General features: G+C 46.4%; 3 protein-coding genes and 1 long non-coding RNA gene across 5 annotated transcripts; 3 read left to right on the top strand and 1 right to left on the bottom strand.

The window, feature by feature from the left end:
• Nucleotides 1–19,527: 19,527 nt before the first annotated feature.
• Nucleotides 19,528–65,278, top strand: Rhbdl2 (rhomboid like 2). 2 transcript variants are annotated; one of them, XM_057784047.1, is made up of 8 exons: nt 19,528–19,584; nt 41,047–41,312; nt 46,840–46,988; nt 50,164–50,276; nt 58,132–58,232; nt 59,711–59,771; nt 62,032–62,093; nt 64,840–65,278. In XM_057784047.1, the coding sequence occupies exons 2-8, from the start codon at nt 41,067–41,069 to the stop codon at nt 65,017–65,019; spliced, it is 912 nt and encodes a 303-aa protein (XP_057640030.1). In that variant the 5' UTR covers nt 19,528–19,584; nt 41,047–41,066; the 3' UTR covers nt 65,020–65,278. The 2 variants fall into 2 exon arrangements, with proteins under 2 accessions (XP_057640030.1, XP_057640029.1); XM_057784046.1 differs by lacking the exon at nt 19,528–19,584 and having other exon boundaries at nt 41,034–41,312.
• Nucleotides 41,025–113,370, bottom strand: LOC130883519 (uncharacterized). The gene is made up of 6 exons (XR_009057978.1): nt 113,208–113,370; nt 47,385–47,488; nt 46,930–47,169; nt 44,224–44,329; nt 41,253–41,307; nt 41,025–41,135 (listed from the first exon to the last, which is right to left on the bottom strand). It is a non-coding gene; the product is annotated as an uncharacterized LOC130883519 (long non-coding RNA).
• Mycbp (MYC binding protein) lies at nt 100,677–111,545 on the top strand. Its single transcript, XM_057784048.1, has 5 exons — nt 100,677–100,755; nt 100,903–100,975; nt 105,584–105,632; nt 105,832–105,961; nt 107,172–111,545. The coding sequence occupies exons 1-5, from the start codon at nt 100,741–100,743 to the stop codon at nt 107,214–107,216; spliced, it is 312 nt and encodes a 103-aa protein (XP_057640031.1). The 5' UTR covers nt 100,677–100,740; the 3' UTR covers nt 107,217–111,545.
• Nucleotides 113,371–113,555: 185 nt separating the features above from the next.
• Rragc (Ras related GTP binding C) lies at nt 113,556–135,700 on the top strand. Its single transcript, XM_057784767.1, has 7 exons — nt 113,556–113,872; nt 116,409–116,612; nt 117,548–117,747; nt 120,688–120,802; nt 121,517–121,659; nt 126,501–126,649; nt 134,258–135,700. Exons 1-7 carry the CDS (start codon nt 113,639–113,641, stop codon nt 134,407–134,409), a joined length of 1,197 nt encoding a protein of 398 aa, XP_057640750.1. The 5' UTR covers nt 113,556–113,638; the 3' UTR covers nt 134,410–135,700.
• The last annotated feature ends 123,203 nt before the right edge of the window (nt 135,701–258,903 follow it).

The raw sequence follows: 258,903 nt of genomic DNA, 5'->3' as shown, positions 1-258,903 counted from the left end.
GCTAGCTCACCAGCCTCTTCGTTTCTTGAGACAGGGTCTCACCTGGATGGTCCAGCATGATGACTCTCATCAGTAATCCCAGCACTTGGGATGCTGAGACAGGTAGGAGGGTCAGGAGATCAAGACCAGCCTCAGTTACATAGCAAATTTGAGATCAGTCTTGGCTGCATGAGACCCTGACTCCAAATAAAACCAAACCTTGTCCAGGCTGGCCCTAAACTCACACTGCAGTCTAGATACGCCTTGAACATACGATGCTCCTGCCTCTGCCTGCTGAGTAGTTGGGGTTAAAAGTCTAGCCCACCAAGTCAACCTTCTTTTGAGATTAGGTTCTCCTGTATGCCCAAGACCAGCCTAGAACTGTCTAGATGTGGATGGCTCTGAATTTGAGGCGGAAGACTCTATGGATTCAGCTGCTTCTCCTTCTTCTTCTCCTTCTCCTTCTCCTTCCTCTTCCTCTTCCTCTTCTCCTCCTCCTCCTCCTCCTCCTCTTCTTTTTTTTCCCTGAGACTGGGTTTCTCTGTCCTGAAACTAGCTCTTGTAGACCAGGTTGACCTTGGACTCACAAAGATCTGCCTGCCTCTGCCTCCCAAGTGCTAGGATTAAAGGCATGTGCCACCACAGCCCGGCCGGATTCAGCTTCTTAAGTAGTGTAGTCATTCCATGCTTAGCTCTTTGAAGGCTCTTTCCTTTACGGTTTATTTATTTTAAGAAATTTGTTGTAGAGCCGGGCGATGGTGGCGCACGCCTTTAATCCCAGTACTCGGGAGGCAGAGGCAGGCGGATCTCTGTGAGTTCGAGACCAGCCTGGTCTACAAGAGCTAGTTCCAGGACAGGCTCCAAAGCACAGAGAAACCCTGTCTCAAAAAACCAAAAAAAAAAAAAAAAAAAAAAAGAAATTTGTTGTGTCAGTATATCAGCCATGTTTATGTCAGTACCTGTGAAGGCTAAAAGAGGGACCTGGGTGTTTTATTTATTTATTTATTTATTTATTTTGATTTTTCAATACAGAGATTCTCTGAAACTTTGGAGCCTGTCCTGGAATTCATTCTGTAGACCATGCTAGCCTCCAACTCACAGAGATCCTCCTGTCTCTGTCTCCTGAATGCTGGGATTAAAGGCGTGGGTCACCACCGCCCGGCGATCCTGGGTGTTCTTAACCAGTGTGCTATCTCTTCAGTTCCCATCTATGAAAATTCTTAAATGGATAAAAATTAAAAAAACATTTGACTATAATTGAGGTATGGTGTTATGCCTATAACACTAGGTTTGATCCCCAGCACCCACATGGCGGCTCACAACTATCTGCAACTCCAGTCTCTGGATATCTGATGCCCTCTTTTGGTCTTGGTGGGCACCAAGCACACATGTGGTTCACAGACATATATGCATAAAAATACCTCTTCACATAAAAATATTTATTTTAAAGTTAAATAAATAAAGACTTCAGAAGGACTATTTGGCAAAGCCAATGCCGGGAGAGTTAGAGAAGAACTGATTTCAGAAGGAATCTGAAGTACTAAGACTCAATTGACTAACAATGGAGTGATAGAAGACATAATCTAGTAACTTGTAATAGCCATACACTAAGCAAATGACATACATACATGAAAACATCTTATAAATATGCAAGATGGCTCAGTGACTAAAACTACTTGCCACACAAGCCTGATGACTTGAATTTGATTCCTGGAACCCATGGAGGAAGGAGAAAACTTGTCCTCTGACTTCTGCACATGAACTGTGGCATGCATCAGGACTCACACAGGCGCATCATACACACACACACACATACACGTGCACTAATAAAAATAAAAATACAAAGCAAAAAACTATGAATGGAAGAATATTTGATAAAATACAATCTAAAAAGTTTTTTTTTTTTTGAGTTCGAGACCAGCCTGGTCTACAGAGCTAGTTCCAGGACAGGCTCCAAAGCCACAGAGAAACCCTGTCTCGAAAAACAACAACAACAACAAAAAAACAAAAAAGTTTTTTTTTTTTAATTTTTAAGTTTTTATTTATTTACTTTTTTTTTTTTTTTTTTTTTTGGTTTTTCGAGACAGGGTTTCTCTGTGGTTTTGGAGCCTGTCCTGGAACTAGCTCTTGTAGACCAGGCTGGTCTCGAACTCACAGAGATCCGCCTGCCTCTGCCTCCCAAGTGCTGGGATTAAAGGCGTGTGCCACCACTGCCCGGCCAATCTAAAAAGTTTTATTTATTTTATATTTGTTTATATAAGTATGTCAGTGTGCATGTGCATATCATAGCAGCTGTGTGGAAGACAGAGGACAATTTGCAGTAGTTGGTTCTCTTGTTCCCTCATGTGGTTCCTGGGGATGGAATTCCAGTCATCAGACTTGGTGGCAAGGGTCTTTATTTGCTGAGCCATCTGAATGGTCCAAGCTCAGGATTTCTCACAAGAAAGCCAAGGGCTCCGCAACACACAGATTTCTATGTCACCATTGAGGAGGGGTAAATAGAGAGTTAATAAAGCAAAAAAGAGAAAAAAGAAAAATGTATATTGTTCAATGTCGTGAAAGTTCCAGAAGCATGGAACAAAGACAGAGTGATGCCCTGGTAGCAGCCGGGATGCACACCCTACACGCCTTCCCATTGTCCGTATACCCACTACTTCCCTGCTCTCAGCCTGGCATGGGAGTGTATGGCACAGGAGTGTAGCTTTTCCGAGGCCACCAGAGGTCACTCCATCTCCCTCTGTCACAGGGTACAGAATCCTAGTATTGGACTAGGTGCCATGGTGCCTGCCTTGGGCTTTTTTCGTGGCTCCTGGGCTGCTCTGTGCTTCTTCCTCTGTTCTGTCCTGGTGTGGTGACTGCTGGAGCAGTTTCTGTCATTGTTGGGGACCTAACTCTCTCCTTTCTGCCAGATTGCCAGGTGACACGGTTAAAACTCAGATGAAGGGACCAAGCAAGTGTGGATTCTAATGCCAGTTCTATTATGAGCTACTTTTACGCCTAGGGCAGTCGTAACCTATCTGAGCTGCACTTATAAAATAAACCTGGGACTGGTTAAGAGCACTGGCTGCTCTTCTAAGGCAGCCACTTGGCAGCTCAAAAATGTATTCTAGTTCAGGATATCTGATGCCCTCTTCTGGAACCAAGTACACACATGAAGCACAGACATACACACAGGCAAAACACTCAGACAAACAAAAAAATAAAATTAGAAAAAAATAAAAATAAGCCTGTATTACCAGTTAAGTGTCAGAACGAACTGGATGGTGTATCTCAGATGGTTAGGATGTCTCAATTTTCTTTTTTTTTTTGGTTTTTCGAGACAGGGTTTCTCTGTTGTTTTGGAGCCTGTCCTGGAACTAGCTCTTGTCGACCAGGCTGGTCTCGAACTCACAGAGATCCGCCTGCCTCTGCCTCCCAAGTGCTGGGATTAAAGGCGTGCGCCACCACCGCCCAGCCTCAATTTTCTTTTTTTATTTCTTTCTACCTGTTCTGGGATTGAACCCAGGGCCTTGGGTATAACAGGCAAGGGCTCCACCACTGAACTGCATTCCCAGCTCTTCTACTCATGTTACAAACTGGGCAAGAATATTTTTGCACAGTGCCGACACTAATATCTGGTTAATTTTTCTTTACTTCTCAGTCCCCAGCTCTTATACACTTTCTTTCTTTCTTATCATGTAGCCCACCGTAGCCTGTAATTCACTATGAACTAGGCTGGCCTTGAACTCACTGAGATTCAACTGTCTCTCCTCCCAAGTGCTGGGGTTAGAGGCATGCACCACCACACTCAGCATTACACTATCACACACATGTGTACGTGCAGACATACATACACACAATTTAAAAAATTAAAAAGACTGAGAATATAGCTTATTGGTAGAGTGCTCATCTTACAAGCAGGAAGTTGTAGTGATATTTTTTGTGATCTAACAAATAAAGCTTGCCTGAAGATCAAAGTGCAGAGCTAGCTACTAGTCAGCCACAGAGGCCAGGCACTGGTGACACACACTTTTGTTTTTATTTTTTATTTTTCCATTCAATTATTTACACTTCCTTCCCTCCTCCCAATCCCCTCCCACTCCCACACACCCCCTCCACCCTCCTCCTCCCTGCTTGAGAGAGGGCGGGGAACCCTGGCATGTGGGAAGTCCAAGGCCCTCCCCACTACATCCAGGCCTAGGGAGCTGTGCATCCATATGGACTAGGATCCCAAAAAGCCAGAACATGCCATAAAAACAAGTCCCAGTGCCTTTATCAATGGCCTCTCAGTCAGCCCCCATTGTCAGCCACAGTCAGAGAGTCCGGTTTGATCACATGCTCATTCAGACCCGGTCCAGCTGAATTTGGTGAGCTCCCATTAGAACAGGCACACTGCCTCAGTTGGTGGACCAATGGCACACACTTTTAATTCCAGCATTTAGGAGACAGACAATCTCTGTAAGTTCAAGGCCACCATAGGCTAAACAAGATTTAATCTGTCTAAAAGAGAAACAGAGCTCACACAAAGGTGATCTCTGTACTTGGGAGTCACAGGCCTTTAATCCCAGCACTAGGAAGGTGGAGACAGGAGAGATGTGGCTGGGTGGAGAGAGGGATATTAGGCCGGAGGAGACAGGAGCTCAGATGCAGCCCAAGGACTCATGGAGACAGGACTGCCGCTTTGGTAGAGCATTGGGAGAGGTAAGAACTTTAGTGGTTGGCTGCTCTGCTTCTCCGATACATTAGCTTTCATCTCTGATAGCTGACACTGAGTTTTTATTATTAAGATTAATTAGAGCTGGGCAGTGGTGGCGCACGCCTTTAATCCCAGCACTCAGGAGGCAGAGGCAGGCGGATCTCTGTGAGTTCGAGGCCAGACTGGTCTACAAGAGCTAGTTCCAGGACAGGAACAAAAAACTACGGAGAAACCCTGTCTCGAAAAAAATCAAAAAAAAAAAAAAAAAAAGATTAATTAGAAATTGTGTTACAGGAAGTGTTGGATTTAACTCCCAAAAACAGAAGAAAAAAAAAAAGCAACTGTAATTCCCTCCTTCACATGGCAAGAAGTCGAACAGACATCCATAGGCGCAAGTTTATCTGGATTCATCAACTTATTGCCATAACTTGGTCAAAGGGGAGTTGGACACAAGGCAGCTTCAAAAGCAATATCATACTTTACCACTGATGCCATGGTAACAGCAAAAGTTGTAGAACGGGCCAGGGCTGACTGGAACTATGTTGACTCAAATGACCAACCTACATTACACCATATTCTCCAAAGATCCAAGAGTAAGCACAGATGGTAAAGTCTTCGAAGCCACCGAGGTAAGAGCCACACCGAAAATACAGTTGCCATTGTATGAGGTCCATGGGCTAATTGACCTGGACCTTGGAGAGGACATCTCTGTGTCTCTAAGATTACTTGGGGTCTGAGGATGCCTGTGCACTGTTATGATATTTGCCAAACGTACAGGAAATCACATGTTCAGTCCCTAGCACTACATAAACCGGGTGGGGTGGTACATGCCTCTCATCTCTGTGCTGGAAATTCATTGTCAGCCTCAGCTACACAGGGAGGCTGAACTACAAGAGACACTGTCCAAAACAAAACAAACAAAGCAAAATAAAACAAACAGGAAAAACCCACCTGAAATAAATTCAGGCTGTGCCTGACATGTGAGCAGCACTGTGTGGCGGTCTGAATGAGAAGACCCCACAGGTTCTCATGTTTGAGTACTTGGTTCCTAGTTGGTAGAATTGTTTGGGAAGGGTTAGGAGGTGTGGCCTTGTTGGAAAAGGTGTATCACTGGAAGTGGGCTTTGAGGTTTAAGAAGCTAACACCATTCCCAGTTAGCTCTCTTTCTCTGCCTTCTGTTTATGGACCAGATGTGAGCTCTCAGCTGCTGCTCCAGTGCCTTGCCTGCCTGCTGCCATTCACTGCACCACGATGGTCTGAAACTGTAAGTCCACAAATGGTTTCTTCTGTCAGTTGCCTTGGTCGTGGTGTCTTAGGACAATAGAAAAGTAACTAAGGCAGGCAGTGGTGGCCTACACCTTTAACCCCAGCACTTGGGAGGCAGTCAAATCTCTGAGTTCAAGGCCAGCCTGGTCTACAGAGCAAATTCCAGGACAATCAGGACTACACAGAAACCCTGTCTTCAAAAACCAAGGAGAAAAAACAGAAAGAAAAGTTAGTTACACATCAGTTCTCTGAATACCTTTGAGTTTATATGTTTTCACCCTTAGTCACTCAGCTGTGATTGTGTGTGTGTGTGTTTGTATGGAAGGGCAGAGGTCAACTTCAGGTGTTTTTCCTCAGTTGTCATCTACCTTTCTTTTAATTTTTTATTAACTAATTTGTTTTAACTAATGTTTTTAATTTTTCATTGTATTTTTTTTTTTTTTTGGTTTTCGAGGCAGGGTTTCTCTGTAGCTTTGGTGCCTGTCCCGGAACTAGCTCTTGTAGACCAGGCTGGCCTCGAACTCAGAGATCCGCCTGCCTCTGCCTCCCAAGTGCTGGGATTAAAGGCGTGTGCCACCACCGCCCGGCTTCATTGTATTTACTTTTTGTTTTGTGTTGTTTGTTTTTTTGTTTTCTGGGTTTTTTTTTTTTTTTTTTTGAGATAGGGTTTCTTTGTGTGGCCCTGGCTGTCCTGAAGCTCACTCTGTAAACCACTCTTTTCTCCAACTCAGAGATCCTCCTGCCTCTGCCTCCTGAGTGCTGGAATTAAAGGCATGTACCACTACCACAGGCTAAAAGTTAGTTTATTTTTATATGTAAGGGTGCTTTGCCCACATTTATCTCCATGCATCATGTATGTGCAGTGCCTGAGGAGACCCGAACATCAGGGCCCCTGGGACTGAGTTACAGGTGGTTGTGACCTGTCTTGTGGATGCTGGGAGTCAAACTCCTGCTCCTCCGCAACTGCACTCAGTGTTCTTAACTGTTAAACTGTTTCTCCAGCTCCCACTTTCTTTTGAGACAGGGTCTCTCACTAAGAACTTGCTAAGTAGGCAATGCTGGGGATCACTGAGCTCCAGGGAGCTGTTTGTCTTCACTTTCCTATCTTCCAACCCACTTTTCCTTTAGGATGGCTTCTGGGACTAAACTCAGGTTCCCATGCCTACAAATCAAACAAGTATTGTCCCCACTGTGCCCTCTTTCAGTCCCCTTGTTACAGTTTCGAAAGTGTCTGCGGCAGTGTGTGTGCTCATGCAGACCGAAGCCACTGGGGACTGGGTCAGAATTCTTCCAAATGCTGCTGCTCAGCACCTACCATTTGCAAGATAACAAGTGACTTGTTAGTGATCATTAATTCGGTTTGCCTTGGCTCTTGCAGAGGACCAAAGCTTGCAATCCAGTACCCAAATGGTATCTTACAAGCGTCTATAAATAATTCCAGGTCCAGGAGATCTGGTGCCTTCTGGTCTCTATGGGCACTAGGCACACATACATACATATAGGCAAACACTCATAGCAAAGTAAAGAAAAAAAAAGAAAGAAAAGAAGGGAGGGAGGGAGGGAGGGAGGGAGAGAGAGAGAGAGAGAGAGAGAGAGAGAGAGAGAGAGACTGCTTCAATGCCTGGAAGCCATGCTAAGGTCACAGAACCTGAGATACCTGTGTGTTGTGGGCTGTATCACAAAAACTCTAAGGAGGAAGTAGCTCTAAAAACAGTCCATTATAAAGTAGAAACAGTTTATACAGGGCTATGCAGCCAACTGAATTCAAGGAGGTACCTGCAGTGACCTCAGAGAACCTCTTTTCCGGGACAGGATCTTTCTTATGTAGTTCAGGCTGACTTTGAACTTGTGATCTTCCTAGGTCAGCCTGCAGAATGCTGATCACGGGTATACCATACTAAACCTGACTCTTGTTTTTGTTTTTGAGACAAGGTTTTTGTCTTGTTTTGTTTTGTTGCTTTTTTGTGTAGCCCTGGCTGTCCTGGAACTCCACTCTGTAAACTAGGCTGACCTAAGACTCACAGAGATCCTCCTGCCTCTGCCTCCTTAGTTTTAGGAGTATGCCACCACAGCCCATTTCTAAACTGGCTCCTGTAATAATTAACACAATCCCAGTCTTCCTGCAGAGTAGGGTACCGAGGCCCCATTTACCCGAGGGTACTGAACAATACACTTGAAGTTCCCGCTGACTTTCCAAGGAAGGTAACTTACACACTATGAACCTAGGGAGACCCATTGATAATTTAAACAGTTTTAGTATTTTTCCCCCTCCTTCAGTCATAAACTTGGAAAATAACACTCACCTTTTCCCAGATGTAGAGTAGACAGAATTTACTTAATTTACTTAACTGTTGATAGAGGATGGGGCCACATCTTGCCTTCATGGTAAAATCAAAGCAGAACTTAAGATAAATAATTCTTGAACTGGATCAAATGTGATGGCTCCTACTATTGCCCCAGGACTCGGAGGCTAACGCAGGTGTTTGAGCCTGCGGTGTGAGGCCAACCTGGGATATATAGTGAGTTCTACCCTAGTATGGCTTATAAGGTAAGACCCTATTTCTTTCTTTCTTTTTATTTTATTTATTTAATTATTTTGAGACAGAGTCTCACTATGTAGCTCTGACTGGCCAGGAACTCAAAATGTAGACCAGACTGGTCTTGAACTCACAGAAGTCTGCCTGTCTCTCTGCCTGAGTACTGGAAATAAAGATCTGTCCCACCATGCCCACCTGATAACCTATTTCAAAACTCAAAACCAAATAAAACAAAACAAATAAGAGCAGGGCATGGTGGTGCTTGGGAGGGTGAAGCAGGAGGATTAAGAGTTCAGGACTGGGCATGGTAGCTCAGGCCTGTAATCTTAGTACCAAGGAGGCAGAAACAGGAAGACTGCCCACAAATTTGAGGCCAACTTGGTCTATATTCTAGGCCAGCCTTTATTGAAAAGTGAGGCCCTATCTCAATAAAACAAAACAGAATGGAGCAGAGCAGAAAAGAACACAATAGAACAAACGAAAGAGAGTTCAGGGTGGGACCGGAGAGATGCCCCAGGGGTTAAGAGCCTGTACTACTGCTCTGGAGGATCAGAGCTCAGGTCCTAGCACCTATGCTGGGTGACTCACAGCCATGAGTAGATCCAGCTCAATGAGATGAAAGGCCTCTTTTGGCCTCTTAAGGCAGCTGTGCCCACCCCACAGACCTATATACATACACACAAATTTAAAAAAATTAAAGGGGGGGCTGGAGAGATGGTTCAGTGGTTAAGAGCATTGCCTGCTCTTCCAAAGGTCCTGAGTTCAATTCCCAGCAACCACATGGTGGCTTACAACCATCTATAATGAGTTCTGGTGCCCTCTTCTGGCCTGCAGACACACACAGACAGAATATTGTATCCATAATGAATAAATAAATAAATATTTAAAAAAAATTAAAGGGGCCGGGCAGTGGTGATGCACTCCTTTAATCCCAGCACTTGGGAGGAGGAGGCAGGCGGATCTCTGTGAGTTTGAGGTCAGCCTGGTCTACAGAGTGAGTTCCAGGACAGCCAGAGCTACCTAATGAGAGACCCTGTCTTCAGAAAACCATAAACAAACAAACAAAACAAAACAAAAAGGTTTCAGGGCCAAGCCGGGCGGTGGTGGCTCACGCCTTTAATCCCAGCACTCGGGTTTAATCCCAGCACTCGGGAGGCAGAGGCAGGCGGATCTCTGTGAGTTCGAGGCCAGCCTGGTCTACAAGAGCTAGTTCCCCTGTCTTGAAAAAAACCAAAAAAAAAAAAAAAACCCCAAAAAGGTTTCAGGGCCATCCTAGTTATATTGTGAACTCAAGACTACTCTGCCTCAAAATAAGAAGAACGAAACTTCTTTTTTAAAAGTACACAACTATCTATCTTTATTTTTACCTATATAAGATATAAATATATAAATGTGTATATAGGAAAACTTTCAGAAATTATCACAGGAAAACTAGAAATCACATTGAAAAACACCATAAAAAGTTCAGTTCTCCAACAAAAGCTACAGTACTAGCTATATAAAAATGGAATCACTGACTTACAAAATGAATGGCAAATAGCTAGCATATCAGTAGCAGTAAAAAATAATACAATACTCTTTTTTTTAAAAAAAAATAGAGAGATTAATATGGAAAGAACTTTTGGGTGAGAGAAAATAAAAAACCCTTTCTCTGATGGGCTACAGGCTGCTGAACTAGCAAAGAAAAAGCCTGACTGAAGAATTGGCTCAGAGGCCAAGAGCACAGAGGATCTGGGTTCAATTCCCACACCCCCGTGTCAGCTAACAACCTCAGCCCCATGGGATCTCATGCCCTCTTCTGACCTCGTCAGGCATCAGACATATATATATATATATATATATATATATATATATAGCACATCTATGCAGATGAGCAGAGCATATCTGTATATATACATGCAGACAAAACACCCATACATATGAAATAATAAAATAATAATTAATAAAGAAAAAGGTTAAGTCAAAGAAGCTATGGAGAGGCGGTTGCTATGGGGATGACCTAGAAAGGGTCCAGAGACTCCTGGTCCAGCGTGTACCTTTTCTCCACTCAGTAACTTACCTTCATCTCAGGCGTGCCATCCCTTCCTTAAGAAGCTCTATTTCTATTACTAACCCCTGGTACAATCCTGCAGGCACCTCCACCCAGGTGCACACATGCTAAAATGAAGGTTTCCTAGTGTGGTGGTGCACACCTTTAATCCCAGCACTCAGGAGGCAGAGGCAGGTGGATCTCTATGAGTTCAAGGCCACCCTGGTCTACGTAGAGATTTCTAGGTGAGCCAGGGCTACATAGTGAAACCTTGTCTTGATTTAACAACAAGCTAAAATGGTAGATAGTCCCTAGGGAAGGACTCTGAGGTCGACCCCTGACTTCCACACATGTGGGTGTGCACACACACAGATTTTGTTGTTCTTGTGTGCCTGCCTTTAACAGTGGAGCGATCTCTCTGGCCCTACATACATAAACAAACAAAAGACCTGGCTGTCTTTCCAAATTCTCTTCTTTGATATGTTTTGGTGAAAATGTGTTAGTATTTTTCTTTTGTAGTGTTGGGGACAGAACACAGGGCCTCCAACATGCTCAACAAGCACCCTGCCACTAAGCCACACCCAAGCCCAAAGTTAGTAATTTGGGGGATGTGGGGGGCAGGTTTCCTGGGTCACCTCCAATTTCTTGATCTGAGAGGATCCTCCCACCTCCAGCACCCAAATGCTGGAATTACAGATAGTGACACTATGCCTGGCCCTAAATATAGTCATATTAATGTGGTTGGGTTTTCAGTCATTTTCTTTGTTTTTTGTTTGTTGTTGATTTTGGTTTTGTTTGTTTGTTTACTGGTTTTTCGAGACAGGGTTTCTCCGTAGCCTTGGAGCCTGTCCTGGAACTAGCTCTTGTAGCCCAGGCTGGCCTTGAACTCACAGAGATCTGCCAGCCTCTGTCTCCTGAGTGCTGGGATTAAAGACACGTGCTGAGACCACCTGGCATTAATCATTTCCTTACTATGACATTGAAGCTCTCGGAAGAAGCTGTATTTGTATTAAAGATCCCACAGACTGACCTTGGCTGAGTAGAAAGTAGTGGTGATTGTGGACGTTTGGGACCTTTCTATGCTCTCAGGGAAAAATCTAGTTCCTGACCCTTACCCCTTACTTCTGCTTTCTGCCCTGATCCCCAGGATTCTTTACATTCTAGCAAAAGTTACTCATAAGTCAAAAGAAAATTTCTTTTTTTTTTTTTTCTTTTTTTTTTTTTTTTTTTTGTTTTTCAAGACAGGGTTTCTCTGTGGCTTTGGAGCCTGTCCTGGAACTAGCTCTGTAGACCAGGCTGGTCTCGAACTCACAGAGATCCGCCTGCCTCTGCCTCCCGAGTGCTGGGATTAAAGGCGTGCGCCACCATCAAAAAAAGAAAATTTCTTTACATTTTTGCTATCCTTCTTTCCTCCCTCTCTTCCTTTCTTTCTTCATATATATATATATGCCATATATACATACATATACACATATATACATGCACACATTTACACACACACACACACATGCCAGGCTGGCCTTGACCTCACGGAGATCTGTCTGCTTCTGCCTCCCAAGTGCAAGGATTAAAGGCGTCTTGCCGACACTCTTCCTTCCTTCTTCCTATTGAGGCAGTCTCACATAGCTCAGGCTGTTCTCCAGCTCTCTGTATAGCTGAGGATAACCTTTATCTTCTGACTCTTCTTTCTCCATCTCCCAAATGCTGGGACTGATACTGCCCAGGGATGCTGAAGACTGAATCTGGGCCTTTCTGTATACACTAGGCAGACAATGTTACTCCCAACTCAGAAGTGGCAAGCGCTCTATCAACTGAGCTTCATCTTTTTCCCCTCCCGTCCCTCCTCTCCTTCTTCTTGTTCTGTATACTGGATTTTCCATGAATTGTTAGTATATCATACTTCATAAGCAGAATGTCTTTGGATTATACAGGTATTTGATGCTACAATGGACTTGACAAAAATGAATTCTAAAGAGACACTTGGGCCTCTCAGTCTATCAACTATTAAACAACGGATCCCAAGGAAATAGGAATTTCCCCGGCATCTTATGCTGGGAGAAGGAAAGCGCCCACCCCCCCCCATCAAGGGGGAGCTTGTCTTCTAGAGATTTCAAACAGTTAGACAACTTGTCATATCACCTTACAAGATGAGCCTGAAGCCCAGACAACCCTGGGTCAATAGGGGGGTAGAACCACACCTTGACCAGGACTGCCTAGATGTGCATATCCAGCCTCGACTCTCCATTTAAATTTTGATCTAACTTTAGGAGTCTGAAGACTTGAGAGGTTGTCTTGGCTCTCTTTGTCTCTCTTCCCTGTGTGTCCACTTTGAATAAATCCAAACACCAAATGGTGCCAAGAGGAGACTTGAGGCTTGCATTTGAAACCTTTCCAGGTCCCAGACGATGTTGATTTGATCTGGGGCTCTGCTGCATGCAGAGAAAGCCTTGGTCTTGAGAAATGTGTAACCTTTGACAAGGAGAGAAAATGCTACAGTGCTTCAAGTCCCTGAAGGTATTAAGCAGGTAGACTGGCCCAAGGACATGCCTCTACTGCAGCTGCTCCGGGGTCCTGCAAGTCCAGACTTGCTGCTTTCAGTACCATTCACAACAGCAGAATGCCTCTTTCTACTGTACATTCATATTTTCAGAAAAGGGAAAGGAATTGGTCTACCCTTGGCCAAACGTTCTTTTCCCCTGGTCCAGTGTCTGTGAGCAGTACTGGTCATGGAGGATGTCAGTCATGGAGGACTCTGGTCATGGAGGATGTCGGTCATGGAGGACTCTGGTCATGGAGGACGTCGATCATGGAGGAGAGCGGTCATGGAAGACACTGGTCATGAAGGACGCTGGTCATGGAGGATGCTGGTCATGGAGGACGCTGGTTATGGAGGATGCTGGCATGGAGGACGTTGGTCATGGAGAATGCAGGTCATGGAGGATGCTGGTCATGGAGGACGCTGGTCATGGAAAATGTTGGTGGAGTAGGAAGAAGCAGCAGTTCTTAGCGAGAAGGTAAGCTTCGAGGATCCAGATAGAGTCAGTCAGTGGCACATCCCTCCTTCTCTGGTCTTTGACCTGCAAGCTCATTGCTGTTGGAGGGGGAAACAGTGAAAACTACCCAACCATTTGTAGAAAACTCAAAGGGAAATTTCAAATAAGAAAAGGCCTCCTGCGCCTACTCAGTGTTGACGGACAGATAAGGATGGCATGGTTGGCATAGTGTTGCAGTGAGGACTGGTTCATTGGCTCCAAAGAGCTATGATCTTGTTGAAGTCACCATCTGTCACTATCAGCCTCTGGACTTCACAAGCTTGGTCACCCAATTCCTGTTAGTGAGATTTCTAAGAAACTGATGCAGAGCCAGCAACATGCCTCAATGTATTAAGCACTCAATGCTTGGTGCTAAGACTTCAGTTTGGGTTGGGGAATGGTGTCGCAAGCCTTTAGTCCTGTACTTGGGAGGCAGAGGCAGGCAGATCTCTGTGAGTTTGAGGCCAGCCTGGCTAAGAAACAAAAAAACAAAAACAAAAAACAACTTGAGTTTGATCTCTGGAGTGCACAAGGTAGAAGAGGGGAATCTCTTGTGCTGGGCATGGTACATGAGAGTGTGTGATTTTTGTTGTTGTTTTTCAAGACAGGGTTTCTCTGTGTAGTCCTGGCTGTCCTGGAACTTGTTCTGTAGACCGGGGTAGCCTCAAACTCAGAGTTCCACCTGCTTCTGCCTCCTGAGTGCTGGGATCAAAGGCACCACCGCTGCCCAGCTATGTGAGTGTGTAATTTTTAAAAAGAGACTGGTATATAAGGAGGCTGGGGAAATGACTCGGTCAGTAAAGTTCTTACCTTACAGCAGGAAGACCTGAGTTTGGGTCTCCAGCAGGCACATAAAAAGCTAAGTAAGTACAGAGGTGCATTCCTGTACCCCAGCACTCGAGATGGGCTGTCTCCCAGGGCTCATTGTTCTGCCAATCTAGCAGAATCAGAATCAGAGAGCAACAGGTTCAATGACAGATCCTATAGAAAAGAATAAAACACAGAATGATTGAGGAAGGCACTTGGCATCCACCTCTGGCCTCTGCATGCATATGTACACACATGCACGAGTACCTGCACACCCAGTGTTCACATGTATGAACTTGTATGCTCTTATACATCACACTCATAAAATAAAAAAGAAACTGATGCCCAAATCCTAAATGAAAATGTATCAATTTAAAGTGTTTACTATGAATGCATTAGCCTTCCCCAAAGCTGTTTTGCAAACACCTTTGAAAATCTCAATTCAATGTCAAGTCCGGTTCTGACCAGTGTAAAGAGATAAATAGGACTCAGCTTTTGCTTCCTAAGGGCTCCCTTTCTTGTGTGTGCATTGGCTGTGGGTAGATGCTTCTCTGAAATCACATGGCCAGTGTTCTATCAGGAAGTAGCCTGTTGAGCATGGATTCCTAACAAAGGCTGGTTGTAGGACCTCTGCAAACCAGATCACCACACTCCATGGTGCAGCTTTGAGACCCGGTGCATTCCTGTGCTCTTGGTATTCCCCAACTGTTCACAGTGTGCAACCCCTGAAGTTACTTGGCTCAGAGCGATTCTGAGGGATTTTTCTTCCCCCAATTTTTTTTTTTTTTTGTGAATGATATCATGGGATGGTTACAGAAGTGCCTTGGATAAGATTACAACCTGATAAGGTCAAACCCTGGCTCACAAAGTTTGCACAGGCGTTTAAGACACGTCTTAACTTAAAAACTTGTTTGTGAAATTCCTCACAAATTGCAGGTTGACATCTGGGAAAGGGGAAAGGCTATATTGGGAGGAAAAGCCATAATAGTGAGAGGAGAAATAGCATACATGTTTGAGCTTTAAGCATGGTTCATTCTTAGCAAACTAGCTATATAAAAGGATTATTATCTCTATAGATAACCTTCGCAGCAAATGTTAATTGTGCTGGAAATTTCAACTCCCAGAGGATGAGAGATTTGAACAATGTTCTGGAGTGCGAACCTCCTTCTCCTCCTCGCGTTTCTTTAATTTTCTGTTCTTGGATCCTGCCTCATATGGCTCTTTCTTCTCTTCTCTCCTCCTCTTCTCCTTCCCTCCCTCTCTTCTTTGTCTCCTTCCATTCTCCTCTTCGCTCTATATATAGCTTTCACTGTGTTTTAAGAGCTCATTCTCGGGGGTGGAGAGATAGCTCAGTGGTTAAGAACACTGCCTGCTGTTTCAGAAGCCTTTGAGTTCGAAGCCAGCCTGGTCTACAGAGTGAATTCCAGGACAGGTAAGACCACACAGACAACACAAGACCACACAGAGAAACCCTGTCTTGAAAACAGAGGTTTGGGGGGGTGCTGGAGAGACAGCTCAGTGATTAAGAACACAGGCTGCTCTTCCAGAGGTCCTGAGCTCAATTCCCAGCAACCACGTGGTGACTCACAACCATCTCTATGGAATCTGATGACTTCTTATGGAATAAAGGTGTACATGCACTTATATACATAAAATGAAATAAACAAGTCTTAAAAAAACCAAACAAGCCGGGCGGTGGTGGCGCACGCCTTTAATCCCAGCACTCGGGAGGCAGAGGCAGGCGGATCTCTGTGAGTTCGAGACCAGCCTGGTCTACAAGAGCTAGTTCCAGGACAGGCTCCAAAAACCACAGAGAAACCCTGTCTCGAAAAACAAAACAAAACAACAACAACAACAACAAAAAAACCCAAACAAACAACAACAAAAAAAAGCAATCAAAAAACCTTAGTCTCCAGTTCCAGGAGCTGACAAGTTAATGGCTCCATCTTGAGTCTCACTGTGTAGTATTGATTGTACTAAGTTATTATTACTCAGGATGGTCCCTAAATCCCTTAGTTCTTCACTCCAATGGTCCCTGTTTGTAAACAGAGACTGCACTTTCATTTTCTGGCTGCTCAGACCCAAATAATCACACAGAAATTGTATTAATTACAACACTGCTTGACTAATGGCTCAGGCATATTCCTAGCTAGCTCTTACATCTTAAGTGAACCCATATCTATTAATCTATGTATTGTACGAGACTGTGGCTTACCAATAATGTTCTGGCATCTTTTTCCTTGGCTACATGGCATCTGCCTGATTCCACCTACTCTCTCTCTATCTCTGTTCTGATTTCCCACCTGGCTTTCCTCTGCTAAGCCACTGGATGAAACAGTGTTAATCATTGGCCAATAAAAGCAACACACTTTGAGAAGGACATCCCACATCGCCTGGTTCTTGCTGCTTCTTGCTCTGTGCCCCTTTGACTAGACTCTGCTATCTCTCTGTGAGCCTCATTTCTTCATTGCCTTGCTCACTGTCTCATCTGTTTTGGCAGCGACACTTTCCTTCTGTCCTCCCACCAGCTCTCATCCTCTAATGCCTGGCAAGTAACTTGTGCCACCTACTCTGAGAAGAAAAGAAGGGGTTGAGTTCAAGTCTCTCATAGGTAGGTATAAGGTCTTTGTGAAAAGCCTCAGCCACCCATCTCTAGTGCCCAGAGCAGCCCACTCTGCTCTGTGACCCAATTCTCTACTTTTCCTCCACCTGAATCCTTGCCTACATACTGAATCCTTGTATGGTCAGGATGCTTAGCTCTGGGTTCTGGCTTCTCTTCTAGCTTTCCCTTGCCACATTTTTGGGTTATCTTTCCATGGAGTGACTGATTCCTGAACCTTTGGACTGGCATTCTTGAATCCACAAGTCCAGAGCCGGGTTAATTCCCTTCAGCAGTGCTTTCCTTGTGAGTACCATTCAACCTGGTTATTCAGGTTTGAACCCTGGTGTATTAGTCGGGGTCCTCTAGAGCAACAGAACTTAAAGAATGAATCTCTCTTTTATGTGTGTGTGAGAGAGAGACAGACAGACAGAGAGAGAGAGAGGATTTATTAGAACGACTTACAGGCTGCGTCCAGCTAATCCAACGATAGCTGCCTATGACTAGAAGGTTCTAGAATGCAGTAGTTATTCAGTCCACCAGGCTGGATATCTCAGCTGGTCTTCAGATATACCCTGGAATCCTGAAGAAGCAGTGAAGGGGTGAACTTTCTTGTGAGAGCGAGGGCAAGCAGAGAGAGGTTTCCTTCTTCTGTGTCATCTGCGCAGGCTTCCAGCAAAGGCATGGGGCAGATCTTCCTACCTCAAAAGATCTGAATTAAAGATGTGTCTTCCCACCTCAAAGGTCCAGATTAGTGGTGGCAAAAATCCCTTACAAGTGTGTCCAGCCATTTTTGAGTTTCAATTAATTCCAGACGTAGTCAAGTTGGCAGCCCAAACAGCCACCACATCTGGGATTCATCCTGGCTAGCCAGACTCCTCCTGTAGACATTAAATTCATACGCGCTACAATATTATTTATTTTACGTGTATGGGTGTTTTGCCTGCATGTGCATCTGTTCACTCTGTGCATGCCTGGTACCTGTAAAGGCCAGAATAGCATGTTGAATTCCCTGAAACCGGAGTTACAGATGACTATGAGCTGCCATGTGGGTGCTGGGAATTGAACTTGGGTCCTCCAGAAGAGCAGCTAGCGCTCACTCAACCGCTGAGCCAGCTTTCCAGCCCCCTGTGGTACAATCTTAACAGGTTTTTTTTTTTTTTCTTCTTGTTTGTTACATTGCTACATATTAAACACGGGGCCTGCCACATGCTCACAGTTACTTTACCTCTGAGAGTTAGAGCCAACTCTTTTTTTTTCTGAAACAAGGTCTTATCATGTAGTCAAGGCTTACCCTAAGACTGTGATCCTCTTCCCACCACATCTCAGGTGCTAGGATGATAGCGGTGCACTATCACACTCAGCCTTCCGCTTACCACCTCGGATCCTGTCCCTTTCCTACACTAATCCTGATCAGTGCTCTGGATTAGGGACTCATTATCCAGGGAATCCAATATCCTCTGGCATCTGCAGACACATCTCTCTCTCTCTCTCCTCTCTCCTCTCTCTCTCTCTCTCTCTCTCTCTCTCTCTCTCTCTCTCTCTCTCTCTCACACACACACACACACACACATAGTCCACATACAAGTAAGCAGGCACACAATATACACATAAAATTAGTTATTGTGTTAGACTAAAAACTAAAACTTCACCTTAAGGTGAGGGTATAACTGAGTGATAGAGCAGTTGCCTGGCCTGTGTGAGGCCCTAGGTTCCATCGCCAGCACAGAAAATACCATTCTATCTGAATCTGACACCACGTTTCCAGCCTCTCTGAGTCTCTCTATGTTAGTGTAAAGTCTGAATAGTTCCCAGCAAGCCTTGCAAGGCCCTTCCTGACCTGACACTGCTTGCTCACAATTCTGAACTTCAGTGGCTTGTCATCTCTGAGAGCTTTTTCTAGAACTCTTCCACATAGGGAAGTCCTCATTGATCACGATGCCTGAATCTTGGGCAAATCTTCAGCAGAGTACTCCGTTTTGTCTTGTTAGCACAGTTGGTGGGCAGGCACCAGGTTAACCTACTTCTCCACTCGCAGGACCTGGCACAAGGCCAGCCATCCTCCAGATACTTTGATTGGATAATCAGAGATTGGCAAGCCTCTTGTGCCATAGCCAAGGCACATCCCAGTCTGTGGGCAGAATCTAGGAGCCTTGTGACCAAACTGTCCAGAGCCTTTTGTGGAATACCAGGCTTGGGTCACACTGGAGTGTGATTCCAGGACAATCCATGCAGAGTAACAGAGGCCTTGCAGCTCAGGCCTTTCCTGGAGCGCAGAGAGCAGAAGGCCGGCTCAGTCACAGAAAGGAAGGCAGGACCCGGAGGAGGCATGGATAGCAACGCCCAGGAGAAAGAACAGGGCGGCTGTCACTGGCTCCCTGGCACATACCCAAGTAGGAGGAGGCCCGAACTCATTCATCCAGGGCCAGCCCAGGAGAGACTGCCTAGCAGGGCTGGCCCAGCCTAGGCCAGGCCACTAGGCGGAGAGGGAATTTCCTTTGGCACGCTCCCCCTTAGGAACCTGTCTGGACGATTTTAGTTCAGGGAAGGCGAGTGGAGAGCCTGGTAGGCTGCAGCTTGGGCCAGCAGGCTGCTCCGTTCGCTGCTTGAAGAGCAAGATCGGACTGCAGGGTGGGACGGCTGTGCCTTGGCCTCCCCAGGTAAGGTACAGGGGTTGGGGCTGGTGCTGGGAGGCCAAGTACTGAAACGAGGCGAATGGCAGGAATTCCAGGCAGCGCATTAAAGCTGGTTGCCAACCGATGAGGGGAAGGAAAGGTGCTGCTTCCAGAATCTACCTAGAGAGGCCGCTTAGCGCTCTGAAACTTTTCCTTTTCAAAGTTGACAGCGCTTTGGAACGCTTTGGAAATGGTTGGGGAGGCGACCAGGGAGTTTAATCCTGCTCCCTCACTGACTTTTCAAACCCTGTTGATCACTTTTACTTTCTCTATAGCATCCTCCTCGGACTCCCAGGGTTTATTTTTTATTTTTGGCGGGAGACGTGCTGGTGTGTGGTGTGTGTGGTGTGGGGTGTGTGTGTGTGTGTACTGTATCATGCCAAATAAGTGTTCTACTGCTTAGCTCCACCTGCAACCACACACTCTGGTAACGTCTCTATCTCCACCTGAGCAGGGATTCTACCCCGTGCTTCCCCAGCCTCTGTCCCTGCCCGAGGGGCTTGCCGGGAAGTCTCAACACTTCCAGCAAGGCGCTCCCCCGGAAAGTTTCCTCCTTCCTGGTACAAGGCACCCGAGGGATTTCACTCACTCAAATCGGCGGCGTTCATTCGTTTACTCATTAGTTGAGTGTGCACTTCACTTGTCTGGAGAGAGGAGCATCCCCTTTCTCCTCCGTGAACAGGAAAATTGAAATTTATCCGCACGCATCTTCAAACTGGTAGGCAGGCGTGGTGGGAAATTATGCTGGAGAACCAGAGAGGCCTGGATTCCTACCCCACGTCTTCTGTTTACTTCCTGGGCCTCAGCTTCCTCGCAGGGTTTTCGTTTTGTTTGTTTGCTTTGAAAGATGATAAGGAACTAGCTGAATCAAGGACAGGCCGGGTGAATGGCACACAGTGGGGCCCGGATAAACAGCTACACTTTCTCTTTCTTTGTCCCTCTTTCAGCCACTCCCTCCCTAACTGGCTGCAGGCTTGTAAAGATGTAGAAGACAAACCCTGGCCTCAACAGAACTCAGGTGGCCTGTAAACTAAAGTGAGCAGTGGAGGTGGTACTCTAGGGGGTTGGAGGCCAGAAGGTGTGAGAGCGCAGGGAGACCAACTTCTGGGTGAAGGTCTAAACACTGGGCCATAGCTAGGGCCTGACTCTTATGCTGTGTTCCTGCCTTGGGACCTGCAAACAACATTGTTCCCCAAAACATTGTTCCCCTTCCATATTTTTTTTTTTTTTTTTTTTTTGGTTTTTCGAGACAAGGTTTCTCTGTGATTTTGGAGCCTGTCCTGGAACTAGCTCTTGTAGACCAGGCTGGTCTCGAACTCACAGAGATCCGCCTGCCTCTGCCTCCCGAGTGCTGGGATTAAAGGCGTGCGCTACCACCGCCCGGCTCCCTTCCATATTTTTTAAAAATCTATTTTATTCCTTTTTTTTTTTTTTGAGCCAGGTTTCATTAAAGCCAGGTTTCATTATTCTTGCCTGGCCTGAAACTCACTACTTACACTAGACTGGTCTTGAACTCTCAGAGACCCTCCTGCCTCTGCCTTCCTCGTGTATCCTCCCCATTAAAAATTTATTTGAGCCGGGCGGTGGTGGCGCATGCCTTTAATCCCAGCACTCGGGAGGCAGAGGCAGGAGAGGCAGGCGGATCTCTGGGAGTTCGAGGCCAGCCTGGTCTACAAGAGCTAGTTCCGGGACGGGCACCAAAGCTACAGAGAAACCCTGTCTCGAAAAACCAAAAAAAAAAAAATTATTTGATAATTTTGTACATTCATAAAATGAATTGTAGTTATTTTCACATTCCCATTCCCCTCCCTCATCCCCATCCTCCTCATCCCCATTCCCCTCCCTCATCCCCCTCTCCCCCACTGATATCCTCACCATTCCCCTCATCCCCATTCCCATCCTCCTCATCCCCATCCCCCTCATCCCCCTCTCCCCCACTGGTATCCTCACCATTCCCCTCATCCCCATTCCCCTCCTTCATCCCCATCCCCCTCTACCCCACTGGTACCCTTCACCATTCCCCTCATCCCCTCCCCCCTCCCCCACTGGTATCCTCACCATTCCCCTCATCCCCATTCTCCTCCCTTATCTCCATTCCCCTCCCTCATCCCCCCTCCCCCACTGGTATCCTCACCATTCCCCTCATCCCCATTCTCCTCCCTTATCTCCATTCCCCTCCCTCATCCCCCTCTCCCCCACTGATATCCTCACCATTCCCCTCATCCCCATTCCCCTCCCTCATCCCCTCTCCCCTCCCCCACTGGTATCCTCACCATTCCCCTCATCCCCATTCCCCTCCCTCATCCCCATTCCCCTCATCCCCCTCTCCCCCACGGTACCCTCACCATTCTCCCTCCCTCATCCCCCTCTTTCTCACTGGTACCCTCAATAAATCTCCTTTCTACTTCAAGTGTGTGGCCACTGAGTTTAGTTAGAGCTAATTTGTGGAGTGGGAGTGGGAGTTATTTAGTGTCAAAGAGACAAATTGTTTGTGGCAGACCATTAAAGAAAGTGACACACCTTCCCCAACAGGTGGTAATTGTGTATAGTCCCTCAGCCCCAGCTGAGCCTGAGCACTCAGCGCTTTATCTTGTGCTTCTGCACCTCTACCATCTCAACACTCAGGAGGCTGAGTTCAAAGCCAGCCTGGGCTACACAGAGACCTTGTCTCAAATACCAACCAACCAAACAAAATGACATTATCGCATTAGATCATAACCATGCTATATTACTCTCATCCCCTGAGGGTTTACCTAAGACCACATGGCTAATGAGTAATGGATCTAGAATTCAGACTTGGAGATCAGACTCCAAGCTGTCTGCTCAACTCCTTGTTGTCTTTCAAAGTCTCTGTATAAAGGGCAGGAAGCGGGGTGTGTGTGTGTGTGTATGTGTGTGTGTGTGTATGTGTGTGTGTGGTGTCCTCGTTCCCTAACTACAGAAACATCAGCCTTTTCACTTCTCTTGTTCAGGGCTGTTTTATCCAGGTGGGAGGAGACACTCCTGTAGTTAGTTGGTTGGTTGGTTCGTTCATTCATTCATTCATTCATTCATTCATTCATTCATTCATGTGCTTTATCTGTCTCGGGAGACCTAAAGGTTCCAAAAGGGCAGTAATTACCTTGGCATGATGATTCATGCCTGTATTCCCTACACTGGGCTGTGGCAGCATGTGTTTTTGGGCGAGTCTGAGGCCACCTTGGGCTACATAGCAAGTACCAGGCCAGCTAGGACTATACAGCAAGACCTTAAGTGAACAAAGCCGAAGCAACCTAGGCAACCCAAGGGGCAGGGATGGTGTCTCTATCAGTCACACAGGCAGGGCGCCTTCCATGTTCTTGCTGTAAGAATGCTCGGTGAGTCCTTTTTGAACGAATGAAGCTGACGGATAGCTAGTGATGCATTCCATGGATGGTGTGATAGGATTCACAGTGGCTAAAACGGAAGCCTTGCACTCAGGATGCCCAGAGTCTGTTAAAGAAGCAGTTACGACACAAAGAAACCATCCCAGATACAAGCAGAGGTTAGTGAGGGGCCTTCCAGGGGCACTCACTTCTGTGTGTGTGTGTGTGTGTGTGTGTGTGTGTACATATATGGCAAGGCTCTGTAGAGGAGGTGGAAAGGGATTCAAATTGGGACTGCAGGGAGGGAAGAGGGAAGATGTTCCAACAGAGGGCAGAGCTCAGGAGGAGACCTATCAGAGAGCGGGAACCCAACCTGCTCAGGCTCAGTATGGCCACAGTACAGGGTGTGTGTGTGGGGAAGCAAGAATTGAGGTTGGCTGGAGATATACCTCAGTTGGTAGAGTGCTTGCTTAGCGTGCACAAGGCCCTGGGCTCTATTCCTAGTGCTGCGTAAACCACGAGCAGAGATGGCTGCCAATAATCCTAACACTCGGGAGGTGGGTACAGAGAACCAAATCCAACCATAGCCTCAGTTACAAACTGTTTGAGGCCATAGCCTTGGGTACATGAGGCTGAGAGGCTGGCGGAACTGTCAGTAGGTAAAGTGCAGGCTGTATAAGTAGGAGGACCTAAGATTGATCTTTCAGACTCTTGTAAAAGCTGTGTGTGGTACCACATCATCCCAATCCCAACTCACAGCTCTAGGGGGTGGAGACAGGAGGATCCTGGGGCTCCCTGACTAGCCAGAGTCTCACCAACCAGTAGCCACAATGTCTCTGTCACTTGCTGTTCCTGATCGTGGATTCAATGTGGTCATGTGATCAGCTACTTCACGCTCCTGCTGCTGTGGTTTCCAGCCACGAGGGACTGGACTCTCAGACTGTGACAAGAGACGCCTGTTCCTCCTCTCTTCCCCCTTAAGTTGCCTTTGTCAGGTCTCTTCATGGCAGGTAACTAACGAAGGCCGTGAGAATCGACTGTGCTGGTTTGCTCTGAGTATTAAGCTTATTTTTCTGTGAAAATCCTTAGACTAGTATCTGGCTCATAATTAGTTTCGATGAGTAGATTTGAGTAAAATCAGTACTATTGAATCTGTAGTAAGGCATAGTCCCTCCCCTCTAGTCACCAAATCTCTTTTTTATTCTTTCTCAGGAACAAAGCAATCTCTGGTTATCTTTATAAACTTTTCTGGCTTCTTTCTTTCTTTCTCTCTCTCTCTTTCTTTCTTCTTCTTTTTTTTTTTTTTTTTTTTTTTTTGGGTTTTTCGAGACAGGGTTTCTCTGTGGTTTTGGAGCCTGTCCTGGAACTAGCTCTTGTAGACCAGGCTGGTCTCGAACTCACAGAGATCCGCCTGCCTCTGCCTCCCGAGTGCTGGGATTAAAGGCGTGCGCCACCATCGCCCGGCTCTTTCTTTCTTCTTAATGATTTATTTATTTATAAGAGTGTTTTGCCTGCATGTATATATGTGCACCATGTGTATGCATGCTGCCCATGGAGGTCAGAAGGAGGCGTTGGACCCCTGGAACTGGAGTTGCAGATGGTTCTGAGCCACCAGGTGGATCCTTTGGAAGAACAGTATGCAGTATGTACTCTTAACGGCTGGGCCATCTCTCCAGCCTCAATGTGTCGCTCAGGCTGGCCTCAAAATTATGATTCTCCTGCCTCTTCCTCTCCAGCACATCCTACCAGTGTGTGATACCACAACTGGCTGGTTCTATTTTTATGAGACAAGGCTGGCCTTGAATTCTAACACTTCCTGCCTCAGGTTCTGGAGCACTGAGATCACAGACATACCTAACACACCCAGCTTTCCAATTAGCCTTCTGACTATTGCGCCACAGAAAGACAGAGGACAGACAGAGCAGTGACCCATCTTTGGAAAGACAACAAGAAACGACGAAGCAGAACTGAGGGCATGGAGATGTATTCGCAGGATGCTGGCTTAGTAGTCATAGCATACACATGAAAGCCTGAGTTCAAACCCCAGCACTGCATAATCTGGGCATGGCGGTGCAGGTGTAATCCCAGCATTTGGGGGGTAGACATAGGAGGATTGGAAGTTCAAGGTCATCATAAGGAGGTTGAGGCCAGCCTGGCCTATATAAGCTGCACTTTTTCTTTTGTTATCCAGTCTGGGACCCCAGCCAAAGGAATGGTGCCACAAAGTTAGGGTGGGATTTCCTATCTCAATGAACTAAACAAGAGAGTCTCTCACAGGCAGACCCAGAGGTTTATCTTTGGTGATTCAAGTTGATGGTATTAACCCTCACACCATCCTTTTATAGATGAAGTTCCTGGGCCACCAAGAGGTTTAATACAGGCTGCAGGTATACAGCACTTGCCTACTGTTCGAAAAGCCCTGGGTTCCATCCCCACAACTTAGAAAGAAAGAAAGAAAGAAAGAAAGAAAGAAAGAAAGAAAGAAAGAAAGAAAGAAAGAAAGAAAGAGATTCAGTACATTGCTCAAATCAAAGTTTGTATTCAGGACCTTTAAATTCCTCTGGAATCTGTGTTCTTAGCATATCAGTCTGTTAATTCCAAGGTCCTTTAATTACAACTGGGAGGTGCCTACTAGGGAGGTAGAGACAGGAAGATCAGAAGTTCAAGGCCAACCTTGGCTACAAAGCCATAGAAGACCTTGGGTGGCAAGCTACCTTTTCTCAAAACCACAAAACAAAAATGAAGTCTGATGGTACAGAGTTAAGATCTCAGCTTCTTAGGAGACTGAAGCTTTTGTGGCCAGCCTGGGCAACTTCATGAGACTCTGTCTCAAAAACGCTAAAAGAGTCAGGGATCCAGCTCAGTGGTAAAGTGCTTCTTTAGCACCCTTGAGATCCTAGGGTTGATCTCTAAAACCCTTCCAGGAGAAGTACGAGAAAGGGCTATGGCATTTCAAAGTTCCTATGGGGTTCAGGGGCAAAACGATGGGCAGACGGCATACACAGGCTTTGCTCGGTGAAGATGAACTTCTGGCTTGTGTTAGGGGAGATGACTTTTCCACAGGCAAGCAGGGGATGCTCTGGAGCAGGACCAGGGTTTTCTCACTCTATTTCCTCTCCTCTTTCCTTCTTCATTTACTTTGTGGTCCATTCAGGGCTCACTAAGGGTTTTTCACTAGGGTAGGATGCTGGGGTGTAGATGGAACGGAAAACGAGCAATCCTGACCTTCCTGTACTAGTAGACAGACAGTAAATATGCTATATATTTTTAGGTATGGTAAGTGTTTGGAGCAAGGAAGCAGGAAAATGTGCTAGAGCATTGGCGTGGAGGAAGGCGTAGGCAGAGGAGACTGCCTAGGGAGGTGCCAATCCCATAGGGGGCATTGCTGTGTTGGGGTTGCGGTGCTGGTTAGAAGGAACAGAAAGTGCAATGACTCTGAGGCAGGAGAGTGTCTGATGAGTTTCAGAGGCAGAGAGAGTTCCCCATGGCTGCAACACATTGTTGGGAGAGATGGATGGACACTGGATTCTGTAAAAAGGCAGGAGCTAGGTCGTGCATCTACTCTATTTATCCTGAAGACAACAGAAACAGCTTTGGTTTTGTTCCCCCTTCTTCTTTGGGGTGCTGGAGATGGAACTGAGGGCCTTGTGCCTGGTAGAACAAGTGCTCTACCAGGGGAGCTACACTCCCGCTTTGCCGTGGCTTTTGAGCAAGTCAATGAGAGTGCGGTTTGTTTAAAAAAGCAGGCGGAAATAGGGATGGAGGCGGAGGCTAATTCTGGAGCGTTAGCTGAGTCATCTGTAATCTACTGTACAGAAGGGGACAGAGATGACCAGTGTCAGTGGGAAGACACAGTGAGGTGGCCTCTTGTCATCTAGCTCTGAACGTTGCTAGCTAATGCTGTCTCAAGTAACTCCGAATAAGTGTCTGAACACAGCCACTGTTTTATTTTGTCCTGACTCAGTGGGTCAGGAATCTGGGGAAGTTGAACACTTTTTCTATTCCCTTTGCTGTCAACTGATGACATCCAGTTGCCCAAGAAGCCCAAGAAGGTGTCATTATTGGTCTGGTGTCTTGTTGCTCTTCTACATGGCCTTAGCCTCCGTGCTGGGAATGTGGGCTTCTGCAGAGCCTGGCGGCTGGCCTAAGAGTACTCAAAGCCTGGCCTTGGACAGTCCCCAGGGCTACTTCTGCCATGTGGTATTGGTTAAAACCGGTCACAGGGTTGGCCCTATGACTTAAGAAGAGAGGAAACCAGTTCCATCTTTTAGTGGGAGGAATGACAACCTGGGTGCTCGCCTTTAGTCTGCAGCAATGGGCTCTGGAAATTGAACAGTGGTCCCACTGTGCCGGTGCTGGCCCACTGGAGATTGAACAGTGGTCCCACTCTGTCGGTGCTGGCCCACTGGAGATTGAACAGTGGTCCCACTCTGTCGGTGCTGGCCCACTGGAGATTGAACAGTGGTCCCACCATGCCAGTACTGGCCCACTGGAGATTGAACAGTGGTCCCACTGTGCTGGTGCTGGCCCACTTTTCGTCTATGCTGCAGTACACTGCTGGTTGCAGTAGTTCTTAGGACTTTTTATTTCCCTCTGAAGAGTAGAGGAGTAGAGCATTTTTGTTGTTTGTTTTGCTTTCTTTTCTTTCTTCTTCTATGTCTTTCTAGAGCCTAACACTTACCAGGCATCTAGGGACTGCTGGCTAAAGCACACAAGCACACACTTAACATGAGCTTTGGTGGTCACTGGAGAATGGTGTACATAAGAATACACAGGGAGAGTGGTTAAAAATATATGCCGGCTTTCCATCTCTTCCCCTTCTCCTCTCTCCCCCCTCCCCTTCTCTCTTCTCATCCTGTTTCCTTCTCCCCATTCCCCCCTCTATATTTTCCCCTCTCCCTTTCTCCCCCCTTTTCCTCTCCTCTCCCCCTCCTCTCTGTCTGCCTGTCTCTACCAGGCCTACAGAAGTCTGCTTGCTGCTGCCTCCTGAGCCCCTGAGCGCTGGGATCACAGGTGTGTACCATCATGCCTGTGCCTGATTCAGCCCAGGGAGTACTTTACGCTTTGAGCTACTTTCTCAGCCTTGAAAACAAACCTCTAGGCAGGAGCTGCTGCCATGGCCTCCTCCTCTCCCCGCCCCTGTCTCTCCTCCCACGCCCTGGTTTTGCTGTCGGGAGAAGACTGCTTGGACAGGGGTCTTTATTAGTTGGCTGGCGACTACGCTGGGTGTTCGGGATTCCACTGTAGCACTGAGTCTCTCTCAGGGTGAGCTTTTAAGCACAAAATTTCATGTCCTAGGTTGACATACTTCAGGTCATAAGAACAGTTAGCCAGAAGCAGAGCTACACACCAAATGAATTCAATTTCTAGACCCTGCACCAGGAACTTCACAACCTCTGGCAATTCTACCTTCAGGGGATTCCGTGCATCTGGCCGCCTAGGAGCCTACACTCATGCGCACATATCTGCCCCTAAACACACAGTTAATAAAAATAAGCTGTATGGGGTGATCAGCTTTAATCCCAGCACTTGGAGCTAGCCTTGTCTACATAAAGAGGCATTCCATTCTAGGCTAGCTGAGGCTACATTGTGGGACTGTGAAAAAATAAATCCCATGTGATCCTGTCCCCAAAGATTTCCACTGAGCAGAGGTAAACCCAGACAAAGAAGACCTTAGATAATTCTGACACGAAGGTAGGATTAGTAACCATGGCCCTAGACATGGGACAACCCAGCCACACTTCCCCTCCCCCAATTAGCCTGAGAAAGACATTCCAGGGAAGGGCGGACCAGCAATTCTAGGTTTGTCCACAATGGCTCCAGCTTTAGCACTGACAGACACAGCCTGAGGAATCCCTAGTCCTATGCTTTCTGGCACGTATGTTTACAGCGAAGGGCCCTATTTAAAAGACATTTCACAAATGGGTGAGAACGCCATTAATCCCAGCACTCTTAAGGCAGAGGCAGGAGGATCTCTGTTGAGTTTGTGGCTAGCCTGCTTTACACGGTTCCAGGCCAGGCAAGGCTAAGTAGAGAGACCCAGTCTCAAAAACCAAACTAAAGACAAACAGATACTTAAATGAGTGAAAGTCATTTCGATAGGGTGTGGTGGTGCAAGCCTGTGATCCCAACATTCAGGCGGTGGAGGGGGGAGGAGGAGGATCAGAATTTGAGTCCAAAGTCATCCTTGGCTACATAGGGGTGAACCTGGCCTACCTGGAATCCTGTCTCAAAAAAAAGGTGGAGGAAGGGGCTGGGGAGAAATCCTAGTTCTTGAGAAGGTGGACAGAAGAATTCCTGGGGCTAGCTGGCTAGTCAACCTAATCTATAGTCAAGCCTCCTAGGTCCCAGTGTAAGATCCTAACTCAAAATATCAAATCAAGGTGAATAGCTATTGGGGAAAGACACCTGAGGTTGACCTCTGCTTTCCCCACAAGAGCACATGTACAGGTCAACCAAGACATACTCTAACACACATACATACACAGAAGGGAAAATACTTTGTAAGAACGCTTACAGATTCCCTCCCTCCCTCCCTCCCTCCCTCCCTCCCTCCCTCCCTCCCTCCCTCCCTCCCTCCCTCCCTCCCTCCCTTCTTTCCATTGTTTTTGAGACAGGGTTTCTCTGTGTAGTCTTGGCTGTCCTAGAACTTGCTCTGTACACCAGGTTGGCCTTGAACTCAGAGATTCAGCCTGCCTCTGCCTCCCAAGTGCTGGAATTAAAGGCGTGCACCACCACTGCCGGACTACAGATTTTTAACAAAAGCAATGATTTTTACTTCTTCAAGTACTGACATGGTGTCAGGATTTCTTTAGTCTGTGCTCTGGAATGTTAGCTTGGTCAAATTTCTTAAATACTGTACCAGCTTCCCGGGAATTATTCTGGACTATCTTTCTCAATGTACATGGGGAAGTTTTGAAAGCTCAGTTATAATCAATAAGGATGATGTGTTGAAGATAATACAAGGTCCAGGATGGAGTCCTATGTCCTCTACAGCAGTGGGCACCTTTAAGAAATATTTATTTAGGAGCTCAGTGGTTAAGAGCATTTATTGCTTTCTCGGAGGACCCAGGTTTGTTTCCCAGCACCCACATGGTCGCTGACAATCATCCATTACTTTAATTCAAGGGGCTCTGATGCCTTCATCTGATCTCTGGGAGCACCTGGCACTCATGTGCAGGCAAAACACCCAAACACACACAATTAATTAATCTAGAAAATTATTTTATTTCATGAGTACATATGTGTGCCTGAATGTATATACATATTATGCCACATGTGTGCGGGAGTCTGTGGAGGTCAGAGGAAGGGTCAGATGCATTGAAACCGGAGTTATAGATAGTTGTGAATAGAACGTGGGGGCTGGGAACCAAACCTGCATCTTCTGGAAGAGCAGCTGGTCCTCTTGACTGCTGAATTAGCTCCACGGCCTCTCCCTCTCCTCCCCTTTTTCCTGAGACAAAGTCCCTATGTAGGCCTAGCTGAGCTGGGACTCATTATGCAGGCCTGGCCAACTTGACCTCGTGGGTACTGAGATCACAGTGCGAATCGCCCACATGCAGCTCAGCAGTGTTATGTTCCTACCACTGTTATTACTATTTTCTGGGGTGCGTGCACCTCCTGATGGATTCAGTAGCTCTGGGAGGAGCAATGTGATACATCTGTGGGCCCCAGGGAACTGACTCTGCTGTCATCTGAAATGCAAGCTTTGGTGTCCCCTTTGCTTTATCTGTAAATAGGAACAACAGCTTAGGATGGGAGTGTCTCCCAAAATAGCAGGAGTAGGAGGGACTCTGACGACTGGACGTGGGAGGAGTTATGATGTCTTTGAATGGAAGTAATACGAACACACTATTGTGCACACCACCCCAGCTCTAGGAATATGAACACACTATTGTGCACACCACCCCAACTCTGGGAATACGAGCACACTATTGTGCACACCACCCCAACTCTGGGAATACGAACACACTATTGTGCACACCACCCCAACTCTGGGAATACGAACACACTATTGTGCACACCACCCCAACTCTGGGAATACGAGCACACTATTGTGCACACCACCCAAGCTCTGGGAATACGAACACACTATTGTGCACACCACCCAATCTCTGGGAATACGAACACACTATTGTGCACACCACCCAAGCTCTGCTTCCTCCAAGCCTGAACCACAGCCAGGCCAGTGGAGTCCACGGAAGGAATGTCGAATGCACAGTGAGCCATGAAGAGACCTGGGGATGCAGAACTCCCTACCTTATTTGCCCTCGCTCAGGAGGGCCAGTGGGCATTGCTTCCAGAAGGAAAACTTTTAGTGATGGGGGTTTGTGAAGGCAATTTTTGTTTTTTTAAATCTTTTGCCTGTTTATTTCAAGTTGTGTGCTCATAGATCGAGCTAAAAGAAAACAGCCACAACCACAAACCTATAATACTGAAAGACCAGTTCTTAATTTCTGTAGCTAAAAAAGCATCCTTTCAGGCCATGACCACAGAGAGATCTCTGCAGGCTCTGGACCAAGGCATAATGATGGCTTGCAGTGTGATGAAGGAGGCTGTTAATCTGTGTGCCTCAGAACCCCAATCCCTGGCCTCATCTATTACCCAGGTTGCCTAGCAACGCCACCAAAAGCCTCCCACTAGGCCTAGCTGGGCGGCAAGTGGGTACACCCAGCCCAGACTGCTTGGCTCCCTGGCCACATGAAGGCTGGCCTCAGCCCCGGGAGGGACTCGCCTGGTACTGATGAATGGGTGGGACCAGCTGCATGAAAAAACCAATTCAGCTATTTGAAACCTACTCGTGTGACTGCAGTTAAGGAACGACATGAGCAGATGACCAAGGTGTTTTCCATCAATGAAGAGTTGTTCAAAGGACAGTAGCCCAGCAACTTCCCTGAGCTAGGTAACGAAGAGAAGGTGAGCCTGACTTGATCCTTCCCGTTCTGAGAGAGAGGCAAGTCCTGTTCTCGCGGGGGCACTTACGTTCACTTGGTGTCCCTGTGGTAGCAATGGTGGTGTTGTGAACTTTCAGCCTGACCCAGGGCGATGACCAGAAGATCAGCTTCCATTTAGAAATCCCAAAGTTGGGTCTGCGTCTGTTTGGGCAGCCAGAGCGGGGAGATAAGGTGAAGTGTGTGAAGATGCGCGTTTCCATAATGTGTGGTGCTTAGGAAACATGGAGGAAGGGGCTGGAGAGGTGGCTTAGCAGCTAGGAGCACTGGCTGCTCTTCCGGAGGACCTGGGTTCGATTCCCAGCACTCACATGGTGGCTTACAACCATCTGTAACTCCAGTTCCAGGGGGTCTAATATCCTTTTCTGTCTGCCATAGGCACCAGACATACTACACAGACATGCTTGCAGACAGAATACCCATACATATAAAATAAATACATAACAATGGGAAAAGAAGAAAGAGAAAGAGAATATGGAGGAAGGGAAAGGTCCAGGAGTTTTGGAGTCAAGAGGTTTCAGGCTTCTCTGCCTGTAAGTTACCCTGGGAGCCTGAGTTTCTTTATCTGCGAGTCGGGGTCTCAGTGCCCTACTTTACAAGAAAGCTCACAAACTGGACTAAGTAGCTCATGCTTATAATCCCACCACTTGCGCGATGAATTTGGAAGGTCACTGTGAAATGTCATTCAGCTACAGAATGAGATCCCCATCTCAAAAACACAGAACAAAACATGAAAAAAGCTGGGGGTGGCTCAGTCAGCAAAGTAATCATGGAACTGTCATGAGGACTGGAGTTCAGGTCTCCAGAATCCACGTAAAAAGTCAGCTGTGGCTGGGCAGTGATGGCGCACGTCTTTAATCCCAGCACTTGGGAGGCAGAGGCAGGCAGATCTCTGTGAGTTGGAGGCCAGGCTGGTCTATAGAGCTAGTTCCAGGACAGGCTCCAAAGTTACAGAGAAACATGGGTGCTGGGAATAGAACCGTCTCTTAGGCCCTTTGGCAGCCGTTACAACATTGCAGCAGGGTAGCTTTAGAGATCACAGCTGATCACGGCCCTGATGTTGGACACTGATGGTCTGTGTGTGTGGAATCAACACATGATATAAACACTGGGCAACATGGTGTGGGTTCAGTCTCTCCTTTCCTTTCCTTTCCTTTCCTTTCCTTTCCTTTCCTTTCCTTTCCTTTCCTTTCCTTTCCTTTCCTTTCCTTTCCTTTCCTTTCCTTCCCTTCCCTTCCCTCCCCTCCCCTCCCCTCCCCTCCCCTCCCCTCCCCTCCTCTCCCCTCTCCTTCCCTTCCCCTTCCCCTCCCCTCCCCTCCCCTCCTCTCCCCTCTCCTTCCCTTCCCCTTCCCCTCCCCTCCCCTCTCCTTCCCTTCCCCTTTCCTTTCCTTTCCTTTCCTTTCCTTTCCTTTCCTTTCCTTTCCTTTCCTTTCCTTTCCTTTCCTGTTCTTCGCCCTTCTTCTTCTTTATTCTTCTCTTTCCTTTTTACATTTTTTTTTAAAGGGAGAGGGGGCTTATTTTGGCTTACAGTTTAAGAAAGGATACAATCTCTCACGGCTGGGAAGATATGGCCACAGGATTATGAGGCAACTGGTTAATTTCTCAGTCAAAAGTAGAGAGTGGACAGGAAGTGGGGCCAGATTATAATACCTCAGGACTCACCCCAACCCAGGCATGGTGGTTTACTCTCAACACTTGAGAGGCAAAGGCAGACAGTTCTCTGTGCATTCAAAACCAGCCTGGCCTACATAACAAGTTTCAGGCCAGCAGAATTAGATGGTTAAACATTGTTGTTGGTTTTTTGTTGTTTGTTTTGTTTAAGCAAATGCAGTTAGCTGCCCAAATTTAGGCCACACCTCAACCCTAGCTTCCTAGAGCCTGGGGAATGGAAGCATCAGGTGGTCCCTGCTGCTCATTGAGGAGAGGTTTGGAATTCCCCAAGAAAGAGGACAATTGACCAGTGTTATCAAAAGAATTTACTGGAAGTCCTCCGCTTTCAAAGATTGAATACATATGGTTTGGTATTTTATTGGCTACTGTCTACAGCCTGAGCCATGTGAGTTCATGTGAGGTGAAAGGCCAGCTCCGCATGATAAACCTTTATGTAGTATGTATTTTCTGTGATCTCAGTGATTACATCCTTTGTTTCTTGTTTGGGGAGTAGAGAAGACTCACAGTGGCTGGGGACGTAGCTCACATGGTAGAGTACTTAAGTAGCATACAGACTCCCCGAGTTTGATTGCCGGTATCTCATGTCTTTAATTGCAGCCCTTGGGAAGTGGAGTACTGTGGAGCATTAGTACTGTTGAGCATTAGTACTGTTGAGCATTAGTACTGTTGAGCATTAGTGCTATTGAGCGTTAGTACTGCTGAGCATTAGTGCTGTGGAGCATTAGTACTGCCGAGCATTAGTACTGTTGAGCATTAGTGCTGTTGAGCATTAGTGCTGTGGAGCATTAGTACTGTGGAGCATCAGTACTGTTGAGCATTAGTGCTGTTGAGCATTAGCACTGTACTCGATTCTTCAGGTTTGGCAACAGGTACCTTCTATCTAAGGAATCCAACTGATTTTTTAAAAAATTCTTATTTATTTTATTCTACGTGTATGGGTGTTTTGCCTATGCATATATCTGTCCAGCACTTGTGTGCAGTGCTGCCCACAGAAGATATAAGAAGTCTTGGGATCCCTGGAACTAGGCTTCCGGATGCTGTGAGCCTTCACGTGGGTATTGCTGGGACTCAAACCTAGGTCCTTTGGAAGAGTAGCTAATGCTCTTAACCACTCAGTCATCTCTCTCCAGCCCTGATTTATTTATTTTTAATGTAGGCAGCTGCTTTGGCAGCAGAGTCCTACCTTTTCCAGTGCATGGACCAGGTGAGATCCCAAAGGAAGAAAGTGCTTTCCATATTTTAATTCTTTTTTAAATGTTGCTTTGCCTTTGAAATAGAGTCTCCTAGGACATGGAAGTCGCAGTTTTCCCGCCTCAGCCTCCTAAGTGCTGGACACATCTGACTGAGGTTTCTTTTTTCTTTCTGCCTCCACCTCTCATTAATTAATTAATTGTTGCAAGGAAGAGGGCCACTTGTTCATCCCGGCCACCCAGCTAGCTTAGCCCTGAAATAACCACACAGAAACTGTGCTCATTAAATTACTGCTTGGCTAACTCTTACACCTTGATTTAGCCCATTTCTATTAATCTATGTATTGCTACATGGCAGTGGTTTACCAGATAAAATTCCCAGCATGTGTCTCTGGTGGATCCATGGTGTCTCTCTCCAACTCTGCCTTCTTCCTCCCAGCATTCAGTTCTGTTTTTCCCACTTACCTAAGTTCTGTCCTATCAAAAGGCCAAGACAGTTTCTTTATTCATTAACCAATGAAAACAATACATAAGCAGAAGGAACTCCTACACCATTTCCCCTTTTCTGTTTAAACAAAAAGGAAGGCTTTAACTTTAACATAGTAAAATTACATAACAAAACAGGTATCAAGCAAAAACTACAGTTACAATATTTATATCTACTTTATCTTTTACCATAACTAAGGAAAACTATATAAATTCTTCAACTCCATCAAAGAATCCAGAAAGATATAATATTACCTAAGTAAAACAGGAAGTGTATTGTAAGCAACTTCTAAAATTCTAGAATTGACAGAGACATCTTGCTGCCTGGACAGGTCACCCAAAGTTCTCTGTACCATTGGGACATCCATCTTCAGCCTACAGGCCCATAGTATCCAGCAGACTTTTCCATGAAGCAGGAAACTTCAAAGACAGTTCAGTCACTTTCAACTGTCATTTTTTTTTTTTTTCGAGACAGGGTTTCTCTGTGGTTTTGGAGCCTGTCCTGGAACTAGCTCTTGTAGACCAGGCTGGTCTCAAACTCACAGAGATCCGCCTGCCTCTGCTTCCCGAGTGCTGGGATTAAAGGCGTGCGCCACCACCGCCCGGCAGTTCAGTCACTTTCTTCTCTGTCCTACAGAATGTCTTGCAGAATCTTTGATAAAGCAGGAACCCCAAAGGACCATCTCACCTTTAGGCAAGTTCAGCAGTCCTCTCTCTGTGGGTACCGCATGTCCAGTGAAGCAGTTCAGGCAAGAGCAGTGTCTTGCCCAAATAGCTTACAAACTCCATAAGGAGCCTCTTCGATGCCCATCTTCCTCTTGAAGTAGCTTGTGCTGCCAGAAAAAGATGTGTCTCATTGTCATGAAAAGTCCTAAGTTATTAAAACATTTAAATGCCATATTCTGAAGGTCTCTGAAAGATTTGAAGAATACATATCTAATTTAAATAAATCTCTATACATCTGAAAAATCTAACTAACATGACTACAAGCTTGACTATTATAGATTATCTATTAACCTATATTTCTTAATTATACATTCCATTTTTAAATGAACTATACAATCACAATACCTTAATCAAGAGCAGAAATATACATATAACAAAATTGACCTTAAATTTGTATTAATAAACCAAGATCCACACCAATGCAAATTATTCATACCTATATCATATCCCCCTTTAAATGTAAATAAACATTTATAGACAATATTTGGGAATATGGGCGCAGTTCTGTCTATACTGCTTCCTGCTGACTGGGGGCGTTGTTAATCAGGCCTTTCATGATGTATCCTGTCTGCTAGGTTCATCTCAGTCAGCAGTTGGGTGAAGTAATTTTTTGAGGGTGTTCATGGCAACCTTTGAGGGGGGCATGGTCTATCATACCATATTGATCTAGAAGCAATCCACAGGTTCTCATCTTCTGTGAAAACAAAAGAAGGCCCTCTTTTCCATTTCAACAAAGAATAGGCAGCAAAAACTGGCAGTACATTAGGAGGTGTATCTTGCTGACATGAAAGAAAATGCCAGGAACCCTCATGATCTTTCCTTAATGAGTCACGGAGCCGTCAGAGGAGTAAATACCCATTCGAGTGACATGGTAATGAAGTGACCGAACAGGCAACTGGATAGCTGTGGGTGCTTTCGTATCTCAGAGAGGCTATAGAGGCTGGGATCATTGCCGCCTGCTTTGCCTTGAGGCCATGCTGCATTTCCTTAGGCCTCTGAAAATGTCTTGTTGTTTATCTAAAGGTTGCTTCTAGCCAGCTGCTGTGACACGTACCTGTAATCCCTGCACCTGGGAGGCAGAGGCGAGAGGATCAGGAGTTCAAGACCAACTTTGGCTATATAGCAAGTTAATGGCAACAAGAGATCCTGGGCTATATGATACTTTTTCTTTTTCTTTTTTCTTTAAATTGGTTTTTCAAGACAGGGTTTCTCTGTAGCTTTGGAGCCTGTACTGGAACTAGCTCTTGTAGACCAGGCTGGCCTCGAACTCACAGAGATCCACCTGCCCCTGCCTCCTAAGGACTGGGATTAAAGGCGTGCAAAACTACCACCCAGCTTAGGCTGGCTTTTTTATCCACTCAGGACCTCCTGCCTAAGAGCATCAGTGTGTGTGTGGGGGACTTACCCATGTCAATCATCAATTAAAAAAAAAATGCCCCAGATTTGCCCACAGTCTAACCTGATGTCAGCATTTTCTCATTTGAAGTCCCCCTTCCCCTCTAGCTTGTGTCAAGATGACAGAAAATCTAAGCAGAACACAAGTCATCGTTATTTTTCTGGTTCCTTTTATAAACGTAAAGTCACATTGTCAACAATGTGGAATTTTATTCCCTCATACGATGATCATATATGGTAATTAAGTTTATAATGGGGCTGCTTCCTAGGAGGGGAATAATTCCCAATTAAACTTATTTGTTTGTTTGCAGCGCTGGGGATCCACCCCACAACATGCTTACGTGGGTGAGCCCTTGACTGAGCTACGTTCCCAGCTCTGACCTTATTTGAACGCTTTCATGTTTATGAGTGGAAGCTGCTGGTCTCAGCGACTATGTATAGGAATCTAATGTCTGGCCCTGGGTCATGTGCGAGTGGGAAGGCAGAAGGTGCCAGGGTGGAAAACAGACTCTATCGTTGGAAAAATTGCTGTCCAAAAGAAAAATGAAAGGTTTTACCCCTTCCTGTACTCACTGAGAATAACACATTGTACCATGGAGTCAGGCCTGAGGCAATTCATCTGGAAATAAGTTGGGTTTGATTTGATTACCAATAAGTTGCTTGTGAAAACAGACTCATTCAATCTTTCCACCCACCCATCCATCTATCCATCCATCCACCCTCCCACCCATCCATCCATCCACCCTCCCACCCACCCATCCATCCACCCACTCACCCACCACCCATCCATCTATCCATCCATCCATCCATCCATCCATCCATCCATCCATCCATCTATCCATCCATCCATCCACCCTCCCATCCACTATCCACACACCCATCCATCCACCCATCCACACATCCATCCATCCATCCATCCATCCATCCATCCATCCACCCTCCCACCCATCCACCCATCCATCCATCCATCCATCCATCCATCCATCATCCACCCATCCATCCATCCATCCACCCATCTATCCATCCATCCATCCATCCATCCATCCATCCATCATCCACCCATCCATCCATCCATCCATCCATCCATCCATCCACCCATCCATCCACCCACCATCCATCCATCCATCCATCATCCACCCACCCACCCTCCCACCCATCCATCCACCCACCCTCCCATCCATCCATCCATCCATCCATCCATCCATCCATCCACTATCCACCCTCCCACCCATCCATCTATCCATCCTTCCATCCACACACCGATATACTCACTCATCCATTACCAGTAATAATGAATGATTATGGAATGTTTCCTGTGTGCCAGATATTGCCCAACTGTCACTTATATGTTAGCTAAAATCATGCCCCCAGTTGCTGCCATGATCTCTACTTCAGATTGGAAATCTGAGGGGCACCTAGTATTGCCATGACTAAGGATGTAGGTTATATGCATCAAAGAACTAAAGACAGGCGCACAAACAACAGCTCATCCTGGAAGCTTGGCCACAGTAGGTACAGGTGAAAACAACTTATTAGCATCAACAGATGCGTGGATACCCAAGCTGTGAGGTACCACCTGTACACTACAATATATTCATCCACAGAAGAACTGTAGCCGCTTGTGATGGCACATGCAGGTAGGATTTGCTGAAGGAGGCAGAGGCAGGAGGATCATGAGTTCGAGCCAGCCTGGGCTACACATTAAAAAGAAAATAAAAATTAAAAGAAAAGAAAAAAAGGGAAAGAACTGTAGTTCATGCTACAACACAAATAACTCTTGAAAACACTGTGAGAGAAGCCAGAAAGAAAACACAGGACACATTTCCTGAGCTTTCCAAACACTGCCAGGTCCCAGGAGCAGATTAGAGGCTACGGGAGAAGAGGGAGAGACCCCAAGAGGGCAGAGACTGCTCAATGCAGGTGGGCCTTCTGTGTAGGGAGAGGAAAATTTTTTGGAACCAGATGGTGATAATGATTACACAACTTTGTAAGTACACTCAATATCACCAGACTGTTTAAATGGTTAAAATAGTTCCACGTCACTAAAGTTTTTAAACATTCATTTATTTTGTGGGTGGGGTGGGGTCAGTCTCTCCTCTCCTCTTGATTCTAGGGATTGATTTCATGTCATCAGGCTGGATGCTGAGCCATCCTACCAGCCCAAGGTTCCTAGTGTTTACCGTAGTTTAAAAAAAGTAATTTGGGGTTCAATGTATATGACTTTCTTGAGGTACCCTTATAGCTGGTATGTGGACAAGGTCAGTTTTTCTGTTGTTGAGATGGAGTCCGGCTGTGTTGCCCAAGCTGGCTGTGGTCGTCACACCCCTGGCCTCAACTGCTCTTCCTACCTCAGCCTGCCGAGCGCCAGAACTGCAGAACTGCGGGCCGTGCTGCCACATTCGGCTAGGACTGGTTTGGTTTTTTTGTCTTTGATTTTTGAGACTGGTCGCGTGTATCTCGGGGTAACAACCGATTGGCTACACAGCAGAGGAAGGCCTTGAACTTCTGATCCTCTGACTGCTACCCTCCAAGTGCTGGGCTGACAGAGCAACCACACCTAGTTTATGTGGTGCTGGGGATCAAACCAGAGCTTTGCACATGCAACATTTAAGCACTCTACCAACTGAGGGACATCCTTAGTCCCCCAAACTGTCTGGATCCAGGGGTATGCTTTTTTATTTAAAAGAAGGTATTCAATTATTTATCTGATTTATTACTTACTTGTTTAGATAAGATCTCTTGTAGCCCAGACTTGCTTTTTTGTTTTTGTTTTTCAAGACAGGGTTTTCCTGTGCAGCCCTGGCTGTGCTGGAACTCTCTCTGCAGACCAGGCTGGCCTCAAACTCACAGACATCCGCCTGCCTCTTCCTCCCAAGTGCTGGGATTAAAGGCATGTGCCACTACTTCCCTTCAACCCAAGCTTGCTCTGAACTCACTATATTGCTAAGGGTGTTCTTACCCTCTTGCCTCTGCTTCTCAAGCTGTGTATTGTAAATTACACTGGAGAATTATTTTCTGCGTGTTGTGTGGTAGTCAAAAGATGGCTTTCAGGACTCAGTTCTCTCCTTCCTGTAGGGGTCTGCGGGGTCGCACACCGGTCATCCAGCTTGGCAGCAGACCCCTTTCCCCACTGAGTTACCTCACGGGCCCATGGCTTTTTATTGTTATTTTGCTTTTATAAAGAGAAGAGCACACAGAGTTTACTACATGCCTAAGGTCTATGAGCATCAGACTCCCTGTTTTAAAAATTACTTTTGTTTACTGTGTGGGTGTGGACCACAGTGAGCATGTGGAAGTCAGAGGGCAAACTGCAGGATTTGGTTCTGTTCTTTACAGCACAGTGTGGATCCCAGGGATCAAACTCAGGCTGCTAGGTTTGGTAGCCAGTGCCTTTACCTACTAGGTTGTTACACACACACACACACACACACACACACACACACAAAAACAAAACAAAACAAAACAAAAAAAAAACAGTGTCTTACCTATCCCAAATCCCCATGTTTTAAAACATTTACAAAACAGTATGGTAAAAACACCATTTGTGGCCACTTAGGTTTGGACCACTTTGATGGTCTTTAGCTGCCTCCTAGCTCCACGCGCAGGAAGGACCAGGAAGACAGTTTTCCAAAGAGCCCTGGAAAGAGCCTCATCTGGTTCCCCCCACATTCATGTCTGCTCTAGGTGGAGGGAGGACCAGGCCGATGGCTGCTGCTGACGATGTGGAGATGGAGACTGTGAATCTGAGTACGGAAAGAGCGGGAAAGGAAGAGCTGGAAGAGGAGAAGATGAGGGAGGACAACGGTGAAGGTAAAGACTTCCCCAGGAGCAGAAAGGTCCACAGGATTGTCTCAAAGTGGATGCTTCCAGAGCCAGCCCGAAGAACTTACCTGGAGAGAGCCAACTGCCTCCCGCCGCCGCTCTTCATCATCTTCGTCAGCCTGGCTGAGGTAAACACAGCCCTGTGAGGGGCCCTCACACCCGGTCAGACCAGAAGCTGCAGACAGACTGGGGACAAAGCCTGCCTTAGAGGAGAAAGCATGCAGGAAGAGGGCATAGAGGGACGAGGGCAGCACCACAGCCTCTGCCCCCTCATGGCTCCCAGAGCGGATCTGCTCAGTCACTGCCAACCCAGGCGCTGGTTTCATCCATGATGGAAATTTGATGCTTGACATTGGCTGATTTCACTAACTTCATTTCATTTTAGCTGGTGGGGTTTTTAGAAACCAGGGGACTTTGGGCATGCAAATTAGCTCCCCCTCCTCCACCCCCCCCTGCACCTCCCCAAATAGGGTTTCTCTGTGTGGCTCTGTAGACCAGGCTGACCTCGAACTCACAGAGATTCACCTGCCTCTGCCTACTGAGTGCTGGGATTAAAGGTGTGCACCACCACCCCCCCTTTTTTGAAATGGGATCTGACGTTGTAGCTCAGACTGGCCATAAATACACTATAATCCTTTTGTAACAACCACCCGGGTGTTGGGATGACAGGCATGTACCACCATATTTAGCTTGCAAATTGACTTTATCTCATGAAACAAAACAGACTGGCTGGTCAGGTCGGCCTGGGGTGTATATTTAGAGCAGTCTCCAGCTGCCTGAGCTTCAGAGGAAAATGTAGCACCTGCTGTGGGTGGACTGTGGGCTGATGGGCTGTGTTCTCGGTCTATGACCTGCTCAGCTTTCCTGGTTTCCAGAAAGAGGACAAAGCTCAGAGAGGTGGGGATGAGTCACCACGGGTGTGACTGGGAAGGGCCAGGCCCCTCCTGTCCTCGGTAAATCCAAGGTTTTTCTCTTAGGAAAGAGTTGGTAGAGATGACTGCCCGGAGGGGCATGACTTCAGGGGCCTTAAGATGTCCCTCCTGTAATCCTCTTAGTTCCCACTAATGCCCCAGCTTGGGTGTCAGGGACTGTAGTAGTCAGGGCTCCCAGCAGAACAGAACCAATTGGGTGTGAGGAAAGGAACTGGAAGGGAAGGGGATTTCAGCTCTCCAAACTCCAGGGCAAGCTGGAGACCCGGTAAAGGTTTTTTTTTTTTGTTTGTTTGTTTGTTTGTTTGTTTTCGAGACAGGGTTTCTCTGTAGCTTTGGTGCCTGTCCCGGAACTAGCTCTTGTAGACCAGGCTGGTCTCGAACTCACAGAGATCCGCCTGCTTCTGCCTCCCGAGTGCTGGGATTAAAGGCGTGCACCACCACTACCCGGCCCCCCATTAAAAGTTTTTGTACTGAGTTCAAGGCCACTTGCTAAAGTAATTCTTTTTCTCAAGAAATAGTCTTTTTCTATTAATGCTTTCTTCTGAAACACCACACAAGATGGAGGGAAAGGGGTACTAATATTTATCTCAAGAAATGATCTCAGCCAGGCGGTGGTGGCGCACGCCTTTAATCCCAGCACTCGGGTGGCAGAAGCAGGTGGATCTCTATGAGTTTGAGGCCAGCCTGGTCTACAAGAGCTAGTTCCAGGACAGGCTCCAAAGCTACAGAGAAACCCTGTCTCGAAAAACAAAAACAAACAAACAAACAAAAAGAAATGATCACAGGTGGACATGGGGACATGACTTTGTAATCTCAGAACTTGGAAACTGAAGTAGAAGAATCTTGAGTTTAAGAGAGCCTAGACTACACAGTAAGTTTGAGGCTAGCCTAGGCTATATAGTAGGATGCTGCAACTAAGTAATTCACTTGCTAGCTAACTAGTTGATGTGTAGAAAATGCACAGAAAAGCAAAAAACTCATAGGAACATCTGGAATGACTGAAGATGTATCTGAGTCTATATGAACCTTGCTAAATTGAACATAAAATTAACCATTGCAGAAACCAAAACTTTCGTGGCAAATGTGTCACCATTTCCTGTAGGAGGCTTTCTTGGATCACCAACCACTACCAAATCAAGACAAGGAGACTTAGGGGCTGGAGAGATGGCTCAGAGGTTGAGAGCACTGGCTGCTCTCCCAGAGGTACTGAGTTCAATTCCCAGCAACCACATGGTGGCTCACAACCACCTGTAAAGAGATCTGACGCTCTCTTCTGATGTGCGGGCATGCATCAAGACAGAATATTGTATGCATAATAAATAAATTAAAAAAAAGACAAGGAGACTTACTGTCAGTTAGGAATGCTCAGCCTTAGTTTAGGCTTGTCCCACCAGCTCTTATAACATATATTAACCTGTTTCTCTTCGTCTACATTTTACCTTGGGGCCTTTAACCTTTCTTTCCATCTTTAAGTTCTGCTTTCCTGCTTCCTCCATGTCTGACTGGGCGGCCCTCTTTCTCTCTTGTTCTCCTCTCTCTTGAGCCTAGATTTCCCCTCTGACTTATTCTCTCTGCCCAGCAACCCTGCCTATCCCTCTACTGCCTAGCTATTGGCCGTTCAGCTTTTTATTGGACCAATCAGGTGCCTTAAGCAGGCAAGGTGAAACAAATGCAACACATCTTTACATTGTTAAACAAACGCAGCACAAACAATTGTAACACATCTAGAAACATTCCACAGCCATTTCCAGAGGCGTCTTTCTTATGGGGCTTTATTACAAGACTGGGAAGCAAGTGTTAGGCTCTGTGTCTGGATTCTCTGTGTGTCTGGACTACCCAGTGTGACTGTGAATCTCCCAGTACTGAGTGCACGTGAGGACAAGGGAGGCGCTGGAGAAAGAACGGGAGATCTCATATTTAAGAATAAGGCAGTGCTTTGAAAGTATCGCTCCCCACAGTGAGGTCCTGGAGCAGGGGCCGTAGTGTCTGCCTCTTACAGGAGAACCAGTTGAGGATGTTGCTCTGTTGACAGAGGACTTGCCTAGCATGTTTGAAACTCAGGATTTACTCCCCAACATTTTGTAAAACCAGATACAGTAGGACATACCTGTAATCCTAGCTCTCAAGAACTGGAGACAGGAGGATCAGAACTTCAAGCAAGGTCACCCTCTGCCACTTAGCAAGTTCAAGGCCAGTCTGGGATTCATGAAACTCTGTCTCAAAAAGAGAAAAGAAATGTTCTTAAAATAGAATAGAGCCCTCAATTCTTCCATTGTTAATATTATATAGTTTCAAAATTCCAAAGTGCCTTAGATCTAAAGCACTAATGTTGTCACAGTGTTGGCTGAGTACCTCTTTTGCTTTCTTTCTTTCTTTCTTTCTTTCTTTCTTTCTTTCTTTCTTTCTTTCTTTCTTTCTCTCTTCAAACACGATTTCTTTGTGTAATACCCCTGGCTGTCCTGGAATTCACTTTGTAGACCAGGCTGGCCAAGGTCTCACAGAGATCCACTTGCCTCTGCCTCCCAAGGGTTAAAGGTGTGCGCCACCTCTGCCCAGAGGTTGAGTATCTCTTAACAGAAATGCTTACAATTTCTTTGGTGCCTGAGGAAGCCAGTTATTGGATCCCTCCTGGAGCTGGAGTTACAAATGGTCCTGAGCCTCTTGATATGTGTGCTGGGAATTGAACTCTGGTCCTTTGGAAGAACAATGTATGATTTTATTCACTGAGCCATCTCTTCAGCGCCTGTATTTCAGAATATTTCTGAATAATTTTTTTAAAATTATATGTGTGTGGGAGTAGGGAGGGTTGTGAGTGTGAGTGCAAGTACCTTGGGAGGCCAGAAGAGGGCACTAGATTCCCCAGGAGCTGGAGTTAGAAGCAGTTGTAAGCTGTTAGATTGTGGATGCTGCGAACTGAACTCAGGTCTTCTGCAGGAGCAGTGGATACATTCTTCATGGCTGAGACATCTATCTGGCTCCAATTTTGGACTATTTGTATAGACTTTAGTACTCCCAAATCTAAAACTTTGGGTCTGGGGAGATAGTTCAGTCTGTAAAATACTTCCCATGCAGGCATGTGGTTTTTTTTTTTTTTGTTTTGTTTTGTTTTTCGAGACAGGGTTTCTCTGTGGTTTTGGAGTCTATCCTGGCACTAGCTCTTGTAGACCAGGCTGGTCTCGAACTCACAGAGATCCGCCTGCCTCTGCCTCCCGAGTGCTGGGATTAAAGGCGTGCGCCACCACCGCCCGGCTCCATGCAGGCATGTGGACATGACTTTAATCCCCAGAGTCCATGTAAAAGAGTCAGGAGTTAGGGTGTGCACTTGAATCCCAGCTCTAGGGAGGTGGAGACAAATGGATGGATTCCCGAGGCTTGCTAGTCAGCCAGCCTAGCCTACCGTTTGAGCTTCAGGTGAATGAGAGACTCGGTCTCAAAAAGCAATGTGTCTGGCGCCTGAGAAATGACGCCTGATGTTGACCTCTGGCCTCCATGTGTAAGGGCACACCCACGAAGGTCAGCACGCACATAGAAACCTGAAACTTGTCCTCCAAATTTTCACTACTTTATGTGTATGGTGTTCTGCCTGCATGTGTGTGTGTACCACAGGTGTGTCTCATGTCCTTAGAGGCCAGATAACTGGAGTTAGAGGTGGTTGTGAGCCACTGTATGGGTTACAGGAATCAAACCGGAACCCTCTGGAAGATCACTGAGCCATCTCTTCAGATTTCTAAAACTTTTTAAAGTGTCACATTGGTTTTCAAAAACTTCAAAATTTGGAGCATTTTGGATTTAAAATGTTATATTCCGGAGGCTGAACCTGCACTATTAACTAACCTTCAGGCTTTACTTGGATTTGATTGATTTTCTCACTAATGTCTCCTTCTCATCCTCTGGTCCCTTCCAATACGGGGTTTCACACTGCATTAACTTGTCCTCCCTCCCCAGGCTCCTCTGATTCAGGACAGCTTCTCAGTGTCTTTCATGACCTTGATAAAGATGAAGTATATCGGCCAGGTACCTTGTAGAGTGTCCTTGTCTGGGGCTGTCTGATTTTTTTTTTTCATAGTTAGGCTAGAGTTGGGAAGACTGTCATAGAATGTAAAGTGCCCTTCTCATCACATCAGGAGGTAGGACCTCACACGACATCACTGGGACACACACAGGACCTCACACGACATCACTGGGACACACACAGGACCTCACACGACATCACTGGGACACACACAGGACCTCACACGACATCACTGGGACACAGGACCTCACACGACATCACTGGGACACACACAGGACCTCACACGACATCACTGGGACACAGGATCTCACACGACATCACTGGGACACAGGACCTCACACGACATCACTGGGGTACCGATCTTCATCACTTCAGTAAGACTGTCTGCCAGGTCTCTGGCTGTGAAGTCAGAGTGAAGGTGAGGAACACAGGTAATGTAGTCAGGAAGGGTGACAGAGCACAGAGTGACAACAGAGAGTTAGGAGAGCGAAGAGAAAGGGACTCAGGCTGCTTCATTACAATCTGGCCTAATGCTGCTCCTCAGCATGAGGAAGTCTGACCATTGTGGGGGATGGTGGAGAAGTTTAACTCCACCGTCTTCAGAGCCCATGAAGAGCTAATCACTCAGGCGCAGATACTGCCCGTGGGTTTGAATGGGGCCCACCTTCAGAGGAAGCCTGGCTAACCGGATTGATTGCTCCTCCTTGACAGCTGGCCGTGTTTGTTTACTATGCTGTGTGGAAGCCTCAGAAGCAGTGGATCACTCTGGACAAGGGGATCTTGGAAAGTCCCTTAACTTACCTCCCTGAGAAGAGGGAAGAAGCCTGGAGGTTTATCTCATACATGCTGGTCCACGCCGGGTAAGGGATGATGACCGACGGTGTCAGAAGAGATTAGAAGTAATTGTTAGGCTGGGCAAGGTGGCACATGCCTGTCATTCCAGCACTTGGCAGTCAGAGGCAAGAAGATCATGGCAGGTTTGAGGTCCACATGACCTACAAGTTGAATTTCAGGCCAGCCAGCCACTTAGCCAGACTCTGTCTTAAAACACAAACAAAAACAGGGGGTCTGTGAGATGGTTCAGAGGGTAAGGTAAAGACACCTGCCAAACCCAATGACCTGAGTTCAATCCCCAGAACCCACACAGCTGAAGGAGAGAACTGACTCCCACAAATTGTCTACACACACACACACACAGACACAAAGATTTTAATTTTTTTAAAAAGTAAAACAAAGCAGGGTGCAATGGAACATACCTTGAATCCCAGCACTAAGAAAGCAGATGCAAGCAGACTCCTGAATTGAGATCTAGCTGGGTCTACACAGAATTCCAGGTCAGCCATGGCTACATAGTGAGATCCTGTCAGAGGATGGGGGATGGGGTGAAGGAAGAGAGATAAAAACTCCAAATTGCCACTGATCTGTTTGGAACATTTGTTGTTGTTGTTGTTATTTGTGTGTGTATAATAACACACTGGTGCCCTTGGAAGCTAGGAGTACTGGGCTCTGCATAACTATCTAATGTTAGTGCTGATATAAGAATGCTAATGAGCTGGACACTGTTGATCCCAGCACTCTGAGTTCAAGTCACTATCAAACCAAAAGTAGGTCACCCTACTCGGATGTTGTCCAGTCATCGTTTAGGTGAAGAAGCAGAACTGAATCAACCACCAGTCCGCCTCCTCCAAACGCATTGTAAAAATTAACTTGTGGGCATATTGAATGATGCGCACTAGGATTTAACCGACTCACTACCAGTTAGCAGCACAAGGAGGTACAGAAGCCGCATAGGTGGAACTGGAGAGAAGGCACAGTGGTTAAGAGCACTTGTTGGGCACCGTCTCATGTGCGTGTCACCTCAGCGCTGTGACAAGTGGAGACAGGAAGATTGCTGGTGCTTGCTAGCTGCCAGTCTAGCTGACTAACACAGGCCTCGGGTTCAGGAGAGGCGCTGCCTTAGTGGAATAAGGTAGAGCAAGGATGACGGAAGAGAAGCCCCAGCGCTCTCTCCTGGCCTCAGGGTGCATTACACAACACCTGTACCGCCCTCCCCCCCTACACACACACACACACACACACACACACACACACGATGGGAGGAAGCAAAGAAAGAAAGATAATGAATAGGGAGGCAATGTTTGCTTCCTAGTTTTGCTTACAGTTCCTCCCTCCCTTCCTCCCTCCCTCCCTCTCTCTCTTCTCTCCCTCTCTCTTTCTCTCTCTCTGTATTTCTTGCTGTTCTGGAACTCACTCTGTAGACCAGGCTGACCACAAACTCACAGAGGTCCACCTGCCTCTGCCTCCCGAGTGCTGAGATCAAATGCATGCACCACCACCGCCCAGTCATTTACAGTTTCTTAAATGTGAGAGCCTCTCAAGACCTTACTCAGAACCAGGCGACCCATGGTGTTCGCCTGCAATCTCAGTAGGTGGGAGGTAGAGACAGGAGGATCAAGACTTCAAGGCCAGTATAGGCCAGCGTAGGCCTTGGCCAGGACAGCCAAGGCTACACAGAGAAACCCTGTCTCAAAAATAAAAAGAAAAAGAAAAAGTGTGAAAAGGGTTTACTCATTGTGTTTGGTCCTCCATGCCCACTGTGGTCAGCAAATAGCTTGTGGCTGTCCTGCTTCTTTGGGGGAGCCCTGTGGTATTGGGTGAATTGAGCTTCACCCATGTGACCCACCCAACCCTGGATTTAAATGACCAGTTTTTTTTTCTAATATTTATTTATTATGTATACAATATTCTTTCTATGTGTATGCCTGAAGGTCAGAAGAGGGCACCAGACCTCATTACAGATGGTTATGAGCCACCATGTGGTTGCTGGGAATTGAACTCAGGACCTTTGGAAGTGCAGGCAATGCTCTTAACCACTGAGCCATCTCTCCAGCCCAAATGACCAGTTTTTGATCAGTGGCTAAGCAGACAGACAGGGCAGGGTGCTGGGTGCTTTGCCTAAGGCCTGGAGCTTCATGTGCGCTGAGCAAGTGCTGTTTCCTCTGAGCTACGTCCTGAGCCCTTGAGCACTTTTGTTTTTCATTAAAATTTGTTTTGATACAGGGTCTCTTGATGTAGCCCTGGATGTACTGGAACTAACTGTGTAGATCAGACTGGCCTTGAACTCAGAAATCCACCTGCATCTGCCTCCCAGGAAAAGGAATGAAAGTTGTGCTCCACCATGCCTGGACCTCATTCTTTTAGTTAGTTTCCTTGGTGTTTGTTTCAGTTATAATTGTTGTAAAGTAAAATTTATACATTTATATTTCTAAAATACTTTTATTTGTTTTACATATCGAAGCTTCAGGTAAGATTTTATTTCAAGCCAGGTGGTGGTGGCGCACGCCTTTAATCCCAGCACTCGGAAGGCAGAGGCAGGAGGATCTCTGTGAGTTCGAAGGCCAGTCGGGCTACAAAGCAAATTCCAGGACAGCCAAGACTACACAGAGAAACCCTGTCTCAAAAAAACAAAAACAGACAAACAAAAAAAGATTTTATTTCAAAATAAATAACAGTTGGGCTGGAGAGATGGCTCAGCCATTAAGAGCATTGACAGCTCTTCCAGAGGTCCTGAGTTCAATTCCCAGCAACCACATGGTGGCTCATAACCACATATAGTGGGATCTGATGCCCTCTTCTGGTGTGCAGGCATACATGCAAATAGATCACTATATACATAAAAAAGTCTTAAGAATTATTTTTTAAAAAGAGAAGAGAAAAAAAAGAGAATGAAACAGACAACAGAGTTGCCTGCTTAAAAAAGCTAGAATGGAGACCGGCTCAGTGGTTAGGAAGGCTTGCTGCTCAGCCATGAGGACGGTAACTTTGATCCTAAGACTCACATGGAGTGACCCACAGTTTCAGTGACTCCAGCACTAAATGATGCGGTGCTTTCTTCTGGCTGCCACGGGGGCTCGCTCTCTCTGCCTGTTAAAAGATAGGCAATAAGATTCTAGCACATTCTTAAGGAGCACTATCACATGCAAGTCTCCCATGACCACAGCCGCTTGGATATTTGACCGGTGTTTGTCTCTGCAGAGTCCAGCACATCGTGGGCAATCTTTTCATGCAGCTGGTTCTGGGCCTCCCCTTGGAAATGGTCCACAAAGGCCTCCGAGTGGGGCTGGTGTACCTGGCAGGAGTCCTTGCAGGTCAGTGTTCTGGGGGACATGGAATCGACAAGTCTGGGCTCTTAAGACGAAGCCAAAGGTAATAGATGCCTACAGTGGGCTTTTTGCTGGAGTCAGTATTTACTGCACCCAGCATATGACATGCATAATTATAATATGCTAAGGAACATGGTAAGTGTTAGAGATGACTGGTCTAGAGATTAGATATTAGAGATGTTACAAGCGCCTGAAGAAAGGTTGCAGTGACTGAACTCAGATTAACCTCGTAGCATTCACACAATTCAAAACTACAAACAGCTTGGTGTTTGGATCTTGAAGCCCCTGATCTGCTAGACCAAAGGGCCTGGAGAGTAACATGGCCAGATTTGTATTTAAGAAAGACATTTTTCTGGGTGTGGTGGTGCACGATTTTAACCCCAGCATTTGGGAGGCAGTCTACAGAGCCAGTTCCAGATCAGCCAGGGCTACATAGATATCCCAAAATAAATAAATGCTCTCATTTTGAGAAAGCTGTAGATTGATATGAATTATAAGAAATGGTACCTTAAGATCCCAAATGCTTTGCTCGTTTGTCCCCAGTGTTGCCATCCTGTAATTTTTTTAAAAAATTTATTTATTTATTATATATACAGTGTTCTGCCTGCAGGTAGACATGCAGGCCAGAAGAGGGCACCAGATCTCATTACAGATGGTTGTGAGCCACCATGTGGTTGCTGGGAATTGAACTCAGGACCTCTGGAAGAGCAGCCAGTGCTCTTAACCACTGAACCAACTCCCCAGTCCGCCATCCTATAAATTTTAACATAGCAACACAGCCAAGATATTTACAGTCACACGGTTCATGATCATGCCATTCACGGTCATGTAGTTGAGATAGTAAATACCCACAACTCCAGGGAACCCTCACTCTGCCTTTTTATGGCTCAGCCTCTTTCTTCCCGCCTCTCTTCCTTCTTTTCCACTGACAAGCACTAACCTGTTCTCACTCTTTGTTTGTGTCATTTCAGGAAAGAATCACGGTTAATTTTTGCCACCGCAGAGAAGTATTCTGTTTACGGTCTTTTTATGTTTTGGTTTGGTTTTTCAAGACAAGGTTTCTCTGTAGTTTTGGAGCCTGTCCTAGAACTAGCTCTTGTAGACCAGGCTGGCCTCGAACTTACAGAGCTCCTCCTGCCTCAGCCTCCCGAGTGCTGGGATTGAAGGCGTGCGCCACCACTGCCCAGCTGTGTTACAGTCTTGTCTAGTTGTTGACTCCTTGAAGGATAGCTGAGTTGTTTTACCCCTTTCCCCGTTGCTTTTTGAGACAGGCCATCCTGTAGCCCAGGCTAGCCTTTAACTTGCTAAATAACGAAGGATGCTCTGAATTCCTGATCCTCCTCCCACCACCTCCCCAGTGGTAGGATTCTGGGTTTATATGGTGTTGGGGACTCAGCAGCTTTTTGACTTCTAGGCAAATACCTGCTGAGCTACATCCCCAGCCTTTTTTTTTTTTCTGTTCTCTTCTTCTTTTTTCTTTTATGAGATAGGGTTTCTCTGTGTAGCCCTGGCTGTCCTGGAACTCTCTCTATAGACCAGGTTGACTTTGAACTCAGATATGCACCTGCCTTTGTCTCCCAAGTGCTGGTATTAAAGATATGTACCACCACAGCCCAACCTTTCTGTTTTTGAGACTGGTCTCATAGCTCAAGCTGCCTAAGCACTCTCTAATGTAGCCCATCCTGGCCTCAAACACAAGATCCTCTGCCTTAGCCTTCCCCGTACTGAGATTGCAGGAATGAGTCATGTCTTAGGGTTTCAATTGCTGAGATGAAACGTGTGACCAAAAAGCAAGTTGGGGAGAAAAGGTTCATTCGGCTCACACTTCAGCATTGCTAGTTACCAATGAAGGAATTCAGGAGAAAAACTCAAACAGGGCAGGAACCTGGCAGCAGGAGCTGATGCAGAGGCCATGGGAGAGAGCTGCTCACTGGCTTGCTCCTCATGGCCTGCTCAGCCTGCTTCCTTATAGAGCCCAGCACCACCAGCCCTAGGATGGCACCGCCCACAATGGGCTGAACCCTCCCTCATCAATCACTAATTTAAAAAGTGCCCTACAGGCCTGCCGACAGTCCACTCTTTATCTTATGGAGGCATTTTCTTGATTGAAGTTCCCCCTTTGATGTGGGAAGGTCATATGTCAGTCTGTTGATTTCATTGGTTAATAAAGAAACTGCCTTCGCCCATTTGATAGGCCAGCCCTTAGGTGGGTGGAGTAGACAGAACAGAATGTTGGGAAGAAGGGAAGTGAGCTCAGACGCCATGCCTCTCCTCTCCAGGGCAGATGCGATGAAGCTCCGGCCCAAGATGGCCGCAGGTCTTTCCTGGTAAGACACCACTTCGTGGTGCTACACAGATTACTAGATATGGATTAAGCAAGATTTGAGAATTAGCCAAGAAGAGGCTAAGGCTAGTGGCCAAGAAGTGTTTAAAAGAATACAGTTTCCGTTTAATTATTTTGAGGCATAAGCTAGCCAGGTGGCCGGGAGCCGAGCGAGATGAAAAGCAGGCCCACAGCTCCTTCTACACCCCTTGATGATATCATTTTATTATTTATTTAAATTTATTTATTTATTTATCTATACAGTGTTCTGCCTGCCTGTATGCCTGCAGGCCAGAAGAGGGCACTAGGTCTTATTACAGATGGTTGTGAGTCAACATGTGGGTGCTGGGAACTGAACTCAGGGCCTCTGGAAGAGCAGCCTATGCTCTTAACCTCTGAGCCAATCTCCAGCCCTTCAGATGATTTTAAATTGTGTCAAATTGACATAAAATTGTCCATCACACGCTACCACATCTGGTACCAATATTTTTTCTCCTTTATAGCCTTATTTTCAAATAAGGTCTCGATGGGTTGTGGTGGTGCACACCTTACTCCCAGCCCTCGGGAGGTAGAGATGGATCTCTGGTTTCAAGGTCAACCTGGTCTAGACTGAGTTCCAAGACAGCCATGGCTACCCAGAGAAACCCTATCTCAAAAAAAAAAAAAAAAACCAAAAAAACAAAAAAACAAAACAAACAAACAAACAAATCAAATCAAGATCTCCTGTTTTCAAATATTATTCCTGGGCATTGGGCATTGGATGTCAACATGTGGTTTAGGGATTACAATTCAACTCAGTTTAGTGTTTGCTTTTCCTTTCCTCCTTAGATGATGGGAGATATTTATCAACTGCTATTTGAGAGACTTTCTGATTTGTAGTGTGCAATAGCAGGAATATGGACAGCAGGAAGCAGTCTCGAGCTATAGTAAACAGAGCTTTGTGAACGCCTGGTGCCAAGGTTCTTCTCTTTCTGTTTCCTCCTGCATCTTTTTGTCCTGTCCTCGAATACAGAGGTGTAGACTTGCGGGCCTCCTGCATCTCTTACACATTCCTGCTCTGCCCAGGGCTGGATTTGAACCTGTGGGCAGCACTGTCCCACGGTCTCTGGTGATTTGGGCAATTGCTTCTTGGCAAGTTTCTCTCGCCATTCAGGTCTATGCTTCCCAATCTGTTGGGATCACCTGCAAATAGACTAATACCTAACGATTCCCGGTGATCAAAAGAAAGCCAAGATGCCAAGTGAGCGTTCTGTCACCCTTGCCTTCAGCTCGGCATCCGCAAGCTGACTGATGTCACAGTCACCTGGAGGGTTCGGGACACCTGAGGCCACTCAGATCCCTCTCAGATCCCACCAGACCTACTGACTCAGACAATCTGGGGATGGGACCCTGGAACCCACATTTTTTTTATTTTTTATTTTTTTTTTGGTTTTTTGAGACAGGGTTTCTCTGTGGCTTTGGAGCCTGTCCTGGAACTAGCTCTGTAGACCAGGCTGGTCTCGAACTCACAGAGATCCGCCTGCCTCTGCCTCCCAAGTGCTGGGATTAAAGGCGTGTGCCACCATCGCCCGGCTGGAACCCACATTTTTGTAGGGCATTTGACAATAAAGTGGACTGTTTTATGTCAACAGCAGAAGTCCCTGATCTTTTATAGACTAATAGTTTAGTACTGTCTGTTTTCTTTGTATTAGCCTGTCTGTTATGTGACTGGTGCTAATCGGGTGGGTTTAAATGTGTATTTCTGATGGCTCATGACTCCCTCTTGCCGTTTCGGCGTCTCTGAAAGGTTTGTTTGAATTATCTGCCCATTTGAAATTTTGGCTCACGTTCTTTATTGAATGGAACTGTATATGACATGCAGATAGTTTCTTCTGTCTGCATTTTGTCATTCATTCCCTCTTTGGGTTTTGGTAGGGTAGGGATTGAGCCAGTGCTTACATGCTTGCTGAGCGAGGCGTACAGCTAAGCTGCCTCTGCAGCCTCTTTTCTTTCCCTACCCCTCTCTTTTTATTAGCTTATTTTTTGTTTATTTATACAATTTGTCCATTTTGGTTTGTGATATGTAGAATGACATTGACTTTCTCATGTTGAACCAAGCTTGCTTTTGGGAGGTCAAATGCCACTTGGCCATAGTATGTTATGATTTTTATAGACTATTGGATTCAATTTATTAAAGTTTTAAAAGACTAATTTTGTTTTGTTTGTTTGATTTTTTGTTTTGTTTTGTTTTGTTTTTGGAGACAGGGTTTCCTTGGTGAGTAGCCTTGGCTGTCCTGAAACTGACTCTGTGGAACAAGCTGGCCTCGAACTCTCAGAGATTCACCAGCTTCTGCCTCCTGAGTGCTGGGATTAGAGGAGTGTGTCCACCACCACCAGGCTGATTTGTTTTTAATTATGAGTGTGTGTGTGGGTGTGTGCATATGAGTGCAAGTGCCAGCTGAGGCCAGAAATATTGGTTCTCTCTCCTCCTCCCCTTCCTCTTCCTCCTCCATCTCTCCTTCCTTTCTTACCTCTCTCTCTCCCTTCCTCCCTCTCTCTCTCCTTTCCTCCCTCCTACTCTTTGGGGGCCCACCACCTAGCTCCCAAATAAATACATGGAGACTTACTCTTACTTATGAATGCCTGGCCTTAGCTTGCCTTAATTCTGGCCAGTTTTCTAACTTAAATCAACCTGTTTCTCTTCTATGTTTCACCTCTGGGCTTTTTATCTTTCTTTATTCTATTTATCTTTCTTTACTTCTTACTCTGTGGCTGGTTGTGTAGCTGGCTCCTGGTGTCCTCCTCTCCTTCTCCTTTTCTTGCTTCTCTAGAGTCTAGATTTCTCCTATTATTTATTTTCTCTGCCTGGCAGCCCCACCTATCCTTCTCCTGCCTTGCTATTGGCTATTCAGCTCTTTATTAGACCAGTCAGGTGTTTCAGGCAGGCAAAGTAACACAGCTTTACAGAGTTAAATAAATGCAACATCAAAGAATGCAACACATCTTTGCATCACTAAATAAATATCCCACAGCATAAACAAATGTAACACATCTTAAGCTATTATTCCATAACACCCTCCCTTCTTCCTTTGTTTCCAGGGCACTCAGATTTGGGCAAGTGCTCTCTTACTGGGTCAGATCCCATAGTCCTTGGCTGTAGTTTCTTGTAATGAATTTGCTCATTTTGCACTAAAATAATGCTTGCTTCATACAACAAGCAGGGAAGTGTCTTAGCCTCTTCGGTTTTATGGAGAAGGTTAGGTGGAGTTGTCATTACTCTGGGGATCAAACCCAGAGCCTTGCACACGGTAGGGAGGCAGGCACCCTGCCACTGAGGCGCATTCTCAGCCCTGCGATCCCTTCTCATCTCAATGATTGTTACAGTTCAGCAGAGAAGTGGGGTGGATGCCTATAACCCTAACACCCAGGAGATGGCGGCAGGAGGATCAGGACTTCAAGGCTACCCTCTGCTACATAACAAGTTTGTAAACAGCTTGGTCTATGTGAGACACTGTCAAAAAACAAAACAAAACGCCAGCAATAAAGCCATCTCAGCCTGTAATTTGCTTTGTGGAAAGATTTTAAAGTTTAATTCAATTTTAAAAATAGTTATCAAGCCAGGTGTGGTAGCACAACTTTAATCCCGGCACTCAGGCCAGCCTGGCCTACAGAATAAATTCCAGGGCAGCCCAAGGCCACTCAGTAAGATGTGGTTTAAAAAATAAACAAAATTAAAAGATCAAAACAACAACAAAATCCTTTCCTATCTTTTTATTTATTATCTGGTGAATATGCTGTGGTCAAAATTTTCCCATTTATTTTGTTTTGCTCTTGTTTTTTGAGATAGGATTTTACTATGTAGACCAGACTGACCTTGAATTTGTGGCAGTCCTCCTTCCTCTGCCTACCATGTGCTGGGATTAAAAGTATGTGCTTCTGTGCCAACTTTTCATTCTGCATATGTATGTATGTATGTATGTATGTATGTATGTATGTATGTGGTGTATGTGTGCATTTGAGAGTACCATGGTATGTATGTTGAAGAGATGTTTCTCCTCCTCCTCTTGTGCCCCTCCCTTTCCCCTCCCCCTCCTCATAACAGAAATTTCTTTTGAGAAAGTTGTTCCTTCCTGAGTGCTTCCTCAGCGCATTCTTTGTTTTCATGTGTATGGGAGTTTTGCCTGCGTGCACACATGGCACACATGCATACAGTGCCTGCGTGCACACATGGCACACATACACAGTGTCTGCGTGCACACATGGCACACATGCATAGTGCCTGCATGCACACGTGGCACACATGCATACAGTGTCTGCGTGCACACGTGGCACACATGCATACAGTGTCTGCGTGCACACATGGCACACATGCATACAGTGTCTGCGTGCACACATGGCACACATGCATAGTGCCTGCATGCACACGTGGCACACATGCATATAGTATCTGTATGCACACGTGGCACACATGCATACAGTGCCTGCATGCACACGTGGCACACATGCATACAGTGCCTGTGTGCACACGTGGCACACATGCATACAGTGTCTGCGTGCACACGTGGCACACATGCATACAGTGCCTGCAGTGACCAGACTAGGCATCAGATCTCCTGGAACTGTAGTTATGGGTGGTTGTGAGCTACAAGGAAGAGCAGCCGGTGCTTGTAACAGCTGAGCCATATCGCCAACCCTCAAACATTCTAACACAAAATATAGATGCTATTACATCCTAAGGGAGGTCATGAGAGGAAAAGACAAACCATGAAAGTAAAAAGCATAGCAAGGACATCATTTGGCTCACCTTTTGGTACAGATATCTAGGACTGGGTTAGTAAGTGAGTTTCATCTCGCTTGGAAGATATGATTGGACCTTATGTCATGAAGGATGCTGAGGCCACCTTCAGGGAGATGGCTCAGGGGGTACAGCTCTTTTTTTTTTTTATAATTATAGGAGATAAGAATACCTCTAGTACTCAGAACATGGTTATCACACTTATTTTTTGTGTACTTGTGTATGTGCATGTAGACTCTTGTGGAGGTCAGAAGACAACCTGTTGGAGCTGGCTCTTTCCTTCCCCCATGTGGGTCCCAGGGATCAAGTTATCGGGCTTGGCAGCAAGCTTTTACCTGCTGAGCAGTCTCACTGGCCCAGCTGAAGTTATAGCTAGCCAGGCTACAAAACACATCACACAGTGCTTTCGGATGATATGTGTATCAACTCTTTTATGTCCCCTCAAAGCCTACTGGGGACTGTTTTATTTGTATTTCCATGGTATAGACAGGAGGCATAATGTCCTGAAGTCATGGCTAATGAGTCTGGCTCCAGAGCCTGAGCTCCTGTGTTAGCAGATGTTTAATGTTTCGGTAATAACCTGTGTGCCCGAATCTACACAGCACAGAAGGACAAGGTAGAATTGTTGCTTGCTAATATAAAAATGGTCAAAATGTCTCATATTTTTACTGTAGACTTTTTAAAGCCTACTTCATTTACAATTCTTACAGCTCTGTCTGGCCTTTTGTGTTTTATTTCTCCAGGGTCCCTCGCCAGCTCCATTTTTGACCCCCTTAAGTCTCTTGTGGGTGCTTCAGGAGGAGTCTATGCACTGATGGGAGGCTATTTTATGAATGTTATAGTGGTAAGAATTTTGGGGGTGGAAGTCTCAAAGACAGTCTCTCATGTAGCCCAGGCTAGCTTGGTACCTGACATGTGGGCAGAGGATGGCCTTTACTTTGCTCCTCGCCTAGGTTCTGGGGCTTTACCCTTTTATGTGCAGAGATGACAAGCAAACACCACCGTACCCCATTTCTGGACTTAAAAAAAATCCAACTTGTTTATTTTATTATTTATGTTATAAATATATATTTATTATATTATTTTATGTGTATTTTCCCTGTATGTATATATGTATGACATGTACATACTTGGAGTGTGTAGAGGTTAGAAGAGGGATCTGACCCCCTGAAGGTGGTTACAGATGGTCGTGAGCCATTATGTGGGTGTTAGACTCAAACCCAAACCCTCTGGAGCCATCTTGCCAGCTCTTAGACTTTTTTGCTTTTTGTTTTCTTTATAAATGAGTAGTTGTTTGATTCAGGGAATCCTGATTTATCACCATTTACTGAGTTCTTAGCTAAGAATTGTTTGGCCACTAGAAAAGACAACTCCCAGCCTGTCTGTTGTAACCCTTTGTGTCCGGCCGTCACCAGGATACCACTTAGTCAGATATCTGTGTTTTGATTTATTAAGTTGCTTCTCCCTCCCCTTTCAAACAATAAACTTTCTTCCCAGGGAGCTAAAGTTCGATTAAAAATAACAGCTTAGGGCCAGCAAGATGACTCAGCAGGTAAAGGTCTTGCCACCAGGCCCTAAGGCTTGAATTCAATCCTCTGGACGCATATGGTGGAAGGAGAAGGCCTATTCGCACAAGTCATGTGACCTACACATGTGAGGCATGGGTGTACACACACACACACACGATACATTTCTGAAAATGTAATTTAAAAATAATAGCCTGCCATTGCCAGTCTTGTAAAAGAGTGAAAGAAATGCTCAAATAGTGGGCAAATCTCTCTTAACTCCTACAGGGAAAGAAGATGAAATAGTAAAAGAATAACAACCAGAAAGACTTAGAAATATTTTACTAGACTCATCTCTCCATTTACTGACAAGTTAAATGCTGATTTTATGTTACTTGTAATGAAATTATGTAATTTACATTATACAATTAAGCAGTATATTTTGTTTTGTGGTCCAAAGTACAGCAAGTAGCCTTGTCTTTTTCCGATGCATTTGAAAACTTGACTGTTGGACATATAATTTGTCTTTTAAATCTTTAATGAATAAGCATTGCTTTAAGCTGGGTATGGTGGTCCATGCCTTTAATCCTGGCACTTAGGAGGCAGAGGCAGGCGGATCTCTATGAGTTCAAAGCCAGCTTGGTCTACAGAGCGAGTTCCAGGACAGCCAGGGCTGCACAGAGAAATCCTATCTCGAAAACAAAACCAAAAGCAAAAAGAAAACCAATAAACATTGCTTTAAATGAAACAGCAAATGAAGAGGGAGTCAGGCTAAGATGACATTTGCTTATAAATCATATTCTTATCGCTTTTCCAGAATTTTCGAGAAATGATTCCTGCCTTTGGGATCTTCAGACTGCTTGTCATCATCCTGATAAGTAAGTGACCTTGGTGAACACTTTACTCCCTCAGTCTCTTCCTCCTCAGCCTTCTGAGGGGCTCCTCGGGGTCCCCCACCCCACCATGAGGGATGGTTGATAGTCTAATGTTGGGGAGAACTGTCCACTGGTAGAGGTGCCTCGGTGCATGTACCAGGACTCTGGATGTGTGCTGTGCCTCTCTCCATAGCTTCACTTATGCGTTCTGTTCTGGATTCTCATTTTCATGCAATGGAGGGCATATGATTTTTGTCTGCAAAGGAAAAGCTTAAAAGCTACTGAGATAGTTGGGCGGTGGTGGCGCACGCCTTTAATCTCAGCACTCGGGAGGCAGAGGCAAGCAGATACCTGATCTCTGTGAGTTTGAGGCCAGCCTGGTCTACAAGAGCTAGTTCCAGGACAGGCTCCAAAGCTACAGAGAGACCCTGTCTCAAAAAAACAAAAACCAAAAAAAAAAAAAAAACCCACAAACAAACAAAAACAAAATCTATTGAGATAGTCTAACTTCTTCCTAAATTTCTAAATTTTCAATTTGGGTAGTTTCGTGTAGGTAGAGCAGGATGACCTTGAACTTGAGAAGTAGCTGAGGACAACCTTGAACTCATTCTCCTGCTCCTACCTCCTGAGCACTAAGATTGTAGACCTGTGTTGTCTTACCTGGCTTTATACAGTGCCAACGATCCAACCCTGGGTTTTCTGCAAGGTATAAACATTTTACCAAGTGAGCTATAGTTGCGTTCCGTGTCTTGGATCCTTTGTGCAGAAAATGCCATTACCTTCATGTGGGTTGCTAAGGCAATCCTCTACCTGGTCTCTCTGCTCCTGTTCCTGCTTTCTAACAGCCAGAATGAGTCTTTCCTGGTCCCACAAGGCAAGCAAACCAAAAATCTCATCAGACTCCTGTCACCCGTACTCAGACCCTCAAAGCCTTCCTGTCACGGAGATGTCAGTCGTATGTCAAAGTCCCCGTCTCGAAGTCCCCGAGCATCTTTCCCCAGCTCCTCGCTTGATCCCAACACCTACCTCTTCATCCTTAATTCAAGTCCAGAACCACCTGGAAGTCTCTCTGCAACACGGGAGACTGACCCTCGCCTTTCTCATTCACCTGTCTAGGGTGAGCCAGAGAATTTCATTTTGAGTACGTACTTGGTGCCAAGAGTCACTTCTCCTGGCCAGAATCCCAGCCCTATGGAGGTCCAGGCAGGGGGATTCCTGTAAGTTTAGGCCCACTTGGGCTAGACAGTAAACTCAAGACTATCCTGGGATATACAGTGAAACCGTATCTTGAACAAAATAAAGCAGAAGTTCCCAGATGATTCTGCTCTTGGTGAGTTAGGGGTTGTTTCTGCCTCAGGAAATCCAAGCTTGTTCTTCACTTGGTCTGAAAGATTCTTGCTTTACACAGTAACATGGCTTGATCCAGCCAGGGAAGAATTCCTGGAGAGCTTCCCCGATCCTCCTAGTAAAACATGACAGCCTGGCCGATGAAATGTCTTGCTCAGTCAGTGGGTAAATGCGCCTGCCACCAAGCCTGACATCCTGAGTTCAATTCCCAGGAGCCACATAGTGGAGGCAGGGAACAACTGACTTCTGCGAGATGTCTTCTGACTCCACACAAGCACTGTGGCACATAGGCACACACCTAGGCACACACCGGCGCACACACCCACACTCGCACACTAAATTAATTAAAAATAATATTTAAAAGGACAGCCTATCCCTGACACCCCCAATCCCGCTTCCCCTGTATTCTCTCTGTCGTACTCAGTGTAATATGGTATGCTGTTGTCTTTTGTTTATTTGCTTGATTGGTTTTTGAAATAGGATCTCCCTCTCTAGCCTTGGCTGGCCTGGAACTTGGTATGTACAGGAGGCTAGCCTCGAACTAACAGAAATTTGCCTGCTTCTACCTACCAAGTACTGGGACTATAGGCATCAATCAACGTACCTGGCAATGCACACTCCCCCCGACCTCTCGATAGGTCAGTGCCATCTGATCTGCTCTTTGCTCTGTGTCTACTGTGAGAATAGTGTTATCAGCTGGAACATAACCAACAACTACTTCTTTGATTAATAAATCCATAACTGGGTTACTGATAACGTCCACTTCATTGGGCTGTTATGGGAATTATGAATCGCTGGAGGGAGAGCTCTGAGAATAGCAGCTGGCCCCGCAGCAGAGTCAGACAAGACAAGGCTGAGGGGAACAAAACTGCCCAGTGTGGAGATCTGAAGCTTCATCGGGTGTCTTCTCTTCTAGTTGCATTGGATATGGGATTTGCTCTCTACAGAAGGTTCTTTGTCCCTGCAAATGGGTCTCCGGTGAGTTTACTTCCTTTCTTCATGTGTGTGTGCATGCACATGTACATGTATGTTCATGTTGTGTATGTGGAGGTCAGAGGACAACTTTCAGAATTGGTTCTTGCCTTCCATCCCGTCTGACTCCAATCACACCATAGGAATATAGGAGTGCTGTATCCAGCTTCCTTTCTCTTTCTTCTTTCATTCCTTCCTTCCTGCCTTTCTTTCTTTCTTTTTCTTTTCTTCCTTCCTTCCCTTCCCTCCCCAATCCTTCCTTCCTTCCTTCTTCCTTCCTTCCTTCCTTCCTTCCTTCCTTCCTTCCTTCCTTCCTTCCTTCCCTTCCTTCCTTCCTTCCTCCCTCCCTCTTTCTTGTGTGTGTGTGTGTGTGTGTATGTGTGCGCACACATGCACGAATGTATGTGTGTTTATTTTGGGTTTTTTTTTGGTTTTTTTGAGACAGAGTTTCTCTGTGGCTTTGGAGCCTGTCCTGGAACTAGCTCTGTAGACCAGGCTGGTCTCGAACTCACAGAGATTCACCTGCCTCTGCCTCCCGAGTGCTGGGATTAAAGGCAGGCGCCACCATCGCCCAGCTGGTTTTTTTTTTTTTTTTTTTGGGACAAAGAGTTTCTTTGTATAGGCCTGACCATCCTGCAACTCAATCTGTAGACCAGGCTGTCCTGGAGATCTGCCTGCCTCTGCTTCCTGAATGCTGGGACTAAAGGCGTGTACCACCACCACCCTCTCAGCTTTTTTTTTTTTTTTTTTTTTTTTTTTTTTTTTTTTTTTGAGACAGGGTTTCTCTGTGGTTTTGGAGCCTGTCCTGGAACTAGCTCTTGTAGACCAGGCTGGTCTCGAACGCAGAGATCTGCCTGCCTCTGCCTCCCGTGTGCTGGGATTAAAGGCGTGCGTCACCACCACCCCGCTCAGTTCAGCTGCTGCTTCTCCTCCTCCTCCTCTCTTCTTCTTCTTCTTCTTCTTCTTCTTCTTCTTCTTCTTCTTCTTCTTCTTCTTCTTCTTCTTCTTCTTCTTCTTCTTCTTCTTCTTTTTATTTTATTTTATTTTTTTTTGGTTTTTTGAGACAGGGTTTCTCTGTGGTTTTGGAGCCTGTCCTGGAACTAGCTCTTGTAGACCAGGCTGGTCTCGAACTCACAGAGATCCGCCTGCCTCTGCCTCCCAAGTGCTGGGATTAAAGGCGTGCGCCACCACCGCCCGGCCTTCTTCTTTTTAAATATTCACTGCTATATCCAGCTTTCCCCATGGGTTCTAGGACTCCTAGGATTCAAATTTAGGTCATCAGACTTTTGAGGCAAGAACTTTTTTACCTGCTGAGACATCTTACCAGGCTCAATTTCTTTCTTTTGCTTTTGTTTTTCAAAGAAAACCTTATTTTCCCATCAAAAAGTCATCATGTAATATCAGCCCTCAGGATATTGAGGCAGGAGGATCTGGTGTTCAAGGCTATCCTCAGCTACATAACAAGTTCAGGGCAGCCTGGGCTAATAGCAACAAAATAAAACAAAGAAACACAAAAAAGCATTATCAAATGAGGCTACAATTTCAATTTAAAGCAATCAAATATCCATTTGGAAGTTAAAAAAAAAATTCCTAACGTAGACCTGAGGAGATGCTTCAATGGATAAAGAGCTTGATGTACCTGTGGAAGGACACTCTCATAGATGCCGAACAAGTCCATGTGCCAGCCTGTATTCCCAGCCCTTGGTAAGTAGGAACTGGGATCCCAGGGCAAGCTGCCTAGCTAGACTACTGGAGTCATTGAGCTCAGGGCTCAAGTAAAAGATCTTACCTCCACAGGCATGGTAGTGAACACCTTTTAATGCAGCATTGGGAGGCAGAAGGAGGAGGATTTTTGTGAGTTTGAGGCCTGGTCTACATAGTGAGTTCCAGGACTAAATTATAAAGTGGATGGATGGAGAGTTGATTGAGAAGGCCAGCTTGCATATATATGTGCACCCATAGACATGGAGACACATATGCACATGTAAACACATCTCAAATACACATATATGCATAACCAAAAACAGAGTGGGTGAAAATGACATGTTTTGTTAGGGTTGGTGCTACATACCTTTATTCCTAACACTCAGGAGACTGAGGCAGGAGAATTTCTTTGAGGTCCCAGTTCAACCAGGATTATAGAGCAAGACCTTGCCTCAGAGTAAAAGAAAGAAAGGAAAGGAAGGAAAAGGGGAGAAAGAATGGGGTTGGTGAGCTGGAGAGCTGGAGAGTTGGAGAGTTGGTGAGCTGCTCAGCTGGCCCAGGGTGTACTGAGCTTCCTGTGCAAGCCTGACAGCCTCTGTTCAGCCCCTGAAAACGGTGGAAAGAGAGACTTGACCTCACAAACGTCCACTGTCCTGCACGTGTGCTCTGTGGTGTGTACCCCATCATAAATACACATATACAATAATAATAAGTTACAGAAACAAAAAAGAAAAATACTTTTTTTGGAGACAGGGTTTCTTTTTGTAACCCTGGTTGTCCTGGAACTCACTTTGAGAAAAGGCTGGCCTTGAACACACAGAGATCCACCTGCCTCTGTCTCCCGAGTGCTGGGATTAAAGGTGTGCGCCACCACCGCCCAGCTTTTTGTGCTTCGCAGCATCACCTTGTCTGGGGGAACAAAGGGTTTTGTGTCTCCTTTGTCTTAGCCCAGAGATCTAAATATGATATTTGCACTGAGTAGAAGATCTGCGGCTGAAATATGGAATTAGCATTTCCCCCACCCATTTCTCTTTCCCCTTTCTCCAAGGTGTCCTTTGCTGCGCACATCGCAGGCGGATTTGCTGGGATGTCCATAGGTTACACTGTCTTCAGCTGCTTTGACAAGACACTGCTCAAAGACCCCAGGTTCTGGATGGCAATTGCTGCCTATGTCACTTGTCTCTTATTTGCTGTGTTTTTTAACGTCTTCCTGTCCCCAGCAAACTGACTCACCTCTGATGTAAGCTTCTTAAAAGTGCCACATGGGGGGAAATGGAAAACATTGTGAAGAAACACAGACATCCCAGCACAAAGAAGATGCGACAGCACCCGATTCATCACCTCTGAGGGGAGCTTCCAATAGGAAAGAGAGAAAGCTAGAAACCAAAGACTGAGTCTTTCATGCATAGAGTATGCATGTATTATCCTATGACGGAGACTTATATCTCGTTTGATAGACTCCACGAGAACTGTATTATCCTGAGAATAAACTCTTTTCATATCTATGTTGTACTCTTGGTTCTTGTATCCCAGGATGGCCAAGAACTGGTTAAATCCAAGGAGAACCTAGAACTCTGGTCTCTGCTTCCATTATTGCAGCTGGGATTTCAGGTTGTGTGCTCTTACCCCAGGACCTCCACCCTTAGAGCTGGCACTCCACCTACACCCACTATGCCACACCCCCATGCCAGACTCTTTTTCTAATGAATCCCTGTTTTTTTGTTTTATTTTTGTTATTTTGTATGTAACAAATTACCTTATGCAATCTATTTCTGGGGGGTATTTAACATCCCTTTCTGTTTGTTTAACATATCCTTTAGCATTTGATTTGATTTTTCTATAAATGCCTGCCATGTAGAATTGTGTGGTATACCTGCAATATGCTTTATAGTATAATAAGCAAAAAGCTGTTTCATTTACGTAGATAAATATGCTGGAGAATTGCCTGTCTTTATCTGAACATGTTTATTCATGTTGGCCATAGCTTCTAGCAAATGTATGATTACCAAATCAGCCTTTTCTGAATTCAAAGCAGTTGCCCATGGAAAACCTGAATAGGTATCAATGGTGTGATGTGCATATTATAGGTCTCCAAATTCGACAAAATGGAATATATCCATATACCAGATTTTGTAGACAGAGGTTCCTGTACTGCCTGGCCCCATAGCCATTTTGTCCCTAAGAAACACACAGAGGCTTATATTAGTTATAAACTGTTTGGCCTATTAGCTCAGGCTTTTTATTAGGTTTCTTTTTGTTTGTTTGTTTGTTTTTTTTTGTTTTTTTTTTTTTTTTTTGGTTTTTCCAGACAGGGTTTCTCTGTAGCTTTGGAGCATGTCCTGGAACTAGTTCTTGTAGACCAAGCTAGCCTCAAACTCACAGAGGTCCACTTGCCTCTGCCTCCGAAGTGCTAGGGTTAAAGGTGTGTGCCACCACCGCATGGCTATTAACTAGCTCTTACAGCTTAAATTAACCCATTTTTTTTTAACCTGTGTTTAGCCACGTGACTTGGGACCTTTTCTCAGTACAGCATTTTCATTCATCTCACTTCCTCTGCATCTGGATGATGACTGTAGACTGAGCCTTTTCTCTTCCCAGAATTCTCCTAGTCTGGTCGCCCCACCTATACTTCCTGCCTGGCTACTGGCCAATCAGCATTTTATTAAACCAATATGAGAGACAAATCTTTACAGGGTACAAAAGCATTATACCATACAGCAGTTCCTCTTTTTTTTTCTTTTTAAAACAAGAACTCTAAAATCTTTGTTTAGCTTTTTTTCCCTGACCATTATCAATAGCAACTTGTAACCAACACTCTAAACAAAGACAAACATCCGTAATCCAATTTTTGGGAATGCAGGCATAGTTTTCCAGGCTACTTCTTGCTTATTGGGGATGCCAATAATATTATGAGTACCTAAAGAAAATTTAGGCTTATGATCAAGTACTGAATGGAGTATTCTTTGAGGCTGGATCATCTCAGCCAGCAGTCTTGAGGCTATTCTGGATGTAGAACTCGGAAGAAACTGCAACAGAGGTGTTCTGAAATGTTGGATCATCTGGGCCATCTGTTCCCACTGGAGATTTTTCAGGGGGTCTTCTTTGATCAGACCTTATTTTTAACCCAGAATGAATCCATAATCTCTCATTTCCTGTGGAAACAAAATCAAAACCTCTTCTCCAAAGTAACATCTTTTGACTTAAATTTCAAAGTCAAGGCACTTTCAAAATATATATGTTGGATTAATCCAGCAGTGCTTATAACCAAATATCTTTTAGCAACTGTTGCTCCTTCCTCAGCAGTCAAACAATTCAAAGACAATACAATAATACACAGTATCTAGATTTTCTGTGGGCCCACTTAAGAGTTCTAATTCAAAAGCAGTACCTTGCGCTGCACTCAACCATTCTATCTTTTCATCAAATACCCAATGAATTGGAAACATGCCCACCCAACCCTTTGGGGGGGTCTGCTGTCAATGGAGACCCTCGCCCATGCAGCTTTTCACAGACCTCTGTCTCTAAGCTTGCTTGCTTTATTGGACCCTGACTCAGTAAGGAATGCCTCTTTCTCCTCTTCCCGACAACTAGCAGGACTTCCAGCATGCTTGCCCTGTTTCTGCCAAAGCTGCAATAAAGTGGTCCCCAGGCTTCCTTCTGAGTTCATTTAGAACATTATTTATGAATGAGACCCGTAAAGAACCAGTAACTCTTTCCTGAGAGCATAGCCATATATTCAAATACCTAATTTTAAGTCATTCTTTAAACAAAATGTTGGATCTGGCATGGTGGCATATGCCTTTAATCCCAGCACCTCAGAGGCAGAGGCAGGAGGATCTTGGTGAGTTTGAGGTGAACCAGGTCTACATAGTGGGTTCTAGGCTAGGCAGAACTACATAATGAGATCTTGTCTCAAAAAAAAAAAAAAAAAAAACCCACCAAAACCAAAAGAATTACAAATGTATTATCAGTTATCAAATAGCTAAATAGCAGGATTATCTCATTTCAGTGATGACAAAATAGATGTCATTGAACGAAGGCCCAGAATTTATGTAAAAGTATTTTTACATAGAATAATCTTAAACTTATTTTTGAAATTTACATTTTAAGTTTGCCTATCAAAAAGCAGTTTGGAGATTTCTGAGTACTTAATAAAAGCACATTTTAAATTATTTAATCATCTGTTAGGCTATAAGTTATCTTTCTCGGACACCCTGTAAGGGTTTTTTTCAGCCTTAGCATGGACCGTAAACTATGCCAGAAACACAGGTGAGCATGTCTGTGTCTTTCCACAAGGGCGGGATTCACTGAACAGCAAATAAAGTCACAAGGTTTAGCAGTTTTCTTTAAATATTTTTTTCATTAAAAATTTTAAAGTTATGCATATATGTGCATGTTGTTGTCTATGTGGAAAATCAGTGCGTGTGAGTGTGGGTACCTATAGAGGCTAGTGGTGTCAAATCCGCTGGAGCTGGAGTATAGGCAGTTGTGAGCCACCTGACGTGGGTGATGGGAGCTGAACTCAGGTCCTCTGCAAGAACAGTATGCTCTTAACCATCTCTCCAGCTCTAGTTGAGCTGGTTCTGTCATGCTCTGTCTGCCTTGGTAGCCTGGGCAAGTTGGATGACGGCTCTTTATTCTAATCTTAATTACTAGTGATAACTCTCATATCACACCACACAAGGTACAAAGCAGTTATGCCTATATACATTTTTATAGATTACAGAATGAGTTGTAGCAGTTCAAGAGGTTTCAGACATGGGCTGAGGGAGAGTCCGTATTGATAATGTACCAGACTAGTTCTGGGAGGGCCTTGCTGCTGGTGCTGCTGACTTCAGCCGCGAGGTGGAAGCAGGAAACTGGAAACAGCTGCTCAGGTAGAGCTGGGTGAATGGGTAGAGGCAGGTGAGCAGGGGACAGAGCCAAGCTGAAATTCAGGAGATACTCGGGGGATAATCAGGAGTCCTTGGTCCTTGAAGCACACGCTGGGCATCAGATGTCAGGCTGAGGTGGGATCGTACCATGCTAGTGAAAGTGTTAGGAGTCCATCAGCGTATAGAGATCAGGCAAGGGAGTACACCCTTCCCTTAGTTTGAAGGCTCTAATAAGCTCTTGGGTGTAGGAAGAGCCCCCCACAGATTTTTGCAACTGGTTGACTCTGGAGTGTTTACACCTAGTTTTCTTTGATCTGCCTTTTGTGGTTGCTGTCCTGTTTTCGGGACCTTGTGTCTGGAGTCTTATCTCAGAGTTTCATTCCTAGGGGTTCAAAATCTATGAGAACTTGGTTTGACACACTGGAGGTATTTATAATTGGCATTGTCCCTTTGAGAGATTCAGGTATGATGCTTTGGTGTGGGTGAAAAGGGTCAAGAAAACAAAAATAAACAACAACAACAAAAAAAACCCATCCTGCCCCTGACTAGACCCAAAACCTGGCCCAAGGAAAAAAATACCCTGATCCTGACTTGACCTCAGGACCCAGGGCTTGAAATCCCACCAATCCCTGAGCTTGCCCCAGAGTCAGGCTGCAGAATTCCACCAATCCCTGAGGTCCCTGAGCACAAAATCCTACCAATCCCTGGGTTTAAACCCAGAATCAGACCATGAAAATCTACCAATCTCAAACCAGCCCCTCACCCCCAAGAAACCCTAGATAAGCTTTGTACCCTGTGCAGTTTGCTGCTGTTTCTTACCCTAGAGGCAGCCACCCTCCTGGATTCTTCCTCCCCAGTAAATTTCTTGAGTGAGGTTTGTTATGCAGTGTCAAACTTTTACCAGAGGGAGCCCAGCTCTAACAACTTTCACTGGGGAAGCCTTCCCCTAGCGAAGCCAGGCTGTTCCAAACCTGGGGACTTCTGCTGGACCTGAGCAGAGCTGCAGCAACTTAGATGGGGAAACCCTTCCCTGCCACTCGCACTGGGGAAACCTTTCCCTGGAGGCAGAGCTGTAAGCAGCTGTCCTTACAGTGACTTTGCCATATTCCTTAGCTCCTGACTGCCAGGATACTTTTCCATCCAAGCTGCAATGTTTACACATGTGCCCCCACAGATTCAATTCTCCCTCACAGATTCACAGAGTTACTCCTTTCCTAGTCCCAGGAATAAGTCTATGCGGGATGGGTGGTGGATTTGCAGTTTCCACCCATCTCTTCTCGCTCACAACAGTCAAAGCTGCTTGTAAAGGTTTGTCTTCTAGGGCAAAACACAACCAGGAGGAGAAAAGAAATGCTGTACTATGAAATGCGGAGTAACGTAAAGAAGAGCACAGTCTGACCCCAACACTGCATTTTTAGATTTAACAATTCAAAGTGTCAATGCAATTCCCCCCCCGAGGAAGCAAGCTCAAAATTAGCACATCAGCTAGTTAGCCTTTAGAGAGAGTGCCCAAGGGAAAGCCACTAAAATCAGTCTTTTTTAAAAAAAAAAAAAAAAAGTTTCAAATTTGCTAAGTTCTTGCATCTTTGATAACCTCTCTTTTAAAGGAAGAGAGAAAAAATAAAGACAATAGCTCCAAGGATTAATATAACCTACAAAATGTCTCCAAAAGGTGCGCATGTATGTGTGTGTACACACCTGTAAACACGCACATTTTGTAAAGGTGTGCCAAGAATTTTTTAAAAAAAAGAAATGTAAAAACAAAGCGGCTTGGCATTTGTGACTTGATTTTAGGAATGCCAGCCCTAGACTCATTGCCCCAAGCTGCTTTAGAAGTCATCGTAATAATCATAAGAAAGACTTCATGTATTTTATGGTCATGTTACTCACACCAGTGACTTCCTTGATACTTGTCTCCCTGTCTCAAATGGTTCTACAGAGCTGTACTGGCTCAGTATAACCCAAGAAGCCTTCCCTGTCGTAGGCCAGATACCCACCATACAAATGGCATAATAATTCAAAAATAGCCCTACAAAACTGAAACAGCTTAGAAGAACCGGGAAAGACAAAACCAGTCACCAAGAGGAGTCACCAAAAATGGTTCCGAAGGAACCTACACTACTGAAAAGATTCAACAAAAAATGGAAGGTACCATGTTAGGTACAGTGACTGGGGAAGAAACGGTTTGGACCAAACATTCTAAAGAGTTCCAAACAAATTCTATAAGCTCCTTGGTTTCACCAAAGAGGCAAAAATCTGGATGCTGGCTGAAGCGGAAACCTAAGAAAAATCCTTGGAATAAAGTGATTCTGGCAGCTGCCTTGGGCAATCTTCCCAAGTGGCGTCATCTTGCTCTGAACAGCTGCCACTCAAAATGCTCTGGCTGGGTGATCAAAACAGTTACCTGGATTATTAAGGACAAAAGCTACGTACTGACATCTCTAACTAGCTAGGCCTGATCACCCATCTCCAATTTCCCAGAGAACTCTGTCCCTTATCTCTGGCCTTCTGCCTGTCACACACATTTCAGCTACCAATAGAATGTCTATGCCCCTCCATATACAGGCAGTATTCACGGATGCTGCTATTCCTAACATCAAGAGTCATGGGGACCAGAGTCTGGGATGGGCTTTAGCCTAAATCACAGCCCTCTTCCCCATCCTTGTCCACTGCAGGGCAGCTAAAAGGCTGGGACTGTCTCACAAGTTCATCAGTTCCCAGACCAGGGCAAAGGTCCAGTGTGCATGCAAGAGGCTGGGGAAACACTGGAAACAAGTGGTGTGGTAGGAGCAATGGGGAGAGAAGAACCACTGACCCCCCCAAACTCTGCTCTTTACAGGGGAAAAGCCCTGGTCCTCAGGAGACAGAGGAGGAAGTAGGTTTTCAAGTTCTGGGCTCCCACACTTGAAGACTAGGAGAGTGAGTTTTATGGTGAGCCCTGAAGAATTTAGGAGCCAAACCTCGGGCCTGAATCCCTTGGATGTCAGACTTCTCAGGGCTGCCCCAGCCAACAGCAGGGTGAACTATGGGCTAGTCATAGCTGGACTGACCTACCTTTACTAGTAATGAGAAAACTGGGACAGAGTCACCCTGGTGACTTGCCTACTGCAGAGGAACTCTGCCAGATGCTTGGAATCAGGGAGCAGACTTGCAGAGTGCAACAAAAACTCTCTTCAAAAGTCATGTATGTTTTCCCCAAGAAAAAGCCTGAGACAGCAACTACAATTGAGTACCATTTAAGAGTAAAGACTATGGCTTTGCTTAGCAAAAGAGAAAAAAAAAAAAGAGCAAGAAAATAGTCATTTAGATCCACAAGACAGGGACAAAAGGTACCCATAGAAGCCAAAGCCAAATGTTCTCCATAAGGTGCTGAAAAACTCAGGGAAGAACCAGGAGGTGGCATAGAACCTTTACAGAGAGTGTGGTGAGACAGAACCAAGTAGAGAGTCCCAAGTAACGTGCTGATACCTCCAAACAAACCAGTGACCTTGCAGGACACATCTCGGAGGGCATGAAGATCCAGCTGAAATTCAGTTAGTGAGGGCATGGGCAAGCAGAGTGATTCATGGTTAGAGGCAAGAGAAGTGTGGGAAGAATTACAGTTGTCATAGAAAGTATATGGAAGCTAAGTTAGCCAGATTATTCCAACGTAAGACCTTTGAAAGAACAATGCGGAAATCGAGCTTGTCACCAAGGAAGAAACCAAACCAAGTTTGCTAAAGAGGAGGAAGGCCCTGGGCCTTGAACCTTTCAAAGAACACCATGTAGAGTTCTGTCCCGGCATCAGCCCCTGGCTCAGAACTGTCACAAAGAGAAGGCCATCGGGAGAAGTGGTACCGAGACCCTCCTGCAATCTGGAGCAGCCCAGCAGTGTTGGCAGAGTGGGAGAATACTGCTCAAAAAGAAGAGCTTCCGTGAGCAGGCTGCGCCACAGAGGCTCGCCGGGCAGTTCCAGTAACACACAATGAGATAAGGTTCAGCACACACTGCCTAAGCTCTGCGCGCACGACCAGGCTGGCTTACGTTTGAGAGATGAGAATACGAGAAGTTCCTGGATGAGGAGCTGGAGGGGTGAGGCGGTGAATTTCACACCGGTTTAGGAGAAAGAAGTGGACTACCCAGTAAGGTCAGAAAATACCTGCGTCAGGTAACTGGAAATCAAGCATCAGGCAGTCAATGATGGGTAGGCACCCTTGTCTTGAAAGTGATCATTTCTTTCAAAGCTGGAGATGTTCAATCTCTGGGAAAGAATGGTATAGATTTAATGTAGAGAACTTGAGATTCATTTTGGCACCGTGATGCAGACGTGTGATAGCAGTTGACACTAGAGAAGCAGAGAGGAGTCATCTTCCCTGTCCAGGGCACGGGGGAAGCCTTGTCAGCCAATCAGAGCTTTGTCAGGATGGTGGGGGCACACAGATCAGAGCAACTAGATGACACCCCCCCCCCCGTGGCATCAGTGTCCCTGCGCTTTGCCGCCTTCCTTCATCTAAAATCATATAACTGCTTTCCATTAAGGAGAATGAGGACAAATCCGAGGAAATCTGGTTTCAACGTGCGCTTTATCCACTCCGAACCATTTTGATTGTGTGCCGGAAGATTTCCTTGCTCCTCTGGCGCCCATTTAAAACCCTGCATTCCTGTTATGTAGCCTCTGCCCTGGTGCTTGACTCTGGGTACTCCATGGAGCCACTATGGTACGGGCTTGGAGACTTGAAGGCTGGGTACTCCTGGCATTGCTTAAAGAGCTCTTTGCTCTGATGACTGGACTCGAACTCTGGGTATGCCCATGCCACCAGGCAAAAGGGTGAGAGATCCAGGCTTCTCTGGAATGTTCTCTGCGTCAAGACTTGGAGGACTTTGAGGCTGTGATTCTGACTGGGTGAAAGTCAAAGACCTCCTGTCTTGAAGACAACTCTTATAGGGTACCCTGAAACTTTAGCTAGCACCCTGGGACTTCGGCTTTCCTTTTTTTTTTTTTTCTGGCCAGCACTCCCAAGACTGGCTGTGTTCATTACATCCAGCTGAGAATATGAGAATATTTCTTCAGTTTAACATTGGCACATCATTCCTTTCCCCAGAGCAGGCGGGCAGCAGCCTATGTATCCTGTCCCTTGAAGACACCACATTCCTGGGGGTTCAAACATCGGGTCTTTTAGAAAGTTCCATCCTCCAGTCACTGGCTGATGCCCTCTGGTCCCCAATCATTGGCCTCAGCAACAGGAGATCCTGTAGAGGGGGAGTGGTATCCATTTCAAAAGATTCATCTCAAGTGTTTTAAAGTGATCCTAAGGGGTCCCTTTGAGGGGGGAGTCTGTCCTTCAGAAATTGTCCCACATGTCTGGATACTTCTAGTCATTGACCCGAAGAGCCAGGTCCTTTACAAATGTCCCATCAAAGAAGTCTTTGAAAAGGAGGTAATTTCAAAGTTGCAACCGGTAAGCTCCATCGAGGACGGACTGTTGGCCTCAGCACCGGAAGGTCGTTATGAGCAGAGGGAAGCCTTGCACCGAAGCCATTTCTCCAATGGTTTCCTGTAGCTGTTGGTGCCGTCGTCGTCAGCCAACTGCAGATGCTTATCTGTGGGACTCCGATTTTTGAAAGGACAGCCTTTAAAATGTTCCAACCTCACTCAAGTCGCTGAAGGACGAATATGTTTGCTTCGTGTTCCTTTTGAGGGGAGCGAGGTCTCCCTTAGAAGTTACACCTTGAATCCCTTGTCGACAGTTTAGGATCCTCAGTAGGAAGTATGCCAGAGGAAATTGTGGTCTTTAGTCAGTCATCTTAATAAGCGAATGGTCTGCTCATCACTCCAGATTCACGACTTTGGCCAATTCTAAAGAACTGGAGTGAGTTTGACCCTCAGACTAGGGAGGAAAGTGATTGTTGGATTCCAGTCTTTCAGGCTCTGTATCAAGCTGGCCCCCCTTTCCTTTCTGCCCCTTCTTTTTCTTCTTTCTTCCCTGGCCTTCCTCACTGTCCCCAGTCGGAGATGGCTCCTCCACCAACTAACTGCCAAGCGTGCGCGCGAGCAGCGCCTCAGCAACCGCTGACGGCAGAACTTCCCAGGTGAGGGCGGGGCGGCCCTGTCGATGGAGATTCGGAGCCCTGTGAGCTGTTCCCCAGTGGACTCGGTGCAGACCGGAGTCGGGTCCGCACAGCCGTTTTGAGGCCTTCGGTACTTGATGTACCATGCCGAGTGGCTGAGTCTGGTTTGGTGGTCATGGATCCACTCTGCCAGGATTTTTCTCCCACCAAATGGGGCGCTGCAGAGGGCGGGTCCCCAGTGAAGGCCCATCTGACAGGTTACAGGGTGGTGGCTGCTCCAACAGGTGCAGTGGAACCCACAGTAGCTGGGTGCTCTTGACCGCCTTTCCCAGTCTGCCCTTGGGGTAGCCTGTTCCAAAGCTGCGTGCCCCGATGGTATCCCGAATCTGATGGCATTCTTAGCTTTGGGATGGTGAAAATTGGTGGTGTTAAGATTAAACCAAAAAAAAAAAAAAATCATTTTAAGATTTATTTAATTTGTGAATATTTTCCAGCATGTTTGTATGTATGTATGCATGTACACCACATGCATGCCTGGTGCCCCTGGGAGTCAGAAGAGGGCTTTGGATGATCAGCAGCTGGAGTTACGGGTGGTGGTGTACCACCACGTGGATGCTGAGAACCAAACCCCAGTCCTCTGCAAGTGCTTGCTGATGAAGTTTTTCTCCAACACCAATTTTAAGACTTCGACCCCTTCACAAGTACGCTAGGTCAGACACAGAGGTGAGCAATGAATGGCTTTCCAGGAGACGAAAACTAGCCCAAGATAATTTGACTCTGCTCTACAACATTTTAACGCCATCTATAATCTTGAAGTTTAGTCATTTGGCCTTGTGGAATCCTCTAACACAGGTACAGCTTCCTCTGTCCCCCTTTTTCCTTCTCCTTCCTCCACTCCTCCCCCTTCCTTCAGGAAGATTCAGTTCACAAAAGTTAAGTATGCATTCACTGATGTTCTCCTTGTTACCAGTGTCTAATATCTTTGACTTATTAGGAGGGCACTGTCGTAGTACACAGCTAGTCTGAATATAATGGCAGGGTGTGGTGGCACACCCCTTTAGCCCCAGCACTTGGGAGGCTGAGACAGGCAGATCTCTGTGAGTTGGAGGCTAACCTGGTGAGTTTCAGGACAGCTGGGGCTATAGAGAAAGATGTTAATATTATTTATTAATAGTTCAGATTCAAGATCTGAAGTTATGCCTCTCAGAAGGGTTGGATTAACAGAAAGTGTCAGTAGTAATTAGTATTATATTGAAGAACTACACAGCCAGCCTGCATACTGATTTAGCTTTTACTTTTTTTAAAAAAAATATTTATTTATTATGTATACAATATTCTGTCTGTGTGTATGCCTGCAGGCCAGAAGAGGGCACCAGACCCCTCTACAGATGGTTGTGAGCCACCATGTGGTTGCTGAGAATTAAACTCAGGACTTTTGGAAGAGCAGGCAATGCTCTCAACCTCTGAGCCATCTCTCCAGCCCTAGCTTTTACTTTTGAAGCAAAATTTTGGCTCACTTGGTATGCTGGCTAGTTTTATGTCAGCATCAAGCTAGAGTGGCTGGAGAGGAGGGAGCCTCAATTGATCTGACTATAGGCAAGCCTGGAAGGCATTTTTCTTAATTAGTGTTAGTGGAAGGGGGCAGCCCATTGTGAGTGGTGTTATCCCTGGGCTGGTGGTCCTTGGTTCTATAAGAAAGCAGGCTGAGGAGGCAATGAGGAGCAAGCCAGTAAACAGCACCCCCCCCCATGGCCTCCACATCAGCTTCTGCCTCCAGGTTCTTACTCTGCTTGAGCTCCTGTCCTGACTTCCTTTAGTGAGGAACAGTGACATGGAAGCACAATCCAAATAAACTCTTTCCTCCCGAGTTACTTTTGGTCATGGTGTGTCATCATGGCAATAAAAACCCTGCTAAGACAGAAATTGGTACCAGGATAGTGGATTCTTGCTCTGACAGACCTGTGGGTTTTGTGGAAAGACTTTGGCTGTTTGGACTAGGGGAACCATGGAATGTTCAAAGCGTGGGAAGCTCTGAAGATAAGGATGCTGAGAGAAATGTAGAGGGTGGAAGGCTGACTGGTGACGTCTCAGAGGGAAGTTTAAAGACTCTATGGGACCATTTTCTATTTTTAATTAAGATTCAGTTATTCTGGTCAGCTGAGGCTGAAGCATCAGCCATGATTAACAAGAGACTAGCACCACTGAAGAAAAATCTTTGTGTTCCTGGGACAGTTGATGCTGAGAAGTTAGCAGTGACTAAGAAGGGATCAGCATCACTGAAGAAGTGCTTCCTCAGAGTCAGCACCAGAAGTTGTGTTCCAGAGGTGGCCAAGGTTGAAGTTCACTCTGGCAGCCAAACCAGGTAGATAAGAGTCACCCAGGTGGCGCTGGTTTTGAAGGCATGAACGGGTCATGGAAAGCTGCTGAGGTTGGTACTGTGTGGTAGGGTTGGAATTCCTGAAGAAAGCCCAGGAGAGGCTACCGATAAAAGTGCAGCCCATTTCTGTGAGTTCGAGACCAGCCTGGTCTACAAGAGCTAGTTCCAGGACAGGCTCCAAAACCACAGAGAAACCCTGTCTCAAAAAACCAAAAAAAAAAAAAAACAAAAAAAAAAAAACAAAACAAAACAAAAAACAAAAAAAAAGTGCAGCCCAATTGCAGAAAGCAGCAACAGAAGTTTGAAGACACCGGTACCATGGGACAACCACCACCACCAGCAGCACCATGGGACAATCACCGCCAACAGCAGCACCATGGGACAATCACCACCACCAGCATCACCATGGGACAACCACCGCCACCAGCAGCACCATGGGACAATCACCGCCAACAGCAGCACCATGGGACAATCACCGCCAACAGCAGCACCATGGGACAATCACCGCCAACAGCAGCACCATGGGACAATCACCGCCAACAGCAGCACCATGGGACAATCACTGCCACCAGCAGCACCATGGGACAATCACCGCCACCAGCAGCACCATGGGACAACCACCGCCACCAGCAGCAGCAGTGAAGTAGACCCAGCTGTAGTCTAGAGGACAAGCTGTGTGTTACAGAGAGTGGAGCTGGAGAAGCGACCTAAGACCTTAGAAGGAACCCAGAAGATCGTGAGTAAATCTCAGATAATTGGACATCTTTAACTGCAAACATTCTCATTATATATCAAATTCAGGCATGTAATTCTACACATGACATGAAAATGTCCTAAAATCATTTTACGGGCTGGAGAGATGACTCAACTATTAAGAGCACTTACAGATCTTCAAGAAGACCTGTGTTTGTTTCCCAGAACCCAAGTTGGGGATCTCACAAGCACCTGTAACTCCAGTGATGGAGGACCCAACATCTTCTGGCACCCAACATCAGGGTACCTGCACTCACCTACAAAAACACACACACATATGCATCGTAGGGCCCATAGGTCTACCCCTCCTCCTGGGGTTCATATTGAGGATAGTTTGCAGTTTCTGGCAAAACATCCTGTTTGTTCTTGTGTTCCCCCCGCCCCTCCCTCCCTTGCACCCAACGATCTGCCTGGCAGAGCTCACTTCTCGCCTGGCCACACCACGTCTGTGCCCTACGTGAACCACATCTTCCTAGACACTGACACTCCCAACACCAGCAGACACAGGGCCCAAGGCTTCCCTGCTTATGGAGTCAGCCCAGGTCACAGCCAGCTTTCCTCCAGCCCCGCCCATTGCATCATAGACAGGCAAGGTAGCTAAAGTAGTGACTAAAGAGAGTTCATTTTCTCCAAACCCAGGGCAAGAGTGGAGTGTTGGTGGCAGAGGCTGGTGAACTTGGAAGTGTATTTATCTTGCAGAAAGACCGTGCTAGAGAGAAGAAAACCAGATACTAAAGAGTCCTCCCATGGCTGTGTAGGATCGATAAGCAAGGGACAAAGCCCTAGCCCCCAGGAGTGTGAGAGGGAAAATGAACTGGCAAGAATTCAACCCGCCCCGAAGACTGTATGTCACTGTGAGCCTCCAAAGACTGGGCAGGCGAGTCTCAGGGCCAGCCACCAGGGCACATTTCGCTCCACAGGCTGTGAAACTCCTCAGGGCTGTACCGAGCAACAGCAGGGTGTTGGCTGATGTGGGTTCTACTCAGGTAGAGTTGGCTGACTTTTTACAGCTACTGAAGGAACCAGGACACCACCCTCTACTTGAAGGCTCTGCCAGTGAGAGCTGGGCCTCTGACACCAAAGCCGGCCCCTCCTTAGTCACCATAGAGATCCTGCAGAACAGCTGTGAACATCTGGAGTCAGGGATCCAGGGAAGTTCCTTTATAAAGACATCGTATAGAGTATGGCCAAAGAAAAATCTCGAGGCAATGCCACCAACAGAGAACCAGGGAAAAGGAAAGATGGCGGCTTTCCCTAATAAGGCGAACACACAAGAAAAAACTCAAAGCCCTTCAGTGCAGAGCCGGGAGGACTTGTGGAAGGGCATAATCATAGGGGGTGGCAACACATCACCAAGGAGGAGGCGAAGAAAGGTGGCCCAGTACCCCAAACTTGATGTTTTTGAAGAACAAGCCCTGGAGGGAAAAAAGATCCAGCCCCAGAAAAAGCAGCTGCTGCACGCGACGTTGCCAATTCACAGAGTAGAGAGGAGACACGACTTGGAAATACAGACCTTAAAGCAGGAGAAAATGAGGAACAAGAGAGCTAAGGAAAGGGGTACCTGGCTCCGGTTCTTACCAGACAAGTCGTTCTTGGAGCAAAAGCAGGGGAAGCTGGGCTCACTGCTTCTGGGAGGAATAAGTCTGCTGGACAAGAAAAAGACCCAGGCCTTGGAGCTGTCCACCAACGGCCATCATTTGCTGTCTGGCCCCAGAGAACCCGGAGGGAACCCACGGCCCTTGGCTCAGGATGACAACAATAAGGAGGCCACAAGAAAATGGGAAAAAAGAAAGAAAAGAAAGCTGAGGCTGGAGTGGTGGGATCCCACAGTCTGGGGCGATCCAGTCATACTTGAAGAGCGTAAACAGTCTCCTCGCAAAAACTGTTCAGAACCCCACAGCCAACCGAGGAAGCTGAGCTTTCCCATAGGCAGATTGAATTGTTGAAACCCTGTTTTTGTGCCTCACAAACATTAAAGGTCCTCAATAATGCCCCTGGGCTGTGGTTTCTGGCCAGGGCAACAGTCTGCTGAAATCCAAAGTTCTCCTAGACACCTCCTACAGGGCACCCTCCCTTTCTCCCTCCTGTGTCTCCTGGCTGGCCCTCCTGAGACTGTGTCCATCATCCCTCTAGGGATTTCCTGGGACATCACACTGGTGAGTCTCCCGTTACCCTGGCCTTTGCCTGTAACCACTGGCCTGAGATGAGGTCCCTAGAGGACACCCCACTCCTGAAGTCCCTTCAAAAAGAAGGTCTTTCTGAATGTCTGTCCTCCAGACTCTGATCCTCAGGCAAGCTTTACGTGTTATAACACAAGCGAACTATAACACAGGTAGTCCTTTGGTCCAGTGTCTGGAGGGAAATCCTTTGAGGGAAAGGACGCCTACTCAGAAGTTGGACCTTGAGACCTGTGCCAGCATTTTAAGACCCTTCCTGTGGAGGGATACCGTTAGGAATGGCGGTCTGTGACCCTCTCTCTACAGGACACGGGCCCCTTGGGTCCATCCCTTCAGAGCCATCCTTCTGATTTATTGGGAAGAACTCAGATGAGTTTAATTCTCAGACCCTGATGAAAGTCACTGTTTCAGGCCTTTGGCTCTCAATGGAGCTGGCACCTCTTTTTGCTTGCTTTCCTCATTCCTTCTGGACCCTCCCTCAGATCCTCGTTGTGGCTTGTGGTGGATGTCTCAGCAAAGGCTGGCCCTGAGCTGCGGGGAGACCCGGTGAATGCGAAGGATGAAATGGCAGTTTGTAGGGCAGGAGCAAAGCTGAGCCTACCTCAGTGCATAGATTAGAGTCCGACCTGCTTGGTCATTCTGAAGTCTTTGGGACTAGGATGGAGTCTCATGCTGGTGAATCCCCAGGCCAAGGGCACTGGCTGCTGAGGCTTGGTGGCCTACTCCATGCGGAGAAGGCTTGCAGGCAAGGCCCCCTTTGCATGGGAGCCGCGGCTTAAGGCCACATGAGATTGCTGCAGCCTATGAGTTCTGTTGGGATTTTTTTTTTTTTTTTGGGCAACCCAATTGGTCACTTTCAAGCTCAGCACAGTGCAGAAGGCAGAGATTGTTGCTCATAGCAGTCGTGCCAGAAGTGTGACCTAGTCCCAAGTGTCACTTAGGGGTGGCAGGGGAGGGAGAACAGAGAGCCAGTTACATCCACTTGGTGCCACAATGTGGCAGGGAAGCTGAGGTTCCCAAGGACGACACCCACGGTCGTAGCAATTGTCCAGGGTGCCACAGAGGCAACATTAGGATGGGAGCCGCAGGGTGGTGTGAGGACTGAGCAGCTTCCTTGGGGCAGATGAACTAGAAGCCGCACTCACAATTGGTATCAACGAGGCCATGACTGAGGGGTGGATGAAGACAACACAGCCTGTTCTAGAAGGAAAGACTTAAATGTCCATGAGTAGCAATGTAGTTGTTTTCAACAACCCAAGTGGCTCAACGCCCACGTCCCTTTCCCCACCACTCCTTCCTCACTTTGTCTTGACAGTCTCTCCCAACCCCCTCCCCACTCTGTCTCTCTTTTTGGTTTTTTGAGACAGGGTTGCTTTGTGTGGTTCTGACAGTTCTAGAACTCACTCTATAGACCAGGCTGGCCTCAAACTCACAGAGACTGGCCTGCTTCTACCTCCTATGTGCTGGAATCAAAGGTTGTGTCACCGCCTCCTGGGGGCAGTGTCTCTTATGTGCCTGCTTACTCTGGAGCAGAGGTGGGTAGGTGTAGGTGTGTGTAGGACTGCCTTTTGCTTGCCTGTCTCTTGTCTATGGCTCCTTCTCAAAGTAGATTGGGCCTCACCAGCCCATTTTTGCATGCAGTGACAGATAGATTATATTTTTAATTATATTCTTAGACTTTGGTCATTTTTATACTAGCAAAGTACTTTGTTTTGTGTTGTAAGGACAACTGTGTGGACTTCTGGTTCTCTAGCAATAGCTGGGCGTAGCTGGTAGCTTATTTTGTTGTATGGACTTGTACCAGGCTTCTACATCTTTGGTGAATATGCTTGGTCCCCACGCCTGAAATCTGGAATGGTATCCTTATTTCATTTCTTTTGCTGTGATCGAATACCTTGACAGAAAAGCACTTAAAGGAAAGAGTTCATTTCAGCTTACAGCCTCAGCAAATAGTCAATGGGAGGAGGCACGCTATGGTGCCGGAACTTGAAACAGCTAGTCACAGCACATGCACGGTCGAGACCAGCAAGAAAAGCACGCATGCTTGCTTAGCTGCTTGCTTGCTCACTTGTGGCCAGCTGGATTTCTGCACTCTTCTACAAAGTTCGGGACCCTCTGTTTAGGGAATTGTGCTGCCTCCAATGGGCTGGGTCTTTCCACATCATTTAAGGCAACTCACCTACAGACACGCTATCAGGTCAATCCAATTGACATATCCTTCACCAAGACTCTTCCCCAGGTGAGTCTAGGTGGTGCCAAGGTGGCAGTTAAAGCTGACCATCACATATAAATGCAAAAATTATTTTCTGTGTTTGTTTATTTGAGTCAGGGTTTCTCTATGTAGACCAGCCTGGCTTGGACTCACAGATATTCCCCTGCCTCTGGAGTGCCGGGTTTAAAGGTGTGCACCACCATGCCTGGTTTTGGGTTTTATATTTTAATAAATCATTTTGTTTGATGCAACAATTTTTCCCGAGTTTTCATCCCTTACTGTTTTAGGGTATTTTTAAGATCAAGTCTCTGTGAAGCCCTGGCTGGTCTGGAACTCCCTATTAGATTCAAACTCAAAGAGGTCCCCCTGACTCTGTGTCTCACATTGTTGAGACTAAAGGTGTGCGTCACTGTGTCCCGTCTGTCGATTCTGTTTGCGTTTGTTTGTCCTTGTTAGTGTTCTGTTGCTGTGGAGAGACACCATGATGGAGGAAACTCTTACTAAAAAAAAAGCTTCTAGTTGGGGGCTTACAGTTTCAGAGGGTTAGTCCGTTATTAACATGGGGAACATGGCAGCATGCAGGAGGCAATGGTGCTGGAGAGGTGTCTGAGAGTTACATCCTGATCCACAGGCAGTGGGCAGAGAGAAACCCTGGCTTTGGCACTTTTGAAACCTCTATGCCCACTCCCAGTTACACACCTCCTCCAACAAGGCCGCTTCTTTTCAGCTGTGGCTGCCTTTTAAACGGCCGCTATCCTAGCCTGACAGCTGCAACTCCGCCCCCACCAGCAGCAGCTAGGCCGCAGGAGCCAGCAAGAGCCGCAGCCTGAGGAAATTCTGTTCCCTCAGGTACCGACTCTTTCAAAGCTACAAAAGAAATTTATCTAAATCTCTGTCTCTCTAAAGAACTCAAGATTCAAAGGTTGAGGTGGAACCCTGCTCCCCAGAGAGGTTGAAGAGCAAGCAACTCACCTAGCTCACCCCTCTCCTCTCCCAGGCAGATCTCGTGCTTCTCCTCACCCTTCCTTATAATCCCTTCTCCACCTGGCTCCTCCCTACTGCTTCTGGTCAGATAGTTCCTGACACAACCTCCTGACAGCAGGTGGAACACATCTTTGCATCATTCAACAAATGTTCCAGAGCATAAACAAATGTATACCTTAAAATAATATTCTATAACACTCTTCCAAGGCCATACCTAATTCTGTCTAACTAGGTCATCTGCTGGTGACAGAAATACATGAGCCTACGGGGGGGGGGGGCATCTTTTCACTCAAAGCACCACATTGTTGCTTTTTATTCTTCTGCTAATTCTTTTTTCGAAAAGGATTTCTTTTTATTTTGTGTGCGTGGGTATTTTGCCTGCCTATATGTCTAGGCACCATGAGCATGCTGCCCAAAGAGGCCAGAAGAGGGCGCAGGAACCCCTGGGACTGGAGTTATAGCTGCTTATGATCACTGTGTGGTGCAGGACAGCCAGTGCTCTAACATCTGAGCCCTCTCTCCAGCCCGGTGTTAACTCTTCAGGGAAGGGACAGTAGCGTGTCCTCTTCTATTCTCTGAAGAACATCAGAGAAAGCCACATCTCTCCCTAGGGTCAGAAGTATCCCATTCATCTGCTCAGGAAGCCTCTGTGTGACAAAGATGACCGTTATTTTTCTTATGTAACTAGAAAACCAGAAATGGTTTGTTAGTGTCTTCCTCTGCAGGAACTGTGTAGAAAGGCGGGTAGGGACAATCCATAGTATGTTGCATAGGTTTGATCTAACGAAGAAGTGGAGACATCAGTTTATATTGCAGAAAGAACAGGCATGTGTACTCTTGAATCTAGAGACTATATAGTAGTTAGGAAAGATGAGGTCCCTTACGTTTACTAATGAGACACTTGAACAGGTCACACGAGGTTAAGCCCCAGGAAAGAAGGCATAAATAATTCATATTGGTCGCATAGATATTGGCCTGACAGATGTGAAGGTTTGTGTTATTGCAGGAAGAACCTAATTCTCCCAGTCCAACAGCACAATTATCCTGTAAGCATTGTAGCTGAGGACGTCCTAATGGCTTTTAATCGTCTGGCCCATACCTGCTAATCAATATCAATGGTAGATACAAGTCTTGTTTGAGATAGGGTCTCTTAGTGTTCTCTTGCTGTGGCAACTAGTCCTTCCTTGTCCTAGCAACCGCATGGTGGCTCACAACCATCTGTAATGAGGTCTGGTGCCCTCTTCTGGCCTGCAGGCATACAGACAGACAGAATATTGTATACATAATAAATAAACAAACAAATAAAAGAGGACAAAATTTGCTTTATTGTGCATCCACCTGAAACCAGTCTAGGCTGGATCAGCCCTTTGCACACAGTTGCCATTTGTCTAGAAGATGCTAAGAGGAGAAACGGTTGCCCAGTTTAGTGCAGGTCTAAGCACAGTTAGTGTTGGCTGTGGTTCCTGGATTGCTAGCAGGTTGATAAACCTTTCTTTTCTGAGAGTGATGAAATCTCTATTCCTAGGCAAGTGCAGTCCCAGGTTGCTAAGATAATTATTATATTCAAACGGCTAGTAGTCCAAAAACCTCAGGTGGGCTGAGAAACTCTGGGCACGAAAGTTGACTTGAGGCAACATCTTGGGCTGTTAGGATCCAGGAAGCTTCAGACAAAAGATCAACATAGTAACCCCCTTTGGTGTTTACCACTTTGAAATTACAGGGATCAGACCTACAGATGGCATCTTCCACCCCCAAAGTTTTTCTGTCCCATAAGACTCCTGAGCCCTCGGGCACAGCAGCCACTCCCGCCGAGAGCCCACCGGCCTTCACTGTCCCCAGGAAAGGGCCATCTGCTCTGTACAGCCTGGTCTCCTCTCTCATTCCGTGTTGCCTCCATTAGTCCTGCTGTAACGGTGCTTGCCTGCCTCATCTCCATACAGAATAGTCCTAGAATTAAACTTGAAATTGACATTTTGAGAGTATACAGGATTTTTGAGAATCTGATCAGAGCACATTATGGACCATTTCGACTTCAAGTTTAGGTTATCTCTCTTGGAAATCCTATACAAAGGTTGACTTTGTCAGCCTCAGTTTCTAGAATTAACATCTGAGTGTCAGACTCATCAATTTCTGGAGGAAACCAACTCTAGGTTAATGTGGCAACTAGTTGCCATTTCAGATAGAGCAGTTTTAACCACTGAACCCGTCTTTTTTTTTTTTTTGTTTTTTCGAGACAGGGTTTCTCTGTAGCTTTTGGTGCCTGTCCCGGAACTAGCTCTTGTAGACCAGGCTGGCCTCGAACTCCCAGAGATCCGCCTGCCTCTGCCTCCCGAGTGCTGGGATTAAAGGCATGCGCCACCACCGCCCGGCTGAACCCCAGTCTTAACCCTCTTTCCAGGCCCAAGACTTCATATTTTTGTGTTGTAGAATATTATTTTGAGGTGTGCGCTACTTTTGTTTGTGCTCTAGAACATTTAATTTTTAATTAAACACAAAGATGTGTTTGATTAAATAAAATCCACCTGCGGTCAGGAGGCTGACAGGAAGTTGTAGGGAGCAGTCAGGTGGGGAAGGGTTTTTAAGTAGGGTGAGGAGAAGCATGAGGGCTTCTGGAGAGACGCAAGGGGAGGAGGTGAGCTAGGTGAGCTGCTTGCTCTTCAGCCTCTCTGGGGAGCAGGATTCCACCTCAACCTTTGAATCTTGAGTTCTTTAGAGGGACAGAGATTTAGATAAATTCGCTTCTGAGCTTTGAGAGTTGGTGCCTGAAGGAACAGAATTCCCTCAGGCTGCAGCTTTTCAGCCAGACTGCTGCTGAGTGGGAGTTGCACAGCTGTAGTTTAAAAGGTAGGACAATGTAAAAAGAGGACAACATTATCGTTGGTTTTTGTCTTGAGACAGCATCTCACCAGGTAGCCTTGCCTGTCCTGGAACTTGCTCTTTTTAGACCAGGTGGCCTCGAACTCACAGAGAGAGAGCCTTCTGCCTCTGCCTCCTGAGTGCTGGGTTTAAAAGCATGGGCCACCACTGCCAGACTAAGATTCCATATTTGGTGGTTACATTAATCACACCAGAAATCTGCTTAACACTCTTGTTCTTTTGTCTCAGTTGATATAGCCCCCAATGATTGAACTGATCCCAAAAAATCTTCCCTGTCACGGAGGAAACCCAGATAGCTTAGAGCCCATCATTCAAATGGTCTGACAGCTCAAAAATAGGTCTGGAAAACTGAGCACACAGAGAGACAAAGCTGGCCATCAGATGGCACCCAAAGCTCTCAAAGGACGTGAAATGCCCCAGGTGCACCAATCAGAGAGAAACTACGGGGAAACATTCTTGACTCTAAAACTGATTTCAACTACTCTTCCCCACTCCACAGAGAAGGGAAAACAGGAGGTGCTGGCCCAAGAGGAAAGCTATGAAAACGTTCTGCCAGTGACGTGATTCCAGCAGCTGCCAGGAGTCCTTCGAGTTCTTCCTGTCCCTCTGCAGTCAGCATGCTGGGAATAGCAAAACGTGTCTCTTTCTCCAGGCTCGTTTCCACACAGTTGCGATCAGTGTTGTTTTGTCATTTCTAATTTTTACCATTATTAATACTATAGGGTGGAAAGCCAGGCAGTGGTGGCACATGCCTTTAATTCCAGCTCCTGGGAGGCAGAGGCAGGAGGATCTCTGTGAGTTCGAAGCCAACCTGGTCTATAAGAGCTAGTTCCAGGACAGACTCCAAAGCTACAGAGAAACCCTGTCTTGAAAAACCAAAGACCCAAAACAAAAAACTCAAAATACTATAGGGTGGAGACTATGAGAATCCAGGAGCACAGAGATTAAAGGATAAACAGCTTCCAAGTGTTGGTTTTCGCCTACCTCTGAGATCTCCTGAGAACTAACTCAGGTTTTCAGGTTTGTATGACAAGCCCTTTTACATTCAGGGTCTTCTGATCCTTCTTAGGGTCAAAGCCTCTGTGCTGGCAGTCCTAACAAGCCGGGCCAAGCCAACCATCCCGTGACTCCCCAGAGAACTCCTTCACACCCAGTGATCTGCCTGGCAGAGCTCACTTCTCGCCTGGCCACACCACGTCTGTGCCCTACGTGAACCACATCTTCCTAGACACTGACACTCCTAACACCAGCAGACACAGGGCCCAAGGCTTCCCTGCTTATGGAGTCAGCCCAGGTCACAGCCAGCTTTCCTCCAGCCCCGCCCATTGCATCATAGACAGGCAAGGTAGCTAAAGTAGTGACTAAAGAGAGTTCACTTTCTCCAAACCTAGGGCAACGGCGGAATGCAGGTGGCAGAGGCTGGTGAACTTGGAAGTGTATTTATCTTGTAGACCGATAGGGCTGAGAGATCTTATAGAGAGATAGTGCGGGATCGATCAGGGACAAAGCCCTTGTCCCCAGGAGCGTGACAAGGAAAATGAAGGGCCAAGAGCTTGGCTCACACAGGAGACTGGAGGCGACTGAGAGTACCCAAAGATGGAGCGGTTCTACGATTTGGCCAAGCGCTGGGTCACATCTTGTTCAGGAAGTGAAAAACCTCTGGAGGTCCCAATCCAAGAGTAGAAGCCAAACAGAGTCACTTCCCCTTTCCCAGAAACCAAGGAGAGGAGAACATCATCACCCCCACCACGCAAGCTCTGCTGCCGAGTGCTGGGACCGTGCCACTGAGGACTTTTCTGCATCCCTCATCACAGAGATGTTACAAAGTGGCTCCATCACTAAACAGCTAGAGTTAGGGATCAGAAGAAGCTCCCTTCCAAATCCAAAGGAGGCGTGGACAGAGAAAAATCCTGAGGCCACAGCACCAATAGAGACTCAGGGAAAAGGGAGGACAATGGCCTTTCCTAATCAGGGGAATAATCAAGCAGAAAAACCTCAAATCCCACAAGATCAGGGCTACCAGGATTTGTGGAAGGACATAATCTTAAACTATGGTATTGCGTCACCAAGGAGAGGCCTGCAGATGGTGTCCCTATACCCCAAACTAACTGATAATCTTAAAGGGCATGTCCTGGAGGGAAGAAAGATCCACCTGAGATCAAGACCACCAGCACAGGAAATGTTGTCCTGGTGTAGTGTGGAGGGGGGCCAGGAGGAGGAAGTACAGACACCAAAGAGGGAGAAAACAAAGACTAAGAGAGCTAGGGAAAGGGAGGCTCAGTACCAGTTCTCCAGAGAAAAGGCTTTCCTCCAGAGAAAACTGAGGGAACTGGGCCCCGTGCCTGGGGGAGGAGCAAGTCTGCCGGACAAGAAAAAGGGCCAGGCCTTAGAGCTGTCAATCAAAGACAACTGTCTGAAGTCAGACCCCAGAGTGCCCAGAGGAAACCTACAGATGCTTGCTCAGGATGAGAGCGCTAAGGAGACCACAAGAAAACAGCCAAAGATGAAGAAAAGAAAGCTGAGGACAGAGTGGTGGGATCCCACAGTCTGGGGCGATCCAGTCACACTGACCAAGCGTGAACAATCTCACAAGACCTGTTCAAGATTCCATAGTGACCCGTGGAAGCCGAGCTTTCCCATAGGCAGACTGAGTTATAAAAACGCCATTTTTGTGCCTTGAGAAGATTAAAGATCCTCATTAAGGCCCCGGGGCTGTGGTTTCTGGCCAGGGCAACAGTCTGCTGAAATCCAAAGTTCTCCTAGACACCTCCTACAGGGCACCCTCCCTTTCTCCCTCCTGTGTCTCCTGGCTGGCCCTCCTGAGACTGTGTCCATCATCCCTCTAGGGATTTCCTGGGACATCACGCTGGTGAGTCTCCTGTTACCCTGGCCTTTGCCTGTAACCACTGGCCTGAGATGAGGTCCTTAGAGGACACCCCACTCCTGAAGTCCCTTCAAAAAGAAGGTCTTTTTTTTTTTTTTTTTTTTTTTTTTTTTTTTTTTTGGTTTTTCGAGATAGGGTTTCTCTGTGGCTTTGGAGCCTGTCCTGGAACTAGCTCTTGTAGACCAGGCTGGTCTCGAACTCACAGAGATCCGCCTACCTCTGCCTCCCAAGTGCTGGGATTAAAGGCGTGCGCCACCACCGCCCGGCAAGAAGGTCTTTCCGAAAGTCTGTCCTCCAGACTCTGATCCTCAGGCAAGCTTTATGTGTTATAACACAAGCGAACTATAACACAGGTAGTCCTTTGGTCCAGTGTCTGGAGGGAAATCCTTTGAGGGAAAGGACGCCTACTCAGAAGTTGGACCTTGAGACCTGTGCCAGCATTTTAAGACCCTTCCTGTGGAGGGATACCGTTAGGAATGGCGGTCTTGACCCTCTCTCTACAGGACACGGGCCCCTTGGGTCCATCCCTTCAGAGCCATCCTTCTGATTTATTGGGAAGGACTCAGATGAGTTTAATTCTCAGACCCTGATGAAAGTCACTGTTTCAGGCCTTTGGCTCTCAATGGAGCTGGCACCTCTTTTTGCTTGCTTTCCTCATTCCTTCTGGACCCTCCCTCAGATCCTCGTTGTAGCTTGTGGTGGATGTCTCAGCAAAGGCTGCAGAGCAGCCAGGGCAGGGCAGAGCCCTGAAGTCAGAGCAAATCAGTTGTTTAAGCTGTTCACTGGTCTCTCCAGGAGCAGACTAGAGAGAATCAGGCCTGCTTGACCACTCTGAGGCCTTCGGACTAACAATGCAGTGCTGGCGAGTCCCCAGACCAAGGGCTTGGTTGCTGGGGCATGGTTGCTTCTGCATTTGGAGCGGGCCAGTGCTTTGTTGCCACTCGGGAGCAGGGGGTGGATGGACACACCAGGCACACTGTAGTGGGTTGAGTCCTGGGCCACTTCAAGCTGAAACAGCTCCCTGTCCTGACTTTTAGCTTGAAATGATGGAGCGCTTCGAAAACCCAGCGGGGTGAAAAAAAAGAAGCTGAGACCACTGCCTAGATTGTCAGGCGAGAAGTATGCCTTAGGGGGGTGGCCACGGGTCTGTTGCTTCTACCCACTGCTATTGATCACACAAAGTCAGGGCTCCAACAGCTTTGATGACGGAAACAGCTCATTCAGTGGATGGATACAGTGCTGTGACAGTGGCAGGTGGCTTCTCACACTGAGGTCACAGAGAGGAATGGATGTGGATGATACTTGTTCCAGAAGGAAATTTTAAAATACCTGGGATCAGGTGATTCTTTTTTCCTTCCTCCCTTCCTTCCTTTCTTCCTTCCTTCCTTCCTTCCTTCCTTCCTTCCTTCCTTCCTTCCTCCTTTTCTTTTCTTTTTTGAGACAGGCTTTCTCTGTGTGTAACATCTCTGGGTATCCTGGAACTTGCTTCATAGACCAGACTGGCTTCAAACTCATAGAGATCCGCCTGCATCTGCCTCTCAAGTGCTGGGATTAAAAGCATGCACCACCACTGCCCGGCTTTGGTGATTCTTCTAAACTCAAATAGGTCAACTCCTAAGTCTCTTGCCTTGCCAGCCCTTCCTGACTTTGCTTTGGGGAATCTCTTGGGAGGCTGGTTCCTCTGGGGTGGAAGTGGGGTTGACCTCTGTCAGTCACTTTCTTTGAAAGGTGGACTGGCTCCACATGCATATTTTTGAGTGCAATCATTGCCGAACTATTTTTAATATTAGTTGGATATAGTTGTGCACATATACATGCATAATTTAATTTGGGTATGTGTGGATGTTTTTCCCACATATATGTCAGTACCATGTGTATCCCTGGGTTCCATGGGGGCTAGAAGAGGTCTTTGGGTTTCCTGGAACTGTGGTTATAGCCGTGTGAATGCCATGTGGGTGCTGGGAACTCAAAACAGGTCCTCAGGCTGAATAGCTTTTAACCATTCAGAGTCTTTCCCGTCTCCTCGGTCATATCTGTACTAACACAGTATCTTATTTTGTGTTTTTAGGGGTGATAGATTGGACACGCTGATTTCGTAGCAAATCGTGGGCACGGAGACTTGATGACATAGTTTTCTGTATGGACCTAGTACTTGACTAAAGAGTTTTTGGTGCAATCTTCTTGTATCCCGGGCCTGAAATTTGGAAGCTTAATAAATCATTCTGACAGTATAAGTGTACCAGTTTGTTCTCTACTATCAATTCCTTAGTACTTAAAGGATATTTTTTTTCCTGTTAATTCTCTTTTTAAAGAAATGTTTTTTTTCCCTTGTTCACTTTTTAAAGGTTTATTATGTTTAATTTGCTCAGGTCGGGGGCCTCTGTTGTTCATTTTATTCCTCAGTCAATTCTTTTTTATGACAGGGCCCTATGGAGCCTAGCCTGGCCTTGAACGAGATATGTGTCTATGTAGCTGTGGATGATTTTGGCTTCCTGATCCTTCTGCCCTTATCTACCAAGTGCTGAGACCCTGAGGTGTGCCACTTTGCCCATGTTCTCTGATTCTGGGGATGGAACCAGGGGGTTTCTTTCATAGATGCCCTCACCCTTCCCACTAAGGCACATGCCCAGCAACCTGTCTGGCAATTCTTGACTTTGCATTTGCACAGCCACTAGGGGGCGAGCTTGGTTCCTGGCACCTCTGATAAGCCGGTCTTAACAGCATATCCTCAGCAAACCAAAAGACACAGTGAAGTGCAGATAAAGAAAAAAAATTATGAAACTCCACACTCAGTGAGAAACCCCACCTCAAAAAATAAGGAGTGTGATTAAGGAAGACAGGTGTCATTGACCTCTGTCCTGCATATACATGTGTGCACACAAGATACAAAGATCTTGACAGTTTCTAAAAGATAGTTATTAATCTTTTCCTTAACCCTATATGTCACTGTTCCAAAGAATAAAACATTATTCACACTTTGCTATACAAGTCTGATTAGCTGTTTAACATGACAAATTCTGTATGTATCAATCACATGTGGCTAGCACCTTATAAGTAGAAACTGTCAGCAAAAACTGACATGTTAGCTCCCTTGCAGTGCGTAGGGACACATGTCCTGAGTGGCATTTTCAACACCAGATGATGGAAGTGTAAGAGGTCTGGGCAAATGGCCGGGAAGTCAGTGTGGGATGTAAAGGGAGTGAGCTCAAGTTTGGAAGAGTAGTTTCCAGTGATAGAATAAATTGCTATATAGAGAGAGCGTTGTGCTGCAGCCAGGGTGGAAACAGGACACCAAAGGAAGGTGAATTAGGTCACGGGACAGTGTGGAGCTGGCAGTCACTCGAACATCTGCCAGCAATCCAGGCACTGGGGAGGGAAAAGGCCATAGGAAAAGGAAGATAATCTTTCAAAGGTGCTGAGAACAGTCCGGATGGGAGATAACCAGGAGCATAGCACAGAAAGGGAGAAGGCTGCATGTAATGGAGAAAAGGAGTAATTTAATACAGTGGATCCTGGGACTCCTGTTAAGCCTTGTTTATGAAATCCTCGCTGTTAAGTGATGGCCACAAAGTCTGATAAACAGTTGTTTCTGTATAGAATGATCACATTTTTAGTTCAGAGTGTGGTAATTCTGGCCAGAGGAAATGTTACTTAACTATCTCATCCTCGAGTTTCTGCACTTTTGCCCTGCTGAGGGCCTGGCCTGGTTCCTTGAGCCCAAGTGTGTGCTGAGCTCAGATCATGCTTCCTGGGTATCCATTGCAGAAGAGAACGGAATGAGAATAGGAGAGACAGTAAGTATTCTCACAGTTACAGTTACTCTGAACTAGATGCTTTTCCTAGGAGGACAGGTGCTAGAGTTCAGCAGAACAGGAGGAAGAAAAGAGGAACCATGATCTCTGCAGGTCAGTAAACATGGAGTCACGGAAGGTTCATGGTATAGGAATTGACTCTAATCTCATGCTTATGCAAACTAATGAAAGCTAAAACTGAATCATGATGGTCTCTTCAGATCAAAAGATGAAAGTGAATTTTAAATCATAGGTACTGACAGATAATACCTATCCCATCGATCCTATTCTGGCGTTTCACATCAACAGCTAGAATATATCCTTGTTGATGAAATAACAGTCAGAGGAGAACCTTGGGCTCAGTGTCCTGCTGTGGGGACCCAAAAATGTGAGCATATTCCACCTTGTCTGAAGGTCAGAGAGTTTGAGTTTATTTTTGCTCTTTCAAAATTGTTCACAACAGTTGTGGCTCCAAAACAAGATATCCTGATCTAGGGTATGGTTACTTGGTATTTTGGACATTAAGAAGGCCCTATGGAGTCGGGTGGTGGTAGCGCACGCCTTTAATCCCAGCATTCGGGAGGCAGAGGCAGGCGAATCTCTGTGAGTTCGAGACCAGCCTGGTCTACAAGAGCTAGTTCCAGGACAGGCTCCAAAACCACAGAGAAACCCTGTCTCGAAAAACAAAAAAACAAAACAAAAACCAGAAGGCCCTATGGGTAGATCTGCTCCACCCTGACCATAGGTCAGAGAATTCAAGCATACTCCTGTCCTCCTTCATTTAAAATGGGTTTGGCATAGGGAGGGGCTGCCTACAGGATACTTGGTTAAGGTTATGTTCACTGCCCCAATCATCAGATGCTTTACTCAGGAAGTAATGGCTTGATGTCTCCCCTTTTGTATTAGGGTATAAAAGCATATGAAAAATAAACACGGGCAAACTCAGGATTCAGCATTCAGTATTCACTGAGTTGCTCTCCTGGTACTATCCTGTGTCTCTGTATTTCTTCTTCTTCTTCTTCTTTTTTTTTTTTTTTTTTTTTTTTGGTTTTTCGAGACAGGGTTTCTCTGTGGTTTTGGAGCCTGTCCTGGAACTAGCTCTTGTAGACCAGGCTGGTCTCGAACTCACAGAGATCCGCCTGCCTCTGCCTCCCGAGTGCTGGAATTAAAGGCATGCGCCACCACCGCCCAGCTCTGTATTTCTTCTTATCTCTGTTCCTCCTGGAACATACAAACCCACCGTGGCAGAACCATGGCAGAAGTCACTCCAAAAAGGAGGCTTACGACACCCTGACAATAGAAAGACAGACAGGAAGAAGAGATATAGTCAGGGAAAGAAGTGGGTCACTGTAGTAGGAAGACTGTTAGTTTGTTACCGATTGCTCAGTCCTGAAATAATCACACAGAAACTAAATTATTTAAACCACCGCTTGGCCAATCACTTAAGCATATTGCTATCTAGCTCTTATATCTTTAGTTAACCCATTTCCATTATTTTATATTTTACCATGATGCTCATGGTCTACCAGCAAGGCTCTGGCTAGCAGCTCACATCTTTCTTCTCTGGCAGCTCCATGGCTTCTCACTGACTCCGCCTTCTTTCTCCTAGCATTCAGTTTATTTTTTCCTGTCTAGCTCTACTCTGCCCTATCACAGGCCAAGGAGCTTCTTTATTCATTAATCAATAAAAGCAACACATATACAGAAGGACTTCCCACATCAGGTGACTTACCGATAATGAAAGCATTATAGACAAATTACTTCAACAAACAGAAAAATCAGGACTATATTAATCTATAGTCTCATGTCAGCTAAAGCACATGCTATGTAGAAAAGAAATCTAAGAAGAGGTAAGAAGACAAGAAAGCAGGTAGGGGCCAGGCAGTGGTGGTGCACACCATTAATCCCAGCACTCAGGAGACAGAAGCAGGCAGATCTCTGTGAGTTCGAGGCCAGCCTGGTCTATAAGAGCTAGTTCCAGGGTAGGTTTCAAAGCTGCAGAGAAATCCTGTCTTGAAAAACAAATAAACAAAAAAGAAAAAAAAAAAGAAAGAAAGAAAGAAAAAAGAAAAGAAAAGAAAGCAGGTGAGTGGCATGATGTAGGAGCTAATCAATTCATTGCAGAAAATGCCAGATAATAAATGTAGTAGAAAACACAGCTGACAAAAGGGGACAGAAATGGAAAAGGACTTGGAAAATACACAGAACAAAAAAGCTATCTTCAATATCTAAAATTCAACAACAAAATAAGCAAAAATAGTCAATTGGGAATAGAAATAAGCTTACTTTGGTGAAGATTGCTCAAACATGGACTGGAGTGATATACAGGTGTTCCTCTGGAGGTCATCGGGACAGCTGGCCTGGTGCTCTGCTCTTGATAACCATTGCAAAATCAGACAAGATAAAAATTACACTAGAGCCGGGCGGTGGTGGCGCACGCCTTTAATCCCAGCACTCGGGAGGCAGAGGCAGGCGGATCTCTGTGAGTTCGAGACCAGACTGGTCTACAAAAGCTAGTTCCAGGACAGGCTCCAAAACCACAGAGAAACCCTGTCTCGAAAAACAAAAACAAAAACAAAAACAACAACAAAAAAAATTACACTAGATTCTGTGGGAAAAGAAAAATGAGATAAGATAATTTGTGAGTGATTGGCCTGCCTCCCAAGAAGTCTAAAGGAATCAGACTGAAAAGGATAAATGTAATTAATGCAGCTCAGTGAACTGAGTAGATTATCGGAGGTGGAGAATTGGTAACAGAGGAATCAAACACTGGAGCATTCGAGCAAGACTTCTGAGATAACTTTTAAATAATCTAATTTTAAAGTTATGTTCAAAGTGGTAATTAATAAATTAAATCGTCCTTTAGGGAAATAAATTTTCCGTTCTTCTGGAGAAAATTAACACATGTAAAAACATCAATCTGTGCAGCTGACAGTGATGCTAAATGAGGGGTCCAAGAGTAAAAATATAAAAATGTAGATTCCAGAAGCAGGAATGTAAAATAGAGAAATATAAAGTTGTAAGCTAGGAGGATGAGAACAGACCGTCAGCAGCTTTCTCAGCAGCTCGAGGATTAACTGTTAACAGTGGTTACTCTGCTTTACAACCCACAGCTCTTCTGCAAGGCTGAAGCATCTTTCTGCAAACTGAGAGCTGGCCTATGGTTATGAGCTGAGTCAACTTTTAAGAAACAGATACATGACCTCTGGGCTATGCACTGTCCCTGCTGTGTGAAACCGGCAGCAGCAAAGGGGAGAGCACAGGGCTCAGTCAACACCACCGGGAAGTACCGGGGAAGACAATAGATTTAGTACAAACACTAGTTTAGCCAATGGAGGGCTAACCTACTCCCTCGGGGTAGCTGGAGCTCCTTGTCCAGCTCGGATTTCCCTTGACCTCAGCCGATCTGTTGGTTACTTCCCATTAGCTGCTGGTCTTAAAGACATTGCTGGTCGCAGGTCTCGGTAGGGTCCACTGGGCATGAATTCAACTGTATCTCCTTGTTCTCACGTTTATGCGGCAAGCTTGAAGTTTTATTAAAGTTGTAAAGAGCTAACTCTGATCATAGTTGAAGATGTGGCCAGAGCAGTTCCTGGTTACCTCGTGTCCAGTACCTTGTGTACCAGAGTCTCGAGTGGTCTCCTTTCTGGGACAGGTAGAGGTTTGTTAGAACACATTCTTAGCCACAATAAAGACTATTACAACTGGCAGTATTAGGAGGAAGCATTGTGAAAAGGTAACAGTGCTTTGCGTAGGTTCCTGGGATGGGGTTTCGGAGTCCGTGGGAGCCGTCCAAAGTCATTCCTCTGCGTGCTCTGCTTCTCTAGTCTGGCTCTGGCTATCTCATCATACTCAGTCACTAGGCCTTATTCTTCATCCCTCGTGTTCCCAACCTCTTTAATCCTAACACTGAAACCTAACCTTTAAATAATTCTTTATTATATATATGTATACACAGTATGTTATATAAATGTATTTATGTTTTATGTAATAAATACTTATATATCATACATATACACACAGGTTTTTACTGTAATGCCGGAAGGGAAGCAGAGAGGAAGAGGAGAGAACAGTCATGTCCTTTGAGTAGGGTCAGCAATGGAGGCCTGTAAGCAGCAGGATTGGGACGGTCTTCAGAGAACAGTGAGAAACCCTAGAGAGTCAGGGCTTGGGATTTTAGTTATCTAAAGAGATTTAAAAGGGAAAAGGTCAAGTCCAAATGGATCAAAGACCTCAACATAAAGCCAGCCACACTGAACCTTATAGAAGAGAAAGTGGGAAGTACACTTGAATGCATTGTCACAGGGAACCACTTCCTAAATAGAACCCCAGCAGCACAGACACTGAGAGAAACTGTCCAGTCTTCTTTGACCCGCAAGGAAGATGCGCAACACCGGAGCTCTTCTTGCTAAGCAGTTTTATTCAGGACCTTTTTACAATTCTCTCTCTCTCTCTCTCTCTCTCTCTCTCTCTCTCTCTCTCTCTCTCTCTCTTCCTCTCTCCTCGGGCAAAACCTCCCAGCCCTTAAGTAGGCATGGGTAACCAACCCCAGATTGCGAGGTGGGCACTGCCCATAGGTCCACGCATATGCAAGCAGCTGACAATCATTGCGTGATAATAGCATAAGTCAGGCCTAGTTGATATTAGGAGTTGATTATCACAGAGAGCACTCGCTTTCGGGATCGTGGAGGGCGGGAGCCAGCACCATCAGGTGGGACTCCACGCAGCTTTCTACACATAGCCATCAGGTGTGACTCCACATGGCTCTCTACAAGAAACAATTAATAAATGGGACCTCCTGAAACTGAAAAGCTTCTGTAAAGCAAAGGACACGGTCAACAAGACAAAACGACAGCCTACAGAATGGGAAAAGTTCTTCACTAACCCCACATCAGACAGAGGTCTGATCTTCAAAATATACAAAGAACTCAAGAAATTGGACACCAAGCCGGGCGGTGGTGGCGCACGCCTTTAATCCCAGCACTCGGGAGGCAGAGGCAGGCGGATCTCTGTGAGTTCGAGACCAGCCTGGTCTACAAGAGCTAGTTCCAGGACAGGCTCAAAAGCCACAGAGAAACCCTGTCTCGAAAAACCAAAAAAAAAAGAAATTGGACACCAAAAGATCACATAATCCAATAAAAAATGGAGTGCAGACCTAAACAGAGACCTCTCAACAGAGGAATCTAAAATGGTTGAAAGACATTTAAGGAAATGTTCAACATCCTTAGTCATCAGAGAAATGCAAATCAAAACAACTCTTGAGATTCCATCTTACACATGTCATAATGGCCAAGATCAAAACCACTGATGACAACTTATGCTGGAGAGGTTATGGGGAAAAGGGAACACTTCTGCATTGCTGGTGGGAATGCAGGCTGGTACAACCCCTTTGGAGGTAAGTGTGGCGATTTCTCAGAAAATTAGGAAACAACCTTCCTCAAGACCCAGTAATACCACTTTTGGGTATATATCCAAAGGATGCTCAATCGTGCCTCAAGGACATATGCTCAACTATGTTCATAGCAGCTTTGTCATAGCCAGAACCTGGAAACAACCTAAATGCCCTTTGACTGAAGAATGGATAAGGAAAATGTGGTATATTTACACGATGGAGTACTACACAGCAGAAAAAAATAACGACAGCTTGAAATTTGCAGAAAAATGGATGGAGCTAAATCCCAGCACTTGGGAGGCAGAGGCAGGCGGATCTCTGTGAGTTCGAGACCAGCCTGGTCTACAAGAGCTAGTTCCAGGACAGGCTCCAAAACCACAGAGAAACCCTGTCTCAAAAAAAAAAAAAAAAAGAAAAATGGATGGAGCTAGAAAACATTATTTTGAGTGAGGTAACCCAGACACAGAAAGACAATTATCACATGTACTCACTCATAGGTGGTTTTTAAACATAAAGCAATGAAAGCCAGCCTACAAATCACAATCCCAGAGAATTTAGACAACAATAAGGACTCTGAGAGACTTACATAGATCTAATCTACATGGGAAGTCGATAGTAGAAAAAGACAAGATCTTCTGAGTAAATTGGGAGCATGGGGACCTTGGGGGAGGGTTGAAGAGGGGAGGGGAGCAGAGAAAAATGTAGAGCTCAATAAATATCAATAAAAAAAGAGGGAGGAAAAGTTAAATTTTTAAGACTCAGGTGGCAGGTTTAGCTGTGAAGATCTGTCAACAACTGTCTCAAGAGAGGGGCTCCTGGGATGATCAAGCATATTATCTCATTAAGGGAATAATTATTCCTCTCATCTCCTTAGCATGTCTTCAGGCATACTGGCTTTCCTGAGGAGTGGTCTCTTGCTCAAGTGATAGACAGGTTGGACTAACCCTTAAAGCAAGAGACGATAGTATTTACTATTTCAATTTCCCAAAGATTAAATTATCACGTCTCCAGTTAGGGCCAGTGGTCAAAGTCAGATTCCATTCTTTTGACTAGAGAGACACACTTCCCTTTAATGGGCCCCAAGCAAGCCCTGATCTATCTACCTTTCCTTTCTTCTCCTTTCAGGTCAAACTGCTTTATTACATCTCAAATAATTTAACAGTTTAATACAGCATCTATCTTGCATCTAGTCTCCTTTCAGTACACTAACTTTATCACTAAGTATAAGAGAGGAGGGGAGCCCTGGGGAGATAGTTCAGTGGGGGAGGGTGCTTTCTGTCCAAGCACGAGGAGTTCATTACAGGTGAGAGCTTAAGAGTCCTGCAGTCTTCAGACCTCCAGCTCTGCCACGGCAGGCAGGAATTCCCTTCTCCATCCCATCCCCCATAGTGGGGCTTGGGAGACAATATGCATTGAAACATGAATAGACTTAAATCTATTTTTTTTAAATAAATTTTTTGTTTGTTGGTTTTTGAAACAAGGTTTATTTGTGTAGTTCTGGCTGCCCTGGACCAGGCTGGGCTAGAACTCAAATTAGTCTGCCTCCGCCTACCTAGTGGTGGAATTAAATGCATGTGCCATCACCGCACAGCGAATAGAATAAATTCTACACAAAGGAGTCAAAATCTAGCCAAGTAATGGGTACATCTGCGCCTAGGAATGTTCTCAGTGGAAAAACAGCAGAAGACCTACGTTTAAATTCATCTTCTGCATTTCTGGTAGCTACTGAGGATCACAGGATAAAGTGGGACAAGCATTTTGGATGAGGGAGAAGAAACTAAAGAGATATACATACTTAATACTACCTGTAATTATTTTCAACATATTGGCTCAGATAACAAAAACACGCATATTATGCATGGAAAAGAAGTTAATGTTAAATACTGGGGGTAACTAATAATAAAGGTAGGACCACGACTTTTAGAGGTCATTGTTCTAAACCAACATTGCTATAGACAGAGGTCAGCCCGCAGCCCACATAGCTTTCTCCCAGCTAGCTGTATCTGCAAACCTCACTGGGCTTAGTGCTTACATGTGGGCCCTGAATGTGGAGCCCAACCTAGATTTAAACTCTTTTACGTAGCTGAGGGTGACCTTGAACTTTTTCCTGGTCCTCTTGCTTTCACCACCCCCATGTTGGGTTTTTTCTGAGTCAAGAAACGGGCGTTGGCCGGTCCCCACCAATTCCAAAGACCCTAACAGACAAGGAGTGTGCCCATTACCACGTGGGGGAGGAGTTCGGCCAAGAGCCTCTCACTCCAGGCCACACCACACAGGACGCTCGCCAGGATTCACCAAACCCTCGCCTCTTGCTAGGCAACCGAATCTCCACGGCGACCGGAAGAGGAAGATGCAGGGCTGCCCGGAACCGCGTAGGGCGGGCGCACGCAGTCTCCCTGGGCTCCTCGGAGACAGGGATACACAGCGTCCCGGTCGCCATGAAAACAGGCCACACCCCGGCTATCCCGGCCCGTGCCTGCCCAGTGCGCAGACGCACATGCCGTCCCGCGCATGAGCAGTGCGGCTTGGAGCCCGCCAGCCCGTGTCTCCGGCGCCAGCTACGCCGCTGTGGCTGTCACTATGGCCCATTACAAAGTGAGGGGGGCGCGGCGTGGCTCGGGGCGTGCGGGCGGCGCCGGGTGGGAGTTGGGGCACGTGCAGGGGCTTGGGGGCGGCGGCGGGGCGCGCCGTCTTCCTGCTCCGGCCCCGGGCTCCGGTCCCTGACCCGCCGTGTCTCCTCAGGCCGCCGACTCGAAGCGCGAGCAGTTCCGGAGGTACTTGGAGAAGTCGGGGGTGCTGGACACGCTGACGAAAGGTGAGCCGGGGCGGGCGGCGGCTGCCAGCACCCGCGCGCTCCCAGCCAGGTGGGGCCCTCCTGGGGACCGGCGAGGCCTTGGGATCCCGCGGGTCGGGCGCACGCCGGCGGCGGGACGTCGCTCTCAGCCCGGGACTGAAACTCTTGCAGCTGTTGCAAAGTCTCTCCAACTTCCGTTGCTTTCCCTCGAGCAGCCGCAGTGGACACGTTAGCAAGAGACCTTGAGATCCCAATTGTTCCCGCCTTATAGTGTGATAGTGTGCGGGACCTTCTGCATTTTCCTTTGGCCGAAAGGCAACTAAGAAAATGACTGGATTTGAAAGAGGGTTACTATTAGTCCTCAAAGCTGGGGATTCATAGACAATTTGGGCCGTGGCCTTTCCACTCTTTCAAACTGTAGTATTCCTACACTGTATAGATTTTATAATTAAAGTAGAATTAGATTTTGAAGCGCTTCGGAGCACATAAAAATGACTATATTATTCACCTTAAAAAAAATGGAAGCTCACTGTGAAAGTGAACCTGCATCCCTTTTTGGGTGTAAGGTTAGAGTGTGGTGGCTGAAACCAGAGGGTCATCAGAAAGGCTACAGCTAAACTAGCCTGACCGTATATTGAATACCTGCTACAAGCTACTCAACACAACGTTGCCCGGTGTTTTCAAGGGAGTAGAATGGAATTCTTGGCAGGGACTGAAACCTTGGTCCTTTTGAGAATGGGAAGTGTCTGGGAAATCATTTGCATCTGCTTTTTAGGGAAACAGAGGCTGGCTAGGGGATATTCTGGGAGAATTTAGCTTCTAATTCCTTCACTCGAATGAGCGGACAGGTTTGAATTACTGCCTACTTTCGACTCAGATTTAATTTCCTCTGTCTTTGCAAGTCAGTGTGAGCAAACTGTAAGAACTACTCTGGGAAACCTACTCTGTGGCCTCGGAAGTGTCTCAGATGCTTGGAATTCTGGTAAAAAGCCCCTCATATTTGTTTCTTCCATGGAATGATCTTATCCCAGCCTGTGTTCTGGGCACCAAGGGTTATAGACATGGAAATGTCCCCACTGTCAGGAGCTTGTAACACAGGGATGCACACACCAAAACACAGTGCCAGCGAGTGGTAAATGTATAACTCAAACCATAGCAAGGCTGGGTGATAAAGACGTGACACTTCACATTGAGTGGAAGAGGAGAGACCTTTGAACAGAAGCTAAAGTACAGATAAGTAGCCTTAATATGAAAATTTGAAATCTAAATTGCTCCAAAGCCTGTAATTTGATGTGGAAACTCCCATACCTGACTGCATAAGTTATGCCAATCAAAATACAGGAGCCGAGAAATATTTGCTTGTACAAGGCCATGCTCACATTATGTGTATTAGGTCCATATGGAACGTAAATAAATTTCATGTTTAGGCTTGGATCTCATCCCCAAGATACCTCATTATGTATGTGTAGATATTCCAAACTTGACATAAACACTGAAATGCTTTTGGTCCCAGGTATTCTGTGTACGGGGTAGGGTGGGGTTGGATGCAGCAAGTGGACAGAGACGCAGTAAAAGGCAGGTGGAGGAGTTGGAGATAACTGAATACAGAGAAGATGTGCAGCTTTCAGGCCGTGTAAGAGACTGGAAACCTTTGCATGCTTCCTTCCTCACGCTTTTTAAATTCTACTTTCTTAAATAACATCGGACAACATAGAGACTATCTATTAATATGATTTAAAACTTAATTTTAAAGGGTCAAACAGATGATTTATACGAATTTACATTTTTCTATCCAGCAAACATTTCAGAGAGGATTTAAAATGGTTTTTAGGTCAAAACACTGTAAGAAGCCAGGCATGGCAGCACGTTTTTAGTGCTCTAGTGAGGGAAGGTGGATGTTGCATTTACTGCTTGTCTGGGGTACATAAAAAGACCCATTTCAAAAAAGCAAACTAGAGCTAGGAAGGAGAGATAGCTCAGAGGTTCAGACCACCTGATGCACAACCATAAATATCAGAGTTCCCATACGAGCGCTTGTGTAGTAAGTCAGGCAGGGCCTCTGTGTAATCTCAGTGCTGGGAGGGGTGAGGGTGGGGGCAGACACAGGATGATCTGCAAGGCTTGTTGGCTGCTAGTTTAGCAAAATGCAAGCTCCAGGTTCAGTGAGAGACCTTGCCTCAAAGGTCTAAGGCACATGCAGAAGACCACGGTGTCTTGTCTTATTTCTAATTGTACTTGATAGACTGAAGTAGGACGAGTGCTTGAGTCTGAGACCAACCTTGGCTACAGAGTGAGACTACATCTTATAAACAAAAAACCAAGCAACCCGTCAACTGACAACCAAAAAAAGCATCGAGTAAAAAACATCCATAAAGAAGAGGGGTGACAAATCATCTGGAGCAGCATTTTATTATTTTGAGCAGGGTATCAACCTGTAAAATACCTGGCTTAAAATAATCTGGCTGCTGGGACCGGCAAGAAGGCGGAGCAGGTGAAGGTGCTAGCTGCTAAGCCAGGGGGACCTGAGTTTGATTCCTGGAACTCATATCTTAGGAGGCGAGTGTAGAATGTGTCCTCTGACCTGCCCGATCTTCCCCTCCCCCATGTAACTAATAAAAATAAATCTAGCTGCTAAAGCAAAGGGAATATAATTTGGTCAGATTCTCTTCAGATAAAAAGTACAATCATCCCATCGAAAAGCAGAAGAAACGTAACACTTTGTAGCAGCAGTCTTGCATGAACTGCTGACAGGAATTTGGAGAAGGTGAGAGCCTTGATAGCCACACCTACAAAGTGCAGATTCTGGCTGACCGGGTACGCTTGGGTGCAGCGCTCACAGACAGGCAGGCTCTCCAAGCTAAGGCCATCCTATTTTACATAGTGCCAGGACAACCGGCTACATGGAGAGGTGCAGTCTTTCAAAACCAATCAATACAGGTTATGATTCAGTGCAGATCAGTGGCAGTAAATGGAAGAAACATTTTTGAATATATAATTTTTAAAAAAGTAGTAGGGATAAGATGTGGAAGATAGTGGTGATATAAATGTGATTGCTCAAAAAATTTTTGTGTATTTTGGTGTAAGTTAAAAGTACTTGTTCACTTGCTGTTTTTCATACTGTATTTAATTTATTAAAACTCTTAAAAACCAGAAGAGGACATGTAAATTGGTTTAGAACAGAACTTTTTTGCTTTGTTTTTCGAGACGGTTTCTGTGTAGCTTTGGAGCCTGTCCTGAAACTAGCTCTGTAGACCAGGCTAATTTCAAGCTCACAAAGATGCACCTGTCTTTGCCTCCTGAGCGCTGGGATTAAAGGTGTATGTCCCGCAGAATAGGACTTCTTAATTTGGACTTTTAAAGTTATACACACTGAACAGTTATACTTTTTGCTTTTGTCAGATTTTCAAAGTTGGGTGTGGTGACACACACCTGTATGGGAGAACTGAGGCAGGAGGACTGCCACAAGTTTGAGGCCAGCCTGGGCTACATAGTAAATTCTAGGCCAGCTTGGGTTACCTGTCATGTTTGTTTTTTGAGACAGGGTTTCTCTGTAGCATTGGAGCCTGTCCTGGAACTCGTTCTGTAGACCAAGCTAGCCTCAAACTCACAGAGATCCACCCATCTCTGCCTCTCGAATGCTGGGATTAAAGGTGTGCACCACTATTGCCCGGTGGGTTATCTGTCTCTACATATAGATTCCGGCGTCTACAAGCTCAGGAGATGTTTTTAAAGGGTCCTCAGCACTAGTCTGGAGAACTTGCCATGTGAATACTGAGTTGCAAGAGTACTTGTTTGGTAGATGAGTGAGACAGTGTTCATGTGAGGCACTAGTATATTTTTAAATGCCAATCTGAGCATGTTGATCACTGGGAACATTTTGGTTGATGCCTAGCCTGTCATACATAAAACTTAATTCTTGAATATTCTGAATGGAATATTGCAGTTAATTACATAAAACTTAAATTTCTTTAGTTGGATTACATAGACTTTTTAAAGACAGGGTTCCTTGTAGCTCAGGTCTGTAGTTCACTGCTTTTCCACAAATGAATGACCTCAAACTCCTTATCCCCCTGCCTCACCTCCTAGGTCCTGAGATCACAGGCGTGGGCCACCACACCCAGCTTTCTGAATTGTTCTGCCGTTTTCCATGTCCCACTTCAGTCAGTCTTACAGCCTTCAGAAGTGATCTTGCCACCCCCTGCTTTAAAACTGGTGAAATACATTTGTAGCTCCTACGATCATTTTTCCATTGTCTGACCCTAGACTATCTTTCTGTTTATTACTCACAACATACTTGACACGTTAATTCCCTAGTATGTGCTCTGAGTATTCCCATTTTTATCTGAAACACAGCTAGGTCTCAGGTCTGCCTCTGATGCTAAGCATTTCTCCAGTCTCACTGCGAAACTCAGTAACTACTATTGCAGTTCAATACTCTCTGTGTTCCTTATCTTTTGCAATGGACTGTAAATTTGTTGCAAGCAAGAACACTGTTTGAGTATTCACCAGTGTATGGACAATCTTAGCAGTCTGCTTGCCCTCTAGCAGGCAGATAGTATTTACTGAGTTTCTGAATATTCAGCCATCTACACTGAACACCTCATTCTTTTCTTTCTCTTTGGTTTGCAGTGTTGGTAGCCTTATATGAAGAGCCAGAGAAGCCCACCAGTGCTCTGGAGTATCCTTTTCATCTCTGAAGTCAAAAAGGCCATATTTTTGAGATTTTAATTTATTCAAATATATAATAAGCTTTAAATACTTTGGTTTATTGAAAAGTTCTTTTGAATCTTGACATGACCTTGGATAACTACTGGTGTGTGGTGGGTGACTGTCCCCAGCCTCATTCTCTGTGAGTACATTCTTAACACTGATGTTAGTTTTTTAAAGCATCACTTAGGAGCTGCTACCCCGGAAAGCCCAGAAATAGAGCTGCTTCGCCTAGAATTGGCAGAAATGAAAGAGAAATATGAAGCTACTGTAGAAGAAAATAAAAAACTGAAAGCAAAGGTAAATTTAAAAAAGAAATTCAAATTAAAAACCAATCTTGTCTCTGATGATTATCTGACCAAATCCTTACTACAGGCCAGGGATGTAGGTCATGGTAGAGCATCTGTCTGGCATGTGCGAAGGTCCTGGGTTCCATCTGCAGCCTGATAAAACCAGAGTAAACAACTTAACCCAACACTTCACTAAATGGGCAGCAGGGAAGGACAGTTGAGTATCAGTTTGAATCAGATACATGGCAAATTTAAGCCTCATCTAGAAAAATCCCAAGACCAACAATAAATAGGGTAAGCAAAGTGTGATCAAGAAGAGGGAATTGAGAACCTGCATCAATAAAAAGGCTGGAATACTTGTTAATACTGCTTAAAGTAAATGGATAATTTTAAGGTTCTTAGGCAGTTCAGGTCAGTCTAGGCCACTGCTTTAAGGGCATCTAGAATGGGACAGTGCACAGTCTCAAGCATGCTAGCTCCAGGTACAAGGACAGAAGTAAACTGCCCTCTATAGCTGAAGTTTTCCCTTTGTTCAAACTCCCACAAACTTGAACGTCAACACAGTCTTTGAGGCTTACCACAGTCTGAACTACACAATGCACTTTCCACGTCTGACAGCTAATTGAAAGAAGCCAAATCTTATGAAGGCTAATGTTCTTGTAAAGAGCCATAAGCTTTTTTAAAAGAAAATGTCTTAGATTATCAAAGATGCTGAGATACACTTGATGTCTCTGTGTAGATTAGGCTAGCTTTGAACTCAGATCTGCCTGCCTCTACCTCCTCAGTGCTCAGATTAAAGGCATGCGCCATGCCAGGGCCCTTCTGGGACTTTTTAAAGTCAGGCATTAGTTACTTTTCATTGACTATGCTACTAGAAGTCATGTGACTCTTTGTTTTTTTAAGACAAGACAGCTCCATATTACATACCACAGCAGTTTTGGAAAGCTAGACTGTTATGTACCTAGTATCTGAACAGTTGAGTCATAAATTGAAATTAAAGTTTAGTTTCCCAGCAATGCTAAAGGTTTATACGTAAAGGGATTTTGTTAGGTTTACTTGTGCTCAATCTTAAGTAAGCAAATGGTTTAAGAAGGATAAGTTCAGAAATTGATTACTGACTCAATAACTAAGTTGAATATAATATCTAATTTCATTGTGTTACTAAGTTTTTTACCCAATTTAAATAAAATTCATCTAAATCCTCTGTCTTTGCCCCATAGCTTGCTCAGTATGAGCCACCTCAGGAGGAGAAGCGTGCTGAATAGGATTCTTCTCAGTTGAAAAGACACTGAAAACTGGTTTTGTATCACTTGAATAGCTTGTATAGTATATAATCTTTCCTGAAAAGATGCTATAAACTTTTAATATGTAAAATCCACTCATCACACTTTAATGTTATAAACACATATACATAGAATCACCAATAAAAACTCAATATAACTTTCTTTGGGTCTTAAAGGAGGAGAATCCAAAGTAGATCTCGAAGAAAAGCTAAAGAGCCATGTAACTTTTCACCTTCAAAGACATTTTATTTATTATCCAGTTAGGAATGACGGTACTGGTTGTATTTTAGCTAGGAGATTTAGCATGGAGCTATTCCTTGGTTGAGGACTTGAGCATAGTAGGCACACTCATTCTTGACAGTGTATTCCAAGTAGACAGCTGGACAGATATGTGATGTAGGATGCTTCTGCATGGGTTCCCATGTGTCTTCTGCTCCCTTATATAATATGGAACAAAGAACTCTTTGCCACCACTTTGCCTTAGATAACTGTGTGTGTGCCAGTGTGAACTCTGACACCACGTTTTCTTTCTATGCAATCCCGCCCATCTGATAATGCTGCCTTGCTGTGCTGTGTGCTTTAGTGCGTCCTGGTTGCACATTAGTCTGTGTTGTTTTCAGTTTGCTCAATGCTGCAGTTACCTTGATTGTAATTTACATAGCTTCCAGTAGGACTACACTCTTACCCTGCCTTACTTAGTTCCTTAGTTGAACACAGAAGAGAGATAATATAAAATTCTGGGTTCATGCACAAGCTGGGATGGGAAGGGGGATGAACCATTATGTCAAGATGATTATAATATGTAATTATATAGTGCTTTTTCCCCCTTAAAGGTATTTTTTTGAGCCTTGAATTAATTTTATCTTTATTATCCCAGTGAAGTAGGTAGGGCAAGTATGAGGGGACGTTGGGTGCTGAATTTTTAGGCCAAAGACTGACATTTATATGAATTTGTTACTGTTGGCCCCTGGGCAGGTCAGTTAATGGCTTGGAGATTCACTTTCCTTGTCTGTACCATGACCACATGTGCTGCCTACCTCACAGGGTTGTTGTGAGGTCAAATGAGATCATGTACATGAAAGATCTGTAAATGGTAAAGTACCACGTTTTGTTAGTCCTCTTCTTTCTTTTTGGGTAGGGGACAGTCTCACGTACCCCCAGGCTGGCCTTGAAGTTCTGATCTTCTTGTCCCCAGCTTCTGGGATTATAGGCCTTCACCACTCCATCTGGCCCTAATCAGTCAGATGTGTTGTTGGTTACTTCCTTTCCTCCCTCACAGTGAAATCCTTCTAGTTCATGTCTTCTGTCCTTATTGTTAGGGAGCTTGTCCTTAAACAGCACACATCCAATCAAAGCTGGTTTAACCAGCTGAGGCACTGGCACCTGCTGGAAACTCTGACCAAGCCATTTACAAGGGCATTGTAATCAGTCATGGCAGGATTGCGGCAATGGTCTGTGTTTCTGCTAGTCACAAGTTTGTTTCTGGAGGGTGGCCAGCTACTACTGGAAGAACATTCAGCTGGACAGATTCTCTTTACTAAAGTACCTCCTAGATGGACAGCACTGGGCTAAGTGCTGGTTTGGTAAGGATTCGTTTATTATGAGACATGTATGTAAGCAACTACAAGGCGAGTAGGATGTGCTGGGGACTGTAGGAATAGCTAGACAGGCTCATGAAGATTTGGAAGAGAGGCGACTTAGCTTCTTTAGGCAGTTTGTATGGCAGCCATTTTGTTGAAACAGACAACTAATTTTGTTTTCTGGCAGTTTTTTTCTCTCACGGCACTATTGTTATATATGTATGTATGTATGTATATATGTATTTATTTATTCTAAGACAGGGCTAACTATGTAGCTGTAACTGGCCTGGAACTTACTATGTAGCAGATGGTAGCCTTGAACTCAGGATCCTCCTGCCTCTGCTTCCCAAGTGCTAGGATTAAAGGTGTGTGCCACCATGCCTGGTCTAATGTTCTATTACTCAGTTGTTCTGTGACTGTCTCTTGAATCACCTTTTTGCACACTAGTTGCAGTATGTGAGTTAGATTACCACTTGTAGGTGCAACTGACCTGGGCCAGCCATTGATAGTTAAGAATTCAAGGTCTGGGGCTGGAGCAGTGGCTCTGGTTAAGAGCACTGGCTGCTTGCTCTTCCAGAGGTCCTGAGTTCAATTCCCAGCAACCATATGGTGGCTCACAATGTGAAGTACATACAGAGTACTCAGATTTAACAAACAAACATCCCCCCCCCAAAAAAAAAAAACCCTCCACAAATCCTAAAAAAGAAAAAAAGATTTCAGGGTCACTGGGCATGATGAGCCACCTGACATGGGTGCTGGGAACCAAATTTGGGTCCTCTCCAAAAGCAGTGCATGAACCCCTTTTCCATCATTTCTATCAATGACTTGAATGAAGACTGTATACAAGATGCTAAATGGAGTAGGAAATGTCAGTCATCTCTTCAGTTCCTGCTACACTTCGGCTGCTTCATCTAGAAGATAAAAATTATGGGCTACAGGCACGGGCTAAGTAAGTAGAGGTGTGTGGGCATAGGTCTGAAGAACTCAGCTTAATCCCTGGATCCCACAAGGTGGCAGAAAAATCAGCTTCCAAGAGTTGTCCTTCCACATGTGCTCACAATACATATAAAACAGTTCTGAACAGGTGGATGGCCCATGCCTGTAATCTTAGCACCTGGAGGGGAGAGGGTGAGGACTTAGTCATCTCTGACTACACAGTAAGTTAAGTATGTAGCCTTGTCTACATAAGACCCTGTCTCAATCCCCCCAAGGTGTGTATGTGTACTTTCGCATCTTACCCACCTTACAAAGTTACTGTCAGGATCAGATTAAATACAGTGAGAATAAAAGTGCCTTGCAGACTACAGGGCTACCTGCAGGTCAGCTGTAGTAGTGCCACACCTGTAAATACCATGGAATTGGAAAGGCTGGCTGGTTGACTACTTTGGAACAGGTTTTAACCTGATAATCTGGAGTACCTAAACTGCTGGGCACAAACAAAAAAAGTCACAAATATCAAGTCATATAGCAGTTACAAAATGTAGTTACACAAACTTACAGAGTAGAGTTTCTGGCAAAATCCTAGTCATAGTGATCACTAATGTGAACTATTTACAGTCCAAGGAAACAAACAGATCTGGAGAACAAATGTTGTCCAGGTGCTAAAGAAGTCTGCTTGGAAGCCCTGCTGGTTACTGTGTAGGCACCAGGTAGCTGAGGGACGCTGACGAGCATGAATGCATTTTAAGGAAGAATGCTCAACGGGGAGAAGGGATGTGAAAGCATGGCTGAGTAGTTCAGTGTGGTTACCACCAGTTACACAGGGCAGTTCACTCAAAAACAAAAGCTTAGTTCCTCAATCACACCAGCAGCGTTTCTGGCGTTCATTCATGTGGCTATCTCGAACAGTACAGACATAAAATGGTTCTACTCAAAAGTCGTCTTGAACCGTACTGTAGAAGCAACGACAGAGCAACTGAGGATAGCAGGGAACAGAAGACTAGGAGCGCCTGGAGCTCTCTTCTGTGAGGCTGAGAAGACTGGGTGTGTAATGAAGGCTGCCCTGGAATAGCAGAAGGGCTGTTGTGAAGAAGTGACTATTTTGTTCTACTTCAGGCACTGAGGAGTATGACTTGGCTCGAAGCCTTTTTTGAGACTGACTGATATTATAGCAGAGAACAACCTTGAACTTCTTTCTGGTCCTTTTGTGCTTCCTTGGTACTGTGATTACAGACAGGCATGTGCTACCAGGCCTGGGGTCTGCAGTGCTTAGTAGGACAAAATCTAGGATTTCATAAAGCTAGGCCAGCATTCCAACAACTACATCTCCAGCCCCTTAAATAAGAAACTTGATAAAGATGCATTTTTATTTTATGTGTATGAGTGTTTTGCCTGCTTGTATGTATGTGTACCCTGTGTCTACCTGGTATCCCTGGAGGTCAAGAAGAGAGCACTGGATCCCTGACATGGAGTTACGGATGGTTGTGAGCCATTACACGGGAGCTGGGACTGAATGTGGGTCCTCCGCCAGAGCACCAACTGCTTTTAATCATTGAGCCATCTCTCCAGTCCAGAATAAAATTTTGAGCTGGCAGAGCTTTGGAGATGGTTCAGTGGGTAAAGCACTTGTCACATAAATGTGAGGACTTGAGTCTGAATCCCCAGAACTCATGTAAAATTGAGCAGACTAGTGTAATTTCTATAATCCCAGGGCTCCCGTTGTGAGCTGGGAGGTAGACAGGAGTCAACCTGGAAATTTGCAGGCTAGCTAGCTTTGCAAATGTAATGCTCTAAACAACAAAGAAGAAACTGTCCCAAAACTCAAGGTGAAAGGTAAGAAACTATCTGAAGTTGTCCTCTGACCTCTACCTCACCCAAAACTGTTAAAATTTATACCACAGCTACCCTTAAATTTGATTTCCCCTGGCAAACAGTTGGTTCTCTGAATCCATGGACTCAGCCAACTGAATTGGAAATTTTTTTTGGGGGGGGGAATTGTACTGAGCATAGGTAGACTTTATTCTTGCCCTTATCTATGCAATATGGCATAACAAGGTTACATTTTCCCCCATGACTCCTAAAAAAGTCTTTAGCTCAGGCTGTCCAGGAACTTCATGTGTAGAGCAGGCTGACTTTGAACTAATTGAGGGATTCTGTATCTGCCTCTAAAGTGCTAGGATTTACAGGTGTGTGCCATTGCCATCATACCTGGCTAAGACACCAGTCGTATTTATTGGGTATTATAACTAATGCAGAGCTGACATAAAGTACAGGAGTTGTGTGCATAGGTTCACATGCAAATAGTCCATACAAGGAACTTGACTGTCTTCCCGTCTGTTCATGGGTTTGGATTGTCCTGTAAGCAGTCTGCCATGGACAGTGAGGGATGTGCGCATTTTTCTGTTTGGTTTTTCGAGACAGTTTCTCTGTGAAGTTCTGGAACTCTGTAGCACAGGCTGGCTTCAACTCAGATCCACCTGCCTCTGCCTTCAGAGTACTGGGATTAAAGGCGTGCACCACCACCGCCCGGCAGATTTAAGTACATTTAAGTTCATTCTGCCTGCCTATTAGATACTGCCTTTAATTTACTAGGATCGGGCATAACCAATGTGCCAGGCGTACACGAGCTTACTTTTTTCTTCACTATTAAGTCTGTCTCTGAGTAGGGCATAAGGCTATGTGGTAGAATTTGCCTAGCATACACAAAAGGCCCAGAATTCTATCCCTGGCCCTGCAAACAACACAGCCACCATGTAAAACCGAGACCCCTACCCCAACTCCACAGGGCTGTACTTTAAGGCCTGTCAAATTCCACTTCTTGAGTTCAAAACATGAAAAACGCTCATACGGCTTTCTGAAGCATATGTTAACAGCAAGCATTTGCCGTCATTGGTCTAATCACAGGGAAGTCAGGTGAGGCAGTACTCAGTTGCTGGACGGGATGGTGGAGGAGCACTGCCTAGCTGGGAACGGGAAGCTAGAGTCTGTTGACTATAAAGACAGCAGGAACTTATCCGCGATCTCCTTGCAGATACGGTGTTTTAGCACGCCTGTATTTGTTTTCCTTATCGGCTCCAGCCACCAACTAAGGCAAGTTATCACCGGAACTTATAACTGTCTCTGCCTTTGACTGGCTCCTACTTTATACACTTTTTCGCACATCCCCACCGCATCATCGGTCAGGACCGGCTCACGACCTCCTGTGGACTTCCTAGCCCAATTCTGGAGCGGTTCATCTGTGCTCATGGCCTTCTCACATATTAAATCTGTACTGAGTCTAGTTACACAGATGTCCAATCTCTGTTAACCTTCAAGCAACTCGAGGGCAGGCAGGGGCAATGTGGTTTCAATTTCGAGTGCCTTCCGGGTGGTACCCAGGACCTGGCAGGCATCCTATAAATACTGGCTGGGTAGCTGCAACCGGAGGAGGAGGGGGGAGGCAATGAACTCTTACCCAGACGCCCAGAAGCATCTTCCCTGAGGTGCTCTCGGAGCCCGAAAGGAGGCGGGGAGCGGCGAGCAGCGCGGTGCGCGCCGGGCAGGCCAAGGCGGTAGAGGGATGCACCCAGGGCGAAGGCCCGGAGCCCAACAAGAGGCGCGGCCGGGCCGCTCTCCTCGTGACTCCTCCTTCCCCCTCCCCGCATCAGCCGCTGCAAGTCAGGTGATTCCAGGCACGTGATGCACACCACCTACCCTGCTGCTCGGAGTGGCAACCCACCCAGCCAATAAGGAGCCGGTTCTCGGCGGCAGTCCAATCATCCGGCTTGGGGGCGGGCCCAGCGGCGGCAGCGGCTGCCGGGGGCGGCGGCACCAGCAGCAGCAGGGGGAGGCGGCGGCCTGGCCTGGCCTGGCCTGTCAGGGCGCGGGCGGCGGCGGTCCAGCACCATGTCCCTGCAGTACGGGGCGGAGGAGACGCCCCTGGCCGGCAGTTACGGAGCAGCCGACTCGTTCCCCAAGGACTTCGGCTACGGTGTGGAAGAGGAGGAAGAGGAGGCAGCGGCGGGCGGCGGCGGTGGCGCGGGGGCCAGCGGTGGCTGCGGCCCGGGCGGCGCTGACAGCTCCAAGCCCAGGATCCTACTCATGGGGCTGCGGCGCAGCGGCAAGTCCTCCATCCAGAAGGTGAGCGCCCCGCGCCGGGCCTCCCGCCCTCGGTCTCGCTCCGCCCGCGGCGCTCAGGTGGCGGCCGCCCGGGAGGCCCGAAGAGGGTGGCGGCCTGGCCCTGCGTCCCGGCGCACGGTCCACGCCTGCGAGCGCGGAGCTTGGGCGCCACCCGCCTGGGGTCCCTGACCTGGGCCTCCAACGCCCGACTCCGCCTGCCGAGGGCCGAGCGGGGCAAGGAGGCGACGCTGGCTGGAGGGTGGAGGCAGGTGCCGGGCACCGCCCTACATCTCCGCCCTCTGGGTCGCAGCCCCTGTGGCGTTGAGGAAACCGACTCGTCCTCTCCGGTTCTCACGTGGAGAACTTGGTGAGCGTGCTCCCCTGCAGCTCCTCACTTAGGTGACCCGAGTTTTCAGGGAGTCCCCGCCCAAGCTGCGGGCCGCGGCAACTCCAGAAAGAGTTGTGGCAAAGACATTGGGCAGCGAAGTACCTTCTGTTATTAGGCTGGTGAAGACTTCCGTGACGTTTATTTTGGGGGGGAGGGTCCCATCACTGCACCGACTTTTAGTTCTTGTCGCCAGGTGATCGCAGCTACAGGTGACAGTCCCCTGTAACTGGTCACACACAGTACATTCGTTTTCACCTTGGGTCTGTCAAGATAGAGTAAAATGCCTAAGGCGTTTTATTTTCCGTGAACAGGAAAATAGAAGTAGGGTTGATTTTTATTTCATCAATCGTTCCCATTGCAAACAGCGAACTTCTGATAAAACTGGTATCGCTGACATCCAGGCTTTACCCGTTTCCACTCTGACACAAAGGTTTATCCAAATCTTTCTGGTATTTTGTAGATGCGGTGTTTTTTGTTTTTTGTTTTTTTTTTTTAAATCGCTACCCTAGCTGGGCGGTGGTGGCGCACGCCTTTAATCCCAGCACTTGAGAGGCAGAGGCAGGTAGATCTCTGTGAGTTCGAGGCCAGCCTGGTCTACAGCGCTGGTTCCAGGACAGCTAGGGCTGTTACACAGAAAACCCTGTCTCGAAAAAAATAAATAAAAGTAACTACCCCCTCGCCCTGCATTTGCTGAACTATTTTATTTACCTTAATTCTTTTGCCACTCTCAAAATTTGGGCTTTTTGGGGGAAGAAAGGTGCGGACGGTACATTGTAGGCTTGAACATAGGCCTTACTTTGTAGGTAAGCAAACTGGTACTACGAATTTTTGTCTCTCTTCCAAGTTAACACTGAGAGGCAAGTTTGCTATATGTTAGGATTGTATCAGGCAAGCCTTAAAAACTACATCTCCAGCCGGGTGGTGGTGGCGCACGCCTTTAATCCCAGCACTCGGGAGGCAGAGGCAGGCGGATCTCTGGGAGTTCGAGACCAGCCTGGTCTACAGAGCTAGTTCCAGGACAGGCTCCAAAGCCACAGAGAAACCCTGTCTCGAAAAACCAAAAAAAAAAACAAACAAACAAACAAACAAAAAAAAACCTACATCTCCAGCCCTGCTGGTTCCCTCTGTCCCTCCTTCCTTCCAACTTCCTTCTGGCTGGCCTTGATTGAATTTCTGGTCCTGAGTCTACCTCCTGAGTGCTGAGAGATTACAGGTGTGAGCGCGGTGCAAGGTTTTACCTGGTGCTCTGACCACAGGATCCCCATCTCTCATTCCCCGCTGTAAGGCTTAACAATTTGCTGTCTTTACCATTTCTTTTCTTGTGTAGCTGCCTTTTCCTTCCTCCCACAGGCCTCCCCACTTCTCACTCTGGACAATTTTGCATTCTGTTCAGATTGGTTTTTTGTTTGTTTGGTTTTTCTTTTTCTCTTTTTTTCTTTTCTTTTGTTTTTCTAGACAGGGTTTTTCCGTAGCTTTGGAGCCTGTCCTGGAACTATCTCGAACTACCGGAGCTCTGCCTGCCTCTGCCTCCCAAGTGTTGGGATTAAAGGCGTGTGCTGTCACCGCCCGGCTCATTCTGTTCAGATTGTGAACTCAGTGAGGGCAGGATCCAATCTATTTTTTTTTTTTTTTTGTTCCTTAGAGGCGGAGGTAAGCATCAGTGTTATTTTTGAATGAGTTAGTTTTAAACTTCATCTAGAATAGTTTCATGATCTGAAAGCAGGTGTTGACAAGTTTAAAACAGTAGAGCCTGACAAAATGACACTGATTTCAGTACTGGAGGAAGCAAAGAGAATTGAATTTTGAGTCTGGGCTACAGTATAGCTAAGACCCCTTTTCAAAACAAAACCCCTTCCCTCCCAGAATAAAAAAAATCACAAATACCCGGAATGAAAACCAAACACATGGGAACAGCGTAAGCAAGAGATGGTGCCGCTAGTAGTAACGCAGTTAAGACAGTAAGAGGACTCATCTTCACAGTGGTGAGGGGACTGACTCAGCGTCTCCTGTCAGAAGTGGAAGAACATTACCAGTGATTTAGCCTCCAATTATTATTTCTTAGGTTTTTGTTGTTGTTCTAGGTCAAAATTTTACTGTCAATGATATGGGATTTTTAATATAAATCCTGTAGTTAAATAGTTGTGAAATTGTTTCTGTTTCTCTTAACAGGTGGTGTTTCATAAGATGTCACCAAATGAGACTCTCTTTTTGGAAAGTACAAACAAGATTTATAAAGATGACATTTCCAATAGCTCCTTTGTGAACTTCCAGATTTGGGATTTTCCTGGACAGATGGACTTCTTTGACCCAACCTTTGACTACGAAATGATCTTCAGGGGGACAGGAGCGTTGATATATGTCATTGATGCCCAGGTAGTCAGGCATGATGTGTGTGCTTTCTTCTCTGGTGGCAAAAAGATGTAGGAACAGAGGAAATTTGTTTGTTTCCTTTGTCACATGCTTGAAGCTTATCTCTTCCCAGTAGATCCCCTGACAGTGTAAGACAGTCAGCTACAGAGGGATTTTTGGGAGCAGACCTGTTATTGTACAATTCCAGACTCTCAGGTGCTTAGAAGATGTCATTTACATTTCTTGAGTCCCACTTAATGAGCGTTACCATTGACTTTGTATGTTTATTGGTTAATAGTAGATGCTGCTGTAGATAGTAGATATTACAGTGGTCACCTCATCCATTGAAGTATCCCCATCAGTGGCCACAGGAAGAATATGAGAAATGAGTCCATTCTACTTTTCCTGATTTAAGTTGAACTTAATCTTAGCAGCACACACTAAGGGCCCACTGCATGGTAGGCAGTCAGATGGGCGGGCTGTGTCCCACCCTTCAGCTTACCTTTTGTAAGCGGAGATTAGCATTGTAGGGAACGAATGCTTTCTGAGTGCTGCCAGCTCCGTGGTGCGTGCCTTCTCTTACACCATCTGATTTATGGAGTAGTGTGGGTAGTTAGACTTGACTTGAGGTCGGGGTTTAAGCAGTTTAGTTAGAGCCACACACCTGACAAATGGCAGAGCTGGGATTACTTTAACAGTTCTATTGGGAAAAATGTGCATTTTGCCTTTCCTTCTGTTATAGTAACAGCATTAAAACTTCAGGCATTGACTTGATATTTGATTTTCTATCTTAAGAAATGGAAGAGCTATTTACTGGTTATAAGTCAGCACGTCTGAATATTTATGAGTAATTAGGATAGCCTATTTTCTGTGTTTGGGGAAAGAGGTGGTTTGAGGCTTTCTTAACTTGTTCTGTTTTATAAGATTTCTTGTTAAAAATATTTTGTTCTGACTTTCAGGATGACTACATGGAGGCTTTAACACGACTTCACATTACTGTTTCTAAAGCCTACAAAGTTAACCCAGACATGAATTTTGAGGTTTTTATTCACAAAGTTGATGGTCTGTCTGATGATCACAAAATAGAAACACAGAGGGACATTCATCAAAGGGCCAATGATGACCTTGCAGATGCTGGGCTAGAAAAGCTCCATCTTAGGTAACAACATGCGTGTTTGATATGAGAGCCCTGTAAATGTATTCCCATCTCTGTCATTACGCACACCAGCTTTCTGTGACTGGTGGACCCTTCCCCAATTCTGTAATCATTTTGATCTCTTCTTTGTTGAATTCCAAGCTGTTTTGTAAGCTTTGTGTTACTGAGAGATTACTTTCCCCCTTTTCATTTTCCTGGTGGTTGAAGTCATGTGAAGTATTTCCATTGGTGCTTTTGCAAACTCATCTCGAGGGACTGGAATCAGGCTCTTTCCTCATGGCGTGAGTCTGCCTTGGGACTTCTCCCCCTCTTGGTTTCTTCACCTTTTAACCTCAGTTGGCTTTGTGCAAGAAATCTGTCATAATTTTTGTGAAAGTTGAGTTTGGGTCTTGTCAGTGTCTCAGTAGGAAGAGCCCAAGTGCGGACTGACTCTGGTGTGTCTTAGCTTTTCAGACAGCTGTGGTTCTTAGACAGTCTGAGTTAGGTAAGTTGTCTTCTGCGCTTACATAGTGCTGCTAGTGAGTTTGAAGGACTGCTGCTTTGCAGTTAAATATCAAGAACTTACCCTAAAGAACACATACTAATATGGATTGATGGTTATGTATTTTGTGTATTTGTATTCTAAAAGTGTATGAGGAATGTTATTGTCTATCTTTTGTGATAATGGGAAGAAATGAGTATTGACAGTACATGGGAGGATGTCCACTTGATCATAAAAGCAGCTTAAAGGGGAAGCCGAGAAGAGATGCAAGTGTAGTTTCTTTATCCCTGCTCTATTATAAAAACTTCCCTCTGTATTCCAGCCAACTGTCCTATTCCTAAAGTATCTGGGCCTTAGGCTATTTCAGGTAGTTCTAAGGAAACATTCTAGGGAAAATCTCATTGATCCTCTTAGATTAAAATTTTAAAACACTTCTAGGTAATTTATGCTTAAAAAGAATAAAGTAGAGTCTTTATCAGAGTTGGGCATGGTGTTGTACCTTTGTAATCCCAGCACTTGGGAAACAAAGGCAGGATGATTGTGCAAACTTGAAGTCGTCCAACCAAGGCTACTTAGTAAGATCCTGTCTTGAAAGGCAAAAGTAAATACATGTTCATAAGAGAAAGTAAAAGTGCCATCCCATAAAATCTTAGGGATCTGATAATATAGTTTATTTTATTTTATTTTATTTTTTGCCAGAACTTAAAGCCTGCTTCCTTATACTGTTGAGGAACCAATGTTATTCTATCTGCTCCTTGTCAACTCCTGTCAAGCTCTCCAGGACATTCCATGTTTTCCCTGTACTTAGAAGGCACTGCAATAAGTCTAGCCTCAGCAGAATTTTGCATCAGACTTTTACTGTTTATGTGTGTTGGGAATTGAATCCAGGACCTTGTGCATAATCTCTGTAAGCATTTTGCCCTTGAGCTTCTGCCAGCACATCCCAAACCTCTGTTTAGTACCAGCAGTTATATGGGTAAGGTACAGCTTGCTTTTCCATTTCTAGGAACTCAGCTTCTGAACATGTTCTGTGCCTTGCAGGTTCTGTGAGTTCCCACCATCTCCAGTCCTCACAGGTCCTGATGACTCTAACCTTTCTTAAGTTTTTGCCTAAAGGAAACACTGAAATGTCCCTTCTTTGCTAGTGTCAGGAGTCATGTAGCCTTACCTGCCACCTCTAGAGTAGAGCCCCTTCTTATTTAAGTTCTTATATACTTCCTTGAAATTTTTTTTTACGCCATCTGTAAAGTACAAACAGAGTTCCTCATTTCTGATGTGGTAATGTTTATATAAAATAGATCATGAATGCAATTAAATAAAAAAATGTCCTTAATGAAAAGAAACAAGTGGAATTGTCCATAGTGTTTAAGGACAGATTTGTGTTTTATTAAATCTACATGTGATTTCTTCACTGTGATCCTTTTAGAGTCCAACTCCTACTCTTTATAGTTCTCAATCTTCCTTAGACTAATTACCTAATCCTGAGGACCAGTGTAGTCGTGCAATCAGAAGAGGTCAGGTGTTTCAGGGTGTTATGGCTGCAGACTGATTTGTTTACTCAGCAAATCCTGAACACTATTCAGGCAATGGGCTTGCAACTGTGCGAGAGATGACAGCTGCTTTTCTCCTGGGGCTCACGATTGAAAGGATACCGCTCATAAGAAATGTATGGTGGAGGTTTAAGTACTTACCAGTGCTGTGAAGAACAAATTATGGCAGAAGGGTAGCAGGAACAGGTTCACTATGCATGTAGGCTGGTAGTGGGAGGAGAGGAAATAACAGGATTTAACTGTATAGTCCTGGAACTCTGTTATGTAGACCAGGCTGGCCTCAAACTCAGAGATCCGTCTGCCTTTTTCCAAGGCTGGGATTACAGACTTATACCACCATGCCTGACAGGAAAGAACTTCTTGAGGTGATGTTTTAGTTGAAATGTGAATTGTATTATTTAATAAATACCGCATAACTCTGCTGGGTGTGGTGACAAAGGACTGTAATCCCAGCTTTACTTGGGGATGTGGAAGATTAGAAATTCAGGGTCATCCTCAGTTATATAGTGAGCTTGAGGCCAGTTTGGGTTCCTGCTACTTTGTCTAAAATAAATAAATAAATACATACATACATACATAAAAACAAATGACCCTGTCTCTATCTTGAATTTTAGTCTTGGCTTTTGTCTCAGTTTTGTGCTTGTGAAGTAAGCTTTAAGGGGTGGTTTGCAAAGTGTGTGTGACCCTCTGAGTTTCTCTTTTGATGAGCCTTCTTGGGTGCTCCCTCAATTGCCCTCTGTGTAATGTAGTCAAGGGGTGATTGGCACGGCCAGGTTGGGAAATGGTCTTAACTATCAGAAATGATTGGGATATGAGGCAGGGTACATTTGAGTGTTAAGAAACTGAAATTTAAGGCATTATGACAGTAGTTATTGAACTTATGAAGTAACCATTTGGTGTTGAATTTTCCAGCTTTTATTTGACTAGCATCTATGACCATTCAATATTTGAAGCCTTCAGTAAGGTGGTACAGAAACTCATTCCACAACTGCCAACTTTGGAAAACCTATTAAATATCTTTATATCAGTAAGTGAACTATTTACTTTTGATATAATTTTTCAATTCTGTCTTCGTTATTAAATGTGTTTGCATTTAATTCTCCACAAAAATGGTACTTGAAATAAAGATCGTGACTCAACATGTAGGATAGGATAAATAATAGCATAAAGTATAGCTTCAGTTGTTTTCTTGTGTGGTGGTGGTGGTGGTGGTGGTGGTAGTGGTAGTTGGTGTTTGTTTGTCTTTTAGGTAAAGTTCCCTGTACTTTTTTAATTGTAAGCATCTTCATGAAGGTTGGGATGTAGTTTTGTGGTAGGGCACTGCTTAGTATGTGAAAAGCCATAGGAGCAGTTTCTAGCACCACATACACACAAAAGTAATAATAATAATGAATCCTTGCTGGATGTGGTGTTGTACACCTGTTTTTTCAAAACATAAGACACAGGAGCAGGATGATTGAGATACATGCTTTGTAAGACTCTGTTTAAGGTCTCCCAACCAAGCATCATTTGTTTTTGATGTTTAATTGTGTTCTTAAAGGTGATAGGAAGGGTTCAGGTGGAGTTCATTAGTAGAGCATTTATTGAACCCTGCATTCATTATCTCAGAACCATTAAAAAAAAATGGGGAATATTACTTTTAAAATTAAGAATGTCTTTTCAGTAACTTAAGGCCTTTGAAAAATTGCAAATTGTGACTCCTAAAAGAAACTGAACACTTATCCAATTTTGTTTTCCCAAGAATTCAGGTATTGAAAAAGCTTTTCTCTTTGATGTTGTCAGCAAAATCTACATTGCAACAGACAGTTCTCCTGTGGATATGCAGTCTTACGAACTTTGCTGTGACATGATTGATGTTGTAATTGATGTGTCTTGTATATATGGGTAAGTGCTTTACACCTTCCTGCAAGATCCCAAGTAGGCGGGAACCTTACCTAATTCCTACCTCTGGCTTATACTGAATGAAATGTGGAGGCAGAGGCAGGCAGATCTCTGAGTTTGAGGCCAGCCTGGTCTACAGAGTGAATTTCAGGCCAGCCAGGGCTACAAAGTGAGAGCTACATCTCTAGCTGTCCCCAAGATGTCTGAACAGCCAGGCAGGTGAGAATCTCCGTCCTGGGAGGATCAGAAGTGGAAGGTAGCCCTATCTAATCAAATAACAGTAGATAAAACACACTGAAATGGTGTAAATAAATGCTGTTTCCTAATTTAAACTCAGGTTTCATGGAATGAGGGACTTTTGGGGTTTGGTTGGTTGATTGGTTGAGATGGTTTTAATATGTAGCCCTGACTGGCCTATAACTCACTATGTAGACCAGACTGACCTCACAGAGATTCTTTGACCTCTGCTTTCTGAGTGTTGAAACTTAAGGCACATAGCACCACACTTGGTAAAATTGAGGATTCTTAATCTTAACAGTGTCTTAAAAAAAAAAATCAGAATTTTAGCTGGGCATGGTGATGCACACCTTTAACTCCAGCACTCAGGAAGCAGGGGCAGTCGGATCTCTGAATTTGAGTGAGTTCTAGGACAACCAGGGCTACATCATTAATGAAACAGACCATGTTTCAAACAGATAAACAACAACAACAAAAAAATCAGAACTTTAGTTGTTAGAAGGACTTGTACATAAAATATCTGATGTATGCATGAGATTTCTGAAATAAGTCTCTTACCATGCGGACATTCCCTAGACTCTATGTAGAGATTTGTAAAACACTGAAGCCCAATGATTTTTATGAGTGGCCCTCTTTCCTCTATTGGTCGTTGACGTCGGAATGCCCAGGGCACTTTCTGCACCTTCCCATCCTGTCTGCGTGCCTGGTTTGTCAGAACCTTCCTTCAGCTGCCTGTGAACAGAATGCCTTACCTTGTCTGTTTCTATCTATTCTCGCTGATTATATGCTGTCCCTTGTACTATTTTATGTAATAAAACTGAGGTGGTCTGTTACTCAGTAAACTTTCATGTTTTCCATTCTTAAAAGTAGATGATCAGAGCATATTGCTTTAAAAAAAAGAAAACTAGTCAAAAATTTAAAAGCCAGTTTACATTTTCTAACATTTATTTATTTATTTTGTGTGTGTGTCCTTCATGGTGCTCAATGTGAAGGTCAGATGGCAACTTTCAGGAGTGGGTTCTCATCTTCTGCCTGTTGAGACAGGGTCTCACTGCTTGCCTGCCTGCCTGCCTGCCTGCCTGCCTGCCTGCCTGCCTGCCTGCCTGCCTGCCTGCCTGCCTGCCTGCCTGCCTGCCTTCCTTCCTTCCTTCCTTCCTTCCTTCCTTCCTTCCTTCCTTCCTTCCTTCCTTCCTTCCTTCCTTCCTTCCTTCCTTCCTTCTTGTTTTGTTTTGTTTTTTTCAAGACAGGGTTTCTCTATAGCTTTGGAGCCTGTCCTGGCACTCCATCTATAGACCAGACTGGTCTCGAACTCATTCATAGAGATCCGCCTGCCCCTGCCTCTGGGATTAAAGGTGTGTGTCACCCCCACCCCCCATTCCCCACCCCCCTGCACTCTGTGGTTTCTTATGTGTAGCGTACTCCAGGCTCGATTGTCCTTCGTGTGCTGAACTTTCTGTCCCCAGCTTTCCATCTCATCATGCAGCTGTGATGTCAGGCTTTTACAAGCTGAGACAGCTCTGGCCCTGTCATTTGGTTTGTTTGTTTTGTTTTTGTTTTTATTTTTTTTTGTTTTTTTGTTTGGTTTTTCGAGTCACGGTTTCTCTGGAGCCTATCCTGGAACGGGAACTAGCTCTTGTAGAGCAGACTGTCACCTGGGTTCCCCCCCTCTTTTAATTAATTAATTTATTTATTCATTTATTTAACTATTTATTTATTTATTTATTTATTTTTTAGGTTTTTCGAGACAGGGTTTCTCTGTGGTTTTGGAGCCTGTCCTGGAACTAGCTCTTGTAGACCAGGCTGGTCTCGAACTCACAGAGATCCGCCTGCCTCTGCCTCCCGAGTGCTGGGATTAAAGGCGTGCGCCACCACCACCCGGCTCCCCCCCCCCTTTTTTTAAAACAAAACAAAACAAAACAAAAAACTACTATCAGTTTTCATATTTTAGATCTCTCATTTGGAAACTATGTCAGTACAAATAAATATGAGGGAAGGTTTGAAGTCTGCTGTGTGCATCTACTGTAAGCGTGTAAGTGGGATACCGGATACTGCTGGGTCATAGGAGAGATGTATGTGTTGACACTTGGCATTCGTTCTTCTAAGGGTATCTGGGGTATCTGCCGCAGTCTTTTCATTGAGAATTTCAGCACTAGTCAGGTTCCCTTTCCTCTCCTCTCAGCTGAATCCCTTTAGGTCGTGTTGCTTCTAAATCTTCCTCTTGTCTGAGACCTTCCTGCTTCTGCTTAGATATAGTTTGATTAAAATTTGAGTAAGCATACTTGCTTTAAAGGGTTTTTTTTTTTTTTTTTGTTGGTTTTGTTTTGTTTGTTTTTTTGTAGTCAGGGTCTCAAGTAGCCCAGGCCAGCCTCAAACTTGGTATATTTAGTTGAGGGTGACCTTGAACTTCTGATCCTCCTGTCTCCACTTCCCAAGTGCTAGGATTACAGGTGTCCATCACCACATACACATGCTTTTCTGTGGTGCTGGGGATGGAAGTCAGCTATATCCCTAATTTAGGCGCCTCAAAATCTTACATAGAGAGTTTGACCCAAAACAGAAACAAACAAAAAACCCTGTAAGTTTTAAGTCTACTTTTTAAGGTCATTAGCATATTTTATTCTTAACTTTATTAATCATCAAAATCTGTCTAATCTGGACATAAATAGCTGTCTAAATGTCTCTCTTGTTCTCTCTGCCCCTATAGCCTTGCATTTGCTAAGCAAATAAGTGCTTATAAATCTGTGTCCCCAGTCAAGGATGTACTTGTAACTTTTTTTTTTAATTAAAAAGATTATTTTTGTGTGTGTTGTGACACACACATGGAGGTCAGAGGGCAACTTTGGAGTCACTTTTTTTCTTTTACCTTAATGTGGGTTCCAGGGATTGAACTCAGGGCTTCAAGCTTCCATGACATAACTTTCTCATGTTAGTGTGTGACTTGGAATTATGTGGCTCAACACCAGAGACTGCAACTGCTGGCTGTGAGTCCAGCCACAGATGCCCATGCACGTCTGAACTGGCTTGTTGTCAGCTGGTGCCTGCTCTCACTTCCTGTGTGGCACAGAATAGGATCTCCTTGACCTCTGGCTATCAGCTGACCGCGCAGGGCGTTTCCTCTTCTTCCATCAGGAGGAAGCAGTTTCCTTTTATACTGTACTCTAAAGCATATGGATCAGACTTCCCTACTGCTTGGGACTGAATGAAAACCCTAAGTTTGAGTCCAGACCTTGCCAGACATAGTTTTGCTTTTTATGAACTAGAGTTTTATGACTTTACTTGTATTTAGATTGCTGTGTTTTGCCCCACCCCTATGTTAAAGTGGTTAAATAAGGCAGCAGTAACAATTTGTCTCTGGGCTGTGAGAATCAAATTAATGTATGAAAAGGTGAGCTGTAAGATTTAGAGCAATTTGAAAAACAAGTCCTTCTTCATGAGAACAGTACATGAGATGGTAAATGCAAGAGGAAACAGGAGGGGAGCCTTGTTTCCTTCCAGACACCTGTTGATAGAATTTTCTTTGTATGTTTCCTTCACTTTTTTTTAAAAAACAATCTTTTTGGATTGCTTTTTTTCTGTCTTTGAAACAGTCTCACTTTAGGCCAGGCTTGCCTTGAATTTCTCATCCTCTTTCCTAGACTCTTGAGTGCTGGACCTTTCATCCTACTTTGGAAGGCAAAAATACTTCTTTTAAGATGTGTTTTGTTTATTATGAGTATGTGTCTGTGTGCCTGCATGAGTTTATGTGCACCGTATATGTGTGTGTCCTTGGAGACCAGAGGGCACCTCAGATTGCCGAAACTGGAACGGCAGGATTCTGAGCTGTCTGATGTGTGTGATGGGAACCAAACCTGGGTCCTCTAGAAGTGAGTACTTTTAACTAGTGGGCCATCTTTCCAGCCCCCAAAGAGGCAGTTTTGACGACTGTCAGTTCTGAGCAGGCACAGGTGCATGCATGCTATGGTGCCATGGGTGCCACGGAGAACAAGTGGCAGGAGTCATTCCTGTGTTTCTATTTGTGGCTCGAACTCCACTTGTCAGGCTTGGCACCAAACTTCTTTACCTGATAAGTTGCCTCACCAGCCCTCAAACTCCATCTAAAAGTTCTTGATTTTTAACATAATTCCTGTCTGGGACTAGTCTTTATTAGACTTTATGAATTTTCTTGAATTTTTATTTTTGGGGTGGGGAGGATTGAGAAAACAACAAAAGATGTCTGAGAGAAGGTGTGATTGGATTGACCTGTAGAATATATCCTACAGTAGCTGGCTGACCACCTTACACCAGCTTGAGGGACGTGAGAGAGAGCACGGTTTGGGCAGGCAAGTGGCCTGTCCAGCATGATTTTGGAAATGTCTGTGGTTCAGAGCTACATCATTGCCACCTTTGTTTCCAAATGCTTGATGATGGAAATGCAGAGGGCCAGCTTTGCTGCTAGCAGAGGCTCCTGGGTTGTGTTAGGAATCTCACCCTAGAGTGATGGCTGCCCCAGTATTTAAGGCAGTATTGTTCCTTCTCAAAAGACATGTAGGATGGGGTGGAAAGGTTTGCTCCTGTACAAAATGCCTAGTTGGGAAACTTGTAATAAATGGTGCTTTCTTTTAAAATAGATTGAAGGAAGATGGAAGTGGAAGTGCCTATGACAAAGAATCGATGGCCATTATCAAGCTGAATAACACAACTGTCCTTTATTTAAAGGAAGTCACTAAATTTTTGGCACTGGTTTGCATTCTTAGGGAAGAAAGCTTTGAACGAAAAGGTAAAGTTTTTTTCAAGATTTTTAAAAAACTACTTATTATTCATTGTTTAAATTTTTTTCCTTTTTAATTTGTTTTACTGTGTGTGTGTCTAGGTATACATGTACATGTGCATGTCTTTGTACCACATATATGCAGTGCTGGTGGAGGCCAGAAAAAAAGCATTGGCTCCCCTCAAACTGGAATTGCAGAGTGTAGGGTTTTGTGAACTATCATTAAATAGAAAAAAGGCCTGTGGTAGCACACACCTTTAGTTCCAGCACTCAGGAGGCAGAGGCAGGGGAGTCTTTGTGAGTTCCAGGATAGCCAGAGCTGTTGCACAGAGAAACCCTGTCTTAGAAAACCAAAAAAAAAAAAAAAAGGCTTATTATTTTTATATGTTTGTATGTATGAGTACCACAGGGATGCAGGAACCTGAGGTGGGCAAAAGAAGCCATTGGAGCCCCTGGAATGCTGGAGCTGTAGGTGGTTTTGAGGCTCCATTGGGTGCTGGTAATTAAATTTGGTTAAATTTGGGTCCTGTACAAGAGCAGCAAGCACTTTTAACTGTTGAACCGTTTCTCTAGCCCCCAAAGATTTGCTTGTTTGTTTCTCTTTTTTAATTTTTATTATTTTATGTACGTATTTTTACTTGCATGTATGTTTGTGAACTACTTGTATGCAGTACCCACAGAAGCCAGAAGCAGGCGTCAGATGCCCTGGAACTGGAATTACAGATGGTTGTAGCCACGATGTGTGTACTAGAAATCAAGTCCTGGTCCTCTGGGAAAGCAGCCAGCGCTCTTAACCTCTGAGCCATCTCCAGTTTAAAGAGCTGTTCTTTTGCTGTTGTTTTGTTTTTGAGGCAGGGTCTCTATGATGGTACTCTGGCTGTTCTTGAACTTGTTACATAGACCAGGCCAGCCTTGAACTCACAGAAACCCACCTGCCTACTGAATGCTAGTGTTAAAAGCATGGGCCAAAACACCCAGCTAAAAAACTGTTAAGTTACAATTTCTGTTATGATTTCTCAGGTTTTTGAAAGTAGTATTATGCCATAATACTAATTACTATCATACAAGTCAACTTAAATACTTCCATGCCTTCTGTCTATATATTGCTGTAGCATGATTAATAAAAACCCAGAGTCAGACTTTGGGGTTCAACTTGAAGGTCAGAAAAGCAAAAACAGCCAGCCACTGGCTGTTACCACTACCTTGACGTCAGTCTGAAAATGGCAATCCTGCCTCCAGGAATCTCAGAATGAGACTGTGTCTGAGAGTTGTTTCCTCCCGTCTTACTCTCTAGGGCTGGGATTAAAGGTGTGTACCACTACTGCCCAGTTTCTGTGGCAAACTAGTGTGGCTACTGGGATTAAAGGTGTGTCACCACTGCCTGGTCTCTCAGGCTGACCAGTTTGGCTGTTTTATACTCTGATCTTCAGACAAGCTTTATTTATTAAAATAAAAATGAAATATCACTCACTACACATAGCCTAGACATTCTCTTTCCTTTTAATCTTATGCTTTGAATCAAGGTTTGATCCCATCCCCTCTTCCTCCATGTACTTGTGTTGGCTGTTCTTGCCTGTGGTTTGTTTTCCATCCGAATCAGTCCTCAGCTATCTCCTCTTTTTTCATCCATGGCCTTTTCTTCTGCAGCCTCCTCAGTCTTCTGGAGCATGTGACTGTCAGTCCTTCCTTGAGCAATCACAACTTTCTTCTCTGGATCACCTTGTATATTTTTTCTGTCTCCTAATCCCTTCTGGCTGTTTTCCTTTGTCCTTATCCCATGTTCTTCAGAGTCAAATCTTTGTGCTTGCTCCTGTCTCTTCAGGTCAGCTCCTTCAGTAGATGGCTGGAGAGTTTGTTCTCTTCTACCGTGGGCTCCAGGGATTGAATTTAGGTTGTTGGACTTAAATGGGGAAGTGCTTTTGCCCATTAAGCTGGCTCTCCAGCCCTAGTTCATGGCTTGGGTTAGTCAGTTTGTGACTGAAAATTTACACCTGCAACTTTCTGGAGCTTGTGTTGTAGTACTGTGTGTGGACTTATTAGTGAAGCATCCCCGCTTCAGTATTTGCCAGTGTTCTGGCCATTGTGTGCAGTCATCTTTGATGATGACCCCACCCCCCATCTTCTTTTCCCTTCTGATGCTTACCTACCCTGCTTTTGACATACCTTATGCCATTTTTCTCATGTTTAAACTTCAGTTTCTTATGGTAGGTAATTGGTGTTTTTAATGGCGCACGCCTTTAATCCCAGCACTTGGGAGGCAGAGACAGGTGGATCTCTGTGAGTTCGAGACCAGCCTGTTCTACAGAGCTAGTTCCAGGACAGGTTCCAAAGCCACAGAGAAACCCTGTCTCGAAAAACCAAAAAAAAAAAGATTTCTTTGTAGATTGGTCCATAGATGGGGTTTCATAATTCCTTTTTTCATTCTTCTGCATTTCTCACATTGAGTTTTTATCAATTATTTCTTTTTTTTCTTTTGGCTTTTTCAAGACAGGGTTTCTCTGTATAGCCCTAGCTGTCTTGGAACTCTGTAGATCAGGCTGGCTTCGAACTCACAGAGATCTGCCAGCCTCTGCCTCTGCCTCTTGAATGCTAGAATTCCAGGACAGCTAGAGCTGTTACATAGAGAAACCCTGTCTCAAAAAACAAAAAACAAACACATAAAAAATCTCATTCTTCTTCTGCCTGATCCTTAAAAGAAATATTTATATATAAATTTTTCTCCATATTAAACAAATTATGTGCATTCACATTAAGAACCAGTGTGGAGTCTGGAGAGGTAGTTGAGTGGTTAAGATTATGTCCTGCTCTTTCAAATGACCCTAGCAGCCAGGCAGGGTAGCTCACAACCACCTATAACTGTAGCTCCAGGATCTGATGCCTCCTGGCCTATGTGGGCACTGCATTCAAGTGCATAAATCCACATACACAATGCACATAGCTAAGAAAAGAGCTGGCATGACATTCACCTGCAGTCTTCTGTATATTTTTCTTGATCTAGATTCCTTTTTTGGTGCTGCGTATTTTATTTTTCCTGTGCATAATTTATTCTCTGTTTCGGACCTACCCATAAGCAATATTGTGCAAATGATGCTGAATTGAAGTTAGTTTTTGCAACATCTGTTTTTCTCCTTGTTCAAGGTTATTTTTGAGATTTCGTACTATTGCATTTTGAAGTTTGTTTTTGTTGCTAGACATTTAGATTTTGTTTTGTAGACAGGGTTTCTCTGTGTAGTCTGGGAACTCACTTGTAGACCCACCTGCCTCTGCCTTCCAAGTGCTGGGATAACAAGCATGCACCACCACTGTCCAGTTCCCATTTAGATTATTTTAAAGGTACAACTAATTTTGTGACAAATACCCATGAGTAAGCCATATATGATGGCTCATCTCTTTAGTTCCAGCCTTGGAAGGCAGGAGGGTTGTTGTACACCTGAGGCCAGCTACGTGTATTAGGGTCTCTGTGCTGTGATCAACACCATGACCATAAACAGCTTTGGGAAGAAAAGGTTTGTTTCAGCTCACAGTTCCAATCACAGTCCATCACTGAGGGAAGTTAGTGCCGGAACTTAAACAGGGTAGGAGCTGATGGCAGAAGCCTTTGATGGGTGCTGCTTACTGGCTTGCTTTGCATGATTTGGTCAGTCTGCTTTCTTACAGAACCCAGGAATGGCACCACCACAAAGGTGGGCCCTCAATCATCAATCAGGAAAGTGCTGTACATACTTTCCTACAGGCAGCTCCTCAGACAGCATTTTCTTGATAAGATCCCTTCTTTCCAGGTGACTTGCTCATGTCTCGTGTCAAGTTGACATGAAACATGCATGCTTTTCATCTGCATTTATAGTACATGAGACCATGCCCAAAGTGAACCTCTGTCTTAAAGGCTATTGGCTGAAGGAGCTCCCACAGCACCTTCCTCTTTTGTCTAAATTTAAGAGAGTTATAAGCCTATGACAAAACCATATACAATAAGAACAAATATCAAGTATTGTCCAGGGAAAAGAAGAGGCAAAAACATATATAAAAATTAGAATTGCAGCCAGCATGAACAACACCAAACAAGAAAAGTACCCTAAATATTTTAGTAGTTACCCTATATTCTATCCTAAGGAGTCTGTCTTATATTAAAAATGTCTTGACTAAGTCATGAGAGGAAAAGTAACTATGACTTATCTTCAGTCCCATCAAAGACCTGAGTAAACAGGAGGTGCAATCGTGCAATTTCCAAAAGGTACAAGAAATGACAGAGACAACCGACTACCTGGGCAATAATCCAAAGTCCCATATGTAACATTGGGGCAACCAACTTTGACTAAGGCCTAGAGTATCTAATAGACCATTTTCAGAGGCATGAAAATTTGAAAAACTGTTTATTCTGTCTTGGCAAGGTTTGACAGTCTTTTTGCTTGTATTTTGCTTATCCAATCTGGACACTGTGCATTTTGTCAGTGGTCGAGGCAGGGACAGTTCTTTGCCCAAAGGGCAGTTTTGCTAAGAAGAAAACAAGGTCCTGGAGCTGGAGAGATGGCGCAGTAGTTAAGAGCATTGCCTGCTCTTCCAAAGATCCTGAGTTCAATTCCCTGCAACCACATGGTGGCTCACAACCATCTGTAATGAGGTCTGGTGCCATATTCTGGCCTGCAGGCATACATGCAGACGGAATATTGTATACATAATTAAGAAAAAAATCTTAAAAAAAAAGAAAAGAAAGAAAACAAGGTCCAAGTGGAGTGTCTTTGGTGCCCAACATTCTCTTGGGAATAGATTGGTGCTGCCAGGAGCAATCGTGTCTCACATCAACAGACACGATTAAGTTATTTAAATGCCATGTTCTACAGTTATTTGAAGTGTTTGAAGATTATCTACCTATGTAGAATACAATCTCTGTGCATCTAAAGAACTTGATTAGTCTAACTGTAAGCATGACCAAACATGGATGACTATTGGCCTGTATTTCTTAATACCTATATAGCTTAAAGACTAAGACTTCATATTAGAATATTAAACAGTCTTTAAACAAATGTGCAGCAAATGAGGACAGTGACCTCAAAATCTAAACAATATATAAGTATTTTGATTAGAGGTAGAAATGTGTCATGCAATATGATAAATATATTCTAGAATTGTATCACTATGCAAAATATCTTAAGCAGAGGTAGAAACATGCATGCATAAAATAGACAAAATAACTTTGCACAGGTGCACAAATGTTATTAACAGAAATAGCATATTCAATATAACAAATATAATTTGAATTTGTATCAATATACAAGAATCTATACCAATGTAAATTGTCTATAAATAATAGCTCACAAGTGATCTCACCATTACTCCCATTATTATTATTGGTCTGAATAAGCTCACAGTAATCTACCTATTATTCCATCCTATCCATTCCTTTTTTCTTTTTTTCAAGAGAGATCCTTGAGCCTACTTCATTTCCACACCCAACCCATACCAGTTATAACCAACCCCTAATAATATCCCTAGCCCTGAGGACAAATTTTGTTGGGAGAGGGGACATTGTTTTCTAGAATTACTTCCAGCTCTCATGAAGGTGATGTTATTTCTATGGGATTGCCATGTTAGGCGCCATTTTGTAAGCAGACTACTTGTTTCCCAGCCGCCCAGACCTGAATAATCACTCAGAAACCGTATTAATTACAACACGGTTTGACCAATTACCCAGGCATATTTCTAACTAACTCTTACATCTGAAATTAACTCATTTCTATTAATCTATGTATCACCATGAGACTGGCATACCGGTAAGGTTCTTGTGGGTGTCTTTCTCTTTTGGCAGCTACAGGGCATCTCTTTGGCGCCTCCTACTCTCTCTATATATATCTCTTTCAGCCTGGCTATATTCTGCCCTGTCATAGACCAAATCAGCTTTATTCGTTAACCAATAAAAGCAACACATATACAGAAGGACATCCCATTTCAGCTGAGAATGTAACTCCATTGTTAGAGTGTTTCTGTAGCATGTAGGGTTCACAGTCCCTAGCAACACATGAACTGGGTATGGTGGTGCACACCTATAATCCCAGCACTTGGGAGACAGAGATGGGATCAGGAGTTTAAGTCATCCTTGGCTACTTAATGGATTTGAGGCCAGCCTGTGCTACATGAGAGACTGCTCAAAAAAAAAAAAAAAAAAAAAAACAGCCGTAACAGCAACAAACCCCAAGCCAAAGCCAATGTCCATGACCAGATTTGCTTTGTACCACGTCATCTGTTTCTAGGGTGAGTATGCAGGAACAGAACATGTAGACACATTGACAAAGGGCTCTCCCAAATGACTTCTCCATTTTACCCTCGCAGCAGTCAATGTGAGGGTGTCTCATCATGTCTCCTTGATAAGGCTTGATACTGTTGGACTTCCGTGTTCTCAGTCTGTAGGTGTGAAATGGTGTCTCTTGTGTACATATTTAATCACCAGTTATCTTTTCATGGCAAGCACCTTTTCATAGACAATCAGCTTTCTTTGGTAACTTGTTTTTGTTTTAGAATTTTATTACATTTGTTGATGTGTATGTGTGCACATGTATAAAAGTGAGAGGACTTACTGAAATCTAGCCAGTATATTCAAAGTTCAGCCCCATCTATGAAGTTTTCACTGCCAGCTTTGCCCTGCCTGCATTTAGCTCTCCCTTCTGTGGACTTTAGCTGGCAGATTGTTTTGATTTGTTGTGTTTTGGCTTTCTGCCCCAGCTAGCATATGCTTGAAAGTGTGGACCTGATGCTGCTGCTTTTGACACTTTACATCCGCTGTCATGCTGTCAGTAGTGTTCAGTGACTTATCCAGTCTGCTGTAAATGACTGAAAGGTCACATGATGTTTAGGGAGGCCACAGAGTGCTTTTTGGTGTTTGATATGGACAAGTGCAGGTGGGTGGTCTTGCTACCCAGTGGGTGTATATTGGTGGTTCTAAGAATTGCTGTTCAGTTTGGGCATTTCAGAATTTCAAGCCAAGCGCCTGATGTAGCTTGGGAGGCTGAGAAATGGAGTGTTTTAAGCTCAATATCAGCTGCTCATTCGGAATTGGGGTTCTACATGTAAAACAAAGGGGGGGGGGAGTGTTGACCTGCTTTTCTGTCACAGGAGAAACCTTTGTTTTCCTAAAGCCTTAAGTGGATGTTCAGTTTCTAAAACAAATGGAGAGGAAGTCTCCTTTCCTGAAGCTGGGTGCAGGCTGCTGGGTCCTGATGAGCTGCACTCATGCTGCCTCCTGCTTCCTGCATCCCTCACTTCAGGTTTCATTAATGCATCCACATTCCCACTTGATTATTTCTTTCTTCATTTCATTTCAATTGGTTTTTAGAGACAGGGTTTCTCTGTGTAACAGCTCTGGTTATCTAGGAACAAGCTGGCCTCCAAGTCACAGAGATCTGCCTGCCTCTGCTCCTTCCAAGTGCTGGGATTAAAGGTGTGTGTCACCACCGCAGGGCCCCTCTTGATTTGTTATATTACTGGTCCTCCTTGTCCACTCCTGCTTTAAATTCAACAGTGTCAGCAGCTGAGTTCTTGGTTTATCATGATTGCAATGTACAGAGTTTCAGAGAGTGGAGAGCTTCACAGCTGGCATTAAACCGACAGGCTTTTGCTCTCTCACAGGTCTGATAGACTACAACTTCCACTGTTTCCGAAAAGCCATCCATGAGGTGTTTGAGGTGGGTGTGACGTCTCACAGGAGTTGCAGTCACCAGACCAGTGCCCCGAGCCTGAAAGCATTGGCACACAATGGCACGCCGCGGAATGCCATCTAGTCTGAATCTCAGCGATCAAGACCCAGTGCCAGCCCACTCCTCCCTGCAGAGTCGGATGCCATGTGCTACAGGACACGGGAGCTGCTGCCTATGGGAGTCTAGAGACGGTGGTGGAGTTTCTCGTTTAGATGAAAGGCCTTCAGCCTGTGCACCTGAAACTACTATCTCTTTAAAATATGGCACAAAAGAATTACAGAGACCTCAGAACTCAGTGTGTCTCCTCTTTGGGTCCAACCTTAAATAGTTGGAATAATTTGGACCTGGAGATGATACCAGTTATCCATCTTTACCAGTGAATGTTGCTGTCAGTTCCAGCCTAAAACTATAGGAAAACTGAGTTTTGTATGCTTCCCTTAGGCTCTCACTTGAGTAGTGTCTAAAGACCTTGCTTTGCTTACGTTCTAACACTGCCTCTCAGAGCTCAGGTCTCACTGTACCTCGCAGCCTGTGGAAATGCGTTAACTTGCTGCCTTGGAAGATGCTGCAAAGGGTGTTTCTGTGTTTGTCCTGAAGGAGAAGAGAGGAGGTGTCTGTGCAGCGTCGGGGAGAGCCAGGCTCAACAAAGGCTGCATCAAGTTCCCTGGATGTGTCGAGGAAAAAACTGAAACAAGAGGATTTCCACACCCGTGTTTTGGTGGCAGACGGATGTGCTCTCTTCGTTTGGTCGGGATCGTGCACAGTGTAACAAAGGGAATTTAGGACAGAAGGGTTTTCCCCACAGTCCTCACAGAGAGGGGCAAACTCATTATGTCACTGAAGTGCTTAACTCACTTTTCTTTAATTTTGATGCCCTGTCTTTTATTCTATGCTCTGTAGGCTCTTTAAGAATTGTTTTTGACGCAGGTGGCCCTGAGGCTTGGGTGGACTGTCCACTGTGGCTTGGAGGAAGCATGCAGTGGGCAGTGTGTATTACTCTACATCCCTGTCTCCGGTGTCTGACACCAAGTGTCAGCTGAGGGACTTCCCTTTGCCTGGAATATGAATTCATAATTCTTTCTCCTGTTCATGGCTGATACCCTTCCCATTGATTTAGACTTCCACATTGTCTTTGCTGCAGATGCCCAGTAGCCACAGTCCAGAACCGCTGGGCCACGAGAGTGCATCAGTTCCGCTGCTGAGTGATGCTCAGGTCTGTACCCAGGCAGTGAGACTGGGAGCGCTTCCTGCAGGTGGCTGACTGTTGAGTATTTACATGGACCATGGTGATATCCAAAGGAAAAATGCTTTTATATTTATAGATTATTTCATTGAACTATATGTAAAATGGGTATCAATAAATGTATTTACTCCAAAAACAGTTTTCCTTGTGTGAAGTGTGAGAATGCTTAGTGGTCAGACACGATGGCTCTCATTCTCTCAGCTCCTGTCCTTTACTGCCATGTACGGTTACCATTCCTTCTGTTTGAGCGCTTCGGGCTCTGTCTTGATGTCCTTTCCATGACTCATTTCTGCTGTGGGTAGGAGGTGTAGGTTCGGGTGAGAACGTGTTTGGATTTGGGACTTCATGTCACCAGTCCCACTGGGGGTGGGGAGTATCCAGAACCTGGCATGGCTTGTACATTGCGTGCAAGCTGAGGTGAGGAGACTGAGGTAGAGCAGGAGTAGAAGACCAGGTGAGAGGGCTCAGCTGGGGAAGGTGCTTGCCACCAAGCCTGGTTGCCTAAATTTAGTCCCTAGGACCCACATGGTGGAAGGCAAGAACACACTCATGCGAGTTGTCTTTTGACCTCCACACATACACTATAGCTCATGTGTGCCTTCACCCCCCCCCCGACAAACACAAGAGAACCCCTAAAATAATGGTACCAAGTCTCCTAGGTACTCCTAGGTACTCATTGTCAACCTGGATGTCATAAAAGCATAGTTAGGTGAGCCTAAGCCGATTGAAGAGATACTTGTTAACCAGAAGAAAGGATTGTTTGAAGGATATTTAATTTCATAATTAGACTAATAAGAATCTTCATAATCATAAGTTAAGTTTTGAAACTTCAAAAATAGAAGTCACAAGCTGTCCGAAACAAAAAGCTATTAGAGGTATGTAACCATTCCTTGTCTCGTACAGTAGAAACAGGAGAGCTATGGATCAGACGGTGTGCACCTCAACCCCAAGCAAGGATGTCCTTCCTCATGCCTAAGCCACAGTTGTAAAGTGGTGCCAGGGTAAACCAAGATGGCCAGACACCATAGATGCCACTGGTGGCAGGCAGAGCGTGGACGGCAGCCTGGCCCCTGTATGTGTTGCCTCCTGCCTCTTGCCAGGGCTGGAGATGCTGCTCAAGATTTGCATCATGCAGCTGTTGTGACAGAAAGGCCACTTGAGCCAGGAGCTTAAGTCCTCCTCCCCCAAACTGAGATGACAACAAGGAGAAGCATAGTTTAATGCTCCGAGGTAGGAGAATTGGAGTTTGAAAGCAGCCTGTTGTGCATAGCTCTAGGAAAGCCTGAGTTACAAAGTGGAGACTGTCTTAAAAAGCAAACTAATAAGCTATGCACATTATTTAGGGGCTCAATAAATTACTTTTTCTAACTTAACAAAATTAGAAGTGTAGGAGTGATTTAAGAAAGGAAAAGAGTGAAAAATAGTTTAAAAAAAAAAGGCTGTGGAAAAGAAGGGTGACCTGAAATGTGTGGGTCCCCAGTGGCTGTTTCTCTACAGCTGTCTCCAAACTGGGAAGGTCAGCCAAGCACCTTCAACTTCCTCCGCAGTGAGGCCATTAGTTCTCAAAGTGTTGCTTTTCCTGTGCCCACATTAACAGGTGCACAGATGTAAATGCTATATATGGCCATACAAGTTTTAGGTGTTCCATTTATAGATGTGCACATACATAGATGCACACATTATAAATGTATGTATGGTATATGTTTTGCATGTGTGCCTATATCAGGATCATTTGTGATGGTTGTTGGTTTTACAGAACTCTGTGCTGATACAGAGAAATGAATTTAAAAGACATTCTCAACCCTTAGAAAAGCCCTGAGATTCATGGACTTTGGGAAGTTTCTGTTTGTCTTTTTCTTGTTTTGCTTAGGCCAGCCTGGTCTCGAACTCAGACAGCTGCTTGCCTAAGCCTCCCAAGTGCTGGGAATAAAGCAGTGTTTCTCTTAACCAGAGGCTTCTCAGTGTTAAGAACTGCCCTATCAGTGTTACAAGACCCAAGGACATGAGGGAATAGCAACTACCAATCATCTTCATAATGTGAAGTAGCTATTCCATTCCTATTGCACAGATGGGGAAACAGGCACAGAGAAGGCAAATTGACGTGCTGGAGTTAGAATTGGAACTCTGCAGAGTCTCTATCCTTACGCTAACGCATGACTTTGCTGACTTCAGAGAGAGGGTTTGTTTATGTGGTAGGGCAGAAAAAGAATTCTGCATCGGGCTGGAGAGATGGCGCAGTGGTTAAGAGCACTGACTGCTCTTCCGGGTGACCCGAGTTCATTTCCCAGCACCTACATGGCAGCTAACAACTGTCTCTAACTCCAAGATCTGACACCCTCACACAGACATATGTGCAAGCAAAGCAACAATGCAAATAAAATAAAAGTAAATTTAAAAAAAATGCTGCAATTCAATATAGAAGCCTGCATCTTGTCATCCTTTCTAGGAGATGGGCTTTGTACAGTCACTGTAGAGACATTGCCAGATCTGAGATCTGCAGTAAAGAAGCCCACTCACCTTGGTGCGTCTTCTTAGGCCTGGTTATGATTTGCATTTCTTAACACAGGGCCACACTGAAACATTCTGATGGGAGTAGAATTTGACTTTTATCTTTGGTGCAGGGGTGAAGGTGAGGGTGACATACTCAGGGAGGTGAGTGCTCACCCTCTACCTTTGCTCTACACCCCCAAGCTGGGACTGATATTTTAATACCATTTTCCAAGTGTCTTGCCTTAAGCAAACTTGTTTCTTGGCTGACTGGTTCTGCACCAATGAAGGGACGGGCTTATTTGACTAGCTTTTTCTCAACATGCCAAGACTGAGGAAGAGCCTTTGCACATGCGAACTGCCTCACACTAAGGCTTTGCTTTGAAGGCAAGGTCTCTGCCCTGGTCTGGACAGTAAGTGTTTTGTTTGCCCTGTCTGGTGCCTCAGCATCTGGCCTCTAGGTGGCGGTGTTAGCACATAGTTTCTTGGCTCCACGCATTTGCTGAGTTCTCCAAGTTTTTATTGCCTGTACCTTCAAGGGCTCGCCTAACAGAAACCCAAAGGTTTTCTGAAGTCGTTCCTCTGGGAAGATATTCAAGATTTATCTGAGAAATTTTATCGGAAGTGGAGCAGTTTGCAGCTTTCTGTTTTTAACAAGAGTTAGCTAGGATGAAGGTCACACAATCTTGATTGTGTGTTGAGTTACAAAGGGTCCTTAAGAAGATAGCTCTAGCGGAATTCCCATAGGGACCAGAACCTGCTGTGCTCTAAGCTGTTTGTTGTAGATGTGCCGTGAGTGTACTTAAAGACACCCACGGGAGGAAATGCCACGTTTAAATTAAAATACCAGCTTCCATTTTGTTCCTTTGCCTAAGATGAGGCTTATTGAAATTATTTCACACTTGAATTTGAGAGATAAAAATCTCATAAAGTAAAAGGCCAGCATCACATGACACTTCAGTGCCTGCCTTCGTCCAGGGCTGGTCATCACTCCACAATCTGTGCAGTGACTTTGTTCTGCGAAGACAAACTTTAATGTAAAAGGAAATAGATACATCAGTGCACCTCCAGATCTGCTTAAATAGAACTTAGAATACTGTGCATGCAGCAACCCCCGTTAAACCCAATGGGACAGAAACACACACATGAAGGTAGAAGGGGGCCTAGTTGGAAAAGAAGGGGTTCAGAGGTGAGGGAGACAAGAAAAGATAATGGGTGTACAGGAACAAAATACATTTCGTATAAAATTGCCAAAAATATACTAATCTGAGACAATTACAAAGGACAGAATAAGGGACTGAATGACAGGAAACCACTTTCATTGTCCCCTCATCTCACCCCCACACCCCCGCCGACTTCAAAGTGTCTGCATCTACCAACCGCGGCTCACAAGGTGTCACAACGTTCTCCAGAAGTTTCTTACACTTTAAAAAGCACACCTGAGCTACCGTGATCAAACACTGAGGCATCTGGGAGATGATTGGTTTAGTTTGTTGTAACAACCTACATGACGGACAGAAGCACAGACTGTAAAAACAGAATATTAATGTTCTGCAATACCTTTTTCCTGTTTGTTTCTTTTTTTTCTTTTTTCTTTTTCTTTTTTCTTTTTTTTTTTTTTTTTTTTTTTTTGGTTTTTCGAGACGGGGTTTCTCTGTAGCTTTGGAGCCTGTCCTGGAACTCCCTTTGTAGACCAGGCTGGCCTCGAACTCACAGAGATCCGCCTGCCTCTGCCTCCCGAGTGCTGGGATTAAAGGCGTGCACCACCACCGCCCGGCTCTTTTTCTTTTTTTTGAGACAAGGTTTCTCCGTGGCTTTGGAACCTGTCCTGGAACTAGCTCTTGTAGACCAGGCTGACCTCAAACTCACAGAGATCCACCTGCCTCTGCCTCCTGAGTGCTGGGATTAAAGACATGCGCCACTGCCGGCTGGCTGTGTTTGTTTCTTTTTAAATGATTTACTTGGCTTTGTGTGTGTACCTGAGTGTATGTATGTGTGCCATGTGTGTCTGGGGAGGTCAGGTGAGGTGTAGGATCCCCTGGAACTGGAGCTATCTATCGATGGTTAGAGGCGCCATGTGAGTGCTGGGAACCAAACCTGGGTCCTCTGCCAGAGCAGTAAGTGCTCTTAATTGCTGAGGATCTCTCCGGCTCCATGTGTCCGGGCACATGCGGTTTGGGTAAGCGGTGCGCATCTCTTTCAACATCCTCTCCTGGCTCTATCCAAATTGCCACACTTTGCATTTCTCGTAATGAGCCAACTCAAAAGAGAATGCTAGTTTATTTGAGCAGACCGGGCCTATATTATTTAAAAAATGCAGTGCTGAAATGCTCTGAATGGAGGCTTTGTTCCAGAAAAGGCCCTAGTTTGGCAGCTCTGGGAGATGGACAGAGGATCAGCCCAGAGCTCCACCTAGAGTTCGTGGGCTCTATGTCCCTACTGTATGCCTCTTGGCAGAAATGGGGTAACTGAGAAAGGCATGCTGTTTGGCAAAATGGAATTCCTATGAGGTTTGGGTTGCTAAATTGCAATAGGAATGTCCTCTGACCAGCTGTTTGAGATGAGACTGCCTGGTACCACACTGAGAACTGGCCAGACTTGTACTGGGTCAGCAGAAGTGAAGATGCTATGGGGCAGGAAGCGATCTTGCCAGGAAGTGGTGGCACATGCCTTTAATCCCAGCATTTAAGAGGCAGAGGCATGCGGATCTCTGTGAGTTAGAGGCCAGCCTGATCTGCAAAGTGATGTCCCAGCACAGCCAGAGCTGTAACACACAGAGAAACCCTGTCTTGGAAAAAAAAAAAAAGAAGAAGAAGAAGGAAAGAAAGAAATGTCCTCTGAGAACCAGAGTGGTGGGAGAAGGCTTTGCTGAGGGTGGACACTCGCACTGAGCAAGGCAGGTCGTGTCCATGCAGGGTAGGCTTAGGGAGGCCTGTGGTCCCACCTGGTGGAAGGAGGGTGGCTGGGATAGTAGTTAGGATGCTCTCGATGATAGTGAGGGAAACCAGATGGCTGGAAAGGGATGCTTACCACCAAGTTCAGAGAGCAAGAGCAAATAACAGATTCTAATTTTGACTAGGGATATTAGTGACCTCAAAAGTCCTTCAAGCCAGAGACCTGGGCTACTGTATGCACCTGGCTGTCTGTATGTGCACCTCTGGAGGTCCCTGACTCTCCTCTTTCCAGGCACCGTTAGGTCATGAGTTATGTATTTTTGACTTTTTTTTTTGCAGGTTCAAGATAATGGTCAGAAAAATGCTTGTTGGCTTAGTATACTCATTCACCCCTAGTCTGTCCCCGAAGCTCCTTCCTTTAGATTATTTTCTTTGATTAAAAATTGCAGAGTCAGGTTGGAGAAATCACCCAGTTGTTAGAGCGCTTGCCGAGCATGCGTGAGGCCGTGGACCTGCTCTTAGCATCACATAAAACTGGGCTTGGTGGTGCACACCTGCAATCTCACCTTGGGAGAAGTGGAGGCAGGTGGATCTCTGAGTTCGAGGCCAGCCTGGTCTACAGAGTGAGTTCCAGGTCAGCCCAACAGACGCAGTGACATCCTGTCACGGGGGAAATCCAGGCTAGGTTCTAATGACAGTCACACTATTTGTATTATTATAAACAATAGTGCCGAGGGCTCTGCTCACACCTTTTACTCCATTTAGCTGAAACCATTGTTACAGGCCATATTACAGATGAGGGAACTGGGGCATCTAGAGGAGGAAAGTATTTCCAGGTGTGTGTGCACGCACGCACGCACGCATGTGTATGTGTGTGTTTGAAGCACAATCTCATGTATCCCACCTTAGAGCTGAGACTAAAGACATGTGTCACCACAGCCAGCTTCATATTGTTAGATTTTTCTTTTCTTTTTTTCCATGTTGTTAATTTTATTGGCAGAGATTAGGCTTTAAGTCTCATCTGTTGGAGGTTGGATAGATGGCTCAGAGGTTAAAGCACTGGCTGCTCTTCCAGAGGTCCCAAGTTCAATTCCCAGCAACCACATGGTGGCTCACAACCACCTAAGATCTGGTGCCTGCAAGCAGAACACTGTGTACATAATAAATAAATCTTTAAAAAAGTCTCATCTGTCCAATGCCAGAGCAAAGCTGCCCTTTTTGGTAGCGGAAGTGCTACATACAGTGCATCTTGAAACTCTTTGAGGTGGTTGCACCACCCAGGGCAGAGGCCCAGCGTCTGGTTGACAAATGCTCCCTTGTCACAAGGAGGGACCTGTGACCAAGTTAGGTGTTCTCAGCCTCTCTCTCTCTCTCTCTCTCTCTTTTTTTTTTTTTTTTTGGTTTTTCGAGACAGGGTTTCTCTGTGGTTTTGGAGCCTGTCCTGGAACTAGCTCTTGTAGACCAGGCTGGTCTCGAACTCACAGAGATCTGCCTGCCTCTGCCTCCCAAGTGCTGGGATTAAAGGCATGCGCCACCACCGCCCGGCTCTCAGCCTCTCTTGTAACTAGGTGCTGTTGTGCAAGTTCTAGCAACACATCAGGGATGAAGCAATTCAAACTGCTTCAAGGTCCAGCCTTGAGGTCCTGATCCCTCTGCCTAGAGTGTTGCAGATGAGCCCAAAATGCTAAAACTTCAGTCTCCATGTAGAAGGACCCTAGATATCTGGATCTACTATGGAAGACCCATCCCAAACCCTCACATTGGATGGATATGTATGCAGGGCGGATCGCTCTGGTGGTGAGCCTTCAAGACCGAGGGTGATGTTACAGCAGCTGGTCTCTGCCTGACAGATAAATCTGTACACTGTACCCTCCGTTTGGGTCATGCTCTTGGCTGGGAACTCAGGCAGGTAGTCGGTGGGAAAGGAAGTGATCATTGCCAAGAACCAGGCACAGTGGTGCCTGTAATCTCAGCACTCAGGAGGTGGAGGCAGGGGGATTGTGAGTTCAAGGCCAGCTTAGACTATTCAGACCCTGTCCCCTCCATTTTTTTATTTTTCTTTTTTGCAAAGAAATGAACTTGAAAGATCCAGTTTTTGTGTCAAGTTAAAAAAATTCAACAACAACGTAACTCCATGTTTCTCAAATCGCAGAATTTGAAGTCCGAGGTCAGGGAAATGCTTTTGAGGATAAACGTCTAGTGCAGGGGGTTCACCACGTGAGTATAGGGATCAACGGATGGGGTACAGGGCTTCTGAAAGCCCCTGGACTTGTGTGCAGCATCATCTGGAGCAGCTAGCCAGACCCTGCTCAGCTTCCCTTGCACTCAGAAGGACGGAGAGCTAGCCTTAAACCTAAACATGAGCCGCCCACAAGGCTCCTCTCGACTGGAAATACAAAATCAGACTTGGCTGCACGTTTAGGATTTTACTTTTTTTTTTTCCCCTTGAGGTTTCCAATTCTGCCCCTATCTATGTAAGATCTATAAAAGGAGAGTGTCTCTTGAAGCTGGTACGCTAGCACTTGGCACAAGTGTCATTGAGCAAGTGCAATGGCCTGGGGGAGGAAGTCATGAGTCTAAAACCAACTGTCCTGTGGTCAAGTAGAGCTTTAAGCCCCATGGTCTTAGGGACCAAAGCAAGCTTCTGTCATTGCTTTACTTCTTAGCCAACAGCTTCTTCCCCTCTAGATGTCTGAGGTCTTTGTCAGTTTGTTCAGTCCCTGGTTGGGTTCTTCCCCTAGTGAGCCTTTAGACTCTGTGTTTCCCTTTGTGATTTCTCCTAGAAAGTCTCTTGGTTTACATCTCTGTTTCTCTTTCCCTCCTTCCTTCCCTCCTTCCCTCTCTCTCTGATTCTCCCTCCCCTCTCTCCTTCTCTATCCCTCTGTAGGAGGGAGATGATGATGTAGGTCAGATGTTACAGTCTTTTTCCTCACTGCTTGAGACTAAGATTCGCTGGACCTTGATCCAGCTAGATCAGTGCAGCCTTCCTAAGGCTGCGGCCCTTTAACACAGTTCCTCATGCTGTGCTGACCCCAACCATAAAATCATTTTCGTTGCTACTTCCTAGCTCTCATTTTGCTACTGTTATGAATCGTAATGTAAATACCTGTGTTTTCTGATGGTCTTAAGCGACCCCTGTGAAAGGGTCATTCGACCCTCAAAGGATTGCAACACCCAGGTGAAAACCCCTGAGCTAGATTATCTGGCCGGCAGCCCCAGGGATCCACCTGCCTCTGCTTCCCCAGTGCTGAGGTTACAGGTGCATGCTGCCACATCTGGCTTTTTATATAGATGTGGTGAGGCCTAATTTAGATCTTCAAGCTTGTAGAGCAAGCACTTAACCTGTTGAGTACCTTCCTAGTTTCTATTAGGCAGTCCACACTTGCTTGGACCTGCAGTCTTCCTGCCTCGGCCTCCCAAGCGCTAGGATTACAAGTGTGCCTTACCGTGTCTGGCTCAGCCCCTCTTTTGATGGTATTGATGTCTAAGAAAACCAAACAACCGTTTTGTTGTAATATGTAATATGTAAACACATAATAATGGTTTCATTATGACATTTCCATACATGCGTGTAATGTATTTTGCTCATGTTCCCCATTGTCTCTTTCCCTGCTTCCACTGATCCTCTTCTCCTACCCAATCAGACCCCTTTCTAGTTTGTCTTTTTTCTTTCTCTTTTCTTTTCTCTCTCTCCTTTTTGCTTTTTGAGATGGGATTTCTTTGTGTACCTCTGGCTATCCTGGAACTTGCTCTGTAGACCAGGCTGGTCTTGAACTCAGAGATCTGCTTGCCTCCGCCTCTAGAGTGCTGGGATTAAAAGCATGTGTCACCATCACCCAGCTAGTTTATGTGTGTGTGTGTGTGTATCCATAAATTTAATCAGTTACTTATAGAAGCTTGCTGAGGGCTGTTTCTGGGAGCATGGGCACCTTTCCAGGGGCTACACCCCTGAAGGAAGTATCTTTTCCTCCCACAGGAATATTAACTGCTTGTAAGTTCTCAGGGAGGGCTGGGTCTTCACGAGCATCCTCCTCCATGACAGAATGTCGATGGAATGAATTCTGTGCACGTAATCACAGCCCGCTGTGGAGAGTCAGACCACGCTCACGCCTGCGTCCTACAACACGCCGCCTTTCCTGCTTTCCCCTGGCTCCTACATTCTTTCTGTTCCCACGTCCCCGGTGTTTCAGAAGCCTTGGAAGAGCAGAGTGTCCCCCTCAGCAGTCACTTGTGGCGTTCTGGGGCTGTGCATTTAATGAAGTCCTAGAAGGTTTAGCACTAGATGGAAAGGCTCCCCTCTCTGCTGCCCTCAGAGCTGGGCTCCCACTTCACATTCAGTCCAGACCTCACTTTACTGAGCTTGGGGATGATGGGACCACCGTAAACAGGGCTGCCAGACTGCTTAGGAGACGTGATTTCTGGGCTCTGCTGGGGATGACAGTCAGGCTCAATCACAAGTACTGACTGTCTGCTGTGGGCTAGGATAGAGCCAGATAATTATTCACGCACCCATCGTGTATTTATGGAGTGCCTACTGATTGCAGGGCTCTGTTCTGAGCTCTCTATATATATCCGCGTGATAAAAGTTAGGATGCAGAGGGGCAAGACAGTGACTCCGGAGAAGCAGCGTGACTTCCCCTACACCACGCAGTGGCTGAGTGAGTGTGGATCTTCTGGTTCTGAGTCTTCCAGGCTTACCAACCTACCAAGAGGGGTAGGGGAAGCAAGCTGAGAGAGGGGCCAGGAAAACCGTGTTGACTGTGTGTTTGTGTTTATGTAAGAACGAAAGCTTCTTCCTGTCAGGATGTACTATAAACAAAACAAGGGAAGCTGGGAGGAATGTTTGCTGCGCATAATAGACAAAGTTAATATTTTTATACACTTTCACAAATCAGTAAGAATTACACTCCAAAAATAAAACAGGGAAGGGTATTAGTATGTGATACGCATGGATAAAGTAGAAGAGACCAAAAATACGAAGAACCATAAACTCACTAGTGATAGAAGAAAACGCTAACTAGAATGATGAGCGTCCCTTCCCCTTTATCAAATGGGCACCTGTTCAAAGGACGAGACTCATGCTGATGGAGCACAGAGCGGCATCTTTCAGACAAGCTTCAGCAACCAATTTTAGGATGTTCTTAAATAGATTGATTCTTCTACTTTTTTTAAAATAACATAGATTTGAAAAGCTTTATAACTTTTGGGTTTTTTTAACCATATTAACAGCGTCTTCCAGTTTTTCTAGAGTAAATGAATATGTATCCTTTTTATAATTAACAATATACATATATTCATTTTTTTTAAAAAAAAGACTGCAAAAATAGAAAAGAAAATGAAGGAGATGTTTATTGGTTTTACACGTATCAGAATAAAGGCCCCCCAACTCAGTAGGGGGCAGAGTTTATCATCTGCAGTTTCCAAAGTATCACACTGCCCTTCCTTTGTGTGCCCTTGACTGTCCCTCTGTGTCTGTCAGTCTTTCAGCTCCTGGGTGGAGTCCCACCATCAAAGCCTAGAGTCCTGTGTCCGGAGCCATGCAGGGCTCATTCCGTCTTTGTTCATGCCTTCCCTGGGAACATGACCCTACCTAGCTGTATTCCCTGGTACCTTGGGGTGACTTAGACGTAGTGATACCGGGCCCATCCCCCTCCAGCTAAGCAAGGCTGTTGCCATGTGACTTGCTATGATTTGGTATAGAGAACTACCGACCTCAGACTGCATCTAGCCATTGTTCTGTGCCCAGGCCTCAGTGGTGGGACAGAAGGTAGGCTTGCTGAGATCAGTGCATTTGACTTCCCAGTACTTCAAACCAAAGGATCAATGTGTGTGTATGTGTGTGTGTGTTTAGTTAGGTTAGAGGATAACTTGCAGGAATCAGTTCTGTCCTTCTACCATGTGAGTCCCAGAATGGTATGTGTGTCTGTGTTTAGGTTAGTGGATAACTTGCAGAAGTTGGTTCTGTCCTTCCACCATGGGATGTGTGTGTGTGTGTATGTGTGTGTGTGTGTTTAGTTATGTTAGTGGATAACTTGCAGAAGTTGGTTCTGTCCTTCTACCATGGTGTGTGTGTGTGTGTGTGTGTGTGTGTGTGTGAGACCCCTAACGGATGCACATGAGGCATCAGATGTGTGCGTGTTAATCAGTACATAGCTCTGTTTTCTTCTAAATTCCTGAGTTGTGACAGCTCACGGTACCAAGAGTTAGTACAAGGGTTATTGTGAAATTTTCAAAGCAAGATAAATTTTGACACACTTAATTGAACAAAGAAATATGCTACATGGCATTACATTGACAGAAGCAATAATTATCCACCAAGGGTAGCGAACCTCCTCGTTGTTGGCACTGTGTAGGTAACCACTAAACACAGGATGGATGCATACATGAGAAGCTGAGCCAGGGTGGACGGCACCCTCCCTTCCTACTTGGGCCTTACTAGACTCTCTAGCCCTACAGCCACTTCAGTTCCACTTGGCACCATTCAGCTTTCACTTGGGACATAGCTGAATGTCACTGTTTTTGGGGGGGAGAAGGGGGGGTGTACCTAAGCAACTTGCAAACATTAAATAATCTTCAAATTAAACCAACTATGGGCTGAGTCAATGTTCAAGAACGTCCATTAAAGAACCTGGGTCTGTGTAGATGGCTGTCATTGTCACTGTCTCACAATGGTGTGTGTGTATGTTGTTTGTTTTGTTTTGTTTTTGCTCTTTTTTTGGCAGGGCCGGGTGACAGCGTTTTATATAATCTAGGCTGGCCTCAGACTCTGACTTAGCTAAGGATGACCTTGAACTTTGCATTCTTATGCTTAGAGGTATAGGTTATAGGTACCACACCCACTTTCTGAGGTTCTGATCAGCCTAAGGCTTCTTGCATTCCAGGCCAACACCCTCCCGACTGAGCCTCATTCCCAGCTTTTCCTAGTGCTTGTTTAATTTTTTTTTTTTTTTTTTTTTTTTGTGCACCAGCTTTTACTTCCGTGCAACCCTCCTCCCCCTTTCCTTTCTCCTCTGACTGAGGACCCGGAGACACAGGTAGGCACCTCCATAACTTCTCCGGTTGCATCTGCTCCGTAGGCAGGAATGGGAGTGTGAAGCAAATGTCACTGCTGCAGCCATAATTTAAGACGTCCTTAAAAAAAAAAAAAAATTCCAATTTCATCATTTCACAGAAGAATAGATCAATATTTCTACAGTTAAGAGTTTAGTTAAAAACCCTGCTGTGCAATGAAATAATGCATCTGCTATTGGCGTAGAGCGACTGGGATGTTAATTCCTTGGTTTTGTGTCAGTTAAGGGCAAATTAGCCTTCCAGCACTAGTCATGACTCATTATGTCATTATGTAGAAGGCACTTACTGTACCTCCACTACTATGCAATTTAGATCCAATAAAAATTGTGACAGCGTTTTTATCCACTTCATTAAGCTACTAATTTCTTGTAAAAAAATGTACATTAATCTTTTTATAGCTTCATGCAGAGTGGCATATTTTTAGACTCTAACATTGATTAGGTCCTGGTTAAGAATAATTTTCACAGTACTTTTAAGAAATGTAAATAAAGTTACAATAATTTAATTTTTCAACATAGTTATGACAGTATTGATCTTCAAATGAACATGTTGGCTGAATTAAATGTGTAGCCCAAATGAAATACAGGCTGAATATTTAAGCACGCAACAAATTACAAAGCCGGGCTGAGCAATGCCCTGCAAACGGAATGGGGGGAAGAAGCGTGAACCTCCGTAGAACATATTAATTGCTCATATTTGAAAATATGTAAATGGGGACTTTCTTCTTTGACATCTGACTTTTCTTACCCAAATGTTTAAAAAATACAGTGAAGCAAGTCTCCCCCCTTTGATTTTTCATTCCCTATGAAGTATTAATGGTACTCCTGTCTCGCCGCGTGAAGGAAAGTACGCTGGGTTCAGAGGAGACAACATTCAGGGTGTTCAGTGGGCACCGCAGGTGGTCAAGTGGTCAAGGGCAGGCTTGGGCACATGTGCCCTTGGTGTCAGAGCAGTTTCTCTCTGCTCCAAGGACACCGTGTTTGCATAGTGCTGACAGCCGTGAGTCACGTCCTCATGTCTTCAGTGCCGGAAAGGTGAGCTTGGGTGGGTGGGTGGGTGTGAGCCGCGTCTGATGAGCTCATTTCTCAGATCCCCATCTGCCTCTCACCACCTATAGCCTTGCTCTCGTTGCTGTGGGCTGGGATCTGACTTTGCCCTGTTCTGCCAACCCATCTCTGTCTTGTTCCAGGCAGCACAAGTCTGCTGTGTTGCTCCAAGGGCCATGGAAGTTGCTACAGGACTGATGGCTGGTTAGGCTCTACAGTGTGAGACAGACACTGTATGAATAACATCATATTGGATTCAAAGACCCAGAGTCCCAGAGGGTAAGAGGGTCCCTTTCCTCAGCCTGTTGCTGTCTTCTCTAGGAAGGCTTTGTGCTGGGCCATAGCCAAGCGCCCCTCTAGACTCTAGTTCTAGGCTCTAAGGCTGCTGTCTTCCTGGAGGGATTCCTCCCCGGGAGTCTCCGCCTCCAGTACTGCAAAGAAAGATCACTTCTTTTAATCTTCTGAATTTTCCTAACCTGTATGTTTTCAGAAAGGGTGTTTTATTTTTGTTTGTTTGTTTGATTGTTTTGGTTTTTCGAGACAGGGTTTCTCTGCATAGTTCTGGCTGTTCTGGAACTCACTCTGCAGACCAGGCTGGCCTTGGACTCACAGAGGTCCGTCTGTCCCTGCCTCCCGAGTGCTGGGATTAAAGGCATGTGCCATCATCGCCTGGCAAGAAAGGGTTTAAGGTGAGGGTAGAAAGTGTTTCCTGCCTCATAGCATCTTCTCCTCTGCCCACCCAGTGCAAGTCTGAACAGATCTCAGTGTGGTGCCAACCAGTCCCATGTCAATATGAAAGATGCTGCAACAGCCAGTGGAGACAGCGACTGCATCCTCTGTGTTCTTTGATTAGGTACCTAATTCTAGAGGCATGACTTATTTAGGAGCCAAGGCCTCTCCTCAGTACATAGCCCAAGCATTTCTTTGGCCTCTGAGTATTTTCTTGAAAGCCTGTTGGGCTGGCAATGGGTGCCCTGCTTTTGGTCTTACCCCAGAGCCTTGCTTACCCAGTCCCTTTCCCTGGCACAATCTAAAGCCACCCCTTTTTGCCACCAACCCCCTATTTCCCAGCCAGTTCCTGTGTGTGAAGCCAGATATGACTGGTGTTTTGGTGTTTTCTTTTTTTTGGTTTTTGAAACAGGGTTTCTCTGTAGCTTTGGTGCCTATCCTGGAACTAGCTCTTGTAGACCAGGCTGGCCTCGAACTCACAGAGATCCGCCTGCCTCTGCCTCCTGAGTGCTGGGATTAAAGGCGTGCGCCACCACCGCCTGGCTGTTTTGGTGTTTTCATCTATAAAATTTGCCCCCCCTCCCTTTCTTTCTTTTTTTAAGACAGTGTCATGTAGCTCAATCTGGCCTCAGATTCCCTATTTACCTATATAGCTAAAAAGGATGACTTTGAAGCTCCTGGTTCTCCTGCCTTTATCTTAAGGGCTGGGATTAGGCATGAGCCCTCACACTGGATTTATGCAGTGTTTGAGGCCGAACCCAGGTTTCTATGCATGTTAGTCGAGCTCTCCACCAACTGAGCTACAGCCCTGACCCTCATCTGTATAGTCTTTCCCTGGAAGGAGGCACAGGCTGCCTCAGCCCTCACTGCAGAAGGGCACCCTCACTGATGAGAGGCAGAGATGTCCCAGAGAGGCAAAGAAATTCAGTTACGCAGGTGGAACATGGGAGAGTCAGAACCAGGGCCTTGTGCTGCAGACATCAGAGCTTCCACAATGCTTTTGAGTGGGACAGAAGAACGGCTCGGTGCTCGGAACTTGAGTTCAGTAGGTGAAGTCCCAAACTCCATCTCCCCTGCTTCCATGTTAGCTGATTTCTCAGAATCTCTCCTTGTCTTTTTTCTTTTCTTTTCTTTCCTTTTTACATAGGAATAACTACCTTTACCTCATGTGATTATGAGGACTAAGCAGAAAAATGTGAATTGATCTTGTGTGTTGAGTAAGGTAGCTGTGCCTGTTTTTATCACAGTCCTCCTCACCGTCCTCCTCACTGTCCATCACTGCTTGTTCTTCTGCATCCTCCAACACCCCCACCCCCCCCCCCCCCCCCCCCCCCCCCCCCCCCGTCTGCAGGCACTCATGTGTTCTCAGGTAATTGACTAATTGACTATCCATAGGGGGCAATGCTTAGTGGGATCTCCTCGGAGCTTGCTCCTGAGTTGCTTCCTGTCTGTGCCCAGCAGCATTTCACCAGGGTTCCAGCCTTCTCCCTTCCCTGCAGGAGCCCAGGCTTGAGGATGCTGAGTCTTCTGGCTGGTTGGTTGATCTCACGGTCTCAAGGGTTGACCTGATGTGGTGACTGAAGACGGTAGTTCCAGTCTACAAGAGGAGCCCAGTAGTGCCCCGGGGCACCTAACCTCTCCCTCCAGGAAGAGCTGGTGTTCTGGGATCACAAAATTAACCCCCATAGAGAGCTCTTCCTGCTTGCTTAAGCATAGGGCTTGGAGTGTGCCATCGTCTTCAAGGCAGCCCAGGGACTGGCAGGAGGTTAAGTTCTGTTTCTTTGCAAAACAGTGACTCCTCGGAGGTTTCTATAAATACTCAATCAGTTCCCTATTATGACAACAGGAAGGAGTAGTTGGTTGCATCTTCGTAATTAAGACTTGAAGAGAAGCCAATGGCAATGGAAAGCACTCTACTTCTGTGCTTTTCTCTCTCCTGCAGCCTCCTTTCCCTTGCATTCGGTGGTCCTCTTCCCAGGGCACCGCCGTTAGCTTGGGCCCAAGGTCTTCAGGCAGGCCTGGAGCCTGTGCACTGAGCATCAGTGGAGGGAGGAGGAAGCTGTGGGCTGCCCCTCCCCGCTAAGCTGGGAAGTCCCAGAGAAGGAGAGGTTTCAGTCTGTGGGCTCTTTTGCCAGATGGCATTTGATACGAATATTGATGTTAATGGCGTTTGGATAATGACACTGTCTGTGGCGAGGGCTTTATTACCGTTATGAACTCCTGGGGGTAGCCATTCCGTTTAGTTACCTTTGTGTGTGTGTGTGTGTGTGTGTTGCAAATGTTTAACAGACAATTACCAGGAGGCTGTGTTCTGGGGGTTTGTGTGATTGCTGGTTTCTCAGGTAGGTCCTAAAGTCAGTCCAAATGGCGGAGCTGAGGTGTTGTGGAGGGGACTAATGACCGAGGCTACCCACTTTCTTTTCGTGCACTGATGGGTCACCCAAAGCTTTCCCCAGCACTGCCATTCTTGGAGGGTGAACTCTGTGGCAACCTGTCTCCATAGCCAGATACATCAAAACCCTACCTTTCACACTTCCGGGGGTGGGGGGCTTAAGATTCTTCCTATTAAAAATGAATAATAAAATCCTCCTCTTTCATCCTAATGGGACTAGTAGGAGGTGCTTAGCTCTTTATAGTAACCTAGCTGATCGAAAAAGGCAGACGAAGCCATCACAAAATTAAGGAAGAGGTCATCGTTAGAAGACCAGAGATGGGGGTCTTTTAAAAGCTTTGCTGGTCTTAATTCAAAGCTCCTCTCTGGAGTGCTCTGGGAAGCAGGCCCGTGCGTTTCCTTTGCTGAACCAAAGCTTTGGCAAGGTGAGGACCACGTAGCAGGCTCTTCACGGAGTTCGGCGGAAGGATTGGTCCCTTCAGAGCAGAGACGACACTTCCAAGACCGATTGTCTGGCGGATGGTTGGGCGTGTTTTCCTACATCCTGCAAAAGCTCGGCCCTTGTGAGAAATGAGGGAACGAATGAATGGGACCTCAGGTGTTTCTGGAGCCTCATCTAATGGCTTCAGAGCCGGAACTGGTGGTTGCTATGGCCCAAATGCTCCCGGGATCTTAGCTATCCGGAGACATGGGAAATCAGGAGGCTGGGCAGAACTTCTGGAAATAGCTTTGAAATGGATTGTTGTGTGGGCTCCTGCTGTGGACGGCCTGGCTCTGAATCAGAATACAAAACAGACGGGATGCTCTTTTACCCCTTCAGACTAATGATTTTGTCCTTTCTCCCTCTCCTCCTCACTTTATTTCTTCATCTATAACGTCTGCAAGAGGGCAGCCAGACTAATAAAACAGTGCTAAGCCTGACTAATGCCAGCCATTGATCCGAGGGTTGGACCCGATTAATCAATGGGATTTTAGCCATGTTTGCTTCCCCAAGGGACAGGAGACCCAAAGACAGCTCTTGTCCCTGCAGAAGCGAGGATCTGTGAGTCTCCGTCTGTGAGGTCTGGGAGGAGACAAGAAGTGGGTGCCTGCCCTCTCTGGAGCGGTCTTTGTGACTTTTTCAGAGATGTCTGTTTTGGGGTACTCACTGACTCTGGCTTTGTGATGCTACTGAAGAATTTGCTGGGCTCTGGGGACAGGTGTCCAGGATGGGGAAAACCTCACTAGACACACAAGGCACATTTTGTATAGGCAGAGGCCTGGGAAACCATCCCCTCTATTTTCCCTTGCAGTATACCAGGGGAGACTGAGGCTGACAGAGGAAAAGGCTGGGCCAAAGATCATGCAGGGAGTTAGCAAGACTATCCCAAACCACCTTTCCATCTTCCCTGTGTGTCTGAGGCTGAGCAGAGTTATTAGAAATGGCCACAGCCAACAAAAGGTTACAAGAAATTATAGAGAATTTAGGCCGAGTGCGGATACCCAGACTGAAGAGTTCAGTGTAAGAAAGATGTGTGTGTGAGGGGGCTGGAGAGATGGCTCAATGGTTAAGAGCACTGGCTGTTCTTCCAGAGGTCCTGAGTTCAATTCCCAACAACCACATGGTGGCTCACAGCCATCTGTAATGAGATCTGGTGCCCGCTTCTGGCGTGCAGGCATACATGGAGGCATACGTGTGTGTGTGTGTGTGTGTGTGTGTGTGTGTAATAAAAATTTGAAGTTTCCGTTTAGTTTATGCAGAGATAGGGGCCACTGGGTATGATGGCAAGTGCCTGTAATTACAGAACTTCAGGAGTGGATCTAGGAGAATTCAAGGCTCAGGGTCATCCTCAGCTATGCTGAGTTCCAGGTCATCCTGGGCTCCCTGAGTCTTTGTCTCAAAACAATGAAAATAAGATGGGGTAAGGGCTGGAGAGGTGGCTCAGCTGTTTCGAGTACTTGCAGCTTGTAGGGGACCAGGACTGGTCCCCAGCACCCACATGGCAGCCATAACTGCTGTAACTCCAGATCCAGAGGTCCCAGCACCCTCTTCTGGCCTCCTCGACACTGCACACACATGGTGCACGTGCATACAGGTAGGTAAAGGTTCAAACACATAAAATAAAAATGACTAAATCTTTTTTTTTAAATTGAGCATTACTTTGTGTGTGGTGGCTCACACCTTTAATCTGGCATTCCGGAGACAGAGGCAGTCAGATCTCTGTAAGTTTGAGGCCAGTCTGGTCTACATAGTGAGTTCTAGGACAGCCAGGGCTACATAGTGAGACTCTGACTCAAACAAACAAGCAAAAATTTGAGCAAAGCCCAGGTGTGAGCTAAACCTTGGTGTTTAGTGTTTTGTTTTCTTTTTGGCATTTGGTGTTTTGTTTCGTGATGGTGTTGAGGACAGAACCCAGGGCCTCTGCCAATGCTTGTGAAGGGAGCAGGCAAAAGCCCCTTGGCCTGAGCACTGCCATTTTGACTTCAGGTTACGTTTTACCTGCAGACTGAAGTAAAGTTCAGGTTCCCAAGCCCTAGGGGAGCTGAGAACATTCCAATGGCTGACCAACCTCCCTCTAAGCCAAAGAAATAGTCAACATGCATCTCTAGTTCTCTAGAAACATTAGGCTGCTCCTAACAACAGAAAGAACAAATGAATCTGATTGGTTGGGCTAAAAGGCTTGCATTGTATGTCAGTCGACAATGATGGAACACACAAGGAAAGCCCCTGATCTCTAAACCTGATTGGTGAATATTGTAATCGTAACTTGGCAACCAATGTTTGTGATTTTTGTGCTTATAACCCTCACATCCGCCCCTGCTCGGGGCTGTCAGGTGACACAAGGCTCCCGAGTCCTTGTCCTGCAGCCCTGATCGATCAGTGACCCACTTATGGGGTGAGTTATTAGAATCTTTGGAACCCAGAGGCGCTGTCTCTCTCCTTCTTTGTGGTACACAAACAGGCTAGGGGTGACACTAGGCAATGACTCTGTGCCTGGATTGCTTCCCCGATGACCATTTCTTTGCTTGCCTTCATGATTTTACACCCAAATGGCTTCTTCTTGTTTCTTGTGTTTAAACTTTATATAAGTAAAACCACACCGTATATGTGCTTTTCTCTGTTTCGTTTCTTTGATTCAACAGCGCAGAGATCATCCATTCTGTCGTGAGTAGCTGAATTTCATTCATTTTCCTTGCTTCTGTATTTTTTCCTTTTCCTTTGCATAGAATTTTTAAAATCTTTGGTGTCTGTGTGTGAGTGCAGTCTATGCATGCCATGACGTATGTGGAGTTCAGAGTACAACCTTGGATGTTGGTCCTCTCTGTCCACCCTGTATGAGGCAGGGCCTCCTGATTCTTGATGTCTACACCAGGGTAGTTGGGCTACAGACTTCCAGGCATTCCCCTGTCTCTACCTTCTGTCTTTCAAGTGGAACGTTGGGGTGACATGTTCTACTGTGTCTGTCTTTTCATGGGTTCTGGATCTGAACTCTGAGTCTCAGCTACTGAGCCGTATTATAAGAATGAATATAAAAATCTATTAGATTCTGCCACATGAACTGAAGTATGTTCCTTGAGATGACACAGCCTACAGGGTGGGTGTTGGATGTCCCAAAGAGTTTTTTGTTTGTTTCTTTCTTTTTTAAACCTGTGGTCCTTACTTTTCATTTTATTTTAAGCTTCAGAGACCTGATTGTTTCATGAATTACCTCAAAACACCCGCCAGTTTCAGGAACACATGGCTGTGTTAGGGTCCACAGCTCTGTGATGGAGGACAGGGACAGGTGAATGACAGGATTCCTGGCTTTGCAAAGGAGATTTGACCTAGGCTGTGAGCCCTTATGGTCTACACCTATTTTATCTATCTGATGGTATCCCCAAGGCTCAGAAGCTAGTGGGTGCATAGATCAATATGCTTTCCTATGAAGAGAAGAGTACAGTTTTCTGTACAGGCCCCGTAGGATGTACACAGTTCCCCAGTAGTGTGATTTGCAGATCTACCAGTGGCCATTAACTGTTTCCTTGGTAACGTGGAGGGTTGTCACAGATATGTGGTGGTGCACGCTTGCAATCCTGGTGCTTCATGGCTCAGACGGGGGATCATGAGTAGGTTTCCGGTCAGCCTAGGCTACGTCTTATTGATGGAGACATAGAGGGTCTTGACTACCCTTGGGTCACTTATATCTTACACCCGAAAGCACCATAGAAGCAATGGCTGTGTTAGCAAGAGACTTGCTGTGTCTCCAGAAATCATATAAAAGGAGTCTGGTGAAGAGAATTTTGCTAAAGCAAGCAAAGTCATTGGTGTGCCTCTGTGGGGAGTGCCCTAGCCTTTGGTTGAGAGTTTATGGTCACCAGGCCTCTGCAGATGGCTGTGAGCTTGGGGCTGTCTGTAACCAGTCTTTTTCTGTCCTAGCAGCCAGCTCCCAAATAATGACACAGAGACTTCTTATTAATTATGAAAGCTTGGCCTATAGCTTAGGCTTATTCCTAACTAGCTCTCATAACTTGAATTTTACATTAATCTATGTTCTATCACATGGTGTTACCTCTCTCCACCTTGCACCTCCTATTTTCTCTCTCTGTCTGCCATGCACCTAGATTCCTCCTCTTCTTCCTTTCTCTCCCTGGAAGTCCCGCCTGTATCTCCTGCCTAGCTATTGGCCATTCAGCTTTTTATTGCACCAATCACAGCAATGCACCTTCACACAGTGTACACACATCCCACAACAGCTGCTGATTCTCGAGTACCTTCTGCTGCATAGGGGGAAGTAGAGCCATCTTTGCTGTCCTTGTCAGCCGAACTGACTGAATTGCAGGCTTCTGGGCGCTTCCCCCCCCCCCCCCCCCCCCCGTCCCTCAGCTTCTCTAGCACACGCAAGCATTGGGCACCCAGTGGTAGCCACAGATATAAACTTGGATGACTTTCAAGTATTTATATACTTATTTAAAGCTCACCATTTAAAGAACTATGTAAGAACAGGTCAAGGCTTACAGAGGAGTCTATGAAGGTTCTCACAATCCTCATGGAATCCAGGCCAGAAGTAAAAGACATCCCACCGTCATGGGAGGTGATGGACAGGATTTTATGTGTCCAGGGTGGCCTCACAGTCCCTAGGTGGGATGACCTGGAACGTCTGATTCTACTGTCTGCACCTTGCGGGTTGGGAGTCCTGTTTCTGTGTTCCACCACGCTCTGTTCATGCAGCCCTGGGAATGGGACCCAAGGCTTTGTGTGTGCTAAACAGACACTATCAAGTGAGCTACATCTCCTGCCCATCTTCATAATTAAACAAAAATCAGCTTACTGTGTGTGTGCTTGAATGTGTGTGTGTGTGTGTGTGTGTGTGTGTGTGAGAGAGAGAGAGAGAGAGAGAGAGAGAGAGAGAGAGAGAGAGAGAGAGAAGAGAGGGAGGTGTGAAAGTCAGTGGACAAATTACTAGAGTTGACTTTTTTCCCCACTATGTGGGTGGTCTCGGGGGTTTGAACCCATGTCAGACTTGGCAGCTGGTATCTTTGCTTCCTGAGCCATCTTGCCAGTCTGATGTAATTTTTAAGTATGTGTTTATTTGTGAGGTTGTTCATTTAATCAAGCTTCCCGAGGAGATGTGAATCCTAAGACCGTTTTGACTACCATGGTCGTTGGTGAGAGTTACTTGGGTGAGTGCTGGAAAATTGCTGGCTGGAAGAAAAGACTAGTATGCCAGACCCGGTTCCAAGGTCTCCGGTAAACACTACGGGAGTCCCCAGTCCGACCCACAGCAAGTGGGGAAGCCCTCGCTGAGCCTAAGGAGGCACAGCAGGAAGGCCTGCCTTCCTGGAAAGCCACGCTTGGAATTGTCTTCAAAAGCTTCAGCGCAGCCCCCGGAGTTTGAGTAGGAATAAATCATTAGCATTTTATTTACAGTTCTGGGTTTACAATTCCTAGAAAATGATCCTGCTGTTCAGAGCGGATCTCTGCTTTGCGAGCTTCCACAGCGCCTCCTTTCATCCCCCCCCCCCCCCACCTCTCTGGGGGACCAGATTGGCTGTTTGCTTGCACCAGGAAAGAGTGTGGGGCAGTGGTCTGGAGAAGGAGGGTGCAACGACCCTGACTCCCGAATTTTCCGACGGCCAGAATGAAGGAGTTCTGTCCCCTTGATTTACGGGGAAAGGAAGTTTGACCCAGAGTGGGCCGGGGGATGAGGTCACACAGCTGGAACTGGACTTCAAGTCTTGATTTCTAAACCAGCCTTTGACTCTGGTGCCGACTGAGTCCCCGACGGCACCCGCCGTACCCGCTAGATGGCAGCCTCGGTCTCCGCCGGGGACCAGCGGAAGCCCCGCTGGTGGCTCCATAGCAGAGTGGCTTTGGCACCCAAGACCCCCGCTTGCAGGATGGCCGAGAGAAGGGAGGGGCTGGGAGCTGCCTCACAGCTAGGATGGAGCGTCAGCTTGGAAAGCTGCGATGGCTGACCTGTGCCACCTGCTCTGCTTGGGCAGTGACAGATGTGAGGCCAGGGCAGGAGGCCACCTTGGATCAAGGCTGCCAGTCTAGAAGGTCATGGCAGGACTCCCGCAGGTTCAGCGACTGTAGTTAGATTTGCTCCCCATTTACGGTTGAGACTTCTCGGTTGTTCTCGGTTCTTTCCAGATTTGAGTGTTTTGTGCCTCACACTATCTTGGCCCTCCTCTGAGCCTAAATGATGCCCTTCCCACACCCAGGTCCCACAATGTCCAGCCCACAGCCACATCTTTGGATAGGCAGAGATTGGAGCATCTCTGGGGCCAGTGAGACTTGGGGTCCTGGGCCCAGCTGCGGAGACAGACAATGCATGAAGAGAACTTGGTGTTGGGGGAACCCCACTTTTCCTAAGAGTGAGCGGGACCCAGGAATTGACTCTATCCCTGGAGTGTGTGAATTCATGAGTTTTATTTATTGATCTCATTCTGTTAGGTTCAAAGTCTTAGGATCCATAACTGCAAGGGCATTACTGTCCCAGGACTGCCTCCTGCGCAGATGAGGGCAGACTAGGCCCCTCCCCAGCTCTGCAGTGCAGGGCCTTGGCAGGAGGCAACTCCCTTCCCCTCTAAGAGAAGGAGACCTCGGCCTGCCCCTGGTCTGGCCCACCTGCCATCTGTCACCATATCTTGGGTGGCAACAATAGATCTGTGATTCAGGTTCTGAGAAACTGGCTTTGTCCCCGGCCTTGGAAGTGGGGGCTGGTGAGGCCTGTCTGGTGGAGGCGGGGAGTTGGACTCCTTCTCTTCTCCCATCTCGGAGCTCTACCTGCCTCAGAGTCTTCGAGAAAGACTTTTCCGCTTTAATGAAAAATCCTGCATTATTCATTTATTTTGTGTGTACAAGCACATGTGGACTCAGGGCACCTCTCCCCACCCCCCACTGGCTTCCTTACTTTAGACCCCCAAGTCCTTCAAGGCTTTGGATTTATTTTGAGAATCGCCTGAAGCCATGATCCCAGCATGCATGGACTATTAAGGTTCAGGGGTTGAGTTGGGTGTCTGGGAGCATGGGTCTCCTTGGGTAAGGGAGAAACCCTAGGCCATGCTTTCCCTACAGGGTCAAGGTAGAGGACAGCACCTGGAATGGGAGTGGGAAAGCCCCCCCATCTTCCCACTCACCCCTAGAAAGCCTTCCGGCCTGCTAGCCAGCGCAGGGAACTGTGGGAATTGCTATCCAGAGCCGTGGCCCTCGGTTAACATCACAGTTTCCACGACAGAGCTGTTCTCTAATGGAGCCTGTCAACTCAGCTTAGGCCGCAATGGCTCAGAGCACACTGCCTGCAGCCCCGCAGCCCCGCAGCCCCGCAGCCCCGCAGCCCCGCAGCCCCGCAGCCCCGCAGCCCCGCAGCCCCGGGATGTGAGTTGCAAGGCATTAACCCCGCCTAGTGCACTGGGGATGCAGAGCCTGCAGAATGTGATTTCGAAGGGGACCCAGCACCTATCAGGCTCACCACCAAATTATTGGGTAATCACTACACACTGCCAGGCAATTGCCCAGCAGGCAATGGTGGGGATAGGCGCGGGGGGGGGGGAGGGGGCACTGGGGGGATTGGAGAGTGGTGGAAGCGAGTCTCCCCAGGGGTCCCAGAGAGATCTCTGTCCCTCTTTACCCACCAGAAGGCCCCTTTGACAGCACTCAACGGCCAAGAGCAGCCATCCTTATTGGCAAAAGGAGAGGCTGTTTAGAGAAAAGGAGAAACTCGTGTCTATGGTATCATTCCTGAAAAGGGGGTGGGGGAGCCAAATAGTTTGAAGCTCAAGCTCTGTTTCTTGCTCTGCACCACCATCCGCAGGAGAGGGGCGAAGGAGGGAGGGGGTGACAGAGTTCACATCCCTACCGCTGCCTCTCCAGCAGTGATGGATGGCTGTCTGCTCAGGCAGGGGAGCGCCTGTCTGAACAGTTCCCTCTGTGGGGACTTAGCCTTTCACACCCGAGCTGGGGCTTCAGCAAGGAAAGTGCCCAAAGTGCCAGGGAGTGTGACCCTGGGCCAGTTACCTCGGGCAGTCATTTGAGTTGATGAGACCGTCCCTGTGGCCTTCATGAGAATCTGTGCCAGGTTTCACCCCCATCTCTCTCTGGCTATGGGCTCGTCTTTATTATAATTTCATTGTCCAGGCTGGCTTGAACTCAGGACAATTCTGCCTCAGCCTCTCAGGTGTTGGAATTACAGGTGTACTCCAAGCTCTTGACTTTTTTGCCACAAAACTAAGGAGTCTTTTGTCCTTCATCCCTTGAGGCTCAGGAGACACCAGGACTCACCTGAGTTTTCTTAGGCTTCACTGGGCTAAAGAGCAGTCTGTCCCTGGGAGGAGACCAGGATGGAGGTTGGTACTGGGCCAGGTTTTCCCTGAAAGGGAATGCATTTTAAGATTCCACTAATTGAGGGTCCTAGTTAATTAGCTAATTGCAGGAATTCGATCCTATTTTGTCTGCCTTTTCTCTCTGATGCATTCTTGGTGAGTTTTTCACAGCTAGGAATTCTGAACTCGAAGCCTAGGGGTAGGGACTGAGGGCCAAGGGGCGGACTTGGGAAGAGGAGTGCCTCATCAAGTCTGTTTGCAATTCCAGGGTCAGGCTTGTGGGGTACCATCAATCCTGGGGACCCAGCTGCCTAACCATGACCACACCAACAAGAATGAGGATGAAAATAATAAAACACAAGGCTGGAGAGATGGCTCAGAGGTTAAGAGCATTTGCTACTCTTACAGAGGACCAGGGTTCAATTCCCAGCACCCACAGTGTAGCTCACGATCATCTCCAGGGATCCGACGGACACTTGTGGTACTTAGACATGCATGCAGATAAAGCATTCATACGCAAAAAGTGAAACTGATAAACAAATAATTAAAATATAAAACACGCCACTTGAATTTCTTGGGCATCTACCATGTGCCAGAGGCTGTGTATTTTATGTCAGTTCCTCATTTCGTCTCGAGAACACACAGGTGTTGTTGGTGTTCCCATTTCACAGAGGTGGAAACTGAGGGCCTGGCAGGTTACTTAGCTTGGGTAAGGTGAGACAGCTGGATAGGCACAGAGGCAGAAGTTAGCCCAAGACTTCTGATTTCAAAGCCTTGGATCTCAGCTCTCGGCTCTTGCTACAGGAAACTTTGGTTGTCTTTGTGGCAAAAGCGCGCGCGTGTGTGTGTGTGTGTGTGTGTGTGTGTGTGTTTGCAAGAGTTTCACAAATATTTAGCTTTGCCTTCTCCATTCCTCCCAAAGAGAGAAAAATGAGATAATGTAATGCAACAACAATACAAGCTTCCCACTTCCCTGGGGGTCAGGCGGATCTGAGAAGGAGAAACCCATGGTTCTCATCGCTGGCTTCTGGAGGGAGAAGGCGCCTACAGAGGGCTTTTCTCTGAACATTGCCCCTGCTTCAAGATTCTTTGTGCTCATCGTGAAGTCACTTCAGTGTCTCCCGTGTGCTGTCTCGATTGTTCTTCGTGTGTCCCCAAGCCTAACTGGGTCTGGGCAAACCTGAGACCCTCCCTCAGCACCCCCAAATACTTGCCTTTCATCTCTGTAAGGATAGAGAAGACACCTTGGAGATAGAGCCCTGTGTGGGCTGCTTGGCTGAGCCGTCTGGGAGTTGGCCCAGAGCCATGGAGTGTGAGAAACTTTCAAATTTCAAAACCGCCCTGGGCCAATTTAATAAACTTCTGCCACCTCCATCCTCTCCACAGTTTAGAATTCTCAAATATTCACCCCCCCGCCACCTAAGACGTGCACACAGGAATGGAAGAATTTTGGAATGTTAATAATGCAGAATTTTACAGCATAGCAAGGTGAATTCTCATGGGGTAATGGTTAACATCTGCTTTCTCTTCTCCCAAGGTAACAATGAAGAAACAAATCCACACAGCAAGCAGGAATGCGAGAGATGAGCCCCCCGTCCCTCTGCAAAGGGGTAAGTTGTCCCCAGATCCAGCGCTAGGCACAATAACCCAAACACTTGAGTGTAGTAAGATTGACAGTACAGGGCGATAGCGGGCGGGACACAAACCAAAGTCAGCTTCTCAGGGGGTACTGTCTAGTCTGTGAACAAGACCCTTTCTTCCGGGCGGGGGGGGGGTGTTTGAACGATGACAGGAAACACTCCACTTCCTCTCAGTGGGACAATTCTTAGCAGTCAGCATCAGAGCTGTGGTCCTGACATGTCCTCAGGGAACAGCAGGATGCTGTTGTGTCAAAAGGCAACAAAGTTAGAGCTCCCGCTCTGTTCTAGACACAGGCTCTGGAGCACCCGGGCTCTGAGCCTGCGCTCTTTGCAGGTTTCTGCGTTTCCACTGTACACCTGCCCTCTGTGAGCTCCAGCACATACGAACCTACGTCAAGCTCCAGATCTAGGGACCACAGCGCTGATCTAGCGGGTAAAGGGTTGCTGAGGACACAAGGTAGCTGGCGTGAAGCCGGAGAAATGAATTGGTGGTCAAGAACACGCACTCACTATGTAGCACAGGACAGCTTTGAACTCGAGACACTCCTCCTGCTCCAGTCGCCCAAGCACTGGGATTGCAGTTGTGAGCCGCTCCTTTCAGCTTATTGTATTTTTTTGGAGTTTCTCATTTTGGTGGAGGAGAAAAAAATTCAATGACTTCAAATCAGCTGACTTAGAACATAATTTCTCATCTAGCCCTGCCCTCTGGGCTCACTTCAATAGTCCTGTGGAGATGGTCCAGATACAAACCCTGAGCAGCATAGACAACCCATTTCAGGCACTCTTTGGGTCAGTTTTATCAGTTAAAAAAAATGACCGAGAAGTTATTTTTAAAAATGAAGGGTGCCAAATTTGTGACTATGCAAGGATTTTAGTCACATTCCCTGTTTTTTCTTCTTGCTGAAACAAAGGCTAAGGCTCCCCTAAGGAGCAGTGGTAGCATCCCGAGTCTCAGAGAAAGGTGAAGGAATGACTGGCCAAGCTGCCCTGCCCAGATGCAATTGTGGATCTGGGAAACCCTGAACCAGTGCTCAGGCTTTTCTCTCTCGCTTGCATAATGCAATTTAAATCCCTTGTTAATTTCCAGGTCGGGTTTCATTCATGAGGATAATCTTTAATTGATGTTAAATACAGGGATCAAGTGAAGCGCATTATTTCTTTTTTACAAAGTGCTAATTGTTCATGTTCTCATAAATTATTTTCTCCTCTTGTGTAGCGGGTCTTATGAAAGAACTTTCCAGCCACTGCTTTTAACCTCATCGTATGAATATTAGCCTGCAATCGTCAGGTCGTTTAGATCCTTCCTGTGCAGATGAGTCTCGCATCACCCTCCAGAGCTGGCGAGGAGAGGAAAGACGAGTGTGGAGCAGGCATACATATGGGTGGCTCGCGGACACTAAAAATATTTATACCCAAACACTTTAAACTTTAAGCAGATCTTTTCAGCTGCTTCTGTTCCCGCAAAGACCCTTGAGAGTTTCGGCCCAAAATGACTCTTTTAATTGAATTTAAAAAACATTTTTTTTTTAATGGAGACAGACCCTCACTGTGTAGCTCAGGGTAGCCTCAAACTCATAATCTCCCTGCCTCCACCTCCCAATTATTGGTAGTGCCCTTGTGCAATACCATGTTCAGCTTTTAACTAACTGATTAATTAATTAGAACTTGTTTATTTGTTTATTTTGCGCATGTGCCACAGAACATGTATGCCGGTCAGAAGACAACATGGGAGCCAGTTTTCTCCTTCTATCATATGAGTCCCGGGGATCGAACTGAGGTTGTCAAGCTTGCAGCCAGTGCCTTTATTCTCTGAGCCAACTGCTCAGCCCTTTTCATTTTAGTTTTAATTTTATCTTTTTTTGACACACACATGGACAGTTCAGTGGCGCTGTGTTTGCATGGCTGTGCCACCATCACCTTCTCCAGACTCTAATGACCTCTGACCTTTGTCTGTTAATGACAGCCAGTCCCTCTCATGCCCAGTGGAAAGAGCTCTCTTCCCTGTCTGTGATATTGGTTATTCTAGAAAGTTCCTTACAGAAAGAGACATGCACAATATTTGTCTTCTCTTTCTTTCCTTCTTTTGTTCCTTTCCTTTCTTTTTGTACCGGCTAGTCTTATGTCAACCTGGCATACAAACTAGAGTTCTCTTAAAGGAGGGAGCCCTAATTGAGAAAATGCCTCTTTAAGATCCAGCTGTAAGGCATTTTCTTAATTATTGATGGGGGTGGTGCTATCCCTGGGCTGGTGATCCTTGGTTGTATAAGAAAACAGGCTGAGTAAGCTATGTAGAGCAAGCCAGTAAGCAGCACCGGCCTCCAGGATCTTGCCCTGTTTGAGTTCCTGTTCTGACTTTTTTGATGATCAGCCATGCTGTGGAAGTGTAATCCAAATGAACCCTTTCTTCTCCAACCTGGTTTTCAGTCATGGTGTTTCGTCACAGCAATAGGAACCCCAACTAAGACACTTCCTTTCTTTCTTTGACATAGGGTCTCACTATGCAGCCCTGAACTCACTCTGTAGACCAAGCTGGCCTCAAACTCACAGAGACCTGAGAGAGAATAGCGCTCTAGTTCAGGTGCCAGAGCGCCTAGGTAGCACACACAGAGCCTTGGTTTAATCCTCACTACTGCGTAAATCATGCACCCTTAACCCAGACCACATACTGTGCTTCATACAAGGATATAGCCTATGTAAAAGCTTAACTCAGACCATATACTGTGCTTCATACAAGGATATAACCTATGTAAAAGCGAAGAAGTGTGCTGTTTGGGAGATCAAAGACGTTGTCGTGAATGTACTTGATGAGATGGTTTTGTTGTTTTGTTCTTTGGTTTCTCTGTGTAAGAGTCCTGGCACTCACTTTGTAGACCAAGTTGGCCTCAAACTCAAAGGGGTCCACCTGCCTCTGTCTCCATAGTGCTGGGATTAAAGGCGTTAGCCACCACTCCTCGGCAATGAGATGGTTTTTGGAGGAAGCAATCCTGGGCAGGGCAGAACGGATCCCATGGGAAGGGACATCAGGAATAGAGGTCACACAGGGAGGCAAGAGAGGACCCCAGGGCTGAGGAATGAGCTCAGGCGCACGAACACACGCACACACATAGGGATTAATTAAAGAAATAAGTAGCTGGGTGTGGTGGCGCACACCTTTAATCCCAGCCCTTGGGAGGCAGAGGCAGGCGGATCTTTGTGAGTTTGATGCCCTGCCTGGTCTATGTAGTGAGTTCTGAGCCAGTCAGGGCTACACAGTGAGACCCTGCCCCAATAAACAAGCAAAGGAACAAATGCATAAATAAATAAGGAGTTCAGGAGAGTTGTTGAGCAGAGACATAAAAGGGTGGAGGGCACTTGGAAGCACAGTTCAATGGCAATGACAGTCAGGGATGATGACAGTCACTCTGAGGGTGGCTGAAGAAGAGGCTTTGTCCTCAGTAACAACCTGTTCAGGGGTGGGGTGGAGGCCACAGGGGTAGGGTGGAGGCCACAGGGGTGGGGGTCACAGGGGTGGGATGGAGGCCACAGGGTGGGGGTCACAGGGATGGGGTGGAGGCCACAGGGTGGAGGCCACAGCGGTGGGTTGGAGGCCACAGGGTTGGGGTCACAGGGGTGGGGTGGCCACAGCAGCAGTTCTCTTTGGCTGTAGGTCCTGCACTGGCTTTAGAACCACAGAGGATGAAAGGCTGTGTCAGACCCTGGTTTCCGATGTTGGGATTTGTGTGGCCCTGGGTAGGTCAGAAAGCTGACTGCTCCAGCTGAGGAAACCAGGCACTTTGCTCCTTCACCTCTTCTGTAATTCTTTATGAACGACTTACCAAGGCCAAGCTTTTCCCGAGGACCGCTGCCTGCTCCAGGAAATCACTGTAGCACTGCCCAGGCCCGCATTCTCTAGCTCCTACCCAGGGCACAGCCCCTCACAACCTGTCACAGTTTCCGGGTGACTGCTTGTGGCAGGATCTATTTTTGATTCAAGAATGGAATTTTTTTTTTTTTTTTTCTGTTCTCCAAGTTTGCAGCATGCCCTTCAAATTGCCTCTGGAATTCTTGTGCAGGGCCAAGCAGGAGTGATTGGAGGGACGGTATGGTCACTCGTGTAAGAGCCAAGCTTCTTGAGGAAATGGAACTGCATGTGTTCGTGGGGGTTTCTTGGATAGTGAAACGGGGGAGGACAGAATGGAAGTCTCGTAGGTCCCTTCAAAGATTGTAGGAACTCGGGTTCAAGGCAGATATGACCGCAGAGCACTGGCCGAGTGGCATGGAGGCAACAGAGCTGTCTGCCAGGGGAGGGGGTGATGATGGAGCCACCATGCAGCCATCTTCTTGAGCCCAAATAGAAGACTAACAAGTGATCAGAGTCCTCTTAGACTTGATATCCCCAAGATCCCAGCGTCCTGGAGTCACCTTGGGCTAGGGACGAGCCCTGGTAATAATTGACCAAGTTTCCCATAGTTTAGAGGGATGGATAGCCCCTCCCCCACCACACTGACTTAGAGAAAATGAAAGTATTCCTTGGACTTGCCTTTGAAGATGGAGACTTAGTACCTGCCATGCTCTCCACGTTGCAGCTCTGTCCCAGAGGAGCACTGAGTGGGAGCTGAGGACTGCTTGTCTGATAGGCGGCGCACCCGTCCAGATAGAGTCCTATCTCCAACCTGTGACCGCACCCCTCCCTCCTAACACCCCACCCCCATCCCAGCGCCTTCCCTTTAGGATACCAGGCTGACTTCAAACCATATAGGCATTTATAACCTTGATCTTCTAATCCTCCTAATACTGAGTGCTGGGGTTACAGGTATACAATAACACCCTTGCTTTATGGGTGCTAGGGATCAAACCCAGCAGCCTCATGTGTGTTAGACAAGCCCTTTACTCACTGACAACGTCCCAGCCCACTGCTGAACTCTTTAAATGACCTTTATCTATATAAGTTATGCTTTAACCCGTTCTCTTCTACCTTCTAGCTTATTTCAGATTAAAATTTTATTTTAAAATTTGCAATGCCTGGGATTGAACCTGTGACCTCTTGCATGCTAGACAAGCACGGTATTACTTCCCTACAGTTCCTGCTTAGTTGGTTTGGTTTTGTTTCTTTGAGACAAGGTCTTTCACCATATAGCCCAGACTTGTCTCTAATTCTCTTCATAGCCCAGACAGGCCTTAATTTGTAATCCCCCTGCCTCAGTCTTCTCAGTGTTGAGATTACAGGTACCACCACATCTACACCTTCCTTTCTTTTAACATCTTAAGAAAAATATGTCTATTTATTAATTATTCTGGAGTGTCTGTGCGTATGTGGGGGTCAGAGGACACTTCTGGGAGTTGGCTCTCTCCTTGTTGAGGCAAGGGCTCTCATTTCTGCACACTATGTATTCAGCTCTCAGGCTTCTGGGAGGTTCTGTCTCCATCTCCATTTACCTGCAGGTGTGCTGGGATCACTCCACACCACTTCATCATCTTTGTACGTGGGTTTTGGGGACCGAGTTCAGATCATCAGGTTTGTATGGTAATTACCCTCTGAGTTCTTTCCCTGACCCCCTTCTAAAAAAAAAAATCAAAGTTTAATTAGATAGAATTCACATTCCATAAGCTCATCCATTGGATGTGCACCGTTCAGTGGTCTATAGTGTATTTACAGCCACATAATTGTGAGCACTGTCTAATTCCAGAACTTTTAAATCACACCCCCCAAAAACTTGAGACTTGCCCCAAGTCCCTCTCCCGATTCAGCTCCTCACAGCCTCAAGGCTACCTGCTGCCTTTTTGGATTTTCCTGTTCTAGGCATCCCATACAAATGGAATAACACATCATGGCCTTTTGTGCTGACTTCTCTCACTTGGTATATTGTCCCGCAAGTTCACTGATATCAGGCCCTAGTACTTCATATCCTGGTGAACTCATATTTCCTGGCAAATCATATTCCGTTGTGCAGGCAACCCATATTTCACTTACCCATCCACCTTTGGGTTCTCTGTATTTTAGCAATCATGAATAACACTAATAGGAAATTCACGCACATTAAAAAAGATTTATTTTTAATTTACATTTACATGTCTCTCCGTGTATATGTGCACATGTGTGTGTGCCGATGGAGGCCAGAAGAGGGCATCAGACCCCCTGGAGCTGGAGTTACTGACAGCTGTGTGTCACCTGGTGCTAGGAACTGAACTCAGTACTCTAAGCAACATGTGCTCTTACATGCTGAGCCACCTCCCTAGCCCCCTCAGATATAGGCTTGGTGTATCTGTGGTTTTCTCTCTTGATCACACCTAGGTGTAGAATGGCTGGGTCATACAGTGACCCTGGCCTCACATTTTGTGGAGCTGCCAAACTCTTTCCAGTGGTGTTGGCATTTTACATCCATGCCAGCAATGCTTGAGGGCTCTGGTTTCTCCGCATTCTGTCTCTCTGTGACTTATAGCCTCTCTAGTGAGGGAATTTGATGCTCATGCCCCTCATATTAATGATACTGACTGAAGATCTTCTCATGTATTTATCAACCATTTGTATATCTTTTGGAAAATATCTGTTTATAATCTAGCTAAATTTTTAACCAATATGTAAAATCACTAAAATCTCACGTTAGTAGAGTACCACCACACAATGTTTCAGCACACGTATCCCTTGTGTGATCCTGTTAAACAAATCCATTTCCTCAAACATTCATTGGAGGTGTGTCCTGCCTGTGGTTACAGCAAGGAGAACTCTGAATGAACCTGCACAAAATTATAAACTTAAAATATTGTGAGATTTTTGTTTGCAGTTTTTCTTTTGCCCCTCAATTGTGTGATTCTCAAGGGTGAACTTTTAGCTGACAGCATCGTGTCACCTGTCAAAGGGTGGATTGTGTAAACATCCAAACCGCCTTTATGCTAACTCTGAGATATATAGAATATAACAGCTGCCTGTGGTTGCCTACAGCTCAGCTCAAAGACACTGGAACTTCTGACTCCTATCCTGGTGTGCAGCTTAGCACTGACTGGCTAGCCACCCCAGCCTTTCTTCCCCCTACCTTTGGTAGCCACTACTCTGCTCCGAGCCTCTCTGAATTAGCTTTTTCACAGTCCACATGCGTGAACGTGTGCTACTTGTCCTTCTGGCTTGTTTCATTTAAGCTCCACTGTGTTGTGGCAAATGACAAGTTCTCATTTTTAATGACTTAGTAGTATTCCCTTATAGATTTGTAAGGCTTGTCTCTGCCCACTCTCAGCTGACGGACACCTACATTGTTTCCTTTCTCGGCTGCTGTGAATCGCGCTGCAATGACCTTGGGAGTGAAGTGGTGGCATTGGCTAACTTCGTCTCCTTTGGACCTAGGGTCTGTGGTGAATTTGATGAGTCATCTGCTAGTTGTAGCCTTCAGTGTTTTGAAAATTCTCTGCACTGTTTTCCATAATATCTGTGTGACCTCATGTAAGCATGGAGTGTAAGGGTTCCTTTTCCTTCACATCACCACCAGTATGTGTCATTTTGTGTTTTTCTTTCTGGTAGCAGCCATTCTTGCTGGAGTTAAATGACATCTTACTGTGCTTTTGATCTGCATTTGTCTGGTAACATTTTGTCATGTTGAACGTTTTTTGTATACGATTGGCTGATGTGGGAGGTCCTTCTGTCTATGTGTTGCTTTTATTGGTTAATGGATAAAGAAGCTGCTTTGGCCTGTGATAGGAGAGAGCAGAGCTAGGCAGGAAAACTAAACTGAATGCTGGGAGAAAGAAGACTAAGTCAGTGAGACACCATGTAGCTACTGGAGGAGAAAGGTGCCGGAGCCTTGCTGGTAGGCTACCACCTTGTGGTGATGCACAGATTAATAGAGATAGGTTGATTTAAGATGTAAGAGCTAGTTAAAAATACACTTAAACTATTGGTCAAACCGTATTACAGTTAATACAGATTTCTGTGTGATTATTTCGGGTCTGAGTGGCTGGGAATGAATGAACAGCCTCTGCCAACAATTGGCCATTTCTGCACCTTAAAAAGGAAGGAAGAAGAAAGAAAGAAAGAAAGAAAGAAAGAGAGGAAGGAAGGAAGGAAGGAAGGAAGGAAGAAAGAAAGAAAGAAAGAAAGAAAGAAAGAAAGAAAGAAAGAAAGAAAGACATGTCTCCTTGGATCAATTGTTCGTTTTTATGTTGGGTAATGGGATTCTTCTTTTTTGGGTTGATTTTTTTGACTCAGGATCTTATTTATCCTGGGCTGGCCTCCAAGTTGCTAAACAGCTGAGGATGACTTTGAACTTCTGATCCGCATACCTCTACTTTCTAAGTGCTGGGGTTACAGGTGGACTGAGCATCCACCCTGGGCTGCAGCGTATGAGGTGTGCGCTGCAGGAACTGAGCCACAGCCCTTCCTGCTATTACTGAGTTTTTAGAGTGACTTACACATAGTGAGCATCTCCTCTCTTCTCTTGATTTGTCTCTTTGTAGTGCTGAAGCTTTCAGTTTGACTGCAATTCTGCTTCTCTGTGGTTTTGCTCCCTGTGCTTTTGGAGTTGTTTTTTTTTTCTTCTTCTAACTAGGGGTTTGTCTTTTTGTTACTGAGCAGTAATAGTTCTTTATATGTTCTATTCTAGTAAAAGTCCTGTACTACATATGCCACTTGTAATTTTAAAAAATCACTTTTGGTATGGCAGTTTGAATGAAGCTGGCTCCCATAGGCTCCTATGTTTGAATAATTGATTCCTGGTTGGTGGAACTGTTTGGGAAGGATTGGAAGGTGAGGTCTTGCTGGAGGAGATGTGTCACTGGGGTGCCTTACCATTCTCAGGGTCTCTCTTTCTTGCTTTCTACTCGTGGACCAGGTGTGAGCTCTCAGCTCTTCCTGCAACCTTGCCTTCTCTCTGCCATCCTGGACTCTAACCCTCTGAAGCTGTAAGCCCAATTAAATGCTTTCTTTTGTAACTTGCTTTGGTTGTGGTATTTTATCATAGCAATAGAAACATAACTAAGACATTAGGGTTGCCTTTTCACTTTTTTGTAGCACAAAGTTTTTAATTTTCTCTTATTTGGAGACAGTTCTTATGTTTCCTAAGCTATTTTCAAAAGATTCGTTAAAATCCTTTTAATTATTTGTGTGTATGTGCGTGCAATGCTCTTGTATGCCAGAAGAGGGCATGGGGTTGCAGGAACTTGTGCCCTGCTGAGGTGGGTACTGGAAAGAGAACTCAAGGCCTCTGAAAGCCGGACAAGCTCTTATCTCCCATCCATCTTCCAAGGTTTTTTAACTTGGATTTGTTTATTCTTCTTTTTCTTCTTCTTCCTTCATTAGAGCAATGATCCATTTTGAGTTAATTTTTATTCTCCCATGGTGCTGGGGGCCTTGAGCATGCTAGGCAATTGAATGCTCTCCCACTCAGCTACTCCCTGATTTCTAGTGTTAATTTTTACGCCAAATGGTATATAGCTACGACTCTAGCTGTCTCATCGTTTGCTGAGACTAGCCCTTAGCCCTTCTCCACTGGATTATCTTGGTACCACTGCCAAAAATCAATTGGTGGTCAATGCAATGGCTTTATTTCTGAAGTCTCGGCTCACCACACCATTGAGCACTATCGATTGGTTTGTCCTCCTCCCCATTCATCTATCCCCTTCCTAGGTGCAGGGACACCTGCCCGACAAGGTTGGTGAAGAGTTTGGGGTGGTGGATAGGGACTGCCATGCCCTTTGATGTTGGGGCAGGAGACATGACACACTACATTTCCCGGGATCTTAGCTGTTTTTCAAAGACCACTCTTTCTTTCTTTGGCCTCCTTGTTGGAACTGATCAGAAACTTTCCTGGAGCTGAGGGCTCTCTTGGGCACCAGGGTGTTGAATCCTGTGCGACATGTAGTTAAATTAGGGTCATCTGTGAATGCTGTGGACCAGCACCCCTTGGTCCCCACAGGGCCAGGAAGCAAAGCCTGACCCGTGTCCCCAGGGCACAAGGTGCCTTCCTGAGGAGAGCCAGACAGGGGAGGGGCAGATCCAGGGCACAACTTTATGGCTCTTCCCTTTTCTCTGGTCGTTCTTTTTTTTCTTGTCCGAAGCAGCTGCAGGCTGAGCAGGCAGAAGCCGGGGGTCCTCTGGGTCCCCGTCGACCCTGGAGGCAGTGGCCAAGTCTGCAACCCTGCGACTTGGTGGCCTGGTGGCTCAGGATGCGGCCAGGGTGGCGCCAAGCTTCCCTGGTTGGAAAATGAACACAAAAGAACAAACACGGAGGCCTGCACTATGCTAATGCGGCACAGGCCTGGCCACCGTCACGCGGTGCCTCATCATCACTGCCTGGGCCCCGGCCGTGAGCAGCAGGACGCACTGCGGCTGATGGCGGCTCTGATAGCGTGGGGCTCAGCGGGTTTCTCGCCGCTCGGGAGCCCGAATTGCCGGTACAGTTGGGGGTGGGAGGGGGCGATGTATCTCCCTGTTAGATTGAAAAAGTGATCGATGCCAGACTAAAAAGTTCACATGGCGCCGTGGCGCACAGAGGGCTAAGCCAGGTCCTTCCACCCCACCTTCCCGAACTCCAGAGCTTACCCTGCACCCTGACAGCGATACGACCCTGCAGGATTTTGAATACGCATAGCGATTTGGCTTTTTCTCATTCTCTCCATCACCAAATGCACTCCTGGTACACAGGCCGGTCTCTCGTTTGCTTCTTTCTCATGGAAGAATGTGCCTGGAGCGGCTTTCCACACTAGCAGGCACAACCCTGTCTAATTCTTTCCAAATGCCACATAATATTCCACAATACCACGGTGAAATAATTAATTTAACTTGTCTCCAACTACTACTAATTAAATATTTGCTGCACACAGGCCTTTTAACTGAGCCCCTGACTTGTATTGTCTCCTTCAATCCTCAGGAGAGGTTCTAGAAGGCAGGTGTAGCAGTTTATTTCATGAGGGGTGAAGAAGCAGAGGTGCCCAGGTGTGTCTGAGGCAGCATAGCTGGCCAGTGGTAAAGTCAGGATTCTTAGTTTTCCACCCCGAACCCCAGGGCTCAGGCCCTGTACAATGTGCCCCTCAGGGCACAGACCTTCAGCTATTTTCGAGTCCTGGCAAACTCCTTATCCTACAAGCAAGTGCTTTTGTTTCTGTGGGATTCTGCTGGTCTCAACCCAGTGGTTCCAGACCAATGATTTTGATGTAGAAATTAGAGAGCAGAAACCACCACTTTACATGATAGATCGAAAAGAGGTGTCCTGTTTCTTCTGCAAAGATATTCCTGTATCTTTTAAGGCATTTTGTGTGTGTTGCATGACACTTTGTGCATACTCTGCATTTAAAGGCTGGCCTCCAAGGGTGGGGTTGTGGCTCTGTGGGATCGCTATAGCATGCACTGTATCCCCAGCTCAGAAACTGGTCTCAACGCTGTCCTGCTTTCTCCAATTAATGTATGTGGAGATCATTCTCTATTGGCATATGTGTGTATCATATATAATTTTATGTATATATGCAATTCTTTTTCTTGTATTTTAGATTCAATTCTGTTTTTTAAAATGTATTAAGGCATTCAGAAATTCCAAAGTAAAAATAGCAAAATCAGGGATACACTGACTCATTTTTGTTTTGTTAGACACTTTTCATTTCTCTGTGTAAGTACATTTGCTAATTTTCAAAACAATTCCTGGGATTTTTATCTATATATGCCCCAGGAACATACAGGGAAGATCACACTGTTCTCTGAATTTCAAATTATGTGTTCTGTTTTCTGCAGTTATTTCATGAATTCATTATTTGTGTGTGTGTGTGTGGTATGCATTTGTGTGTATGCATGTTTTTTGTGTGCTTGGGTGGATGGGTGAGTGCACATGTGTGGGCATGTCTGGAAAAAGAAGCCTGAGGTTGATGTGGGAAATCGTCCTCCATGGCTCTCCCACCTTATCCAATGAGGGAGGGTCTTTCAGTCAAACCCAGAGTTCACTGATGATGGTGGCCTCGCTGCCCTGCTTGCTCTGGAGATCCCTCCACCGTCAGGGGCTGGAATCACAGGCTGGTAGCCACACCTGCCTGACATTTCTGGCCTCATACTTGTGTAGCAAAGTGCTTTATCCACTGATTCACCTTCCTAGTTCACGGATTTGTAATGATAGGGATGGGATGTATCTGCTGGTGGAGTGCTTGCCTAGCATGCTCGAGGTCCTGGGTTCCAGCCCAGTACCACATAATCAATAAAAACTGAAGAAGGAAAGCCAGGGTTTAGCTCCTCACGGACGGGCTAGCTAGCTGAACCAACATTATCAAGTCATCAAAACTGCCCCCCCCCTTTATTTCTGACAGCCAAACTTATACCAAAATATGTGCAGTTTGTCTCCTTCTAGATTCTTTCTTCTCTTCATTGGTTGTTCCATTAATTCATATTTCAGTAGCAAATTATAATTGCTAATGTTCTGTTATCTATCTATCTATCTATCTATCTATCTATCTATCACCTTCTATATGTTTGGGTTTTTGAGACATGGTCTCACTATGTAGTCTTGGCTGGCCTGGAACTCACTATAACCATGCTGGCCTCAAGTCACTAAGTAGTCAAGGATGACCTTGAACTTCTGTTCCTTCTGCCTCTACCTCCAGAGTGCTGGGGTGCCGTGTATAAGTCACCATGCCCTGCCTTGTATGCTATGTTTGCACATGAACTTACTATCTAGTACTTGTCTCCCAAGAAGTGTTTAACTGATGCTTTAGTGGGTTTAGAGCCAGCGCAGGGGCAGAGGACTTGTGTCGTATGCACAAGGCCTTGGGTTGGAGAGACTCACTTGTCCTTGTCCTTGTCTCAAAGCGTCATATTTCACTGGCCAGATCCAGTTCTATGGCCTTGACTAACTGAGAAAATGAGAACTCTAGGGGACGCGAGAGATTGCTATAGTGTTTCCCGGGTAGTCATATTGTGATCTTGACCAAGAAGACTCAAGGAAGCTGAGGCAGAGGACTGCTTGAGTTACCAGTGATCATGGGCTTCATATGGAGCTCTAGTTAGTCAGAAACAAAAAGCAGAGGAGTACGAAGAAGAAGAGGAGGGTCCAATAAAGATATCCAAGAGTCACACATGCAGCTTGTGGGAGTTTCGGTGATCTTCATAGCCAGCAGAGAGACAGCTAAGGGAGGCAAGAAGGCAGTTTGGTTCAACATGACCCAATAGCAGGCATCGGTCTAAACTTCCGGATCCTGACCCCAAGTAGTTTATGTTAGGCACATTTAAGTACAGCACAATCAGTGATGCATGCATCTTCCTGGGGAACAAAGTAAGCTGAAGAAAGATTGGCTGCAACTCCCCTGAAATTCTGTAAGGTACCCGTGGCACCATCCATAAAGATGGGTTCCATAGACTGACTGAGAAAAAGAAGCTTATGATAAGGGTCTGGGGACAGTCCAGTGTGGTCTCTGGTCACACAGATAACTCAAGGTCACCAGGCTAGAAAACATCAGCTCCCAGGCTTCTGGGAAGATAACAGGTTAGACATGCCTTCCACTGAAGGAACAACTAACCCCGTGTGCTGACATTTCAGGTTCCCCTAGTGCTTACCTATGAACACGGGCACCTCTGTGCCTACTATAATAGCTGACTTCAGGGGAGAATAAATAGGATTTTCTGTCTTAAAACGGAAAGGTATTGATACAGTTTCTTCTGAGACATTGCGTAGCCTTTACTGCCTGGTACTTTGGTATCATTTTAGTTTTACTTTTTAAATTTTGTTTATTTATTTATTCTTATGGGTACATGCATGTGTGTGCATGTGTTTGGTGTGTGCGTGTGAAAGGGCCTACTTGGGAGAGTATGTTCTTTCTTCTACCATGTGGGTCCTGGGGATTGAGCCCACGTCATCTCTCATCTGGTTTGGCAGTAAGGCCCTTTTGTCTTCCGAGCTATATCACACACACCATTTTATTTTATTTTTAATTAATTTTTTAGTATTTATTTATTGTGTCCTTGTGTGCACATGTGTGTGTATGTATGTGTGTGCGTGTGCGCATGTACATGCCGTGGTGTGAGTGGAGGTCAGAGGACAACTTTTTTAAATTAATTTAATCTTATTTAATTTTGTGTGTATGAGTATGCGGATGTGGATGAGTCTGTATGTGACTCTGTGTACCACACATGTGCCTGGTAACTGTGGAGACCAGAAGAGGATGCTGGATTCCTTGGAACTGTGGTTACAGATGGTGAAAAGATGCCCTGTGGGTTCTGGGAATAGAACCTGGGTCCTTGGGAAGACCAGCCAGTGCTCTTCGCCTTCCCCAAAGGACAACTTTGGGGAGTTGGTTTCTTCCTTCCGCCATGTGACTCCTAGAGACTGAACTCAGGTCATCAGGGCATGGGGACAAGCATACTGACCTGCATGGGGACAAGCATGCCGACCTGCATGGGGACAAGCATGCCGACCTGCATGGGGACAAGCATGCCGACCTGCATGGGGACAAGCATGCAGATCTGCATGGCGACAAGCATACTGACCTGCATGGCGACAAGCATGCTGACCTGCATGGGGACAAGCATGCTGACCTGCATGGGGACAAACATGCTGACCTGCATGGGGACAAACATGCGAATCTGCATGGCGACAAGCATGCTGACCTGCATGGCGACAAGCATGCTGACCTGCCGAGCCATCGTGCCAGTCCCTCAGTGACATTTTAAAGTTGGCCTCACGGCCTGCAGCTCCTCACGTGTTTGTTTCTTTGTTGTCATTGCTATTGTAATTGGATTTCAACTTCATGTGTGTTTTCTAATGGATTGTAATTTATGTATAGTGAAGTTATTCATTTTTACATATGGAATGTATAATCCATCATCTTACTGAAATCTCTAGGTTTCCCTATAAAATTCAGTCAGTTAGGGGCTGAAGATGTGGCTCAGCAGGTGGAGTATTGGTCTTTCAGGAAGCCCTGTGTCTGATGTCCAAGTATACGTCTGTAATCCCAGCACTTGGGAGGTAGTGGCAAGATGTCAGAAGTTCAAGGTCATCCTCGTTCACACAGAGAGTTCAAGGCCAGCCTCAGATACCTGAAATCCTTTCTGGAAAGAAAAACAAAACCAACCAACCAACAAAACAACAACAACAACAAAGCTTCTTTTGGATTAAGCAGTTTTATTTTTTTAATGTGTGTATATGTGTACGTCTGTAGGAGGGCGTGGCCCGTGTGTGCAGGTGCTCAGGGAAGCCAGAGGAGGGTGTCGGATTCTGTGGGGCTGGAGCTGTATGAGGCTGTGGCACCTGGCGTAGGAGCTGGGGCCCAAACGCAGAACACCCGTATGAGCATGGAGTTTGGAAAGAAATGAGGGCCAGGTGTGTTTTCTGTATTTTTAAAACAAAATATCTTGAAAAACAAAACGTTCAGGCACATTTACTGAAACCTGGAATTCTGTCTTCTCTGGGATCTTGGTGGGGTCAGCGGCTGCTGGGCTGCTGTGTTGCTACAGGGCGCTGAGCCTGGGGTCCAAGAGCAGTCCTTGGAGGAGACTTCAGCCCCTCCCTGCTTTAGAGGACACAAAGGTCCCTAAAGGCATTTGCATTTGAAATGTGGTGGGCACTTTCAGAGTGACATTGTGTAATAACAGTGACAGCAGCCACCCAGGGCTTGCTTATGACCTTGCTGGGGCTGTTTTGTGCTTGACCAGGGGTGAGGCCAATGCAACCCTTTAGCACTTTATTATGGAAAATTTGCAGAAAAGATGAGAGTTGCATGGGCACGGCCCACATCCTGCACCTAGCTGGCGCAATCTGTGTTCTGCCCTAGTTGTTTTAATTATGTAACTAGCATCCGTCCTGCCTTTCATCCACCCTGAAGTGGTCTTCAGTTTTTGATGCATTTCAAAGTGAATTAGAGGCCTCCATAAATTTTATCTGTGAAATTTTCAGCATGTATATCTTTAGATAGAGTTCAATGCCTACTTTTAGTACTCTGCAAGATTAAAAAAAATACATTTATTTATGTGTATATGGGTGTGCTTGTGTGTGCATACGTGTGTACCATGAAGCTCTTGTCAGGAGTTGGTTCTTTCCATGTGGGTCCTGGGAATTGAATTCAAGTCATCAGGTTTGGTAGCAGGTGCCTTTTTCCTCTGAACCATCTCACCGGACCTGTATTCAGTACTTTTTCTTTTTTTTTCTTTTTTTTTCAAGACAGTGTTTCTCTGTGTAACAGTCCTGGCTGTCCTGGAACTTGCTTTGTAGACAAGGCTGGCCTTGAACTCACTGAGATCTGATTGCCTCTGCCTCCCAAGTGCTGGGATTAAAGGCATCTACCACCACTGCCTGGCAAAGAAATTGGTGATTTTTAAAAATTTTTTATTTATATTTTATGTATATGAGTGCCCTGCATGTACACCTGCATACCAGAAGAGGGCATCAGATCCTGTTATGGAGAGCTGTGAGCCACCCTGTGGTTGCTGGGAATTGAACTCAGAACCTTGAAAGAGCAGCCAGTTCTCTTAACCTCTGAGCCATCTCTCCAACCCTGTTATCAGTACTTTTCATCCAAGTAAAATTAGCCCCTAATTCAACGTACAAACTTAAGGATGCTATTCTGTGTGACCTGACAAATTAGTCCCCATTCTGGTTATGCAATAGTCACATCCTTCTAGAAAGTTCCTTGGTGCTTCTTCCTCGCACAGTCTTCACCTTCACCCCTTCACCTCAGTCAACCTCAGCTCAGTTCGTTCCTCCCAATCGATTAGTTTAACATATTCTAGAACTCCATGGAAAAGAAATCACACCCCTGTCAGGTTTCCTCATCATGTAACACACTGAGAAGGTGGCCCCCAGCAGCTCAGGAGCAGAGCCCGCACCACAACCTGACCATCTGACCTTCTGGAGCTGGGATTTCCCAGCCTCTAGAATTACTGAGATGAATGTTGGTTATCTGAGCTACCTGGTCTTCTATCTTTTGTTTTTAATAGTATGAGCTGACTAAAAACACACCATAGACAGACAGACAGATGTCTGAGTTAATTAGCTAATTTTTAAATTTGGTTTTTGATAGTTTCATCTGTGTCTGAGATGTATCGTGAACTTGCTCACCCTGCTGCACTTGTCTGCCTCCCTCTCTTTCGGATAATCACCGCCCCCAACTAGCCCCCTCCTACCTTCATGACGTATGTTTCCATGTAGGTCTTGTGGAGGTGGCCAGAGCTGCTGTGTTTCATAATTTTCTCAGTCCTGTACATCTATCTACAAGGCGGTGTTTTGTGGGATTCCCCCCGTCCTCCAGCACTTACAACCTCCCCATCCCACTCTTTATGATGCTCCCTAGTCTTGCAGAGAGTGACGTAAGTGTCCCATCTAGGGACGGACACTCAATAGTATTCATCGGCAACATTTTCCTGGTTGGGTCTCCGTATTAACCATTGCCCACTGCGAGATGAAGTGTCTGTAGGAAAGGTGGGTGGCATTGCCAGACTAAGGGTGCAAGTTTAAGTATTTAGAAGGTGGTTTAGCTGCATGGCTGTTTAGTTTTAATATTAGTACAAGTTCCTCTCAAGGGACTGTGACTTCCCCAATCCTAGGGGTTTGCTCAGGTCTCCAGGACCAGATGCCTGAATCCTTTGTGGTTTCTGGGTAGTACGAATGACAATGTTGGGAGCACTATGTGCGAGTCTTTTATGGATGGATTTCTTCCTTCCTCTTGGGAAAATAGTGAGGAGGAGTACAAGTGTTGAGCTGCAAGATGTATGCACAGGTTCCTGGGGAAAGTACCAGAGCTTCTCTCAAAACGCTTTATATGGCCATCTGCAATGTGTGAAAGCTCTGGCTTTTCCCTAGCTTTGCATATGCTCAATGGTGTAACGTGAATTCTAATTGGTCTTCATAATAAAAACCCGGAATCAGATATTGGGGTAAATATTGAAAGATCAGAGAGACAAAGGAGCAAGCCAGAGCCACTTCTTACCTCCCCAACTTTCTAGCCTGAAAGGGGCAAGCTCCTGTCTCCAGCAGCCTTATATTCCTCTCTCTGCCCAGCCATATCATTTCCTGTCTCCACCTCCCTAGTGCTGGGATTAAAGACCTGTGCCTCCCAAGTACTGGGAACAAAGGCAAGAGATCCAAGTGCTAGGATTAGAGGTGTGTGCCACCGCTGCCTGGCCTCTATGGTTAACTAGTGGCTAGTCCACCCTTTGATCTCCAGACAAGCTTCATTTGTTAGAGCACAGACAAAACACCGCCACACAATGGCGTCTGGCCTTTGCTTTGACAATTAATGGGCATAAATCTTGTATTAGGGAAATACCCTTATTCTAGGAAGAGTTTTCTTTCTTTCCTCAAAGAAAGAAATGTATGGTATGTTAGTCAGCTTTCTGTAAGTGTAACAAATGTTTGAGAAAATCAACTTGAAAAGAAGAAAGGTTTATCTTGACCCAAGTTTTGGAGGGATCAGGCCACGGTTGGGTAGACCTGTTGGTTTTGGGTCTGTGATGAGGCAGTATATCAAGAAAGGGAATGCTTGGTGGAATAAGCTCTTTGTGCTATACTGAAGAGAGAAACACAGAGACACAGAGATATAGACAGAGACAGAGAGACAGACAGGGATGGAGAGAAACAGAGACAGAGAAAATTAGGAAACAACTTTCCTCAAGACCCAGTATATACTTATGGGTGTATATCCAAAGGATGCTCAATTGTGCCACAAGGACATGTGCTTAACTATGTTCATAGCAGCATTGTTTGTCATAGCCAGAACCTGGAAACAACCTAAATGCCCCTCAACCGAAGAATGGATATGGAAAATGTGGTACATTTACACAATGGAGTACTACACAGCAGAAAAAAAAAAACACGACATTTTGAAATTTGAGGGCAAATGGATGGAGCTAGAAAACATCATATTGAGTGAGGTATCCCAGACCCAGAAAGACAATTATCACATGTACTCACTCATAAGTGGTTTTTAGACATAAAGCAAAGAAAGCCAGTTCACAAATCACAATCCCAGAGAACCTAGACAACAATGAGGACACTAAGAGAGACATACATGGATCTAATCTACATAGGAAGTAGAAAAAGACAAAATCTCCTGAGTAAATTGGGAGCATGGGGACCATGGGAGAGGGTCGAAGGGGAGGGGAGAGGCAGGGAGGGGAGCAGAGAAAAATGTAGAGCTCAATAAAATCAATAAAAAAAAAAACAATTTATTTTTACTTTTAGTTTAGTGTGCATGTATGTGTCTGAGCTGCTAGATGTATATTCTGGGAACCTAATCAGGGTCCTTTGCAAGAGCAACATGTGCTCGTAACTGCTGAGCCATATCTCCAGCCCCTCATGGTGGTTTTCATCAGCCCTTTGGTGGATGATCTTTGCCTCACGAGCAGTTATTAGTAGACCCGTGCTACCTCTTACAACTTGGGCTCTGCCTATAGCTACTATGCACTGGAGCAGTGCTTAAAGTCATTGTCTCTGAAGCCAGAGGGGTCAGATTCCAGCTCTACCCATTCCCAGTAGCACAGTGCAACGGGAAGCTCAGAGAGGCAAAGGCAGAGTTAGAATATAGAGATAACACAGGCTCTCGGTCCCTCCTTGAGATGGGGGAGGGGCAACAATAGAATAGTTTCTAGCGTAGTTAGGGGTGGCGGTGACAGGTACAGCCACTTTGTGCAGAGCCCGGAAGGGACAGCATCGCACCCAGTTGACTTGAATCACTTCCACTGTCCCTTCCCTGGTGGCAATGTTGTCATCTAGACTGGCAGTGAGAATGTGAGAAATGCAAACCCTGGTTCCCTGGATGTCTGGTTGGATTGGTGAAGGGAACCATCTCTTCTTGGGTTGATCCCACCGGCTGCCCGCCGGCTGCCTTCCACATCACCCACACCTTCACTATGCTGTTGATGAGGAAGTGGCATGGTGAGCGTCAAAGCAGGATAGGTTCTTGTTTTTGGTTTTGTTTTCTGTCTTTTTCTTGTTTCAAATAAATCTCAGAGACTGTCGGATCTCCTGGAACTGGAGTTATACAGGCAGTTGTGAGCCACCGATGTGGGGGCCGGAAACTGTACCTGGGTCTTTTTGCAAGAGTAGTAAATGCTTTAAACCACTGAGCAGTCTCTCCAGCTGCAAATGGAGGTCTTTCTTTTTGAGATAAGGTCTAACTTTGTAATCCTGGTTGGACCAGAACCCACTATGCAGACCAGGCTGGCCTCAAACTCACAGAGATCTGCCTGCCTCTGCCTCCTAAGTGCTGGGATTAAAGATTTGTGCCACCAGCTTATTTATCTTACCAACTGAATCTGAGATTTTCAGCTTACCATCCCACCTTGGTGAGGGGACAGCTCCTGATTCTCCCCAGTGTTAAGGGGAGGAAATGTAGCGAGCTGGGCAGAAAGATGGTTCAATTAATAAAGTACTCATGGTACAAGCATGAGGACCTGGCTTTGATCCTCACAGTTCATGTAAAAGCCTAGCGTGGTGGTGTTGCCTCTAATCCCAGTGCTGTGGAGGGAAAGACTAGCAGATTCCTGGGCTTGCCAGCCAGCCAGCTCACCAAACCCGTGAGCTCCCAGCTAAGTGAGAGACCCTGCCTCAAAAACCAAGGCGGAGGAGCAATAGAAGAAGACACCTGATGTCAAACTCTGGCCTCCGCATTCAGGCACGCTCATACAAAAACACACACACATGCACGCATGCACACACGCATGTATATACGTGCACACATGGACACACACATGCATGCATACATGGATACACACACATGTACGTGCAGGCAGACACACACACACACACACACACACACACACACACACAGGAAAGGGGAGCTGATGGGAGGCTGCTGTAGGTGGGACTGAACCTTCTTTCTATCCCTGCAGGTATTAGAGCATTGGGTGATGCAGGTCAAGTGAGGGGAATCCGGATATTGAATAACTGTCGGGAAGAGATTTAAAGGTACACAGATCTGTGTATAAACCCACTGCTGTGATTCCACGTGGTTTCTGACACATTAGTTCATTACAGAGCCTCGGTTTTCCCATCTGTGAAATAGTACACCAATTCCTACCACACTGGAGGCCATGAAGAACAGCTCTATAGCAATGGAGATAAAACACTGTTTCCTTTACTGGGCGATTCCGTGGGTCGGCAGTCTCTCCTTATTGTTCAAGAAGAGAGGCATGGCTGCTTTTAGACTCTGCCCTCTGCACAGCACGCCCCAACCACCCACAATGCAGGTCATGCTGCCTTTGAAATTCCCATTGTTAGAGGATTTTTATTACACGTGAATTATGACTGCACAGCCAGGGACAAATGTCTTCGTGACGAGTGCTGTTAACTCGTATGGCTTCTGTTGTATCTGGCTTCCTCGGCAGCTTTCCCTCCAATTTGGTGGGATGAGCGACTTTCATTGGGATGTCCTTTTTGGCATAACGACCTCCTTTAGAACAGGAGTCTGGTTTCCTTGAGACCTCACGAAGGTGAGGAAAGTCAGATCTGAGCACCATTCTATTGTGTTGGGGCAAGAACAAAAGAATGGAGCCAAATCCTAGCACCAGCCATTTTGGGTGATCAGCTAGCAACTTACGACGCATAAATTTCCAAGAGAGAGATTTTTGGGTTTGAAGCACAGGCTTGTCTTGAGGGTTGATGGTTAAACATTATATTCTAGAGTGACAAGATGTAATAACAAAAAAAATTGGGAAAATTTCCCTATAATGGCAGATGGAGATTAAAATGCATTTGGGGAAATTTCCAACATACATGAACATAATGGAAGAAAGCAAGTCCTCAGTCCTAACCTGTGGGAAATGAGCTTTGCCCTTACCTCTCCAGCTGAGAGTGAGCTGGAGACTGGCGGCTGCCCCCAGGGTCTCTGGGTAATGAGATGATGGGGGAGGGTGGCAAACAGCTGCAGTAGTAGGTTAATGAGACAAAGCAATTCTGGAACAGGAAAGGAGTCTGAGACGATGAAACCTGCTGGCCTTGGCAAAGATTTACTCGGTGCCTTGAGGAAGCAGAACGGTACCCACTTTGCAGAGTGGGCATACTGAGGCCTGGAAACTAAGATCTTGAGAGGTTGCCCAAGGAGTCTGGTGTGTCCGAGACAATGATGTTTGTTACTGTCTTTTCTATCTGCCAGGTGGCTCCTGACCATCTGGGGACCAGTTGTACCTGATGCCAGGCTACCCTGATCTGTACACACTTGCCTTCTGCTGGTCCCAGTTAGCAATGTGGAAGAGAGAACTCCAGCTCCCAGCAACGGATGCATCCCATGGACTACATGTGACAGAGGTCACCGTCACACACCTGCAACTGGCCCTCCCTGGATGTGGTCATAAGGGTGACGCAAGGTAGGTCACCTCATCCTATTCTGAAACCAATCCAAGAAGACAAGATGTTCTTGGCGTGGCAGAATATCCAAGGCCACTTGTCAGCTGTGAGATCTTCAGTAGGCTGGGAGGGAGCAGCGAGCTGTGGCATGCTTTGCACTGTCTGACGTGGCCTGTCCCTGTCCCTCTTCCTCTCTCAACATGACACTTACAAGCCTTCCCAAGTTCTACTGGAACCCACTGGTGTTAGTGGATTTCCTGTGGGTGCTGTTCAGGGCCTAAGCTTTGCATCTGGCATGGTGGAGGTGTGGTGTGTGTGTGGTGGTGGGGGCATTTAGAGAGTGTGAGTTTGAGGTCTCAGCATCCAGGAAGGCTGGAGACATCCTTGCTTGTGCCTCTTAGTCTGCAGTGATATTGAGTTACCGCTGTCAATAGCCTCAACGTACAGTGGGGAAATCAGAACTCAGTTTTTCCCCATCTGAACTTTGGATCTCACGACAGCATTGTAGGCTATTTCTGAAACGTCTAATATCTGAGAAAGCGGGTTCACCGTTGGGGACTAAGGAGTGACATGGAGAGATGAGGCAGGGACAAGGCCGCCAGGAAATGTGGTGCATCTGAAGGTGAGGGCCACTCAACCCAAATTCTCCCTGACCAAAAGCCACACCATTGCCCACAGCGGCCTCTGGCTTCTGTCCTTTGCCTTGTGCCTCGGCCTCTTGGGGGCAGACAGCTTCCCAGCGTCCCCACTGTCAGGTCCTTGCACTGAGCGACCACCAGCGAAAGTGGCAGCCAAAGAAGGGTCTTTTTCTCCAGCGTTTTTATTATTATGGGCTAAGGGTGCCGGGTGGAGTGCGGGAGAACACTGACTTCCAAATTCTGCTCGGGAAACTAAACCTAATTTCGGGAAGTACAATGTGCCGAAGAGAGATTGCCTCTTAATTCCAGATTCATGCGGAATGCAGGCAGGAAGCAGAATCCCTTAACATAACACGGGCTTTTTGGTGCCCTAACAAAATAATAAATCCTTGAGGAATTCCCCAAGCAAAGGTAAAGCAGGATAATATACATTTCTTAATATTGCAGAAGTTTCCTTAATCTCATTGTTTAAACTTTTCAATAAACTGTAATGTTTATTAGTAGTTTTTCATTTCCCACTGTCAGATAATTCCTTTTGCTAAGTTGGGATAAACAGGGTCCCCCTAGCGCCTCTGGTTTCAGTTACGTGTGATATATATCTGACCAGACACTTGATGTAATAGAGCAGTATTGTGTTTTCCACCACCGTGAACTTAGAGGCGTGTTAATGCAATTGAATTGATTGTAACATTTTATAAAAGTTTCTCCGCTGGAAATGTTGTTAGTGATCCGAGTTGTCTGAGGTTAGGAGAGCACACTTGGAACTTTCTAGAAGCTTCTGGGCAGCTATGGGGCAAGGACAAGGAGGTGTGCTGTGTCCAGAGTTCACATTCTGGCTTCCGAGACATTCTGCATTAGTAATCTTTCTCACCACCGTGACTAAACACCTGACAAGACAGCCTTATGAAAGAGAGGTTTATTTGGGCTCATGGTTTAGGTGGATGCAGTCCATTGTGGAGCAGAAGCCGTGGCGATGATGGGGGCTCTAGCTCTGGCGGCGGGGGTATGAGGTGGTTGGTCACACTGCAGTACAGTCCAGAAAGAGAGATGAACGTCAGTGCTCAGCGATGGTCCTTTCCTCTTGCCATTCAGCTTGGGTGGGAGCTTAGCCCATGGGGTAGAGCTACCCACATTTAGAGTCCTCATCAGTGAAACCTCTCTTGGAAATGCTCTCATAGACAGGGCCGTGTCTCCAAAGTCATTCCAAATCTAGTCAAGTTGACAATGATGACTGGCCATCACAGACAGATTCGTTAGAAGGAAGCAAGGGGAGGGAGGCTGGGAAGCTGGCTCGGCAGTTAAGAGCACTTGCTGTTCTTGGAGAGGACCCAAGTTCAGTTTCCAGCATCCACATCGGGAGGCTCAGAACCACCAGCTCCCCAGGGGATACCTCCAGCTGACATTTGTGTTCCTGTGTGTAGACATACATGTAAACATAATTTTAAGATAATAAAAATCAATCTGAAAAAGGGAAGCATGGCTCTGCCTTCATCTAGAAAGGTCTGCGGAGGCAGAATGCATTTTTTTTTTTTTGTAAGATAGGGTCTCTCTATATAGCCCAGGGTGGCTTTGAACTTGAGATTCCCCTGCCTCTGACTCCCAGGTGCTAGGACTTCAGGCCTAGGCCATCACACCCAGTGACGAAATGCACCTGTATTTTGTAAAGCACTTGCATTTATCTACTGCTGCCAAGCACCCCGAATTTTGAGTTTCCTCCTGTGAAGTAAGGGGAACTTCATGAAACTAGAGGTTGTGCTGAGTTCCGGGCCACGTTTTCAGGGACGTGGTGGGAGACGCAACCTTAATCACTGCAGAGAGAATGTTCTATCGAATGCCCTAGGACCTGTGTTCTTCCCCAGATCCCCATGGGGGAGAATCCTATCTCAAACGATCAGCACAAGGAATGAAGAAATTAATTTTTTACTTTCGCTTTCTTTTTTTAATTGATTTTTCCCCCTTTTGGAAATGGCAAATAGTTTAAAATTGTTAACAAAATTCTTTCCACCCAGTAGTGGGGCGGGGGTGAGGGACAGGTAGAAGGAATCCTACCCAGCTAATGAGGTGTGGAACCCGGCCATTAGTTCTGCTTGAAGTTCCCATCAGCCCCAGATTCAGCTGGTGCCCTTCCAGGTGTTTACAGATTCCTCCGGTTGTGGTCTGTTCACCCTCTTACCCCCTGCTGTGTGGCTCGCTGCCCCCATTCTGGTCATCAAGAATGAGAAGGGGATGGGGTGGGGTGGATGGCCCCCCAATTTTTTGTGCAGGTGTGGGATGAGGGAGGGCAGATGCTGGGCAGAAGCCTGTAGTTTTCTTCATGCCGGCTCCCTGTTCCCCAGACTTCTAATATTTAGCGAGAGGAGCAGTCTGAATATCATTTTCCGAAGAGATGAGACTGAATGGAGCAATCAGGAGAGAAGGGCTCCGCGCTCCCCTCCTGTAATTTTATCTTTCTTCGTCTTTAAATGATGCTCAAAGATGGTCAGGGCCCTTGGGGGGCTGGAGGCACAGAGGTGAGCCTGTCTTCTTGAACAGGTTGTCCTTGAACTAAGCCATTCTTGTGCCTTAGGATTTAGAACTATGGTCAGGTCTGAGGCTAGGGCTGTAGTCACGAGCTACACGTGGCCGCTTAAATTGAAGGTGGTGAAAACAACTGAGAAATTAGAACTAGCCCCTTATTTGTACAGCTGTCTTTTAGATACTCATTAGCCCCATGTAGCTAATAGCTACAGGATTAGATAGCACAAAACACAGAAGATGGCCACCAGCCTAGAGAGTTCTATTGAACATCGTCAGCATGAAGCTCTGAGTCTGGGTACCCAGTCTGGAGGGCTTTATATATGCACAGGACACAGGTCTGGATGCTCCACAGGTCCCTCTAGTTAAAGAGGCAAAGTAAAGGGCAGGAAGCTCATGAGGAAGGAAGGAATGACTCCAGGCCCTCCTTCAGCAACCCTGTGCCCAAGTGGCATGGAGCTGTACTGTGAGACCAGGCCCGTGACCACTGTGATACTAGAACTCAGTTACTCTCAGCTGGCCTGAAGATTAGCAGTGAGACAGCCTGCTTTTCTTGACATGGAAGTCTGTCCCTCGACCTCTGCCATTGCGTTGGCTAAGAAACACTGGAGGAAACGAGGCTGCCTGACTTTGGAGACCAGGACATAAGAGGCAGCAGGCAGCTGTCTGTTATCTTTCTCTTGTCTCCTCTCACCGTGCCTCGAAGCCCTGACTGTCACCTGGGGTATCTGACTGCCACGAAGCTGACACACTGGAGAAATCGCAAGAGCCCGAGTAGAGAAAGAGGGATAATGGGCAGACAGCAGCTCCCAGAAATCACTATGTGGAGACAAGGGTCTAGTCTGAACCAGTCGTGACTGGTCTGGTCCAGTCTGGACTGGTCGAGACAGGTCCAGACCAGACCAGACTCTTCTCAATCGGTCCAGACCAGACCAGACCAGTCTCGACTGGTGAAGACCGGACCAGAATGGTTTAGACCATTCTCGACCATTCCAGACTGGACCAGACAGGTCACGACCGGCTCAGACTGGTTCAGATTGGACCAGATCGGTTTAGACTGGTTTCGAAGGGTCCAGACCTGACCAGACCAGTTTAGACCAGTCCCAACCGGACCAGACTGGTTTAGACCGGTCTCGACTGGTGCAGACTGGACCAGAACGGTTTAGACCGGTTCAGACCAGACCAGAACGGTCACCACTGGTTCAGACCATATCAGATTGGTTCAGACCGTCTCGACTGATCCAGACCTGTTTAGACCAGTTCAGGCAGGACCAGACTGGTTTAGACAATAAAGGATCCCACGGTGTCACATAAGAACTCTGTATGGTCTCTTGGACTGCAGCAAGGCAGGACAAGGTTAGTGTAGTCATGGGAATTGCAGCAGGGCAGGGAGTCTAGTGGGGTTCTCATCTTGGGTGGCCTAGAGCATCCCTGGCAGGTGTTGCACACAGCAGGGTATGCTTTCAAATGCAGTCAGACTCTGATTTCCGGCTCTGGACGTTGGCTTAGTTTCTAACCAAGCGCTGGCTGGACCACCCTAGAGCACCTTCCATGAAGAAAAGGTACGCAAAGCAAATGGGAATAGAACCCCAGCTTGTCAGAGAGCATGGCTGCTTTGACAGAGATCCAGCTAAGGGGCATCACCTCACACACACAGCCCATGTGTGCTCACCCCCAGGCTGCATCAGTTCACCCAAGCAGGTCCCAGATGGGTAGTTATGGAAATGACAGCCAGGTCTGTAGGCTCATAGCTGCTTTCTCATGCTTCTTAAAATCCAACTCTCACTTGGCATGAATGGATAATGGATGCATCCCCACCAAGAGAGCGTTGACTGTGCCAGGCAAGAGCCAGGCAAGGTGTCTCCATTGAAGGAAGTTCTGGTTTTGATTTTTTTTTTTGAGGCAAAGTCTCACATATATGTACACACACACACACACACACACACACATCCCAGATTGGCGCTGAACTCACTATGTAGCTAGGGTTGACCTTGAACTGCTGGTCCTCTTGCCTCCACCTCCTAAGTGCTAGGATTACAGGCGCACCTCCACACCCAGTGTCTATGATGCTGGGGAGAGTTAGGGCTTTGTTCATGCTATGTAAGCCAGTCCTGGAAGGAGCTTCTGTAATTATCCTAGTTTTGCGCATGAGCAGAGATCATTTCCCAGAGAGGGAAAGCGGTGCGTACTAGGGTGCCCAGAGGGACTTCAGAGTAGGTGGCCATACTTTCAGCCCCTTGCAGGAGTCTCAGGCATCTCCCCAAACCCCCTAGCAGAGGGCAGTTGGCACAGCGCTACGGCACCCCGACCTGCCCAGCCTGGGACGTGATGCATTTATTTTGATTGCGTGATCTTCAGGGATCAGAGCAGTGGGCTTCGCAACCTTGGAAAGTCGTGTCCTCCCTGGGGGATGCTGGGCTTGAAGATCCCTGAGCCCCCTCCCCAGTCTTGTCATGCAGAAGCTCTCTGAGCCCAAGTCTCCCATCTCCCAATCCATAGCAAAGATCCACTCAGGTTATAGCTCCTGTTTGCAAAGTGAGCTACACGGATGCCTTAATTAATTATTCAGGCTGACATCGCCAGCTCCCAAATCACAAGGTTGAGAAGAGATCATAGGAATATAATCAATGTGAACTTGAGTGATAATCACTGGTCCCCGGGTGGAGCAAAGAGAAGAAAACCCTCTAAATTGGTCTCTTTCTTCTATTTTAGCCTCCATTCTGCCAGCGGACAAGATAAAAACGCCCTCCTTTAATAATTAACGAGTAGGCACCGGCGCCCCTGGCGTGGGCCCCCAGGAGGCCTCTCGCGGTGGCTTTGCCTCCTGGAAGCCGGGCCGCTGCACACGCGCGTCAGCCCGGTCTGGGGCGCAGCACTGAGTCACAGCGGCTGACCCAGCAAAGTGCTGAGAGTGTGACCGGAATGAAGGGTTGCTCCGTCTGTCTCCGAGGTGGCGTGGCAGATCAAATCACAGCGGATCAGGCGCCGAGATGTTGCCTTGCTCTGAGTGACAGAAGTTAATAATTAGTGACAATGATTGACAGATACACTCCATCTGCTGCTCCGACGCCTAGGAGCAGTTATTCCACAACTGTCTGCGGGCACAATGAACTCCCCCGGGAGCGCGGGCTGGCCTGTGATTGACAGCTGCCTCCAAGAGAGACAGGCCACTGACGGAAAGTCGCTGTCAGCAGAAGCGCTCTGCCCCCCACCCTCCCCGTGTTCCCGCAGAGGCTCACTCGCTGTATACATTTATTCTGTTTCATTTATCATGTCAGCCGCGGTTTTAACTAGATTACTAGCTAGCCTGTTTTTTAACTGGAGAGTTTTCTACCCGTAAATTAGAAATATCCACGCACATGGCGAGCTACTTCCTGGGACTCGAGGCGTCCTCTTGTTCTCTGTGTGGATCCAGGAGAGGTAGCTGGAGCTTCTAGGGTTTTGGATGTACCAAGTCCTTCCATTAAAACCAAGATGGAATGTTTAACCAGAAGCCCTGCAAAATGGTGCTGAGCACCAAGAGGCAAACTTGGGCTCCAAATTCCAGACTAAACTCTGAAAGCACCCCCCCCCCAGCCACACACGCACACACACCCACACACTCACACTCACAACCCTTGGAGAAATACCACGTCTCGAAGCTTGGCTTTCAGTGACTTAACTTGTAACAGTCACTCCTTAATTTTGTATGGTGTTTGCATTTTCAGCTTTTCAGACAGTGGGGATTCCGGGGCGGCTGGGAATCCAGTGTCCAGGGCACTTCTGGATCTATGGTCAAAGTCTGGTGCTAGATAGATCCTTGAACTTGAGTGAGAGTTCTAGTTCCATCCAGACCAAAGGTTCTGTCCTTGCTTCTTCCCGGAATCTTTCCATTCCAAATTCAAACATGGTGTCAAGTAGCCCATGTGGAACTGGCGAGTCAACGCCTTCCAGCTCCATTATAAGCGGGAAACAGGAACACAGGGGGTTTCACTAGATGGATAGTTCCTGCTCCTAATTCGTTTGGTTTTCTGGAAAAGTCCATTTTAGTTTGGCTGCATTTAGGATCCCACATATGATTTTGGCCACCGCTTGCTCCTCTCTCTTCCTTCCCCCTGATGTCACGGCCTAATGCAAGGGGCTGTTCATCGCGTTATGAATAAAAGCCCACTTGAATCCCACTGTTTAAAATACAGTGAACCCTGTTGATATTGATCTCACTCGCAATGCTTTCCCGCATATGATGTCCATCTCTTAAAGTATGGGTCATGTTTCCTCTTAAGATCTTTTCTTATCTCATTCCCCTAAAATGATATAAACAGTTTCAGCATTCTTGATAATTAGGTATTCGGGCAAAGAAGAGACATCCTGTTCTTTTTTCAAGTTTTTAAATGATCGGGATACCAGAAAATGAAGTCATAGGGAATACAAATGTTTGCTTCTCATCTAGGATCTGCTTTCCTTCCCAATTCTATAAAAAGGAAGTGCATGAGCACACATCTGAGCCCACCCCCCTGGTCGCCAAACCAGCCTCACGTTGCCCTGGAATGACCCAATTGTTGGGTCATGCAAGAGTGAATTAAATACATGTTCAGGCTGTCTGCCTGGCGTCCGTCGTGTCCCCTCCAGACAGACTTTGAAGCGGGCTTGGTGGTGGAGCTTGTTTGTTTCCTTTTGTCCCCCAGCTGATGGTTAGCAGTCTCCTTTTACTCCTAGATCCTGCCCCAGGGGGCGCTGTGGCCAGAGCAGAACGCCATGCCCACAGGCAGGAATACTGGAGGAAGCGTGGTGACGTTCTCTCTACTGAGGAACTGGATCATCTATCGGAACCAAACTCCTGAAGTACGGGGAACAGCAAAGGTTGAGGGACTCCTCACGGGAGGCACTCGTGGGGTCAAGGAAGGTGGAGGAAGTGGGGAAACAATTTTGTTGTTGTTGTTTTAAAAAGTGGAGTTGCAGAGAAAGGTGGGGATGCTTTAGTGTAAGAAGAGGTACCCCAAACCCTGATGGAGGACAGCCTTACCCAGAGAGGGGATGACTCACTGAAGGAGAGCAGAAGGAACGAGAAGGGAGCCAAAAGCCAGACCCTGAGACTTTCTGTGATGGTCTCTAACAGGTTGCAACCCCCCCCCCCCCCCCCCCCCCCCCCGCCGCAAAGATTTCCTGTGTTCAGCAGCAGCAGCTGCCAAGGTTAGCCCTGTCAGGTTTTGTCTCATGATATTAGCTAAATGGCAAATTCACTCAACAAACAAATTGTGGTGGTTTGAATAGGTATAGTCCCCATAGACTCACGTGTTTGAATGCTTGGCTTATAAGGAGTAGCACTATTAGAAGGTGTAGCATAGAAATCGTTCCTTGTTGGAAGAAATATGTCACCATGGAGGTGGACTTTGAGGTCGTATATGTCCAAGCTATACTTAGTGGGGCACTTAGCAGTCTCCTGTTGCCTGCAGATCAAGATGTAGAATTCTCAGCTCCTTCTCCAGCACCATGTCTGCCTGTTTGCTGTCATGTGTCCCATCAAAATGACAACGAACTAAACCTCTGAAACTGTAAGTCATCCCTAATTAGATTTTTCCCTTTTTCAGAGTTGCTGTGTTCCTGGTGTCTCTTCACAGCAATAAAGCCCTAACTAAGACACAAATCTTATGAGGGATACCTTTAGATTGGACCTGGTGGTTCATGCACTTGGGAGGTGGAGGCAGGAGGGTCAGGAGTTCAAGGTCAGCCTCACACACAGGTGAGACTACCCTGGGCTACATCAGATCCTATCTCAAATGAAAGAAAGGATAAAAGAAAAAGAAGCTATCTTTTCTAACTTCTATGAACATTTACAACTATTCTCCAGACTTCAAACACCCTCATCCATATCCACTGGATATTTATTGAGTACCTGCCTTGTGACAGGTGCTATACTGGGTGCCAGGTAAATCAATGAACAAATGGACAAAAATCTCTACTCTAAGGGAGCTTCTAGTCTAGTGAGGACAGACAGACAGTGGCCAATAAACAAACTATGAAATTATATACTATAAAGTGTTAAGCTGCTTTGAAAAAAATCAAAATTTTTTCTTTCATTCTTTTTTTCCTCTCTCACTGAAAACAACAATTAAATGACATTTTCTCTCCTGGAACATGAGGCACCAGGTAAGGGCTCTGGGTTCTGTTGCTGTCCTTGGGTCTGACTTCTTTGTCAGTTCCTTTTGGGATGATTCTATTAGCAGGTGAACTTGGGCCTTCTGGGCTGAGCTCAGAGGTGCTAAGCAACCCCCGCTCCTGCCTGCCCGTATGAAATCCAGCAGAGAGTGAGGGGCTTTTCTTTCCCTTGATAGCAAAAGCCCCTGGGCCCTAAAACCCTCAACATGCACTGGCTGGGTCCCAAAGACGACAAAGGACCCAGCCAGTTCAATTTGAGGGTCTTAGGACTTGCAAAGACCCAGTGGGAAGGTAAGCGTTGGTTCCACTTCACAGGAGAGAGGGTCTGAGGTCAGGAGAGAAGAGGGCCATTGACAAGCAGAAACACTCATATCAATCACCACAGTGAGCTCCTAAGTACTTTCTCTTGAGTCTTTCAAACACCGACTTAGTCTGAGAATCTGTAAATCCAGCTGCCCAGAGAAGGGAGGGGGGCTAGTCAGGGTCCCTTACCAGTTAGGGAGTCAGACTGGAGCTTGAACCATTCACTCTCTCTCTCTCTCTCTCTCTCTCTCTCTCTCTCTCTCTCCTCTCTCTCTTTCTCTCTCTAAATCAGGGTCTCATGTGTAACCCAAGAGGACAACCAAGTCACTATGCAGCAAAGAACCTTGAACTTCTGATTTCTGATCCTCCTGCTAAGATTGCAGGCAGCCTGGGGCTCCATGCATGCTAGGCAACCACTCTACCTACCAACTGAGCCACTCCCAGCACCAAGAAAGGGTGTTGCTCTATAGCTAGTTCTGGCTACCTGAGACCTTGTCCCAAAACAAAACAAACCCCTCAGAATTCAACAAGGTCAATTTAAAATGGGCACAAGATTTGAATATGATCTGTCTTCAGTAATTAAGATATGTGAACTGTATTGTACATAAGTCATAGAAAGACATGGAACAATATAAGGCCTTAGCAAAGGCAAGTTAAGGTCATGAGTTAGGGGCTGGAGAGGTGGCTCGCTGGTTTTGAGTACTGGCTGCTCTTCCAGAAGCCCCGGGTTTGATTCCCAGAACCTACAAGGTAACTCAAAATCACCTGCAACTCCAGTCTCGGGACTGACTTCCCCCTTCTGGCCTCCTTGACTCTGGACATACACGCGGTACGCAGACATACATTTAGGCAAGACATCCATATGGGCTTAAACTCGGTTGCATCCAGCAAGACGTGTCAAGGCAGAGGACAAGTGAGTTTGAAGGCCTTATCACCCACAGACATATGTCGAGGCTTCAAATGGCTCATAGAGCCGAGCACCAGGGAGTTAACTAGGGGCAGACAACAGACACCTGCTAGTTCAGCACTGCTGACAGTGCACTGACCCAGACAGAGTCCCGCCTGTGCATCCCTTGCCTCTGACAGTCAAGGAAACTGACCTCTGACCATTTTTGACTTTTAAGACTGCCAGCATGCTTGTACCATTTCACATCTCCACTAGAGGTATAGCAATGATATAGCTTCTCCATATCCTTTTCAACATTTAATATTCTCGGTGCTATTTAGTTTTTAAAAATTTAACTTGTGCATGCGGGGCTGTGCCTGAGTGCATGCATGCATACCAAGTGCATGCAGCACCCATGGAGGCTGGAAGAGGGTGTTGGAGCCCTTGAAACAGGAGTTAGAGAAGGCTGTGAGCCACCATGCGGGTGTTCGGAGCTGAACCCAGGTCCTCTGCAAGAGCAGTCAGTGCTCTTAGCCTCTGAGCCCTCCCTCCAGTCCCAGCCCAGGTTTTAAATCACAGGCAAAGTATAAGTTATTTTCTACTTAAAGAAAGAAACTTAAAAACTTGGAATGGATATAGAGTCGCCTTCCACTTTCCTCTACATGCTGACACGTTTCTGTTTGAGGTGGAGTCAGCCCCTGCGGGACTGCAGCATCACCCACACCTGACATGACTAAGGCTTTGGGGCCAGGTCTTTGATAAGATGCTTGACTGGGGAAGAGGGGCTCAGAGACCAAGCGAAGCAGAGAACAAGTCATCCCTGGGCACTGAGGGCCTGTCCACCATTGGGGGTGATGCTCGTGTTTGGAGGGGGGTTGTGCACCCCTGGTAACTGCTCTGTCTGTGAAGACTTTCAGTAGGGTTCAGTAGGGCTTGCTATCACCAAAAGTGTCAAGAGACTCACAGAATCACAGAAGCTCCCGCTTTCAGAGTAATCACGTGACTGGTCTGGTTCAGGGCTCCAGTAATTACTTCCTTATTCTCGGAGTGGCTGGTGGGAGAAGAGACAGACCCTCTGAAAGGGAACGGTGACATGTCCAGCTCACATGCAGTGAGCTTGAGGCTAGCTCAGAGGGATCCAGAGATTTATCGAGGGCCACTGTTGGTGAGGGTAATGCTGGCATTTAAATTTAGATTTTAGGTTTGTGGTCCTTTTAGCCACCAGGTTACAACATCTGTTTCAGAGTATAAAGGCACTTATAAAATAAGTTTTATTTCTAAGTTGTGTGTGTGTGTGTATTTATACATACACTGTGTATGCAATGCTCTTGGAGTCCAGAAGAGGGCATCAGATTTCCCTGGAACTGGAGTCACAGGTGATTGTGAGCTGCCTGATAGAGGTACTTTTTGTTTTTACCACATCCCTGTCCCTCTGAAGTCACTCTGTGATCCTCGACCCCTTTACAGAGGCCAGAGTAAGGGCATACTCTAGGCCCTGAAGCAAGCTGATAGGTCCAGGATGAGAATCCAAGTGTCTGGGCTCCTAGATCAGCAAGCTTTCTGACATACTGTGGAGTGACCGAGAACTTAACTCTGAGCGTATCCAGAACTGATTCCTAACTCTGTCCTAGAAGAATATCGATGGAAGTTTCATCCTAAAACACTCCCTTGCTCCTCTGAGAGCTTGGCATGAGTCCTGCCCTTAGCCCTGCCTCCCTCAGCTGTCTTGATGACCTCATCTCTGTCTTCGCTAGGCCACTGTGGTTGAGAGAGGACTGTGCTCAGTTAGCAGGCCTGCCACCCTCTCCCATCAGGCCCTTCGCACAGCAAGTCTCTTTGGGGCTCCAGAGATGAAGCCCAGAGAGTCCTGTCATAAACTGGGTCACCTCCTGCATGGGTTGTCACGTGGCTGTGCACATAGAGAGGAGCGACCTTTCTGGAGGATTTCCCTCACTCTTGTGAGCATCAGACATTGGACACATGGTAGAATTTTCCATCTGACTCATTTCATCTTGACAGCAGCTTCCCCCGCACCAGGCAAGGAGTTGCTTCAACTCCTATTTTCCAGATGAAGAAAGTAAGCCCCAGCTAGATGAGGGGCTTTCCTAAAAGCCTGGACAAGAAGCAGCGGATTTAAATCCAACTTCAAGAAATCATATCGTCCAAGATTGCTTTGCTCTGGGACTCTCCATCTCTTTGGGGTTCCACCAATTGTGGGGAAAACCTAAAGTGATGTTCTCCCTGCATGTGGCTCATTTGACTTTTTGGATACAGTGGCCACCTCTCCTCTCCATGCTTCAAGAAGGACCAACTGGGGTCCCCAAGAACTGTCCACCTCACTGCCCAAAGGTGATGCAGCCAAATGGTGAAGCTCATCCTACAGCTCCTCCTTCACCGAGTCTCTGCCTTCCGCTTGAATACCCAGGAGGTTTTTTAAAGATTCTTCTTCGTGTGGGGACTCCTTTCATCTCTGCAGGTGCCATGGTGACCGGTCATGTGCTTTCTGTCTTCCCTCCTCTCCAGGGTTAAGGGTGGAACACAGACAAGGAAACGAGATTACAAGATTCTGGAGGGGGCAGAGCAATGTGAAGAACTCGGGGAGGCCTGCAGGAAGTCAGCCTGGGGTGCTGTGAGGGAAGGCTTCCTGGAGGAGACAAGGCTGAATATATAGGGCAAAGATGGCACAGAAGAGTCCCTAAGGTAAAACCCGAGGAGAAAGGGAAGCTTCCAACACAGTTCATCCCTTCTCCACTGCATCTCTGCACACATTACTGTCAGGCATCTAGGAATGAAGACTGGTCCCTTAGAGACTGCTCTGGGCCTTCACTCTCTTCCCTTTCCTTCTCAGGACACCGTTGTATCTGGATGTGATGCCTGGCGCCACTGCAATTGTGTTGGCACCATGAGGGAGGCCAGTCTGGAGGTAGAACTGATTCATTGAAGATATGAGACGAGAATGAAAAAACAACAGCAACAAAACAAACCAACAAAGAACCAAAGCCCTCGATAGTGTGGCAACTTCTGGCTCAGTCAGCCCCAGAACTGAGCTCATCTAGAAGGTTCCTGAGTGAAGTGATGCAGCGTTTGAGAGCATGGAACTGAGTCTGGCTCGGCTATACTTTTGTCATGTGACTCTGGGCAAGGTGTTTGTGAGGGTCACACGTGTTAATGTTATGACGAGAAGCAGGCTAGTCACAGTTGGGTGGCTCAGGCATCCGTAGAGCCTGGCATTGAGGGCAGTTACTTCTGTAAAGAGGCATGTAGGGGGGTATGGCCCAAGCAGAGTTTGTGGGTAGAGAAGAGGAGGCAAGCTGGGCAGAGCCCAGGAGGATCAGTAGTTCAAAGCCATCCGTGGCTATACAGAGTGAATCTGAGATCAGCCTGAGCTACTTGAGACTCTTTTAGAACAAAACAAAGCAAAATGAGGAAAGACGTTTCAGCTGTGAGAGCAGCTGGTTAAGAGTCAGTGTGCTGGGAACTTCAGATGTGTTACATGTGTGTGGATCAGGGTCGGTGGTGCTGGAAGTGGGCCTGGGCTAGGTGTGGAAGGCCTAGAACATCCGTGGTATCCGAGGGACCTCCATTCTCAGTGTGGTCAGGTCAGGAAGAGAAAGGCTTCAGGCACTTCCTGGCATTGCTAACGTGTGAAGGGTCCACAAGTCCTGTAGACTAGCTTCTCCTGGTGTCCTTCATTGTAAGTTACAAAATCACCATGAACCCTTTATCCCCTGGCATTCACTGAGGGCGTGTGTGTGTGTGAGGCTCAGGAGTGAGGGGTTAGCACAGTGTACCGCCACAATTCTTTCTAGATATTTAAGCAATAAGGAACTGCATTAAATCCCAAGGCAGCCATTTTAATGGTGGTGGCTGATTTCAGTCCAGATGGTGGCTGCACTTGACTGTGTCCCTCTCCCAAGTCCCCTGCCTTTCAAAAATCCTTATCCTAAGCAAGAAAGTCCCTAGGATGCGCTGCTGCTTCTTCCTGACCTTAGGCGGTGGTGCTTTAAAGTTGAAGGTGAGCTAATTCAGGCCGGAGCTCAGATTGACACTTGAAAGCTACTGAGGGGCTTCCGGGGGGTTAGAGGTTAATAGTTGCTGGAGCTGCGGTTTGACTTGAGAATCTGAAGTCTTTCTCTTTCATTCTTCTCTCCCTCTCCCCTTCCTCGTCTCTCTCTTCCCTTTGCTCTTTCCTTTTCTCTCCATATGGAAAGCTTGCCACCTCTTCCCTCTCTAAGGGCAGCACACACAAGGCCACAGCCCTTTGGAGCGGTCCGGCTGCGCCGGGCTGTATTTCTCAGTGGCCCAGAGGCAGGGTTTTTGGAAGATGCAGATTCTGAGGAACCTGTTAATTGGGTGTTTGGATGTTTTCTCAAGTTCGAAAGCTACAAACCTAGACTTCATTAAGGAGCGTCATTCACCGGTTCCTTACCCAGACTCACTGTCTGTCCCACGGCCCCTCCGGGTGCTGGCTCCCCCAGGTCTGAGGACCAGAACCCATCTGCGCAGTCTCCAGCTGAAGCACCAACATCTCACCGGCTCCTTTCACAGCAGCCTCCTGATTGGCCTTTGTGCTTCTCTAAAAGTCCATTCAAATCACACCATGACTGTCCCTAATTAGGGCCTCAGACTGCGAGCCTTGGTCTAAATTTTCCCGGGAACAGACTCCAAACCCTTTATCTCATCAATCTCTGGGCCTTTCTCTGTGGCTCCCCTCCCCTTTCACCCACACCCACCCTCTTCTCTACTGTCTTTTATGTCCCTGGGTGCGGGTGCGTTGACCGTCTCTCCCTTCCTCTAGCATCTACCTCTGCTTGACTGCCGCTATGGCTGTGGCATAGTTGTACAAGGCTCTTCTCCGGGGTGAGGCAGGGGTCTCAAACACCAAGTGATCCAGACCCCAAAGCTGCTTCCTCGGAAAGGCTTTCTCAAAACCCTTTTGGGCTGGAGGTCTGCGTTGCTGTTCCTGATTCATTTACAACATATATCACAGCCTAAGATTTGCTTATTGAGCTACGCTTTACACGGATGTTCTGCTTTCCTTACTAAACTATTGCCGGTACATTCGTTCTACCCGGGACAGTATCTGGCTCATGGTGGGCCTGAGTGGCTGTTGATTCTTTGGTGAAGGACGGCCATTGCCAGGGAACAGCCTCACGCCTTTAGTTTTGCCCAAACCTAAGGGTGTTTTTAAAGATGTGCCCTTTAATTCTCCCCACTTGCACTATCTCCATACCCAGTCAACCACAAAGACCTACAAATCAATATGAAAAAGACAAATAGCTCCACAGAGAAGGAGCCAGCGTTGGTAAAGATGCATATGACAGACAACGGAAATGGAAGAGATGAAGAGATGCTCGCCTCATCAGGAAGCCGAAGGAAACCCAAACCAGCCACCTTTCCCTCTCGCCAGGCAGATGGAAATTTATAAATATGGATAACCACCATTTTCATGTTGGGAAGGGGCGAGGAAATGAGTCCTCTCCTGCACGGTGGGTGGTGAGGGGCGCCGGCGGAGTATCTTTGGAGGACCACTTAATAGCATCCATCAAAAGTCAAAACGCTGCAACTGGCCTGCACGCCTAGGCGGCATCTGTCCTAGAGCCATCCTTACAGGAGGCATCTGAGCAGGGAGGGCTTCTGGAAGCTAAAAGTTGGTAACAACTGAAGTGGCCACCATCAGCATCAGCGGAAGAGTTAAGTAAACTGGGGGCTCGCTGGCTAGGGTGGGTGCAGCAAGGTTCTGATGGAGCCGTTCAAAAGAATGAGATGTGTCTTTAAGTGCTGATGTGTGAACATCTTCAGGCAGTGCCATACGTACACTACAGGATGGTACATGAGCTGGGAACTAGGCTGGAGATTTAAAAACACATGCATACAGACGGGGTCACGGGTCATCCTTGATACAAGAATGTCCCCTTTATTGTGTTCCAGGACAGCTTATATAGGGCTCCTTAGCTGATAGCCATGCCCCAGCCAAACCCACCAGAAACCACTCCCCTGCCATCAGGAACTCCTGAGGGTCTCGTGCTCAGAGCAGCTGCAAACACAGGAAAACAAGTTGTTTTGCTTAGAGCAGCTGCAAGCATAACAAGTTGTTTACAAGAAATTCAGGGTGTGGGGGTCCACAGCCCCCAACAGACTGCAAGACCCACTGTGAAGTGAAACCCAGAACAATCTGAGCAATTCAATCTTTATCTGAGTACAAGAACCACTGGGCATATATGTAATAATAGCAGGACCTCCTCACTCTTCCTGCGCCTCATCAAGAACACGAGCCTTCCTGCCTGGGCTTCCTGCCTGGGCTCCTGAGTCAGTCCGCTGGTGTCCTCCCGGCAGCTCTCCGTGCTCCAGCCTTCCAGCATCAGGCTCCCCTAAGCTTCAGATATGAGGGTCCACCTCCGGAGGCCTTCAGGACATCTCCACATTTGGATACCCTCTTTTCTTCTCACAGTGGTTAATGGAGATGGCACTGGTTGACCTGAGCTAGAAGCTATGGAGCCCTCTTGGATGCAACCGCACGCTTCAACTCACGTCACCATGTAAGCCACCAAATTCTGTAACATTCCACCCTGCCTGCCTGGATGATGGCCCCCAATGATACTTCCTATCATCACTTTCATTTTGCATTCCTGGGCATGGGACCCAGGGATGCATGCACGCTAAGACTGAGCTATATAGCCTTAGCATGAGCCTCTGCAGCTAATCCCTAGCCCTCAATGCTACTCTAGATGGTAAAAACCCTTTGCAAATGGGGCCGCACTATGGATTTCACAATGGAGCAATCACCCTGAATTATCTGGGAGGGTTTATTTTTATTTTTTTTTTTAAATATGCTCCTTTTTTTTATATTTATTTATTTATTATGTATACAATATTCTGTCTGTGTGTATGCCTGAAGGCCAGAAGAGGGCGCCAGACCTCTTTACAGATGGTTGTGAGCCACCACGTGGTTGCTGGGAATTGAACTCAGGACCTTTTGGAAGAGCAGGCAATGCTCTTAACCACTGAGCCATCTCTCCAGCCCCTCTGGGAGGGTTTAAATACAATCACAAGTGTCCTCATAGAAGGGAGAAGAGAGAGCTTGGATACAGAAGAAGTGACCATGTAAGCAGGAGGTTGAGTGACTTGAGAAAGGGACCCTGAGCCATGGAGGGTGGCCAGTGCCATGTGCTAGGAAATATGGGGAAATGGATTCTACCTGTGAGGTGATGGCTGTGTGCTCAAAGGATGACTCTGGAGGGGGCACTCAGTTTGGAAGGCTGATGAGCCCCATTTAAAGTTTGGACCAAGGTGGGCACTGGGGACAAAGGGCAAAGAATATTTAGGGAGTCGCTTGAGAGTGGGTAGTGACAGGGACTCTTGTTTTGTGAGATGGGGACAGGGAAGGAAAGAGAGACTTGGGGATGATGGTCTGAGGCTTACGGGGACAGCAGCCCCAGGAGGAGTGTCAGGTGGGGGTGCAGAATAGAAAGGAGAATAAGGCTTCGAGAGGCTGGTCTGCGTTAACTGAAAACAGGGTCACTCAGACACCCGATGCACAGAGGCAAGAAGGGGAGTAACTTATGAGTAATCCGGATTGTGCCCTACTCCCATGGCCTCTCCCCAGAGAGAAAACTCTCCCGAGAGCCTTCTTCAAGGACAGAAGCCTCATTTGTTCTATCTCAGAACAGACTCTCATGTTGAAGAGAGCATGACGTGGCCATTTTTCATCCCCCGTCCTCATCCCCAGCTCCTGCCAGGAGCCCTCACCCGTTATCTCTCAGCTTGGCATGGTCATCAGTTTGGACCCAGTCAGGAAACCGTATCTCACGGAGATTTCTTGATATGTTATCAGCAGAGGGCTTTCAGTTTTTAAGTGTCTCCAAGAGGGTCAGGCCAGCCTGATGGGATGCTAACTATGTGTGGACTTAAGAAGGCTTCTATATCATAGTCAAACTGTGGGTACCCCTTTTCCTTAACCTGAAGATTCTCCAGAGTCCTGGCACAGAGGGAACTGTGTCTGAATGATATTTGGGCTCACAGGTGTAATATCCGGGAGGGGGGGCAACGGGAGTGCCGAGGTCTAGGCTCAAACTATTTCCCTGAGGTAGATGAGGATAAGAGTTAATAAATTGATTCTATATTCATCCACCATTTATCCATCCAGCATCCTATCCATTATCCCACCCACCTATCCATCCATCCATCTATCCATCCATTCATACAAAGAATTGTCATATTAGCTCATACATGTACCAGGGATACATCCAATGGCGTACACAATAGACATGTATTTTGTTGCTTAGACAGGTAAACAGTCTTACAATATTGAGGGCCAGAAGTTCAAGTGCGGCTGTGGCATAAGACTAAGAAATACCTAGGTAGAAAAAGGAAACAGGTAAAGAATATTACGGAAAGGGGCTGTAGTACATATGAAGACCCTGGTGTTAGGGGATGTATAGGAGGAGAAAGTGATGGGTTTAGGGGTAGTTTGGCATGGCTAGAGTTAGTGTTCACGCATGTGTGCACACATGTGTGTCTCTGTCACTGTTCTATTGCTGTGAAGAGACACCATGACCATGGCAACTCTCATGAAAGAAAGAATTTCATTGGGGATTGCTTTCATTTTCAAAGGTTTAATAAGTCATCATGGCAGGGAGGAGACAGACATGGTGCTGGAGAAGTAGCTGAGAGTTGTATATCTGGATCTGCAGGCAGCAGGAAGAGTGAGATGCTGGGCTGGTGTGAGCTTTTGAAACCTCTAAGCCCACCCCCAGTGACACACTTCCTCCAACAAGCCACACCTCCTCTTCTTTGTCAAGCATCACGTCTCCTTGATTACTAAGCATTCAAATATATGAACCCATGGGGGCATGAACAGTGTGTATGCATACATTTGGACAGATGTATGCATGCGTGTGCATACACATGTACAGGCATAGGCATGTGTGAATGCATGGACATGAGAGCATGCAGGTTTGAGAGCAGATGTCTGCTGCAGGTGCATGCAAACATATAGGTGTATGTGTGCATGTATACATAATGTGTACATGTATATGAGTGATGACACAATTTGTAGTCTTATGTGCATGTATATAGGTGCATGCGTGTATCTCTGTGTGTGATGACACAGATGTATGTGTGCAGCTGCATGCAGGTGTGTGTACATGTATTCACACATACACACATGTATGCATATATCTGTGTATGTGTGACCACAGATGTATACATGTAGGTTCGTGCACATCTATATGTGTATGCATACATATGTAAATGTACATACAAAGGTGTATTTGTTCAAAGCATGTGTGTTAGTTGTAGGGTACTACAATCATGAGAGATATTTACAGACTCTCCTTAAGGAGTGAAGTGTTTAAGGAAAAAAATCCAGAAGGGAAAACTATTTTGAAGGCAAGCTCTAATCCCTCTGGACCATTGGTCATCAAAAAACCTCCTCAAGGGAAGGGGGCGTGGTAGAACCTGGTCACTGGCTCAACATGAGCAAGACAGGACAACAAAGGGAAGAAGCCTGTGGGTAACTTCTCTGCTCACCTGGCCACTCCAAAGCGCTGGGAAAGGTTAGAAAGATCACCAGCTCTGTTCGGCCTTGCTCTTATCTTCCCAGCACTACACCACTGAGCTGGCCCACACTGGTGGGTCCCGTCTCCCATCAAAGAGTGCAGACTGCTAAACAGTTTCCCAGGCCAGTGGCTGGACAACTTTGTCACACATTTGCAGGGAAGCATGCAGGCCAAGGGCACACTCTGCTCTTGACCTGGCTTCTCAGGCATGTGGGTTCATTGTTCATCTAGAACATTCCCTCCTCCTCTGAGAGTCTAGATTCTAAGCAGGAATGTGTACTCAAGTGTACAACATATTCATACACACACACACACACACACACACACACCTAACCGTGTAAGCATGTAAGGCTACACTCCTGGGTCAGCATGAGGGCCTAGCATTATTGTGGATGTTTCCATAATGACGGGTATTTATGGATGAGAGTAACAGTGGTCAGCTGTGAGTTATGTAAGTGGACCTTACCCCATCTGTTGATGGCATTCTGTTGCACATGGCCCTCTGACTTGAACAGCAGTAGTAACTTCCTGGGTCTCCAGAATACTGGCCTGCTCTGGAGATTTTAGACTTTTTTTTGGCCTCCATAATAATGTGAACCGATTCCTTAAAGTAAGTTTCTTCACAGGTCCACATCTCATGGAAGTGACCTCGACAGGAAGAGGGTTGAGGGCCACTACCACATGCACAAATGTGGAAGCAGGGCCACATCTGGACCATCCATATGGCCACCTGCCGTATGTGGAGGATGCTAGGTGGCAGGTGTCTTTTCCTCCAAGGGGGTTGTTGCTGTGTCTTCCCAGTGAGAGTTTTCCAAATGATCCCACAGAAGCCCTGTGCTTGGGGTGAACTATGAGCCAAATAGCTCGTCAGGAAAGAAGGGGGCCTTACAGGACATTGTTTGGGTTAAGGCTTCACCCCAGCCACTGGTCTCCATATACCCAAGGAGTCTGGAATGTTTGGGTTAAGGCTTCACCCCAGCCCCTGCCATCCATATATCCAAAGAGTCTGGAATGTTTGGGTGGAAAGTTCCATCCCAAGCCCCCTCCCTGGGAGTTGCCTCAGTCCAGACTCCACCAAACAGTGACTCCTCCTCAGAGATGCTCAAGACCACTCCCACGGGGTATTTAAACTGTCCCCACCCACCAGAGAACAAACACGTGGTTTCCCAGTTTTCCTTCCCCATCTCCTCTCCGAGGACCTGGAAGGCCACCGCTGTCATCCATTAAACCTGGGTGTCGTTTTGATTTGGTCTGATTCGGATTATTGCCTCGGTGGAGAGGTTTATCGGGGGTGTAAAAACTTTTCAGCCACCAGGGTAGACGGTGCAGGAAGAAGTCTTGAGAGAGAGGCAGGAACTGGAAATCAGAGCCCTGTTGGCAAGCTTTTCCCGGTTCATCTCGTGCTCCCTGACTTTCCTCTCTCGGGGGTGACTCGACTTTCTCCTGGTTGGGTATTGACTTTGAAGGTCTTCCTTCTTCCTTGCTTAAAGCGGCTACCTGCTAATATCTATTTGCATCTCCTCGGTCGGAACTGCAAGAGGAACCTGATTGGCTGGTGGAGAGCCAATGCACCGCCTTCTTTGGGGTCAGATGCTTTCCTTCTCAAGAAGCTGCTGGGGCTTGGGGGAGCTCTGGGATACAGGGTCTTGGATTGCTTCCTTCCAGGGTTTTGAGTGGCGCAGGTTCAAGTTCAAGCTAAGGGAACCAATGGTAATGAAGGGGCAGTACCATGGCAGCCTGTGGAACACAAAGGGTTGTATTAATAGGTGAGGCGGGGCGGGGCGGGGGCGGGGGGGGGGTTTGAGGTTAGACCATGGAGGCTCCTGAACACTAGGTTAGAGACTTTAATTTTTTTTTTTTTAAACTCTTGTGGCCAGAACCTGTGGCAGGACGTTAATCAACAGCTCCAACCCTCTGGTCACTCCGAAGTGGCTCATTTACTTGGCAAAGTGGCACAGTTTGAAGGCGGTAGCTAGCTGGGGACCGCTCTGCCGAGGAGCCTCTTTTGATGGATGCCTGAAAGGAGGCTCAGGCTTTGGAATGATGTACTTCAAGGACTCTTGGCTTTTGTATGTTTCAGTCTCGATTGCAACACTACACGAACGTGGGGTTTTTTGCATCGAATTAAAATTAATCTAATACTTGACAACTCTGGCTGGATGCCTGCCAAATATGGAGACTTGAGATGCTTCCTGTAAATTCTGCCACAGAACATTCTTACAATTCAGGGAACATCTCATTTTCCTCACCGCCGTGCACTCCCGACCCGGACTCTCCAGGGACCTCCTTCTGGAAGCCCCTCTTGCATAAATGTGAACACACTGTGTGGCAGCTACTTTTTCAAATCCGAATCCTCTCTGGGGAGCAGGGTGATCTGGGGTGCAGGGAACGGGTCATTTAGATGAACCACCTCTGCTCCAAGTCAGTCTTGGAATTTTTCCAGTAATAATCTCTTTCGTCATTAATGGCCTGCTGGGTGAATCTTATTATATCTCCTTGAAATAATTTAGATGCTAATATCTCGCAGTGACCATCACGCAGGGAATTGGAGGCTGGAGGTGCTGGTGAGGAGGCATGAAGGCTGTCTAATGCTGGGGTCCTTTACACAGCTGGAGACTATCATTTGCCAGGGTAGGCAACAACACCCTAGCAACCAGGCTTTGCTATCCTCACAGCTGAAGGGTCTTGGGTGGGGTGTCCCACAGTTCTCCTTTCTAACACGAGGAGGTGGATTCCTGATAACTGGCACAAACGGCTTCTAAGTGAATAGTTCAGAAGAATTCTGGGTAAATGATGGAGGGGCAATTATGGTTTATAAGCTTGAGGGGTGGAGTACAGAAGGCATGAAGGAAAGGGCTTTTACTGGGCTAGGAACTGAGATGTATGACTTCTAGGGTTTTCTTTCTTTCTTTCTTTCTTTCTTTCTTTCTTTCTTTCTTTCTTTCTTCTTTCTTTCTTTCTTTCTTTCTTTCTTTCTTTCTTTCTTTCTTTATTTTTTAGTCTTACTTTTTTGATAGAGAGTCTCATGTAGCCCAGGCTGACCTACAGTTTGTCAGGGAGCTGCTCTAGTTTCTTTCTGTTGTGATCAAACAGTCTGAACAAAAGCAACATGGCTTCATGGGTGTTAGGGAAGGGCTTATTTGGTTTACACTTCCAGGTCACAGACCATCTCTGTGGAAAGTCAGGGCAGGAACTCCAGGCGAGAGCTTGAAGCAGGAGTCATAGAGAAATGTTGCTTGCTGACTGGCTTTCCGGATTTCTCAGCCAGCTTTCTCATACAGCCCGAGTCCACCTGCCCAGGGATGATGCTATGTTGTCGGAAGGGTTTCTGTCTTGCCTGGTTCCCACAGTTGTTAAGTCCCAAAGAAAATCACACAGAGGTCTACATTAGTTATAAACATATTGGCCCATCAGCTCAGGCTTCTTATTAACTCTTATAACTTATATTAGCCCATTCTAGTATATGTTAGCCACATGGCTCGGTACCTTTTTCAGCAGAGCAGGTCACATCTTCCTTCTGTGTCTGGGCAGGACTGCAGAGGAATGGGCTTTCCTCTTCCCAGAATTCTCCTGTTCTCATTGCTCTGCCTCTACTTCCTGTGTGGTTGGCCCGCTTATACTTCCTGCCTGGCTACTGGCCAATCAGTGTTTATTTAAAACATAATTGATAGAATCCAGAATTTTCCCACACCACTTCCCCCTCTTTTTTTTTAAACAAATGAAAATATTCATAGTCCATTTTTTGGGAATGTGGGCATAGTATTCCAGGCTACTTCCTGCTGGTTTTGGGTGCTGATAATCTTATTGGGACTTAAAGAAAATTTTGAATTATGATCAAGTCCTGGCTACAGTATCCTGTGAGACTTGATAATCTCAGGCAGCAGTCTTGAACCTGTTCTGGATGTAGAACTCTGACATCTGGGCCATCTGATCGTACCAGAGATGTCTCAGGTGGTCTTCCTTGATCAAAACTGATTATTCTTAACTCAGAATGAATCCACAGCCTCTCATTTCCTGTGAAAACAAAAGCAAAACCTCTTCTCCAAAGTAACATACCTTTTGACTTCAATTTTGAAGTCAAGGTATTTTCAAAATACCTATCTTGGATTAATTCAGCAGTATTTATAAACAAATACCTTTTAGCAGCTGTTACTCCTTCCTCAGCATTCAAACAATTCAAAGAGAACATGTAACTATAATTCTTATTTGAAACCTGTTTTGTTATATGTAATTTTACTATGTTAAAGTTAAAGCCTTCCTTTTTGTTTAAACAGAAAAGGGGAAATGGTGTAAGAGGTTCTTTTATTCATGTGTTGCTTTCATTAGTTAATGAATAAAGAAACTACCTTGTCCTAGCTGATAGGGGCAGAACTTAGGTAGGCAGAGAAAACAGAACTGAATGCAGGGAGGAAGAAGGGGAGAGGAGGGAAGCCATGGATCTTCTGCCTGAAATGGATGCTGGTTAGAATCTTGCCAGTAAGCCATAGTCATATGGCAATACACAGATGAATAGAAATGGGTTAAATTAAGATGTAAAAATTAGCCAATAAGAAACTAGAGCTAATGGGCCAAGCAATGTTTTAATGAATACAGTTTTTGTGTGGTTGTTTCAGGGCTAAGCTAGCTGGGTGGCCGGAACAAACAGGAGCCCTCTCCTGTAACAATGCTACTCTCAGTGGGCTGGGCTCTCCTACATCAATCATCATTCAAGACAATCTAATTAGTCTAATACTTGACAAATCCCAGACATGGCAACAGGCCAACCTGACCCAAGCAAGTCCTCAAGTGAACCTCCCTCAGGAAACTCTAGGCTGTGTCAAGATGGCAGCTGAAGCAAAGGACAACAGCCAAGGATGACCTTGAACTTCTGATCCTTCTGCCACCCCTTCAGAAGTCCTGGGCTTTCAGACTTCTGCCACCGTGTCCAGTGTGTGGATTCACATATGCTAGGCAAGTGCTCTACCAACTAAGCTAGCTTCCCAGACCTCTAAGATGTGACATCTAGCTCTAAGGTTGTTGCTGTCCTGCCTCCCCCCACTGCCTCCCTCCTGCCTCCCCCTGCCCTCTCCCCTTCCTCCTCCCTGCCTCCCTCCCTTCCTCCCTTCTCTGTCTTCATCGCCCCCTCTTTCCATCTCACTAGCTACTTACTCCAAGCCTCGCCTGGTGGTGAGGAACCAACCCACCAGGGTCTCCCTCCTGAGAAGTCAGTATCAGCTGGAACTAACACACATGGGGCCTAGTGGTAAATTCAGAGCCCTGGGGGAAAAGAACTTTGCTTGCAGAATGGTGAGCAAGTCACTCACACTTCCTGGGTCCCAGCTTCCCAGAATCCTCCGAGAACTCCAGTAAGATTCCAGCTGACCCTCTGGCACCTTTCACTGGACAAAGCCTGGCTGGGTCATTTCTAGTTCCTTGGAGCCTGGTGCCTGCTTTGGCCTGGGGAACCGAGTCATAAACCATCAGGCTGAGTCTGCACTGAGGATTTTAACAGAGAGTACCAGCGAATATGCCACCACTTAAAAAACAAAAGATGATGTTGCTGACCTTTGAGCAGAAACATTTCTTCTTGGATGCTGGAGAGGGCGCTAATGTTGTTTCCTGACACAGGAGGAGGCGTGGGCATACAGCTGGGGGAGTGGCCAGACCGAGCTCACCCAATGCCCCTGTCCTGCCTCAGTCTACCTGTGAAGACTCCAGTCCACAGTGGAGCAGGGAATCCTGGGAATTTCTTTTCCAAAAAGCCAAATCTGAGTCAAGGAGGGTCAGTGGGGACTCTCAGAGAACACCAGCCACCACTAGGAAGAACCAAGCTACTTTGGGGATCCCCCCAGTGGGGATCTGCCCAAACCTCACTGACACACTTGACCTCTGGGGTTTCTTCTAGAATATACACTCACATCTCATGGATGCCTCATGGGGGTTTGACCTCACACACCATCTTTGTCACACTGGGGTCACTGAGCCTCCTGGCTTTGACTCGGAAGCATAGACGGTGTGTGGCTAGCTGGGAACAGAAGGCAGTTAGAGCATGGGGGACAGCAAAGATGAAGAGGAACTCAGAAGCCTGATCTGGGGCCCATTGAGAACTCTTGAGCATCTGTTCTTGTTTCCTTTGCGGGTATATGGTGGGAGAAAATAAGTGCTGGTGGCCACTGAGCCAAACTGGACCTCAGGACAACAAGGTAAGGCAGCCCAGCAACTACACTGTGTTCCCTGTACCCTCCCAGGAGGAGGGTTTGTATGATACATTCATGTATGCATATATGTATGTATGTATGCATGCATGCATGTATTGTGTATGTGCACATATACTGCATGTATCTCTTTATATGTATGTATATATTTGTGTTTGTATATAAGTATGATACACAAATATTTTGTGTATATGTACATGTATAATATATGTGCATATATGTATACATGTGTATGTGTTTATGTATGTGTACATATATGTAGGTCTACACTGTGAAAAACAAGGTTTTTTTTTTATAGGAAAGGTAGTTAGCCATGCAAGGGCTCATATTTCCCCAATGACCCCTTCCCCTTCGCATAGATAGCCAAGGACAGAAGACTGTAAAGTTGGGCTCTCGCCAGTGGGATGAGATGCACTCACCAACAGCGGCGGATGGATGCCATTTTGGCTAAGTGTGCTTGTTAACCCGGTTTGGGACTTGGCACACCCTTTATGAAGTAATAGAAAAGGTCTTGCTGAGCTACTTTTGTTCATATGTTCCTTTGTGTGACAGAGTGTTCATTTGTTTCTAGAGTATGTGTGTATGAGTGTATGTGTGTATGTACATATGTGTGCACGGACAACGTGTGGAGGTCAGGGGATAACTTTCAGGATTGGTTCTCTCCTTCCACTGTGTGAGTCAAAGTCAGGCTGTTAGGCCTGAGTGTAGCAGGCTTTCTTTGACCACCAGCCCCCGAAACACAACACAGAGACTTGTTATGAAAACTCAGCCTTAGTTTACTTAGGTTTGTTTCTAATTAGTTCCTTTTCCTTAAAAAAAATTATTTATTTATTATGTATACAATGGTCTGACTGCATGTGTCCCTGACTGCATGTTGGCACCAGATCTTATTACCGGGGGTTGTGAGCCACCATGTGGTTGTTGGGAATTGAACTCAGGACCTTTGGAAGAGCAGTCAATGCTCTTAACCACTGAGCCATCTCTCCAGCCCCTTTAATTAGTTCTTATAACTTAAATTAACCCATTTCCATTAATATATGCTTCGTGGCTTTTCTCTCTCCTCCTGCATGTCCTGTTTCTTCTCTGTCTCCTCTGGCATTTCCCCCATGCCTAGATTCATCTCCTCTTCTTTTCTCTCTGCCTGGAAGTCCCACTTAATCTCTTCCTGTCTAGCTTTGGCCATTCAGCTCTTTATTACACCAACCACAGTGACACATCTTCACACAGTGTAAAGGAATATTCTGCCACAATCCTGTCCCACCTCCTGAGTACAGGGATTATAGGCACGTATTGCCATGCTTGGTTTGTGTGGATCTGGGGATTGAACTCAGGATTCTGCGAGTGTTAGGCAAGCCCTTTACCACTGAGCTATATCTCCAAGCCCTATTGTGTGTGGGGGCTAGAGATTAATGTCAAGTGTTTTCCTCTATCACTGTCTGCCGTATCTTTTTGAGACAAGGTATTTTCACTGGAGTTCACCAACTGGCTAGACTAGCTGAGTAGCCAGCCCCCAAGATCCACCTGGCTCTATCTCCATGGAACTGAGGTTACATCACGCTTGGCTTTTCTGTGAATGCTGAGGATCTGAACTCAAGTCCTCTTGTTGGCACGGCCCTTTCTCCAGTGAGCCATCTCCCCAGCCCACCTTATGTGGACAGATTTGTAAGTGTTTGAAAAGTTCATGTCTTCTCCTCCCCGTGGCTCCCTTTAGTGATGTGATTTCCCTGCTCACTTTCCTTCAGGACAAACTCAGTCTTTCCCGGGCGGTTCCGGCAGCTGGATGAGCATTGTTAGTTCTTCTTCCTAGGCAGCGCCATTAAATAAAAACCTGGCCACTGGATTCAGCCTAAATTCAAACCGAGTGTCACCTAGTAGCTATGTGACCTTGGCAAGTGCTCTCTGACCCTGGGGTTTCTCCAGCAGGGCTTATATTGGTCTCCATCTTGAAGCACCGTTGTGGGGATTCCTGCTGTAAGGGAGGCACATGGAAGGCCCTGGAAATGCTGTCTGATCCTCCTTCTGGCCACACAGGTGGTTTCCTCTGCTCCCGCTGGGAAGGGGACACTCCCTTGAACTCATTATGTAGTGTTAATCCATCAGGTGAGAATACAACCATTAGCATAATTTTTGAGCCAAATTGGAAACAAGATTTACTAAATACTGGCCAGGATGATGGACCCTGGGCCAGGTTCATATCTGGGGTTCCCAGACAATGGCATTATAGAATTATGTTAGTCAGTGGCTTATAAAGGCAAAGCCCACAGGGCTACGTACTTCCTCCATCTAACTGGGGGCGGGGCAAGCATGCATTCTGATATACTTCCTGCCTACATACCTCAGCCTATGTGTGATCAGGCACATCCTGTGTGGTTGGGGCAAACAACCTTGTTTATAGAACTGAAAATACATGGCTTGCCATCCGACATGGACAACAGTCCCAGCATTCCAGGGAGTTATCTGTCCCTAGGCAACTGGGGCTTACAGGTTAGAGGCATTTGTGTTTCATAGATCTCTTAAGCATAGTAATTGAAACTTAAAATAGAACCTTAGCCCTCGTGGTAGCCCAGGCTGGCCTTGAACTCACGACATTTCTCCTGCCACAGCCTCTTGAGTGTTGGGCTTGCAGGAGTGCATCACCACACGCACCTATAGCACAAATTACACCCCACCCCACCCCACCCCAACTTCTTACTTTCTTCATTAAATATTTAAGGTCTCAGCGAGTTACGGAGGCACTGTGTGGGGTTAGGAACACAACTCAGCAAAGGACAGGAGGCTGGGCTGGAGTCAGCAAGCAAGAAACAGGCCAGAATTCCATGAGGAAGGTAGGTACATCTGAGGCCATGCAGAGCGGCTAGAGGAGAACTCCTAGGGGAGGTGATGGGTAAGCTGATGGCTAAGGGGCTAGAGAAACTGGTCATCTTGGGGGGGGGTCCAGAGGTGACAGGGAGTCATGCTGGGACCATAAGGGGCTGTGAGGGAGAGGCCAAACTGGAAAGGACTGACCCTGGGGACAGTGCCACCAGCAATGAGGACTAAGAAGAGAGGGTGGCACTGGGCAGGAGACCAAGGAGGTTAAAGTGATGTGGCCTGCAGGCAAGCATCTTGCAGAGGGCATTGAAGACAGTAAAAGAGGTGAGCTTGCTGTGTGAGAGGGTGGGACAAGCAGGAAGCCCTGCTAGCCTCTGGAATCCCTCTTCTGATGTCAGGGCTTCCCCAGCAGTTTGGGCCAGGGTCCCCTCTGTTCTCGCTGGCCCACCTAAAGGGTGTTCTTTGGGGGACTCTGGCCTGATTGCACTCATTGATCACAATTTTTCCTAATTTAGTTGGCGGTCTTTAAGAACATCCTCATTTGTACATATGAATACATTAGCATAACGTGTTCCACTGTGGCCTCCCAGCCTTGGTACACCTGACCCGCCCCTTTCACCCTGCTCCTCCAGGAGGCTGGCTGGCCAGCCAGCTTCCCTGCTAATGCGACCAGGGGACTAAAAGCAAAACTATTTGAATTTCTTCCACAGCTGATTCCAGAGTCGAGACCTGTCTTCCAGGTGGGCAGGCTATGATATTAGGGAGGTAGCTCTCTTAGCCGAGATGAAAGGGCCCAGCCTGCTACAGAACGCACCAGTGCCTGCACCGGACTCCCGAGGAATCACATCAAAGGCCTCCCAGCCACTGCCCGCCCCTTCCAGCTGTGGGGAAAATGGGCTCATTAGAACTGAGAGCGAGCGGTGTTTACATTAGGCGTTGCTGATTTACAAGCCCTGGGCTGCCGTTTCTCCCTCACCTCGAGCCGGGACTCCGGAGAGCCCACTACTTGCCTGCCCTGGCTCCTTTGAAGGCTCAGCAGGCTCCTGAAGAGGAGCAGGAGGCCACCCCTCCTTCTCCTCCTGCCTCTCTGCACTAATTAGGCTCCTTCCAATTGCGCGCTGTCTAGGGGTGGGCAGAGACTAGCAGGGAACTCTCGGTAGAGGCCTCGGCATAATTGTGTTGATTAAGAAGCACGAGGCTGGCGAGGCTGTCTCCCTTCAAGGTCAAGTCCCTGCACTTGTGGGAGTCTTGATTTTTCTGGGCCAATTTGTTTGGGTTGGCCTAATTGCCCAGGGAAGGATGTTTCTCACAGAAACCCAGCCTGTGGGATTCGGTGGGAGTCTACAGCCCTAAGCCCCAGGTTTGGGATGGGTACCATGAAGTCTTGTCTTTGGGTACCAGGCTAAGAGTGAGGCAGCTTTGGGGACGATTTTGCTGGGTGTGTCGGAGGCAGAATAGGCAATTGGGATAAGCAGAAGGACTCCTGAGCTCCAGCTTCCCTGGCAATTGATTGGGAGTCACGTGACTGTTGTCGGCCAGTGGCGTCCTCTCTGTGAGGAGCCGCAGAAGGACTCAATAGGAATCTGACAGCGGCAAAGGAACTCTGATGACACTTCTGTCAAAGACACTGAGCTGTGTTGAGAATGTCAGAGGACAAGGCAAACCAGGGGAGGTGGCATGTGGCCCCAGGAGAAGTCACAACTGCTCCCGGCCTGTTCCTGGGGCTCAGCTTCAACACCGACTTTCTCGTCCACCCAATGTTTACTATGGGTCGTTATTGCACCAAGAAGGGACTTTGTGTACAAGCTGCATCGTTTCCACCTGTCGTCGTCCCCCCCCCCCCGCCTTTGCGATATAGGAAGGGATTATTGTTTGTGGATTTGAAGAGATGGGCTCAGAGAGGTCAAGCCATCTACCCAAGGTTTTACACCTAGAACTGGTGGGGCCAGGAATTGAACCTGAGTCTGGCTGGCTCCAAAGCACTTCCATGCTCTGTGTGTAGTCTCTCTACTCTGTCTGGACTCCCCCTGACCTTTCCCACAGCCCTCTAGCCCTATGTTTTTGCTTTCCACACTCTGGTTGTTTCCTGAGCTTTTCCAGCCTAGGACCTTGACATCTGTCAATCATTAGGCCCCCAGCACTTGATCCTTCCTCGATTTGTAGGTCTTAGCTTAAGGCCACTTCTCTGACCTCTAGTCAGATCCGCGACTGTGGCTTCTCAAAATATACCCTCTGCCCCATGAGTTGGTAATTCTTCCATTTATCTGCAGTAATTTGTGTCCACTGAGATCCAGGAGGGCCGAGGACGGAGGGTGTTATTCTCAGCTGTATCCTGGTATAAGGTACAGGAAGTACTTCTGTTTATGGTCACTCAGCCCTGGCTAGTTTTATCCTTTCTGACTCTGAGCTCTTCCCTCCTTGTGGCCTCCACAACTTATTGTCTACTGCTTGGACTCTGTGACATGTGGGTTGGGCCTCAGTCCTGCACCCAGGCTTTGTTCCTGTTTGAGGGAGGCCCGGGGAAAGCTCCTGAAGGGACGTGGAGAGGCCAGCCAGGGGCTGGATGTAGCTTTAGGGCATTCGTGACCTGGGGACAGAGATGCCTTGGCCTCGTGTGATACTGTGCACTGACATTTGCACCTTGAAGATCTGTGCCCTACACAGGCAGTAGATGTGAGCGCTAGGTCAGCTTTGAAACTGGACAACATTCTTGACATTTCCGCCCAGATGCCTGAGCCAGGAAGAGCTTCCCTCCTGTTGTGCACCTCCAAACAGACTCAAGCACAATGGAACTTGACTTACGGGCCCACGGCGGCTTGCTCGCAATTCTAATAACTGTCCCGAATTAGATCACTTCACGCTCACCTTATCTCTTCCCTCATTCATCTTCTGGTCAGGTCATTAGGAGCTCTGCAAGTCTTCCCCAAACCCCGGCATTCTATTATTTATATATTATACACATTTCTCTACGGAGACCCTGCGACGTGGTGACAGAGCCAGCAAGGCAGGGCTTCCTCTCTGGAGGACAGCTAGGATATGTTCTTTTCTTTGTTCGCAGACCCATTTAATTCACTGGTATTTGAAATTTTCCAACTCGTGACTCAGCAAGTTGAGGTGGGGTGCTTGTTGCTGGGGATCTGAGCTCCATGCCTGAAACCCACATGGTAGAAGGGAGAAACTGACTCCTGAAAGTGTTCTCTCTCTCTCTCTCTCTCTCTCTCTCTCTCTCTCTCTCTCTCTCTCACACACACACACACACACACACACACTCACTGACAAAATGAATGAGTAATCTAATTTTAAAAATTATAACTCAAAGCATGACTAAAGGGCATTTTTGTAGGGCTAAGTGAGTTTGGAACAGGTCTGGGGATATAGGTTAATAGTACAATTGAGCAAGAGAATTGGGAAAGGCAGTGTGGACTGTCCAGCATTGGTGGTCCTGAATAGGGTTTTAGATGCTGGTATGTTGACATGTCCATTTTATGGCAAGAGATGTTTAATGTGGCCACACCAGCACAGAATAATGGACTGGACTTTTCCTATACCTTTATTCTGTGTGCGTATGAGTGTGGAGGCCAGAGGGAATCTTCTTCAGTTGTTCACCGCCTTAGTTTTTGAGACAGGATCTTTCCTTGAATCTGGAGCTCTTCAGTGCAGTGAGGTTAGCTGGCCAGTGAGCTCCAGAGATCAACCTGTCTGCCATCCCCCTGCGGTGGTAACAGGGATGTACCAGCCCCACACTTGGTCTTTATATGGATGTGGGGTCTCCATCCATACCCAGGTCCTCGTGTTTGCATGGCAAGCGCTGGCCGGACTCGTCCACCAGCCTGAAATCCACTGTTTGAAGGTGAAATGTATCTTTATTACTTACTTGTTTTTCCTGGACTAAAGAAACACTTATGGGAAAAATCGCCCAAATCTTACCAAACTGTGTAGTGTAGAGGGTGGACATGCCTCATAGCTCCATCCCTTGTAGGGAAAATGCTGTGTGCAGTATCCTAGACTGTTTGCTCACACATATGCAACCTAAGCCAGGATGTAATGACCTAATGCTTATTACACAGTTATGATTTAAAATGATGTAACCCAAAGGCAGCCTGGGTCCTCCCTCCAATCACACCGTTCGGTTTCACCAAGCTCTTGGGGTGGAGTTAACAACTGGGCAAAGATGCTGAACACCCACTGTGTCAGTAATAAAAGCGATGAAATATTAATTCTCTTTGCCTCAGTCCCTGTCAAGATGGCTTTGTCCAGGGACCAAGTTAAAAATGCCCTGCCTGTCCAGTCTCATCTCCTGTGGCTACTAAGTTCACTCCTTGCTTAAAATGTTTTCATCATGTTTGTGTGTGTGTGTGTGTGTGCGCACATGCGTGTGTGCATGCATGTGCTCCATCGTGTATGTGTGGAAGTCAGAGGACAACTTTAGGGAGCTGGTTTTCGCCTTCCACTATGTGGGTCCCAGGGATAGAGCTCAGGTTTGTCAGACTTGGTGGCAGCTGTCTATCTGTTAAGTCACCACAATGGTCCTCACTCCATGGTAGCGTCATGCAACTCCCAGTCCAGTGTCAAACTTCATCTCTTCCAGAGAGGTTCCTTACATTGTTTCTCTCGGGTTTCCCTAATCTGCTTCTAGGACCCAGGACAATGCAGAGCAGAAGGTGGCAAGCTACCTCTATACTTCACCATGATTCTCTGTCTTCTCAAGTCCCAACCTTCCTCCTTGAGATGTCACCTTCCTGAAAATCCAACAAAAACCTTTGCTTCCCATAAACTTCCAATCTGTGTTTCCAGGCAGTCTTCCTAATACATGAGGTCAAGATCAATTATCACTAAGGTCTTGTCATCAGGAAGGCTGCCCGCTTCCTGTAAAACAGGGTCTGCCACTGGCCCGAAGTTGACCAGCGCTGGGACTACAGTGCACACCATCATACCTGGCACTTCTGTATGGGTGCTGGGAGTCAAATTCAGAACTTCCCATTTACAAGGCCAGCACTTTGTCAAATGAGTCACTTCCCACCCCAGACAGCCAGGATGAATTCTAATCTGCCCCTACTTTGTGTGTCAAGAACCACTGGACAGGGCAAGAGTTACCTGACCGGCTGAGCATGGGCAATGTGGCCATGCATGCTGCAAGGATCAGATTCTTAATCCTACTGAACGTATGTCCACACCCGAATGGCAGAACAGACAGGCTCACTGCTCAGTCTTTTCTTCACGAACCAAAAATGGGAACAACTATAAAAAGGTAAGACAGTATGCGGGAGAGCAGAATGAACAGACTCTTGTGATGGTGGTGGCTCAGCCTCTTCTGTAAGTCATTGCTCAAGCGAGAGGCCTCCATGTCCATAGTGCACACTGGACCACGAGAAGACTGTTGTGGGAATTCATTCTGCCAGTAGCTTTGGGGTACCAGCCTTAGGGCGGGGCTTCTTGTCTGCGGATGTGACTGCTTGAGAGGGAGGTGGTTGTGCCCTCCCTTGGGTTGTGAAGACTGGGTCAGGTGGGCTGAAGCAGTCTGTGGTCAGTTCTCAGCTCCCTTGAGCAAAATGAAAGGATTCTGCAACTGGGTATACCTTGTCCTGTATCCGTGAGTCTGTCCCATTGCACCCCTTAATAAATTGATATATGTACATTTTACGTGTTGTAATAAGAGTGGCGGGGCTGTGTTCCGCCACCCGGCTAGCTTTATACCCGAAATAATTACACGGAAACTGTATTCTTTTGAACACTGCCTAGCCCATTAGTTCCAGCCTCTTATTGGCTAGCTCTTACATATTGATCTAACCCATTTCTAATATTCTGTGTAGCACCATGAGCTGGCTTACCAGGAAAGATCTTAACCTGCGTCTGTCTGGAGTGGGAGAATCATGGCGACTCCTGACTCAGCTTCTTTCTCCCAGCATTCTGTCTGTTTACTCCACCCACCTAAGGGCTGGCCTATAAATGGACCTAGGCAGTTTCTTTATTAATTAACCAATGAAAGCAACAGATTAATACAAGACCCATCTCCATCATTTACGTTTGTAGTTTATGTTACAGTATGATGGAGGAAATGATGATCTGTCTATGTGTTACTCTCATTGGTTAATAAAGAAACTGCCTTGGCCCATTTGATAGGTCAGGCCTTAGGTGGGTGGAGCAGACAGAACAGAATGCTGGGAAAAAGGGAAGTGGGTCAGACGCAATGAAGCTCTGATCCAAGATGGACGTAGGCTAGAATCTTCCTGGTAAGTCACCACCTTGTGGTGCTACACACATTAATAGAAAAGGGTTAATCAAGATGTGAGGGTTAGCTAGTAAGAGGCTAGAGCTAATGGGCCAAGTAGTGTTTAAAAGAATACAATTTGTGTGTTGTTATTTTGGGTGTAAAGCTAGCTGTGTGGGAGCCAGGTGGGATGAAAAACAGGTCTGAACGGTCTGAGGGCTGGGCGAGAGGCTTGGAGCGCCGCCCACAGGGCCAGAGGTCCCAGTTCGAATCCCGGCTGTGTCTGTGTCTGTGTGTGTGTGAGTGACGTCTGCTTGCACAATTAATCAGAAAAAAAAAACAGGTCTGCTCGCCTCTTCACTGCAACAGTAGACAGTGCTCAGTGGCCACAAGAACTCAGCTCTGCCTCTGGCATGGGTTAAGGAAGCTAGTTCCCCTCACTGAGCCAGCCTTAGTTTTCTTGCTAAGATGGAGGGCAATGCACCTTGCGATTGACTTACAGATCATGCGAGAGTCAAGATGGCCAGGCCATAGGCATCCACACACACGTGTACCTTCTCAGATTGTCTAGAATCTAAATGTGCTGTTACCTGTGGGTAGGCAAGAGGGATGCTCTGCCTCCCAACTCAGATGGAAGAGGGTCAGGCACCCACGTGCATGGGTTCATCACCCATGCTTAGCCTATCAGGTAACTCTTGCCCTGTGCAATGGTTCTTGATACAAAAAGTCGAGGCAGGTTAGAGTCATCCTGGTTGTCTGGGGTGGGGAGTGGCTCAGCAGGCAAAAATGCTGGCTTTGTAAATGGGAAGTTCTGAATTTGATTCCCAGCACCCACATCAGGTATGATGGTGTGCACTGTAGTTCCAGTGCTGGTCAACTTGGGGTCCACGGCAGACCCTGTTTTACGGGAAGTAAGCAGCCTTCCTGATGACAAGACCACAAGTTTTGCATTGGCCTCCACACATGTCCACACATGCACGCACACATACACACATGCATGCACACATACACACGTGTAAAGACTAAAATGACTAGCAAATAGAATTCGAGGTGGCCGTGGAGCATGCGTGGGGAGGTGGTGGTCTTCCCAAGCTCTTCCTGACCTGTTGCTGCTTATTTGCGAATCTGCTTCTTGACTTTAGGCTGGAAACTGTCCGTCTTTGTGTGCCGCTGAAGTCACCTATACTTGGCTTCAGTTATCTGAGGAAAAAGAGCCCCGATGCAGATTCCTTTGTGAGGTGTGCAGGAATTTCCCTGTGTGAGATGAGCCTTGGAAAAGCCTTTCCTGCAAGGCTGACAGGTGCGGATGCCAGCCCTGCACTGTGATATGATGTAGTCTTTCACACTGTGAGAGCCAGAAGGCCCAGGTTCAGTCTGCATCACAATCTACGCAGGACACAAAGGCAGTATCTCTTTTTTTTTTTTTCTAGAAAATGTACACAGATGTTCATTCTCTTCCTCGCTGCATCTCCTAGTTTATTAACGACAAAATTCCTGGCAAAAGTCAGCGTGAGGAAAAAAGGATTTGTTTTGGTTCATGCTTTGAGGGTGCTGTCCCCGGCGAGGAAGGTGGTTCATGCTTTGAGGGTGCTGTCCCCGGCGAGGAAGGTGGTTCATGCTTTGAGGGTGCTGTCCCCGGCGAGGAAGGTGGTTCATGCTTTGAGGGTGCTGTCCCCGGCGAGGAAGGTGCTGCTGCAGGAGCAGGACACAGCTGGTCACATTGCCTTCGGAGTCAGGACTCAGGGAGAGATAAATTTTGTAGCTTGTCGCATTTTCTCCTGGGACCCCAGCCCTGGCTCCACAGTCTGGGTAGATCTCACTTCAACCAAACCTTTGTGGAAATGCCCTGTCTTAGTTAGAGTTTCTATCGCTGTGAAGAGACACCATGACCACGGCAACTCTTATAAAGGAAAACATGTAATAGGGGTGTCTCACAGTTTCAGAGTTCAGTCTGTTAACCACTGTGGCGGGGAGCATGGCGGCATGCAGGTAGACATGGTGCTGGCTACATCTTGATCAGAAGGTAATAAGAAGTGAACTGTGTTACACTGAGCCAAGTTTGATCAAAAGACCTCGAAGCCTGTCCCCACAGTGACACACTTCCTCCGTCAAGGCCACACCTCCTAATAGTGCCACTCCCTTTGGGGGCCATTTTCTTTCAAACTACCACATACCCTCAAAGACACCTTCTAGGTGATTCTGAAATGCAGTCAAGTGGACAGTGGAGAGTTATCATCACACCTAGAATTCCTCCATGCTAGTTAGCTTGATTATGGAAACCGCTTCATGGAGAGGGTTCTTCGTTATCACAGGTTTGCCTGTCAAAAAGGAAGCCGGCTAATGAAAAACAACCTAGCTAAGTCACGTGAGGTGATATAATACAACCCCTAAGTGTGTGTGGGCAGAGCGCCTGGTAATGTGACGTGTTGAATGTCTCATTCACGTAACTGTGAAGACACAAGGAAACTTTTTATTCATATTGTGCGGCAATTTTTTCTAAAAAAAAAAAAAAAACTTGGATTTTCCTTTCTTCTTTACAGTGCTTGATTTAGTCAAAATGGATTATGTCTAGAGGAAATCTCCATCAAGGTTATTACAGAGACAAACTGAGCCTGACAGGACAGTGGAAAAGTTTCAGGCCAACCCTGAAAGGCTTGGAATAGCTGAGAGTTAGCCAGTGCCCCTTGAGCTGTTCCTCCTGCTTCATGGTGACTGTCGCAATAACGTTTGCCGAGAAAGCTGAAGGCCAGACTTTCCCTGAGTACAGACTGTGTCCTGATTCCTTTATGATTTCTGGGTAGTGTTTCTGTGAATCCAGCTCTGCTTTTTAGCTTATAAAAAATGAATCCAGACAATAATAATCAAAAACTCCTATGAAAATGCAGTATTGTGCTGGCTGCTGTTATGTCAGCTTGACACAGCTGGAGTTATCTTAACGGAGGGAAACTCAGTTGAGAAGAGGCTTCCGTAAGATCCAGATGTAAGGACACTTAGTAACTGATGGGGGAACTTAGCCCATTGTTGGCTGTTCCATCCCTGGACTGGTGATCCTGGGTTCTATAACAAAGATGCCAGTAAGTAGCACCCCTCCATGGCTTCTCCATCAGCTCCTGCCCCCAGGATCATGCCTTGTTTGAGCTCCTGTCCTGACTTCCTTCAATGATGAACAGTGATGTGGAAGTGTAAGCCAAATAAACCCTTTCCTCCCCAACTTGCTTTTTGGTCCTGGTGTTTTGTCGCAATAATGGAAACCCTGAGACAAGTTGGTACCAGCGTAGAGGGATATTGCTGCGGCAGACCAGACCAGGTTTTGGGGAGGACTGTGGAAGGACTTTGGAACTTTGGCTAGAAAAGCCATTGGGGTATTGAGAGTTCAGTGGAATGTTCTGTGGGAGCTTGGAAGAAGGTTGAGAGCAGTGTAGAGAAGATGGAGGACTGGCTTTTGAAGTTTCAGAGGGAAGTTTAAAGACTATCAGGGCCATTTGCTATTTTGAACAGAGATTTTGTTGTTTTGGTCAGCTGGGGCTGGAGTCAGCCGTAATTAACAAGAGGCTGGCGATACTGAAGTGAAACCCTTGAATTTCGGGGACAGTTGATTCTGGTCAGCTGGAGCTAAGACACGAGCAGTGATTGAGGTAAAATCTTCTGGAAAGTGTTTGCTCAGGGCCAGCACACCCAAGCTGTACTCCAGAAGTGGCCAAGGTTATACCTTGTGCTGAAAGAGTCACGGACAGCAGCTGAGGCCTGGCACTGAGAGAGGTCTGGAGAGGCTGCTGGTGAAGAGGCAGCCTCAATAGCAGTTGAAGGCTCAGGACTGAAGGGGGCATGCAGAAAAATTGAGGCTTCACGCCATGAGAAGAGTCCAGGAGAGGTTATTGGTGAAAACGCAGCCTAGTTGTAGTAGAAGACCCCAGCATTTTGGAGATGCCCGTACCGTGGGATGACCACCAGGAATAGCAGCAGTGAGTGGAGCCCGCTGGAGCCTAGCAGACAGCTATATGTGTGCTGCAGAAGGCAGAGCTGGGGAAGTGACCCAAGCTCCTTAGAGGAACTCAGAAAATCGTGAGTGAATCCCAGATAATTGGATATTGAGTTATTTATACTGTTGGGGTTTTGTTTTGCTTAGTTAAGCTTGTGACTGTGCCTTGGTTTGTTCGTCTTAAAGAAGGTATTTAATTCATTCCTACAGTTGAAAAACTTTGAATTTTATAAGACTGGATTTTCAAGAAAGATCGGCTATTTTAAAGGAACTAAAATTTTAACAGGTTTGAATTTGTAAAGACTTGGACTTTTAAAATTATTTATGTTTTTAATGTGAGGTCTTGGAGACGGATAAGAAAGGAAGGGTTGTGGCTTAATAGTCATGTGTTTGTGTTCAAGTTGACAAGGGGTCAGTTGTGCTGGCTCGCCTTACGCCAATTTGACGCAAGATAGAGTTATCTGAAAGGAGGGTTTCGTTGCAATAATAGAAACTCTAAGACAAATATCTATTCACTAATAACTGTAAAACAACAACAAAACAACAAAAAAATGAAAAACCAACTCTTTAAAAATTGTCACAGATAGGGCTGGGGATGACAGTGGTAGAATGATCACCTAACATTTAAGAAACCTTGGGTTCAATCCTCAGTACCACATAAACTGGGCACGGTGCATGTCTGGGATCTCAGCACTCCAAAGGTAGGGGCAGGAGGATCCAAAGTTCAAAGCCATCCTCAGCTACATACTGAGACCCCTGACCCATCCTACCCGAGCCTTGCTTCCCTGCCGCTCCCCTGCTCTTGGGTCTTCAAGCCGAACAGTGTTGGGGAATATTATTTTCAGGTATGTGACTTTTGTTTACGCTGCATTTGTTTAACTCTGTGAAGCTGTGATTCTTTGCCTGTCTAAAACACCTGATGGTCTAATAAAGCGCTGAACAGACAATAGCAAGGCAAGAGCGAGGATAGGTGGGGCTGGAAGAAAGAGGATAAATAGAAGGAGAAACAAGGATGAGAGGAGCAGAAAGAGGACAAGGAGAGGAGGACATCAGGGGCCAGCCACCCAGCCACCCAGTCAGCCACGGAGTAAGAAGGGAAGGAAGATACACAGAAGTTAGAAAGATAAAAGCTCAGAGGCAAAAGGTAGTCGGGATAATTTAAGAAAAGCTGGCAAGAAACAAGCCAAGCTAAAGCCGGGCATTCATAACTAAGAATAAGCCTCCATTTGTGATTTATTTGGGAGCTGGGTGATGGGCCCCCCAAAAGTAAGAAGAATAAAGCATCATACAACAGGGCAGTTTCTGAAGAGTGGGAGACCTATGGCCTTCCATTTTCATTGACTCCAGTCCTGATCAGTAGCAGGGATGGAGGGCTTACCCTACAGGGAGCCTAGGCCTGTGATGAAGGTTGAACTGGGGATAAAAGGTGTTTGGGTGCTGTAGGCATGCTATGGAAGTTAGGGTAAAGACACAGCAAGGATCTGGAAACCCTCAAAGGGCTCTGCCTGGCACCCCACCCCACTAGCTATTGCAGCCCTTCCTTGTCAGTCTCTCCTGAGTTTATTCTCTTGGCAAATCTGCTGAGGTTGGTCAGGCACCGGTGAGTCCCAGCAGCCCAGGAGTGGGGCAGGCAGAGCAGAAGCTCCCAGTCTTGAGGGGAGGGGGTAAGGTCTGTCTTACTATTTTTGCTGATTCTGCTTCCTTCTTAACACTGTTTTTCAGTGCTGGGATCAAACTTAGGCTTTGAGAATGTGGGGCACGGGCTCTCCCGCTGAGCTGTACCTCAGGCTCCTTCCTGACTCTAATCTCCCTCCTGCCTCGCTGCCTTCACTTTCCCCTTGGATGATCCCACTCACGTTCTAATTCACCTTCCCACCTCCCAGCATCCCCAGCGGATGGCATCTAATATCTACACATAACTCCTGGCTCTTAGGACATCACTCTTCTTCTCATGAGACCATGAGATGCCCTTCGGCCAGCGCTCTCACCACCATCTGCCCATGGTTGCACCAGGTGCCTCCACACCTTTAGGACCTGTCATTCCCTCTACTAGGAGTGTCTTACCTTTCTAAAAGATTCCTCTGAAACTCAGCTCATGAACCGAATCATCTGACCAGACATACTGAGCTCTCCTATTTGTGCACGTGTGTTCTCGTGCACGCGTGAGGACGTGCGGACTTCTGTGTGTAGTGTGGAGAGGTCTCAGGAGTGCTAGGCTGGTCTTGAATCCCTAAGTAGCTGAGAACAGTCCTGTCTCCATGTCCCCAGTTCATGTGCCACCATACCTGATTTACATGGGTCTAGGGCTTGGACCTGGGTCCTCTGCAAGAGCATCCAGTGCGTTTAACCACTGAGCCACACACACTCCCTTCCCCCGGCACTTCTAAATGGATGTCCACGATGCATTCCGCTTAGTGCCAAGAAGGTGAAGGAAAACAGAAGCAGTGTTGTGTCTGACCTGGTGGAGGGAGTCTTGCAGATTTGGGGAGTGTCCAGCATAACGAGAGGACAGGTTCTCTGGAAGGGTGCGGCCAGGGCTCCTCCCAAAGCGTGGGACAGTTACAGGCTCTCTTTTCTACTTGAGTGCTCTCCCATCCCCCTCAGCAGGTGGATTGACCCGGTTTGAAAACCGCTGGTGATTGATGCCCCCCCAGATCGGCAGCCTGCAGAACCAGGAACTGAAGCGGGGCCTCTCTTCACCTGTCAAAAGAACAGAATCCAAGTCGGTTTCTGACTCCAAATGAAGAGGGCTCACTGAGCTTCCTGGAAGACTGTAAGATTCTGATCTCGTGACTACGAGAGTTCATCTAAATGAGCCTGCCCACCCTGGATGGAAATACCCTCCTGCCCATTCTAGGGACTTTAGAAATGGCATCAGGCCTGCCTCAAACGCAGATCGCCACAGTGGTCTCTTCAGCCACTGCCCTCACCCCTTGATTGTGCTTTCTCCCACTCTGTAGTAAACCTTATCTGTCTTCTACGTGGTACTCTGTGTGTCTCCTTTAGGAGGAGAGCACAGGACCAGGAAGCTGAGTGGGGTCCAAATGATATCTCAGTGGTGGTGGCAGCACCTCGGGGTCATTTGCCTTGTTCCCTGGCTCCCCGTGTCAGGTGGGCTCCTTGGTCTTTGGTTGTGACAACACACTTCATTACTACCAGATTCCTCCAGGGGGAGTCTGCCTGGTAATCTTCCCCAATCACCCTCCTCATCCTTAATATGAGCTCTCATTGTGTCTGTGCCATGTGACCTCGTCATCGTGTCTGTGCCACGTGACCTCGTCATCATGTCTGTTTCACGTGACCTCGTCATCATGTCTGTGCCACGTGACCTCGTCATCGTGTCTGTGCCATGTGACCTTTGCATGGTCTTGATGGATGCCTGACCCACATTGGGTGATTCAGGTTTTCCTTGGACAGGATTTCTCTGTGTAGCCTTGGCTGTCCTGGAACTCTCTCTGTAGACCAGGCTGGCTGCAACAAATTTTCCTCAGACTGTCATAATGTAGGTGGGAGCTTGGGAACACAAGCTGGCCATTTCTCTCTACCTCATGAACTGATAAGCAACAGTGTGGAGCAGAACAGAAGGGGGGGGGGGCAGGTCCTTCCTGGAGGCCTCCTGTTGTTTTTGCCCTTGAGTTCTGGGGACTAGTTCCTGAACCCCTGAACCCGGCTTTGCTGCCTCAGCTTAGCTTATGTGGGTTTCTAGTTCCTGTAGCTTCAGAACTCTGGCTGTTCAGTCTTCCCTGCAGCAGGTTGAGGGGTAGTAGCGCAGAGAAGTCGTGGAGGGAGCGGCTTAAGCTGAGTCAACCAGTGGACTTGGGGACAAGGCAGGGTGTGCCTGTCAGGCACTGGAATGTTTTACTGGTTGTTTGGGTATCCTATGCAGCCCAAGTCTCCTCCAAAATGGAACTACCCAGAAATCTGCAATGAGTCCATTAGTAAAAGGATTTTTTTTTTCTGATCCTAATGTTGGGTTGGTACCTGTGTATATATCCCCCATCTTTACTAGGGTGGCCCTGTGAACTCTTGGAGGGCTGGGTTCACTCTGTGGAGTGAATGGTTTTATGAATGACCCTTGCAAGGTCATGGATACTGCAGAAGCATTGTTTCCCATCTTTAGAAAATCATTTATAATGAATGTATTTGTGTTTGTGTGTATATGTGTGGGTGCTTGAGTGGGAGTGTGAATGTGTATGTATGTGGGTGCTTGTGTGGTGGTGTACATGTGTATGTGTGGGGGTGTACATGTGTATGTGTGGGGGTGCTTGTGTGGGGTGTATGTGTGTGGGTGCTTGTGTGGTGGTGTACATGTGTATGTGTGGGGGTGTACATGTGTATGTGTATGGGTGCTTGTGTGGGGTGTATGTGTGTATGTGTGTGGGTGCTTTGTGTGGGGTGTACGTGTGTATGTATGTGGGTGCTTGTGTGGGGTGTACATGTGTATGTATGTGGGTGCTTGTGTGGGGTGTACATGTGTATGTGTGTGGGTGCTTGTGTTGGGGTGTGCATGTGTATGTGTGTGGGTGCTTGTGTTGGGGTGTGCATGTGGAGGCTGGAGGGTGGCCACAGGAATCATCTTCAGGAATGTGTCTATTTGAGACAGGCTCTCTTACTGGCTGGAAGCTTCTTTCTTAGGCTAGACTGCTAGGCCAATAAGGCCCAGAGATCCTCCTGTCTTAGCCTCCATGGTGCTAGGGATATGGTGTGGATTACCATGTACTTTTCAAATAAGGCTTCTGAAGATTGATCTAGTATTCCTTGTACTTTATTGACTGAATAACCTCTCTAACCCCCACCCTACTTTTAACTTTTTTTTTAAAATTGAATTCCCAGCCAGGCATGATGTTGTACACTATAAATCCCAGCACTCAAGGAGGCAGAGGCAGGTAGGTCTCTGGGAGTTCAATATCTACATGATGCATTCCAGGTTAGCCAGGGCTACATAGTAAAACCCTCTCCAAAAGAAGAAAACACTTCCTGGGACTGGAAGGTGGCTCATTGGTCAGGATCAGGTACTACTCTTACAGAGGAGCTGAGTGATTCCCATCACCCCTATCAGGTGGCTCACAACTGCCTGTAACTCTGGCTCCAGGGGACTCTGATTCTTCTGGACTTGTCAGGCATTGGCACTCATGTGCAGATACCCACCGTGATGGTTTATGTCAACTTGACACAAACTGGTATCAGAGAGAAAGGAGCCTCAGTTGAGAAAATTACCTCCCTAAGACTAGGCTGTAGGCAAATCTGTAGGGCATTTTTTTAGTGAGCTGTGGGGAGGCCCCAGCTCATTGTGGGTGGTGCCATTCCTGGGCTGGTGGTCCTGGGTTCTATAAGAAAGCAGGCTGAGCAAGCCATGAGGAGCAAGCCAGTAAGCAGCACCCTTCCATGCTTCTGCATCAGCTCCTGCCTCCGGGATCCTGCCTTGTTTGAATTCCTGTCCTGACTTCCTTCAATGATGAAGCATAAACCAGACAGACCCTTTCCTCCCCAGCTTGCTTTGGTCATGGAGTTTCATCACAGCAGCAGTAACTCTAAGATACCCATATGCAGCCCCCACACGCCCACAGTTAAAAACCACGATAAAGTAAATCTTTAAAACGCAATCAAAAAAATCAATGAATTAGCCGGGCGGTGGTGGCACACGCCTTTAATCCCAGCAGAGGCAGGCGGATCTCCGTGAGTTCGAGGCCAGCCTGGTCTACAAGAGCTAGTTCCAGAACAGGAACCAAAAGCTACCAAGAAACCCTGTCTCGAAAAAAAAAAAAAGAATCAATGAATTTTCTTTCCACTTGAATCTTCCATAGAACTTCCGAATTGACTTCACTGCCTCTGGCTTTGGGCTTTGCTCCCCTTCTGGGTTAATCTCTACTAATCAGTGGTGAAATAAGTTCCCTAACGACTGTACATCTTTCCACAGTCTCAGACAAATACATGAAAAAATTAAGGTGGCCTTGTGACTTCTGCCATTCGATTGGCACAGTTTTTGCCTTCTCGATTCCTCCCATACAAACCATGACACAAAGGTCACCGAGATCCCTGGACTTATTTAGATGCGGCAGGGACATCATTGACACTGTCATGGGGTTAACCCAATTGTTTCATAGTTTGGAGATTTTTTTTTACTAATGAGAGGAATCAAGCAGTGTATTTGGGGAGAGATTAAGGTCATTGGCCCTCATCTGAGTTGATTGGTCTCTTGAAATGAGATGTTAATTGTGAAATTGATAGGCAGATTTCCATTTGATTTTTTAACCCCCAAATAGTTTATGTTTATTATTAAAATAATAGAGATGGAAAATGTCCAGTTCAATCACTGTAGTCTCCTTCTGTTCTCAAGCCACAGAACTGAAGTGCCGTGTCTCAGTGCATGCAAGTCACAAAGCCTTCTATTTTGTCTCTGATGCTAGGGGGACAAGGAGGAATTGCTTAGAGTCTAGATATGCTAACATCTCCTCAGATAAAGACTAATGTTAGAATTGCAAGCAAGCAAACAACCCACAACTAAAAAAGATATAGGGCCATTTTTGCATGTATAACAGATGATTTTCATTGTCTCCAATTAAGGTTATTATACTTGATTCTTTCCTGTAACCAGCACTCACCGGACACCTTAGCCTATGCAGGGCTGTTCTGTGTTAGGGAAACAGAAGCGGACTGGAAAATTGGGTCTCAGCTTGAGTTCTGGTAGGGAGGGTTCTGAGAACGGGAGCAGTAAACAGGATGCTTCTCCGTTGTGGAAAATGTGTTCGACCAGGGCTGAGTAGGAGAAAAGAGATGGATTGGGTGATCTGCAGGGAGGGAGGTGACAATTGCTTAGACCTGGAGGGTAAAGTGGGGACCGGGTGGCTTAGGAAGTTGACTGGAAAGAACCAGCAGCTAGATAGGCCATGGTAGGTAGAGGGGAGAGATGGGGAAACTATCCCATGATGTGTGATTTCCCAAGGGGTTTGTGGAATTTGGTCCTTCACTGAGGGTGATGGAATCATCTAATTTGAAGGGAGCACTAGGGAAATGATTTTCATGACAGTTTGGAATGGCAGAGATGTCTTGGCCAGCTGCCACCCTGAAAAGCACCAGGAAAAAAAAGAAAGGAGGAGTTCAGTAAAATGAATGAAAACTTCTCAGTGTAAAGACTGGAAGGGAGAAGCATTGACTTGGCAACAGTGCTTTGACAGTGAATGGAGGCTTTGGGTGGAGTCACATAGGAGGGGAGGACCAGATGTACATGTGAGCTGCCTCCATAGTGGCCCTGGCCTGGGTTCTCAGTGAGACCCCATCACTTACAGCCTCTGGGGCATCAGGCTTGTTACCCAATTTCTCTGCACTTACGTTTTGAAAGATTTTATCTTTCCAAGACATTCACATTGTTGTGTGACCACCAATTTGTCCCCCTACCCCCACCTTTTTTTTTTTTTTTTTTTTTTTCAGAGATCTACCAAGCTGCAGCTTGGAAATGTCAGGGCAGCATAAGAAAGTGCTAGCACACGAATTAAAATAATCACAGCTACAGCAACGGTACCTTTCTGTAGGTATAGGCCTTGTCTTGCGTGAGTGGGCTACGTCAGCTGTGATGTTTAAAACCCCAGACAAGCTTCTGTGCTCTCGAAGCTCTCCATACAGCACTGTCTGAGAGTATCCCAGGTGATAGACTCAGGGTATTCCATAACCTTGACTGTGTATCTGAGACGGAGTTAAGGCACCTGAGGTATCTAAGAATGAAATGTTCTCTACGCTTTAGAAAGAGTTATGCTGTGCTTTTCGTGTCTATATCCTAAAAATGCATTTGGCAAGAGACACACACATACATACATACACACACACACACACACACACACACATACACATGCATGTACATGACAGAGGCATTTACTTTGCATAGGTTTAAGAGGATTCTGTTCCATTGATATTAGGTGGATATTGTCCACTCAGAATCTTGGCTGAGTCCACTATCCCCCTGGCTTCCTCATTGGTACATACATCACTGTCTTAGTTAGGGTTTCTGTTGCTGTGAAGAGACACCATGACCATGGCAACTCCTAAAAGGAAAGCATTTAATTAGGGTGGCTCATGTACAGTTTCGGAGGTTCAGTCCATTATCATCATGACGGGGAACATGGCGGCACACAGGCAGACATGCTGAGAGTGCTACATCTCACAAGCCACATGACGTCAACTAACACATTGGGCACTGGATGGTATCCTGAGCATAGGACACCATCCAGTGACAGACTTCCTCTAACAAGGCCACACCCACTTCAAAAAAGCCACAGCTCCTAATAGTGCCACACCCTATGAGATAATGCGGGCCAGGCTATAATCACCACAATCACCCAACTCACTTCAGCTTTCCTGAAGGAGCTTCCTTTGTTCTAAACAGTTTTTTGGGGTAGAAAGTCTTCATGCAGAGTCACAAGTTAGCATTTTTTTTTTTTAATCTGTTAATACCAAATGTTTGCAGCCATAGGGCACTGGGGAAGGGCATAAAACATCTTTCCCTGAAAGAGCCCAGTGACACACACCCGTCACAACCAGGCCAGACCTCCTGGGTCTCCCAGAGCACCTGTGGAAGTGAGAACTACCCTGCCATGTTGATGGTGACTTGTGGAGTCTACAGGCGGAAAGAGATTCTGCAGATCCTAGGCCACTTTCATAGAGACCATGGAGTGCCCGAGCTTAGCAGGGCACTTTCCCGTGGTGAAGGATGCTGGGTTTGGATGTGTGATGCTGCCTGGGAGAGAGAGGTGAAAAGGGACAGGGTACCAGCAGCTTAGAGGCAAAGGAACCTATTTTCCCTCTTCTCTCTTACACATATAATAAACTCACTGGGGAGTCTGAGCTTGAACCCAAGGCTCTGCACTGAAAGGGAGAAGAGAGGCTCTTGATGAGTAACATGGTTATGGATTAAGGGCCGAGAGAGACTGTCGCCTGGGTCCTAGTGAGGGCTCCTGTCTCCATCTGAAAGCCATCCTGGGAAGTGCTTCCCTCACATTCGTCTTCCAGTGCAGCATTCAGAAAAAATCACGCTGTTCATCCACATCCTCCCCACCCCCATTCAAACAGCTGAATGGCAGCATGCTTCTTACTACTGCCCAGTGCCCAAAATGTGGAGACTTACACTCATTTATCTACAATAGAAGACTTGGGGTGTGTGTGTGTGTGTGTGTGTGTGTGTGTGTGTATGTGTGTATGTTGGAAGGAGTTGGGAATGTGGAGGGGAGCAAAGAGACCCTCAGGCTCCATGCCCAGTTCCGGAGATTTCCCAGGAGGGGAAGCCAGCCTCCGGCAGCAAGCCAGGAATCTCCCTCATTGCTCCAGCAAATGGGACCTGGGGGGGCCGTGCACATCCCCGCCACTAACGGGTAGCAGGAGGGTGAGGATGAATGACCCCATGTGCCCCCCAGGACCCTTACCTCACCCAGAGGGAAACCCGAATATTTGTCTTACTTCCCGTGGGCCATTTGGACTTATTTTCTCAGTCCAGAGAAAAGCTGCGGTGTAAACTAAGGATCTGTTCTAGGGGGCCCCGTTGGCTCCTTGGAGTCTGTAATTGGGGCATTGAAAGGATACGGAAGAAAAAAAAAGCCCACAGAAGAGTGGATGATCTTTTATACTTAAAGTTCCCCCCTCTATAAAAGCGACGTATTACAAACCTCTTTCTCCTCTCGAACATTTCTTGCTAAGTGCATTCTGATGCCACATTGAAACGCAAAATAGCTGGAATCAAGCAGACTCCGAAGGCTATTTATATGCTAATCTGTATTTCCCAAGCCGAAGCAGGAACCTCGAGCTCCGAGCTGCTTCTAATGATGGCTCAGCTTTAACCTCTCTGGAAGAAAGAAAAGTATTTTCCTTAAGAAAACAACTCAGTTTCTTTAAGATGAAATGTAATTATCTATTATCAGATGTCCCTTAAAATGCAAGGCCTATTAAGACTGCTAAAAATATTGAAGCCCTAATTTCACCATAATAGCATTTTAATTTCAGCAAATCACGCTGCTATTGTTACAGGACATTTAGTGGTAGGGATGTGGTAAGAGGTCCATCTTAGCTTTTTTCTTAACATTTTCTCTTCTTTGAGAAGTACAATTAAATCATCGCAATCATCTAACCTTGCTCGACACAAAATTTTACTTATGAAGTGCGAAAACAATGGTCATTAGCATTTAAAAGAATTTGTTTTAAAAGTAGCTAAAGTTTAATTGCTTTAAATATTCTTGTTGGAATGTGTAGTCGCTGTTGGTTCAACGTTGGCATTAAAGAGAGACCGGTGTTTAATTGATTGCTGAATTTCATTGAAAAATATTTACTTTCTTTCTGGGCAAAGTACAAAACAGATGTCTTGAGGGACCCTCAAGGAGGAATGATGGGGGGGGGCGAATGCTCTGTGAGGGAGTTGCTGGCCAGGTGACCCACCTCTGCATTGAGATTTTGTGTGTGAGTGTGTGTGCGTGAGCGGGCACGCTCATGCTGTTGTTTCTCTATCAAGTTTCTTGAAGGACCTCACAACCCCTCTTTGTGTAGACAGCAACAAGAAAGAGTGTGGTCCCAGGAACTTGTGTTTTCCTTGAATCAGGGGGGAATGTGGCGTTGGGTTGTCCAGCTAGTCTGCTTCTAAGTGGGCTCACCTTTTCAGTCAGGAGAGGAGAAGGGTGGGCCTCTCTCTGACAGTGTTCTGCCCACACCCATTAGTGAAGGCAAAGCTCTGACCGTCTTAGATCCACCCACCCTCTCCCTCCTCTGATTGGACATTTCGGGCCACCTTAAAGGGGCTGAGTCATTGTGAAGTCTCACAGGTTTTATAGGGATCTTGAGTTCAGGTGGGTTGGGGTGGGGGAGCAGGCTCTGACTGGCCGGAGAAGAGGCCACGAGCAATGACCGCAGGCTCCAGAGGCCACTGGCTTGGTGGGTGAAGGAGGCGCAATCAGTACTGTTTGAGAAGCAGAGCCACCCATCCTGCCAGTTTCTCCCCGGCTGTCATTTAATCCTCATGGTGACATCCTGAGAGAGGCTGTTATCCCTGTTTTCCGAGCGTGGAAACTGAGGCTGACAGGGCTCTGTTTACTGCATCTTAGTCAACCAGTGGATCCCCTAGTGACGGCCCCCGTGCTATACCACTCCCTTCTGTCTGGACCCTCAGACACACGGGGTCTGAACAGTTTCACCCAATTCTGTCCTCCTTTGGCTCTTGGTTTCCTTCCTTGGATGACCTAGTTCTCCAGAGCTCATCTGGGTCGGAATTTCTCGGCCTGGTGTCTTCATGAGGAATTAGTGCCCACTGTGAACTAGACCTGAGTGGGACCTGGAGATGGTGACATGGGACCTGGAGATGGTGACACGGGACCTGGTCTCCCTGATGCCTGCACAGCCAGGTCCCTGTGGCTGCCCATTTCCCTATCTGTGTCACTGAGCTCAGGGTGGATCTGGTCACTCCTCGTGGCAGGGCAATCTGAGATTTTTCTCGGTTTCCTCTGCTTCTTTTTTCTGGCTGTTAATTCTGTGGCACCTTTGGCCTCTTTGCTGGCCCTGGTTCCCACGGTTCTTCCAACTCTCTCTCTTGTGGCATCTCCTGAAGCAGAGGAGAAACAGCCTCGGTTAACTCCTTGTTCTACTGCTGAGCCATGTGTGATCTCAGGGCCTGTTCCCATATCCACACGGGATAACAACAGCGTCTGCCTCCCCTGCTTGTGTAAGTACCAAATGAGATTTGCACGGAGCTCTCAGAACTGTACCCAGCACATACTTGAATAATGAGTGTCACTTGCTGTTGAATTAAAGGCTCTAACTTATTCATAGACATGTGTTCCACCAGGTGCTGCGTTCTGCCAGGTCTGACACCACAAGACTGTCACCTTTATATCCCTATGGCCAGCACACCGGCTGCCACATAATGGAAAACACTATATAGTTTCCAAGAGCAGGTGTCCAGCCTCACATCCTGCCACTTGCTGGCTGTGTGACCTTGGGTAGGTGCCATGGTCTCTCTGGCCTCCAGTTTCTGCCTCTGTTAATGGATATAATGACAAGGTCCCTTTCCTGCGATGGAAGACAGCCACATCACTAAAACGAAGCCCTGGTCCAGTGGCAGTATTTTGGAGCTTGGCTCATGGAACCTTTGAGGTTAACAAGCTCATTAATAACTGACATCTGCATTCCCTTCTCCCACGCTTATCTCGTCTCGTCGCACAGCAGCTCTGGGAGGGGCCTCTTATCTCCTGTTTCTCCAAGATTTTACAGCTGGTAAGAGACAGGTTGCCCGACCCAAGTGAAATCCCACCTCCCTGGGCTCCTGACACCTCCTCATCTCCTGATGCCAGGACAGGGAAATGCTTCTCAAGCAGAGCGAACGGTCTCCCGTACAAACGAGGCAGGGCCAGGACTTGTAGCATGTTCTGTGGTCCAGCAAAATTGATTTCATCATGGCGGGTCTTGAAGAGACACCTCCGACCGGAAGCTGCGCTTGGCTTTTTATGCTCTTCAGGGGCGGTTATAAATTTGATTATATCTGAAATAGCAGATTTCAAGTTGAAGTCCCCTTTGTCCACTCTGGAATTCAGATTTATTTCTGCGAGACCAGTGCAATTTTCTTATCTTTGTTACAAATTACTACAGTCTGGGTTAATCTCACGCAGCAATAAAGCTGTTTGCCTAGGAAGCTTCTCGCAGTGTCAGAGCTGATGAATGGCTCCCTCTGGCTATAATAATTCAGTCTAGAACATAGGGGAAACACCACCACCACCACACACACACACACACACACACACACAAAGTTTTGGCAGCTCAGATAGTTGGGATCAGACATGCTCATCTGATCAAGACCACTGGAACCTTTGAACCTAGGAGAGCTAAGGAGCCCAGGAAGGACCAGCAGGTTCTGTAAAGAAGGCAGTCCCAGCTGGAGTTTTCTGAAGGGGTGTGTGGACACGGTGACAACATGAGAAGCCAGACCGCTCAGAAGGCACAGCCTGAATGGCCTTAATGAGCAGAGGGTTGGGGAAGTGGGTCGCAGAAGCAGGAAAGAACCAGCTATAGTGGGAGGGGCAGAGGGCTTGTCTGTGATTCATTTAAGTTACTGTAGCTTAAAAAAAAAGCAACGTGTGCCGCTGATTAGAAAAGGCTCTATTGATTTAATAAGAACCCTTATTGGAGGATCAAGGAAGGGAACGCAGCCTACTTCACTGTGCACTTGAAGACTCAATATTGTGGTCCTAGAAGACATTCTCCAGAGATGAAATTAGCGGGGAGGGGAAGGCTGCAGAGGGGAGGGGAGAAGGGTATTCCAGTAGTTGGAGGTATTGGTAAGAACGAACATTCATTCAGGCTGAGAATAGCATGCCCACAGATCTTGGGGCAGGAGAGCTTGCTCGCTGAACTGAAAGACTGCTAACACCATGACTAATGTTGGTTGTCAGCTTGGCGAACCTGGGAAGGGGGAACCGCAGTGGAGGCATTGCCTCCATCAGATTGGCCTTCAGGCACGTCCACGGGAGGATTTTCTTGACTGCTAATTGATGCAGGGGTGGCCCAGCCTACCGTGGGCAGTGCCATCCCTGGGCAGGTGGTCCTGGGCCCTACGAGAAAGGTTGCCGAGCAAGCCAGAAGAAGCAAGCAAATCATTTCCTGTCCATGATTTTGCTTCTCTTCTTGCTTGGCTTGCCCCTCGGCCTTACCTTAATGATACACCCTGATGGGAAAGTGGAAGCCAAGGAAACACTTTGCTTCCCAAATTGGTTTTGGTTGGTGTTTATCACAGGTTCTGAGAGCAAAGCAGGGCTGCTAGTGGAACTGGCTCTGGGGAGCTGCAGTGCGGAGGTCTTGGGGGAGTGTCTCAGGAAGGACCTCACAGGCTGGCTGTGGACTTTAGCTGGTGTTCTGAGAGCAGGGAGGAAGTTACTGAAGGGCTCTCAGGAGCAGATGCTACACTGTGTGTTTAGCGTCCCTGGAGCGCCCACCTCGCCAGGCTGACAAGTTAAGGCTGGAATCCTTGGGGCTCACCAGCGGCTTCGGTCCCTTCTGTTACCGCTTGGGAACCTCCTCTCCCATAGCCACCTTTTACACTCTAAGCTTTCTCCTGTCTTCTCAACTTCTGAGATACCCCATTGAATACAAATAGGCACAAAATGCCCTTCTCTAACCAGAAATTTCAGAATTCGTCCTTTAGCTCCCAGCCCCCTAAAGTAAGAGAACACAAACCTCGAGGTCCCTTTCCAGCTTTCCTCTAGATGTCAAGGGTATTGTTGGAATTGCTTTTTGTTTGTTTGTATTTGGTTTTCTTTGAGACAGGGTCTCTCTGTCTATCTCTGGCTGTCTCAGAACTCTCTGCAGAGACCGGGCTGGCCTTGAACTTACAGAGATCCTCCTGCCTCTGCCTCCTGAGTGCTGGGATTAAAGGTGTGTGTCACCACACTTCCTTTTCAATCAATACTGTCCTTTACTGTGGAATGGGCTAAGCAATAAGGAAACCAATGGTCAAATTCATCTGTCTAGCAATCCTCCATTCATCTATCCGTCCATTTCTCCATCTCTTTGCCATTCCCTCCCCTATCCACCCCCTGCGCGTCATCTACCATGGATTTAAAAGGCTGATATTTCTTTATAAATGCCCTATTTTAAGAATGCTCTAACACACCCTGTTTCCCTACTAGGCTGTCCATTGTCAAGCATCCAAAACCAATCTACGGCAGTGTTAAAAGCCTGGACTCTGGAGTCAGACTTCTTGGTTCAAGGCTTGGAGTCATCATTTATCAATTACTGCACACTTGGTCAAACAAATTAGACCTTGGTTACAGGCTGACCTCATCTATAAGATGAGGCTCGCATCATACCCCAAAGGCTGGCTGTAAAGATCACGTAAGTCTGTGCATGTTATAGCTAGAGTAGTCCTTAGTGTTTGGAAAGCACTTATTAATTTGATCATGGGTGCTTTTGGACCAATGTGGACAACTGGCATAGCTGGGCAATGCTTTTCCCATCCCCCACCCCTTTTTCTAATGGAATGAATACTGGGGTAAGCCTAGGTTACTCAAAGCTGCTGATTTGGGTGGAGGTGTTATTCGAAAGGTGATCCAGGAGGCCCCATATGTGTGTATATATACATATATATGCATCTATCCATCTGTCTGTCTTTCTATCTATCTATCTATCTATCTATCTATCTATCTATCTATCTATCTATCTAAAGTTCACCATACATATATAGAATTGTGAGTTCACCACGGTTGTAATGGGGTAAGAGTTAAAGCTTAGGAGAAAGGAAACGTTCCCAGAATGTTAATAGAGATGTCAGGGTGAATGAATTATGGCTTATTTTTGTTTCTTTTTTATTTTTTTCTATTTCCCAATTTTTCTGAAACACAGTGATATTATTTTTTATGATGAAAATGATGTATTTCTTAAAAGCTGATAAATAATTCTCTAGCTGAGCCTTATTAACAGGCAAAGGTGACCTTGTCTGAGGAATGTTCCAGGCTTGGGATACCGCAGGGAGAGCAGGGCCACATGTGGCTCAGGCCCTGAGTTCATGGGACACCCGGTGGAAAGCTGCCACTGTGGACCCGACCTCCAGGCCCCACACATGTAACCCACCAGGGTCACAGCAGCAGCTTAGCCCTTCTTGTCTGTCTGAGGAGTCCTGTTTCTGCACATGGCTGTGTCTCCCAGCTGATAAACAGCCAATCCAGAAGCTCAGTGAGCCAAAACCTGGATGAAGAAACTCCCTATCTATCTATCTATCTATCTATCTATCTATCTATCTATCTATCTATCTATCTATCTATTATCTTTCTTTCTTTCTTTCTTTCTTTCTTTCTTTCTTTTCTTCTTTCTTTCTTTTCTTTCCTTCCTTTCTTTCTTTACTTACTTATTAATTTTTTAAATAATCCTCAGACTGAGGATTGACCTCAGGACTTTGTCCATGCTAGGCAAGCACTGTCCTGCTGGCTGAGGAAGAATTTTAACCTAAAATTCAAACAAGCAATCAAACAAAAGCAAAAGCAGAGACTGCTGAGGCGGTGACCCAGGACACTTGCTCTCTACCTAGTTAGCTGTGTTCTGGTGACCACGGGGCTGTTTGTGACTATGGTGTTCTTAGCCCTTAGATATCCCCAGTGTTTTGTCAGTACACGGGGCTCTTTTAATCCCAGCATTCAGGAGGCAGAGGCAGGCGGATCTCTGTGAGCCGAGGCCAGCCTGGTTTACAAAGTGAATTCCATGACAGCCAGAGCTACCTAATGAGAGACCCTGTCTAAAAAGAAGAAAAAGCGCTAAACAGACGATGGCAAAGCTGCTTCCTGTGGTTTCGGTCTTTAACACTTTCTCCAGCGGGGATGGCAGGCCCGGGAAACACCAGCCCTTGTGGTTGTAGTCTGTATAACCATCCCTTCCCTTGGTACTCTGCTCACAGTGGGGATGGGGCGGGGAGAGGTTCTTTTTCTTTAAGAACTTTACAGTAAAGGGAGAAGGAGAAGGAAATGACAGTGATGATGCAGAGTAACCCAAAGCCCTCCTGCGTCCTTTACAGTTCTGAGCCTCAGACCTTGTCTGTGGAGGGTGTATCATTTTCAGTTATCACCAGGTTTACATAGGACTCTGCTTTTATGCGGACATTCCCAATATACTTTAACCTGTCTTCCTGTTAGAGAAATGCTCCATCTTTTCCTCCTCCTCCCCTTCCTCCTTCTTCTCCTGTTTTTCTTCCTCTCCTTCCTCTTTTTCCTGTTCCTCTCCTCCCCTTCTTCCTCCTCTCCCTCCTCCTCATTTACCTCTTTCTTTTCCTTTTTTGGGACAGAGTCTCAATATATAGCCCAGGCTGGTCCTGAACCCACAAATCCTCCTGCCCCAGCCTCTCATAGTGCTGAGTTTACATTCACGAGCCTATCCCTAGCTTTGCAGATACTTCCTAGGTTGTTTGTTTGTTTGTTCATTTTTATCCCGGCCTTGCCCTGTCTTACCACACGCTGAAGGTCACAGCTCCTTCCACAGGAAGCGCTGTTGCTGAAGTGCTGCAAGCCTGGTCCCACCTGAGGCAGCACTGTTACTCCTTTCCAGGCAGCGCTATCCTGGTCATCCATTTAAAAAGAGGAAAGGGAGGCCTTAGAGTATATAGAGGACTCACCCAAGATCACAGGGCTAGAATGAGGCAGAGCGAGTATTCTAACTACCCCGTGACCACAAGCCACGGTCATTTCCACTGCGGTTGAGTATTCTAACCACCCCGTGACCACAGGCCACGGTCGTTTCCACTGCAGCACGGGTATTCTAACCACCCCGTGAGCACAGGCCATGGCCGTTCTGCTGCGGTCGAGTATTCTAACCACCCCTGTGAGCACAGTCTACGGTTGTTTCTGGAGCAGTCGAGTATTCTAACCACCCGCCGTGACCATGGGCCACGGTCGTTCTCACTGCAGTCGAGTATTCTAACCACCCCTGTGACCACAGGCCACGGCCGCGTTCCCGCTGCAGTCGTGAGAAGGGAACATTAGCACTAGCATGCATGAGGGGTTCTGGGTCTTCCCAGGGAAGTGAAACACCTGAACTCCTCCAGCATGTGAGGCAGATGCAGGAGTGCAACCTCGTGCAGCAGCAGAAGAGGATGCACAGCTTGGATTTGTTTTTTATTTAAATCTCACTGCACACTTGACCCGTTACCCTGGAAGTAACCTTGGGCAAACTATTGGATATTTCCAACACTCTGTTTTTTTTCCTGTAAAAATAGGAAAATCTGGGCTGTGATGGTATTTAAGTTTGGTGTTGTGAGTGCGGTCCTCAGAACAATGTGTGGTGCACAACTAACAGCAAAATAAATACAACTTGACGGTGACCTCCACAATGGCAGTCGGGGATTGGGGGCGGGGCGGTGGATGAAAATAGAACAGAGTATAACCTTGAACTCCTAATCTCTCTCTCTCTCTCTCTCTCTCTCTCTCTCTCTCTCTCTCTCTTTCTCTTTCTCTTTGAGACAGGCTTTCTCTGTGGACCAGGCTGGCCTTGAACTCACAGAGATCTGCTTGCCTCTGCTTCCCAAGTGCTAGGAAAGGCGTGCGCCACCACCACCCAGTTTGAATTCCTAATCTGCTTCTATCTGCCACGTGCTGGGATCGTAGGCCCGTGCTGCCCCATCTGGTGGGTGAGCATTCTCTTCCTGTTCATGGTCGTGTATCTACCACCCGGGCTAGCACCTGATACAGCCTCCATGCTCAGTAGATTCCCCATGAATGAATGGTGGAGCTTCTGACCCAAGTTGAGGCCACAGCATCTCAGGTGCCAATTCTTCTGTGCTGGGTCCTTGTGAAGGGCAAGAGAGGCCCCATCTCTCTGGCAAATGGTGGACGGATGGTCAGCTCATAGATAGCATGTCCTGATCTAGAGGCAAGGCTTAGGGATGATCACAGTGGCACCCCAAGGCTGCTTCTACCTTCGATTTCATCATTTCTCTGTGAGCCAAGTTCTCTCTGGCCTAATTGGAGTTGCTTCTCAAAATTTATTGGCTGGAGTCAAAGGAGAGTTCCTATCAAATTAGGATTGCACAGACTGGAGACACCGTTGGGGCTTGGGGCACCCTATGGCCCCACAGGGGCTTCCTACCCCCACTTTTTCCTAATAGGAGGCTCCGAGTAGTTAGAATTCAATTAGGCTCTGCTGAAGGGAGTCTTTCAGGCAGAGCCGGGGCAGGCCCATGTCTGGGCTGAACAGAACAACCGATTTAAGCTAAATCAACGCCTACTTAAGTGAGCCGTAATAAGCATTCTGGGGGCAACGCCAGCCTGGGGGCGTCATTTATCACTGGGTAATAGAAAACCGTAATGAATAATAACTCGGCCCCAGCAGCCGGAGCTTGCATACATTACGAGTTCGAGCTGCTGCTGTCCACTGAGCCGGGAGGGTGGGTCTGAGGCCAGGGTGGTGAGGTTTGCATATTGAATTCTGCCGCTGTGCAGGGAGGCCTTTGTTGTACAGGAAAGCCATTAATCTCACACCCACTTTGCCAGCCTGCGCTGTGGCGTGGCGAACACATGGTCTATTTGCTTGTATTGTGCCGAGAGGAAGATGCCCCTGAGGAGAAAACCTGTTCTGGAGAGCTGCTGGGATTGGCCTCTGCCGTGGTCTGTGTATGAGAACATAAGTCAAGTCCACTCCCCTTGGAGGCCAGTTTCCAGGGTGCATGCTTCTGCTCCCAAGGGGTCCCATTGTCAGCAGTGGCCAGAACTCTGTGCAGGGCACCGGCAGGATTTGCAGGTAGCAGGGGCTGGGCACATGAAGTTCCTGTGTGGTCCCATCTGGTATCTGATTCTACTTCTGAAATGAATGTTAAATTTCTGTCCTGTCTTTACAGGAACTGAGAATTCCTGGAGAAGTTGTTGAAAACTATCAGGAGGGTTAAATGGCTTACATATATGACAAAGCAGGGTCATAGCCTTTGTGCCTATAACCCCCGAATTCCGTGTGCAGGCACGTGTGTTTCATGTCTGTGCGTGTGTGATGTATGTCCATGTTTGTGTCTATTATGTACATGTGTACAGAGGTCCGAGGTCAACATCGGGGGTCTTTTGCTGCTGCTTTTGTCCCGGTTTGGGTTCTATTGCTATGATAAGCACCGAGACTAAAATCCGTCTGAGGAAGAAAGGACTTATTTGGTTTACAGTCTTAGGTAGCAGGTCTGTCACTGAGGGAAGACAGGGCAGGAACTCATCAAGAGTCTGGAACGCATGGTGGAGGGAAGCTGTTTACTGGCTTGCTTTCCTTGACTTGCTCAACCCTGCTCTTTTTTACAACCCAAGATCACCTGCCTAGGGGTAGAATCAAACCACAGTGGGCTGGACCCTCCCACATTAACCATTTATCAGGAAAATGTGGCATAGGCTTGCCTACAGGCCCATCGGAGGGAAGCAATCCTCAGTCGATGACCCAAGCTTGTGTAAACTTGGCAAAAAACTAACCAGCTCGGCTTTCCTTGTTGTTTTGAGACAGAGTCTCTCTCAGAACCCGTAACCTTTGGCTTTAGCTAGACTGGCTGGCCAATGAGCGTTAAGGATCCACATGTCTCTGACTTCCCAGCATTGGGGTTCAAGACTTTCCACAGTGCCTGGCTTTTCCATGGTTGCTGGAAGTCAAACAGGGTTTGCATGCCGTGTGTCAAGCATTGCTCCAACTGATTCATCTCTGTAGCCCCCAAGGCCTTTACTTTTGGTCACCTTCCTCCTCAGAAAGGAAGGCCCTGGTGCCTCTTTCTTTTCTTGCTCCTGCCTGGGGCTCTGCTCCTGATTCCTCTCCTCATCACCCTGGTCTTTGGAAGTTCCTATGACTTCCATACTATGCCTCTCTCCACCTGTCTTGGGAGGCATAGTTGGGATGTCTGCTGGTAAGGGCCCTTGGGGTATGAGAAAAATGTCTTCCTGACTCCAGCCTCATGGTAGGGTTATTCCCTGACTCCCTCATGTTGTTAGAGCATCTCACCTCATGGTCCCTTTCCTCTGCTTCCCAAAAGCCTCTGGGATTTCTTCCACCCAGCTCCGGGCTCTGTGGAGTGGCTCCAGTTTTGCATTGACCTATTCTATTGCCCCTCTTGGTTGGCTATGTCTGTGTGGCTTCTCTTTTGTTTCCCAAAAACTCTCACTGAAGTGTGGGGGGGGGAAGGTTGCCTTTCTGTGGGCTCCTGAATGAGTTCATTCTGTAGATATTTGCGTGTACCCACTAGCTGGTAGGATTTCACAGGGGACCTAGACCCTGCCATCTCACGGCAGGCAGATGCCTTCCTCATGCTTGTGCTCTCTCGCTCACCTTCGCACTTCAGTTCCAGGGGCTGCACTTTTTTGGGTTTGCTCTCTGCTGGCGAATCTGCCAATCCTGATGGATTTTACTTGGCTCTTTCCCAACGACATGCTTCCTGGGGACCCATAAGTGAGATCATGAGCAGCTTGAGAGCCATGAGCGGTGAAAGATAACCTTCTGGTGCCAACCACTGTCCTCAGACCAAGGAGGTCTGGGTACTGACCAAGGTTGAATTGAACTGGTCTTCAGACTGGACAGTCAGCTGCAGGGAAATACTTCCCAGCATTTCTCATAAAACAGTGCCAACAAACACAAGAAGTCAGCCCGCTCTAATCAACCAGCGTCAACAAAACCAAACAAAGCCACAGGAAATGGAAGTAATGGGATGTGTCCTGGCTCACATCTCAGCCCTGATGGCTCTGCTTTCACCTGCTCTCTCCCAGTTCCTTCTTGTTTATTTCACACTCCTCACCTCTTTGACGCTAATCCCCTTGCCAGCCCATTTAATAAATGCTCTGAAAAGAAGACTTCTTCGGAATGAAATCCACCACGCGGGCAGCAGAAGTGGACCACTTTGGGAACCAGCGGTAAGGAGTGGGCTGGGCTGAGGGCCTGCCTGTGAGGCTTTCTTTGGACCTGGGTGATGGCTAGCTGAGACCTCGTTTTTTCTGGCCTGTGCCAGCCAACCACTGACTACTGTGAGATTCTGGTGTGGGAGGTCCTTCTGCGTATGTGTTGCTTCTATTGGTTAATAAAGAAGCTGCTTTCGGCCAATGGCTTAAGAGTGTGTAGCCAGGCTGGAAAAGGTATATAGAGAGAGTAGGCAGAGTCAGGGAGATGCCATGGAGCCTCCACCGGAGCCTGCCAAAACTTTGCCGGTAGGCCACAACCTTATGGTGATGCACAGATTACTGGAGATGGGTTAGTTTAGGATGTAAGAGCCAGCCAATAAGAAGCTAGAGCTAATGGGCCAAGCAGTGATTTAATTAATACAGTTTCTGTGTGATTATTTCGAGTCTGGGCATCTGGGAATGAACGAGAAGCTTCTGACTACAAGATTCCTCACCCAGGTTGTTTCCTCTTGGGTACAGGACTCTGTATGTGGGCTGTCTGCTCTCCAGGGCTCCCTGTTGGCCTGGCCAAAACATTCTCAGAACTGTGCCGAGCTGTAGGGATTTTCTGTCTCACCGACCTTGCCCCCTCTCCTGTCATAGGCATCAGATGGGAACCACAGATTGGTTGCCTATCCTGCCTCCTCTCCTCTTTTGCCATCACAGGCTTTCTCCTATAACCAACACCTTCACTTCCAACCCCAGCCATTATGGAAGACAATGTGGAAGCCGGGAGGCCCTGCTTTGGCATCCTCTGGTCGTCTTTATTTCCTATGTTCTTATCACCAACCATGGTGTCTATCAGCAGGACTGCAGTGATTGCCCACATGATGTTTGGGGACCACAGTGTCACCTCATTTCTCGCTTCCAGGAGGCCCTGGCCTAAGGTTCTACCCCATCTCCGAATTCCTATCCCAAACCTTTAGGGATGTACCTAGATCTAACCTGACGGAGGCATTGACTGCCCTCTGTCATTGTGTTGGCTGGTTTTATGTCAACTTGACACAAGCCAGAATCTTTAGAAAGGAAGGAGCCTTGATGGTGAAAATGCCTCCATAAGATTGGGCTGTAGGCAAGCCTGTAAAGGCATTTTCTGAATTAGTGATTGATGGGGGAGGGCCTAGCCCATGGGTGATGCTATCCCTGGGCTGGTGGTCCTGGGTTCTCTAAGAAAGCAGGCTGAGCAAGCAGTGAGGAGCAAGCCAGTATACAGCACCTTCTCCATGGTCTCTGCATTAGCACCTGCCTCCTGGGCTCTGCCTAGGCTGAGTTCCTGCCCTGACTTCCCTTCATGAGAAGACTGTGATCACTCCTATCCTCCCTAAGATGCTTTGATCATGGTGTTTTATCACAGCAACAGAAACTCTCGCTGAGACACAGGCTATGTGGCAGGGAAGGTAGGAACACTGAAGCCCCACGCTGCTGAGTCTGTGCTGATGCTTCTGTCCTAACTGCTCCCACTCTTCAGCCAAGTTCCACCTAATCGGTGGCTCCCCTGCCTGTTAAAGATGTTTGTGCCTGTGCTCAGGAGAGATATCTGTGTGGCTTTTGTTTTTCTCTGTAATTCTTTCTTTCCTTTAAAAACTATTATTAGTGTGCTATGCACTCATGGTGTGCACATGGGGTGAGAGTGCCATTGCACACATGTGGCAACTGGTGTTTTAGCCTTTTCTTTTAAAAATTCTCGTTAGAAGTTTGTTTGTCTTATTGATCTTTATAAAATGAAGGAAGGGAGGGAGGGAGGAAGGAAGGAAGAAAGGAAGGAAGAAGGAAGAGATCCTCCTGCCTCTGAGGACTGCATTGAAGGGATGAGTGACCATGCTCAGCTGTCTTTTGGACTTACTGAACTACGTACGTTGATAAGTTTTATATTCACCAAATTTGGGGAAATTGTGTCTTTCTTCTTCAAGCTCATTTATGCCTCTCCCTGTTTCCTGGCCGGAAGTCATTGACACAAGTTTTCTGCCCCTCTGTCTTTCATTAATTCCTTGTAAATAGTTTATATTCCTAGTCTTTTTCCTTCCCTTCCTTCGTCCTTTCTTCCTTCTCCTCTCTCCCTTCATTCCTTTCTTTTTTCTTTCTTCCTTCCTTCCTTTCTTTTGGAGGAGAGAGAGGATTGTGTCTCTATTATATAGCTCTGGCTGTCCTAGAACTCACTATGTAGACTAGGCTGGCTTCAAATTCAGAGACCTGCCTGCCTCTGCCTCCCAAGTTCTGGGATTAAAGGCGTGAGCCACATACCTACTTTATTCCTATATTTTCAAGGTCTCTGATTTCTTATTTATTTATTTATTATGTATACAATATTCTGTCTATGTGTATGTCTGCAGGCTAGAAGAGGACACCAGACATCATTACAGATGGTTGTGAGCCACCATGTGGTTGCCGGGAATTGAACTCAGGACCTTTGGAAGAGCAGGCAATGCTCTTAACCTCTGAACCATCTCTCCAGCCCCAGGTCTCTGATTTCTTTCTTCCTTCTGCTAGGTCAAATCTTTTCATCCTACTCCGTCTATTCTTCAATTAACACACTACGTCAGTCTTTAGTATTTCCACTTGATTTTGATGTATTCTATTTTCTTTCTCTCATGTCATGTTTTTCTCTGCCTTACTGAAAAAAAAAAAGGAATATCTTTACAATGGCCACATCACTGTTCTACCGTGCTAACGCTGCTGTCAGTGAGTCTGTTTCTGCTGATTGATTTGACCCCGATTATGATATTTCTACCCCTGCTAGTTTTTGCTTCAAGGCTACAAAATGGTACCGAATATCCTTATAGCTGCGGCATTTCATTATGTGAACCATGTAGGACTTTTTGGAGGTGCATAGTTACTTGGAATGAGATAAGGTGAACACTTTTTGAGCTTTGTCCTGGCAGACCCAAAGCGACTTTGGGTCTAGGTATATATAATTAATTCATCACCAGTGCTAAAGCAATGATTCCCTCCTGACTTCTCTACCAAGGATGCCACGTGTTGGGAAGGCTGCTTCCGGTCTTGGGCTCTGAAATGTGTTCTGTTTTCCTGGTGGATCTTTCTCCATCTGAAGGGTCTTTCTTTTTTCTAATTTTAATTTTCAGTGATTCTTTGTGGATTCCACACCAGGCATCCCGATCCCACTCATCTTCCTGTCCCTTGGCATCTGCCCTCTGCCCTTGCAACACCCTCTCCGCCAAGATAAAACAAAACAAAATGTAAAAGAAAAAGAAAAGGACCTGTTAGACCAAACAAAAGCATTGCCGGCACCTCTCTCTAACTCCCTTGATTTCTTCTGTACTAAGTGAATCCCATGAGGATTCTTCCTGACCACTGTCTCCGCTTCCCCTGAGTCTCTGTGATGCTCATCTCTCACCTGGGTATTGCAGAAGTCCTTTGCATGGTCACCATGCTGGCTCCACTTTGGCCTCTTCTCTCCTCAACCTCCAAAGGCATCGCTTCTGTCCTCCATCCTAGAACACTAGACTCATGTGCACACAGACACACTGCTTTTTGGTTTTTTTTTTTAGGGTTGGACGTTGTTTCCTTATTCCTTGAATAAGGGCTGTGCTAATGGCTTACTCTGCCCAGGAGAAGATTCTAGAAATTAGGATATGCTAGTTCTAAATTCTCGTCGTGGAAGTGTCCTGCAGTATAAAGGCCTTTGTTTTTGTAAGCATGTGCAGGGCTCATCCACTGAGCAGGTCTCTACCGACCTGCAGGGGTCTTCCCCTAAGCCAGTCCCTCCTCTCCATACCCTGTCCTACAAACACAGGCTCCTTGGCCTCTGACTGGCCAGCTCACCCAGGCTTTCAGGTTATGTTTCAGCCGCCGCTCCCTTTGTCGGGGTCTGAAAATTACTTCTCTCTCACAGATTGTTCCTTCTCTCTGGGACCACATGCATGGCCAGTTTATTTGGGGTTCAATAAGTAAAGGCTGCGGATGGGGTGACTTACAAACAGCAAAGATATTCTCTCATGGTTCTGGAGGGTAGGAAGACCCAAGATCAAGGTACCAGATTTGGCGTCTGGTAAGTTGTTTTTTGTTTTTTCAGATGGGTGTTTTCTCACATGCCCCCAAGGACAGACTCCCTTGATTTCTTCTGTACTAAGTGAATCCCATGAGGATTCTTCCTGACCACTGTCTCCGCTTCCCCTGAGTCTCTGTGATGCTCATCTCTCACCTGGGTATTGCAGAAGTCCTTTGCATGGTCACCATGCTGGCTCCACTTTGGCCTCTTCTCTCCTCAACCTCCAAAGGCATCGCTTTAAAAATGATCATCTTTCTTTTCCCCTCATGTGTATATGTAGTGTGTGTGTGTGTGTATGAATTTGCAAGTGTAAATGCACATGTGTGTGCATATGTGTGTCAAGGCTGATTTCAGGAATCCCCTTCGAATGTTCTTGACTTTATTCACTGAGCAGGGTCTCTCAGTCAAAGGGAGAATTTGCCATATGAGTTTGCTCTGGGATGGTGAGTGCTAGAACGGCATGCAGGCTGCCGCACCTGCCCGGCTTTTTAATGGGTTCTGGACTTCCCAGCTGTGGTCCCCATGCTCGCCCTCAGTGCTTTACCCACTGAGCCAGCTCCCCAGCTTTTTAAGATCTCTTAAAAATTTCAGTCATGTCATTTCACTTTCTGGTTCAAAGAACCTCAGTAGCTTCCTGTCACATTTAAACTAAAATCAAAGCATCTAACTGGGCATGGCAACACACTGCTTTAATTCCAGCATTCAGAAGGCAGAGGCAGGGCCCTATCTATGTTTGAGGCCAGCCTGGTCTACGTGGTGAGACCTTGTCTCAAAGCAAACAAACAAACAAACAAACAAACAAACAAACAAACAAAGCAAGTCCATTATCTTCCCATGACCTGTTAGACCAAACAAAAGCATTGCCGGCACCTCTCTCTAACTTCCCAGCATCCCCTTTCCTTCTATCTACTGCAGTGGGTTCACTAATTTTTGAGTCCTGAATACAGTTGAGAATTTTTTCTCCTTCACAGGACTTTACACATTCATGTTCGTTCTCTCTCTCTCTCTCTCTCTCTCTCTCTCTCTCTCTCTCTCTCTCTCCATCTGTCTAATCTTTGGTGTAAATCTGTTCTTTCTTATTACTTAGATCTTACGTCAAAACTATCTTTTCAGAGCCATCTCTCCGGAGCACCTACTAAAAGAACCTTCTTGCCTACACTGATTTCATATACCACTAATCCCTTCTATTTTGTTGGTGACCCGTGTTTTTGATTGGTGGCATGATTTTTCAGCTGTTTCTATCCACACCTCTTTGCAGCATTGATGTGAGTTTGTGGCACCTTTATCAAGAGTGGGCGGCTGTCAGGGCTGGAGAAGTTGCTCAGTGGTTAAGAGCATCTACTGCTCTTGCAGAGGACCTGAATTTAGTTCCCAGCACTATGTCGGGCTGTTCACAGCCACCTCCAGGAAATAAAACTCTGTCCTCCATCCTAGAACACTAGACTCATGTGCACACAGACACACTGCTTTTTGGTTTTTTTTTTTAGGGTTGGACGTTGTTTCCTTATTCCTTGAATAAGGGCTGTGCTAATGGCTTACTCTGCCCAGGAGAAGATTCTAGAAATTAGGATATGCTAGTTCTAAACCTTGCAGGCTTCTAGTCTTCTTCTTGGGCCCAGCACCTGTCTTGTGCTGGCATGGTGTAGGAAACTGAGATATTCTAGGCCATTTCCGTCCCTGTCCCCACCTGACTGATCAGGAGCCATCTTCAGATTCACAAAGGAACCCAGACAAGGCCAGCAGAAGTGCTGAGTGGATCTGTGGACAAATGGCCATTAGAAAGCCTTCAGACATGAGCAGGGCTGCTTATGTGGCAAAGCTGTCCCACTATTTGAAATCACACACAGGCTCAGCTATCAACACAAACTCCTCTAGGGTCAGGAATCTTGCTCATTGTTGGACTGTTGGGTGAACAGTTATATCAACAGAATTGAGTGGACCAGGTGTGGTTGTGCATACCTGCAATCTCAGGGTTTGGGAGATGGAGACTTGAGGATTGCCCCAACTTTGAGGCTAGCCTGGGCTATAACTTGAGTATGAAGTTACCTGGGGCTATATTATAAAACTTTGTCTCAAAAACAAAAACCAGAAAACAATAATATGGTATTTTGAGATGGACCGAGGATTTTATTAAGGGACTGAGTTGTGACCACCAAGGCCTTCTCCATGTTACCTGAGGCAGGAGTAGGTAAAGGATGGAGGGGGTTTTGGTTCTTCTAAGAGAGTGAAGGTTGCACTCAACTCTGAGGAGGGGTAGCACCACAGGTCCTTCCCTGAGAGAGGAGCAGAGGGAATCCCAGGCTGCAGGAAGGAAAGTGGAGAAACACCATTACCCCGGCCCCTTCCTGGCAGTCCTGTTATCATACCAACCTCTTGTTTGCTTAAAGTGACTCCTGACCTCATTCTAAGGGGATGCCATTCGGGCTGCATAGAAGCAAGCAGAAGCCAGATGAGCTTGGCAGGAGTATGAATCACCTAAAACTCCAAAACCAACCAGCTAAAGGCAAAAGCAAATGATGTCCAACCAACCAGTCAGTGATACGTGCCGTGGGCTTTTACCAACAGCAGGGACAGATGGAGCCCTAATGAGCAGCTCCTTGAGCCAATTAGACATCTTGATGTAGCAGAAAGCTTTCTGGTCAACTCGGAAGATGTAAATAATTCAGATATTGGAAAGCACTGCAACAATAGTATTTTAACAAAAAACATTCGTGTCTTCAGGGAGCTGGCACATGCCACTGAAGTGCCTGATGCCTGCAGCTGGTGTCGCAGTCACTGCCATCTCCCCAGCTCCTAGGACAGCTCCTGGGAGGTTCTTAATCTGTGAGTGAGTAGAGGAATGAACAACCGTGCTCCAGGATTTGGCTGTGGGTAGAGCCCCAGCGTAGGCAGTTGCCTTTAGACATACATAAACACGAGCACCTGCCACTCATAGGCAAGTATGTTATTCTGAGACACACACACACACACACACACACACACACACACTCACTCACCAGCTGTCTTACCAGGCAGCCCAGGCCTGATAGGGAGCAAGGGAACACTGGGTACCTCTTGAGGGGCATGCATCCCAGAGCTAAGGTATCACTCCTGGCAGGGTGGTGGTTCAAACCTCCATGTCCTCCTGGTCAAATCTTCTGTTAGAAGCTCCTGAGATACCAGCAGAGGTGAGGCCTGGGGTAGGAGGGGAAGACAACAGTTACAAGAGGAGTGCTGAGCACTCCCTGGTGCTTACTGTATACCAGGCACCACTTATCGGGCTGGACAGATGGCTCAGTGGTTAGGCGCACCGACTGTTCTCCCAGAGAACCTGAGTTTGAGTCTCAGCATCCATATGGTAGCCAGCAACTATCTGTAACTCTAGTTCTAGGGGACCCAATACCCTCTTCTGCCCCCTGCTGGCACTGCAAGAACTTAGTACACAGATATACATGCAGCCAAAACACCCATACATGTAAAATAAGAATAAATCTTAAAGCCCTCTTGTGTATTGCTTCGTTTTCATCTTTATAGCCCATTACGTGGATGGGAAAGGTGAAATAGTGAAGAAAAACTGATACCCTCTATCCACATACTTAGAAAATTATCAGAGGTAAGGATTCAGGCCCAGGTCTGTATGTGTCATTCTTCCTGTGACTGGGGATTCAAGCCCAGGTCTGTGTGTGTCATTCTTCCCAAGGCTGAGGATTCAGGGCCAGGTCTGTGTGTGTCACACTTCCTGAGGCTGTGCCTATGACTATCTCCACACTTTTCTGACCTCCCACCCCACCCCCCACTTCTCTGGACCTGGCTGGCTCATAACATCTTTCTTCTTGGGACCAGCTGATAGTCCATTTATACCTGGATGCTTTCCAAATAGCTCATACTTTTTCTATGGTTCTTTATTTGTGCAGTTCTGACAGGCTTAGCCAAGAAAGGGCTCCCCTCCCCCCCTCATTCCAGGTCAATATGGGGCTCCTTATAAGTCTCAACGTCATTCCCATCACCCCCATCATATATAGACACCACTGCTTCAAAGGACAGACATGTTCCATGCTACACTCATGTTCAAATAGACCTCCCTCAACCAGAGGAACTCCTGGATTTAACACACATGCATTATACACTTCACATACATGTACAGTCACCCAAACACCATGTATACAGAGGAGCCTCATGTCAAATACGTATGAGACTTCCATTCACATGAACACATAGGTTCATACATACAGTACATAACTGACGTAAGTGTACACTGGAACCCACCTAAACACTCACAGGCAAGTCACACATAACACATGAATAGGAATAGCACACCTAGGGCACATGAGCATACCCCTAGCCTCATGCCCCTTTCACCTCACCCTCACTCACAAACCCACACACCAACCCTTCACCCTGCCCCACAGATACTCCCCCACATGGTGACAGGGTGGCTATCAAGTCTGGGTAACAACCTCTTTGTAGTCCTTCATCTCCATGGCCAGGAAACTCACTGGTGTGTATGGAAGAAAATGGAGAGAACTTTGGGCTGAGTTAAACAGGAAGTAATAAGCTATGGTTCTGCCAACCATCCCCAGTGCTAGGGGTTAGGAGTGAAATCGTGGTCCTTTAGTCTTGTCACCAAGGAAAAGAAAATCTGGGGAGTCAAGGGCCCTTTGAGGTTCTCTGGGGGTTGGAGCAGGAGAGCAAATAAAAACACAGTTGAAAAAGAAATATGAGTCAAAGGCGGTGGCGCAGCCTTTAATCCCAGTACCTGGGAGGCAGAGGCAGGCGGAGCTCTGGGAGTTCAAGGCCAGCCTGGTCTACAGGTTGAGTTCCAGGACAGCCAGGGCTGTTTCACGGAGAAACCCTGCATTGAAAAATTAAAAAAACAAACAAGCAGAAAAAGAAAAAAGAATAAAGAGAAAATATGGATGTGGCTCACCAGATGTTCTCGTTCTCTCTCTCTCTCTCTCTCTCTCTCTCTCTCTCTCTCTCTCTCTCTCATCTCTCTCTCTCCTTTCTCTGCTTATATATGGGGATGCACATGTGTATGCATAAGAACATCCTAGGGTGGCATCCTTAGGTGCTGTCCATCATTGTTTTCTTTTGAGACAGTGTCTCTCACTGACCTGAAATTTGCTAAGTAGGCCTGGCTGGTTGACCAGTAAGCCCTTGTTGTCTCTGCTCTGATTTTGTTACAGTGATCAAATCCAGGCTCTTACGTTTACAAGACAAGTGCTTTACCAACCAAGTCATCTCTTCAGCTAGATTTAAGAAAATAAGACATAAATAGCCAAGAGCTAGAGTGGAGAAGCTGTTTTTTTTTTGTTGTTGTTGTTGTTCTTGTCTTGTTTTGTGCTTTTGTTTGTTTGAAACAGTTTCTCTGTGTAACAGCTCTGACTGTCCTGGAACTTTGACAGGATGGGGACTTCCCGGTGTGGCCTGTTGCAGGCCTTTGCATGGGTTTGCTTGCACGATACCGTACAGGTGTTGTGGCAGTGGGGTTTTCAGGTAAGGTAACCAGGTGCTCACAAAAGGAGGGAAATCAGAGTCTATAGGCTATTAAGTAGCAAAGGAGAGGAGCTAAGAATCGCTAAACCTGGAAGATAGGTCTACAGAAGCTGGGCTTGGCATTCACCGTTTATTCTGGGGCCTTGGATGCTTTGGGATAATCCTCCTCCACTTACACTTGAAGGTATCCTAGGTCATAACCTCCCATTAGCGCACCAGGTCTTCAGGCTTGGAGAGTGGGGAGGGTTTATGAGTCCTGTGATGATGTCTTATGCATTCTACTGGTATTAGTGGGATATTAGCTCTGGACAGGACCTCAGAAGTAAGAGGACCCCCTCAGCACTCTACTGCCCCCTTTGGGACGAATGGTTGGGACTGTGCTAGGTGTCTCACTGGTTTTCTCAGTCCCTTGGCAGCAGTGTCCGACACTCAATAGGCGTACAGTTAGCATTGATGGGAGGAACCGATTGACTTCATATGGTTTCAGGGGTCACAGGAATGGTGTGCTCATGCCAGAGAACTTTAATATTTTTCTTATGTTACAGTTTCAGCAGATTTTTTTTTTTAAAACTTGAATCTGTTCTTTTGACTATAACCAGGTACCTTTTCCAGGCTGTTTGAGCAAGTTAGTTTAAATATCAACATGACACAGTCTATAGTCCCCTGAGAAAAAGAGTCCCAATGGAGGGATTACCCAGGTCAGATAGGCTTGTGGTCCTATCTGTGGGGGATTGTCTTGATTATGGACTGTAGCAGGGTCCAGCCCACTATGGGTGGAACCATTCCCTAGAAAGGTAGTGCTGGGCTATGCTAGCTAAGCACGAGCCAGTGAGCAAGCCAGCAAGCAGCCTTCCTCTGTGGTTCCTGCTGAAACCAAGCCTTTCCTCCCCAAAACTGCTTTTGAGCAGTGTGCTTTGTCACACCAACAGATGAAACCAGGACACTGTTGTGCCACAACTGCACTGTTGTTTCCAGTGTCACAGGCAGTCGGGCCTGGTGGGACCTCAGAAGAAATCTATGCATCATGTCGGACAAGATTTTCCTTCTGTGTCATCTCTAGTGCAACAGCAATGGCTATTGGCAGAGCTGTGTGGAGAAAGATCTAGACAGCAGAGGAAGAGTGCCTCATTGATTAGTGATGCCTCATTGATTAGTGATGCCTGTCTGTCACGGATGTAGGAGGAATGGCTAGTGGCAGCACACATGCCAGGCATTTTCTATTGCTCATTTCTTCTTCTAAATCCTTTATAGTTGAGAATACTGAAGGCCATTTGAAAAGTTATATGAAAACCTGCTCCTGTAGAAGTTTTTAAATAAAGTTTCCAGATAGGGGGGAAGGCAATGTCCCAACTAGATATTATATGCTGCCAAGTAAATATCCCAGCCAGAAACAGGTTACATCTTTTTGAGTCATCAGTCAAAGGAGTTCTGTAGGAACTCCCCAACCCTACAAACTACAGCCAATGATATTAGTTACCCTTCATAACTTGACAATGAGACTCTATTACTGAACACAATGTATTCTTATGGAACGGAACATGCAGAAATCTAGCTGGAATTTTGACTGGAATCCGACTGGAAGTTCATCCTTACTGGCTAGCATCCAGAGTGCTAGAAGGTGCTCTCCACTGGAGGAGAGACATCATCATCAAATTCACCCAGCTGAGTGAGTTGTAATAATGACCCGCCTGCAGGCTATGCCCATGGATACAATCATGGCACAGTGCGAAGGAAATAACCAACCACGTCTTCAAAAGTAGATTGAAGGCCCATTCCGTGAGATGAGATGTAAGCCATAGCTGAAATGTTAGCAAGTCCTTTAAGGAACCAGCATTTTCCAAACTCAACGGGGCAGACACCGGAACGAACTTGTAGAAACTATAAGGGCACGCACAGGATCTGCACAGGCTCACCTCAGACAGAATCCCATCAGGAAGGAGGGAATTAGGCACAAAGTTCCATCTCTAGCTAGGAAGCGATTCGCAAATGAAAGCTGCTTGCAGAAGGAAAATCGTTCTCTCCAGTGGAGTCTCCCTGGGTGTATCAGCCACACTTCATGGTGGGCTCTGTGCTCAGGAGTACTTGGCCAACACAAATCAGACTGCAATTTTTGGTCACTTTTTTTTTTTAAATAAACAGAGAAAGAACACAAAATTAGATGGGTAGGAAGAGGGTGGGCTGGCTAGTTTTATGTCAACTTGACACAAGAGAGTCATCTAAAAGGAAAGAAGCACAATTGAGAAGATGCCTCTACAAGATCAGCTTTAGGCAAGCCTGTAAGACAATTTCTTAGTTAGTAATTGTGGGCGGTGCTATCCCTGAGCTTGTGGTCTTGGTTCTATAAGAAAGCAGGCAGAGCAAGCCATAAGGAGAACGCCAGTACTCTGCAGTCCTCTACGGCTTCTGCATTACCTCCTGCCTCTGGGGTCCTGCCCTGTGTGAGCTCCTGCCCTGGCAGTCTTCAACAATGAATGATGATATGGAAGAGGAAGCAAAATAAACCCGCTCCTCCATGAGATGCTTTTGGTAATGGTGCTCAGTAACAGCAATTGTCACCCTAACTAAGACAGTAGGGAGGTTTGGGGAGTAGTCAGGGAATGGGAAAGAATACGATAAAACATACTGTATAAGCCGGGCATGGCGGTGCACGCCTTTAAAGCCGGCCCTCAGGAGTTAGAGGCAGGTGGATCTCTGTGAGTTCAAGGCCAACCTGGTCAACAGGGAGAGTTTTAAGACATCCAAGACTACAAAGAGAGGCCCAGTCTCAAAAAACAAACTACATGAAATTTCTAAAGAATCATAAAAAAAGGAACATTGAAGCCCTCCCTTTTTTCCCCGTGAAGTTTGTTGCTGAACACCAACAATGGGGGACCCTTTAGCACACCTCAAAAGGTCTCATATCTTCTGAAGGGCACTGGAGTTAGAGCATATTATGGACTTGGAGTTGGCTGAAAGATTGGTCTATATGTCTACATGCTCTTTTGTTTGTTGGTGGAGTGGCTGAGCCATCTCTCTTCTTTCTGAGTTTTAATTTCATATGTAAAACCTCTACCTTAAGGCTTAGCCAAGCGACTAGCTTCTAGCTTTAGCCAATGACAGGGACGGAAGTCATGGAGGGGCTCTCATTTCCTCTCTGTGCTTCTGTCACCACTGTGAGAAGAACACACCCCAGGAAGCTTGCTGGTCAATAGAGAATTGGATGTGACAGACCCAGGCAGAACCAGCATTCGCAGCTGGCCAGCCAACCCCAGTCTGAATGAGATGCACGCCACCCATGACCTGCAGATGTCTGCCCTGAATGGATGCTTACTGTGGTCCCTGATGGAGGCCGTCTGTTACTCAGCAATATTTGGTTGGGATACTTCTGAAGGTTTCTTCTGGTGCTACGGTTTGGACAAATATCCCCCAAAGGTTTATGCATTAATGGCTTGGTCACCAGAGTGGCCTTATTGGGGGAGCAGAGGTGAGGCCTGGTGGGTGACCCTTATGTCATTGGGGCTTACCTTAAAGGAGACTATAGAATCTGGCTTATACACTTGGTGTTTGCTTTCTGGCTGGTCATGTAACTTTGTGTGGCCATAGACTCCTGCTTTATTTTGCTGCCTTTGCAAGTGGTGCAAGGCTGATCTACTGGAAGCTCCAGAAAGTTTCTCTCTCTCTCCCTTATTTGTTATCCTTCCCCTTTCCCCTCTCTCTCCCTCTCCCTCTTTCCCCTTCCCCTGATTCACTGTAGAGAGACAGATTATCACGAGGGAACAAGTACACCTTATAACAGGTTGGTATTGTATTTGAAACTGGTCAAAGAGGCTGTGCTATGTTTTCCTACTTCCATCCCTGTTCTCTTCCGGAAGAGCCTTGGTGCCCAGTATTACAGAGTGCAATCCCCCACATTGTGAGAGCCTCTTGATTTGACCCAGGCAGAACATGGGCTCATCACAGAGCATCAACTGTTTTGGTTCCACTCCATCAGCCTTGCGAACCAAACCACATTTTCCCGC

The sequence above is a fragment of the Chionomys nivalis genome, chromosome 11 (genome assembly GCF_950005125.1).
Source record: "Chionomys nivalis chromosome 11, mChiNiv1.1, whole genome shotgun sequence".
Lineage (NCBI taxonomy): Eukaryota > Metazoa > Chordata > Mammalia > Rodentia > Cricetidae > Chionomys > Chionomys nivalis.
This window is presented reverse-complemented; position numbering and strand designations above follow the sequence as displayed.

Coding starts and splice junctions, on each gene's coding strand:
- Rhbdl2 (XM_057784046.1), top strand. CDS start 41,034: ATGTCTGCTCTAGGTGGAGGGAGGACCAGGCCGATGGCTGCTGCTGAC. Junction 50,277..58,131: donor CCTGGCAGGAGTCCTTGCAG/GTCAGTGTTCTG, acceptor TTATTTCTCCAG/GGTCCCTCGCCAGCTCCATT. Junction 62,094..64,839: donor TCCCTGCAAATGGGTCTCCG/GTGAGTTTACTT, acceptor CCTTTCTCCAAG/GTGTCCTTTGCTGCGCACAT.
- Rragc (XM_057784767.1), top strand. CDS start 113,639: ATGTCCCTGCAGTACGGGGCGGAGGAGACGCCCCTGGCCGGCAGTTAC. Junction 117,748..120,687: donor CTAGAAAAGCTCCATCTTAG/GTAACAACATGC, acceptor TGAATTTTCCAG/CTTTTATTTGACTAGCATCT. Junction 126,650..134,257: donor AGAAAGCTTTGAACGAAAAG/GTAAAGTTTTTT, acceptor GCTCTCTCACAG/GTCTGATAGACTACAACTTC.
- Mycbp (XM_057784048.1), top strand. Junction 100,976..105,583: donor GCTGGACACGCTGACGAAAG/GTGAGCCGGGGC, acceptor TTTGGTTTGCAG/TGTTGGTAGCCTTATATGAA. Junction 105,962..107,171: donor ATAAAAAACTGAAAGCAAAG/GTAAATTTAAAA, acceptor TTTGCCCCATAG/CTTGCTCAGTATGAGCCACC.